This window comes from Plectrocnemia conspersa, unplaced genomic scaffold (genome assembly GCF_051122295.1).
Source record: "Plectrocnemia conspersa isolate PC_06_02 unplaced genomic scaffold, ASM5112229v1 ptg000014l, whole genome shotgun sequence".
NCBI classification, from domain to species: domain Eukaryota; kingdom Metazoa; phylum Arthropoda; class Insecta; order Trichoptera; family Polycentropodidae; genus Plectrocnemia; species Plectrocnemia conspersa.
The window spans coordinates 27,901,493-28,145,285 of NW_028277178.1; the positions used below are offsets into that span (position 1 = coordinate 27,901,493).

At 28.9% G+C, this 243,793-nt stretch overlaps 4 protein-coding genes across 9 annotated transcripts in view; 3 read left to right on the forward strand and 1 right to left on the reverse strand.

The window, feature by feature from the left end:
- Positions 1-1,004, reverse strand: part of LOC148226684 (endoplasmic reticulum metallopeptidase 1-like) — a 6,688-nt gene extending 5,684 nt beyond the window's left edge. The window contains exon 1 of the mRNA XM_088204393.1: positions 782-1,004. Within this exon, the coding sequence (XP_088060519.1) occupies positions 782-799 (18 nt within the window). The 5' untranslated portion in view covers positions 800-1,004. The remainder of the gene's footprint in view (positions 1-781) is intronic.
- Positions 1,005-4,067: 3,063 nt separating this feature from the next.
- Positions 4,068-7,244, forward strand: Edc3 (Enhancer of mRNA-decapping protein 3). 3 transcript variants are annotated; one of them, XM_088203643.1, is made up of 6 exons: positions 4,068-4,265; positions 4,353-4,541; positions 4,613-5,132; positions 5,207-5,348; positions 6,418-6,622; positions 6,691-7,244. In XM_088203643.1, exons 2-6 carry the CDS (start codon positions 4,387-4,389, stop codon positions 7,163-7,165), a joined length of 1,497 nt encoding a protein of 498 aa, XP_088059769.1. In that variant the 5' UTR covers positions 4,068-4,265; positions 4,353-4,386; the 3' UTR covers positions 7,166-7,244. The 3 variants fall into 3 exon arrangements, with proteins under 3 accessions (XP_088059769.1, XP_088059768.1, XP_088059767.1); XM_088203642.1 differs by having other exon boundaries at positions 4,068-4,182; XM_088203641.1 differs by having other exon boundaries at positions 4,068-4,111.
- A 3,267-nt stretch (positions 7,245-10,511) lies between these two features.
- Positions 10,512-26,863, forward strand: Nedd4 (E3 ubiquitin-protein ligase Nedd4). 4 transcript variants are annotated; one of them, XM_088203251.1, is made up of 20 exons: positions 10,512-10,642; positions 15,553-15,632; positions 15,707-15,788; positions 16,600-16,638; positions 16,712-16,881; positions 17,450-17,603; positions 17,664-17,785; positions 18,942-19,059; positions 19,823-20,188; positions 23,107-23,206; positions 23,416-23,514; positions 23,583-23,780; positions 23,850-23,974; positions 24,052-24,193; positions 24,261-24,470; positions 24,532-24,638; positions 24,702-24,835; positions 24,897-25,125; positions 25,197-25,366; positions 25,926-26,863. In XM_088203251.1, the coding sequence occupies exons 1-20, from the start codon at positions 10,583-10,585 to the stop codon at positions 26,026-26,028; spliced, it is 2,808 nt and encodes a 935-aa protein (XP_088059377.1). In that variant the 5' UTR covers positions 10,512-10,582; the 3' UTR covers positions 26,029-26,863. The 4 variants fall into 4 exon arrangements, with proteins under 4 accessions (XP_088059377.1, XP_088059378.1, XP_088059380.1 ...); XM_088203252.1 differs by having other exon boundaries at positions 16,712-16,875; XM_088203254.1 differs by lacking the exon at positions 19,823-20,188.
- An 18,504-nt stretch (positions 26,864-45,367) lies between these two features.
- LOC148226687 (5-hydroxytryptamine receptor-like) lies at positions 45,368-243,544 on the forward strand. The gene is made up of 4 exons (XM_088203462.1): positions 45,368-45,613; positions 147,064-147,591; positions 229,311-229,554; positions 241,541-243,544. The coding sequence occupies exons 2-4, from the start codon at positions 147,309-147,311 to the stop codon at positions 242,424-242,426; spliced, it is 1,413 nt and encodes a 470-aa protein (XP_088059588.1). The 5' UTR covers positions 45,368-45,613; positions 147,064-147,308; the 3' UTR covers positions 242,427-243,544.
- The last annotated feature ends 249 nt before the right edge of the window (positions 243,545-243,793 follow it).

The window sequence follows — 243,793 nt, forward strand, 5'->3', positions numbered from 1 at the left end:
TTTTTATATATGAATAAATATAAATATTTTCGTTTAACATTGATATAAGAGTGTAAACTGTTGATGGTTTTATATTAAAAAAAAGTGTTATAAATAAACAATTCAATGTATTTAATTTGCTTTTTATAAGAAACGTTTAATATTGTTTTATATAATTAAATTATTGTTTCAGTTTGACGCAGAAGTAATGAATATATTTTCAGATCGGATTCCAAATAAACTTGGAATCCGATCTGGAAATATATCACAGCCAATAAAAAAGAATCGGAGTGACGTTCAACCTCTGACGTAGTAGAAGGATGAAAACGGAATTGGCATTACTTATACATCAAGTTGTTAGAATATTTTCACTGTGAACTGTAAAAATGAGGCACGAATGATAATTTATGTTACTGTCAAATGTAATTATATTCAGTTCAATATAAAAAATCCATTTATATTGTGTTGGACATGAATTTAAAAAATCGTGATATTTTCATTTTTGACAATATCAAATATTTTTTGATAATGTCATAAATTTTTTTTAAATAATAAAATATATTTTTGTAAACACATTGTAATTGAAAAAAATGATTTACAATAAAAAAAATGTTTTTTTTATTTATTAGCATATAATTTAAATTGCATAATAATAAAACACAGTAATGGATAAACCATAAACTAAAATTATTTACTAGACATTGGTTTTACCGCATTGAAGTAAATGAAATAAAAATGGCGAGAAAATGAGATGGGAAAATTGCCATTGACAATTGGATAATTCACGAGGTGATTTTTTAACCTGATGTTGATCCTTCATTTTTCTGAATATTACTGCCAGGTTCTCTCGATGCGCTTATCAAGAGAGAGAGCAGTTCAAGGCGAGAAGCTGTTTTAAATACATAATAATGATGGGAAATCTCGCGAAAACAGCAGATCGACACCGACAAACCAACAAACCGGCGCAACTAGCGACCGGCCGCTGTCTGACACTTGTCCATTATCACACGGTAATCAGAATTGCCACTGAATTTCTACTGCATATAATGAAAAAAAAAACTGTTCACATTATTAATTAGTACAGTGTATTCTATAATAATATTGTATTCTATAAATAAATATTTATTTAAAATAAAATTTATATGAAGGTCAGGTTTAAGTTTTCGTTGCCCAAACTATAATATTTCTTCTTCATATTATTATTTTATTAAAAAATATTTAAAAATTAAACTTATTGACTTAGATTTTTAGTCATGATACCGTTTCCTAACCCCTAAATAGCCAGTGGTACCTCCACATTGATGGTTGGTGCCCTAAGAGCAGCGCAGTATTTTTACCCCCCACCATAATCAGAAAAAATACAAAAAACTTTTTTCTATACTGATTGAACATTTTTTTAGTATCAGTACAAATTGGAGCTACAATTACGCTATTCATCTAGATATTATGTTTTGGTACTATGTATTGCATCAAAACATTGCTACCAAATGTAATGAAAGTAGTAATTGTCTCTGCGCCAATATAAGTACAGAGGTTTTCATTTCTCACATTTAGGATAGTTTTCATATTTTCAAAACATAGTGTAACATCCAAGTGCATGAAAGTTCTAAAACTATAATTAGTTATAAAACTTTCATTAGGCTAGGTTTGGGTTTGAACTGCAAATGGACGTTTCGCAACTGTTAAATTGAGTTTCATAGGCATTTTAGAGCAGCATATAATTTCAATAATCATAATCAGTTAAATTATATTTTCGCTAGTCGAAATATATATCTACTGTGAAAATGTATTTGGACTTCACTAGTGAAAATATAACTTCACTGAAAAATTCACTATAACATTTATACGTAACGTGTAAATAAATAATAATACGTATGTATATATTATAAGTTGAAATCATATAATTTTATTAGCACCTGCCAGATAAATTATATTTTCACTGGTAAAAATATATATCTACAGTTGTAAATGTATTTCGATATGATTTCACTGAAATTACATATTATAAAAATATTTTTGGTATAGATTTGCGAATGTTTTCATTAGATATTCTTTGCTGGATAACCCAAGAATTTCTCATTTCTGTTTTTTCCATATCAAAAGTTGGCCAGTCAGTGGTCGTTTTTTTATAATTTCGATTTTATTAGGATTCATAGTTCATTAAATAATATGCAATTTTTGGTAAAATTCAAGGGGGGGGGGGGCAAATATCCCCATTTGCCCCTCCCTCAAATGACGTCCCTGCATTTCGATAATATCGCCCAACGTGCCTTTTAATTTTAAAATATTGTAATATTTGGTAAGATAAGGTAAGATAAAATAAAATAAGGGTTCTCTTTCGAAAACCCTGTCTTCCGAATCCATCCGAACAAAAATGTCTGAAATGACCTTTTTTAGTGTCTTCCTTTGATATTTTCAAAATCTGCTCACTTTAGGTAAGCTTTATTAATTTTATTCCAGACAACAAAACATAAATATACTGTTTAAGTTAAAACAATTCAACAATATTTGATAGAGTGTATTGACAAACAAAATTTGTATTAGGTAATTAAAATCATTGCAGTATCCTTACATCCTAGTTTCATATTACAAATAGTCCAAGCAACGCTGAATATTTTCGTTAGTTATAAAACAAATTTTATTCTACCGCACAGCAAAAACCTTAGCTTATTTTGTCACTATCTGGTAATTGCTTGCAAAGATTTACTATATTTTTTAGTTATTTTCTTGTTACCAAGGGTCAAATTTTTTTTTTATGTATCTTACGTATATTCGTCGCAGAGAGTTATTTATGGGGTGTTAACTGTTCTAATTGACGCTCACTCGCTGCCACTCGTTCGCACCTAACCTGTACAAATTTTAAAACGTATTTATGTAGCTAAATGTTGTTTTGCTAAATAAATATTGAGCGTTTGTCAGAACAGTGTAGTACAGGGCCGGCCCCGAAGAAAGCGCCAACTATTTTCGTTAAAAACATATAATTGTATTAATGAGCTATCGCAATGCAGATAAATTACTTTGCATTACCGGCCCCACTACATCATTGTTAATTAGCCCATAGGTCAAAGCATTTCACAGACCGACTCGTTACGCAGTGACAGTATCAATTCGCTGTTTCGATAGCAACGTCAGCGATATTTGTATCCACTTGTTCATTTACTTCAAAGCGTTACGTTATTCGTGACCATGACAACATTCCCTTTAAAAATAAAATAATTATAATTGCTAGCTATAGCAGAAAATGAGGGTTTTTATAAGCAAACAAGTGATTATTATAGTCATCGATATTCACAAAACATACAGTATTGCTAAATTTCTTCGTTAACTGTGCAAGCGGGGTAGCAAAATGGTACGTTATCCGTTCGTAGTATAATACCGCGTTGTGAATAGTTATATTAACCGCAATAAGTATCGTATAATATTATTGCTATCGCTACCGCGTCCCTTCGCATATAACGAGAATTAGTAGCCAACAAATGAAAAATAGTAAAAAATATAAAATATCCACAACAAATACATTTACGCGATCCACTGGTTCGAAACTCATGTTCTAAGATACAATAAAATATTTATAAATACAAATATTTAATCAGATATAAAAAAATGCAATCTGGTTTTATCTTATTTCATAAAACAATACTGTTATTAAATTTGACAGAAAATTTTATTTATTTTAGTCTGCCTTTCGTTCGATTATAGTGTACAATGATGCGTATATATTAACGACGTAACAAACCATTAGTAATCATTTTAATATTGAAGTGGGTAGCATTTTTTTTATGAAAAATATAACGTTTTCAAGAATATAAAAATAATTAAATAAATCTTGCAATAAGGTAAGTAATTTGAGAAAGAAATCGTTGAAAAAAAATGCAATTTTTGTATTTTTTTATATGAATTGCGATATTTTTATAATTTATTTATTATTAAATATTTTTACAATGTTTCTGCTGTATGGTTTAATTATTTATATAAGTATACTCATTTTTATTATTATAAAGTAAGAGATATTTTTTTAAATTATAACATATCAATCGTTAATGGCCAGTACGTTGGGACCAAAACTGACGAAAACCGCTTTCGTTTTCGTTCTATTTGTGACGTTTCGTCCTGTCCGTGAATGCATATTTGGGTTAGTTGTTTACAGTTTTTATCGGTTTTTATCACTCAAAATTGCTATTGTTTACGCATCGTTACGCAAAAGTGAGCTATATTGTTTATTTTATGAACGCCGGAAACTACGTCTTCCGCGTAATCCGGCGTCGTATTATACTACCTTACAAAAAGTAGAAAACAAGTTACTTTACTTTTAAGTACGACGCTGTTCACTTTAAAAACTCAAATAAACATGGCTTTCTATTTGTATATTCCAGTTAAAATAAATTTATTTTGATTAATTTGTTCAAAATGACGACATGGATCGGTTGTGGAGTTTCAATTGACTGCGGCGAGTCTTTGGGCTCTTACCAAGGTACCATCGTCGAAGCTGACGAAGCGTGTATAACGCTGAACAAAGCGTTTTGTAACGGGTTGCCTTGCCAAAAATCACGAATCACAATAAAGTGAGTATAAGTTATAAAGCGTTCGAATTACTATGTTCATTTATTTTTAATCTATCGTTTCATTTTCACAGAGCTAAAGATATAAAAAACATTGAAATAATTCAGGATAATCCTGAATCTAGTTCGGAAAAACCTCACAGCACAGTCGAGGTGGTGAAGTCGGCGAAAAAATCACACAAGTTCCCAATGATGGACTCGATTAACTCGCACGAATCGAAGAGTATTACGACGCAGCCGTCGTCCTCCAATAAGATTCCAAATGCGACTCATATTAACGGCCAGTTCAGTCAGAAGAGCCCCGGATTCAGTTATGCAAATTCGTATCCCAACTCCGCTCCTAATCTGAACAACTCTAAAAGTAAACCCATCGATATAGTCGGCCGTCAAACTAAACCTAATGGAGGTATGCCTACGTTAATTGGGAGTACACCCAATAAGAGAGACAAAGAGAGACGGCGCAACGAACAATGTTTCGGTACTCCCTCCGATGATCCTGTTTTAACGGAGGAATTCGATTTTGAAAAAAATTTAGCACTTTTTGACAAACAAGCTTTATGGGAACAGCTCAATCAGTCGCATAAACCAGATGTTGTACGTTACTTTTGCATTACATCTATTATATATAATTTTGATTTAAGTACTAAATATCTTAATTTCACTTCAAGGTACGGCAAACAGATAAAGCCCCACGAAAGAATTCTCAAACGAAATATCGGCACGATGAAAACATTCTTGAAACGCGTCCAGTTACTCATAGGGCTATTATTGTTCCCAATGAAGGAAAAGGACCAGTAGAATATGTTACTGGTATGTTTAAAAATATATAAAATATGGTGATCACATTTTTGCAGACACTTATTATTTCAAACATAAAATATTCTAGACTAAAACTATTTTTAAAATTAAATAAAAAAAATTACATGAACATTTAGATTGTTCAACTTCCGAGTTCAATGTGCAATTATAATATAATAAAATTTCAATTTTCAGTTAACATATTTCATTTCTTGGTTTGTCATTTTATTCGTCAAATACATACGAAATTTATCTTTTTAATATTTCCTTAACTATTGATCCAATTTCAACGAAATTTGAAGTAAAGCGATAAAATAAGGGTCTAGGCTAGGGCGTTTCATCGCCACTGAGAGGTTGATTAATCCAAATGTTAACGTGATCTTTTTTGTTTAATTTTGAAAATAATTTTTGCTTGGAATATTTAATATCTGGAATAATCAGTGTCCGTAAAAATCTTGTCCGGAATATCCCCTGTCAAGAAATTTTCTGTCTGGAATGATCACCGAACCATAAAATATATACATAACTTGGTCATTTTGTGATACTTGATTCATTGATAACTTTCTGCACTTTGACTTGATTAGATATTTTAGTTTTTATCTTATTTGTATTTATTTTGGCCAATTGAATTGTTCTGTTGAATGGCTTTTATACTCAAAAAGTCACAAATTAGTTAAAATTGCTTTTAGATATAATTGTCTTATCATAATAAATTATAAAAATTGATAAATCTGTAAAAAAATCTAATTTACATATCTAGAAAACAATAATACATCCTAAATCAGCATATATGTAAATGTAAATTTTTTTGAAAGTTCTTGGAAAACCGTTATGTTCCATTGTATAATTTACCATAATTTAAAAAAATTAAGATTCAATTCCTTGAAGTTTATAGAACTGTATTTAGGGAGAAAAGACATTGTTATTTATTTTATTGTTTAAATTTCTTGGTACATAAAAATATAATGTTATATAAACATCATTAAATATTGTGTCTAGATAACGTTTTGATAATCATAATATTTTTTTTATAGATTAGAAGCATAATATACAGTATAATATATTCATTTATTTTATCTAGATGATGGATTAGTCATTCCAACGTTGACTAACGAATTTAGGATGAAACTGCTCACTGCATGTGGTCAAGCAGGACTCGAAGGTGCCGAATTATTTGCTAGAGCCGGCACTGAAGTTGCATTGCAACTGCTAGGTGGCACCCGCCGCCTTCACCCATGTAATTTGCATCAAATGCCGACCGTCGTATTCTTCATAGGTCCGCACAGGTAATATTAGTAACTGTTTCTTTAAATATATGATTACGATCTGTTTCTAATTTCTTAATTATGTACAGACAAGGAGTTGTGGGGCTGACGTGCGCTCGCCAACTCGCCTCTCACGGTGTCACGACAATAGTGGTCATCCCGACCCCTGACATATATCACACAGCGTTAAAATCGCATCTCAGCATGTATCAATTGACAGGGAACAAAGTGATATCGAATCCGTACGACTTACCTACGGCCGATCTTATAATAATGGCTTTGTGTGAAAACTCAAATGATCTTTACAAATACATCGCCATAACAGAGTGGATCGAACAGAGTAGAGCGCCCGTTTTGGCGTTAGATCCGCCCCCGCAGGGCACTCCGAAAATTATTGCCAGATACTCACTTCTCCCCATTTTGCCGCTTGCGCATTCACCAAGAAACGGAAAGCTGTATCTTTGCAATCTGGCGATACCTAAACAGGTTTTTAGCGAACTAGGAATCGAATATAGTTCGCCATTCGGAGCAAAGTTTGTCATAGCTCTTCATTCCAACGCGTAATAAATAATTTTCGAACAAATTGTTTTATTATTTCTAAAAAAATTAATAAAGAAATTCTTATGACTGGTATAGCGCTTTATTCTGCTTGTTTTATTTTATATTTTTGCATTTATTATTTTCAGAAAAATACTGAGAGAAAATAAGTTTATTATTAAGGATTTACGGTAGTTTTTTTATAAGCAATGCAATTTATTTATAATATATATATATATATATATTAAAAGTATATCACAGTCAAAAAGAGTGACTATATTTTCTTTATTGCTTGTTATTCCACGAGTATTCCATGGATATATGCATATTTATATGCATTATATTATAGTGGAATCTGTATTGTATGGCCTGAGATTTATGGCGAAATTTAGAGATTGAAGTGTGTGTACTTTGACGTCGCCTGTTTATTTTGATAGAATATAATATTATTGATATGAACTTTTATTATTTTCAGTTTTGAAGTTAGGTGAGATTTTTACAATACTCCTCGTAGCCGCCTCTGTGTCACATTGTATTCAATTACCTTCTTCAAGATTGGGTCTTGTTTTTGGAGTTCATAGTTGGATCAGGAAGTGGGAAGCAGCTGCTTAAGTTTTCTTAATCTCGGTCGATACTCGGCGTAGCTACGCTTGATGCAAGTTTGGCGTTACTTTGGTTTGTTTTAATTTAGAAGTGAAGATTTAAAAAAGCTAAGTTTTGTCTTGTGGAAGTTTCAGATGGAAGTGCACTCTGTAAGGAAATGTTGCGAGTATGCTATGTTTGCGCTTATATACTCTTGCGGTAGGAGAGGTGCTTGACTCTTATCTGCTGTCGACCGTTTAACCAATATGACCATTTGGGTCGGGAACAGATACTATGTTGTCCACTATATTTTATTAAAAGTGCCTTTTGCGTTACAGTCATAATTTAAACAGCTGGAGATTTGGCAATGTTGTCACTGGTAAGGTGACCCGACGTCCTCCTTTTATTCTCCTTAAACAAAAATGTACGAGGAGATCTTTTTTATCTCCCGCAGCATCCCTAAATGAACAAATATTTCCGAGATGGCATTTTTTTTAAATTTAAGTATCTGTTTGTCACATTTTTCTTGTGTTTGTGTGTATACTGACTGTCCTTTGTTTCCTCTAGTTTTTTTATTGGTACCCTACATGTTATGTATAGGGTGAGGTAAAAACACTCTTGTTTAAGTTCATCTGAAAGGTGTATATGCAAGCGGACCTAATTCGTCTAACTATCCTATCGTCACGTGCGTTTGTAACGTCTATTTTTTTGTAATGAATAAACTTGCTTCGCAAGTTGCAAATACTTATAGGTAATTACTTTTGCTACTTGTTAATTATATCGGCACCACGTTCAGAAAACAACGTTTATGAACATTTGTTCCGCTTTTGGCCCTAACATCTGCGAAAGTGACCAGCAACGTTTTGTTACATAATTACGTTTTAAAATTTAAAACTTACTTTAATATCGCCGTGAACGTGGTTATTTCCCAAACATTCGTTAAAAATAGCAATTAACCGTTTTTAGCTCAAAAAATTCTGAAAGAGCTAAAAAAAATCGCCATGGAAATTTTTGTTCAAAAACTATCTTGAAATTTTTGATTGAGGAGGACAAATTCCCGAGAGAGCTAAAAAAGGTTGTCACAGAATTTTTTGTTTAAAATTAATTCATGATTTTGTTTCAGGAAAAAATTGCTACAAACGCTAAAAAAATCTTGGATTTTTTTGAGAAGATATCGAAACATTGTTAAATATAAGCAAATGGTGCCCTCGTTTGAAGTAATTGGCGTCTATTTTGCTGCTAATGCCCCAACCGACTGCCCGTAGAGTTTGCCCCTCGGGTCGAGCCTGGTCAGTGCTACTAGAGTGCCGCCTAGTTTTGACCGTAATTAAATATATAATTAGGCCCCCACAGCTTGACTAAACGTATTCACACACATTGTTAAAAATTCTGTACATGATTTCAACATTGATACTGTAGGGGACCTATTTATTTATGTATTTATTCGGATTTATTATGGCTAAAAATTGGCGGCACCCTGGTAACACTCTTGGCGACTGGCGGTTTCGCACGCCGGTGCGGGCCCCGCGCATCATTCATTATATAAATAATAAATAACATGTAACTTCGAATCATAAATAAAATACTACTGCAGCGGTTCAATCTGTGTCTAATTGCCTCCCGTCCCCTCCCGTCGCCAAAAATTGTTAATTCTTAATTCATACTTTTAGGGTGCATTTGTTTACCAACTTAATTTATGTGATTCAAGATATCGTATCAAATTACGAGAAGCGTGAGAAATAAAAAATCTGAAAGCTAATCAGATAAGATTAAAGTCAGTGGCGTAACTACGATACCTTGGATGCAGGCAATGCACGTGGGCCCTTTGGATTAGGGGGCCCCAAAAGAATCGCCAAATTAATAAGACAAGACAATTTATTTACACAAAACGAAAATTTTAAATACAGTCTTGCATCAAATCTTACATCATACATCTTCTAAATCGCTCGCTGTTTATGTTTTTTTAATTATTATGCATATCCAGAAATTCAAATCGCTTTATGGTCTAGTCGTTTTATGACATTCTGTTTTAAAATAAGTCTAGTGCAAACACATCTTATGACATAGGAGAGGGGGGGGGGGGGAGGAGCTACACATGGAATATTTAAGAAAAATATTATGGTTAAATATTATAAAGTGATTTGCCACCTTAAATTACACTAAATAACCATATTATTGCTACCTTTAGATGCGCAATAATTATTGGAAATATTCTTGATGACTTCTATAGAAGCCATCCGTGGTGAAAGGATTAAACATGAAGCTTTACGTTAGTAAGTATAAAAATTTGGGTCGCGTGCAAGAATTACAAAGCTTCTCCTCCCGCTTTATTATTTTTTGTGAAAAAAATGAAATAATAAAACCTATAAGGTTTTAAATATCATTTTTTCTCGTCTTTAAATTGCAAATTTTGCAATCACGTCTTCTAATGAAAATTTTAGGCTTCTTGATGCGCAATTGCTAACATATCAATTTCATTGAGTTTTGATTGATTGATTGAATTTATTTTATAATCTGAAATTAATTTATATTTGCTAAGAGAGCTTCCATAAATAATGTCACAAGTTTTTGGTGATTTTTTTACCCCCCACCCCTCCATTCTCTCTCAGGACCTATAAAGATTTTTTTCTTGAGGGCTGAAAATATAAAAAAGGTCATAGAAAATAATTAATAATATTTTTAGTAAATAAACAAATATTTAAAAATTAAAATCATATTTTGAAAATGTTTATAGCGTCTGTATATCCCCACCGATTGTGCAAAGTTGACAGTTGGGAGCCCTCGCTCGCTTGTGGTAACACCGAAGCAGGTGACACTGGTGCTTTGGCCCCTCGGCGCGAGCGGCGGGGCGGGGCGGGCGTCATGCCGAGGGATTCGCGCTTCGGCTGCGTGCGGCCGGGTGACTCCGACCTCATGCATGCGGTACTCCATTTCAGGCCCCTTGCGCCTCCGTAGACACTACCGTAGACACCACCACGTACCCACACCTATTTGTCACGTCTCCTCTTCTTCTCTAGTTCGCGCTCCTGTTTCGCTTCACAATATACCACTGATGTGCTGTGCAAACCCGAACGAACCCGAAAATGTATTCCGATTGTGCAATCGCGTCAAAATTGTGTTTGTCGACGCCCTATCGCTTCTTACGCAGCCTCGGGCTGCAGGGCTTTGTGAAAATATTTACAAATTATGTGTTTTGCATCGTTCAATATTCGATTATAAATATAATTTATATTTATTCAATGTAGCCTTGTATTTAAACGTAAATTCCAACTAGGATTCTAGCGATATTACATATTCGAGGTCCGTCCCAAAAGTAAGTGTACTTATTTACATAATTACAACTATCGGTGGATATTTGCGCGTCGCTAGAGGTCACAGTTGCATGTTCGGATTTAATTCGTATCCATTAATCGAGGCAGTGCTGTGCTACCTCTGTTTGTCGTTTGAACGGTCGTGTTTTATATGATATATGTATGGTGGTCGATTTTTTATTGTTTTAAGGTACCTCAGATAGTTATATAGAACTGAACAAAATAATAAATAAAAAACGTATTCTATAAAAAATAATACCAATAAATTAATATAACCAAAAATATTTTATATTAACTTTATAAAAAATATTGAGAGCCTCTGAATTGATATAATATATAAAAAATATTTAAAATTAATTAACGTAATTTAATAATAGTAAAGTATTAAAATAAAATCACTGATCTTTTTCTATAATTTACCATAATTGCAATATAAAATATTAATTAAATTAATAACAATATGTAAATGTTAAGTCAACACAAAGTTTTGAAAGGACCGTATGTTCGTTGATTTCAAGGCTAATTAGGATAGCATATATGGAAGGAAACTATACGAAGCAATAGAAGTGAACTCATTAAACATGTCAAATTAACAATGAAAAATGTGTATCTGTAACTAGGTTTTTGAGTGGAGAATCCTGAGGAAGATTTTTGGACATATGCGTAAGAATGTTACTTGGCGTCGTCGGTATACTATCAACTATATGAATTGTATAACAAGCTTCATGTTATCAAGTATATAAAAATAGACTGACTGTGTCAGCTGGTCGGAGTACAAAAGATCTCCAAAGCGAAGAAACCCCTCATTCGAGCTGTAGAAAATGTCAGGATGATTGCAAAACAGGCGAACTTGGATCAAGTTTTAATAGAAGTGCACATGTGATAAATTTAAGCAAAAAAAATTGCTCAGAAGACATAATTGATTAACTAACAAACATACTTCCAATGCTGCCAGGATCGGTGAAGAAAACCTCATAACCACTGTAACTTCTCACGTACATTAACCACTCGAAAATGATTGTATTCATGTAAGATATTCAGTTGAAGGTTAAAGCTGCAGTGAATCAAAGATGCTAAATCGGGATTTGCTTACATTGCACAAACAGCTACACCAATTGTACAAAATCTCATCTCATTAATTTAGATAAAAAATCAGTACACTTACATTTAAATCGAATAAGCCGTATTCTTGGGTAAGAGTAGCTTGTTAACTTTTTTCCAAACTAGTTTGAACTTTTTTGTGTCTTTTTCTTTTGAAAACCCTGTTATTTTTATTGTTCAATTAGAAGCTTGTGAATCTATTTACAAAATCTTGTTGACAAATCATCAATATTTGCCAATTACGGCCAAAAAGTTTGAAAACCGAAGTTTGATCCTCCTTTAAATTTTTTTTATTGTTAACCCTTTCGCTGCGGCTGATATTTTTGTGCGCCATTTCGATATTTTTTTAATATGTGAGGGACACCTATTCATGCCATATTTTTAAAAATATGGTTCAATAAATTCAAATACTGACAATTTTCTTGACTTTTATAGAAGTCATCCGCGGTGAAAGGTTAACAACATTTTTAGAAATATACAAAAGTCAAAAAGAATATTATTTTGTATATATAAATTTACAAAATTAGATTTAATAAAGTAGTACACGTGTTTTTTAAATGTTCAATAATTATAATTTTTGCAGCAGGAAAAAAGACAAATTATTTAATCATGTTTACAAAAATTTATCAAAATTTATCAAAAATCAGTATTACATTCCTAATGGTTATGTATCTATCGTCCTAGGCGAAGAAAGAACTGAAGCAAGAATGATTTTAGAAGTATGTACCTATAAAAAATTACGTTTTTTGTAACTTAATGAACAAATATTTTTTTTATTAAAAAATAAATTTTAAAAAGAAGACTATTCAATTATGTGTATGATAATCTCGAACGGATTTTAGCACAAATGTTATTCGCGACAGAAAATGATCTTTCTGCAATGGTCGACGTTGGTTTTTATTGTCATTGAGGCTAAGTATAATTTTTACAAATATTTAGTCCTCTTTTTTGTATCTAAAAGTAAAGCATATTTACTTTTAATGTATGTAAACTTATCTTCTGAATTCGGCATGATATTGTCTGGCTATTTTTTATTATTTGATTGAGTTCTGGGTATCATCTTCTATATCATGTAAATCATTTTCAAATGAATGATGTTCTGCAGCCGTACTAGTTTTATCATTTTCTTCATTAAATAATCTTTTTATTAAATCTTTTGCATAAGTGCTTTATTTGAAGGCATAATACCATTTGCGAGGCAGTCTAATAGCTTTACTAATTCTATTTTATTGCGACCATTTATTCAAGTATCTGTTGTCATTAACAACTACTTAAATTACCATTTATTTCACTTAATTTTTGAAACACAAATTTGATTTCTAATTGCGAAGCAATAGGCTTACATTATTCCTACTCAAAACTTTAATTGTTAAGTTAACCACTTCCCAGTCACAGTACTTTTTTAAAAATGACGATGAAAAGCGTCTGGTACAGACTCGCCTTTTCATATGCAGAGATATAAAAATGCAGTCATTATAAAACATTTAAAAATATTCGTACTCATTTAATTTTTAACAAAAAATGGCTATTATAATTTTCTGAGAAATTTCCCGATTTGTGAGATGAGAATTCACAAAGTACAAATTTCTGGCATAACCAGGAAGGGGTTAATATAATTTATTTTTTGTAATCTTTAAGAACTTCAAGAAAGTATATAATTTCTACGAGGTTTTACTTCCAACACTAATTGCAGTTCATTTCCTTGAATATTTTTTATTTTATCTTGTAAAATATTATTTCTTACAGTGAATTTTTTTAAACTTTTTTTAATTTGTGAATTCAAATTTCTCGTTTTCTTTACTTTTGACATTAATACAGAAAGAAAAATCCTCCACAGCAACAATATCATCTTCATTTTCATTATCGCCATCATCGTTTTCTTGATTTTGTATGCTAGAACTAGTTTTTTTGTAAAATACATCGCAAACGGATAGGCGTATAGTGTGATTCAAACACAGGTTAAAAATACGGGAGATATTTCCTAAACTTGATTATCATTGGTTGATGCAATAATATATATTTTTTTAAATTTATATTAAATAAACTTTAATGGTGTTCTACTTTATCAAGTAACTGAGTAGCTGAACATGAGTTAAAAATTCTGATTAAACCAAGATTAATCATTTCATCATCGTTTCTATGTACATTCATATTTAAATATTTTTGCTCATCATTTCTTTTTTGTTTCATAACAATTATAAATTAAATTCATAATGTCCCTTTCACATTTGAGCAACTTTCTCGATTGAAGCTAGGTTGCTCTAATCGACATATTATTAAATGCGGCCATTTCGGAAACAATTTCTTCCAATGATTTTTTACAACAAAATCATCAAAAGTTTTAAATTGTATAGGAGCAGATTTTTCTTCAGATTTGTCTTCCTGAGTTTGTAAAGTTATTCCATGTATAATCATTGATGATGTATATCCATACTTCTCGGTTACTATCGATGAGCATAAATTACATTTACAGCAATTTTCTGAATCTGTGCGTTGCGTGAAATAGTCCTACACTAATTTTAATTTTAATAACAATTTTTACCTAAAATATTAAATATTCACTATTTTTTTATATTTAATTTATTAATTATGAATTTTAACCTTTAGAATACCAGTGCCTCGTTTAAATAGCGCACTTGTAAGGTTAATAATTATGGCTGTGGAATTATTTAAAGTGGACACTTTTCTGCACTAAACTGTTTTTATGTGTAAAAATATCTTTTAAACAAACATTTCATTGTTTACAGAATTTTTGCTAAAATCTGCGAGATTTGCGTGTTTACAAAAAAAGTTGTTTGTACATGAGTTAATTAATAATAAGTTATTACTTACTGCAAAACACATATTTTAAAACTTTCAAACAAACATCTGCAAAACATGTCCACGGGCGACATTCGTATTAGAAAATTATTGTATGAACTACTACTTCTATTTTTAGTAGCATCTTCTGTCAGTATTTATTTATCTGCTTTCCTCTACATTTACTCAATATTATTTTAATCATAATATGTAACGATCTATTCTTACAAATGACTAAATATATTTTCTTGGTAAATAGATAAGAAAAAATATTCATTAACTGTGGCTGCTTAATGCGATTGTTTATCTTATATACAAAAACATGTTTTAAATTGAAAAACCACGATTTGTGATCATTACAAGTTAATTTAGAACAAATTTGTAGTCACATATGTTGTTTGATTAGCATTGTTATTTTATAATTTGATCAAATATTTGCGTTCCTGTTTGTATAATAAAATCGATTCACTTAAAAGGTTATCTCGTGCACAAGGTCAATATTGAGATTCGCACGGAATGTGTTTTCAACACACTTTGTATGAGTCAATTAAAATATCATTTACTGAATTGACTGTATGTACCAAGATCAGTGATTTTAAACAATGTACATTTTGTTTACAGCTCGACGAAGATCATGCTTTGATTCGGTTAAAAGTTGTCGCCGGTCATACGTTGGCTAAGAAGGATATTTTCGGTGCTAGGTATATTATTTTTGTTAAATGTCTCTGGATGTTTTATATTGTTATTAAATTTATAATTTTTGATGAAATTTCAGCGATCCTTACGTTAGAATAGATCTGTATAAAATAAACGGTGATATAATTCAAGATAGCGTTTTTACGAAAACGAAAAAAAAGGTGTGTATTTAATTTTATTTATTAAAATGTCAAATGTAATGTACTCAACTAGACAGCTATTAATAGATTGAAATGTCAAATTGTAATCCAATTATGTGTGATGTTACATGTGTATATTTATGTTTTTCAGGAAGCTACGAATTTTATACATTGTATTAGATAAAATTATAATTAAAACTGAATCTATTTAATATGAATAATAAATATAGAGAATTGTGATAAGTTTTATATTGACAGATTTCACATACATTAATTATCTGAGTAATGCTAACTTATTTGGTTGACATATTTTTGCAGTGTTAACTTTCTAAATATTGATCAAAAACAATATTTGTAGTGATTGTTTAATAAAATAATATTGAACTTCTGTTCACATTGATTATTTTTGACTGAAGGGTAATGGATTTTTTAAAATTAGATCGAAGCAAAAGAAAGTATCCGACTATATTGTTCATGGTATAATTACTGATGTAGTGTATTAGCATTCCATTATAAGTTAATCATTATATGGTAAGATTAACCAAAGTAGGACAATACGTAACATTTTCATTGTGTGTAACTCATAAAATTACGCTAGCCTGTTCTAAGTTTTATAGTTTTTTTTATACTTCATAAAAGGTTTTAAAATCAAAATTGTCAATTGTTCTATGTGTGTTATGCCATTAAATTAACCTTTACAGTTCTTAAAAGAAGTAAAATATATAAGTGATTAAATTTATAGCTGATTAAAAATAAACTTAACATTAAGAATTAAGAACAAGTCATCCTATATATATTATATATATAAATAATGTATCTTTTTTATTTTTAGACATTAAATCCAATATGGAACGAAGAGTTTATATTTCGAGTATGTTTATTTCTCACTATTATTTTTATGTTATTGCTGATTGATTTGGATATTAAAGAATAATATTTTTTAGGTGAATGTTGCCGAGCACAAGATCATTCTACAAGTGTTCGACGAGAATCGACTAACAAGAGACGATTTCCTCGGCATGGTCGAACTGAACTTGAGCAATGCAGCCAACGAGGACGCAGCAAACGAAATTGCACCCGCGATCAAGTATCCACTCCGTCCCCGAAGGTCCGTGTAAGTAGTCCCAGTCGTTTGCATGGCCTTAACATTATTCAACGACGGCTGTGGATTCCATTGTAGAGTATGTCACGTTAGCAGTTTGTTTTGTTTATACATATTACGCTTCACGGTGAATCACCGTAACTTGAGTTCGCATTAAGGTTTGGTTATGTAAACTAAATTTCAGCGGCATGCTTATCTAATCTTATTTAATTATATAGCTTTATTTTTATTCAACAGTAAATCAAAAAGAAAGCAAAAATTAAACTTTCAGCCATATAACAGCATACACAAATTGCTTTTACTTTTTAATTTACTCTAGTATATATGTATGTATTGTAAGGTGAATCATTTCCGAGATCCGCCATGTGGGTTTTAGGGATTCTAAGAGAGACATTGATCCATTTCTTAGGTCAGCGAGTTGCCTTTTAAGTGGCGTCTTATCTAATTAACTCTTATGCGTCTCCTTTTAACCAACTGCATTGTAATTATGGTTTAATGTTTTGAATTATGGATAAAATGAATCATAAAAGTCGGTTGTTATCAACAGATAGTTATAATTATGGTTCATTGTGACTTACAGCGCCAGATCGAAGGTGAGGGGACATTTGGAGATTTATTATGGGCTCTTAGGAAATACGCCGAATAGAGAGATGCCCAACGCTTCGGCTAATCAAACTGAAGATTGGGAGCTCATCGAACCGCCACCAACCAATAGAACCGAGAGTCGTAATTCGGTAATTATTTTAATGCTTTTCAATATTGCGACGTGTATTTTATACATTTGAAATTCGTAGGTCAATCACACAGATTTGTTGACTCCGTTGCCACATGGATGGGAAGAGAGATTGGATGCAAACGGTCGAACTTACTATGTGAATCATCTGGCTAGGAGCACACAATGGGAGCGGCCGACAAAGTACTATAATCTGTCATTTATTATAATTAGAATAATTGCTTAACACTTAATATTATATATTTTTTGGTTCTGTGTGAGTTCAGCAGAATTCCAAGTTGGAAGAAAAGTGTTAATCCTATGGTCAATTCAAGTCTACCAGAATTTTGAAAAGTTTGCTCTGAGCCATTAGCAAAATATAGTTTTTTTATGCTTTTGGTAGACATACTTCTTTTTTCTTCTCTTAGTTTTTTTTAAAGTATAAAAGCAATTTCTTACAAGTTTTATGTCTTAGTGATATGATTCATTGTTACATTAGTTAACAGTGATTTTGACCCATGACATTTTACAATCATATCTTATATAAAATTGCGTACTGAATCCGAAAATGAAGTTAAAAATTATGAAAGTAGAACAGTTTTCTAAATATAGTTTAGGTTCTGTATTTTTCACTCTGAAAAAGTGTTTTTACTTAATTGCAAATATCTCCGATTATAGTTAATCAACTACAAAATATTTTATATCAAATTAAAGGTAATTGAATACAACTTTCCAATCAGATCGTTGGTTTAGGAACAATTTATAAATGGGTGCTATTTAACTGGGAATTATTTTAAGAGAAATGTGTATTTAAATTAATATTTTGTTCCATAGAATGAATTTTTTGTGCATTTATTTAATGTAAATCTCTGTATTTTTTCATCGGAAAAAAATTCGTTGCATCGGGTTATTCATGGGGTGTTCACTGTTCTGGCTATTGCTCATTCACACCTAATCTGTCCAACATTAATGCACAAACAATTCGTTTTATGGAACAAATATTTTGTATATTGCTCATTTTAATTGCCTTTATAATTTGAACTCCCCTATTATATATACATTAAAACTTGAAAAGGGCTTGGAGTGAACACTTTTTCAAAATTAAAAATACAGAAATTTAGCTATATCTCGCAAACTGTTTAATTTTCTTAAATTTTGATTTCATTTTCGGATTCAGCGTGCATTTTCACATAAGAAATGACTGTCGTATGTCATGGGTTAGAAATTTGTTAATAAAAGTTGTTGTTGAACCGGCTGCAAAATAAACATTGAGTGGCCATGATCCAATCGTTATTTTTGTAATAAGCTTTAACAAAATCTTATGTTAAGATTGCATAATTTTTATTATTTCGTTTTGTAGCAACGAAAATGGAGAGGCTGAGAGATTTGAGACGGCTGTCACTGAATTCCAAAGAAGATTTCATATCTCGGATGAAACTAACACACCGAACAACACATCTAGCAATACGAATACTCAGGTAATTCTCGTTTCTCTATTTTTATATAACTAACAATAATGTTATGATTTAGATTTTAATGCTTGTGTTTTTTTTTTACTTCTACTTAAAATAATTCATAGTGCATGTTTATATGTACTCTTTAATAATTTTCATCTTCTACTCTTTTGATTATGAAAATTTCGAGGGCATGTTTTACTGGGTTGTTATTTATGGAATTGTTTTGATGTATAATGCAACTATGGTTGAAATTCATTATCTAATTTTGCAAATAAAAATGTCACCACTCAAATTTGATTATAATACATTTTATAAAAGAGCACTATTTTTTATGGCTTCTGTAACTAATAATTGTTAAATTTGACTTTGCCATACAAAAACCTTGAAAATACCCTTCATGCATAAAGCAAGGCTATAGTAACAGAAATAAGAGATACATTTTCTTAATTTAATAGTCCAACTGAAGGGTTAATACATTTAACAATTAAAAATATTATCTTTAAGTATAATTTACGCGCTTTAAATTTTACTTTGCTTTTCTTAAAATAGTTTTTTTGTAGAACTATGTAACTTATTTTAGACGATTGCATGGCATTAAAAAGTATATTTTTTTCTTTGCATGCTCTCACCGTCGTCCGTTTGCGGGTTTATCTACAAATAATTTTATTAACAACGCACATACATATATACACATTAAATATCATACGTATTAACACGGTTACAACCGAATCGAATATAAAAAAAAAACACGTTGGGGTTACTAAAAAAATGTGAACGCAAACAGGGTGACAATTCAATGGAAACAACTCCAAATCTGTCGCCAATTCACAGTCCAGAGTTGACACACAGATTGACTCGGCTCGCCGAAGAGTTGAACGAAAACGAACAGGAGGATTCAGTATCGACACACTCGAACGTCGAAGAAGCTCCTCCGCCGAGCAACGATGCCGATCAGGTCGATCGTATCGATTCTCCGGAAACGACTCAAAATGAAGTAGACACCTCAGAGGTGGCTTCACCCCCCGATACTCTGACGGGACTGACCATTGACGAGAATCACTTCAATCGTAGTCTCATGGGGTCGCCGATTACTCCGAGGAGGGCGCACGCCTCTTCGTCTCACTCCACGGACGGGTCGTACAACTCGGAGGTAAGACAAATTGGATACGTTTAGGGGTCCACTCTTGTGTATGTTGAACACGCGCTTTGTTCTGACGCCAGCTTTGCAGCACTCTTCATGCGTCACCGATTAACACAAAACACTCAATGTTGTGAACGTCAACGGGGTCTTTTGTTCCGTCTGTATTAAACTCACGTTTCGCTTGCATCTATTTGTATACAATACATTAGCATGGTCGTTTCAATATATTAACAATATATTAGGTGTAGCTAGTTGTTTAGCTCTAAGGTGAGTATTTATTTTTGTGTATTTTGTCTATATTTTTACTACAATATATATAAAAAACAACATTCATTCATTTGTACTTTACACCAGTGATTCCCAACACATACCTTCATGAGTATGGACTTTAGCGTTACATGAAGATACATTTATTGACAGTAAAAAAAAAATTATTTTACTTTGAAAGTGATATATGCATGTAAATCCAAGAAAAATGCATATTTGGTTAATTGTTGTGGGCTATGAACAGATGGTGAGAAGTCAGATTTTTATTCCGGTTTTCGCAGTCAAGCAAGGATAGCTGTCATATTTTTAAAATATAGTGTAATGTAACTATGGATCAATATGCGAGATGTGATGAATACTTTTTCCGCTTACTTTCCATTGTTGGCTTAGTTTGTATTTTGGACTGAATAAAAGTTCTAAAACTATGATTAATTTCAGAATTTTCGTTAGATTAGGTTTGGGTTTAAACAGCAAATGAATGTTTCTCAACGGTCAAATTGAGTTTCATAAACATTTTAGATCAGCATATAATTTCACTAGCGCTTATTAGTTAAATTATGTTTTCGCTAGTAGAAGTATATATTTACTGGTGAAAAAATATAACTTTACTGAAAAAACATTTCTACATGTCATGTAAATAAATAATGATAAGTATGTAAATGTGTATATTACTATATATGGAAAAGTTGAAATTATATAATTTTACTTACACCTGCCAGATAAATTATATTTTTACTTATAAAAATATATATCTACCGGTGAAAATGTATTCCGAAATAATTTCACTCAAATGACATATTTTAAAAAATATTTTCGGTATCGATTCGAGACTTTTTTTAAATTTTCTTTGAGGGATAATCTGAGAATTTCTGGTTTAGAATCAGGGGTGTCATTTCAGCTTTTTTTAGGGAAGGGGGGGGGGGGGTCAAAATTTGGTTAATATCGGTTTTTAATATTTCCATTTCATCAAGATTCATAGTATTTCATTAAATGACATGCATTTGTCTGCCCCCCCCCTGCCACTGCCACCAATATGATTTTTTTACGACAGTAGTTGTCAATCGTTGGTTTATCAGATTCATATTTATCAGTTATTAGACGGAAGGCGTCCTTTGATTGCGTTGCCAATATTCTATTGCTGCTCTGCCTCAGTGTTGCCAGCGAAGCTCCATGTATGCAAACCGTATCAGCTTAACATACATATACTGCATACAGTAATTCTCCAAACTTATATCACACTTGCTTCCACAGTTGGTTACTTAATGAGATGGAAAAGTTTGTACAAATATATTTTAAAGTGACTTAAATGGTATTTGATAAACAACAATTTTAGGCTAATTAATATTCATAAAGCAATTAATAATACAATAGTTTTAGCTTAATGACGATTATTTTAAGTAATATAGCAGTGATGTTTGACAGGATAAAGATTTATTTGTAACCGGTTATCGTCTTATTAACTTTTGCTTAACAATTGCTACTCAATTTAATTCGAATTGCTCAGCTTCAATCAATTCATTTTCTACAGTGTTTTGTTTATGAATCTCCATAATCTCGTCTAGCGTGAACTTTGGTTATGGTAGTTCAATAGCTTTATAAGAATGGAGTTTTTTTCTATATGCCGTTCATAGTTATTTCACAAAGTTCAGCCCACATCTCTCCTATGATATTCACTGCATTTAGAAGGTTCATCTTTCCAGAAATATTTTTCAGTCATCTCGATGTATTTCATAGCAGCATTCAAACGGGCAAAGGATCATCTTGAATGTTTTATTCACCCCCCCCCTTCTTTCGGTTGATTGAACTCGTGTTAGAGGCAAAAACACTACTTCAAATCTAGGATCAAAGTTCACCAAAAAAGCTTAGAGCATTGTCAAGAATAAAAATCACTTTGAAGTGATGTAAGTCACAAGACGGCGCCTTTTTATAATTTAAATAAATTGGTTACCAATGGTTATGTAAGTTTAAAAAAGTTGGGAACCACTGCTTTACATCTGCTGATATATTTTCTAATTGCGATCATCTTATGTTTTAAGGCTATTGAAGCATGCTAGGGATTACATAAATATTTATTGAAGTGTTTCTGAGTATTAGATCTTAGATGTAATTAGGATTAAAAAATAATATTAACAACTACACTGTACATGTTTTTTGCTACACAGATAAAAATCTGATAATTTAAACGTCATTCAGTGATGTTTTGTCACAATTTCAGGATTATTGATTGCTTTGAAAAGTGGTGTAGTTGATATTAATTTATTTTAACTGACAATAGTTCTACTTCCTCATATATAATATTATGTTTTAAGAGAAAACTAATTTTATTTATAATGTCACAATGCAATTGGCCGGGTATGTATTATTTTATTCATTTAATTATTCAAACAAATCGATGAGTAAAAAAGGTTAATAAAAATGAATTTATTTTCTTTGTAAATAATAGCAATTTAAGCATGCGTTTGTGAAATATCACTAAAATTATTAATCAAACATTTTCAAAATTTTGTGGATTTTCATTTTGGCTATCATATAGGCATACTTAAAATTGTGCATGTAATGCAGTCATCACCAAATCCCCAAACTCCGCTAGGCCTATCTTGAAATCAGCAGTTATATCGTTGTTATGCGATTGTTGAATCATCAATGTTTTTTATTTTCAGAACGACGACGTCGATTCTAGTCATTCCACGTATGCCTCGGATAGTACCAGAGAAAGCTCTAGCACTGTAGGATCCACCAACAATCCAGAGATAGAATTAGGTATTTTTCTAATTTTATATGTATAAATAAATCGTGATCCGTTAGTGAATTATAAATTTATTAATGGTTTTAAATTGAACTAAATCGATTTACTTATCTTTTTTGTTCATAGATATCTACATATATGTAAGAATAATAAAAATGACATTATTTTTATAAAATGATTTGTTTTAAGTTTAATTATGTATTATTAATAAATGATATTTTAGATCTACCAGCTGGATGGAGCGCCCAAGTCGCGCCGAACGGAAGAGTGTTCTTCATAGATCACATTGAAAGAGCCACCACTTGGGTTGACCCTAGAACTGGTTAGGATATATTAGGTTTGATGTATTATTGTAGATTTTTTTTTAAATTTATATTTAATGTTGTATAGGACGAGCCTCTCCAATGCCAGCAGGCTTAGGTCTAAATAGCAATGATAACGATTCTTCAGGAGTGTCTTCTCGCGGAGGCGGGAGTGTGAGACGGAGTTCTGCAATTAGCGGTGCGTCCGAAGACGAGCTCGGTCCGCTTCCTGAAGGTTGGGAAGAACGGCTGCACACCGATGGAAGAATATTCTTCATTGATCATAGTCAGTTAAAAATATATGCATAAAAATTAATCACTCGAAGATGAGTATTTATTTGATTTAAATTTATAGATACAAGAACAACGCAATGGGAAGATCCGAGGCTATCTAATCCTCAAATAGCCGGTCCAGCTGTTCCTTATTCTAGGGATTACAAGAGGAAGTATGAATACCTTAAGAGCCAGCTAAGAAAGCCGGTATGATATGATTTAAAATTAATATATATATATATATACGTTTTAGTTTGTGTTTAAAGCTTGTTTTATTTTTATAGAGTGGCGTTCCTAACAAGTTTGAAATCAAAGTTCGCAGAGAATCGATATTAGAAGATTCATATAGAATCATCAGTTCTGTTGGACGTTTAGATTTGCTAAAGACAAAGTTATGGGTGGAGTTTGCATCGGAAGTTGGATTAGGTAGTTATATTTTGCATTTCTATAATTGCATTGTTTTATAAGTTGATTAAAAAATTTATTGTTTTAGATTACGGCGGCTTGGCTAGAGAATGGTTCTTCTTGTTGTCTAAAGAGATGTTCAATCCATATTACGGTCTATTTGAATATTCGGCTATGGATAACTATACTTTACAAATAAATCCGGCGAGCGGTGTGTGTAACGAGGAGCACTTGAATTATTTCAAATTTATCGGAAGAGTGGCTGGGATGGCGATCTATCATGGAAAATTATTAGACGGTGATTATTAATTGATAATTATATTCAGAAGTAGATTTTATGCATAATATTTTTATTTTAGCATTCTTCATTAGACCGTTTTATAAAATGATGTTGGGTAAAACAATCGATCTCAAAGACATGGAAGCCGTAGATTGGGAATATTTTAATTCTCTAGTGTGGATAAAGGTTAGTTGAGCGGTTATTAATAGACGTTTGACGATTGACTTGATTGTATATTTTTAATTAAAGGAAAACGATCCTTCTGAGTTGGATGTAACGTTTTGCGTGGACGAAGATCAATTCGGAAAGACGAACCAGAGAGAGCTTAAACCGAACGGTTCCAACATAGCTGTTGATAATTCTAACAAAGACGAGTATATTAGGTGAGTTGCGTAGATAATTTCAGAGTATTTATATTTTCTAATGTAAATTTTAAATATTTAGGTTAGTGATTCAGTGGCGATTTGTTAACCGAGTGCAGGAGCAAATGTCCGCTTTCTTAGAAGGACTCGGAGGACTCGTACCGTTGCCGTTATTGAAGATATTTGATGAACACGAGTTGGAGTTGCTCATGTGTGGAATTCAGAACATTGACGTGCGCGATTGGAAAGCTAATACATTATATAAGGGCGAATATCATGCCAATCATATTGTTATTCAATGGTTTTGGAGAGTCAGTATATTATTAATGATATTATGTTAAATTATATTCAATGGTTTAAGATAATATTTTTTTGTGATTAGGTGGTCTTGTCTTTTTCTAATGAGATGCGATCGCGACTTCTTCAGTTTGTGACCGGCACGTCACGCGTTCCTATGAATGGTTTTAAAGAGCTGTACGGGTCGAACGGACCGCAGTTATTCACAGTTGAAAAGTGGGGAACGCACGATAATTATCCAAGGGCGCATACATGGTAAGTTGTTTTGTCTTATTTTTTTCTGTGAATCTGTTTTTTCCCTTTAGCAGGTATACATATTTCTTCTTCTAAGGTACTACGGTCATTTTTCCCTCTACAACCGGCACCGATCTTTCGGTGCCCTTTGCCAGGTCTCAGATTGTTTTTTATTTTTATCCAGTAATACCGAGTACTTGATCATAATTTTTCTTGCATACTTTCAATGTCTGGTTGGTCAAAAACTTTTCTAGAGGATTTTTCACCTATCAATAAAATTTGCATGAAGCGTTTTAATACTATATTTATTATTCAATGGAACATTGTGTAGCAAATTATTATTTCCAACTGAGATATAGATATTATTATTTGTAGCAAATTAGCACAAACTATTTTTAATATCAATTAAATAAATTATTATTAGCAAAGTATTATTATTATTCTAAAATTATTTGTAGCACAAAAGATATAGATTTTATTATTTGTAGCAAATTTTTAATTCTAAATTTAATTTTGCAGGACTTACAGTTCAATGTAAATTGTCACGAATATGTAACCTAAACCAACCATGTATTTTCAGTTTTAACCGTTTGGATTTGCCGCCGTATGATAACTACCAGCAGCTGCGCGACAAGCTGGTGAAAGCCATCGAAGGATCACAAGGGTTCGCCGGTGTCGACTGAAGGTGGTTCAATCTATTTTGAACGTGTACATAGTATACTTAATATTGTTAGATATGTTTTCAAATTGATGCATGCGATCTAGCTTTGCTAGATTGTGTATTCCAATCGGATCGAATCACATACACACGCTAAACCAATAAAAACCGTTCCATTTTGCATCGCCTAGTTGAACCTTTCTTTAAATTAATATAAAATTTCAAGATTCTGTCTAGATTGGCTGTGATTTAAAATCTCCAACGATCGATCTACAATTTATTTTGTTAAGTCAGAGACAATCAAATGCTTAAAATCAATCTCTCAGATTAGGTTTAGTCAGATTTAATAAAAAATACATGGTAAAATATCTGTTTAAACGTCATCTGCTATGGGATTGAATTAAAATATTTGATTTGTCTGGTGTTATGAATATTTTTAACCAATTTTACACGGTGACAAAAATGTTGGGAATGACTGATGATTTTTTATACACTCGCACAGCTTCACTGTTTTGGTTGACAAAAATATTTTTGTATATAATATTTGATGATTTTACTCAACGCATGTATACGTTTAGTTTATAAAGCTTCAGTTTATGATTTTATTCATCAGTGTATATTAAAGTATACGTAATTATATATCTAATCTAATACTGGTTAATAAATTTACGCATATAAGAACTGTAAAATAAGTTGTATTCGCAATCATTAAGTCCCCTAACATTTTATTTTTGCTCTTTTAATTATTTTTTAGGTATATAATGTATAATATTGAAAATTGTTGAATCGTATACATATTGTTGATCACAATGAAGTGTATTTTCTTAATTTTATAAATATAATCCTATATAAAATATAAATTGCAGTACTTATTTTTATAGAAAAAACATTATTGTTATTTCTTGCAATCAATCATTACCTTTTTAAGAAAACACAATTTTGATATCTAATGTTAAATTCAGTAGATTTTGGAATGATCATACAAATGCCGTCCTCTTTGATTGCATCTTCTAAATTTCAAACACAATATATGTATTATAAAGTTTTTTGCTTAAAAATGCAACGCTTATTCGTTTCTAAAATTGTCCAGCGTACCTGTCATTTTATATAAATATATATATATATTTATCATTTTCATTATGTCTATAAATTGTGATAAACTTATGTACGTTTGAATGAAATTCTTATCTAAAAATATTTTTTATATGTATAAATAAATTATTATCTCGATCCGACAACGTTTTCGTTAGTATTAAATACTTTGAGCAATATTTGTATTCATAAAAATTTTGAAAATCACTGTACAGTATTTTTAATACAAATATTTTAAGTATGGTACTTCAAATTACAAAGTGCCTATGCTGGACATAAATTAAATTTATTTTGTAAATACGTAATATGTGATGTAAAAAGTGTAAATTTTACAATTTCTAAACTAACCGATAAATATATGTATGTTACACAATATAATATTGATTTGTTTACCGGATTGGTTATTTTGCAAGTTTGCATTTATATAATTTTTATTTTATCAACATTATACAGTATAATAATATAACGCATCTTATATATAATTTATACATAAATGTATGAAAATTATTTAATAATACCTTATGTAAAACATATGATTTTTCTTATCTCAAAGTATGTATTTATGATTAATTAAACGAAAAAAAATATAATAAAAAGTTATCTGTAATCCTCGCTGTAATAATATTATATACTATGATTAATTAAAGAATGCATCAGAGTTAATATTTCAACGATTGCTATAATAATATTTAGATTAATCAAATAAACTTCTCGTATGCATTCCACTTATGTATGGTATTTGTTTGAACAATTAATTTTGCGTATTTTACTACAAGCAATACAAATTGTCATAAAATGTGCTTTATTTTTATCCGCAGGTCTAAATTCACAGTTTGTATGTACATTGATCTTGTATTTTCATGATTAAATGATTAAATTCTATGATATAATTATTATTTTTTATTCATTTCCCTAAAAAGATTTATCTACACTTGTGACTTTAAGGTATTAAATTTAATTATGGATTCTGTGTCGAGACAACCCGGGAATTCAAAGATGCTGTCTCGAGTTGCGGGAATGTATTTGGACTTCACAAGTTAAAATATAAGTTTACCACTGTAATATTTATACATCAGATTGTAAATAAATAATGATAAGTATGTAAATATATATAGTACTACAATTAGAAAAGTTGAAAGCATATAATTGTATTAGCACCTGCCAGAAAATTTATATTTTCGCTGGTAAAAATATTTATCTACTGGTGAAAATGTATTCCGATATAATTTTACTGAAATGACATATTTAAAAAAATATTTTAGGGATTTATTCAAGACTATTTTTAACTACATGAAACTGAATTATTATTTATTTATTTTGCTGCATTAAATCCAGTTGTCAAATTACTGATAATACAATTTATAAAAACATTGCATTTAAATAATTCAGCTTGTGCTGTCGTTGATTTTTCGTTATATCTTTGCTTCTTTCTTAGTATTTATAATTTGGAAATAATTTTAACACAAACGGAGCTGCGTCAAAATACTACAATCTGTCCCTTTGAATAATAATGTTTATTGTGAGTACTACCTAGAAAGTGGGTACTTTTGAAGACAATGTTCCACTCTTTTTATTTCATGTATGTATAAAAAGGGCTGAAGGAACTTATACCAGAAATTCATCAGTACTTACATTTCAAACAAATGTAGTTTAGTTCAGATTCATAATTTGCGGTTGGTTTTTACTTTTTTTATACATATATTCCTGCTATGATTTTTTCCAGAGACGGGCCTCTCAATGAAAACGGGCCCCAGGAATTTGTCCCCTCTCGGCAGGCCTGACAAGGGATTATGTCATCTTTGCAATAATATCTTTCGTCGTTGATTGTAAAATATCACTTTAACGAAAAAAAAAATGCAAAAGAGAAAATATTTTGAAGTATTTAGAATATAATTCACGTGTTATTTTTAAATAATTCGAAAAAATTCTCCTCGCTTGATTTTATTTGTTGAAATTATCAGTTTGTTATTTGACTTCAGCTAAATACATTCTTCTCGTACGCTGTAAATTCTGAAATGCGGATTTCGCACTTCGAACTAAAATTACAAAGGTTACTATTTATTTATCTTTCTTATATTAGTCATTAACAGTACGTACAGTAGCATTTTTATTATTCAACTATTTTTTTGTTTATTATTTTAGTCCATATAATTTAACTGATAGACGCTAGTGAAATTTATGCTGCTTTATAATGTCTGAAACTCAATTTGACAGTTGCGAAACGTCCATTTGCTGTTCAAACCCAAATTTAACCTAATCAATGTTCTAAAACTAATTATAGTTTTGGAATTTCTATTAGGTCAAGTCCAAAATACAAACTAAGCCAACTCATCTCTCACGGGAAAATATGCGGAAGAAGTACAGACAGCAGTTGCATCTCGCATATTGCTCCATGGTACGTCTGCACTTCGATATTACACTATGTTTTAAAAATATGATAGCTATCCTTACCGTTATTACTACGGACTTCTGATATGAGAGCATTGGTCAAAGCATATTTAAACTGAATTTTGGTCAATAGTAGAGCGCAAAAAACAATTATCCCTTCTCCGAAGTCAAAAATTCACGTCAAAAGCAATAAAATCGTGTCGGCGCCGTTGCAGCGGGAACGCTCGTTACCGAGCGTTCCCGCTGCAACGGCGCCGACACGATTTTATTGCTTTTGACGTGAATTTTTGACTTCTGAGAAGGGATAATTGTTTTTTGCGCTCTACTATTGAATCATACATTGCGCTCTACTATTGAATATTATCAAAATTTGGTTTAGATTTGCTTCATTCGATTCTCACTTATTGTAAGTCGTAATATTGTTATAAAAAGTCTTAATATGAACGCTACATAACCGAGCGTTCCCACTGCGACGGCGACGGTACGATTTTATTGCTTTTGACGTGGATTTTTGACTTCTGAGAAGTGATAATTGTTTTTGCGCCCTCCTGTTTCATTAGATAGACGAGCGTTTTCCATTGCGAAGACACGGGTTTATTGCTTTTGATGTAGATCAGGGCTCGGCAACCTATGACCCGCGGGTCACCAAGTGACCCATTTGATGATTTGAAGTGACCCATTTCAGTTCTGCAAATATCATTTTTTTAACGTGTTACGATGTCACGACTTGACCACATATATGGTTGTTAGGACCAAAAATATTCATCGACCCGAATAGTCTTTTTATTATTTATTTATTTTATTAATTTATTTAGCTTAATAGCTAATCTTTACATCTAACAAATTTAGTAAACATATATAAAAATATATAAAAAATACATAACAGAAAGAAAAAATAAAAATATACAATAATAAAGTCTTACTATTATAATTTATTTCTATATGTACGAAGGTGTTTTTTTATTCCATTTATGAAACCCGTTATATTTTTGCTGTTTCGGATTTCTCTTGGAAGACTATTATATAAATCAAAACCTCCGTACATAATTCCCCTAGCCGTACTCGTTTTCTTATACTTAATTATCTTTAAATTTTCTTTATTTCTAGTATTATATTTATGTACATCTTTATTTCTTATTAAATACTTATTAAAATATTTTGGTAACATATTATTTTCTAACTTATATATAAATTCTACTAATTTTTTTTAATATGTAATTACAATGTTCTTTAAAATTTAATTTTGTATCAACAATTACTCCTAAATATTTTATATTATCCACTATTTCTATACTAGAGTTATTTATTACTATTTTGGTACTATTATCTAACACATTTTTATAATTAATAAACATACATTTAGTTTTATTCTCATTTAATTTAAGTACATTATTCTTTAACCATATTTCTAATATACTTAATTCATTATTTAAATTATTTACAATTTCTTTAATGTTATCACCTATGCAATACATTAATGTGTCATCCGCAAATAGATGAATTTTACATTTTTTCACGTTATTAACTATATCATTAATATACAAAACAAATAACAATGGTCCCAATTTAGACCCTTGTGGTACTCCATAAGACACTAATTTCTCTTCAGAATATACATTATTTATTTTAACTTTTTGTTTTCTTTTATATAAGTAATTATTAAACCATCTTAAAACTATATCACTTATACCTATACTCTCCAATTTCTTTAACATTATTTTTCTGTCTATTGTTTCGAAGGCTCTCTTGAAATCCAAGAAAACTGCTCCAATGATTTTGTTTGTATCCTTAGCCAACAGCCAATCATTTATCACTACTTGTAATGCAGTTTCAGTCGAATGCTTTTCTCTGAATCCCGATTGTTGTTCACATATTATGTTTTGAGAAGTAATAAATTCCTTTAATTGTTTGATTACTACTTCTTCTATTATTTTTTCTATACACGGTAGCATGTTGATTGGTCTCATTTCTTCAACTTTTTTACTATTTTTTATTTTAGGTATAGGTACAATAGTAGCAATCTTTAAATTTTCAGGCATTTCTCCTAAGGAGAGTGCTTTATTTATTAAATAATTTAATTTAGTTCCTATTATTTCCCATGTTTCTTTAATTATATTTATATCTAGTTCATCAGTACTAGTTCCTTTTTTAAATTTACATATTATGTTATGAATTTCAATACTGATTTAAATTTACTAAATTTTACAATTATTGCTTTATTATTATATTGTACTAAATTACTAATCCTTGGTATTGAATTCACAATTTCTTCTATGCTCTTTTTAATAGTCATACTTTAATTATTTTGACCCGCAGCCAAAAAAGGTTGCCGAGACCTGATGTAGAATCTAAACAGAGACGTCATTGGGGGGAGGGGAGGGGAGGGGGAATTTTTATCTCCTTTGAATTTGTTCAGAAAAATGCATGTCACTTAATGAAATACTATGAATCTTAATGAAATTGAAATATTAAAAAAAATATGCAGCCGCTGTCAAACATTTAAAAATATTCGTAAAAATTAAATTTTTGACAAAAACGGCTATGATAATTTTTTTGAGAAATTTGCTTTTCTTGAGATGAGAATTCAAATAAAACAAGGTGTATTAAATAAAACCCATACAAGGCAAGCCCAATCTTAAATATGGTGTAACGAAAAATTTTAATACATTTTCGTATTACCGAAGTACCGGTTAAAGATAAGCACTCGACATGAAAATAAACAGCCCCTTAGGCACCTATTGAGTGTATATGAACAATTTCCAAGAATTTTGGAAGGCTTGGATCGCTTTAGTGTATACCGTCTTGTTGTTATATCAAAGTAGATTGCAAAATGGCAAAGTTCAAGTGCCTTTTACCCATTCAGCATTTATCAATCATCGAAAGATATCGACTGCCTTAATCCCGCGGGTCACTTTTTACTCACGTCTACCGTGATGAGGGTTTTATTTTGCCGTCAATAATGTGCTTTCGCCTTTGGAAAAAACAAATTGTTTTTTTTTGTTTTTCAATCGACCTGCCAGAGTTCTTGCGTTTATTTATTATTTGTAGGTACATGTGCGACTAAATTTGCGCTTTTACGTTTCACTTGGTACGTGAAATACGTGACGCTTTATTCTGTGCTTTTATTTTATTCCATTTTCCAACACACGTGAAAAGTAAATTTATAATAAAAAAAAAACATTATATTTATGATCGAGTTGAGATAATACATAATATATTTTGCATGGCTTAGTGAAATAATGATGAACAAGCTGTTTAGAACATTTTCTCAACGTCTCTTAGTAATTAGTATTAAAACATGTTTCAAAATACATATTTATGTGTTTCTTTGGCGATCAATAAATAAACAACAATGCAAACCTATGAATTATGTATTCCATCATTGGGGAAATAATTATAAAAGCCACATATATAATGTATAGAATAAATAAAAGAAACGTACTCCTCCGTTCCATGATAGAAGTTTTTCACGTCGAATTTTCTCATTTTCGTTCCGTTGTGGAATGCACGTATTTTTTAATGAAAACTTCTCCAAGCTCTGGCAAAGGGGTTGAAGGAGAAAAATTTCGATACAAATACACACATACACATACATATATACTAATCCTTTGGACCCATAGCATCGGCTTGCTGAGGAGGCGACGAAGCGCGATTAGAGATCCGAGGATAATAGCCTTAATTATGGAAGCGTTTGTTCGGTATCGAGGGTGTGATTTTTAATTAACCCTTTCTCGCATAGCTTACACGTACGTGTGTTGAAAATGATTACGCTAGGTGTGCTGTGCGTATGTGTGAAAAGCGTTTATCGCTTAATAATGCCGCTCAGATAAGGTTTTATGAGTGTACATAAAAGACTCGTGTTTTCAATATGTTAGATAAAAGTGATTTTCGCAGATTTTATTTTTGATCGAAAAGTAGTAAAACAGATTTTCCAGCCCGCTGTTATGTATAATATTACTTTAAAAAAATTACAATTTACCAATAGCATTTCTCCGCTCAACGTCATGCAATTAAATCACTAATTCCGAGGCGCAGCTGCAACACAGAAAAATGCTGTTTTTATGTTTAATTGTATTAAAATGATATTTTGCAGTAGCGGATTAATCTTTTTTTTCAATCAAGGAATCACGTATGTAAACCATGAATTCACCGTTGAATAAATGATTTATCGATTGTTAATTATATTTTAACGATAATTACGAGCGATACAGGAAATACGTGCTCGCTATCAATCGTAAAAAAAGTATGAAGAAATGTCCCTATTAGCCCATTGGTTTTGTTATGATTTTATACATTTTTTATTACTATAAATGATACTAATATTACGCTGCGTTATTACGTAAGTCCAGTGGCGTAGCTAGAGTATGTTCCGCCCGGGGTAATCCTTAAAATTGCCGCCCCCCCTCCCATACATTTTTTACAGGGTCATAAAATCACTATTTCTTAAAATAATGAATTGATTATTGTTAAGCTCTTGGTATTCGTAGATTTACATAAATTTTAGTTTATTCAGGGTTAAGAACCAAACTAGACGACTATGCCGCCCCCAAGCATGTGCCGCCCGGGGCGGCCCGCCCCCTCCGCCTTTATGACTCTATGTATGACTTTACATAATGTAAGTATGAAATAACTCGATTATTATTCATGAGGTCAGACAAAGCAAAGAAAAACCAAGTCTTGCAGACACGATAGAATTATAAAATCGTATGTCTAATAGCTTAAAACTGCTCCATTGCATTAGTTAAAATTTATAAAATTATAATGTAATTTGAATAAGTGGTGATTAATCTTGATGAGTGAAAACTGAGAAAGACGAAAGATTGTCTCGTATATACGTAAACTTATTTATTTACATTCCCTATGAACTGAAATTAGACTATTTTAAGATTTGCTTATGAAGCCATGAATCTCATTCAAACCAGACTGATTCGATTGTGGCACAAAGAGCATTTGTAGCTGAAATCGGTTTACAACTAGCTCGTTAGAGTTTCTGATAGTTATTATATTTACGTAGTGCAAAATCATAGTTGGAGTTCTTATCGACTTTACTTATATTATTTATATATAAGAATATTTTTAGCATTACTACCTAATATACTATATATAATATTAATGCTTTTTTGATTAGCTGTGTCAGATAATAAAGATTTTCGTACAGCGCCTCGAAAAACGTTATTATTTATGGACAAGCCTATTATTCGGTTCACTCTCGCGTAAATAAAACTATAATGCAGACTTTCAGTTTTATCTCGTTTCACTTTTTCCAAATCCAATTGTATTCTATGTCAATTTTACCCTGAATATAAAAAATAAATTATATTAACGACTTTGTCTTGTAATAATCGGCAATAGTTTCTTTAGATTTTTGTTTAGGTGTCAGATAATATTAATATATATTTTTTTTAGATGAATGAAAATTATTATTTAGGTAGATTCTATATTATTTAGTGAAATATAGTAATAATATGTAGTTAAATATTTAATTTAACTTTATATATAATATATTTGCACACTATTTGCTCTAAAAACAAATAAAATAATCAGTTGGACACTAATTTATAAATTACGCTTTTAGAAGCACTAAAAGTATAAATATATGTTAGTAAAATCTATAAAATCATTCATACTACTTTACTCTTTCACTAACTAATGACCGTTTCTAGTTTTATGAGGTGTTAGAGAAATATACTACTATTACTATATTTTTATTTACTTTCACGCTTGAAAAATAAATTGGTAGTTCTAGTTTAAAATACAGCATCTAATTTTTATATACACATTTACATCATTGATTATGTTTGTAATAAGTTTATTATTTTTTATTTTTTTCAGTTGAAATAATTTCTACTCAGTGGCGTAGCTAGGGTATGTGCCGCACAGGGCGATCCTTAAAATTGCCGCCCCCCCATACATTTTTTGCAAGGTCATAAAATCAGTATTTCTTAAAATAATAAATTAGTTATAATTAAAATCTTGTTATTCGTAGATTTATATATGTTTTAGTGCATTCAGGGTTAAGAACCACACTTGACGATCTCATCGCAAATATGCCGCCCCCAAGCAAGTGCCACCCGGGGCGGCCCGCCCCCTCCGCCCCACCATAGTTACGCCACTGTTTCTACTAGATATTAAATAGAGATTTTATTTAATATTTTATTATATTGTACAGTATCTGTTTATTTGCTAAGTAATTATTATTTAATATTACTTGAATTATGTAAAGCAGTGTTTTTTTAATATTTTATATATTTCTAATTTTTGAAATCATGCCTCGCAATTATAAAATTTAGTAGTGTAGATAAATCATTAGGACAAAATACTCACAAAGACTTGTTAAAAGCTTGTAATACTATTTAATATTGCTTTATTTGTGCTCCTTGGATCTAGATTCTATGAATGATTTTTTCTTGTCAGCATAAAACAAACGATTGCGAATCTATTAAAAATCTCAAAAGCAATTTATTTTTCTCAACCAAAAAAGCTTAGATGTTTTTTGAATCAAATTTTATGTGACGACCTTTTTCAAAGCTCTCTCAGAAATTTGTCCTCATTAAAAAATCTAAGATAGTTTTTTTGAACAAATATTTCCATAACCACATTTTTTTAGACTTTAGCGGCACTCTGTCCTCGGTTAGCCTTCTCGAAAAAAAGTTTCGAGATGGATTTTGAATAAAAATTTTCATGATATTTTTTTAGCTATCAGGACAAATTTCATAAATGAGCTTGTGCCGCTGATTTTTGAATCACCATTACGCTGATACAGTCTATCAATAACAAAGAGTCTCGTTCCACCCCAAATTATTGAGATTAACCAGAGAATCGATGACTGGAGTAAACGTTGCGCTTTTCAAATTTCTTCTGGGGTATATTGGCCGAAGCACGGTCGTACTGAAACATTTTTTTCAGGCACTTTAATCAATAACTTAATTTATATTTTTAATATAAGGGGCTAATTATAATTTTATTAGTATTTATTACTATATATTTCAATTTCCCAAGCGTTATTGAATAATATTAGTACAACAATATCTAATATGACTGATAAATTTAATTATTTTTTTTATTGTAATATATGTATACTATAGAAAACATACTTTTCTACTTGAGGGTTACTTTTAAGTGCAAAGTTAAATAGGACATAAAATTTACTGTTGAATTTTGCTATTGAAACATCATTTATATTGTATGGAGATAATAGTGCGGTAATAGGATTAGACCCCTTCGTTACGGGGTCGACGTCATAAAATGCGTAATTAACCCCATAAAACGTTTAATGATTCCTCCGTTTTCAGTGTTAATTATGAATCAGGTGCTTTAACGGATGCACTATTAACATTTTTAGCTAGCGACTCAAAATATATCAGTATTTTTTTATATTTTCCTTTTCTAGGAAGCGTTTATTTCGGACGTTTCTTTTGAAAACGAGAATTTTCACGATCGAACTAAAAATAATAATAGTAAATCAGCGATTGCCAAACGTCGTCCAAAAAAGGATGATACGCTTCGGTGGACCTCTCCGGAAGGCAGACCTACCTGTCTTCCGTCGAAGCCTTTATACACGATCTTTTAACGAGATGGCACGCAAGAAATTCGACATTTCAGTTTTTATTTTATATATAAGATGTTCGAATGAAATCTTAACTTAAATTAAATTAAACATATATTTTATACGTGGTCGTTTTCGTGGCGACATCACGATTAGCCCTCGCTTGTTTGGTTAAATTCCAGAAGCATATAATATTTTTAAACTAAGTTAATAAGTCATTACAATATTGACGTTTAATATCATTTATTAAGCGATCGATAAAACTAGCAGCCTTATCTTTTGATATGACAAAAAAAAAAAAAATCATTGACTCTGGAGCAGACATCAGCGTCGTTTCACCTATGCCAGAAATAGTTTTACAATTCGTAAATTCGTTTAAGAATTGTTAAGATAACGATATGTATATGATTAATTTTGGGATCTGCAGATTCTCCAACAACTGCTGTTAAGTATTTTTCACAAAATAATGGGTTAAGTGACGCTGCTGTGATTAAATGCCTTTGAACATATTTACCTGTATCTAATACAACACATTCACGATTTCATCAATGTTTTTATCATAGATCGATTTTATTCGGGTTTTTCATCATATTTCTGTTGCACCGAAGGAGGTTATTTCAAAGAGAGCTGCATAACGCCATATTTATTTTTCGAATTCACAAAAAACTATTTTTTCCTATGATACATGGATAATTTCATATAATCTAAAGACGGAATCGGACAAAATAAGCATTCTAAAGTTTAAATCAAACTGAGCAGGAAATATACATTTTTTACTTGTCAGTTTCAAACCAGAACGTTAGTAGACTCACTTCCGTTGCGGAGAAGCAGTAAATGACGTTGACCACATGGCTTTCAGTTGTCTTAAGCGATGAGCAAGGTCGGCCTGAGTGGGATTTGCATCGTCGGTAATGACGACAAAGGAAGTAAAAAGCAGAAAGCAAAGATCACAAACCTTTATCAGAATGAGAGGCAAAATTCAACTGTCCCCTGACTAAATGCGTTAAAGCGGATACCAGAAAAAAGTTGAAACATTATCCAGTAATTTTTTAGTCACGAATTAAGGAGTAAACTAGAGACGTCATTTGGGGGAGGAGGGAGGGGCATCCTCCTCTTGAAGTTGGCCAGCAAAATTATGTCATTTAATGAAATACTATGAATCTCAAAGAAATCGAAATAATTTATAAAGAAAATAGACCACTGACTAGGCAACTTCCCCCACCCTGAAAAAAATAAAATGACAAAACCATAAATTCTCGGGTTATCTCTTAAAGAAAATCTAAAAAACAGTCTCGAATCTATCCTACAAATATTTAAATTAAATATTAACAATTATACATTGGTTTTAATTTTCTATTTAATTTTTTTTTTTCATTTTTTTAAATTAAATACTATTTAAGCAAATATTTTAATTTATAAGTAATATTGTGGACAAAAAATACTCAGAACCGAACCGGGTACCCGGTTAAGTAATGGAAAAATATCGTTTTTTGCTAGTCATGGACGTCATTCCTTTAAGATGCAAAAGCATGAAGTAAAATATCGCTGTCTGAATAACAACTGTAGCATTAAAATAAACCTATATTTATATGATTAACTTACTTCTATTCTACATGTACTAATTAATTCTAGAAAGTGAATTACACTCGATAAAAGTAGCATTTTTAGTTTTGTAAAGTGAATATATATACGTAATTCAGTTTGAGATAGACTGTGATAAAACTATGAAGAAGTTATAACTTCGCTTCTCACATAACGACTTTGTTAACTTGATATAAAGGGATAAAAGTCACAATTATTTAAAACTTTATTTCTATTCCGAATCCTCTAATTGGCAAAAGCGTGTCGAGTTCGGGGCAGTTTGATTGAGGCATAAGACCATAAGACTTAAGAAACTTCTTCACGCTTAGACATTAGAATTACTTTTGCTACGTATAGGGGAGTGCTTTTATCTTGGCATTGAATTATAAATGCATGCTATCAGCCCATAGCTCTTTTAGGTAATACCTTCACTCAATATATAGAAGTGCTCTGTGCTCATATAGTTTATAATGTTTCGTTGAAATAGGTGATGTTTATAATTATAAATATAACATGCTTTATTTATAATAATAATTTAAAAAAATAGATAGCATTTCAATGAAAATAGAGGATATATTATTAAATAAAATAAATGTACATATAAACTAATGTATTATGTATTCTACGAATAACACTTATGTATTCATCGACTCAGGAAATATCATACAAGAACCTTATATGAGAGTACATATTATTATTACGCGTTTGAGAGGACATTTCCAATTTTAAACGTTCCTTCCGCACCGTCTACTTTTCCACCCTTGACTTTTTTCCAACTTCGATACATTTCGCCAATATCCCCTAAATTTTAACATTATTGGGAAAATGTGCTTACATTTGATTATACCCAATTTACCACGTGTGAACGTACATAGAATAAATCTATATATAAATGTAAATATTTGAATGCTTTCGACACATACATAATAATAACGTTGTTCGTATTAAAAAATATATACAATATATTATGTAATTATTATTATTGAAAAAACAAATTATTTAATTTTTATTTGTTTAATAAAACATAAGATTCAAGAGAGATCTTTAAAAAAGCACACTAAAAAACATGAGAGAGAGAAAAATCCCGCTTACCTACTTTTCCCATCGTCATCCCTCCGCCAGCTTCTACACCTTCTTTTTTGTCGGGATCCATCGGCTAGTATTTGAGTTTGCATTTATCATTTATACGGATAGCTTTAAGGATTACGTGCCTTTGTTAGATATCAGCATTGACCAAATTAAATTCTTTAAAACGGTTTTTAAGTTGTTTTATTATTTCTGAATACTCATGTTCTTCTAGCATATACTTGTGAGGGTAGTATATACTCGCTATTGTAGTGAAGGATTTATTTCTTTTGTTAGTTATTATTGTGATTTGTACACGTTTTGTTTGAATGTTAATATCTTCATGATGGTAAATATTTTGTTTTATTAGGATACCACTTCCCCTCTTTGTACGGTTACTAAGGTGATAAGCATGATAGAATTTGTATTCTTTTAATCTTCATATTGTTTCTCGTGTAGCATGTGTTTCAGATATAAAACATATATCTATATTGTTTATTGCTAAGAGTGTTTGAAGTTCATTGCGTTTGTGCATGAGTCCATTGGTATTCCAAGCTATTATTATTGGATTATTCATGACTGATTTTTAAGTATCCGACTTGAAGTGGGACGTTTTTCGATTTTCTTCAATCGCTGGTTTATGCTGTTATATTCGTTTTCCAGTAGGTCAAACTTGTTAATGATTTATTTAAACAGGTTTTTTATTTGATTTGCTATTTTTGCATTTCATTTGAGTGGTTCTTCGACCACTTCAATTGAGACTTAGCTTTAGTGTTTTGCAGAAGTATCTTACTAGTGTATATTTATCAGATTTTAACTAATGCCAAAATCACTTAGATCAATTTTTCTCTAACAAGTCCCAGAAATTATTTAAGAGAATAATTATTGAGATACTAGAAATATGACATAAAGTTATCGATCAGAATGACATATATTACGTAATTGATTAATAATTAAAAAACAGAGAAATATACGTCACAACCAAGTTAAAACTATTATATTGTAGTAAAATTTAACATGACAAAAATATTATTGATTTGGGCGTTGCTCGTATTTAAGGACCCAGTGTCTATAGTCAAATTTTAAAATATCTGGTTTGCAATCATTGCCAGTGACATGTATTTAATGTCGTTATACGTCATTGAAATCATGTCAAAAAGCACTTTTATACAATAACATCGAAAATGAAAATTGGCATGGCTGCCAAGTCCAGCGTAGCATCAGTCTCGTTACGTGTGGCTCAATAAAAATATATACTCCCATTAAATTGACAAAGTTCAAAAAAGTTCATCGTGTTTTTTTGTTGCCGTAGCTTTATTGATGAACGTGTTGCTGCTCCCCAAACTTGTTTAATTTGAACCGCGCTCGTTTATTAACGCGTTAGTAATGTGTCAGCGCGCATTGATTCAAAATCAATTTTTAAAGGGCGAGGTTAAATAGGGGTAACGTCCAGTAAAGTATCGCATACTGTCACAATACTTCAAGGTTAAGCTATATAAAGAAATACGAATGTGCAAATTACATAAATATAGATCCGTGAATGGATTGTTCGTGTCATGGCTTTTCGTTGTAGAATTTTAAAGTCATCTTTTTCTCGGCCGCTGTGAAAAATAGATACGCGCTTAAATAAAGCTTTTATGCCTTCCCTGACGGGCTTATTTAATGTCTCACAACTTTACAATGAGAACATTTGCTATTTATCGACTTAAATTATGTTATTAATGACATGAAAAATTTGGGTTTCAACGCAAAATGAAACCTTTTAGCTTGAAAAAAAAACTGTATAAATATATTTTTTATATGCTCCCTAAGAGAATTCATTTTATTGTGTGAATATTTTTTATGAAATAAAAATGACACGCATCATAGTAGGTGTATATTGCGACATAATTAGGAAAAAGCATGGTGATTCTGAGAAATAAAATTCCCCTCTCCCTGCTGTTCCCATTTCACACTTTGACGTTTATTGGATATGCGTGCTGTTTTTACGTTAAATATGAAAATAAAATAACATCAATTGAAATGCTAACAATTTTTAAAAGTTGAAAGGTTGTAGGACTAACTATCTCGTTGCGTCTGTTAACGCCCCCCTTACTAATGCCAATTCATTAAGCGCATTATTTATTGTACAAATATCCTAGCACTAATTACCGGAAATCATTCCATTATATTTAATATTATTTTTAACATCATTATGTTTTTATTAAGCTATGTATATTTTTAACATTAAATATATTATTATATCTTAAACTCAATTAATTTTAATAATAATATGAAATTCTGTTGTGTTATTATTACGCTATATACATTAAAATGTATTTTAAAATAAAGCTATTATAATCATAGTCGATTTTGCGTGCGTTATGGCCAAAACTGTCATATGTGCAAATATGATAATTTGACAGCTGCGATATACATGCGTATACATAGGCTTACTAAAACGCGTCAAAGTGTTCTTGTTTTTGTCTTATTGGATACGCATCAGTACGATTGAAGCTATATTTAAGGGAAATGTATATATATTACCTACATATGTATATAAAAAGACACTAATATTGAAATCTGTATAATTGATCGACGTTAATTTAATTTAAATTTTGTTCATAAAAAAATATTTTTCAGCCAAATACATATACGCACACTCGATAAAAATTGTATTTATAAAAATTCAATGGAGAAATAATAGACGCAGTAAATTAGACTACACAAATAATATAAAAAAAACTTGAGGGAACGAATTTAACAATACTTAAATAGTTGTTGATAGGTGTATAAAAAAAATGTTTGTAAAATAACTGTAGGGGCATTAATAACTATCTATGGCTTGTCTGAGAGCAGAAATAAAAAAAATGTGGCAACTATCTTTGATAAGTTATGCTTAATAGCTAAAAAGATAAAAAATATCACTTTGATAAAAAATGTTATATTTTAAATATATACTCTGGCAATTCTATGCATATTTTTTTTATAAAAGCTTATTTCAGAAATATACATTTTTACAAAAGCATACAGACATATTAAATGCACTATGCTGGTTCATAACCATTTCCGTTGTTTACAATTGTTGAAGTTATATTTATATTAAAAGAAAAATAATAAATTATCCGTAACTATAGTTTGAGGAAATTAGTCATATTTAAATTGGCTGGTGATCATTTTTTAATATTCATAGAGGATTATGAGTCTCCGGGATCGTTTGCAGACTTATTATACAAATAATATTTACTTATAGGTTAATTTAACCACGCAGCGAGAAATTTTAAAATAATTTCTTAAAACTGGCTGATGTCATTTTTCGTATTGTTTTATGTTTAATGTGCTGAATTGAATTTTTCATTTGAATACTTTTATGTGGGTTCATAATAACTATTTCAATCCTGTCTTAGTTGATATTGCCTTTATTGTAACCCATTTTTAAAGGCCAAATTTTTGTATACTTATTTTTGAAGGAAGTAGTATATTTTATAGTGATATATCGACAGTTTTTAGCATATTATTTGGCGTGTGTGAAGCGGGGAACGTTAGTACCCCGTTTTTCACGTTTTTGCCATACATTTTAAATTATTAAGAGTACTAATGTAATATGCGACGAATTCCTTCCTGAGCTTATATTCAGCATTATATTTATTTAATAAGGCATAAATATAAAAAAAACAGGAATTTAATAGAATATTTTGATAAAAAAAATATTATTAGCTGCGTTGGACATTAGATTTTAATTGTAATATTAAAATTAAAAAAAAGATTTATTTATTAAGGCGAAAATAAAAAAATTATAACTTAAAACTCTCGTTACGACTAGAACTAAAGGGTTTCTTTATAAATAACATGCAAGGATTCTCGGGTGCATTGAATGAATATTTCTTTGTTTTGAAACGGTCACGGAAAACAATATATCACCGGCAGATAAATAACACCGTTAGGTCACGAAATTCACCTCGGATATATCCATCAAGCAAATGTCACTTTCTAAAAGCGTATACTTATTTAGTTTTGCTAAGAAGCGAGCGCAGCGATTGGCTGGACGATCGCTGCATGATTGTGATTGGTGAGCAAAATTTTTAGTCCTGAATACATAAAGGCAGTCACAGGCAATTACCTGGCAGACTCCGGCCCACATTCGAAGAGACTGGTAGATTCGCCCCGCCTGGCAGACGCCCCCCCACCGACAGATGCGAAGATACGACATGAGAATCCCAAACACGATCATTGCAGCAAGAAGAACTGCTTCTAGACACTGTCGCTGCTGGCACCCACAAGACCCCTAAGGATCTTCCACGGACATCATCCCTGCGCCAGCTTCTCTACCACTGCTCGGAGGTACAACGATACTCGCCCATAATATTATGCGCAACATATGTAATATAATCTAATAAAACGTCTTACTGGCTGTGAAGTCACACCCCTTGGGGTTACCAAATCTTAAAGTTTTTTCTCTTAATTTATTTGGAGCGGCCATCCATGGTCTTGATGCGCCTTTATTTTGTTTCGAAATGTGAGACAATGTTACGCTTTTATTTACCAAAAAAATGCTTTCACGCGTTTGTAAAATATTTGTGAATAGAATGTTTATCGGCCGTATCTACTATGACCGAAATTTGCAGAATTTGTTCGTTGAACGAAATAATATGTTGGAAAGGCCCACCTTTTATTAACGTTGTACGCTTATTTCAAAAACAGGTGTGCGTCTCAAATTTTTGTGAAATTTGTAATATGTTTTTGTATTTGTTGCTTAATACGCAAAGAATATGTTTTAATCAGCTCAATAATTCAATAGTGGGTAATTTATTTCTAGTTATTTAATTTATATGAAAATCCGCACAAAACAAACGCCAATACGGATCCGATATTTATGTATATCAAATTCGTTCCAAACATGATTCAATATAAAATAAAATTTATAAAATTATGTATTTAAAATGTTTCATTCTTCTTCTGAATTAATTCAATCGCAGCTGGTCTTAATTATGTTGATTTGAAAATTCTGAAATGACGTCTCTGATCAAAAAGTTTACAAACCAATAATTATTTTTAAATTAAATAATATTTATATGCAATTCATTTATTTTCTGCAATAATTGTTAGATAAATTAATATCGATAAAACAAATATATTCAAATATTATAATGCTTCATCTATTTTTTTTTATTCAATATTCAAATAGTTGAAAACAACGAGTCATTGAGGACTCTAGTTCGCGACCGTCTCTGAAATAATTTCGATAATTTCTGGTTTAGTATCAGTGACGTTATTTTAGCATTTATTAATATTTCATTTAGATTCATAGTATTTAATTAAATGACATATTTTTTTCTGGGCAAATTCATGGGAGGGCAAATGCTCCAAATGACGTCCCTGGATACTAGCATAAAAACATGTACATATGTTACTCGAGAGAGTCGCGTAATACAAAATTAACGTAGCCGTGAAAAAATAATGCAATTTTGAAAAGGACACTCCTAATTTACGAGCAGAGGGAAAGCGATTGCAGCGCCGCGCGCGGATTATACGGAAAATTACACGCCGGATGCTGCGAACGAAGGCTCTATTATATACACACACGTGCAATACACTTATTTTACGTATGCACGTGTACGTGCGGTTGTATAGTGAAACGATGGAGCGCATGCGCGTCGCCAGTGACGTCACGGGTCCGCTCGCAGCTTCGAGTTAGTTGCTTGTTCGGGGCGCGCGAGGGCGGTAGTGTCGCGCGACAATTTTCCGCGCAAAGGCGCCAATTCAAATTTTCAACTGTCACTCGCGCGGATTGTGACGCGTGACTTTTCTTCATCTTGTGCAATCCGATCTCGGATATCTAGTTACTCGCATTTGCGTTATTTTACGAAAGTATTATATAGTAAAATGTGTAACGTGTGAAAAATGAAACCACCGGTGAAGCTCAAGTAGGAAACCGGATGCGGAGATTTCCATACTTTCGGTGAGTTCATTTATTATTTTTATTTATCAATATGCAGATCATTCGGTCCGTTTGCGTCATAAAATAAATATTTGAGACAACGTCGCTAATTCAATTCGCTAATATTTTTTTGTGTTAATTCAATTCGCTGTCTGACATTTTATCTTTACGGGATTGACGTCGCTTTCGTTGAATGTGAAATGTACGTAAAAGCGTATATTGAATTATTAGGAACGTTCGCAAATATATAGTATTATCTTTTCCATTAAGTTAAAAGAAAACGTACATTTGTCAATTTGAGTTTACTAATACCAATACCAGTTTCATTTTATATATTATCTAATTATATTAAATACTTATTTATTTTTACGTTAAAAATAAATACTTCTGTCATTATCTTTTTATATGCTAGATCATTTTTTGATCTTGATATTAATCAGATGATTAGTTGTTTAGAACATTTTATAATTCTATGAAATTTCGATACCATATATGCACATCCAGTTCGATTTTAGTTAATCATTACGATAAGGAAAAGCTAAAAAAACATAATCTGTGATGTTCGATCAAAATTATAATTATAATAATTACTAATTCCTATCTAGCAAAAACGATATTTTTTTTTATTTTTTTATTTACGTAGTTCTGCATGAGTAAAAAATTACTCATTTTGTAGTTACAATTTATTATATTAAAATATATTACGTACACATTTAAAAAAATGTAATAAGTACATTTAAAATATTTTTATTAAATTTCAAAACAACAAATGAGAAAAATAAGATTACTTAATTTTATTTGATTAAAGTTGTTAGTTAATTTCCTTGCAATTATTCCTAATTGATTTTCGTAAATTATTGAAAATTTTATATGCAATATATTAAAAAAAAATTATGCCAAACTTTACAGAAAATGTTTAAGGGATCTGATCTAGTTCCATACTTTTATAGCTGTTGTTTGAATTTAAATTTAGTATTTATAATCGATTTTTTTCTAAAAGTTTATAGTTACCATTATTATTCATATTTTGGTGGAATAGTTGTAAGCAAAATTTTTGTTTTCATATATACGTCTTTCGTGTGAACATCAAAAGGTAAATTTAACAATATTCTTATAGCTATTTTGAAAAACCCGAAGCAATTTTAATTTACTTGTTAATCCTAAAACGCAAGATATATGTGTTAAATAATTATGAATATATGCATAATAAATGTTAAATCTAGTTATATACGATAATATATTTTGAAACCTGTATAAAATTTTTGCCATTGGTGAATCTTTTAATCTAAAATCATACCTAAATATTTTAGATTATCACTATTTGAAATTAGGGAAGTATTAACAGTGATTATAATATCAAAAGTATCATAAAATATCATATAATTATGTTTTTTATCATTATTTTTAATTTGTTTAATCCCATCCATTCAATAATATGCATGTTTCTTTGCATATATTTGAATGTTTTTGGAGTTATATATTAGCACTGTATCACCAGCATACAGTTGAATCCTGCCTGCAAGCTTACATAGTGCTAAATAATTTATATATATATATATATATTAAATAATAAAGGTCCCAAAATAGAACCCTGTGGAATTCCGCTCTTTACCACCTGTGTACCATTTATTACAACTACTTACTGTATATTATTTAAATAGATTTTTAATAAATTTATCGTTGGTCGTACTATTCCATTTCATTTCTTTAAAAATATGTTGTGGTCTATTGTGTCAAAAACTATTTTAAGTCTATAAATAATGCTATGGCTTTATTTTTGAATTTTAGGTTTTTTTTTGTATTTAATAAATTAAATCAGAAGTTGCATATTTTGTATTGGATTTGTTTCTAAATCTGTATTGTAAATGTGACAAAAAATCGTTTATAGTATTGGCTAAAATTGATTCAATTTTTTAAGATAGAACTGGTAAAACATATATAGGGCGATAATTGTTAATGATCCTCTTAAAGGAGTTATTTTGGCAATTTATAGACAATTGAGGTTTATGTAGGATTCGAATTAAGGTCTTTTTATGTGTGTTATTTATATGATTTATACTAATGCTCTATCAAATAGAAATAATTTAACTTTTTGACAAACGGTCGGAAAAGTTTCGATTGTCAAAAAGTTATCCATCATATTAACAATACCAAAACAAATTAATTTTTTAATACATTTTTATAATAATACATAGTATTGTCATTTGTAGGAATATTTAGTGATTTAATTTTATAAAATAAACCCTTTAATAATCAATGACAACGATAAAATAAAAATATTGATCCAATTAATAAAGATCAATAGAAATATTTGTTATATTCTGTATATAGCTGCATCTCACGTGTTCTTTAGAGTTTCATTTGGTATCCAATTTATTTATTGTTTATTAACAAGTTTATATTGACAAATATTTTCATAAAATCTAATTTATTATGATTTCGGTATAATTATTGCCACGTACGATACTCTAAAACACAATTATCTAGTATGTTTTCTATATTATATGGTTTATATAAACACATTTAAATCCATACAAAAATTATTGTTAGGTTATCTTTTGAGTAACCTAATATCGAAGGTTCATTTATGATTTAAAACAAAAAGTATTTTGAAAGGTAAATTAAGAACAGGAAATATATAGTTAAAAGTGATTGGATTAGAAATTATTCAAGAAATAAATATTTTATGTATGTACATATGTTCAAAAGAGAGAATTATTGCTTATTATAAATGATATAATGTATCTGAAGTTCAGTCGGTAGGTGAAGTTGTGTAGCGAAGTAGTGGGTCCAAGTATAATAAACGATTAAAATAAATAATATTGAGCCTTTACTTAATCTACTGACACAGTAAATACAGGCCATAATATTATAGCTTATTAATAAAACCCTAATTAGTAAGAAGAACCCAAATTATATATATTTAAAAAACATACATATATTAACATACTAAATTAATTAGTAAAAATATATTCTACGTACATGGGTTGCTTAGGTTTCTGATCGCCTTTGTTATTTTTCTGAGCTCTGAAAATTAAAGTTTGATATTTTTAACAAATCATAATTAACTTCATCATTTTCAATGAACGTTTTTCAACGAGATATAAAATTGAATGTCACATTTTTATGAAAAGTTACATTTTAGAACCTATAAATTCATTGAATCCTTTGTTTTTACGCTTCACTTAGTTTTCATTTCTTTTACACCTTAAATATAGATCAAAGGGGAAAAATGTTAAAATCTAGGAGAGAGATCTAGTTAATAAAAAAGAAAAGCTAACGCCTACTAATTTAATTAATTTAATTTAGTAAAAATGTTGTTTGCGATGTATACATATATAGGATTGAGCAATAGAATAAATCACTATTGAGCATTTTTATTAATGCTCACAATTAAACGACGTGATTTAACAGTATTTTTTTGCATAGTTCATGAATAATAAACTATGCAAATTAAATACTGTTAAATCAATTTCGGTGTCTGCTGACCATAAAATCAAAGGAAACAATACCTTTATTTTCATTTCAATAATGAACAGAACCTTTCTCAATCTGATTAGATCTTTAACCGTCTGAAAATCGAAAATTTATTGTTACAACCTAATAATTTATGGATTTGAATAAAAATAATACTTGTAACCGTGCTATAACATATTTGTGTTATAGTATTATCTTTGAAAATACTTGTTTTTTGTAAATTATGAATAGTATCAAATATTATGCATAGTACACTTTATTTTGAGCTAAATTTTGATTTATGGGTTATAATTATGTAGTAAATATGTATAGTAAGTGGAAAATTAATTGATATATCATATTTTCTAAACAAATTATAGTAGCTATTGAAACTTCACATATTAATATTTTACCAGAGATTCTTTCAATTTAACAACAACTTTCTACTACGTGACTATGCAACGGTCAATTTATGTTCAAAATATATTAAAAATAAAATCGATGACGTTGAAAAGTAATTAGCGAGCTCGGCTCGAGTGACTTCGGCAAATTTGTCCAACAACAGAGCCATCTGTCTGTATCATTTTCCCAGCGCTTGCTAATCACGACACTTCAGACGATTGATGACGTACAGCTAGCTAGTGTTTGATGACGAGGCTGTTGACTTTGTATGTGTTTTTCCAACGAACGCTACGTCAAAAAGAATGCGTCTTGAAAAGGATTGTGATGTAAGAAATATAGCCCTTTATATATTTAAAAAGTAGCTAGAAGTTTTGTCTTCAAAGCAGTCTAAAAAGCTGCTACAAACCAATGTTTTTCAATTGTTAAGAGAGTCTAGAATCACTTTTATTACTGTAGATTTATTTTATATTAGCTAGTAAAATATTGTAATATGTATTTGGAAAGAATTTAGAAAACTCTCTGAATTTTTATTTCTGTAATATCAAGTAAATTCATGACCCTTAAGAGTACTAATTTTTTTATACATATCTACGTTTTTATTATCTTTATTTCTATTATAAAATGAATGTATGTCTTTATTCGTTTAAACTTAAATAATAATACATTTCTTAAGAATCAAACCATTTTAATCTTTCTATCATGCTTCTGAAACTATTGTAGTAAATATATTTTTATTTAAGCCTACTCTCATTGTTCTATTTGGTAATTTTAACTGATAAAAGTAAATTAATATAATTCTGTTTATATTTTTTTATGACTACATAATTAAAGTGCTCTTTAATTTTTTTTATCAGTAATTATTGCACATTATTGCAGAACTTCATATGTTAATAACGACCTTTTCTTTGATAAGAATAAGTGCGTCATCATGTAAAAGTTAGATATGGCAAAACATTTTACCACAATGTTTTTATTTATCATCTATTGTTGTAAAAAAGTAGTAAAGTTTTCACCTTTAATATGAAGTTTTAGTTTTCGGTTTGATCAAAATGATATCTACATTCAGAAAAGATTTTTAACATAGATTTGCTTTTTATATTAGTATTTTATAGGTAAAATTTCATTATTGAGAATTTATGTTAAAAAATAATAATTATAGAAGAAAACTTATTTCAGCATATACTTTTGTATAGAAAATATCACAATTTGGATCTATCTTTAAATAAAGATGAATATATTTAGTTTTGTAAAAAATAAATATTCACATATGTATTTAATTTAGTGTTAAAAGAGTTGTGTGTTTCTAAACAAAACATATTTTTTAAATTTTACTACAAATTATTTAGCACTATATATTAGTACTTAAAATATTGTTTTTATATATTTATCAACTCTTCAGCATTTTATTATGTTTTATTTATTGTATTAATTTATTTAGATAATATAGATTATTGTTTAAAATTAGTGTATTAGAGATAGAAGTTTTTTAAAAAATATATTTTGGGCTTTCTTTTTCTTTGTGCTTTTTTGTCCCTGCGTTATTTTTGGCGACGCGCTTTTGTTGCTGTGCTTTTTTGACGGCGTTTTATTTCGTGCACGCTTTTGTTACAACAGCACATATATGTGTTATTTATTATCCTTTCTCAGAATTCAAAAATCCACGTCAAAAGCAATAAAATCGTGTCGACGCCGTCGCAGTAGAAACGCTCGTTACCGAGCGTTCCCAATGCGTCGGCGCCATCACGATTTTATTTCTTTTAGCGCAAATTTTTGAATTTGAAGTAATGACAATTGTTTTTGCGCCCTTTTATTGACCAATATTCGGTTTGAATATACTTTGACACCAATAATTTTATATCCGAAATTCGTAGTAATATCAATAAGGATATCTCGCATATTTTTAAATGTAGTTGTAGTATATAAGTGTAGATGCATATTTTCTCCTGAGAAATGAGTTATCTTAGTTTGTAGTTTAAACTTGACATAATGAAAGTTCAACCTTTATTAAGTCATGCCGGGTTTGCTTAAATACTATAAGCTAGGTTTGGGTTTGAATAGCAAATGTACGTTTCGCAACTGTCAAATTGCGTTTTATAAACATTTTAAAGCAGCATATAAATTTACTAGAGCTCCTATCAGTTATATTATATTTTTCGCTAAATAAAATATATAGCTATTGTTGAAAATGTATATGCACTAGTGAAAATATAACTTCACCAAAAAATATACATTGCATGTAAATAAATATTGATAAGTATGTACATATATGTAGCGAAAATTCTCTCACTTGACCCCCCCCCCCAATACAATACTTTTCATTTAAAAATATTATTATTTTTTGTTAATTCGTTTAGGTTAGGTTTTGGTTTGAACAGAAAATGGACGTTTCGCAACTGTCAACAGATGCAAAAGTAGACTTTACTTTATTTCTATAGTGGAAACTATTTAAACTAAATTGCAATTAATCCACACTCGTTAACAGTATAAAAAAATATTTACAATCAGTAAAAAAGTATTTGTTTACAAATGGATAATCTGGTACACACTTACATTTCCACATGATCAGACATTCACAGAATTATGACATCACATCGTTTAAAAAATTACCCGATGAAAGTTCAAAGCAAACAGTTAGTTTTAGAACTTCCAATAAGTCAAGTTAGGTTTGGTTGATTTGTTTGAATAGCAAGTGGATGTTTCAAAACTGTCAATTTATGTTTCATATATATATTTCACCAACGCTCATTATTTAAATTATATTTTCACTAGTGAAATATATACATATATCTACTAGTAATAATGTATTCAGATATGATTTTACTGAAATGCCAGTAAACATAAAACTTCACTGGTAATGACATACATATATAATAAAAGCGTACTACACCACTTCTGATGAGGAACCTCCTCAGGTATTTCAGTCAAAACTTTTTTATCACTTCGCTTCCGACTTGGGGACACACAGGAGCTCAGCCAATTTTGCTCGACGATCCTAAAAATACCGAGAAAGGAGCTGCTTCGCGTTTTTCGTCAGAACAGGTCCATCTGAGCTTAAGCTAATGCTAAAAAACAAAGAAAAGAGAATACGTGACGTATATAAGCATTCGAAAATAACACAAAGCGATTGATCTGAAATCGACACATTTTTTTGACGACCTTCATTCTTTGTTCCAATCAGAACACTTTAATCGTTAGTATTCATTACAGTATACAAGAGAAACGCTGGCATTAAAACCATTATTGTTTCATGTTGATAGGATTTATAATTTATATATGTCCATGTACAAGTAAATACACATTTCCCAAATAGAAAATACTTAAATCCGAAACGTTTCTATCCGACTTCGCTTATTTCCTGTCACGTATGGCAAATCTTTCGAACGCCACACAACTACAGTGGTATACTATATTGTAGTACTGAGTAACCTCAGAGGGTGGATTTCAATAAGATTTATAAATTTTATACCAGACGCTTTCGCGAGACAACAATTTTCACCCATGTCGGATTCGGAATGTTATATGGCGTCCCTTTCGGGCTAGCACAGCTTTCCCTCGCCGGGCCTTGTATTTTTTACAATAGCATATTAAAGAAAGCATACAGATAATAATATCTAAAAAGCGTGGAATGGGCTATTATGGCAGCCGGATGTTGGAGGGTATTTTGAAAATAATATCTGCGTTTTAGAGCTTGCAATATGTAGTAAATATTTAAGATATTATGTTTTTTTTATATTTAAGAAAAAATATTTTGTGGTCCCTTTCAATCTCAAACTCTTTGAGAGAGAGTAATAAGTATATACTTTATCACGCTTTTGTAATAAATAACTATTATATAAGTATATTTTTACCTAAGGAGAAGAATCACGTAAAACCTAAGGCATTGTAATTAAGCTTTTTTATGTAGAAACTTTAGCAGTTTTGTGTTATTAATGTAATGTTTAATTGTCGTTCAATGTATTGTCAGCTATTTAATTAATTAATTATAATTTATGAACGTGTTTAGTGTTATAAAAAACTTATTTATAAAGTAGATAATTATTTCTAATGAGAGGAATAAAATAACTCTTTGTTTATATTCCTTTTTATAATCCATTAATGAATAAGCAAAACACAACTTTTTCCAAGGAGAGACAAAAACTTATTGTCAATATTAATTTAAATATAAAATTGCCTTAACCAGCAATTAAATAATTTAAGCCAAATACAGTGTATCCGAAATTTACTTTTAATTAAAAATTACCTTTGTTACGAAACAAAAAGTTGGTAGTAATATGATTTAACTTACAGAAAATACACAAGCCTTAAATAACACTTAGGTGTTCTAATAAGTAAATGTGTTCTCGGATCGTTTTCAATTATTAAAGTTACCTTTCCAGAGCATATTGTGTTCTTATATTTCAATGTATATTGTACTATGCTGCCCTGATAATTAAAAAAATATTATGGTTTAATATTTATAAATAAAAGTGAATAATAAATGAGTATGTAAAACACTACCAAAAGTGTCGAAATTCTAGTATTTCGTTAAATATTCATCTGCCATCACTTTCTTTAACTCTGTCAGGGCACGTCACTTTAGCACGTTTAGGTAAGACTTAATTATTAAAACAACCATTTTTGGGTTGTTATTAAGAAGTTTGCGTGCCTTCGCACGCAAGCGCCGACTTGGTGAAAATTTCGACATAATCCACAGATCCTCGAAGTAACTTTATGACTCCCGGGAGGTTAGCAGACACAAGTTTTTGGCAAACTTCTTTTTAAAACCCCAAACAAACACTCGGGCGAGAAAGGATAACGTACAAGCGACGCCCTCGTTGAAAGAAAATAATTTACGTGGTACAAAAACGCTAGGATACTCTTACTTATTTTATTTTTATTACGTATATCGTTCAAAATATTTCTTCATAGACCCGAATAACCATTTTATCCATTGCGACTTAAGAAAGTTAATTATTCAAATGCCTCCGAGTTGAAAATAAAATTCGAGGAGACCTTTACAAAATTACTTCGCGTGGCGCGTGAAGGGTAAATTCCAAGGCAAAAAATCTACGATACAATTTAATAATATGGTAAATTAAATTATGCATCATACATGACTGAGTTAAGGGCGACCTAAATTTACTTTATTATTTAATTATTTACATTAAAAATTATAGCATAAGCACTATTCTGCTGTTGCTAATCTAGATTAAAAATAAATAGTAATCTAGAGCAGGGCTTGGCAAATTTTTTTGTGAAGGGTCAGATCATAAATATCATAGGCTTACTGGACCAAAAATATTATATTATATTAGCACCTGTAGTACATATTTAAGGATATATTTTTATTAATCGCGAATTTGACATATTTTATTATTTATGAATATATCAATAAAATGGACGTAGTTTTAGATAATTTTTTCGTACATTTCGGCTATAAATGTCGAATGTTGGTTTTTAAGTGCTCCAACGTTTCTTCATGAGCTTTTTTCTAAATTAAAAATAAGTTGTTTTAGATGTTATTTTTAGAATTGAGTGCTGCTAAAATGGAAGTAATATGCTTGATATAAATTTCATAGAAATATAAATAACCGATATTTCAGAATTTATGGCTTGTTATTACAACAGATCGGAAATTTGGGGCTTAAATTTAAAATTCGTAAAATAAACACTAGTAGGAGTTTCAGATTAACGATTTATTTGCAACGTCACCGATTCTGAAAATTGCATGAACATTAATTTTAAATTTTAGCTGTATGCTATGCAATATCTAATGTTATAATTAGTTAAGTTAAAAAATAATCCATCTATTATTGTATTGTATTATTTAACGCCTATTATTTTTTTTACTATTTTTGTGATACATATCACTATTAAAATACATATTTTCATATACCTATTTTCGTACTTTTCAATCATAGTTTATAGAATTTTATAAATATGCTCATTGTAGCGTAAGGCAGAAACTTGAATAAAAAAACATTTTTATGATTTGACCAAACATATCTCATTACTATTAGACAGTTAAATATATTAGCGATTAAATATAAATATTCGCTATTATTTATGCGATTCATTGAAAATATATTTTTTTTTAATTATTAAAACTGGTTTTAACAGTTATAACTTTATTTTGATATTTTGTCTAATCAATCAATATTTCCTCACATACTTTATCACGTTTTTGTAATAAATAAGTATTATATAAGTATATTTTTACCTAACGGGAAGAATCACGTAAGACCTAAGACAATGTAATTAAGCTTGTTTTATGAAGAAACTTTGCCAGTTCTATGTTATTAATGTAATGTTTAATTGTCGCATTGTCAGCTATTTAATTACTCAATTATATTTTATATACATATTTTGTGTTATAAAATACTTGCTTCAATGTATAGATAATATATTTTTAATTTATTATTTTCAAGACGTATACATTTTATTATTAAAGTAGATAACTATTGCTAATGAGAAGACGTATGTAATATAAAATATGTATGTTTTATTAGTAGTCAATATTTTTGTTCGACTATGTTCGAGTTAAAATTAATCTATGTTTTAAAATCATATGGTTTTATTTTCTAATAAGCGTGTATTTTTCTAAAAAATAAGTTGAATGGCAATTTTTAACATACTCGGGTGGAACTCTAAATTTTAGAACCAAGTTTGATGTGAAGTAAAAAACCGCTGCTTTCCTGTTCTTTTAAGTCTCAGTCGCTGCTCAGCGTAGCTCCGCTTAGTGCGAGTTAGTATAAACTTCTTTTGTGTCTGAGATATCTAGTAGAAGTTCTAAATAAAAATTCTTGACGAAGTATTTAATGTATGATATGTGCGCCTATATTTGCTGGTCTAGATAAGCAAGGTGAATTTGTTTTCCTAGCCGTATGCTATGGTTTTTCATAACGATCACAATTTGAATTTTATAATAGAAATATATGTAGAAAATTTCACCGACTTTTGACACTTGTCAATACGATATAGCATTTATTTGTAGTTGTGAAGATATCGATCGTCTCTTAGTTTAGGTAATCCGTTCGAATCTTCAATTCTCACGTTCGTTGGAATTGCGTGATAAAGTTCATAAGTTTAATCTCTAAGAGTGGAATTTAATTATTTTCTCAGTGTTTTGATTCTGACGCGTAGAAAACAAAACTTTTGATTTTACGTGCAATTAATCAACTTGAAATACAAGATAAAGTCCAAAATATCTAAAATGTTTTTTTAGATATTCTATTAATTTCAAAAATAGAATCATAGAAAATAGAATCACGTAATATTTTGAATATTCTTAACAAGCAACGAAAATAAACACCTATTTTCCAGCAGTATAGACTAGTCAATGACTAATACCCGAAAGATCTGCGTTCGAATCCCATAAGAACACTTGTGTTTTTAAATTTCTATCGTGTCTGGATCATAATAAGTGATTATTATATAATTAAAATTCCAGTCGATTATTATAGATCTCACGGATGAATACCGTAATAATTTATTAAAAACGAGCTAATTCTTACAAACAAGGTTATAAAATTTTAGCTAATAGAAAATATAATATAAGCGAGTATTTTCAATACTAGAAGTTATGAACCAATATAAAATATTAAATGATTAATTCTTTAGGTGTTTAAAAAATCACAAAAAATATGTTGTTTATGATAAATTACTTTTTATTGTACTTATGTATGATGTGATTTATGTTAATTATAAAAAAAAAATTAATACCGTTTTCAAACTTTAGAAACTATTGAAATATTTTTAGTTTACAATTTAATGTTTATATATTAATGAAATAGTGAGAATCTCCAGAACAGGGATGTTCTTAATTAAAATATATATAATATATACATGTATTATAAACCTTCAATATATTAAAGTGAGAGTATGTTAAGGAAATGTGGATTATAAGTGTGTTAGTTTTTATATATACATACATGTATGCTTACAAGTCAGAAAATAAGTACATATATTAATAAATAGATGGAAATAGGATTTACGAATGGTAAAGTTAAGAAGGAAAAAACAGGAACACGATGTTCATACAAGGGTATTACATGTAGTAATAAATTATTTATTAAAATAAAACATGTTTGAATATAAATAATTCGACAAGTAAGTTATAACGGTATATGTATAATACATAAATATAAAATGACACAAAATAAAAATATTCTTTCATGATTTGTTATTAGCATAGAGTAAATAGAAATATATAAATAAAGCTTAATTCAAGCTTTTCTCTAAAAATCATAAGAAGTAAGGTACATTTAAAAAAAACCTTAGAATTTCTTTTTTCAGACACTTCAAAATTTAGTGTAAAAACTATAAAAAAATCAGTTTAATTTTAATCTTAGTAAACATATATAATTCAGTTCAAGTCATTTATTTTGCTTAAGTCCCAAAACATTTTTCTGTAACACACTACAAAAGTTTTTCTTTCTTTTTATATTTACATGATGATCTGTAGATTGTCCAATTTATATATATCATACTATTATGTTAATTAATACATTTATTAAATAATATATTAATAGTGTTAAAGATACAATATAACAGAGCGAAGGAATGAGTAAGGGATAGTAAAGATAAATATACTACTTGTTACGTTTCATTCAAGTTCATTTTGCTGATAATGATATTTCACTGAACAGTGACTATTTTAATAATTTTTCAACAACTTTGGAAAGTTCTGATTTTATACTCCTCAAATATTTGCTAAGAAATAGGTCATACAGAACAACGTGACAGAGCGGTTAAATTTGCATCATACTAGATATGACGTCAAAAGTGCACAAAGGTTCTTCAAACACTTTTCTGCGTATATCGCTACACCCTCTAAAGCCTTTGACCGATATCTTCGTCGTCTTTGAACTATTTTTGAAGCACTTTTAACTCTTTTTACTCTGATACACATATATCGACTTGATATAAAAATAGATTATAAAAAAATAATACCAAACCGGGAAATATTTGGTAATAAATTATTCTTTACTCACATTTTTCCCGCTGAAAAGTAAAATTGTTTACGTCGACAATATTTTTTCGAGATTAGCGAGCGCACATTTTAACCCCTTTTTCTACGTGAATAATTAGAGCGAAACGCAAAATTATTGCGTCACGTCGAATTAATTGAAACGAACGTTTGACCGTCGTGGGCTATTTTAATAAATTAACATATAAAAATCCCTTTGGGTTTAATTATATAGCAATTTTACGTTTGTTCTCTCAGCTTTGCGTTTTCGCCCTAAAATGTATATGTATATGTACATATAATTAATACAATCTTATATTAATAAATAAAATATATTATGATTTTTTTATTTAATTGTTGTGCGGCTTCAAAATCCTTGGTCCTTTATGCACTTTTATTTTGTGTCAAAATGCGAGACGATGATACGCTTCTTTTCAACAAAAAAATGCTTTCACGCCTTCGAAAAACATTTCTAAATATAATGTTTATCGGCCGTATCTACTATGACCAAAATTCGCAGAATTTGTTCATTGGACAAAAAAAAATGTTAGAAAGGCCCACCCTTTATTGTCGTTTAACGCTTATCGCAAAAGCAGGTGTGCATTGTTGTTTCAAGACGCAAAGATTTTATTTCCATCAGTTCAATAATTTGACCGCTGCTATTTTATTTTTAGTTATTTAATTATTATGCAAATCCGCGCAAAACAATCGCCAATAAGAATCTGATTTTTATGTATATTAAATTCGTTTCAAACATTAATAGCCATTGTATATACTATATATTCGATAAAATTATGTATTTAAAATTCCATAAATTTTGTTTAATTAATTCAACTACAACTGATCTTAATTTTGTTAATATAAAAAAGTTCAAATGTCATTCCTGATCAAAAAGTATTTTCTTTTTGCCGTCCTCACCGATATTTATAAAATTAAAAAAAGGTTATGAGAGTAATTAATGAATAATTTTAATAATTATTATTAATCAATAATTATTTTTGATTTATATGTAATTTAATTAATTATTTTTAATTGTTATTAATCAATAATTAGTATTTTCATATTTTATGATTTTTTTGGTTTGCTTCTTTATATGTATTGAAATAATGTAATTATTGTTTTCAACCATTGAATTATGGTGACTTTAGTACATCTCCAAACATCAATAAGCAAAGAGATTAACCTGAGCTTCCTTTAGTATAAATGTAGGACTGAAATCTGGTCCTGTGGAACTATTTACATATATAATATATTATATAGTATAATATATGGCAGAACTTTTCTTATTAAAAAAACCTAAATATTTAGTTGTCATTTAAATACAACTTTTGTTACGATTTGTTGTGATCATTAAATTTAAGAATTAGAAAGTGGTTCTAGAGATTTATAGAACGACATTTTGATATTAAAGATGCATCTCGAGTTGGACGGCCCGTCACAATATACGTAATAAAGTCAATACTATGATTGATAGTGATGCCATTTGACGACATGTGAGATTGATCGGGCACTAAACATTACTACCACTAATGTTTCAAGACATTTACGATAGCTTGAACTGTCAAGAAGCTCAATACTTGAGTGTCGCATGAATTGAGAGACGCAAATTCAATGGACCAAAGTTTCGCTTGCGAATCGTTATCTAAGCTCAATGAAAACGAAAAGGATATCGTGTAGTACGAGCTGCTGCTATTAAATCACACTAATTGTACTGCATACGATTGCTCAATTTAAATTTTGACAATTATTTTCCACTACAACAAAGCCAGATCACGGCAAATTTTGTTTCAGCTTAGCTGAAATGTTTTAGTGTATAAAAACATAAATTATACATTCCAGATAATTTGTTTAGACAAGCTTTACAAAACTAACTCAATGGTATTAATTTACCAGATTTGAGATCCTGCCAAAACCACCTACTTTAATTTTACATTAACAAGTCCTAATAATTCTAAGAATGGAATTCTTAAGCTACCGAAAATATTTTGTCGATATAAAAAATGACATTAAAGAATTTATTGCATCCAAAAATTTTTTTTTTATATTTTTAACTTAATACATATTTTTTGGATCAGATATTAAAAAATATTTATTATGTGGAGAATAATTGTAAAAAAAGGAGAATATTTAATTTAGAAAAAGTATTACATGTGTTAATTTTTAACTCATTTAATCCGTACCTTAAAAATGCAAGGACTTATAGAACAACCTGATACATATTTTGATTTGTGCCGTATTAATCCACGTGGATTTAGGGAATTTAATATTTCAACGGTATTACTGGTAGCAAATTCTTCGTATATTATCTTGTCAGTTCAGTAAAATTAACGTGCTGAAATCGGCATCCCTATTGTTATATTCCATGGTTAGATGTATGTATGAATAATATATTGAAGCTATAAAATCGGATTTAATTTTTTTTTTATTATAATTTTGATTCACAATTAAAATCTTTTGGTTTTGATGATGATGAAATTTAAAAAGCTTAAGAATGTAACAATATAATTGTATGTACAGTTTAGCTACTAAAGCATTTTTTTGAAGGTTGAAATAAAAAAAACTTTAAATCATTAGCTAATGTAAAGTTTTCATTGTATTTCGTTAGCAAATTGATGAATTTATATTTTTCAGAATATTATTAAAATATAAATAAGATGAGTAGTTGAATTTGTTAAAATATAACAGAAAACATATTGTTTATGTATATCAGAAATAGAAAAGCTATTTAAAAATTCTTATTAAATTATTATATAATAAGCATATATTTAATTTAAGAATGAAGTGGAGATATCCAAAAAAGCATAGAACTTCTTCCCTAGATCTTTGTGTCACTTCATTATTTTTCATGTTCTTTGAAAAAACTTCACAAACATATAAAATTGCAAGAAAATGTTATTATGTTATTAAATAATAATTTACGAACTTATATTTATACGTTATAATACTTTAGATGGTGTAAGATATTTATTTGATTCGAGTCTTTTTTTTTATTTTTGTATACAAATCCAGTAAGTAGGTACATATAATATTTACTTTTTGTATAAAAATCCTAATGGAATCAGCTAAAAAGCGGTACACAAATAAATCGAGAATATGTCCTTATCATTGTAGCTTACATAGTTTATATTAACTTTGTCCAGAACTGTTGTCATACCCTTATTTTGAAACGAGTTAGAAGAGTTACAATCTGATACACATTACTCGTCAGTTTTGTCGTTTTGTTTATAGTAGTAACTTTATATCACGGGTTTCCAAAATTATGCTATCAGACATTAAAAAATATTTTAAGCCCTTTCTCCCATAATATGATTATAAAAATAAAGCAAAACTGTTTATTTTAATTGCGAATGGTTATGTATTGACGTAAATTAAATTTTACATTTTTAACTTAACTTAAATTTTCTCCTGAACTCCAGTTATATTATTGAGTCAAACTACATTTTATTTTTCTAGCCCTTATTTATACCGTAGGACTTCGGGGTAAAGAGATCATTCATTAAAATATCAGCTTTCATTTAAAATATATTTTTCCCAAAACTCACATTGATACTATAAGCTGCTGTGGCTATTTTGTTAATGTTTTTCGTAATAAATAATTGCTTAATCATTCTTGTTGTTACGACTAATGAATGTTTTTTAATATATGGTTTCTATTTGATATACTCACTAAAGAAAACTTGATTCACTGTTAAGCAAGCTTACATTTTGATTTTTTTAGCATTGATCTGCAGCTTAAATATATTTTAAGAATTTTAGTAACTTATTTTTCACAGCCTATGTTATTTAAAATATTGATAATGTAAGAAAAAATAATTAATTTGTCACTGAAAATTGAAAAACATGTATGGTCTTTAGACTAATAAAAGTCAATAAATTAATTTCACAACATATCCTAATAAATATAAAAATACTCATATTTTTTTAATAAATAAAAAATATTTGTTTTAATAGCAAAAAATAAATATCACCAGTAGAGCACAAGATTAAATTTTTTGCAATTACTTGTCCCATTTGATTAAATATATGTTTTTCATTTTTATAGACGACGACTGTCTTTTGTTTAGGTCCGTTTGCAAGTGGATTTTAACTGGTCCTGATCTGTCCAAAACTCTGATTGTCACGTAACGAATAACCTAATCCTGTAAGTCGCAAATACTCAAAGCAATTATTTTTATAATGCTTTTAACAAATTACTGCAAAAAATAGTATCAAGCTCAATCGGTAACGAATGTTCTCACTGCGATGGCGTCAACACGATTTTATTGCTTTTGACGTGAATTTTTGATTTCTGAGAAGAGACAATTGTTTTTGCGCCCTCATATGGACCAAAATTCAATTTGTATATACTCTCATATCAAAAGTTTGTAGTAATATCGATAAGGATAGCTAGCATAATTTTAAAGCATAGTGTAATATCCAAGTGCAGACAAATTATGGAGCAATATGTAAGATGCGACACCTGTCTGTACTTTTCTCCGCTTATTTTCCCCTGAATGATGAGTTGGCTTAGTTTTTATTTTGGACTTGACCTAATGAAAGGTAAACTTTCATTATGTCAAGTTGGGCTTGGTTGATTTGTGTAAGTTTAGGATTGGCTTTGAACAGCTTTGCAACTGTCAAATTGAGTTTCATAGACATATTATTGCACTAGCACCAATCAGTTAAATAAATGTTCGCTAGTAGAAATACATATCTATTGATGATAATGTATTTGAACTTCATTAGTGAGAATATAACTTCACTAAAAAATACACACTGACTGTAACATTTATACAATGTAAGTAAATAATGCATAGTATTTATTACTAATTTCCAGATAAATTATATTTTCACTGGTAAAAATATATCCAGCAGTGAAAATGTGTTCCAATATAATTTCACTTAAGTGACATATTTAAAAAAATATTTTCGTGACAGATTCGATACGGTTTTCTATTTTTTTTGCCGATAAACATTATGTTTACAAAACATTTGTGAATATAATGTTTATCGGCGGTGTTTTCGAGCATTAAGAAATAAATTATAATATTAAAGACTTTTTAGGTTCTATTTATATTATGTTTTATATGTATGATATGATTAAATTTGTTTAGTTTATAAACAATTAGTCATACTAGTTATATTAATTAATTAAATAAATAAATAATTTTGTGAGTTCTTGAATTTCTGATGCCTTGTAGTTCAAATGTGAATGGCAATAGAAAGTACCCTACACAGGATATTTTATTTTCACCCTTTCAGTGAAATAGCCAATCACAAAGGTAAGCAATTTCGTTGAGTTTTAGAACACATTGCCGTTTGTCGTTGGGGCAGGTTACAAATGGCCGTTTAGATAAAATAATTAATAGATTTGAAATTCTCTAATCTTTCTGTTTTATGGCGCGTACTTTCTGACTTTACGTAAAAAAATGTCTTCTCACGGCGGTGTTCCATTTTAACAAAAAATACACTTTTTTCTCTTAGCTGTTTAAAACCTGTCTTTTTGATTTGTGTTATAACCGCGTCATATTTAGATTCTCATGTTTGAAAATTTGCTTATAAGCTTTTTGATCGTTTCAGACCTTCTGATTTTATACCTGCATTGAGTGGTCTAATTGTGAATTGAAGGGTGGTTAGTTTGATAATTCCAACACTAATATAAATACATTTATTATAAATGGCAGAGATGTAATAATTAAGCAGTGAGACGAAAGTATATTTTATTTAGTTTTTGTTTCGACGGTTTGCGTTAAATAAAGGGTTCAAAACTGTTGTTATTTTATATACCGTAGTTACCGTTATTCGTGTTTTCAATGTTTAATTAAATTAGCGCTATAATATTTTATTCATACAAATGTAAAATACTTCTTAAATTTTCATGTGACCTTTTTATTTTATATTATGTATAATATATATTTTAGTAAAACATATACATATTTATTTTATAATATTTCACATTTATACATAGTAAATAATTTAATATAAAAAATGTACTGCTTCAGTCGTAAAAAATCTTCGCAAATTATTTTTGATTCGTATAAATATAGTGAAGTTCACATAAAGTTTGTTTGTCTGGAATTTCATTTCCGACCGTCGAAAAGTGGTTTATATTATAGGGAGAGAGAGAGAGAGAGAGGGAGAGTGGGGAGCGGGAGAGAAGCTTCGTACTATTAATTTTGCACATGTCGTTTAGATAATAACTCTGGGACCGTACCTTTTCCCCAAACGTACCGATGATAAATATAAAGCCGGAATCGCTCTTAGCGAACATTTCAATATTTGCATATTAAAACGACGACACATTATGTGTGTAAAACACTTTAGCGAATCTAATTTATTTATGAGATTTTTTGCGAATTTATGACCGTCAGATTTGAGTCATCTCCGCTGACAAGTGTTTAGTTTTCGTCCGCATTTGCATGACAATACATATTTTAAGCGTAAAAAGGTTCCATCGCATCGATCGAAGTACGAGAGCACTTCAAGGTCCGAAAAATAATGTTTTCTTCGGTTTTATGAATATGGTGATTCCAGTAAAAGTTTTCGTCTTATGAAATATGAAAAGCTGAACGACAACAGGTGCCTTAGTAGAAATTGCGCTTAGGCGTGAGGCACATCAATAATTAAATCTCATAATCTAATATCGCGAAGGCACTGTAAAACCTTTCAAAGGGACCATTATTACCAAATGACTTTTAACGCTCGCCTCGGATGCTGCAAAAATATGTTTTTCGCCGTAGCGCTATTAAATTTTCATATTGACAGGTAAATCGCTCGAAAATGCGAGTTAAAGCATAATAAACGATGCTAAATTAGTTTTTTCAGGAATAGGATAATTAGGAAACTTTTTGCGATAAAACTTTAAGCACGTCTGATGCATGTTTTACATCAGCTATAAATTTAATAGTACAGATATCAAAGTATTATAATTAATGTTAGTGACCGCTGCTTCGCTACGATAAGTTTGAAATTGTTCAACCGGTTTGTAAATTACTAAGTAGGTATCTGAGTGTAATTTTAGAGGCAGCCAGATACTCAGAGTTTGGTTTGTAGTTTGGTGGTAAATGTTTAACGTTAACAAACCTGTATACCTTATCATAATATTATAAAACATCTATTAGTAATTAAACATATTAGTTGGCTAAAAAGTGTCGATTTCATATACCATTGTAGTTTTTCTCATTTAAGCTTTCAGCGATGATCAAAAACATGATGAAATAAATATTTTTAGTGTACTTGTTTTCAAAGGCTGTAATAATATTTAAAGAGCTTTGCATTAAAAATTCACGAAAGTAAAAGTCAGTCCCCAATGAACATTAAGCTTTTAGTAATATGCATTGTAGACACTTTCGGATTATCTTAATCCTACGAAGTTTTAAGATCTCGTATGAGTGGTTGCTAAGCTTTACTTTGAAAAATGTTCTTCTTAAATAATTTGTAAAATAAATTCGAACTCAAATGTAATTGGAAAACGAAAAGAGATCGAGAATAAGAGAATAAAAGAATAAGGAAAACAGCAAATCATTATTCAAAGCACACCTTAAAATAAAAAAGGAACCAAATCACTATCCGTTGTCAAAGCCCTTTTGAATCCTAATTCAAAGCAACCCCTCTCTTAAAACAATATAACCGAAGGAAAGCTAGATAAGTGTATACAATGTATATAGTATAGGCACCCATAATATTAAAATAAATCTTCTTACTGTATATTTTCTTAGGTCAGTTTGATGACAGTGATGTAACCGAACATATGCGTAGTTTCTCGTTAAAATATGGTAAATAAGATTTTCGGATATATTCCGCCTTGAATCCTTGATTAAGCCTTGATGATTTACATATATTTAACATATTTCGGTTATTATTATTCTTTTAAATATATACAAATATCATATTATAAAAAAGTAACAATAAGTCACTTTCTATTAGCGATAAAACAGTAAGTTTAAAATAAAAATCTCAAACGATTTAGTAAAAAGCTTCTCATTAAGGATTAGAGCTATTAGATTTTTTAACCATTATAAATCATGTATAAATTTCTAGTGTATGGAAATATACACTCAAATTTATATTATTTTTGAAATAATTTTAAATTGCAGTTTTGTCTGATTTCAGAATAAATTTGCGTTTAATAAAATAAATAACGATTTAAATAGAAAATTACTATTATTCACGTAGAAAAATTGAAATTAGATTATTTATTTAACAAATACCCAAAGTAAGGATGTGTATCAAATTAATTTAAGGTATTAATAACAGTGTTTGTATCAAAAAGTAAGGTGACAGTGATAGCCAATAAGATGTCATTTTAAGGAAAAAGCTCTTACAAAAAGTTGTTTTCGTATAGTTTATGTGAATAGAAAAAAATTAATGGCATTCTATGCAGATGGAGAAAATAAGTAAATTAAATAGTTTTAGTAGTGAAATGAATCACCAAATATTTTAATTTTTTTTCTATATTATTAATTGTATCAATTTCTGGCCAACAACCAATCGCAGACTTTTTACTATATATAATTTTAGCTGTAGAATTAATAGTAACAATCTTACTGAATAATAAATACCTGATATAGGTATTTATTATTCAGTAAGTGCTTTATTTACTAAATAATGCAATTCAGTTCAAAGTATTTCATTGTTTTTTTTTAAATTTACATTTCATGTATCAGTATTGGTTTCTTTTTTAAATTTATAAATTATGTTTTAAATTTTTTCTAAAGGTACTGATTAAAATTCTTCAAATTTTACATTATTTTATTATGTTTCATTATTTTATTATAATAATTTATTGAACTGAGGTTTGATTAACAATTCCTTCTATACTCTCAATGTAGTATGTTTTATTTTTTTCTAGTATGATGATCTTTATATATATGTATATATATTTCCATCAATGTTTATTTGTATTATGTCGTTTCTCTGAATGCGAGTAATTAATTTTTGTAGTTTAAGAACGGAATAGCGTAGTCCACAACGTTTCAGACTAGTAACTTTGAGATAGGGGGTTCGAGCTCCGGCAGCGGCACTCGAATTTTTATTTATAGAAAATACGCTGATATAAAAAAATGGCCCCAGCTGCAGTGGTTATAAATTCTATTACACATAATAATTTATAATTATTAATATATATGTCACCGATTCACAGGCTTTTAGTCTAGTGGTTAATACTTATTTGTATTTGTTAATACTTACTTTTCATTATATCTGATTGACTTACTCACATGGTACAGATTTACCCCATTGTAACCCATTTCGTTGTAACCTTATGTCTGTCAGGTTACAACGAAAGATTTAATAATAAAAAAAAAATGCATTCTACATCTTATTCGGGTGATTTTTTGCTATTCCTAATGCTTTGATAAATATATTTCTACATAGTTGGTATGTTTTATATTTTCTAATTTTTATTTAAAATTTTATGTTATTTTGTTCTTTAAAGCATTTTTAGTACTATGATGGTAAAAATTCTTTAAAGAATAAATAAAATAAATAAATTTAAATAAGAAAATTAAAGAACCTTGCCTGTGTTTATTTTTAGACAATGACTAGTTTGTTTCATTTATTTATTCTCTAGAAGACAATAATTTTTAATCGCCATGTTCTTATATAAATAGCAGGTGCGCGCGTGAATAAAGAATTTATTCATCAGCTTATTTTAACTGATATGATATTGCAGCGACTGTCAATAGTTTTTTATCGATTATAATACAGAGTGAATTTCATAATTATGTACTAATTTTTTTTTTAATAATTTGTAGAAAATTAGTGAGTGATGAATTAGTACATTTATATGATGTATAATATGTTTTATTTTGTAATGTGTAAAGTTATAAGCTAAATTATCTTATTTTAATATTAAATATATTGTCTAGCTTCTCTCGCACTTACGTTTTTCTTTTTTTGAGTAAAAAACGTTTAATTTTGTGCACGAAAATATTTTGCTTATTTTCTTATATTTTTTCATATACTCATTTTTCACATATTTCACCTGAATAGTGGTGTTTATGTGTATATTGTTCATCCAGAATTAACAAGCGAAATCAAGTGGCGAAGATCGGACGAAAGACAGATTCGTAAATTGCTTTTAATCCAATCAATCGACGAAACGTAGCATCTGCGGCGGAACGAGGGTAAATATATCCGTTTCCATCCTCCGACCGCAATTGTATCAACCTTGGAAAAACTTGACGGATTGCGCGGTATAAAGCGGCGTAAAGATACCACAACGGGTCAAATAAGATTGAACGATGTCTGTTTGGGTTAGTTATATATGTACGTATAATACATACATGTACTATAATGTATATAATATAAATAGAAATTGGATTATAAAACTAAAATGAGTTTTGCTCATGCTCTCAGCTTGTTAACGCAAAGCGATACTTTATATTGAATTATTGCTAACCGAAACGTTTTGTTCATATTACATATTTTTGGCATATTCGGGGCACATAATACATAATTTTAGTGTATGTGTATTTTTCAGTGATATTCTATTTTCACTAATGAAAATATAATTTCACTAATTACGCTAGTGAAACTGTATTGGCACACGTACGTTCAGAACATCCTAACAACTGTGTCGCATAACAAGTATTTTTTGAATTTAAATTTCTTTAAAGTAGTAATGGTCAATAGTGAGCTTTAAAATTTTGCAATATTTGCTTGATGGACATCTCCGAGGTCGAATTGTGCAAAAGTAATATTGTGGCCTTACGGTGCTTTTTGTCTTCCGGTGATATATTGTTTGCCGTGACATTTTTGCAACGAAAAATTATTCTGTCAATCTACCGGAGAATCCTCGCGTGTTATTTATGTGACCCTTTTTTCTAGTCGTAACGAGGGCCTTTGTGTGGTTCTATCCTTTACACTATATTGTCATGTTTCTATCAATTGTTAATGAATATCATTTTTGGTCACAGTAATTAACGTGAGTCTCAAAAATAGGATCCCCGCAAATTAAAAAGTACTATTTGATTTTAGAAAAAATAAAAAAAATATGTACATCTACGATATTTTTTCAAAGTTCGTTTGTCATCACTGAATAATTTAAAATCCCTTGTTGAAACGTGTGATTATGTAATAAAATGTCACTGTCAGGCTTAAGATAAATACATTGTATTTTTCTTAGCTTTGCTTCTGATCCATTACATAGCGAAATCTTTTAATGTGCCTATTTTTTGGCCAATAAGGATATGTACAATGGTTATTTGATGTGAAGTCTTTGAGCTTAGAACGAATGGTTTTTATCTGCGTGCTTTATTGTTTTGAAATACGATTTCACTAGTGATTTGTATATTCAAACTTGCTACTTTCTACATGGCTATTGTTTAAATTTAAACTTCTACGATGGCAAATATCAGTACAATAATATATTATATACATCATTCATTGCGTTAATAAAAAAATATATTATAAAATATAATTTATAATAATAATAATGTTGAATATAATTATTATATATCACTAATAACATTTGCATATATAGCTTTTGTAAAGACACGCGAATTTTTATATATGGTGTATAAATTGGAACTTTTCTAATTAATTTACGTTGCCCCCGAGGGTGGTAATACATGAGACTCGAACTCGTACGTTTTGATTTTAAAAGGCCTAGCAAATCAGATTTTGCCTTTATTACCGAACGCAGGGTCAAAGGTCACGATGAAATATTGCCGAAACACGGCCATTATCTCACAAATAGGCACCGGGAGCGTTATCATATAAAAACGTTCCGTCATCATTTTGTATTGTTCCAAATTAATTTGGGACTCTTTTTTAAACGAATTCATTCGAAATTCTAAATTTACTATGTGTTCAATTTTAAATTCGCTAAAAGCTCCATTATGTACCCTCATAAAGCTAATGGAACGCGTAAATAATTATATACGATGTGCGCAATGACTTGCCTGTTTCAATTTTATTATTACGTTGTTATGTTCAAGTTTTGCGTTTTTTTTTACCAAAAAGAGTAATTATTATTTTTTAAATATGATTTGCAAATATGTTTGTGGTATTAAATTCACTTACTGATTCATCAAAATTGTAAACATGGTGCAAATATATTTTTTTGCCATGAAAGTTTGGCATATTTAGTTTAAAAACTCAGTTATTTTTCGATGTTTATGAAAAATCATATTTTAAAGTACGTAAAGAAATACTGCGTAATTCCTCGAAGAGAAATCAAGAGAAATCATTGTAAAGGATTAATATATTTGTTTAGTAAAAGAGGCAAACCTTTGAAAGAAATCATTATGATAAAAATATCATGGAACGATGTTAACAATGACCACGCAGACTTTCGAATGTCATTAGTGTTAATTACCGTGACAAACATTCCTCACTAAATAACTAGGATTTGCGTTGAACAATACGTTTAACGTATTCATTATCATTATCGAGCCAAAACAATGGTTTCGCTTATAAAATACCACACAGAAGGTATACTTTTGATTCATTAGAGAGATTTATTATCTTCCATTCGTCCAACAAATCGAGGATTACGATATAGAGATACGCATTTTGAGAGGCACAATGAAAAGTTCTTCAAGGACTAAACAATACTCTAACAGCCTTAGGTCAATCTGGACTCATGGTCATTCGACATCTAATACTGTCACTATACATGATTTTTATTTTATATCGGTTTACTTTATACCTGTGCAGTAAAACTATATATCAAAGCAGCGTTTAACTGAATAAATAATACCACTTGGAACACAAGGCAAAAATTTTAATTGAAAAAATTGGATTTCATACAATGGAGTCATATTTAACCACTTCTCAGTCACAATACTTTTTTTAAATTACTTAAAAATATCTTGCTCGGACCCATCCTTTCCTACGCAGCTGTATAAAAAAATTCAGCCGCTGTAAGACAATTAAAACATTCATACAAATTCGAATCGCCAATAATTTATTAAAGTGACACGCGTTCCGCGTAACGAAGCCGAGCATTTTTGACGCTTTATCGTAAACTTTGACGATGTACATCAAACATCTCTATCTCTGTTCGATTTAGATCCCTGTGTTACTCTAGAATAAGCGAAATACTCATTGGAGCGGCGATTGTCATAGCTTCCAGATTGAAAGCAGCGACTCAAGTAACTCAAAAATAACAAGTTTGTTCGAAACAGTTGCTTAACTTTCGAAGCAGTTGATCATGACAAATTTTGTCGAATGACGCGGACGAAACCCGCGTTGTTTATCTGCGATTTAATATTATAAATCAATCATAAATAATTACATACGTTACAATTCAGTTTTATAAATTTTATAAATATTACATGTAAGTTGTATAGAAAGTGAAAGAAAAGTGCTGAATTTTAGAATTTTTTAATTTAATTTCTTATTTTATGTGAGATACTATTATATCCCTAATTTACACAGAAATCAGATTATCGTCAAACTCAAAATTGAGTTGCTGATACTTTTTCTTACATTTTTTTACTATAGCAAATATTTTTCATTTTAATATATCACAGGTGAAAGTGCGTATGAGAGTATGCATAATATATACATCAACATGAGAGTGGTATTGTTTTGGTTCTAAAAGGGACACCCCCGATTTTCCATCAGCACCTATCAAATTTCGTTTTAAAAGTAAGCCATCATTTTTTTCGGAGAATATCGATTTGCGTGTTTTCGTGTATTCTATTCTTCTTTGGGTATGTATGGTCCCTATGTTTTAAATTTGTTACTGTTTCAACAAACTGGTACTTTTGTTTCCGCTGAGCTGTTAAAATATGCATATTCAAACACACGTGTTAAATTATTTACCTGCGAATAAGTCGATAGTGAAAAGACCCTTTGCCTCGAGGAGTAAATGATCCTTAGTTCCCGGCCAAAGGAATGCCAAGAGTCGGCTTAAAGAATGTCAAGGGTTCCGTTTTTGGGGGGTCGACTTTGACTCCTAATTGCCAAAGTTTGGCAGCGATCGGCAAAAAAGCGAAAATTCACGCAAAGTTCCACCCGATCGCATCTGAGCGAGAGCGAAAGTTTCGCCTATCGCATCCATCTAATAACGGTAAATAATGAATATCAGACCAGATTTACAAGCGATACATTATTTCAAAAAACGGAGGGGTTGAAGAAGTTCAACGGTTTCTAGAGTTATTTATTAAAAAAAGTTTGTGTAAAACAGCAGCTAGAAACATAAGGCGTGCACTTCTAATTTCAAATTATCAAGTTTTATAAATTATATCTGAGTTACAACATTTAAAATGTAAAATGTAAAAAAATCGTAAAATTGTAAATATTTTTTAAATTAGTATTACTTTTTAATTATTGCTGAATAGAACTGTAAAAATTTAGATTGCAGTTTTTTCAAATTTGTCATAAATTTTTGGGTCATCAATTATGATATTATATCATAATAATAATAGTAAATTATGAATTTTAAGAGCAACAAATTAATTCAACAAACGTAAAATTTTGCGGCTTTTAGTGTTATTTATAAATAGCTCCATTAAACAAGTTTCACCATACTTTTTTAAAGTAACAATGTATTTTTTATGTCTGTATTTATAAAAGGACGATTTTTTTTATATATTGTTAAATTATATATGTAATTGACAATGAAAGGACGCTTTTTTGCTATTGGGACATTGTGTAAAAATTTGGCATTGTCGCCGAGTCTGTAACGTCACTCTAGATTCGTAACGACGTATTTATCCATACAGAGGTATATAAGAATGATGTATAATGTACAATATAGGTATTTTTTGGATACCGTTAAATATAATATATAAATATTATCAGATTTATTCTATTGGACAATATTGTGTTTTGTATAATATTGTCCGGTTCTTAATGTCGCAAGTTTATTTTTATATCAAAGGTAAAATTTTTGTGTTAGGGCTTACAGTTGCAATCGGTTAGGCTGTGAATGTATTTATCTTTTTTAAAGTTTTTAATGTATAGTAAAGTAGAGTATGTTTAGTCCAGTTTGAGTATCGTGTTATAAACACGTGCAATTTTCCCCACATTTTCATCTCAATCCTTCAATGCAATCTTAAATACGTTTGTATAATTTAGAAACATATCGATTAAATATTGCATTCTTTCACATTTTTACTACTTCACTGCACTATATTTTATTTTCAACGCAAAATTTAATGCTAATTCTGTGCTTAGTTATTTTCATATTAAAAAATCGGTGAGTGTGACAAAATGCGTCGGTAATACTTGTCTGGTAAACACAAACTATATGTTATATAAGGCTGAATATTGAAATGTGTATCATAGACAATTGTATTAACGTTTATGAGCTTAACCCAAAATAAATAGCGAATACTTTGTATAAGCTTTTAGTAAAACAAATAGACTTTTAAGAAAATAATAAGTATGTATAATATTAGAAAGCTAGCATGTATTTTTGTAGATACTGTTGAATATTAGCGCGTTTGATGTTTTTATTAAAAAAATACAATATTGAACACATGACACAAATTAATATGTTTGAACAAAGCAGAACCTATATATATATATACATGTATATATGTATATAGACGTCACCTATAATATAACATAAACAATGCACAATAACGCACAGCGTTAACATGGAAAAAATAAGAAAAATTGCCTCGAAAAATTCTCATTCATTCGAACAACGCAACAATAGTCGAGTCGGTTTGTTTTCTTTACATTTTCCGCAACCATATTTCCATTGTTGAACATACACACACACACACATGTGTATGCATATAATCACAAACAAGCGCCACTAAATTTTCGCATTAAATTTTTCTTTGTTGTTCTTTTTTTAGACGTGAAATTTATTACAATTAATCGTATCGTTTCGTTTTCCTTGCCATATCCTGTTATTATACAGGAAGATTTATTTTTAATAACATTTCACATTCGCAGCACGCGTCTTTTAGATTAATTTTACAGATTATTTTGGAATATATATCTGTTTTGGTTTATGTTCATAACAAATATTATTTATGGTTAAATACTGATTTTAATTTTACACAAGTCTTCGCTCGACAGCAAATTTTTTATTGTTGTTATTATTCCGAATCCACCTGGCGTATAAAAATATTTTCTTGAGCTGGGATTTGAACTCTAGTACTTTGGCGTGTTAGCTCAAACCACTCCATAATCCCGACGGGTTATACAAAGACTAGAAAGATACCTAGGTGTAAAGCGATGTAACAAAACAGGTCCTGGGGGCAAAATCCCGGCTTAACCCATCAAAGCTAGATTTTTTTCATCCACTGCAAGTATCTTTTCGCGAGTCTAATAGATTCGCGATTCCTTTCAGTTTTGATTTTTTATTTACAAAATTGAGCTAAAAATCTAATTAAAAAAAATATTTTTAATACATGCCCCTTGATCCAATTCAAATTTGGCTTGAATTATTTAGTGGTATATAAATAAAGTTACACTTGAGTAGAGAGAAAGTTTCGTGCTTTTTAAGGTAGCTTAAAAACGATACATTGATGTGATCAAAGATATGATCAAAGCAAAAAAAAGTTTTATGCTTCAAATAAAATGTCTAACAACGGCCTATAAATATTTGTTTGAGAATTTAAAAACGAAAAGAAAAGTTCATAAGTCAACTCAAAGGAAATCGATAAAAAGGTTGGATACTTTACTACTTATGCATTAAAAATGAAATAATTTATACTGCGTTATTATTAAATGTATTAAATCATATTTTGAAAATTATTACCATTATATAATATTAATAATCTAAAACACTAATAATTTTTCTTTGGAACCATTAAAATCAAGTTAAACTTAAACCATTTTTGGATAATCAATAAAATTCTTGCATCAAAAAAAAATACAATTGTAAATTTTTTATTCCTAATAAAAACATAAACTACAGTCATAAAAACAATGCAGTTTAATTAATTTTATTATATTATTATGAAATAATATACAACGAATATTAACAAATAGCTTAGGAATAGTTAAAAACGTGCGAATATATTCAGTATTTTATATTAGGCTCTAGTTGATAGACATGTATTATAAAATTGCCACTGATTAATTTATTTTAAACTATTTTAGTTGCCGATTTATGAATATATTTTCAATTTTAATGTAATTGTAACATTTAATTCATCAGTAGTGGTTCCTTTTTTAAATTTATATATTGTATTATAAATTTCTTCCAAAGATCTCTTCTATATATTACTACGTATGGAAAAGTTTAAATCATATAATTTTAATAGCACCTGCCAGATAATTTAAAATTTTAGTTGTAAAAATATATATCTACTGGCGAAAATATATTATGATATGATTTCACTGAAATGATATTATTTTTTAAATATTTTCGGATAGATTTAAGGATGTTATTTTTAGATTTTCTTTGTTTCGATATAACTAGCAGGCTTTATCTTTTCATATGCCAGACGAAAAAATCATTGACTCTGGAGCAGACATTAGCGTCATTTACATTTGTTTAACATTCGAGTAATTAATCGTCATTAATGTGCACCAAATATCTATACAGATTTTTTAAATACCGACAGCGTTAAATACAGACGTTATTTCTGATTTTTTCATAGAAAAGGGGGAAAACTTAGCCAGTCAGTGATCGTTTTTTAAAATATTTTACAATGCAAAGTATTTCATTGTATAACATGCATTTTTTTGGGCAAATTCCTCACTTGTCCCTTCCAAACGACGTTTCTGATTTTGATGCTGTTATAAATGTGCTGTAGCTGCTGTATATTTCACACCACGATTTTTTTAATATCACTATTGATTCGAAAGCATTTTATTCTACGTTAAAATAGTCAATTTAAAAAAGGATGCTAGATAGAAAAAATATTGACGTACAATATTGGTCTGAAGATGTTCAGTTGACATTTGGAGGGATGGAATTTAGGAACATGTCAATCAAACTACCATAAATTCGTGGATTTCACAATTATATTCTAGAAAATACGCCTAGAAAAATACTGCGTTTGATATAATATATGATTTGAATTCTATTTCCATTTTTTAAGTGAACGTAAATGTGGGTTTTCATAAATGAATCTAATTATTACTACACTTTTGTTCATCAAACTCGTCGGATCAACTTTTTGCTCCTTTAAAATACGTTGATATGCGGTTTCTCAGATTTTATTTGGCCATAAACACTAAAAAGAGGATTCAGGATTTGTCAGACGAAAATTGGACAAAACTTTGGAAATCACTATAAACTTTTATTCAAAAATATGATGTTTTACATTTTTATTTTACATATAGTCTTGAGTTGTATATTTCTATTTATTCGTTTAACTTTATATTTGATATGACTGAAGTAAAGAATAAAATATGATAAATTTTGCTTAATTTTTTATGCGCTTCGTGGCATAGGTAAAGCTGCTTTAAATTTTATAAAATTGCGCCATTTTTGTTTAAAAAAAGCCCTGGATATATTACTCTGATTTTATGTTTTAATTGATTAGCTTCGTTAACAACTAGAAGTCCAATTAATATTTCACCTATAAGTTAGCTTTTGTCAGATTTAGTTTCAGTAATGCATATTATATTAGGTCATATCCATGCATATTAGATTTGAAACTGGTTGTATAGATATATACATTGGCATGGAATGTTAAAAATACTGTTATGCGCTTAAAATCTTGAATTCAAAGCACTTCCTTAAATCCCTTCGTCTTGCACGTTTTGTTCTATATGTCCGTAACGCAATTTCGATGCCGCTTTATCGACTTTAACCGTCGCTTCCAAAATTGAGCCAACCTCACCCTGCCGAATGATTTATACTTATTAAAATATTTTACGGAGCTTTGGGTTTCGTTCGGCGCTTATCTGCACAATACACTGAAATAATTGAATTCTGCCCGATTCGTTCAAATCTCAAAATTTTATTGCGCTTTTATTGTTGCCGATAAAAGCACAGTTTGCATAAGCTCTTCCGATACGTCGGCGGGGCATTGAGGTAATTGAAGTCGGACAGAATGCGCAGAGACGCCAAGGGTTCTCGCGTGAAAGAATTTTACGTTCACGTAAACGTAAAAGTCGAAACGAAAAATCGGTAGGTGATATTGTATTATGTGGTAGTTTACGCGATAATGCGGGTCACGCTATCAAAACAAATTAAGGTATCGTCGAGGCTCAATCTGATAACGCTTATTGTGTGTGTACATCGCATTTTAATGGACGTTGCTTTTTTTTAGGGTATAATCATTTCAACAAGTGAGTTGAAGCTTTTTTTTGTACCACAATTCAATCGTTACGATTTTATAAAAAATATTTTCAGTATTATAATTATTCAGAATATACGTTAGTTGGCGAATGATCGTGTTCCGATTAGTTTGCCAAATTAATATCTTGTCTGTTTTGTGTAATATGAAATATATAAATCTGACAACTCTGAAGGAAAACATTTCAACGGAAGATATTGTTATCCAGAAATGGAAATTTTTGCGTGAAATGAGAATTTTTCTATTGAAAAAACGTTTATGCAGATTTCGGCTCTGGCAATATGATAATAATAAGCGGGTGTCAGCATTTTTAGAGTATGCAAACAAGGCGAATGCGCAGGCTCTGCCAGGGTTTTGTTTTCGATTTAAATATATACATTTAAAGGACAATTGTTACTAACATTTTTATAAAATAATTTTGTTTTTTAATTTAATTAAATATCAAAAAAAAAGGTATTTTTTCATTTATTGATATCTATCTACTATCCGCAAAATACTTGCAATGGGTAATTTAGGTCAGCTATAGCGCAGTAAATGAATGCTTTTTTTAATGTTTAATTTCCGTCAGTAAGGAAATTGAAAAATCCTATCATTACTATGGTACTTTAATTACAACAGTAATTGCTTAAGAATTAATATGAATTTAATAGTATTAAATATGTAACTAGATATAAAATTATCTTGATCTTATAGGCGAGTATTATGTATTGTGACATATATTGAATTTAAGCTGTAATATTAATTTCTAATTAATAAAATAGATGTCACTGATTTATTGAATTAGTTTTGTGCCTCACTACGTACCAAATAGTTGTTGATTGTGTTTACCCAGTTGAAATGCGTTGGGTTTACATCTGGGGTTGACACTAACTCATACTACGAGTGAAATGAATGGCAGCCCTTTGATAAACTTATTGATTGGTTATATTTGTCCATCGCATGATATTTCGAAGCAATCTTTTATATGAAGATATGATTTTAAATTTCATTTTTAAACATCTCCTTCATTTTTCTTTCCCCTGTTTATTTTACACAATATATGAATTAACTATATGGGTAAGTACCTATTTGATAAGCCACGTTTAGTTCACATCGTAACGATTTTTTTGTCCTTTGATGCAAATATTATAATATTATTATTTTTTCATTTATGTTACAACTTCTCGCTTGTGCATTTTTTTATTGCTTGTCTTAGATCAGATTCTAGTGTTTATATTAAGACATTTATAACAATATTACAATTTACCAAATGAAGCATATATAAACCTAATTTTGGCCAATAGGAGAGCGCAAAAAACAATTACCCCTTCTCAGAAGTCAAAAATCCACGTCAAAAGCAATAAAATCGTGCCGTCATTCTGAATAAATTATTTTGGGCATGACGTACATATCTTTGAACTTTTAAAGGTTAAAAAAGACATGGACTCACTGTGGAGGTGATCGATCGACAATTTATTGTCTATCGAAGCGAAGTATTAATTGTTAAATAGAATTTATAAAAATATGAGATTACTCTACAAGTATTCGTATTTATATCCTCACTTTCATTAGGAGCATTAGGATACAATTTATTACAGTTTCGTTGTAGCGTCTACTAAATTATGAATTTTTAAAGTAAATAAGGGGCAGTGTTGACAATACGTTAAGGCTCAGTGACTTTATAGTGCCATTGAGTGTTGCGATCGCGTTCCTTATTCTTACCCGTTGCGGGTAGGACGTCAGCACTTGAAAGCGCTCCTCTTGTACGAGCCATCTAGCTGGAAAAGTATGTGATGTACACAGTTTTTGTTTAATAGCTATCATGCTGCAGTTACGATAGTCAGATATGTAATAAAAAATAAAATAAAATAAACGTTTTTTTTGGGGTGACTTCACAGTTATTTTATGTTTTTATTGAGAAAAATAATGATATAGTTTCGAGGAGTATAATAGATTATTTAGTAGTGACAAACGAGAATATTATTTTTAGTCATAGTATTTAATGTGAATGGTTTTAAAAGACTGTATTATTTTTTGTAAATTTAAAATCTGGAACGTTCTAATATGGCAATTTCTGTCAAACTGCTTTTGTTCAAATTAACAAATCAATGTTCAAGTAAATACAAACTATAAATATGTACAAGCTTAAGTATATTTAAGTTTGATAAAATATATAGTAGTTAATGAATTAATTGGCTGCAGTTAATTATTAAAATTACAGATAAACATTTGTTATATATTTTTTTTCATTGGTAATAGATAAAACAAAAGTAGTTCTTAGATTACCAAAACAAAAATGAGACCGATTAGAGTAGTTCAGAAAATCGTAAACAATCTTTTGCCGTACTTCCGACTTTTATACATATTTTAAAGCTTTGCATATTTTTAAGCACCTGGCTTATTATGCAGCGATTGTAAAACATTTAAAAATATTTTTACAAATTAAATTTTAACAAAAAACATATTTCTAAAAAAATGAAAATTCTTAATTAAGTTTTTTTTAAGAAGAAACACTAGATACGGCTTATATACAATCTTAATAAACTTTATTTTCGGGTTGCGTAAGTTCAGCAACAATGGAATTTGTGAATTTTTATTTTTATTAAAAACGCTCATATTTTTTGCTTATTAATGTCATTCATAACATATATCCTTATGCGTTATTTTTTTTTGGTAAAGAAATGCATAGTTGGTGTGTTATTGTCATGAAAATTGATTTTAGCCAGACCGTTAAAATACCGTTTTCTTGCAAATGCAAGTGACAAAAAATTTGATTTACTTTTATATACTAATTGTAATGTGACGATTGTGGGTGATCCAAAAATAATACAGAATTTAACACTGATTATGACTATTAAAATATACATACTTTAAAGGGAACTTATTTTACTAAAAAAAAGAAAATAAATATATTTATTTAGATGGTGATTCATTAATTACTGCAAAAAAACATTATTGAAATGGCAAAAAAGTTAATATTAATTCAAAATCAATTTAGAAAACAAATATACAAAAATTGGGCAAATCAGATATATCTGCTTATTAGAACAAAAATTCTCTCTACAAATATCTTAAATAATAAAATAATATACATTTATAAAATTAATTAATTAAAAAATCACTAAATGTACATATACATATTTTCAAATTTTTTCACATAAAATAAAAAAAAACCCAAATATTTTCACATTTTTAAAAACAATAAGCTTTTCAAAAAATATGATTCTAAGTAAATATAATTCGCAAATTCCGTGAATTTATCATGAATCTCGATTCTTAGAATTGTCGAGAATCAGAATTGTTAGTATAGATTAAAAAATGTGCTGAGAGTCAGAATCCATATATATATGTAACGTTTGCAGGAATAGATAACTCTCCGATAAACACAGTTATCCGACCTTTTAACCAACTGTTGAATAGTATTGATTTGTTATTATCTGAGTATAATTATTAAGCACACAGTTGTGTAATCATATGCTTGCATAAAAATTACGCATTTTATCTTATAATTTCATATTGTTGATTTATTATATTGTTTTAAATACGCTGTTAAAAACATTAAGAATTACAATCCTTAAAGGTCAGATTATTGAGTGGTTGTAGTAAGGAAAATCGCGTATTTTGTGTTTAATTCGTAATTTTTTGTACGGATGTATTTTACATTTTTCTATATAACCAATTATATTAAGCATGTTTTCTTTGAATAACCATAATTTATTTCACTTCTTTAAATAGTCTCTAATTTCCTTAAAATTATATAATATGATACTAAAAAGCTCTCTTGAAATTCAAGAATTTTTATTAACGCTGGAAAGTTGATATTTTAACTACAATACATATTTTTTTAAGTGTGGAAAATATTGTTGTTAAGAAAATATGTTTTAATAATAAATTAATTAAACATATTAACAACCGCACGGAATATACTAATATTTAAATTTTACTTTCAAATTAACAATTTAAACATGTATGCATAATATATATATAAAAATAAGGTTTTTTATGAAAATATTTATTTGAGCTGTTAATAATTTATTCAATAAAACATTAATACCACGAAAAAATATGAATATTGCCTGGTATTGAAATTTCAGACAAATGGACTGATTATCGTTGACCTCCGACATTGAAATATAATGTGTATATAATGGTGTAAAAATATAACCTTGAAACTCTGCCCCTATGTTACAATATGACTTTATTAAGTACAAGCCTATACGTGATCAGCATAATGAATTATTCCAAGAATTTCAAATTACATTTTATAACAATAGGACATTTAGGACCTACTCATGACTTTTTTTACATATATTTATTTTATATTGTATGTGGATCGATAAAAGATATAATAAGCAAATAAGTATTTAGGACTAAGCTAGTGTAAGTGTTTTTATAAAATATATCTAAATCAGATGTAGAACCTGGATCAAGCTCAAGTTTTAAGTTATGTATTACTAGTAACATTTTAACCCACGTTAAATTTAATAAACCTGTGATTTATTCATATTAGACTTTATTTTTATATTTTTATTTAGGAATTCAGAAAGTGCACATAGATATTAAAATATAATCTATATTTATTAAAAAAGTTCTTCAAGGGTTCAGCATAAACCCTTTTCTATTCTCATTATTCATTAAGAATATACATAAATACGGAAGTAGGAAATTTTTATGCCGATGATTAAAAGTTGCCTAGATGTATTCGATCTGTTTAGATTTTTTCTCTCTACAAAGCTATTTAGATTCTCTGTGAAAATAAACTTTCGTCAACTGTATACCTTTTAGTGTCGGAAAATTTTATATTATTTAATTTTATTTAACTCAATCACTAAAAATATTTCTATAATCTCACTGGAAACTTCCACTAGACATCCACTATTTGCAATATAATCGATAATCAGCACGCTAATGTTCAGCTCAAATTTTAAATTTGAAAGTTAAAAATAGCACGGTTGAACTAAAAATCGCAGTAAAAAAAATGTCACATCGCTACTGTTTATTATTTAAGACGATTTTCTCGTGACAGTCATACAGATACATCTTTTTTTTATGGTATAGAATATATGTAACAGTGAATTTATATGTTTATTAGTATAAATATGATTTCACTGCCTTAGCCAGTTCAAATGTTTGATTTACAATTTACTACTAAGTATCTGTAAACTGTATTTGTTTACAAGTGGATGATCTGATATGCATATTTCTACATGTTGGTAGACTTACAGACCTGTGAGACCAAATCATTTGCCAGTACTTAATTTTTGCAAATTAAAACCAACCCAAACCGAACTTTCATTAGGTTATGTAGCATATAATTTTACTACCGGCTATCAGTAAAATTATAGTTTTGCTGTTTGAAATATTTCTGACATGATTTCACTAATACGCCAGTGAAAATATAACAAGGAGTAATTTACTATAATAAACACATATCGAGGTTTTCTATACAAGTAGAGTCACAACTGCTGACCGTATTAAATCAGATTTCCATTTGAAAATTCGAATCTCAAAAGCTCGAGTCTCGGATACCGTATGAATCATAACAAGGGTTCAAGGAGACGAAAGCTTCACGAAACAATCTGAGCGTGCATTTAGTGGCGAAACATGAAATGTAATACTCCATCGGTTTTCGATTTTCCGGTCGTGTATGATTTATAGGGGATTTCTGGAGAAGAAAATGCTTCAGAAATGCATTTAAATAGCACAAGAGAGACAATGGATGACCTCGTATTTCGCATTGAAAGATAATGCAAATAAATTATTTATATTTTATACGAAAGCAGACATTCAGTATCTTTTCAAATATCATATTGATGAATAATTTATCAAATTTGAAATTCATTTTAAACATTTATAAAATCAAAGTGTTCATTTTTGTTAAAATGTCAAAGGCGATGATGTCTGTAAAATATATTGATTCATAAGCATGCGAAAAAAAATATTTTTTGCTATCCTACATTGCCTTTATTTATGTTTAAAAATCAAAAACTTTTTGCCCCTGTTCCCGATTCATTAATTAAGCATTTCAAAACACGTTCTCAGTGAGCATAATAACACGGCGACGTTTTCAATGTTTAATGTTTAATCAGGGGCTCTACCATTGACACGTTTCACATTGCGGCCGTGTAAAAATTTTCGCACGGGCGACTTTTGCGAAAGGTTCGCGAGTTTCAATGCCGAAAGAATATTATCGTATCACATTTTTTTCCGAACAATACCCGTTTATTTGCGGAGCGACAATCGCGAAACACTTCGTGCGACAAAACACAGGGTGTTCGCAAATTGAACGTGACGAAGGTGAAGCGTGCCCTTTTCTTTTTAATCAAAAGACGCCGCGAACAAATCCTGAAACCGTTTTCCAAAGCAATTTTTTCTCTTGAGCTGTTTAATATTTTCCGCTAAAATATTTCCAGAAGAAAGCAACTCTTGCTTAGGCGCGTGTTTGAAAGGCTTTACAATATCGATGAAAGCCAAAGCGAGCTTTGAAACGGATATGGGAAAGTCTAGACTAAATTTTGGCGTGCTTTTAAGTTCTTCAAACAGCTTCGATACTCGTTCATCGAAAAGATCAAGTACTTTAAAAAATATAATTGAAATTTTCCATTTAAAAGACTCCAAGTAATTTTACAATATGAAATACAAATATAAAAAAATTGCAAATATCAAAATTGCATACAATCAATTTAGTTACTTTGAATTTTGTAATCTATTAAAATCATACAAGGTATGGTGGTTAAATACACATGTTTTCACCATAAATTAATTATTAACAGCTTTGTTTTAATTAAGTTTTACGGCAAATTATAATGAAAAGTTATAATTAAATTATGTAATTTATATTTACGTGTAAATATTTATTCTGCTAAATTATACTACAATTACAATTTATAACATACACGAACATTAAAATCATAAGATTTTAATTAAATATATTTGTGTTTGATTTAGTTTTCCAAAGAATAATTAAAAATATTAATTAACAGTAGCACTGGTCAATCGACCGAAGTTAAAAGCAGCCGCTTTCATGGGCTTCTGACGGTCGTCTAGGTTAATTCAACGCAGCTCTGTTGTTGTGAGTTGGATTGAACTCTCATTTATTAAAATTTGAAAGCGGAGATGTAGTTATGACAGAACTGTCTAAAAGAATTGATTCAGTACGACGGTTTTTTAGCCAAAATAACCATTAAAATTGGGAGAAAATTTATTTTATTTAAAAAATATTCATTTCTGAATATCGAGTTGAACTCTGTATTTCGGACCATAACTATACCAGAGTTGACGTGCAGAGTGAAGCAACTGTTTTTTTGGTCTTCTCAGAGGTCAGCGTAGCCCCACTTAGTGCAAGCTTAACTGAGTTCTTGACTTGACACCCAATTTTATTAGCAGCTGACTAGTATTTGAAACATCTAAGTTTAACCTGTGTGTTTTTGAATTTCTATCGTGTCTGGGAGATCAGAATTTATGATTATAATACGAGGATCAATTATCACAGATTTTTCTAATCTTACGTACAAATATCGCGATGATGAATATAAATCATATAATAAAAAATATTATATATGTTTAAATTAATAAAAAAAATAATACAAAGAACTCGAAATGTAATTGAATTTGTTTATTTCTGTTTGCCTCCTGATTGAAGCAGATGATAATTTGACAAAAATGTAAACCTATTCCACATTTCTACTTGTTGCATTGTCAATGTTATACATTTGCATTTATATAGCTAATCTTTCGTTTTAATATATTATTATCACTTACAAAAGCATTCGTCGCTGACTTATGAAAATATTTTATTTATTGCGCTTTTAACGCGTATTGCGATATTTTATTTCACAATCAATGCAGCAATTTTAATATATGAGATTTATACCTAGCCGATAATCGCTGAACGGTCCACATATAACGTTGTATCGTAGGAAATTCAAATTAGTTAAATAATACATTAATTAATAAAATTAATAATTATTAATACATTAATAAAATTATTTAAGCAATCTTATACTAAATGCGAATGATTTTTTTTGCTATAAACAAATGTAGTGTAGTAGAAAACTGTATATATTGTACATATTTAAACATGAGTTTAAATTTTTAAGGTTTGGTAACCCTAAGGGGTGTGACTTCACAGTCATTAAGACGCAGGTGGAAACTAGAATTAATTTATTAATATATATTACATATATTGCGAGTTACTGTGATGGGTGAATATCGTTTTCTCTGAGCGGTGGTGGAGAAGCTGGCGCAAGGATGATGTCCATGGAAGATCCTCAGAGGTCTTGTAAGTGGCAGTGACAGTGTTGTGAGATTGATTCCTCACTGTTGTGGTGCTCCAATGGTGGTGTCTCGCTCACTATGAGCGTCCACAATGTCTCTTCAAGTATCTGCCAGAGTCTGAGGGTGACTGATTGTGATTGCCCTTTCTTCCTCGGGGACAAGCATTAAATACTGACGAATTACAATCATACAGCGATCGTTCAGCCAATAGATGTTCTCGTTTCTTAGAACAGCGAAATAGGTATACGCCTTTAGAAAGTGACATTTGCTTGATGGGCATTGTCCATGGTCGTATACTGCAACGTGAATCTTGTGGATCCGGTGATATATTGTTTTCCGTGACCGTTTCGCAAGCAATAAATATTCATTCAATGCAGGAGAATATTTACAGAAAGAACACTTGCGTGTTATTTATGTGCTTTTTCTGGTGGAAACAAGGGTTTTTGTGTGATCCCATACATTACGCTATTGTCTTGTTTCCTTGTGTCCACAGTAAATTAACGCGAGTTCTAAAAATAAAACCCCACAGTACACTGTACATACTTTTCTGGACATTTTCTCAAACATATTAAAATTAACAAGAAATTGTAAAAAATTTGATTAACTCTACAAAGCAAAATTTGTAGATCTGTTAAAATGAAAGTATTTTAAGACTTGTTTATATGCGCAGATTTTACTAATAAACTGTCAAAATTAAGATAAAAAATTCTATTTTAGCGTAGCTAATAATTTTTAAGCATATTTTGTATAATGTGTAGAAAAATACGATATAACATAACAAAACGCGACTATAGCTAAATAGAATAGTTTATTTATATATATTCTAAAAAATATATATAATATATAATACTTTTGTTAGTTTTTCTTATTTTATCTATAGTTTATGTCATGCTTGATACTTTTGGACCTACCCGTACATCTGTTTAATATGAGCACCGTTATTTATGTCGCCAGATATTTAATATATTTTTTCATATATAAATTCTTGGCCAAATAGCGCATTTGTATGAAAAAATATTGTGTGCTTTGTTATGCATATTAATATTCAGAAGGTATTTGGTTTTTAATTGTTTTAAACTTCGGTCGTATCGTAATTCCGTAATGATTTAGTTTGAAAAAATATATTTTTTTGACTATATTTTTTTTTGCTGTGTATCTATGTTGTATCAAAGTTGTATCAAAGGCATCTGAGGAAAACTTATTCATTGCAATTATGACTTTATTTTCTACCCTTTGACTTTGTCTCCACGCTCGATTACGCTTAATTCTCAAAGAACGAAACTTTGCCTCTTGGTTGCAATCGGACGCGCTCCAGTTGATGCAATTTATAAATAGTTCAATATAGCGTGGCTGAATTAATTCAGCTCATTGCTTTGATAGTTGCTATCATTGTTAATCCTTCGACGACACAGTTTCGGAATATTTTATCGCGATATGTGTACGTCATTTGCGGTTCGCGCGAAAGCCTCCAGTCTGATGAAACTTTCCCTAAACTACCAGACACATTTTCAGAAATTGAAACTTCGTAATTTAATATAATCTAAATGAGCGCACTTTATATTATATACGGCTTTCATAGTTTCATAATTTGCTAATCAGATTTCAAAAACTTGATAATTAGCTTTGGTTATGTATGAAGGGTAGGTTATAATTTTCTGGGACGGTTTCTATATGAGTTATATTTCGGTAGGTTATATAAATAATTTATATGTGGAGTCAATTAAAAGCGCTATGAAACGATTTTTTTAAACATGCTTATGCATTACAATGCAACAAAGTAACGGAAATACTCATGACGCAAAAAATGGTTTCATATATTTATCAAAGGCATCCGACGCAATTTAATAATAACAAATTCCGGAGGTATTACTGCTAGTTTAGTAAAAGACGGCACATTTATTAAGTACTTTCGACCGTTTAGGTACATTCAGAGACGGATTTAGATTAAAAGAGGTTCTAGGGCAGGGTTCAGCAAACTAATTTTGTGAAGGGACAGATTGTAAATATTTCAAACTCGGTGGATCAGGAAGCAAAATTAAAATGAGCTTTAAAAAAAGTAAATGATTTTTTACTGTTTTTTATTCTTAAGTCAAATTCGTTAAAAAGTGCAATGATATTTGTATATTTTTTGTTACAAATATAATATTTGAAAAACGCTACCTTAAACCTTGTTGGTTTATATTACTTTAAATTTTATAGATTATAGAGTTCTTATTTAATCACAGAAACGTATATGTGACAGCACACGTGTCTACATTTATGAGATGTGTCCAAATATTTTTGCAACGGTTTGACATCAAACGAGGCATATGAAAAAAAGTGCACTCTTTATTGTGTTTAACTAGTGACAACAAAAGACAGATACGAACGTTGTACGAGAGGCAAGTCTTTTTGAACGGCGTGCACGATGCGAGCTCTCTTGGTAAATGAAAGTTGGAAAAAAGAAAAAAATAAAGGAGAGAAAGAAAATGTGACACGAGAGCAAGGAAGAGATTGCGAGATAAATCAGCGGAAAATATTAATAAGTCACTATAGCGGCAGTTAACGAACCTCGTCTTATATCCTTTTCAGTAAATAGCAAATTATATAAGTAGCAAATGATGATATTTAAGGGAGGATTGTAATATTTTTTTAAAATAATTAATTAACTACAAAAATTATAAATATATTTAAAAAAATACTTATTATAAGGATTAATGTTATCAATAAATCACTGGTCTTGATAATAAATTTAATGTAACGTTGAAATACTAAAGCAAAACGTTGCTTGATATTTATTTTCTATTTTGGGTGCTTATTTATATACTAAAGAATAAAACTATGTTTCTCTATACTTTGTTTTATAACTTGATTAAAATTTAATAGGTATTTATGGAAAATTTTCCGGATTGCATTTATATTTTTTTTACACACCTGTTGTGTTGTGTAATGTCAACTTTTCTTTTACGTCCTTGCTATATGTCTAGTGCAGTAATATAAAAAAAATGATATTTTATAAAATATTTTGAGTGCATTTTAAATTATTATATATTTCCTAAATAATATTTAAATACTCTAATGATTGACGCTACTGGGGGTATGTCAGATTATCTGGGGGCGCAGACCCTCAGCAACGCATCATATGCGTTTTGTGTACTCTTAACTGTTCCTCTCAAAATTGCAGCTTATGACGGTGCCGATAGAGCCTCTCTCTTAGGAGTGCCTTATTTTTTATACATATACATATGATATTCTCTATCAGCTAAAGTAGTTTATTATAAGATACTTTTTCATACGACCATCTTATAATGTGTACGACCTAGTTCGATTTTAATTAATCATTACGATATTTATAAGCGAAATAAAAATAATTGAGAAAAAAATAATCTGTAATGATGGTAATAATATACAATAAACACTAATTACAATATATTAGGTACAATTTGATTATTAATAACATCTAAGCCTAAGTATTCTAGTTATTATTAAGCGATTACATCACATTGTTTTCTCAATGTGGTTCAGAGAAACATCATTATCTAATTTGTCACAATAAAAACTAAGTTTGCAAAATTAGCCATAACATGTTGTTATTATTAAGGCTACCAAGGGTCAGATCGCAGATACTTTTTCTCGAAACTCACACGCCTTTTGGTGCTAATTAAGAGACCCCGCGGAGAATAACGATTATTAAATCAACTATGAGGCCTGACAAAAATCATAGCGTCGTCGAATACAAAAAGAATGACACTCAGTCTAAAAAATGCTCTGTCCACTTTGGACGATGACTCGAAATCCACTGTCTCGGGACGTGGCTCAAAATTATTATTATCCCTGAGTTTTTCAAAACAATAAATTTCGCTTTCGATGATACTTTCTTGGAAAGCTATTCTTAATTTAGTTCTGAAAAACAGCGTTATATGAATTGGCGTAGCAACGGTCGCCACAGTAACTAAATATAAAATATTATTTATGGATATAATATAATTTTAAAACAATTATATTTATTGAAAATGTGGATTTGGACAGATTTTTATAAAAATATATTTAGTGTCAGCTTAAACTTTATTTAGAAGCTTATAAGCATATTTAAATATTTTGACTGGGAAATTTAAAAAATAATATGTTTGTAGCCGAAACTGCTGTAACGTATTTTTTTAATTTAACTTAAACCGATTTAATTTATTATATAACAACATTATGTATTGAATCACGGAATAAGCTAATTCTTAAGTTTCGTAGCTATATTGTAGCAGAAATTAATTTAAATCATGATAAATTGTGCTGGAAAAAGAAACTAGTCAGCAAAAAGCTTATTGTAAAGGTTTGTCGAGTACGATATAACTGTGAATAAAACACATTTCTCCATATATATAATGTTCGACTTAAAAATAATCTAAATTAAATTTGGGTAATGCTGTTCAGTGTTCCAGAGAATAAAGGAAAGCTTTTCGAAGCTTTCCGGGAAAGCTGGCAACAAACACGTCTCTGGGCTGTATGACCCTTTTGAGACAATTGCGTCACGAAGCGGAAATTTCCGGTTGCATCCACCAGTCTCATCAGTTCTGATGGAGGTTTGTTCAATTACGTGCCGATTGCACTTAAACGGCGACGAGCCATATTGGATGTGGCGCGTTTGATAATTGCCATGGACGCGTGAAACTTCAAAACTCATTATATCACACGCCAATTAGATCGTTTGAAAGGGTTGTTATTTTCCAATACAGTAGCATTGTCTTTCGAGTAGTTAGTTAATATTCTGAATCACTTTAGATTTGTACAATTAATTAAGGACAAAGCGTGATTATTGAAGGCAGTCTAATTAAAGAATACTCGACACGCGTGCTCGTTTATATTTTATTAATTATTTTTGAAGAAGAGATTGTATAAAGTTGAATTTGAAATTTAATCAAAGTGAAAGACTCAATTTTGTACAATCTCAGTTCAGTGGTTTTTCTCGGCTCAAAAAATGTCTATAATGCACAATGAGAATGTAAAATTATTATATTTCGAGACCTTTCAGTCTCCTTAATTATATCTGTGGTTTCAAAGAGAAGCATCTTCAAAGTATAAACAACCGCCGGAACGCGCCGAAATTAATAATGAGGAAATATCATATCCACTCCGCAATATTTCAATATAAAAGTCTAAGGTTGTAGTTCAGAGCTGTAGGCGGTGTTTGATGATTGATATTATATTATAAATAATTTACAATTAATTGAAACAGATGCTTTAAATTGCCAGACTTTGATTGTCTGTCTGAATTATTGTTACAGCGCTGAAGCGCTTTAGGCTAACGCCTGTCATTATGTCACAGAGGTAGATTTAGTATTACATATAGTAATAATATGCTTAGGTATAATATATTTTTTATTTCAGATCATTGTTATATAATTGTATATTGCCTGTTTTATTTTTGCGACTCAAACAATGCCTTAATTTTAATTTTAATGCCCTTTAAGCAATCATTTTTGTGACGTATTTATTTTTTCTGAAAACCATACATTGTTTCTTGACTGCAAAATCTATACATATACTTCAAAATTTATAGGATAAATGCAAACACACTATCTAAACATACGTGTGTAATTCAGAATGAAAGGTAAATAAAGCGTTTTATTCATTAAGCTCTAATGATAAGTAAACTTATAATTATAATTTTTATTATATAATATCTTTAAGCACTGCAATATTATACATATTTTTAATGTATATGCTGACACAAGATTTATGTTTTCGAAAACCAACAAGAAACTCGAATGAATTGCACAAAGAACTACATAGATTACTTTTTTGTTATATACAGGACCTTCCGAAAGTCTTTCTCTATTTCAGTATTTTTATATTGTTCGATTCGCCTTTCCCAATAGAAATATAGCTTTGGGTAATATCCAATACATTTTCTGACGACGGAATGCCAGAAGCGTCTGAAATTGCAAATTTTAAAGCGACTTTCTAGGTTGAAAGTTTTAAATGAGTTTTTTTTTTGAATAAGAGTTTCTTCTAAATAATACCATATTATTCGCACTGTTAATAAAATTGATCCTTGCTGAAATTGAACAACAATAAGTAATTTACGCTTTCTTACTTCATTGTAATATTCGGATTTCATTGTAGCAAACGAGCCATAAACAGGCAGATTAAGTACAAAACGTTAGTCGTAAATTATAACAAAAAGTCCTTCGTTATCGTTAGTTTATCGAGCTTTCAAATTTCACTCTTCATATATTATAGTAGTCTAATGCGAAAATGATTTTAGTTATATTATATTATGAATAGTTATATAATAAATATTATTTTCGACAACAATTTGTATTTCTGAGAAAATTTACCTCAAGGGTTTGTCTAAACTGTGAAGTTTAGACAAATTAAATTAAAATTTAATTTGTGAATAGATTAAATTTTTATTTAGCCTAAAGCAATGTATATATTTTTATTTTCCAGTCGTCACTAAAGCCTTTGTAAAGTAAAACTAATTAAACTTAAAAATCCTTATCGTACCAATTCAAAGGGTTTTCGATAATTTTAATATACATCAAGTATTCAATATTTATATTTCTTACTACTTTTAAAACTCTTTAAACCTAGCTAATTACATCGTAGAAAATAGTTATTATAAATTTTGATTAATAATTAGTTATTTTGTGTTATATGTATCTGTTAAATTGTGGTAATTTATTCTACATACTTTGAGATTCTCGTATAAAGTTAAAATAAAAGCTTGCGAAAATTTTCGAGAGCAAATGGTAAAAAATTGAACACGTTCTTTTGGGGATTTGCGATTATAGCATATCATACCATGTACGTATGATAATAAATGTATAAAGTGGAAGAAAAAAATACTAAGTAGGATTTTTTTTGTAAGCTCCCTGTTATATTAATACACACGTGTATTACTACACGGAATAAGAAATATTATAATCGTCAATGTTTTTTAATAACTTTAATATATTTTTATTTAAATTAACTAAAACCTTATTAATATGAATATTATATAATTTACTGAAAAATAGACGAATTTTGTTTCACGGCTTTTTTTATATTTTAGTGTCATGTTATAAATTATAATTAATATATCTTTTTATTCTTGTTACAGGTGAGCATCCCTTTGTACTTTCATGTAACTTATCAGCGAATGGTAAAGTAGAAAATATATTTTTTCATAATTTACAAGACAATATTAGTTAATTTACGGAAAATTGCACATTTTAAAGTTAAAAGGCACGTCGGCCGGTATTATTAAAATGTGAGAAATAAAATTATCTTTTTCATAGCAAATTAATCCTTGCATTTCTATTTTTTTGTTAACAATTATATCCTTGCATTTCTATTTTTTTGTTAACCGGAAAATGTTCAAGGAAATCGAAACGAAGTCTTAGCTTATAGTAATTCCTAGAGTTGGTCAAACAATGTTTAGGGTGGTTCAATACAGCTAGTAATTTAACTACTACATGGTTTTAAATTTACAGCGGTTATAAAGCATTTTAAAATATACGTATTAAATTAAATTTTTAACTAAAACACATTTTATGATTACTTTTACATATATTTAAAAAATTTTTGTATTTTTCTTATTAAAAAATACTGATATAAATATAGATTTATAAATTTCGAAATATTAAGTTAATTTTGAATTGCATTATATTTACTTTATTACTAAAATTTAAAGCAATGTACTAAAAATGAGTATTGAAATGCTTAACAATATATTGAGTGTCTTTCCACATATTTGAGAAACGTGAGTGTTAGATATTTTTTTTATTTTATTTCTGTAAAACATATTTCTGCAAAAGCAGCATTGATACACAATCTTGAATTTTTTTCTAAATTAGTGTTATGATGTAACATAATTGTAGTTTCAACATTTAAAACTGTGTTGTTTATTCATTTTTTAAACCTATATCTACTATTAAACACTGACTGAAATTTCGATAGGCTAGACTGAATATTCAATATTTTAGGCAATCATTAAATAATAAAAATTTATAGTTATAATTATTTGGTATCATGATAGCAGGCAATCAGTGAAGATTTTAATTTTTACGTAGTATTATATTTAGAATAAAAACAACTTAGTAGGTGGTATAATTTTAGTTTTGTACAAGTCTTAGTTTATGTAATAATTTATTTGCTGTTAAATATACATTCGTTATTTTCATGTGAATAAGTATAATAATCATGTATGTTATTCACATACAAATATACACAATCTAAGATGTAATTTAAATTTAATTATTAGTATCATACGTATGTTTTTTTATATATTCTTTCTAATCTGAAAACTTGGTTAATGTTTTCGAAATAATGCGATGAGTTCATATGAGCTACTGTTAGATGCCACAGTTCTAAATGCTTAAATATTTTATAATTCTTAGGAAAAAGGTCAAGAGTAGTTTGTGTAAATTAAAATCTCTAAGTGGTTTTCAGCAGTGTTAGGAAACACTACCTGCTCTGTAAAAATATTTAGGCTAACTATTTTTTTGTTGAGGTACAGTGCAACAATTTTAAGTCCACGTTGTTTTGTATTTGCATATTGATCATGTAATGGATCCCGTTTTGTATTTGTTTAAAATTTTATAGATTAAAAATAATTAATCAAATTTTTAGATAATTCGAAGGTTTATTGATTTTTAAATATAATTTGGGTTTTATTTCCGTAATATCTAATTCAACAAAAATTCAATTCTCTTGCACCACAATGATCACATATCTCACAATTGCTTCTCCAAAAATTGAACATGCCTATAAAATATCGCACCAGGTACTGATGGTGAGATACATTCGCTTTCGATCGCTCGCGTGTTAAGTGACGAAAGTGAGTGAGAGATTAGGATGTAATGCATGCCCTTATCTTTCACTCACTCTCGTCACTTAACACGCGAGCGAATGAAAGGGAATGTATCTTACCGTATGCGTTCTCGCAAATAAACTGTTGCCAAAAGTTACTCCAGACCTCAATAATTTTTAACCACTATAATTAATTAGCAAATATGTGTCGATTTTAATTATTAACATTACGATTAAGATGGTTAATTATAAGTAATGTTAATCATTGTATTTCTCGAGTCACTTTGAAACTAATGTTTGAGTTAAATTTTGCTTGGTCAACAATAATTCCACGCATCCAAGATCTCTATTTTTACTTACTTCTATTTCACACTTATAAGAATTATTTATTATACCCAACCAGATATTTTATTTGGTATTTTAGTGCAAATTTTTACCATTAAAATAATTTATTTCCATAGTTAAACGAAAATATCGTAATGGAGTCGCAAACTCACATTTTGAGCTATATTAGATATTAAATTGCTGTCAGGCGTTTATGTTCGCTTGTATATCACAAAGTAGCATCTTAATATAATTATAATGGCGCACTGTAAGATTTAATAATCATTTCAAAGCTAATATGAATACATAACATACGGGTTTTTGTGTCAGTTGCGCAAGTTACCAAACTCTGGATTTGACGTTGACAAATGGCATACGAGCCGATTAAAACAGTGGATTTTTCCTCGCCCATCTTTGCCATTTTATTTATTGCCTATTTAGGCTGACGACGCACAAACTCAAATGGAAAAAATAAAATAGGACACATACTTTATGTAAATGGATCAATCGGGCTAAAAGAATCCTGCGCGTGTTTTTTTTAGATGTATGGTTTAATATTAAATTTATATGGAAGCTGTAGTACATTTGTTGGTTAATTTAATTGATTTTAATTATCGATATTTATCATAAAATCAATGTTTAATGTTCAATACAAAGGTAAAATGAGCCGAATACTAACTACGTTTCTTGTTTATGTACATCACTTGGATAATTTGCTCTTTGTCACGGCAGACTATCAAAGCTCTTAATTAAACATGATACGGTTTAAGTTAACCGAAATTCACATGTTTGCTCAATGAGATATTGTAAAAGAACTTAAGTTAAATTAATTTTGTGAATTAAACTGTAACTATCGGCAATATTATTTTTTAATATCATCTTCTTTTATTATTGTTTTTTTACTGATTTTACTCACATATCAAATCTTTAATGTGTATTTGATATTATAGTATTTTAAATTAATCTTATTTTTAATAAAATACGCAAAAAATACCATTATAGATTAGCTTTAACTTTAAATAAAAAAATTCCATACTGCGTTTTAAATTCTAAATAAATTTAATGCACAAGTGAAAAATAAATTTATGAAAGAGCAGCATAAAAAATCGCTCTAATGGGTTTATAAAAACATGCAAGAGTGCGTGTCGTTTGTGCCAGATTTTTCCTCGATTTTATTTCATTCATATGAAAAAATGCCGTTCCGGTATTTTCATCGTACCGTTCGCAGAATTGAGAAATCAGACCTGTTTTATATACTACTCATCTCTGAAAAGCGTGAGCATTTTATCTGAATGTAAGTAAAAAGGGTCTATGCTATATATTATACATAAAAAACACTTACAGTTAAAAAAACACTCAAGGGAGGAATAAAAAATAGTCGGAAAAGGTAATTGAAAACATCACATTCGTCGGGTGGCTTTAATAAGGCATATTCGCATATTTCTCCAAGAGTTTTAGTTCGGTACCCAAAAGGCTTTTCATGGTTAATTATAAATGAGCCGCAAAGAGAAGATAAGTGTGTTAAAATTATGTATATGAAGTTATATTATTTTTAATATTTAAACAATTAAAATTAATTTATTAAGTATTACAGCTGTGCTATGTTATCACGCAAATTTCAACGATTAGTATAAAAGTGAGAGATTTTATTCATAAAATCGCTTTGCGAACATTGTTTGTGAAATATGTAGGGCTTGTTTGTAAAAAAATCATTTGAACGTTTATCATGTTTGTCATTTCAATATTCAACCAAAAAGCGTTCTCTTCACAAAGGATTCATTATAAAAATTTCACGTTTTTTTTTTGTTTATAACACAATTTTCAATACGCATTTTTAATAATAAAATCGGATAAACAATATTATTTATTCGCCTGGTATGAAAATATAATATTACATACTTTATATCAGATTTATTTCAATGTGTGTGCAGAGAAAACGTATTCTATTTTATTTGTATGCACGTGTTTGTGTGAAATATACGAAGCACTTCATCTTTGATATATTTATGGAAATATATTTATATGAACAACATTGGTATTATAAAACCCTTAAACTGTTCGAAATAAATAATTAATATAAAATTTCACTGTTTATTTTGTGATTTTCTAATAGAAATTCTATTATTTTAAATATGATTAAATCACAATTTATAAACCCCAAAAGTAAAAAGATTTTAAAATAACAATTTATGTTTTTTTACGTTAAATTACGTTTAGTAACAAGGGTAAAATAATTGTTTTCGGGTGATTATTTTTTTTAATTATGTATCAGTACATGGCGTCAGTCAATTGTCAGGATCACCCAATTACGAAAAAAAACGTAAATTTGTATTAAAAGCGTAATAAATCAAATGTTATTAGTCTTTTCTGGTTTTAAAGCCAAAGGGGTGGGACTTTATAGGAAAAAAGTTGGTATAAAATGTATCTGTCGGTATTAGATGCTAAGTCGAAAAAGTTAGATCCTGAAATTAAGTTGTCGTCTGTTATCTGTCACAATGCTGGACAATCCGCTGACATGTTTTATTTATTTTATATTTCCGATTTGGCGAATCGCAGATATGGACGTTGGTGGGCATATTGCATCGTCTCTTAAGCACACCAAATATATTTAAGCCTTAAAAGTAAAACTTTTAGCGATCATTAACAAATGGATAAAAGTAAGAGTAGTTATTTTTTCGCATCCTTTTAACAAAAAGGGTAGTTTTTTTGATACTTATGTATCTTAATTCTGCAATTAATTTATCAGTGAATTATATAATTTTAAATATATAATTTTGCATAAAAATGCGCCAATTAAACAAAAGCGCTTTACGAACAAAACCCTCAGGAGAAATCGTCATATTAAAACACTTAAGAGCCGCACGTAAACAATGACCACTAGAGATTAACTTCTGTAACAGTTTGTACCACTAAATATTTAATTGTGCTAATTGAAACAATATGTATTGTTATTCTTATTCGTAATTCTTTGTTTGGAAAACAAGCACGGTGATTTTATTGATATAAAAGGCTAACGAAAGACAATGGTTTCAAAAGCTTATTTACGCGATCCTTCAGAGAAGCTTGACAAATTGAATTATTAAGTTAGCTTATACGAGTTCATAATTAGGCCGTATTGTTATGTTCTTGCAGTTTGAGTATCTCTACGGGGTGATTCTTTATAAGCGAAACCATTGAGATTGATTTCCCATATATTTAAAAATAATAGTTATTTTAAAATAACATAAAAAATGTTTTTTTAAATATGATTATCATTATCTAAGCCAGTTAAAACGTATCAAGCAATTGATTTAAAGTTTCATTGCTCAGTATAAATAAAACTGTATTTGTTCACAAACGAATGATCCGGTAAGCTTAATGCCAATACAAATATATCTTTAATGTAACGTATTTTATAGTATATTTGGTGTACCTTTTTCCTGTTAATAACTTTGACGAGCAGTGAGCTGGTTTATTTTGACAAATTAGACCGCATGATTTACGCCTCCGCATTCCAGCGCCTAACAATGTGCACATGAATATATTATCTCGTAGTTTCACAGCTCTCATACTAATACTATATTTAGCATGGCAATGTCATATACTTTTTAAACCGTGCATAACACTGTTCTAAAAATATTTTTTACAATGATTTATGTTTATGGTTACATATTTCGGAAGGGTTTTGCAAGCGTGCTTTGTTTATATTTTCGAATGTCTATGTCGATTTCTACTTTTGGATATTCTAATTTCGCGTTTTAATTTATTGGCAATTATCTCGAGGGCTATTTAAATATAAAAAATAATAAAAATGAGAGTTTTATATAAATTATGTAAAGAATACATTCGTCAGTGTAGAGACAGACATCTGATAAAAAATACATCTGACTTAAATTAATTTTAGCAACAATAATGCCCATTTTTAGGTATATAATTTTTATTTTATATGAATTATAAGCTCATTATAATAATATAAGGAGCAAAATTTGCAACGTTATATCACATATCGAAAATAAAAATTCCATAAAATTTTATTAAGAGAATTTCTCAGAAAATGTATTTTTTAAGAATGTGAACGCATGAAAATTATAATAACATAATAATGTTATTATAATTTTCTCACTAAAAAAAATATTTGGCAACGCTGAAAATTTCAGTTTATAAAATGAATCAAACCATGTTTTCTTTTCAAGACAAACAATATATTGCAGGGAAAATTTAATTATGTTTTCATTTTAACTTGACTAATAATTCATTTGATATAATACATATGTCTATAATTTGGCTACTGCAACTTAGTAGGATTAAGCCTGTCAAATTGTCTCAGTGTATTTATAACATATGTATATAGACTTTGTGAAAGCTTTAAATCATTTTCATATAAATAAGTAAATACAGTTTGTTATTATTGAAAAATAAAATTTCATGTTTATTATTTAAGCAAGCAAAAAAATATTTGATAGCCAGTAACGTAATTCTCATATTGAATGTCAAATAATTTTACCTATTAGCTTTTTATTTTTCTAGCTTTCGTTGATGTCAAAATAAACACTGATTTATTTTTTAATCAACACCAACATATGGAAAAATAAATTGTTTACTCAAAGGGGCTAATGAGAATTTACCGAATCCGTAGAAGAGCTCTAGGCTGCTTCGGTCCTATATATTTTAGTAGGTGTTCGTTTTACCAAATAAAAAGACATGCCCTTTAGCATTTTAAACGGTCGCACACGTAACAACGTCCCTTCGATTAGGATCACGTGCAAAACAGCGTTTCGCTTTCTAAATAATAGTGTTTTTCGGCCCTTGGATATTCGTGTGTTTTCAGAAGAAATACTCGAGATACAAATCTCTCTCCGCCGTGTTTTATCTCTCTTTCTCTTTTCGCGAGAGACGAGAAAAAACAAAGTTTGCCGACCGTAAAACAATAAATGGTACAAAATAAGGGTATGGGATGATGCTAATCTTTTAAAGAGCATATCTGATGGTGGATTTAATTAAAGGAACAAAACTGGCCGGCTGGGTGTTATTCAATTATTATCAAAAACTCGATACTATTGTCAACTTTTTTTGTTTGTGTGTGCGGGATCAAAAGAAAAGAAAAAATAAAAGCTAATTTGCATCTTATCTGGGGGGAAAAGTTTTGTATTGTGACTTTTGAAAGGCGGTTTTTAAGTTGATGTTAACTTGGACTTTTTATACAAGAGACATTTAAATTAAATATATAAATATGTAGATGAAATTATTGTAATATAATATAATATTTAAAAATAGTTGGATTACATTAAATCGATATAAATATATCAATAATTATTATTATATCTGTTTTTATTCATGTTGTTATAAGCGATAATTCTACTAATTAATTATTATTTAAATAAACCTTTAGTTAATTAAATCAAATTCAATATATTATATATTAAATAAAGCACTATGATAATAAAATCTAGACAAAATCAATACGTCGCCATTCTAAATAAATAAAATTAGCAAGGTGTACTCGTTACGTATTGTATTTTATATTCGTATATCAAACTAAAAAAAACATATTGTGATTGAAGCATATTTTACCAACACACGTTTACTATTTTTATATATATAGTATAAAGGAATGATCCTTTGATTTATTACACTTAATCAAAATTCATCTGTATAAAAAGGTAACACATTAATCTATATTTTTATATGATACATTAAATATAATATATTACTTGAGTACTTAAAAACTCATTTTACGACGTTATCAATTTTTTTCGGCATAATATTAATTATTAACGCTTCGGCGATTCGCTTCACGTTTATATTTACTTTATTTTTATTTTATAAAAGTTACTAGACATTTCTAGACTTTGATCAAAAGTAAAAAGTATCGGCGTTGATTTTTTTTATTATTACAGCATATATATTATATGTATGTACACTCACGTGTTTATTTGGGTTTTTTCTTTCTTCGGATTTTTTACAAATATTTAATGGGAAAAAAGCGTTTTGCTATAAATTTGTCCGCAGCTTTCGCCTCTCCGTAAATATCTAAGAAAAACTTTGTCGAAGTGTATTTGCGTAGTACGAGAGTTTTATTTATATGCCGAAATACGAGTCTAAAATTAGATAATATTTTATATGCACTTATTAAATATATTATCCAAACACTAATAAAACGATATAATAATTTCTTTAAAAAAGAATCGTATTACTTAATTCATTCCAATTCTAGAATATTACCATTTTGGTAATAGTATTTATTTTAGAACTTTATTAACATCTAAAGGTCTGAAGTTTAATTATTCTTTACTAATTGTGCATATATAAAAAAGGCAATATTATCACATTTTCATTAGAAATTCTCAATAATAAATTAAATCAAATTATTGTATTTCAAAAAGATCTCATTAACAAAAAAAAATTTTAAGAAAAAGATTGTTGATCTCCTTCCGTTTTCCCAATTATATAATAAACTAAATATTTAAAAATAATCATTTATTTTTAGTTTTCTCTTGGAAACACTACTTTCAATTCCTCTTCTGACCTTTTTTTTATTGCGTTTATTTCAATAATATAAATATTTTTTATAATATACATGTTACTGGTTTACAGCCATTTTCATTTTAACAGTTAGTTTCTAGCTTAATTTAATAAAAAATATAAAATTAGACAAAACGATTGTGGTTATAATTTAAGGACATAATTAAAAAACCTTTAACAGTTTAGGCAAAATAAAAATAAAATAAGAAATAGTGGTAGTTTGAATACATTTCTTTGAATATCTAGAATTATTTCTATGTTGTCTTTAGGCTCTAAAGCAATATGTGCTTTGAGTTTGTATTTATATTTAAATTTAATGTTGTTCTTATTGTAGTCACCTATAGCTCACATGAGAGCTCATACTTAAACTCACATCCAGTAGACCTTACGCCAAATTGACACCGACGAAAAATCACTATAATATAGAAAGTTATTTTTAGGTTAAAGCAATACTCAAATGAATGTGAAACAGGTGTCAGTTTATGCGCAGTAACGAGTAAATACTAAATATAATAGAAAATTAAAAATAAATGATAAAAATATAGTTTAAATCGTTGAAATATTTAATTTATAGGTTAGTATAGGGCCTATTTATATAAGTATTTATTTTGATTTCATATTGGTTAAAACTTGGCGGCACTCTCTTCTCTGGTCGACTCTGGCGGGCTCGCACGCCTTTACTGTATATTTATATAAATAGCAAGTAACTTCATAAATTCAATAAAAATACTACTGAAGCGGCTCAATGTGTGTCTAATTGCCACCCGTCATCTCCCGTCACAATTTTTTTTATTGATGAGTGCTGTTATATAACTTTACCCTAAATATCCACATTTAGAGTTGGTATTAGTTGAATGTAACTACAACATTTTCTACGTTAAGGTTCAGTGAAAATATCGAACGAATTTAGTGAAAAGAGGCATTGGACACATTATTCAAGTGGCACGTGTGGTTCAGGTGCGTGCTTTGAATATCACACTACTTTCTGGAAGGTTCAGAACTACAACACTCGTCACAAAAACACAGCACGGCTTCTAATGAGAATACGGACAATGCACAACTCTAAGGGTATGTGTCTGTATTTGCAAATGTATTTTTAGGTTTATGCATATAATATTTATGTACATAAGCCATTTACTATTTCATGGAAATAGCTAAAGCTCAAAAAGCACGTAATGATATAAAGCCCCGTGTGTCATAAATAATATTTTCAAAAATTCACAACATAGGACATGTGTGTCATGTATACTTAACAGGTGTGCGCTATATTATCATATATATTTGTTTAGTACGTATATGTTATAAAGATATACTCAAAGTAAATCTGGATTTTTTTAGTTTATCAGGCATAACAACGTTGAGTTTTCAATGTGTGCTTAAAATGCCCATGTCAATTTATTATCAACAAAAAGAAAATAGAAACTACTGTTGAAATTAATTTATGATTTGTTTTATAAAAAAACAATTATGTAACTAGCAGAAATTTTTCAGGCGTTGAGTGCCAAGCAATAGAGAAGACACACATATGACATAAAAATAATAAAATATTCTAGATTAATCTGAAAATAAAATGCTTATAAATATTTTCTGAACTCTTTTCGTTTTAAACATCTTTAACATATATTGCTGATCGAGATAATTTAAAATACTTTTATTTACATACTCAAAGCAAATATTGTAAATACTTACTTGAGCATATTTTTTTTAAATAAAAATATTTGCTAAAGCTTCTGAAAGTTTAATTGGGAAAATACTTAATTAAATGTCAACTGTTTCGGCTCTCTATTTTATATATATTGTAGAAAAAATACGTTATAAAAACATTACATAGAAATCGAAGCATAAAATTCAAAGTAGTAAAAAAGCTCAATGTACAATAATAAATTAAAAAATTATGCTCGAAGCTGAAATTGAACTTCATATATTAATTTGAAGAAGACATCCGGGAATTTCGTCCTTGTTATTTATAGTTAAATTAACGCTTTTGATTATAAATAGCCAATTATAAAGACCTATTTCAAGACTTAATCTAAGTGTGAAATTTTATTGAAACTTTCGCACACTATCACAGTTCGTTTAACGATCAATCTGCCGCTCCGATTGCTCTTGGTGAAAATTCATCCTTTGATGTGTCTAAAACTAAATATTCACATGCGTGTTTTATCAAGGGATTGAGTTTTGCACCTCATTTAATGTGATTTTCTCATAGTATATACAATTACTTTTAAAGTAGAGAGACAAAGGCCAAGCGATATTCTCTTAAGAATTCCAATGATGCACGAGCGCAAAGGTTACACTATATCAAAAGGCTTAATATCGCTGGAGAGCTTGACGCTTTGAGCTCGCCATAAATTCTGGCCGTCGATACTTTTGTAGAGTCGTTTCGGATATTTTTATGTCTCAAAAAAGTTGAGCGAACTTTAAATCGTCAAAGTCGACTTAGCTGATAGATAAAAAAGCTTTGCTTAAAGCGAGACACTTTATAAAATACTTACAACGTATCATTTTTGGCTCAGACTTATAATTAAGCTTTTTGGTTCATTACACTTTTTGTATAAAATAATTTAATTCATATTGAAACGCAAACTTTCTAATGTTGATCCTTTAACTCGTTCCAATTTAATTAGGCTTCTTTGTTAAATGAATAATGTAGTTCAAATATAGCAATTTTATGTTTCTTTATACTTTATGAATTTATTCTTTTCTATTATTATTATATTCGCAAATCTTATGTTGTAACATATCAGGCGTTAGCTTAATCCATTACAACGAGGTAAACACAATTAACAACTAACAAGTAAATAATGATGGAACCGAAATCAGTGATACATAGTTTGCATATAATGGAAGTGTCACTAAATATGCATTAAATCCAATTATCTGTTTCCTTTTTATGTTGTGTGACAAACAAGCTGCGATGCAACAATAAATGGCATTGATTTATGCCGCTTTTAACGCGTAAAACGTTTTATTTACAGTTAAATTCAATAAAGGCTTTGTATCTAACGACGGTATTTTTAATGATTTTTATGTAAAAGTACATTATTTTATATGAAAAAAAGCTTATATAATATATTATTAATAAATTATATAGTAGAAGCTTTTAGCTCTATAAATACATTGTAATAAAAATTACGCATTTTTATTTATTTATTCTTCAATATTGATATTATTTCATTGAGAGTAGCTTACACGTGTAATAATATATTTATGTCAACGTAGCTTTATTTTAAGTCTTAAGACCGAGAAAAAAGCTTACATTTATGATTCTATAGTCACAAAAGGTTGTATTTTTAATGTCTATATTATTTACGGAAATAAGATTAAAATAAATTAAAGCGAATCATAACAGTATCGTTTTTGGCGTGTGTGAAGTGTGATGTACCAAAGTATTTTCAGCTATTTTCTAAATCCAACAATTCTGGTCGTATTCAAAAATAGCCTCACAAAAATGGCTTTTAAATATAAGTTAACACTTTTTAATAATCGTACGATCTAGTGTAAATATGGGGTTTTGATTTAAAAAAAAACAGAATCAAGAACCTTGACATGCCATCTAACGTGACGTAATTTTTTGATTTTGACTCTCGAGATTATTAGATATATAAAAAAACTTTAATTTACAATTTTAAAGTAAGTAGATTTATTTTTTTAAACCTTCTCTGGCATTGTCTAACATTTAATATGTAGTAATAAATTGCACAAATATTATTTGTTGCAGCTGTTGTATTTATTTTTTTATGAAATTCATACAATCGGCAGCTTTGTAGATATTGTTCTGAATTACAGATTTCTCTCATTATTCTTTGATTAGAAAAAGAGTATTTTTAATCATTAAAAAAAGATCAATTAAGAGTTTTGTTAAAAGTACAAAATTAGCTAATTAAAAAAAAACTGTATTGTGAAAATTACATTACTTTTGGGTATCCTTGATATATGTATATATGGAATAAATTAACATGAAAATTTATTAGAATAAATAAATAATACATATCTGCACCTTTCTATTTCACGTTTTGTTCATAGGCAATTATTTATCTATATAAAATTGATAATATATAAAGTCTGCAAACAACACCATTGTTAAATTTGGATATTTTGCAGTTTTGCTCAAATATTTTTGAGACAAGAGTCTTTTGAATATATACAAAAAAAGTATAAAAAGGCTACTATCATCTAAAATTTAGCAATTTTTTTTTCAAGGCCAGCGATATTTTTAATATTAAATCATAATTTTTTGGACTCACAATTAATTGTTTTTATTTTTTTCAGCATTTTTTAATAGTATTAAACATATGCTCTTTTAGCGTTTTATAAACTTATTAAGCTCCAAAAGTATTCAGTATAAATATCATAAAATATTTTTTGGAATATTATTAAATATTTGGTTCAAATATCGCAACAAATTTATTATACATAAATTACTATTTATTGTTCTTTACAAATAATAAATAATCAATAATTGTGAAGGAGTTGTTTTTCTTGGTACTGTATTTGTTAACAGCGATCCTCTTAATAACTGCGGTATTGAATTCATTATAATTCACAGGTTTTAAATGTAATAAATTATATTTATCCTAATTGTTATTAATGTAATTATTCAATAAGGTAATTAATTTAGTATTTCCTTTTGTTGTTAAGTAATTAAACGGTATCATCGATAGCAACCCTTTGCTAATTGGACGCGAATCCTTAGCAAGCTCTAATTTTTGACCCAGATACTGTTCAGCGTATCTGCACGGATTCCAAATCAAATTCTCTATTAATTTACCAACAGAAATTCATAAGGTTTCATTTTCTATTTGGAAAATGGCTCCCGAGAATCTAATTGTCGTGAATGACCACAGCACAAGTCCGGCAATTTCTCTTAATTTGCCTCACTTGATAAATACAAACACTGTAGCAAATAGAGGGTATTATCCATAACTAAGTTGCTGCGCACAGTCGCCATTCAATTTGCATAGTGAATTACATCATTACGGCGACAAACTAAAGTTTAATTTCCTGTATGGCAACCGTAATATTCCGTATGAAGCTAGAGTTTAAGTTTGGAGTTTAAATCGCGACACAAGTGCGTGTTATGTGCATATGAAAGAGCCATCAAAGAGTCTAGCAAAATTGGCAAGCCCTGTATGTACTTTGTTTCAATGGGCGAACTTTCGTCAAACTGACGCCAAATCTGGGTCGACCCATTGTATTTGCTACTATGCATCTATATGTTTATCTATGATTTTAAAAGCATATGTGTATATGTATATACATATATTATCATGAATTGGCTGTATTTTATCAATTAAAAATATAATATTTATTGATATTTACATTTAGATATATGTCCTTTAAATTCTTGAATTTGGGGTTAATTCTTTGCGATTTGGACAATACAGCCTGATTGTACCAATTCTAACGATTGAAGTGGAAAGGCCGTTGATTTGGAAAGGCGTCGATTTTGCATTAGTTTCGCTAATAATATATGTATATTCTAGTATTCAAAGTAATTTATATAAAGTAATATGTGGATATGAAGGCTGGCTAAAATATAATCAAAAAAATATTTTTTTCTTGCCTTTTCATGCTTTTTTGGCTAATTATGGGTATTTTAAAATGGTGCATTTTTTGCCAAAACACAATAAATGCATTATTTGCTCTGTTGAATCAAATTATATTTATTTTTAGTACGTATACTAAACCAAATAACTTTCTAATAAAAATAATTAATAAAATGAAATCCTATTTTACCGTGATTTTACTTTTACAACTTTTCTTTATCATTTATCGAGCAGTAAAAAGTGTAATATTATTTTAGGCCATTGTGAAAACGACAGAAGAGATTTATGAACGGGTCTTTTATAATATGCAATCTTAATTTATTTTTTTAATCAGTTATTTAAACAAACTATGTATACCTAGCTAGCTGTCCGTCACTCACTGTCGCGAAGTACCGCAGCTGGTTATACCTAATTTTTGTGTTTTTAATTTAAATATCAATTTCTTCGTAATATTATATATCTTAGTCAATTATTTTATTAAGGTCATATTCTTACAGAATCATGGATTAAAACTGCATATTATCCGACTTTTTATCTGTATATTATTATCAATTGCAACATCAATACGTTATTTAACCGTCTTTTTTATATAAATTATAAGCAATTTTTATGTATAAAATGCTATATAGATTTCCATTTTTGTAATTTTAAGCCAAAATAAGGCTTGTTTCAAAGGCGCCAATTTTTGTTTAATGCTAACTTTTATTTATGTATATATAGATAATATATAATATATAACAAATGTAATTCACTACATTAGTAATAACGATTATATAAAATTAGGACAATTATATATTACTGTAACATGAAATTATTGAAGCAAGTAAAAGTATATTTTTTTTCACTATTTAAAAAACGGTAAAATGGGCTGCATAAAATAAACTCTTGGCGTGACATAAATTTCAAATCATTTACGGTCATAATTTAGTCGTAAATTTGTTACTCCTATTTTTTTCTGTAGGATAAATAAATATGGGATTTGTTCTGTTCATATGTTATTCTCTTTGATGCCTCACCAAATTGCCTCACGTTTACTTATTATCACAATATACAAAAATTCAGCTAACAGCCTATTATTGAAAAGAAATGGACAATTTTTTGTTCACTGTTTACATATTTATTTTCGCAACGATCCGAGAGCGATACCCACACAAAAAACGCCCAGGGCAAGTCCTAAGTCAACCCCATCATGTGTTCTGAGTATAACGATTTTATTTGTTAAAATATTCCACAACAATAACCATGTAATTTTTGTATCAAATATTGTATGTATTTTTATTTATTAATGTATCTTTTAAGCAAATAGTAAATAGCTGTAAATAATCTGCTATATCGATAATTTAATTAACTCTGATTTGAGGGGGAAAATATATATAGTCACATAGTTATTTATATATAGTCTAAATGTGACATATATAAAGATAATCTTTTTTTATTTTAATCAACGATATGTCTTATATGGAAATAAAATAAACTTTGTTGAATATTTCTACGGTTTGTATACGTATATTATACAAACATTCACACAAGATTCTTATCAAGAATTCACGACGTGTTTTCATTGCTGCGAATTTATGACTGCATAAAGCTCAATCGAGACAGGGTGTGGAGATGAGCTACGATCTCGCAATGAAAGTTATTACTTTTTGTGTTACAAAGAAAAATCTCATATTGCCACGTCGCAACGGCGTTTTTTATTTTACCATTAAAAATAAACATTTCCTCAATCAGCGCAATAAAATTTTTGATTAAATTTCAGCATATCAATATGCTTATAGAAATCAAGTATTTTTTTTTATTATTTACAATTAGTAAATATTTGTGGAGATGCATTATTACATTATTAGTAGTCTTCAAGTCATATCAAAGACCGAGTTAAACTTGTAGGTTTAGGGTGATAGTCTTAGAGCTCTTAGTCTTTGTCTAATAAATATTTTGTCTAATAATTATTAATTATTAACAGTTATTAATCATTCGTTTTTTTATAACGTCAACGAAGCCATTAAAAATTAAATGGCACAGATCTATTATTTATATTATAACCATTTCAACTAATTATGTAAACCTGACTAAAAAAAAAACTTCACAAACAAATAAGAAGTTAATCTCAGATCAATATGTAAAATTAGATAATTAAGATATTAAGCGATGTAGTTTCAATAAAATATTAATCTGGTCTAAAGCCTCATGTGAAGCCATGACTGCTATATTGTCGTATAAAGTTATTAATCTATAAAAAATTGATAAGGCTTATGCTGTCATGCAGGTTTATATAGTTGAGCCCTTAACAATGCTGACTTACGTTCACTTGACATCTTCGAGAAAAAATACTGTATAGCATTTGTGAAAAAATAAAAAGGGTAACTAATGATGCATCAGGGGTAAATCTTAAAAAAGAAATGTTTTTTTCATGAAATTTACTATTATTCACATATTTTTTTATATATTACAGATGTTTACATAAAGATAAATATAGGTTTATATTTGACACAGAAATATAAATAAGCTTTGATTATTTATTTTTATTATTTTTTTGTGATACGTTTTTTAGAAATCACGTTATTTTTATATGGACTTAGGTTTAATCGAAAAATCAGAAAAAAGTTTCAGTATGGATACACTTTATGAGTGAGACTAAATCATTACTAATAACAAATTTAAATATTAAAAGCTGCGGGTTAAAGACAGATGATTATTAGATATATATTGACAAAATCTTAAGCATTTTACTCTATTTAACAGTTGTTTTACTAATATGATTTTAAACTAATTTTTTAAACCATCTGAACTATGTAATTTAATATGGGTATTTAAAATATTATTAAAATTATTTTTAATATTTATATTTTAAATTTAATAGGAAAATCATTGTTTTAACAAAAAAATTGAGCTGCTGTTGTAGTTAGTTATGATAAATCGAGTGATATTAGAGCATTTTAACTAACCAGAAAATATTCGTGATAGTAAAAACAAAATATTTGCTAATCATAATTCCTGGAGCTAATTGATAAAATATATTGGCAAACAACGTTTTCGGAAATCCCTGTCAATTTCATCACTACCTGATTTGAACGAAATTAATTTCAACTAATTGCAGAGTATTAATTTAATTTTATAATTATTTTTAAAAGTAAATAATACTTGCGTCAGCTTTATCATATAATCCTGATATATAATAGCTTAAAATTTTTTTAATACACACATATATATATATATATATATATATATATATATATATATATATATATATATATATATATATATATTATATATATATATATATTTATATTTATCCATATATATATATATATATATATATGGATTTTTAGATTTTCGTGAGTATAATTATTTTTTAAATCTCGGGTTTCCGGCCATGATCACGAATTGCTTGCGACTGCCGCTCTTGTTCTTGACCTTGTCATGTATACTCTTTCCGGTGGGGCATTATTGATTATATTAATTAATTGTCCATTTGTCTTGGATGAGTCATTTGTGTCTGTGTTAATGTTTTTGTCTAATGGTGTGGCAATTTGGCTAGTGATATTTTTTTGTGATTTTATTTTTCGTAATGACTCTAAAACCGGAAGCCAAGATTTCGATAGTGCAATAGCAATTGTTCATAGCAATTTTTTTGTGGATCTCTATTTCGAGTGCTTCTCGTTTCGTACGAACAAAAGGGTTTTTTATATTAGCTATAGTTGTTGTACTGTCAAAATCAATCTTGTGGTCTTCAAAAAAACTATGTTCGGCTAAAGTAGAACTGCTCTTGAATATTTTTACATCATTTTTATGTTCGTTTTCTCTGCGTGCGATGCGTCTGTTAGACTGTCTAATGTAGATTTTTTCGCAATCTGCACATGAGATTTTGTATACCCCTTGGGATTCATTTTTCAGATGATCTTTCCCGTTAGGAAGCATTGAACTAATTTTGTTTTTGGACTGAAAAATAGTTCTGATTTTGTGCTTCGTTAGGGTTCTTCCAATTTTTTCTGTTACCCCTTGGATGTATGGAAGACGAGCATGTCCTATGTAATTTTTTTCAATTTTCTTTGTTTTCTTCTTTGTTTCTTTCAAGTTTTCTTTTATAAAACCATTTGATTGTAGTGCTATTATTATGATACCACTTGATTGTAGTGCTATTATGGAAATATATAATATTTTGTATTAACTAGAGCAGATCATTATTTGATAATTGCTTATATCTAATATGTACGACCTAGCTTGATTTAAATTAATCATAACGATTATTAACTTGAGATGAGAATATAGTAAAACCTGATTTGTGATGATCGATTTAAAAGAAAAATATATAATAATTACAATAATTAAATATATATTAATTAAATATATAATTATTAAATTTCTATTGTGACGTGATAGAAATTGAAAAATAATAATGCTCATGATGGATTCATCTTCCAGTGAAGAGCAATTATAGATAATATTTTAATAAAGTTTGTGAGTAACGATATTTATTTTCTTAAGTTCATTAAAATAATTATATTTTCAATTAAAATATAGAGGTATATGACACAGAAAAAATGTTGTTTCAGCATTGATTGATTAATTCATAATAAAATTTATTAAAATGTTAAGTCCTTTTTTTTAGGAGCAAACTCAAATTATAATAATGCAATAATGGGTATATCTAAAAGTATGTCGTGTTTATTTATTTTGTGTGCAAATTATCAGCAAGCAATCTATGAAAGTCAAATGAAAAATTGTGCTTAAATTTGGGTCACAAGTAAACAGTATTTTATACAATGTCAATATAGTATTTATGAAAGTATTTTTGTATCCCATGTTGGTTATTTGGTTTGTACCATACACTAGAATAGATATACGCACCTGATCTTTTGTGGTTGTGTTCTCACGAGAAACAGACATAACATCTTGTTTTTCCGATTGTCGGAAGTTCATTGTCTAAACTCTGAAACTTTCATCCTATTCGGTGCTCTGGATATTCTCTGGACAGGTATAACATTCATTAGACGCTGAAATACATCATGATCTAATTGAGCTTTTCTCATTGAACCTAAACTTATTTGTAACGTATTTCTATTTTATGTTTTAGTTTCACCTTTTCTACATTTTTGTTGTTTAATTTTTTTTTAGTTTAGTCGTACAAGTGTTCATCTTTTGTTGAAATATATTAAGCAGCGCATAAAAATTCACCATCGCATGTAACGTGCAAAAATTGCAAAATAAAAAATTCAGCCCGTAGTGTTATTATCGTTTTTTGCCTCTACGTGGAATATTTCTTCTCGCGGTGAAATTACTGTGAAATTTCCTAATACCCTTATTTCTCATGTTCCGCATTGTTCACGGGGTGTATAAAAAAACAGTTCTAAAAAGGGCCCCACAAAGTGAATGATTGCATTTTAAATTGGCACATCAATCTTTCAAGTGTTACTAGAGACAAATATTCAAAACAATATTGACTTTTGTTAACCCTAGACAACTGTAGATTGATTCTAGTCTATTTGTCTATACGTAAACTGTTTCGTTGCGAGTTAACCTACACCATTTATAAAACAGTGTGTGTTACTAAATATAAAATAGGTATTATTTAAAATAAATTAATAACTTTTAAGCGTCGTTTGTTGGCAATTATTCAACTGCATCTGGACTGAAATATTTTCAGACTGTCACGTTTAAGCCATTTGTATTCAAATATATACTGAGATATTAAAAGCAAACAAGAGTTGAAATTTAAACATATACAAATTACGTACATGACACAAATTCAACCTTAAACTAACAAGCTTCAAGTTTGTGTGTGTATTTTTAAGGATATTGCGAGAACGAAACATCCTTTTGGCGCCGCAAAGGTTTATTTTAGAATTTTCTCTGACGATGTAAATAATTTGGCCGACAATCGATCAGGTTTGATAGAAGAACCTAATTTAGAAGCGACCCCAATTTATTTTGGAGCTTAACCGAATGATCGAATGCGTCATAAGAATATTTTCATTATAATTCCAGCACATAATGCTTAGCTTTCACGTGCTGTAATAATTTAACAAGATGCTATGTTGTGTTGAAGAGTTTAATGATATTTTTATGTGTATCTGTTTTAATTGGGCTATATATCATGATACACAAGTCTATATATCATGTTGTAAAATGATGTTGTCTTGGCGTCATTGAAATAAATTACTAAAAAACTTTTATTATGCACTTAATAAAAATATATGTTTATAAATATAAGTATTCATTTAATACTAATAATTTGCAATAATTCTCAATGAAGAATTTATAGTAATAATTTAGAATAAAATATACCAAAAATATATATTCTTTAAAGCTTAACCGTATTATATGATACAATACGTAGGTAGATGTCACCATTGTTTCGGTAGCGTTGTTCTCTATTTGAAATTCAATTGATTCCGAAATGGTTGTTTTGTACGAAGGCCATTGCATAATGCATAGGTGCAGTCGTGTTTACTCTTCGTGGGACTCGCTTTGAAGCTGAAAATCAAGTAGCTGCCACTTGGAAATCTATGCGATTGCAAACATTGGTGGTATATGCTAAATACTATCGTTAAAAGATGTGGTATTTCTAACATCGACAAACTCAAAGCCATTGAAACTGTGGGTTCCATTGAATACATTCCAAAGGTCAGCAAACTAATGCCCATAACCCACATCCGGTCTTCGAAGTATAGATTTGACATTTTAAAACTCTTTTAAATGAAAAGTATGCGCTATAACATAACGGTTAACCGTCGAGTTGAGTTGCAAAATTAAACCGTATGTGGTGCTCCCATTGCTTTGCATACAGCGGTTATGTTACGCAATTAAAATACGATAGCTTTATACCCGTGGATGTTAATCATATAACTGTCAAAACTAGAAAAGAGGAGACTAGTGGACTTAGAATGTCGTGCTTTAAAAGTAAAATTGAGTATAAATTATTTATTACTCGAATTATATGATAAAGCATTAGGGTTTCACTTTAAACATACAATAAATGGTATGTTTAAAGTGACTGAATGACTGGCTTCTATGAACTGATCACCTATTAACACATAGTGAGAAGATCGAGAAAGCTACCGCTTCCCTCTTCCCGTAAATCCTAGTCCGTGGTACGTGTTCATAACTTTAAATTACATAATAATAACAATGACTAAACAATTTTATGTTATATAAAAAAAAGGCCTATAGACATAATTCAACACAAAACCAAATATAAAAAAATCCATGTCTTGAAAATTACATTAATAAAGTTTAAACCAACATTTTAACCCGGGGCAATCTATGCTCCCATAAAGATAATTATGGCGTAAGATACCTGTCTAAAAGTTTTATTAGTTCAAGGGAATACAAATACCGTTGTTCTCAAACAAACACAATTATGTCCATTGTCATAGGCATAACGCTCGAACAATTCAGTAGCATTAACCCCAGGTATTTTTCAGTTTCATAACTCAAATTTTCCAGAAGGAAAGCAAATAGTTCATCTAATAAATCACGGACGTCTTAGTTTTCATCCCCGAGTAACGCTGGCAAATGAAGCGTATTCAACAAATTAGATACTTCCGAGAACAATTTGCGCTAACGCTATTAAATAGTTAATCAAAACACCACCCAGAACAATAACGAACAACTCTCGGAGTTTGCGTAGTAATAACTCGCAAAATATTACACGTATAAAATGACAGAGTTTTATTCCAGTCTCCTTTGATATTTCAGATTCAGGTTGATTATTATAGATGGCGACGAATAAATTGTCTAAATCCAAATCAGATTTAGAATCGGTTATTTTTCGCGGTTTGTTTCCAAACAATGTAGATCGGCATTGAAAAAGTTGTATACACAAAGCGAAAGTGAAATACGTACATGGTTTCCATATTCAAATGGAAAAGCTTTATTTCACACAAATCTGATTGATCAAAAATAGTACATAAAAGATTTTGATTTAACTGTGTTATTCAGAATACAGCATTCATATGATAAATGATTGGCAATTCATTTTATTTAGTCATCTCTGCTCTCTATTTTTTTAAATGGTATCGATCAAAACCAAACACTATATCGATCAATGTATTAAGTAAATGGATGGCGAGAGTCATTTGTGAGTCGATTGGTGCGGACGTCCTGGCTCTAGCCAGCAACAAAAAAAGACGCGATCATAACTTTCGAAGACGTTCTAGAACTCAAAACTCGATTTTTTTATGAATGGTTGGATTGTCAACAGCACTCTTCAGTGGTTTAAAAAAATACTTAGCTACATACCACTCTTTACGAGAATTCAGCGAATCGTATTTCAACGCCCCTAAAAGAAAAGCGATGGAATGCAAGAATTGATAATAACCAAATATCCTCATATAAATGTATATTAAGCGCCTTTTCTGAACTTTTAAGATTAAGTGGGAGAATTTGGTTATTTGGGGGTTTTAAATTAATAATCTTCATTCACGAATGTTACATTAACAAAAGTGTCATAAAGGAAAATAATTACTGACAGATTATCGAAGTGAAACGCATTTCTCATAAGAAAACGAAGCATCTTGGGAGATTTTTCGTAGACGTCTTTTGCGTCGATACTTTTTTGCTGGTGTCAGTTATTCAATAAGAGTAGACAAAAAATCTTACTTAACTTCGATGTTTAATCCTTTGAAATTATTAAATTTATAATAAACAAGAAGATGCCTATAAATATAGCGGGGAGCTACAATTTTATTTTGAATTATCCTGCGTTAAAAATGTCCAAAAAAAATGATACATTGAGAACATTTCGGAAATTTAATTCATTAAAAATTGGATATATTCGTTAATAAAATGCGTAACGTTTATGGTAACTATTTTTTAGAAAATATCTTAAAATAGAAAATAGTTAATAAAGCATGTTGAGCAATTTCATATAGTGACGATATTTCTAATATGTGATAAATTGTTACTCGAAAAAATTTAAGTGATAAAAATACTTTTTTTTCTAAATTTTTATAAACTATTTTATGCATTATTTTGGTACATTCTAGCTCATCAATTTATTTTTATGCAGTTATATAAAATCATATAACCCATCTCTTTCTTTCTATGTAAGTCAAGACTATTTTATGTGGTTTCTGTTCAACACTTTTATACATTTAAAAACTCATTTAGAAGTAGATAACCTGAAATTGTCTTATAAAATTATTTTTGTACATTTCCTACAATTTTTAAAATAGTTTTAGCAGTTATGTTTTCTGGAATAGTGTAGTCTGTAACGCCTCAGACTAGTAACTCTGAGGTTGCTGGCTCGAGCCCCAGCAGCAGAATTCACAATTTTTATTTATATAAAATGCGCTATTATTAAAAAACCGGTCCCAGCTGCTAAATAAATTATATTGCATATAATAATTTATAATTATAAATAAAGATGTCACCGATTCCCAGACTTTCAGTCTGGTGGTTAATACTTATTTGCAGGTATTCATTATATCTAATTGACTTACTCGGTTGGTACATATTTTTTATCACGTTATAACGCATTGGGTCTACGCCTGTCAAGTTACAACAATAGTTTTAATAATAAAAAAATTAACGGCATGTACTTATATTATTTAAGTGCTAGGGTTCATCGCAATTTGAACTTTCTGCAGTAATGTACTTGTCATGGTAACGAATTAAAATGTTTCTGAAAATTCGTGATTATGGCCGGTGCATTACTGCTGAAATATCAAATCGTAATTTTCAATCGGGAGAAATCTTAGTATTTAAATAATACATATACATGAATATATAATCGGATTAGACTACTTTCTATAAAAGTATATTTTTATATACAATATATGTATATTAAATCTTACTCAAGATAAATTCAAACCTTTATCATAAAGCGAATTCCTTATAAATACAAACAGAATTAATTTTAATATAACACTGATTAAAAAATACTATATTCCAGACCAAACTTAAATGTATATATATTCATAAAATAATTAAACACATTTTACTTTATTGGGATACATTTATGTTAAGTAGCTTCAGATTTCTAGTTAAATAAATAATTATAAATAGTTTTAGGTGTTTTTTTTTATTATTTTTCTTCGAAACAAATTCTTGAGCACATACTTCATTTATTTTTTGATTTTATTACTATATATTTTTAATATTCTCTTGTTTACTATTGTAAAAAACGGTTATAAATCAACAACTTCTACTTCATTTTAAAGTATGTATGTGTTTATCCGTATTCTTAATATTGTAATAAAAATGTTTCTATGAAATTAAATATTATTATTTGGTGCTTTTTTATACAATTTTACCAAAAAATAATTCCAGGTTATTGATTAAATATATTGTTTCCATCTCATATTAATTTTAAAATAGCTCAATTTGAAGGCAAAAATATAATATTTTGCTTGCACCTACTGTAGTGTTTCCATCTAATCCCACCGCGATCCTTTCGATCCCGAATTGCCAGGATTACAACATGCGTCCGGAGATTACTCCATAGTTTCCATAGCCGAAAGCGGTTTGAATGACATTGTCCGAATTTAATTCGAGGGTAGGGACGATCAAAGGGCGAGCCGCCTGAAACCACTTCCATCTCTTTCTTGTTTGCCTAGCGAAATTAACCGATGCGATGGACGGAAATGAGGTGTTTGTAATTGAACAAACAAAATGAAATTCAATTCGGAACATTTAAGGTGGGACCTCGAAAGATACACAATTGGTTAACATTATACAGACTGATCGTTGGTTATATTTATTTCAACAAATTTTTATGTTTGTGTAAAAAACGTTTTTTAATTATGTGTTTTGTTTATTTTCAGGTATGTAACGTTATTTTATCATGACATAAGAATGCGTGGGTGCTCCTGTGTTTTTTGGAAGCAACTTCAACATGAAATTAAATACGGTATTTATATCATTATATTTTATCAACTTTTCTACCCAGATTCATCCCTGTTTTGTTCCCTTTTAAATTGTTTCCTCAAACAAAGTATCTTGTTGAATTATTTTTATCTATCAATACATGGCTTATCGATGCTCCATTTGTGATATTGCGAAAATTAACCGTGAATTCCATTCAAACTGTTCGACTGTTATACATTTTGAATTAAAGCCACTTAAAGCAAAAATATAAATCGCTAGAAAAATAAAAATAATTTTGCCTTAAACAAATAACATTAATTCCATTGCTTAACGTTTCGGTGGATCCAAATTCTACAGCAGCGTATTTAATTTTGCGCTTTAGTCTGAGCTGTGGTAATTATAATTGATTCGTGTAATTTATAAACTCGACTGGATAACTAATAGCATTTTTTCGTTCATTAGTTTTTCATTAAAGTAAAATAAGCGTACTACAACCGGCAATTATCTTGAGTTGAGAAAATTATTTCATCGATTTTTACATATGTTTTTAAAATAATTTATTGGTTTTATCAAATAAAACACATTTGATTTTTTATGAGAGAGGGGGCGATATTTTGCCCACAAGCTAGGTTGCACTCTGGCAACACTGATGTGACGGTGCGGCGGCGAGCGCAACATTGATTCTTTGGACGACGACCGGTGGCGCCTCGTCCGCCAATCTCATTTATAATATTTAATAGTTATGTAATTATAACTATACATAGATATTTTTTTACTGCAGTGGCTCAATCTGTATCTAATTATCATCCGTCACCATCAATTTACTGAATTACCAATTATTAAAATTTCTGTGATGAAAATATATTAAATATCTTATTACATAAAAAAAAAAACATATTTTAAAATATATTATTTAAGGAATTCAATATAAAATTGGTCCGTGTTGTAAATCTTATCTTATCAGATTAATTATTTTCTGTTCTTTAGAACTTGGAAAACGAAAATTCTCGTCGGCATAAATAATCGATATTGTATGCTTGAGCGACGTTCATATACAATTTTAAAATCCGTAGACCTTACTTTAACAAAAGTGAAGGTCAGTGAATATCTCAGCCGAATAGGTACGCAGCATCTCTAGAGCATATTTTCTATAGTACAATGACGTAGATAATTTTATTGATTTAAAATCCATCGTTGCGCTGCTCCACATTAGCAATGACAATAATAGCATTGGTTATATGAAGCTTTTAAAGTAAATTAAAGTTTTTTGAGCCAAATGTAATTTTTGTGGTCTAAAATAAATTTCTGTTATTTATACAACTTTTGCCTTCCAAGACATGGCTTTAAATTTAAAATAAATCAGATATTTTTACACAAATTTTCTGCTATTTGTATTTTAAAGCTTAAAACACTGTACAAGACTCTTTTTATTTTTTCACAAATTTTAAGGTTTTTAGATAAAAAAAATCGTAAAAGTAAAAATATTTTTGTCCACAAAGAGATTTTTCCCTAATATAAATCAGATATTTTTATATTTAACAAAATTTTTGCTTGTGTTTTAAATTAAAAAAACATGTTTTTATTTTTATTTGAAACCCTTAATTTTATTTTTTTAAATTTTAGCCTGTTTTGAATGATGAAAATTTAAAAAAATCATAAATTTTCTCAAGCAATTAATTTTTAGTCATTTAGTGAGGTTTTAGTCAAAAAAACTTATATGAAAAAATACAAATTTATAGCCAGTTTTAGAAAAAAATCAAATTTGTTTCTAAATCAGCAGATTTTGAAACGAAATATATCACACTTTTGTGATAAAAATTTTTTTTATGAGGCAAACTCAACTACATTTTTATAAGGCAAAAATCTTTGATTTTTCATCTAAATAGCCTATTAATTAAAACGGTTTATATTAGATCATCTTTAAATAGCAATATATCTTTAATTAGTATCATGGTTTTCAAGATACTATTATTTCACATAAATAATATATTATATTATATATAGAATTTTTTTTTTAACATTTATTATATATAATGTTATTTCATTTTTATTTTATTTCTTACACTTATTTTATCTTGATAATAGCTAGTCTGCTTTGTCCCTTTCCTAAATGTAGTAAGTTGTAGATAATTCACAGTAAGATATAAAATGAAACAAAAATAAAACAATACAGAGCAATATTTATTCATAAATTTATCAGTGAATCGATACGAAGATGTATATTTTATCAAGATAATTATTTATTTTTAGCTTAGAGTGCGAATAATAAATTTCGAATTGTCAACTTATTCACGCCCACCACAGATTAAAAACAGATACTTAGAGTACCAAAATAAGAGCAAAAATCTACTATTCGACAGTAAAATAGCTTTTTTTTATCAAAGAGCTTTATAGTAATATATTTCTTATATTAGGAATTTACAACAATGGTAATAAATACAATATTTTTATATATAAATAAAACGTTTTGAATTTTAAAGTAGTGAGAGTATATGTGTATATTTAGTTTATTTACATGCTGAATGTAAATTATACTTATCCTTAAATCATGTGAGAGATGTGGGCTGGTCGAAAGAGAGAAATACGAAAGATGTTGGACGGCAGAGGATATTTATTGATATTAAATGTTAATGTTACATGTTTACGAGATAAAGTATATATAAAACTATAAGAACGGCTTCTGTGGCCAAAATCGCTCAACCAGTGGTGCTCTAACTGTCAAAGTCTCGTCGATATGTGCGGCATTTCACACGCGGGCTTACATGTGATTATGATAAAACTTAACTGAACCATTTATTAGTTAAATAGTTAATAATTCAGATTAATAAATATTTTTCAGTCATTAGTTAATTTGCAAAGTGCAATTTTCAGTACAGTTAAATAATCAGTGTTAATCGGACAATTTATGATTGTGATTTGTAATTTTTTATTTAAATTTATGATAAATCTTAAACGCCCACTATAAGTTTATAGTAAATATTTGTTGATAAACACTAGAAAAGTAATCTTAAATAATATAAATAAACATCGACTTGTTTGATTTATTATTGATCATAAAACTCTCATCTAGCAATATGTATTTTAAAAAAAATGAGTATATATTTTTTGCTCCTATAATTTATTATGTATACAAATTAAATTTGATATATTGACTTGCATTATCACTGAATAAATAATAAAAGGATTATTTTGATTAATAAACGCATAGATATAAATATCCGCAAATTTTTGATTAAATATAGTATAACCCATAAAGCTCACCGATAGCTGTTGTAAGTAGCTTAGTTGGAAAATTACCAGCGTCGATAAATTTTCGGTAGTATTACAACATACTATTTTCGAACCCATCGTCCAGCGGCTCGATTTCCGCGTATTATATCTGAGCACACAAATTAAATCTGACAGAATCGTGTGATTGCAACATGGAATATGCACGTCATGTCGCCCTATGTCGGAAATTTCACAAATGAGCTGTCAATGTTTAGCAAGCCGTAAACCATGATGCAAACGGCGTTGTTTTTGCTTGGCTCAAAGAAGATTAACAAATCCGTAGTAGACGATAAAATATAATATAATATAATATAATAAGCACTTGCGCGATAATAGGAGGAAATGAAGCTTAACTCTAGATTTTCCTGCTACATATCGATTGCAGCCGCTGGATACCGAGGGTACATGCTCGGGTGGTTACATTTGTATAGTGCGCTTGGCGTAAATTATTATCGGGATCACAGCTGCTAGCCAGTGTGCCGGAGATTTTTTTTACACGCTTGTAAAAATTCAGATTAACTTTCGTAGGGGAGGAAAGCTTGAAAGTGTATAGTAAAAATTATATAATAAAAAATACAATATGATCAACTAAGAAGTTCTCATTAAAAATACTATATGTATTTTAATAGATTTTAATAATTTAAATTTAGTAAAACAATAATGAATTTGTCTTTGAAATGTCAACCGTTTTTTTGTCGAAACTAGGGTCAACGCGTCGTCACATATCGCGTAGAGATCTCTCATTATCTATACTTTTAATTTAATCGTCTAATTTATAGATTAGCAGATACACCAATTATTTATTTTCTTATTCTCTTTAAAAAATTCAATAATATCAAATAAAATATATATCTAAGTTTATCTTGGAAATAGTATTTCTCTGCATTGATAATAAAAAGTGAAATGTCTGAATCATGTCCTGTAAAAAATATTTGATATTGTGCTTAGAATAATATCACAAAATAATTTATACGTTTAATGCAATGGAGTTATAAATGCCACTAATAGTATATGAAGTAAAATTCTTTTGTGAATTTATTTACAGAACCTTTTAGTCAATTAGTTTTTATCGCATCATACATCAGCAGACCAGATTTAAATCACGGTAAAAAAACCTAAATCCTTGTAAGAAAATTAATCAGGTTAACCCATTGTGAAAGAATGGCTGAATGTCACTTTATTATTTAAAAAATAGATAACCTTTTCATTTAGTCGTTCTTTTATTTGTAAAGATAATTTAAATTTAGTAAAACAATAATAAATTTGTCTTTGAAATGTCAACCGTTTTTTTGTCGGAACTCTGAAGTTAGGGTCACATATCGCGTAGAGATCTCTCATTATCTATACGGAAATTGTACTTAAATCGTCTAATTTATAGATTTTTTTAATTAAAAGCAATTTTTTAACCCGCGGATTACTAAAATGATTTTTTCATACAAGTAACATTTTAATTATATTATTATTAATGGATATTTAATTTATAATATAATGACCATTTTTTAATACAAAAATATATATTAAATAATCACAGATATATTTATAATAAAAATACAAAAAAAAACATTTAAAATTTTATTTTTGTTTATAATTTATATTTGTGCAATTGATTTGAATCTACGTTTCAAAAATATTTTTTTTATACAATAAGGAATTTTTGTTTATAATTTAGATTTGTGCAAAAAATTAGTCACGTCCACGTCAAGTTGTATAATTATATTAATGTATACGTAAAGTCCTCTTAACCGTGTCTGCATCTGTAAATCGGGTTAAATTCTGAATTCTAAACGTTGAACTGGATTAGGTTTGACGTGAAAAGGAAAGCGGCTGCTTTCTCCATTTCGTAAATTTATGATGAGTTTGTTCAAGCTCTCCTGTGTCTAAATTTAAATGAAAGTTCTTGATGTTTTGTCGGAAGCTAATCTCAAAAAATAGTTGTTGATTAGGGCGCTGTGTATCTGGTTTTATACACATGTACAGTCTGAAAAAATTGTATTTAATTTAATTTTATTTTTGCTGTCATAAACAATTATGATAAGCTAGGAGTGTATTTAGATTAGTTTGTTTTCTTACTGGAATTGCGTTGAAGTAAAAACAGGGTTTAACATAACATATGAACAGGTTTGGAACGATTGTTTTGAACTGTGTGATAGGAAAACTTCGCAACCAATTATTATGTATCTCAAAGTGTTGTATTATAAACACACTTGCAGAAAGACTCGAATGGCTATTGTGATGTTTAAAATTTATTCTGTCTAATATAGCCGAAAAAAAATATTTATTTATTCAGACAAAGTTACTATTGCTTAATTTGAATGAAGTAAAACGTATTTAACCGTTGGGTTATTACTACAAATTATTGGCAAACAATAGTGTAAAGAATGCAATTAAATATGCCTTTTTTTAAATTGTTATAGCAAATGTGTTGAAAGATCTAAACAAACGATTCAGATGATATTATCATAAAAATAAATTTAAAATATGAGTCAATCTTTATATGAATCAAATGTGCCGAAAACGTACAAATAAATGTGAATATTACATCTCGTCTTTGCTAAAGCCGTTGCTTTCAAAATAATAAATAAATCCTTTGCGGTTACATTGGATAATTTGTTTGTTTTGGACGGATGGGTGTGGACATTGTTTGTTTGGATTGACAGAATAAGGAAATTACGTATATAGGCTTTTTCCAATTATTTATCTGAGTTAAGTAACTTTTGCTTGTTTGAAGTTTGTTATGTATTTATAAATTGTATGGCTTGTATGTTTTATCTAGCTTGAAATTACTGTAATATATTTTGTAGTAATATTAAGGAGGCATACAAATTATAAAATATAAGAATAATATCAAAACGTTCGTCACAATTGATAATAAAATATTCACTATAAAACATCTTTATTGCCAACATGCAACTACTGCATATAGTGTGCCATTTTATTCTATTCCTATATGAAAATGCATATTCATGGTATGGTAGCGCGACAAAAATGAGGCGGACTGTTGCCGTACATATTCATGAACATAAATGAATGTTTCATTATACATTTTAACGTACATATATACTGTTTTTGTCGAGTAAAATTATAAAAATGTCAAAGTAATACTAGTATGAATTCATAATTAAGTCGGTGTATGTTTGTAGAATTTTAACATAATCGTAAATAGAATACAAAAGAAAAGAACAGTAAATTAAAGGCAGTCATTTGCGGCAGTTTTAATGCTATAATATTAATGAGTTTGATTTTTGTATATTTTTAAATTAGGCGTATTATATAGTATATTTTAGGGAAGTGGCTCAAATTCTTTTGTATTATTATTTATGTTTAATTAAGGCGCTATAAATTATATAATAATTTTATGATTTACTTTAATACTTAATAGTTTAAGGTTTGGAAGAGGTGTGATTTTGCAGCAAAATAGACGCCAAAAGCTATTAATAGTTTATTTTATAAAAATATGTATAGAGAGAAATGTAGATACTGCTATCATGCGATGGAGTTGAAATCAGAAAGTCTTCGCCGGCGTGTCGAGTTGTATTATTGTCGGTTCTGATTTTTGGAAGTAGTTAAGATTTGTCGTGATGTGTTATCGTAATTTTTTTGATGATCCATTGATGTTTCCGTTGCGTTTTTTTTTCACTTGACCAAGTATTAGATTTTTATAATGCTTGTTTAAATCAGCTTTGAGGATGTTTGCGAGCCAATTGCATCGCTTCTTGAAGATTCACCCGAAATAAAAAAAACGGTATTCCGGTAATCTGTAACCAAAGGGCCTAGGAACAATAGTAATATGCGCAGGGTAGAATGTATTTTCTAGCGCACGTCCTTTCCAAACAAAGAGTAGTTTTTTATGGGTGATTAACGCCTCGTGACATAAGTGTTATGAGGTGGTCCGTGCAATATTTCCAATTATTAAGATCTCTCTTCCGTCATGTATGTGGTGGATTTCTTTCTTTGTTTATTTAAAATGGTCGCTAAAGCGATCAGATCAAATTATGCAAGTAGTTGAAAACTTCAAAATAGGATGTATATTTATTCAAAAAATATTTGATTTATATTATCAATGTATTTAGTAGTAAAATAAATATTTAATGGAAAAAATAATTTAATTTTAATGCTTTAAAATATAAATTCCTTCAAAAAATATAAGCTTATCACACATTTCGGTCATTTTTTTAATTCCATAATAGGATAAAATAAAATAAACTTTAATTTAAAATATTTCACATCGTCTGAATTTTGATTTCTTTGCCTAGGAAGTGTTGCATCGATTGAAATTAATGGTAGTCAAAAGAAGCAAGGTCTGGAATATAATAGAATAATATGGTTGTAGAACTATTCGAGTGCAGGTATTTTTTAAGTGTCTCATGCAAATGATATATCTGCTTTTAATATCAGCTTGCTGTTATTGTTTTGCCATATTTAAGAGTTTCGTAATGAACAATCCATTTGCAATCACACACAAAATAACTTTTTACAGTGAGCTCTGGCTTCATAGTAGTTGTAGTTTATTATCGTACAATATCCAGGCCCTAAGATCTTAAAATATATTGGTGCCCCTATAGTATATATAGTTTAAAAGAACTATATATATTTATTTAATGTAAATATTAAGCTAGATAAAATATATATTGAATAGTTAAACTACAATCTGCAACATTATATTATAACTTTTATGTTTCTTGACGACTTTACGTTTCAGAATGAAATAAATACAAAATATTATTGAAAAATTTGGCAAAAATATGAAAAACTTTTGTATTGAATTAAAGTATAGATTCTTACACTTAATTGACTTATCGCCCACTTTTCAACGAAACAATTTTTCATCGCCCACTTTACAACGACAAAATTTTTAATCTCACACTTTTGAAAATCCCTTTTTCTATCTCATTTAATAATAATTGTAACGTGGCAATGCTCATATATTTTTTTAAATTTTTCAGTTCAGTTTTAGAATTTTAAATAGTAAGTTTAAAAATAAAACAAAATAAAATTTAAATTAAAAAAATATTTAATTAAATAGAACAGAAAAAAGCACAAGATATTTAGCAATATTATTGCCAAATCTCAAATAAAGAGAATATTATTTATTATTTTTTTCATTTTATACAGTGCTACTTATAAAATTTAAAATGCTATTTATAATTTATATTAAATATTTTCTACTTATAAAAATATTATTCGTAGTTTAAAAAAAATCAAAATAAATTAGTAAGTATCCGATTTAATCCATTAGTGCCTGGAAATAAATATTACAGTGGCTACTTTCAAAAGATCTTAAAACGTATATTTAATGCAAAAGAAATTTACTTTACAAATATAAAATGCCTAAAACATATTTGAACAATATCCTTTTACTGAACAAAAACCTTTTTGCTAAGCGATATTGCTTACTTTGAGAAGCTATGGATTAAGCATTGGTATAAAAGTCGACTATTTTATGGTATAATCCTTCGATTCATGTGAATTTTAATTCATAAAAGCTTTTTCCATATTTGCAACGTTTTTACGAAGAAACTTCGCTTTGTGGATAAATAAAGTCCATTTCATATTATATATGTACATCTGTAAATTATTTTTTTCTACATTTCCTCGCCATTATTTGTAGGAGGTAAGGGGGCAGGCACCATAAAAATATGATATTATTTAATTAAATATTTGTAATGACCTTTTTTTTACCACGTCGAGAATACTATTTTTAATTTTTTTTTGCTGTCCCGTAAGAAATCTCCCAAATTTTCAATAAAAAAATTCTATTTCACTATAAATATTTCTAGCGTTACAAAAACTAGATAAAGGTTTTACGCTTTTTGTTTCTGACAATCTGTTCATCTGGAGCAATAAGGGATAACTGACCTTAACACTTCTGAACAATTCTGTTGCCCCCTTTTCCTTGGTGCCCTAAGCACGTGCTTAGTATGCTTAAGGGCTAATCTAGCCCTGACAACGCCCATTTTTCATCTTCAGTTATCAAATGCTCAAGAAAAGTGACCAGTGTCAAGATTCAGAAGCTTTTGGAATATGCGGATACGCGCCGACTTGCTTTCTTTGATAAATACGTGTAGATTCCATACACATTATTTCCAAGCTTTCCCAATCTTCATAATGTGTCTATGCACTGTCACATCGGACTGGTTTAGTTTCTCGGCCAGCTGATGGATAGGTTTGAGTAGGATTTGCTTTCATTTATGAACATCTTTGCTAGTATCAAAATTTCTCGTTTAAAATTTGTTAAGCCATCTTTGACATTTACGAGTATTTGATAAATCATCTATTCCTTCACAAATGTAATTTTTAAGAAATTTATAAAACATACAATTTTATATCATATAAACTGTGCACTTTTCGGGCCCAATTTTTTTTTAATATCGAAGTATGAAGTTCAGATGTACACTAACATAAAAAAACATAATATGTACTCTGGTATACGGCTAAATTCGATATTACTTTATATAATTCCATCTACCAGAAATCAAACATAGCAGTTCTAGCTTTATTATTTTATTATATACTATCGGTCATTTGGATTTATCTTCGGATGCTGAAATACGATAAGAGATTGAGATAGATATTTATGATCGGTATTGCTCTACAGATCATAAAGCTCGAAGGATTGTAGTGTCATTGCCTGTTACTAAAAAAATTCATTAAATGAAGTGGTACTCAAAATTATACAGATTTTTTATTAATATTTTGATAAGTAATTCTTGAGTTTCAAATGTAATTGTATTTGTATATAAACAAATCATGAGCTTTATTGTAATCTTTGTCAAAGAAAGATCGAATATCAAAGTGTAATTAAAAAATATATCAAGTTGCAGATCTTGCAAAGGAGAATAATCATATTTTATTCCTTATTTATATATATTACAGTGTAATAATTTAAGATTTTAGTGTTATGCTGAAATAATTGAAAATTTCTCTATGCTTACATTCTATAATAAAGCTTTTAAGTATATTTTAAAGTGAAACAAAAATGGGAAAGTGTAACACAGTGTGTTTTATTCTTTATTTAATCCACAGACGCATTATGCTGGCAATTTATCTTATAATGTAAATTAACCATTTAAAAATGTACTTAAATTTCTTGCGGTAAATATTATTTTACGTACTACGAAAATCCCTGCATTAATCAAACGAATAAAAAAGCACAGAATGCATAAATGTTGGCATTTGAACAACACCGAGATAAAAGCAGTAATTAAAAAAATAGCACTTTTATTTCAACTTCAAAATAAAAAAATATACATAATTATAAATTTAATTAAAATATATTTCTGTATTACAATGTAAGGCTTTCTACTTGTTGCTTAATATAATATGAAAGAATGTTTTATATTTATGAAAATACTGAGAAAATGCGTATAATAAACCAACGTCTTGTTTTAACATACCCGGATTAGCTCAAATACGAATTTTGCGTGGGGATAAGGATCATAAGGATTTGTTATAACACACGCAACGTTTTAATTAAAACTCACCTGAATAATTAAATATTAATTAGAATGAGTATGTTTTAGCATATAACAAGGAAGGGCAAAAAAAAAGCAATTGTATACGTATTTTAAATTGGAAATGTATACAAAATAGCATTATAGTTCGATAATAAGTTTTACAGTGTAGACTTAATTTGCGATTCATAATATTTAAGATTTTGAATCTAAGATATGATTTATGAGTTGAGGTTGTTGAATTTTAACTATTGGAACCGTTCCAGTGGTAGTTTGGCATGGTTCGTTTTGCTTGTGTTAAACTTCTTAAACGTGTTCATGCTTTATATTTTTTATCATATAGTTTGGTGAATTTTTTATTTTCACGTCATTTTTGACTATTTAATTGTGATTTTTTGTGATACGTTTTTATGATAAGACACTATCGGTTAATAAACGTTTTCTTTTCTATTAAAAATATATACATCATTACAATAATTTACCTTTGTATTGATTGAATTGTATAAATAATAACATTAAGTCCGTCTACAAAAAACAACATTATTATCTTCATGCATAAAAAACAATTAAGCGATTTTTAAAATATACAGTATTTTTTTTAAATCACAATCAGTTTATAAATATTTACAAGCAGATTGATACTTTTAAATTGAATCATGTATTTTTTATTTGTATTAATGTTACATAAAAAACTTAATAATAATAATACTTTTGTTAGTATATGTTAGTTTAATTAGAGCAAAATAAAAAATACATTTATTCACGTAGTTTCTTATAAACCTCCATTTAGGTTATTTTTTTTGTATGACTTGGCTCGATTCGAATTAAACATCACGATATTCATACGTGAGATATGGAAAATCTATGAAAACATAAACTGTGATGATCAACCTAAATTATGATTATATTATAATCACTAATTACAATATCTAAAACATGATAGTAACTAAAATACATAACTTAAACTCAGGTCTTTCGACTATATCACTTGTCTAACGTGCTGACTTATTCTATTTATTGATTTTATGTAGTGTACTGAAGGATATAAAATTCTAGTGGTTTAAAAGAATTTTTATTGCATTTAATACATATTTATTGCAAACGTAGTAATTATTATTAATGTAACCCTTGCCGATAACAATATTACACGTATGATATTTTTTTTAAAATGCAAATAAAAACATTTTAAAAATTATTAAAATATTAAATTTAGAAATTATATACATATATATATATAAATGTACATATTTTAAAATACAATTTATTTAATTTAAAAAATAAAAAATTCAAAATAAAATCACGGTTAAGTGGAAACTAAAAATACTATTTTTTTTGAGTCATATTTTGATGAAAATCTACAAAAAAATATTAAACATTGAATTGAAGCGTTCTATTTGTAGATAGTAGCTTAGATGTTTTTGGTTGCGTTAGTTGATGATTTGCAGAGGACGTTTGTACAGCGAACTGTACAAAGTGACCTCTATGAATATCTCCTTCTGGAAGGCGTCAGTGCTTCTTTGAGCGCGTGTCCTGGAGGTAATTTCTCGTACAGAAAACGAGGCTTAAGTCCGAGGTCAAAGGTGATCTCACTTACTACACTTAACGTACCTAGACCCAAACACCACCACCATCCGTTTAAATTACATAAATAGTTTTTCGTATAAATATTAAATTTTTGTTATTACATTTTTATGTCTTTAGATGTAATTATTTTTCTGTATTGTAATATTGTTACACATGCGCTGTTAGCTCCATGTGCTAATGTTTGTTATGCTGCACTGATAAATATGTATTAAGTTGTACTATTTTGATAAAATAGTACAACTACATATTTATACGTATTATACATATTTCGTTTGCTACATAGCAAACGAAATATTTTCCGGAGGTGTACATTTTATGAGACGTTTCTTGTATTTTTTCAAACTATTTGATCAACGCGATTAGTTTCTTATAAAAGCTTCGTTAAGGGTTATTTTTTTCAATTAAGGGTCTGCAAAACACCAATTAAATTCACGTCGCGTTTTCACCGCAATTAATTGACACCTTTATTTCGCACCCTAGTTATAACCTCGCCTTGTTTATTTACGGTCTTCACCGGGATGGAATCAGTATAGGTTTTTACCCTTTTAGTACCCAAAAACTATATAGTTTGTGAAAAAAAATGTATTCATCATATTTTGAATAAAGTAGGGGCTTATTTTATAACTTAATGTTCATTGTACCGTGTAAGTAGATTGTTAGAAAATATCTCATTTTAAACCCGTCATTCGCAGATTTCCAATGGTAGATAACATGTACACTGTAAGCGACGTTATCGATAATGCGATATAGGCTCTTACTTGATTTATTTAACTTTAAATCTAATGTTGCTAAACTTTGGCTTAACGCGTAAAGTTAATTAACTGGATGATCAATCAAGTCTGGGATTTCGCGCCTGAATACGTGAACTTTTGGAAGGCGTGTGAATTAACAGGATTAAACATATTGTGTAATTTATTAATGTAACAAATTAATTGGAATTTAAATTCTTCACATCGGAAAATATTTATATTTATTAAACAATATACCTCATTTACAATTAGAGTAGTGCAAATTGTATTTTTGGAACTCAAAAGACCTATGTTAATTTCTTAAAGTGAAACACTTTTCGACTGCTTGAAAAGCTTTCAATGCGCCCCGGCAAAACGATAGCATTTAGCTAAACATTCAAATTGCCTGTTTCCGTTACTCTCTTTGCTTATTATATACTTCAGGGTGTTGAGCACTATAATCAGCTGGGTTCTTGACATTATATTATATAAGATAATTAACTACTTGAACAACTTTTAATTAAGTAAAGGTCTGTCTATTAAATTACTCGTTCAACTTTTGCGTCATTTTTGTGAAATAAAAAATATTAAGTAATATTAAATTATTAGCAAACCTTTCAGTTATATTTATAGTGTATGTGCTATGGGTATTTTAGAACCCAGGCAAGGCCAGCTCAAAATGTGAATCGCAAAGCTTTGTTCCAAGACTCGCCCTTAACGAGGCTTTATTATAGTACTTATACACACATAATATTTGCGCCGTACACATTGTCTGGCGTAGATAATGTTGTGTACCTCATTAGTCCAGGACCACTTTCCAACATATTTATGAGCGACGTTTAAGTGTTTGGTTCAGGTCTTGAAAAGCACAACACGCAGAGGTCCAAATTACTTCTATTCTGTTGATTTTCAGGATTAAATTGCGTGAAAAGAAGGAAAGAAAATAACGAATATAGAGAGCGTTTATCCTGGCGAGGATTGCGAATGAAATAAACGAATAACTTATACGAGAATGATACGTTTAAATAGAATCGCTATGACAAACGCGACCTTGAAAGCAATTTAGTTTAAAATAATATAATGTTAACCTATTTTTTTAAATACAGTCCATAATATACTTTTATGTAATACTTAATTTTACATTATATTTTGATTTACTAGATCGTTCGTGTCGTAATATTGTCATATAGGTCGTCTCAAGACTCAAATTGAGCCATGGCTGCTCTCAGGCGACTGCCAAGACCAAATTTGATGATCGAAGTTAGAATTCTGCTTTTAACTCAAGATGATACATAAATATACTTAAATGATCATATCTTTTTAAGAGAATTGTCTTCCACAAAAAATCTTTATTTGTCCTTCTTGAACAAAAGTGTTTACGGTGACCTTTTTTAGCTCCCGCATTATTCCTAAATGAACAAAAATTTCTTAAATAACTCTTTTTTGTTGTTTTAGCTCCGGCAGTAATCTGTCCTTCTTTGTTCTCCTCAAACAAAAATTTACAAATAACCTTTTATAGCTCCCGTAGCAATTTTCGAGACGACTTATTTTTTTTTAGTGTCCTCTAAAGGTCGATAGTTTCTACAATTATACATATATATATTTTTTTCCTAAATTTCACTTTTGTCTCTGTGACTAACTTGCATTTAACAAAAACGAGAATATAAAACTTTTTATACAAAATTATTTATATTTGCACGAAATATGAGAAAAAATATTCTATTATTTATTTTAATCTTTTTAAATTTTAAGAAAAAAGACATACATTAATTAAAATTTATACTTGCATTGCTTAGAAAGTTTAATGCTCAGTGCATTGGTTGTTTACCCAAAAATTGATATTTTTGCCCTTATTTTTTTTTGTGAGAATGGTGATTTTACGATTTTTTTCCTAATAAAGCTTGTAGATAATGCCCAGCACTATCCATTTCGACAATAAAACAATTATATAAAAAAGTGTACATTGTTACTTTTTCGTATAAGGTCACTATTATAAATATATATTATTCATATCGACTAGTATATAACATTTGGGTAAAGTTGAATAAAAAATATACATAAAGCGAAGTTACATTAGCGATTTTGTAATCAATAGCTATATTGACTGTTAACATATTTTTTCTTTAAAACTTCAGCAAGTGCTTTAATAGCACTTAACGTATGTACTTTGCAAATATGTATGGCTCAATATATTTTTGATTTGGTGGTCCATTTAATCCCCATCTCAAATGTTCCATGATCGATCACATCCCTTTAGACGCCGACCTTCCTGGGTAACTTTTATGTGCTTTTTTGACCGATAAATTCGTAATCGAGAGCTTAAATATTCAAAGCTCGCCAAATGGACATGCTATACCATAATTGGTCAAAGGGAATGTTTAATTGGGGACATTTGATACGTTATTGCTGGACGGCCTGGTCAAAACTGACAACTTATATACATACGTATAATGTTTATACTGTGCGTGAAGCGTGTGATATATCATGTGTGTAATTCATGTGGGTTTTAATTAATTAACAAATTGATGAAGTAAATATTTAAAAGCATAACGTTCTGGCCAAATTTCGTGCGCAAAATCGTATAATACAGCAATTGCTTATACGGGTATATGTGTATTGCGTGTATTATAATATCTAATCTTGTAGGATATCGTAAAAGCTTCTTTGATTTGGTTTTCCTTTTGTTCACGGCAATTACATCATTTTTGTAATACCAGTATAATGTGTAGCCAAGTAAACAAAGAGAATACTATATTAAATATTGTTTCTCGCTGATTAAGAAATGAATGAAGTTGAATGTTCAATTGATAAATTTACGTATGCATATATGATTAATTTAATCAAGATGCTCAAACTTTAATACTCAAGTATTAATGCAATGTACATATATCAGACGGTCTGTTAAACTGAGATAATGCAGATATTTTGATTAGTATAGATCAGTATCTTGAGTAATGCATATATTAATAGTAGGTTAACATAGAATAACATTAAAAAAAAATTACTTTAATAATTGAATACTGGATTCTTTCACTCAAAAGTGAACGTTTTTTAGTCTAATTTTAAAGCAATTTTATTTTGCGATCTAAATCTTAAATATCGTCTTGATTGTATTAAATATACATATCACAATAATACACTATTTTTAATTTTTGTAACACAGTTATTTTCATTACACCTTATATACAATATGATTCGAAAAAATTCATTCGTTTTGAAATACAGTATAATCAATAATTAGAGACACAGTTATTTTATGTATGTAAAATATTACAACTATCCTATATTTTAGCATTATAATTTTTTTGCATTTTTTTCTTAAAAAATTTTGTGTTTTTTCCGAAAATAAAATATCTCTTACAAAATCAAATCAATTTTAGCATTTATCGCAAATTTTTTAAAATAAGTGTCGAGTAATAATGATTATCATGGCAATTTTTATATACTGTATAATTCCGAAATTCCAAATATCGAAGATTTATATGACTACTTTTATTTTTTATATATGAGTCACCCCTTATCCCGCCATGTCATTGCGCCCATCACATTACTAATTAAAATAATATTATTATTTTATATTCGTAGTAGATATAATTAGGTATATACATTAGGGTCATAACAGCCCAGACTTTCTTAAATTTTTTCATTAAACTGATATAAGAAGTGGTATAGATATAATAATATAAATAGATAATACTTTATATGACAAATAAATTAGTGTTTTTTTGTTACACACACTAATTTATAACTGGGCAGGAATATTTGAACTTGAAATATTTTTTATGATTTATTAAAATGTGATATTTTTTCTCGTTGGTGTTTATATTAAAATTGTAATACAAAAATAGCGGAATCCTAAAAATTTTGTTATCGCCAAAACCGTAATGTAAAAATTTAGACTAAAATCATAGATTTTAAATTCGTTATTTTTTTCACTTTGATATTGACAAAAAATTTTGTATTAACCCATTTTGCAAGAATAGTAAAAAAAAATAATTTAAATAGGCATGCTAATGTCTTAAGCATAGTTATTTTTAAATCAATGGTAAATAGTAGTAATGAGTAATAAATCATTATATCGACAATGATTATATAACACCCATGCATATCACTTATCTTGACAAATACAACCTTAATAAATGACCGTTTATGTATAAGCATAAGCTATCTAAACATATATTAAGAAACGAACCGTCCGAGAAATTTAATGATCTATATTCAGGTGTTTACTGCTGTGACACATGCAAGTCTCTGGAGAGAGATCCGCACAAAACTCTCTACATTGAACCAAAAATGCAATGTAAACCATTTTGTGAAATTACATCCATTAGTATAATTGTAAAACTATTAATTAGTTAAAATTTTATTTAAAATATTTTTCGATGACATTAAAATTGTTAACTATTTCTAAATAAAATTAAATTAAAAATAACAAATCCGCAAAGAGGTTTTTGTCAACTTTTTCTCTATGAATAATTTTAAGAATATGATAATGTTGTAGATTAAGGTAATAACTTAGGTTAAGTATTTAATATTATAGATGAATAATGTATCACATATACAAATTATGAAAATTTATTAATCAACTATGACAAACGTATACGTTAAAAATTAACAATGTTCTGATTGAACTTCCGATTTGAGTTGCCATATCAATTATAACGCCTAATATAAATTTTTAAAATTAAAAACCCATAACTAAATTATTAATTAGTAATTTAATGACCAAACTTTATAAACTACACTAAGACATCATTTTTTATTTGTACATTAACGTTTTTTTTAATCAGATTATGATATAATTTGCCATATTAATATGTTTGTATCTCTCTGATAGTAAACATAAATTTTTGCAATAAATTGTATATCTTAATCGTGTAACTGATACACTACTTAGAGATAAACATTTGTTGTGAAGACAACATGCCAAGTGTAATTCAACGATTTCTATACTTTTGGAAGGTTTGGAACGCATTGGATTATTATGTATAATGTTAATGTAAGTTTAATGTTTCGGTGTTAATATTAATAATCCATATTATTTTAATACTATATTTTTATGCATCTGAATCTATTAAAAATTTATTTAAATAGTACATGTCAATATATTATAATTTTAGTTTTCCGCATTTTATAGAAACGTGCGTTTAATGATAATATTTATTTATTATATACTTAACAATTTACAATTATACTATAAAATATTATGGCAAGAGATAAGCTTGTACCATTACGTTGATAGAAGCAGCTTAAATTCACGGACATTATTAAATAAACTGAGTAAAAGGTCGCTGACAAGATATGCCGTAGAGATAATATGATACATAAAAGACGCATTTTACAGCGTCTGGCGTGCATAAATATAATATTCTACATACATAGAGAAAGTTCGTAAACCTCTCACTTTTACGCTAATATTAGAAAATTTTCTTGAAAATCCTCATCCCTTGCATGAGCATGCGATGGAAACAATGTAAAAGCAGTTTCCGGCACGTCTGATAACTTTTACCGTTTTTTATGAGATTATGCACCCCGAAGTGCACTCGGGTCGAACTAATGCATATTAACCGGATTTCGCTGCTTCTTTTTTACGCTTTGAACGCCTGCCTTAAATGGAGGTTAAGGGAGAAAAAAATATTACCGTCATAAATTTGCTTTAATTATCAGAGAGCATTCTTAGAGATTTTTTAAGACTTTGATTGAGATCTAATGGCATCTTTGTAATTTTTAATATTAATCAGTAAGATATAGGATGCAGATGAATAACTATATGTTCTTAACGAATAATTCGTCATTTGTCTTCATCCATGTAATGTCTTACCTATCGTAAATTTACCAACGTCGAACGTCTCGCGAAAGTCCCCATTTGACTTTACCGGCGAAAGACAAAGCAAAGTTTCGGTAACTTTATACTTAGGAATTAACTTAACCTGTCTCTGCGGCTCCGTCACTTTACAAATTAGCCAGGGCGTTTTCACAGAAAACGGCACTTAACCGGACAAATAACACGCGTTTTAGCTGCCGACGAAAATGCCTACATAGTCTAACTTTCACGATTCAAACAAGAATAGCTCCGTTATTATTATAATCGTCCCGGGAGCAAATTGGTTCCCGGAGGCTGGAATTTCCGATTAATCTTGGCGATTTCCCGAAACGCTCAATTTTGTTATGGTGCTCAAATTTTATGGGGAGATTGCCATATTTTAGATAATCGACACAATGAGCCGGCTAACTGAGTTATGCTTCTATGTTTGTCTTGCGATAGAGTTTATCTCTGCTTCGTTTTGTTGTTGTTTTGATACTTTGAGGAAAACTTTACATGAAAGGAGAAAATGTTTTGAAAGAGTTCAAAGCCTTTTTTTTAATACATATATTTATAAATGTGTTCACTGAAAATGCTAATACATAAATAATTTAATTTTAATAAGTAAAGGAATATAATAAATTTATTTGAAAGCGTTTTAATATAAGATTTTAATCTGGCAATTAGGACAAAATATTAAATACAATGCAAATGAAGTACACATTATCTTAAAGATATTATATAAACATTATTCATTGTAAATATAAATTGATAAATAATAAATCCAGTTTATTTTAAGCAAACATAATTGGTAACTCTTCATAATCTATAATTTTAAAAATAATTAATAAATATGTTATATAAAATTATAGTAATGAGATTATGAATACTAATATTAACTTGTAGTATAGTTATGGTAAAAATACATCTTTTTTGTACCTGTTTTGTCTGGGATATGAAATACTGTATTTGACAGTTAAATAAATATTCCGAAGCTGAATAGTTCATGATGGAAATAAAGTTAAGTTAAATAATAAATTCTAGACTTTTAATGCAAATTTTATGACGTCAGACCACTACGAGAATTTTCACTGTTTCAGAAAATATATGTTCCGCTTTATTGTTAAAGTAATTTACATTAATATGTGTAAATATTAGGTTATTAAGTATAAAATGTCCAATTTTAAAACATTAAATTCAAGAGTCAATATCTCTGATATTTACCTTTGACACTTCTTGTTTTCTTGTAATTGTAAAAGTACACATGTTTTGCTTTGTAATTACTTTTCAATTTGTATTTTACTATCGATAATTATTCAGCTTATTTCTAATGGTCATCTGTGTAGATTCAGCGTAGCTCCGCTTTTTACACTCTTTCTCGTTTATTCTAATTATTATATAGTCGACGAACTAAACCTTGCTAATATACATTTTTAAGTCACTGCATTCTTAATTTTTTGTTGACCGGAAAATATTCATGGAAATTGCAGTGACATGTTTGCTAATCGTAATTCCTCTATTCGGTCATAAAACTTGAGTATTAACCCATTAAGTAGTAAGTTAATTTTTATACATTTCTTTATTTGTTATTAAGTAAGTTAATTTCATGTATTATTTAATAATTATTTCTGTTGTTATTTATTTAATATTATTTTATATTGCACTTATAGTAAATTATATAAAAATCAGTGATTCTCAACGTTTGATTACTTTGATTTATTATACTACTTTTTTGTATATGTATTTTTTAATATATTTTTTTCAACACTTTTTTATTATTAAATTTCGTTAATTTATTTGACATAATTTTTATATATTATTTGGGTTTTGTAAATTTTTTTTTATAAAATACTATGAAATATGTTCAGTTAATTTATTTGCATTATTTTATACAAAAATCAATTACATTAATTTAAATTTAAAAAAATATTATGTAATTTTAATGTATTTTTTTATTTATTAATTCTGCAGTTAAATGTGTTACGGCGATACTCTTCAAAGGGTTAATTGAAAATTCCTGTCCCTTTTCTCACATAATTACTAATTCAATAATTTTGCTGATTTAAACCACGACTTGATTTCACATTAAAAAATCGTAGATATTCAGTTTAAAGCTAAAAAACATTTAAATATTTTTTAATTAACATTTGAATTTATAGAAAAACCAAAAAGGGTATTTTTGTATATTTTCTTCAAATTATTTAAGAAACATTAAATAATGCAGTGTTCTGAGTTTTAATTGCTTAGATAACTGAGATATTCAACGCACCTTCCAATCCTTGATCATATGATTAACGTCGATGATTTGGGGTGGAGCCACACCCTTTGTTATTGACTCATACATATTTCATTAGCAACATAAAAAATGCTGAATACTTGTTATATATACGCTTAGATATGCAATATCGTTTGTTTATGACTGCAGATAAAAACATCGTTTGTAAAAAGATTTAAGATACACAAAGATATAAATTAGTGTTATAAATTATTACAGTTCTGTTTCTACATGTTACTTTTAATCATGTTCTGTTCTTTCATGGAAATGAGATTTAATGTGTGAAAGATTATTTGTGTTATTATTATACTAGTGCATTAATTGTGTATTTATTTTTATTAATTACAAAGCGTCTTGACTTTGTATAACATTTTCACAGAATAATAAATTATGATGGAGAAAGTCTGTTAAAATCGGTTAAGCCGATCTTGAGTTTAAATTTAAATTTGCCTGTTACATAATATAACTTATAGAGATACGATTGTCTGTTTGTATTAATGGTTTCTAAATAAATCGATTAACCAATTGTAAAATGTGCCAGTCAAGCATTCTCAACAAAGACAATAAGCCAATATTTAAATACTTTGGCACTACATCGTCTTCCAACTTGGTTTAAAAATATATCTTGTGACTTTTGAAATCTTTTCGTTTCTATATATGTAATATAAAATTGATGTTATTTAAATGAATTAAAAAAAATATTTAATATATACAATATATAATTATTCCATATAAGTTTTATTTGATAGTCAGTATGTAACTATTGTACTTTTAAATGTGCAAATTATTCGTCAACATTTTTTATAAATAAAAGATTGACATTTTTATCATGCAATGACTATTAAAATGTCATTAAAATACGGCAATATCCACATTGATTGATTTTAATTTCAAAGTGAATTGAATGCTAAAAGCATTCGATTCTGTTAATTTCCGTTTATTTGGAAATCGGGTTTTCCCCCATCGCTGGTTGTTATACCTCGTTTTTATCTTTAGAAAGGAGCCGTCGAACGTCTGAATTCCTCTTTTGCCAATTTCTCCAAAAACAATCAAAAGCTTTCCAAACTCTTAGTGAGTAAAGCGTTCCAGTCGAATGCTCCCGAGTTAAATGCACCGCTGACACTTTGCAAAAATGCAAATCTCAGTGTATGAAAATGGACCCAACCGTGTTAAAGCTGCTGATGAAATCTTCAAATTTCAGACGGATAATCTTATTTGCTTAGGGAATACATATTCATGTATGTAAATCTTGTAAGGTCCGCCGCCTACGACCAGTCTTTGGCCTTAATTTTGATTAGCGTACGACTGGAGGCAAAAACGAAATAACCATTTCAACTCTAATATAATAAGACTGATTTTTAGTTTAATAAAATGTTTATAATATATGTTAATATTATACATTTATACTATTGCTTTTTAAGTTGATTCCATAAACAATTTGTTCATGTGTTTTTAATTATAACAATATAATTTTTGGTTTAATTTAATAACATTAGTTTTAAGCTATTTACAATTTTTTAATAATATTGTAAAAATAATATGAATCTGTGAAACCGCATGGTTGATACAAATGGTTTTTAACTTCTTAAGCATCTTTGTTTTTATGAAACATATTTTTTTATTCGTTGCTTATTCTAAAACCATACTCTTAAATTAATAATTCGTTATATACATATGGATTAAGACCCTATAGTTTATAAATAATAACTTGGGTTGAGGTTGAGTTTTACAGCTGTTTCATAATGATTACTTACTTGATTATTTATTAGATACCTTCCTGAATACCATGTATCAAATAAAATAGACCAACTCTCTTTTAAGACACTAATGAAGGTTCTGCTGGTATCCGATGATAGTCTATTTTCAGATACACGAATATTTTAAATTTAATTTAATAAAAATATTTTTTCAAGATGCTAGGTGTTACAAAAAACATTTATCGAATCGTTGTTTGTCATACTTTTTATTAGAAACGCTTTCATTTAAAACTTTTCTTAGCCTTCAATTAAACAATGGGACAAACCGAGCACTACGAAAAGTGAAATTCAAAGAAAGCATTTTTCACGACTCCAGGTGTCGGGAATTTTTTTCACCCGCAATTAAAACTTTCATACAAAGTGGTCAAAATTTATTTGCCAAAGCGTACAAAATACCGCGAGCGATTTTCTTACGAACTTTTCAATACATATTTGTGAAAAAGGTACTTTGAAAAGAAATCGAACGATTATACTATATATTTTTTACACCCACGTCACCTTGATAAAGTATTAGGTTCCAGGAAGCTTTTTCGTGAATAGAGTCGATTTTTCCGCTTAACAACGTCACCCATCACGTTCACAATATAAGAGATTGGTGTATTGAAAAGAAACCGCTTCAATTTGGTCCAAGTAGACAATTTAGCCGAATGGAATTGCAGTGTAGTTACAAAATTTGCAGTAATGTAACATAGTAAAAAAATATGAAACGATTTTTAACCCCTACTACAAATTAAAATCGTTATTTACCATTTTTATTTAATTAGCAATATTAAATTATTTTTTAAACGTACACCCTGTTGATTTTTATGTGGGTATGATATTAGTAATTATTATATATATATAATATATCACTTTTCACCCAAACAGACTGTCATCTCGGCAATGTTCCAGAAAATGTACAGATCAAATGGCTGAACATCAAAAGGCATCAGATATAATATATAATAAGATAAAATCTTGACCCGCATCGTTTCATTTTATACACTACATACACACCTAAAGATTGACTAAATTTACACACACAATTCTGAAGCTATTTATAGTTATACATATTATCAATATTCGTTACTCTTTTACGTTTAAAAAATAGCTTAATATAATACTATATAATATATCTTAAGAGTTGCTGAATTATGTAAAGAATAATAAAAAAAATATCTAAATGAAAGCTTCATTTTTTATAAAAAAAATAAGGATTCATTAGATGTTAAAGATTATAATATATTTGTAATATATATTAAAAAACATTTCAATGGAAAAATAATCTTTGACCTTCAAGAGTTTTTTATGAAATATTCAATGCGTGGTTAAACAATACATATTGAAGGTGAAATCTTAAACATAAATAACTTAAAAAGTGTCAGAAATTTTAAAAATCGCAATATTAAATAAAAACAATTTATAAAATTAAAGGAATGGCATCCGACTGCAATTGACACTGACAAGTACCCTTTAGATATTTTTCAGTAACCTCTCAGCTCAGGAACTGAATCAGATTTTTTTATAATCCATTTCAAGGACTGTAGTTGCACAAATTTTAAGCTGTTTTTTTTAATTTCGCAATCTATAAAGCTACCACGTACAGTGAAATTAAAACGTAGCTTTAAAAACACCCTTGTCGCAAAATAAAACAGTGCATACATATATCTACAACTTCTACTTATATTTTTTATATTATTATTTTATTTGTATTAATAAATTTTGCTTAAAACTATCCAGATTAAATAACCATCATATCCGATTCCAAATTGTGTTCACAAACTATGGAATTAAGACCCATTTATCAGTTAAATTTCTAGGAATAGAATAGGTCACTTTCGTAAAGGAAATTTTGAAGAAAATTATTCCATTATTAACATCAAACACGGACGTGCTCGTATGAAATATTCAGTGTCTCGTGCGAAACGCGTTATAATAGTTGATTATAATATTAACTCACACCCCAAATTCTCGCCCATAGTAACAGACCGTCTTTCAGATAGACGGAGATGTGTGACGTCATAGCGTTTCGCTTCACAGCCTCCGGAGTTCGACCTAAATGCACCGCTCACTAAAGAGCAGCCCATTTTATAATAGCTACCAGCAGAAGCTTTTTATTTTAACATCATTGATGGATAATTTTTCAATCGTTATTGTTAGTTTATGTTTATTTTTTTATTATATTTTTTTAAATTACGCAAAAAAACACATATCATAAAAAAAGTATACTTGTAGATATAAATGTTTGTGTCGTCTCAAAGCTCGAGATGGCTCATGGTGGCTCGTAGGTGACTACTGCGCTGGACTAAATCTAACGATTGAAGAAGAAGGGCTGCTTGTTTGATTTTCTCTGAACTTCGATGGTGTTAGTCGCTGAATATCGACCTGAAATACCTGTGTTTGAAACCTATATGTCTGTGTCTGAGAGAACAGAATTAGTTAATAATGTAAAATTATAATTTCAACCGACCATCGCAGATTGCGTTTACTTAGATCCGAGCTGTCTGAGCTCATCTCGAATCGTTTGATTGTATATCGGTGTGAGTATTTCATTTTTAATAAACTTGATTTGAAACACGTGGGCTAATTGCATCGTTTGATTATTTAAGCCACAAAATATGTTCAAACTTTGAAAACTTTTGCTGATCGTTAATGTAAGGCGTATATGACAATAGCGGTTTATACGCAGGTTAGACGCATTGTCTATTGCGAACATTGTTATGCCTTTTGTCGGGCAATATGTTTATTTATTTCCATATCTTTTAAAATAATCGTGTGAATGACGCTTACTTAAATTTAAATCGATAAAGAAAAAAATGTAGTTTAATTATAGCCGATACATTAATAACATTTAAATCCGTATAACGAAAAAATAATTTAATTGTGACTTACAATAAGTCAAAGCTTTGTGAAAAATATGACATATAAATCCCACATCTATAGTTTTACCCAAGAGTCAAGATTTAACATGTATTTTAATTGCCTTCCCATTGACTATTGTTCGATATTTAAAAGGTAATTTATTAAGTTTAAGAGACAATAGCTGGTATAAAGGCCGGCGGCGATACATCTTAACAGTGACGTCACAGCGCCGCCTTCTAATTGTTACATCCCAAAATGGGCTCCTTTCATCTGAAACAATGTAAAAATTTACGTATAAATTTCAGAAAATATTGTTTAATAAATAACCTTGCGGCGAGAAGCAGCAATAATTCGCGATGTTGAAATAACAATGCCGGAAGGGTTGAACGTCAGTTGTGCTTTCAAAGCGAGCTTTGTTGATGTTGAGAAATTAACAAAATGGTCGGAGATGAGTCTTGTTTGAAAGTTTGACTGAACACTGGTAATAGGATCTGGGTAATGACCCGCAAGTAAATCATCGTCTAAATTCTAACGCCACGTATCACATTTTGACATTAAAAATTAACAATCTTTCGTTTATTAGAACATATATAAAAATATTAAATTCAATAATTACATTATTAGTACCGCTAAAAGATACTGATTTACAATCACTTGTTAAATTGACCATTTTCCGAAGATGGCATGTACACATGCCATCATCTTTCATGCTTTATATCTCAGTTATGTAATTCGTTTTAAAGTTGATTATAGTAACATATATTTATACAGTGTATTTATTGGATCAATTACTTTTTGTATATTATCTACAAAATAAATATATTTTAAAATGTAGATACATAAAACTAATAAAAAACGATATTTTATAACATCATTACAGATTAATATAGAATGTGATTTTTATTGCGAATATTTTAGCTTAAGTACATAGAACTTTAAATTATTTTACTGTAGGTCAATAATCTTTATACAAAAGCTCTGATTTGTACATTGAAGTGGTACATTTTTATAGAGCAAAATTATAGGTCCTTTACTTTGAAAAGTTTATTATTGCCACATAAAGTTACCTTTAGTTCCATATAAATAATATTTTACTGAAATAAATATACAATAGGGTGAAAAAATATGAAGTTTATAAACTAGATAAATTTTTCTTAGTAACGAAAAGTTCATAATATACATACCAAAGATGCGCAACTTGTTCAGGATTGCAAATGACTATATTTTTTCGAGAAAAATTAAAATGAGCGAATATAAATTAATGCTTTGGTCCAACAAATCTCAAAATCTTTTCAAAAAATTGCTTTGACTAAACCACTTCAAATCTGTATGTAAAATTATATCCAGTTTCTCATCTTTGCATTGCATTTGAAAAGTCGCCATTGAAGAGATTTTCCTCTAAGCGATTCCATAATTAAAAAATATATCTTTTACACTTTTTGTGTCGTTTTTCACTATATAAAACTAATTTATAAATAATGCAGTGATTTCTAAAAATATCTGAAAAATCTTCGTCATTCAAACATAATTAACAATGCTTTGTTTGAGCTATGTTTTAATAATAACAACTGTATCTTGGTTACGTATTTATTGAATCCAGTGAAAAAATCGATACCTCGCAATTAAATCGTTCCTAACGGTTTTTCTTTAATAAAAAAATCAGCAAAGATCATAGCAATCAAAATTAGCAATTAAACACTGATTCATATAACTGTAAGAAAAATAAAATACATAGATTAATATATTATAAAACGCTCATATAAATTTTTGCCCATTTTTGTGTTGCATGATTATCGTATACCTTGAATGTATTTATTTATTTCGTTTTTGTTTTTGATGTCTTCAGGTAGTGAATTCGCGAATTGATTTAAGGTTTATTAAACAGATTTTCTCTCAGAAAAATTGGATAACTCGCAGCTATTATTACATTGAAAACATATTTTGTTGCAAGTCATACTTCTTCAGCCTCAAAACCGATTGTAAATATTTCGATACATTGTGTCGCGACCGATTTGTTGGCCAGATCTGATATATACATTAAATATAATAATAACCCTAGTTGAGACCTATAAATAAATTAAATTCGCAACACATCATGAATATATTTCAAGATTATCCAACGTTTACAGCAAAATTACCGACGCGACCTTATACTGTACATACGCAATGCATTAAAAAGCCATTAGCTGTCCGAAGAACAAATAAAAAATTCAATGTTTGCCCGCTAAACATTCCAAAAATAGTAATATAATGTGAAGGGAACCGAACCTTCAAAAGTACATTTATATAAATTATTTATTTTCTATTGCTCTTTTTATTTTTTCTTTACCATCGTTAATAAATTATTGTGTAGTATACTTTTTAAAATTTTTAAAACCGCTTGTAACTATTATAACAATTATCTTAAAATAGTTGTGCATTTGTATAACTAGTCGATATTCTCAATCACTCTCTGTATTCATCCGAGGGATTATGTATTATTAATTGTGTCATTATAAAATTGAAGATTGAAAAGTTATTATGTTAATCTGTACCAATGTCATTATTATTGAATATATACATATTATAAACTATTATCAAAGAGACAATTACTTTCGGTTTTAACTAATATTATAATACAATGAGTGCTTTAATCTGTAATTATGTTATAAGACTAACATACGTAAAGCATCTGAGCTACGTATTACTTCCGTTACATAAATAGCATTAGACATTAATTCAATCGCAAGATCGCAACCCTTTCATAGTAAATTACTGAACTTTGCTACTATAAAACTCGTATATTACGTAAAATGTATAATAAAAAGCGTGTATTCATTTGGCCTGTAAACTTGTAGCAAATCTATCGTTTTCCTTGATATACAGTATTGTAAAAAACAGGCAGGGTAAATATATATATATAGGCTAAAAAATGCTCATTTAAAGTTTGAAGAACACCATATTTTTAATTATTATCTGTTATTTTAGGAGCGTTGGAATACGATTCGCAGAAAGTTGTATGTCGCTAAGCATGTCTTTAAACTAAGGAAAAGTACTGTCGACAAACTTTTGGATTCCGGAACGCCTTCGAGAATTACGATCGCATCCTCTGGTGATGTTCGTTAGGGCCAGGATGCACCAACTGACTCGCCATCCGGCTTCTTAATAAAATAGTATTGAACATATGTGTAATGTTAGCTAAAAGGAGGTAGTATAATTTAATTTTTATTGTTTTTTTCTTAATGTGTATAATTTTTATTATATTATTGAAATAATTCTATGTATTGTTTTTCAACCATCGTGATACATTGGGGTAATTTGTTAGGTCAAAATGAATTGTATACTATATTATGCAATTATCAACATAATTTATTAAATTAATACCGTTATTATGATTTTGTACTTTATAAATACCCAATATACCAGTACGTATTATAGATATGTTCCAATATTGTACGATTGAATGGCCATTGCAGCTGTTGTAAAAAGTACTCAATATCCCACACATCATTGAAATTGACTTTATTAAGCTATTTATATCTAATGAATGTTTTTACAATTCTGTGTACCTAAAATATTATAATATACATATAACCTAATTACTTGTTTATCTTGCTTTCAGATCCGACATGAACGCAAGCGACAAAATGCACAGAAACCGAATAAAAAGTGCGCTACATAATTCTTAAATTAAAATAAATTCAAGATGTAACTTTGTAAATTAGATATTTGTTTTCAACCAACAAAAAAGCAATAACTATGAATGTTTTCACGCTTATTCTCTTTGTTCTGGGGAGGGTGAAATGTGTTAGAAAAAAACGACGCTTAGAATAAATGTAAAATGTGAAATAAATCAACTATAAAGTGATGGAGGTGGATTTGGGCAAGGGTGGTGATATGACATATTTTTGGGACCAACTATTCGACCCGAGCCTCATAGTCCAAGAGACAAATACGACCCTTGTGCAAGAAACAAACGCTACGACTCTAATCCCTGTGGCAAACGACAGCTGGATATGTCAGAATACGTCTTGGACGTATGCAAACTCATCAGTGATACAAAACGGTACGACGGAGAACACTGTGGCGCTGCTACACGTAATCGGGAAAGCAATCATTTTGGGACTGGTCATCTTATCCACTGTGATCGGTGAGTTAATTATTTTATAATTTATTTATATAAGCAACGATATGCTTATGATACCCTTAGCATGTAGTTTTACTATATAAATATTTTTTTATATACTGATCTATATATATAAAAACAATATTAAAAAAGATGGGCTCGGTAACACCCAGACTGATTAAATTATAATGACTGAGTTCTAGACAATGTCATTTTATTGCTTCTTTACTTTCATTTTGGCAATGCTTCATGCTTAATCGAAAAAAAACTTAAACGTTTCCACCGATTAAATCATGGTCATTGCGACCAATGAACCTTACATATTCATTGAAGGTTCTGCAAGACTAAAATTTGTCATATAGTTTTAATCAATAAATGATAAATCCCCAAACTTATCTTGTATGACTTTTTATCGAAGCAGAAGAGCTTCTAAGTTATATTTAGTGGACCCTATGACACTTAATGTGAAGTCATTCTTTAGCCAATTTTACGGTGACTGCTACCTTATAAATATTATTGAGCTGTTACTGATGCATTAGTAAGCTCGGCTCAATTAGAAACATCTTTTTTAAATTTCTTAAAGCATATCTATATTAATCTAATGGCACCATGCTTCTCAATTATTCGTAGTTTTTAACTATTTAAATAATAATATAATATTGAATTAAAAAATAATTATTGATTATTAATACTTATTTTAATTAATCATTAATTATCTTTATAATCGTTAGTTATCTTTATAATCGTAGAGTTGTTCCACTGTTGATTTTGTGCAAAATTGCATCTAAATTAAATCTTCAAAATCAGCTGCGATTGAATTAATTAATTTTAAATACATAGTTTATTGTGTATACAATGGTTAATCATGTTTGGAACGAATTTGATATATTATATTAAACATCATTGTCGGATCGGATCCGTATTGACATTTATTTTTTGCGAATTTGCATATAAATTAAATAACTATAAATAAATTAACCGCTATCAAATTATTTAACTGATTGTAATAAAATTATTGCATTTTAAAACAACCAACACATATAACTGATAACTTCAAAAAAATTTGCGACGCACACCTGTTTTTGAGATAAGCGTTAAACGGTAACAAAGGGTGGGCTTCTCCAACATTTTGTTACTTTCAACGAACGGATTCTACGAATTCAGTCATAGTACATACCGCCACAATCAGTATATTCACAATTTTTATTCGATCGCATTTATAAGCGTTTTTTTGTTGAGGAGTATCTTATTGTCTCACATTTCGAAATACAATAAAGGCGCATAAAGTTCGTGGGTTTCAGAGTAGCACTAGTCACTCGTGTATATTAGGAAAAAAAACAAATACAAGTATATTGTGTCAATATATAGGGTCTTACTCTAAGATGTTTCTCAAATTTTATATAAGATAGTGTAATGGAATATTTTGAATATTATATGTGTTAAAATATTTTTATAACAATATTACGAGTGATAATCAAATAAAGTACATCTAAACCGAATTTTGCTCTATAGGAGAGCGCAAAAATTCAATTATCCCTTCTCAGAAGTCGAAAATCCATGTCAAAAGCAATAAAATTGTGTCGGCGCCGTCGTAGTGAGAACGCTCGTTGCCGAGCGTTCCCACTGCCACAGCGCCGATACAATTTTATTGCTTTTGACGTGAATTTTTGCCTTCTGAGAAATGATAATTGTTTTTGCGCTCTCCTATTGAGCAAAATTAGGTTTGAATATACTTTGATCAGCCATCTAATATTATAAGTCAATACTAATATCGGTAAGGATGGCTATCATATGTTTTAAACATAGTGTAATATCGAAGTGCAGACAAACTATGGAGCAATATGTAAGTTGCGATACCTGTACTTTTTCCGCTAATTTTCTATTGTTGGCTTAGCTTGTATTTTGGATTGAATAAAAGTTCTAAAAATTTAATGAATTAAAATTTTTATAAGGTTAGGTTTGGGTTTGAACAGCAAGTAGACGTTTCTCAACTGTCAAATCATTTTACAACATCGTTGATATCCGTAGTGCCTAGCGGAGGGAAGGAGTTTCTCGGAACAGAAATTTCTTTCGATAAGCGAACTCTATTTTTGTTATTAAAAAATCCGTTTTAATGTGATCCCGATAAACGTCATTATCTAGCTGAACTGTCGCCACACATTTACCAGTGATGCATAAAGCGGTGTGTGTTTTATTCATGAAACTCAAAATTTTTCGTGATGCAGTGAAATCAAAAATAGGTCATTGATATTTTTTATTGCTTCTCAAATCATCACGCTAGATATTTCATGTCAGGCAATGACTTATACTTAAAAGACCTGTGTTCGAATTACTGTATAATTATTATTCAAATCTCAGATTAAGTTTTCTTAGATTTTCTATATCTCATGCATGAATATCGTATTGATAATTAAAATAAAGTTAGGTTGTGCTTAAAGCAGTGCTTGAAAGAGAGTTTTTAAGCAGCTATTGCAAATATCCCGGCATAAACCCTAGTTATCTATAGCTGAGAGCTGCTGCATCGTCAGCAGCAGTAGGGGGTAGGAATCATGTTCATGTGTGGAAGTTTTAAAAACAATGTTTGATTTTATTACATTATTTATAAATATTTTACTATTCATTTAACTTATAAGTTAATAGTATGCCAAAAAGAGTAGCGGCTGTTATTGAAGCCAGGGAGAAGGAATAGTAAATATTAAAGCGAGTTGAAATTAAATCTTGTATTATTAATATATAGCGTAGTCAGGAATTGTTCAGACTAGTAACTCTGAGGTTGCGGGATCGAATTTTTAATTTTTATAAAAATGCTCTATTATTTAAAAAAATCGGACCCAGCAGCAGTGACTGATTGATTATAAATTGTATAGCACATAATAATTAATAATTAATAAAATAGATGTCACTGATTCTCTGACTTTCAGTCTGGTAGTTAATACTTACTTGTAGGTATTCATTATGTCTGATTGACTTACTCAGGTGGTACAGATTTGCCCGTTGTAACGTATTGGGCTTACGCCTGTCAGGTTACAACGGAAGATTTAATAAAATATGGAAATAATATCTTGCATTAGTTGCATTCAATAACACTATTTTTCAAAATTCAGTTCAAAAAAGTAGATTGCAAATAAATAAAATGTATAAAAAAACGTTGAGAAAAGCAAGGAGTATAATAAATAAAATAAAACATATATTACTAACAACATAACACATCAATATTTCCCTGTGTACTTATACATACCAATTCTTCCCTCAGGGCGACCGATCAATCACAGGACAGAAATTTAAAAACACTTGATGATCACGCGTTTAACAATGTTATGAAATGCATTGATTTTAAAAAATAAATATTGGTTAGCACATTATTTTCTAATTTGATCGTAAAATTTCAAAAAATTGTGATGTAAGATCGTCCAATTTCATTTTAAATGACGATAGATTTTTATGAGATTTCACAAATCTTACAAAGATTATTCTGTATTTATATGAAATTAATAAGCAAAAAATACGGTAATGTTTTCTGCTTTTTGGCAACCTTTGCTACTATTTTTTGCGCAAATACTAAACAATTTTTTTGCGTGTTCATAACATTAAAGCTTTTGAAACACGTTTTTTGCAACATAATTTTTAATCTGAGATTATATTCAATATAAACATTCTTATTATATTTTTAGTGGTAGGCTACTAATTTGTAAAAGTTGCAGTCAACTAGGGAACGAATTATATTGTAGTGGTATCAAGAGATTAGTGGATTTAATTTCAAAAATAAAACTGTATCTTATATTTGCACCAGGAAAAATGTTTTTAACAAAAAAATATAAAAAACTTCTAATGATATTTTTCTTTAAAAATTTTACGAGACAACTTTTGCTGTTTGCGTTCCACTTTCTGCTCCATTTTCTCACTGTGTTTCGCGCTCGGATATCTTGGCAAAATATTATATATATTTATATACGCGCACTGGCAATTTTATCAAATCATTAATTGGTATGTTGTTTTTTTGGCCATTCTGCAAAGTGTGCCGTATACAGAAAATTCAATAACCGATACGCTTACGAGGACAAATTTAATGAAACATCGTACGTGATGCGCCTATAAAAATGATTTACGCAGGGCACCGTATTTTTTTTCTTTCTAATGAATATTTGGAGAGTTAACATTTTGTAGTGTTTCAAAGACCCCTCTGTTCGCAAAATGTTTCTTTTCGCGGCGTTGAGTTGTGATGAAATCAAGCAGTTGACTGAAGCCATTAACTCGGTTAACTCAGTAACATAATAAACGATTTACCAAGAACCGTGCATTAGCTAGCAATGTAAATATTTACGTTACTTTATTATAAGAACCAACAATGTATTCTATATGTGTGCTTTTATTATAAATATATTTTTATATAACTATTAATATACTTTCTTCTAGCGGATTGGTATAATATTATATATTTATAAAAATTTCACACTTAAAATAAATTATAGCGCAAATAATTTTTATTAAGTGCTAAGTTATGAACCAACACATCTAGTTATAATTTAAAGTGATTTAACAAACCTCTCTCGGTATAAATTAATAATGATAAATACAAATAATACGCCCAAAGATTGGCGGTCTGTCTGATCAAATTACCGTCTCCTTAACTAACCTACACAGAAGCGTAAACTTCATAGCGTTAATTCGGCGCTAAAGTCGAATTTGATTAAGATTTGTGTTATGACAAACTTCCCATCCAGCCGAGCCATCCTAACATAACAACAGCTCAATTCATATAAAACTTGTTTTAAAACACAATTTTCCCTTAAGCTCTCGTCTAGTGACTAATTACCCGAGTGACGGATGGAGATGTTACCCCGACTCCCCCAAATTATTATAAATCACCCCCTGGGCGGCAGGTCCTTGCGACATTATACTGAATAATTTCACGGGACGAATCAAACCGACATAATCATTAATAATCCAGAGCAACACGTGTGCGAGGCCCCCGGGTGGCTGCCGAAACTAGGGTAAGTTTTTCGTACAGTTTTTTCAATCAGAGAACGTGACGTTTGCTCCCAGGTGAGGTTCGGTAACTTGTCTAGGTTAACCGTAAAATACATATTTACAGCTTCTGAGAGCCGCACGTGCTTTGTTATGTTTTGACGAAGTACTATAATATCACGATACTCTGGAGATGTAGTTCTCCATATACTGATACTCACTTTTAGAATAGATATTCTAAACGCTTGTGTTGAAAAAATAATACAAAACAAAGTATGATAGGCAATGCTTCGTGCTATAATTTCAAAGCAATGGATATTTTACGCATTTTACTACCATTAAAAAAATATTGGTAAAAAAGCAAATGTTCTTATGAATCAGAACCACAAATATGTTTGGAATTAATCACAAATTTTTCACTTATAAATAATTCATAAGTGGAATTAATGGTTTATAAAATATATTGCGAAGATCTTAGTTGTAGCAAGCGCAATTCAAGCCCTTTCAGTTGTGACATAGTTTACGAATCCGAATATGCGGTCACAGACCCTTAACGACGCGCGTTCTAGTATTATCTTCCTCAAGAGGACTAGGTGCTGCAGATTCTGTAAAGGAAGTTGCTAAGATGAAAGATACGATAAGTTTAATCTCATCAAAGCAATATGTACTTAGACATTTCATGTTTTTATTAGAATTTAAGTTTTAGTTTAGCCGCCGAGAGCGAACCCGGTCCAATAAAATCGTGCCGTTGAGCGTTCTCACTGCGACGGCGCCGACACGATTTTATTGCTTTTGACGTAATTTTTATTTCTGAGAAGTGATAATTGTTTTTGCGCTCTCCTATTGACCAAAATTCGGTTTGAAAATACTTTGATCAGCTCTCTTATATTAACAGTGCATAGCAATATCAATGAGGATAGCTATAATATTTTTAAAACATAGTGTAATATCGAAACGCAGACAAACTATGGAGCAATATGTGAGATGCGATGTATGTCTGTACTTATTCATACGCTTATTTTCCCCATAGGGATGATCCCCTTTGACTTGATTTGTATTTTGGACTTGACCTAATAAAAATTCTAAAACCATAATTAGTTTTAGAACATTACTAGGTTAGGTTTGGGTTTGAACAGAAAATTTCGCAACTGTCAAGTTGACCTGGGTAGTCAGTTTAGAGCAGCATATTAGCGCATATCACTTAAATTATATTTTCGCTAGTAAAAATATATATATATATATATATATATACTGTTGAAAATTTACTTGGACTTACTAGTGTAATCGGATGTAAATAAATAATGATAAGTGTGTAAATCTATATTACTACATATAGAAAAGTTGTAATCATATAATTGACTGATAAGGTAGATTGGATACAATTGCGCGCGTTATATATTCTCAATGCAATAAAAATTTAACCCTATATGATTTATGGCATGCTAAGTGGTCTCTCACGGTGTTTCATTGTTAAGCAAAAACCCTATTTTTTATCGGTTAAAATGCTTTGAACTAGCCTTTTTTATGATAATAATGTGTGTCAATCCTTCAAATATTATAAATATAATAGCATAATAGCAAAATAAATACAAATTACGTGGTTAAACTGGCAAAATGTTAGTATATTAGTATTATCAATGAAACACCGATTAAATATGATTTACTTACTAGCCAGATTCACAATTTACCACTCATTACTATATTATTATATATTCACAGAAACATATAGTTTGCTTTTTTCTAGCACAAAACATACTTGCGTCTATTAAATTCTAATACGTTCTTACGTACCGACGCTCGTCGTTGTCGTTTTCGTTGACTAGTTCAGTCAAATTAAAATGTTATTGAGAATAATTATTTATATATTATTTATATTTTAATCATGCTATAAATTAAATTTAAGGTAGGAGGATTTTTATAATTTAATGTTATATGGCAGAAATAATTAAAACTCATATTTAAGAGACATGTAAATTTTAATTTAAAATACATTAAGAGTATCTTCTGGGAATTCACCTACGAACGCTTTACTTGATAGGGCAATACATTTTTCAATTACGTCTGCTATTCTCTGTCGTAATCTGTAAAATTCATTACGAAATTAATAACTCATATATAAAATTAGATAAATTGAATTTAGTGAATTATACTTTTATGTAGTTTAATAAATAAATATTGAATTGTATTATATACCTATTCTTGTCACTTATAAAATTTATTTATTACAATTGACAGATTTCTATTTCGATAAAATTTAGAGCGCTAACTGTCAATCGTTCCAAATTGCTCAGGCAGAATTTATTATTTTTATATTTCTGAATATTTAAAGATTTAGAGATATTTGATTTCTTTCTGAGTTTTGAGTGAATCGCATAAATATATTTTTTATTCGCGCATGATTAAAGATTTATATTATACTTTTTGTGGAAAGTTTCAATTGATTGTGGAGTGATATTGTAAGGCTTTGATATGCAAAAGATTGGGGCGTTATATTAACAAAACGACGAAGATATGTGGGATTCCGACCGCAGAAAAAATGAGGTAAAAGGGTTGCTCATGCAGAAAGTGAAAAAGGGAGAGTAATAAAATATGCTCGGAATACAAATTCTTTCATCATATCTCCACTCTTTACGGTTGTGTTCGGTTTAACACGATACGTGTCGGTGGACGACAATAAAATTGAAGAATTTATTGAGACGATGGTGAATATAGCAAGTAGTATAATAATATTTATATCACGGCCAATTTGGTGAAAGTAGCAAAGTATAACAAATTGGAAATGACTACCCCATCAAAACTTTTGGCAAAGTAATCGAAAAAGATTCTACAAACGAAAACTTTCTTGAGAAACAATTATATCGGTCGTGACTATGAGCATTCTTATTTATTTTATTAATTACTTTTTTCCCAATTAGCCTGGATAACTTTGTAATAAAGTACGAGTTTTTCGGTTAGCGCTTAAGAAACGCGCCGATATAATATTTATATTTTCATTAATTATTTATGAAATATTATCACCGATTAAATATTTTCTTTATGCTTTATTTAGCGCTAGCTTTTGAGATTTTCGCGTCTGCATATGCAAACATTATATTCATCGAAAGGTCTAAATTTGAGAAGATACATTTCCACCGCCCTTGTCGCTCTGTATAAATAATCAAATTTATTCTCTTTGTGTAAACATGGGGTGTCGTCGAAATCACAAAGGGGTACGGGTATTATGTATTACGTAAACCTTGGCCCGCCATGTGCGCCAAATGTGCCTCGAAAATAAACATGCCAATTCGCGATACGTCTCAAATCTGAGGCCTGTGCGAAAAACTGCCACTTTGTTCTTTATAGGAACCTAAAAAATATTTACATGACTGTGGCGCTCCATGACTGACAGAATGTTATTAGGAAGATTGCTTACATCAAAGTTATTCATTGCTAAATTTTTTTTATAAATATATATCTTCTTCTTCTTACACTATCTGCTAGCATATAGATATATTTTAGTGGAATTGCACCCAAACCATTTTCTCAAATTTCATAACCTTGAGAAGCAACTTATTTTCACTTGGTTTTGTTTGTATGATTTTCTTATCCTAATGTTCCAATCACAATTTTTTAGCACACATCTCAATGGTCTTTGCTTTTTGAATTAATTTTAATTTATTTACTATATTCAGAATTATTTTGCAATTTTTATATTTTATTATAGATGATGTTTTATTTTTTGTAATTTATAAAGTTTCTTAGAGTTTTAAATGTAAGTCTGACGTCATGCTTATTTTTAACTTTTTATTTTTCCTTACATCTTAAGCTCATTCTTTTAACCGTCAAATTAAGGATTTCATCTGTTATCCATTGTTGTTTTTACCGGTCTTTCTGATTTAAGTAGTACGTTTTTAACAATGAATATAAAAGCATATTTTATCGTTCCCTATCTACAATTTACATCGTAATTATTATAACATTTGTAGTATAATTTTTGGCTCAAATTTTAATTTTTATTTCCTGTAGTTTTTACATATAATACTCTTTAAAATTGAACCTTCATATTAACAACTCTCAGATGATATATCTGCAATTAGGTATACTTTTACTGGTGTTATCGCATAAAAATCGTAGAATAATACAATTTTAATTATTCTAGCTGCAAGCTTATTTTAATATATATATTAAAAACCGTGATAATATATTTAATTAATAAAAATTATTCTCAGCATGCTAATTATATTATACAAAGGTCCATCCTAAATTAAAATGTACTATTATTTTAATATTAATGTATATAATATTCACATAAAATTATATGTTATCTGTTTTTTAATGTACGACCCTTGTTGTGATATTTAGCCAGTTAAACGCTGGAAGAATATACAGATTATTTCATAGAAATATGTAATTTGTACCGAAATACAGTCCTTGACGAAGTTCACACAAATGACAAATCACCAATGGCAATATTGTTTAGATCCACCTTTGTACATTTTTTGAAAGTGAAACTTCCAGGTGGCTATTTGTGGGGCGATCATCCAATAATGACAAAGAATACATATAATAGTGTTAATCGCTGTAGTGTTTAAAATATATTGTTTAAAGCTTATGAATAAATTATTACAATAATGTATCTTTGATAATTTATTTTGTCTGACAGCACATATAAATATGTTTGTGATTGCTATATAAATTTGACCATGAGAGAAGCACTCATCTCTCAAGTTAGTTCCTGTCGCATTGATTGACAGTCGATGTGACTTATTTATTTTCTTGGGGAAGGCTAGGTGTATTGGGAGTTTGCTCCGCTCCATGCGAAAAGGCAAACCACCAAGATTCAATATGATTCTGGGAACACATTCTCGCCTTTAAATGTGTCAGTCACAATCGTTGCTTAAGATGTGTGCTTACCACAGAGTGTTGCGTTGTGAAATGGTAATCGTTTTGTGTTCAGAGAATTTAAGAACTCGACTAGATAGATTATTTCGTAAATTAAGTAAAACAACTGCTGCAAATTTAATTATCTCTTGAATCGTGAAATTTGAATCTTATGTGAGAAGTTATAAAATCGCACCCTAATTAACGAGAAATTTTGATGAATTCCCGATACTCTACCTTACCTTGAGAAATTCCTGATAATTCTAATTAATCCACAATTTGTTCGCCTCTGTGGGATACAAGCTGTCTGTAATATTTCTCAAGAGTATCTCCCGCATATAAGTGCACATTACCCGAAACCCTTAGTTGTTGAGTTTCGGGGATTAGCAACCCTTGCACCTTTTCAGAATCCGTGCAAATGCCTAGATTTGTATTCTAATATCAGAATACCTTATCAGTATGTGTTTGTGTTCTGTTGTTGTATAGTTCGTTGCGTGTGTTTACTGGAAGCCCCGACGTGAAGGGCCGTTAAAACCTTAGGACAAAGGTCAAGCATTTTACGGTTATCATGCATTTTGGATGAACCGCCACAAATTTACGGGGCCCAAAAAGTGAATAATAAAAACTAGTCGCGTAAAAAGGCCTTCTCTCGCCGGGGCTTTTACATACCAAGTACGTGCTTAGCCCAAATTTACACACGAAACAAAATTGCTTTGTCGCTATGGAGCAACGTGATATAAAAATATAATAGGAATACATCAGCGAAAATAAAACCATTTATTTTTATATTGTTCGATGGGTAATGTTTGCATACAATAATGTAGTAGTTTCAAATGTTTCCCAAACTGACTTACACATTTGAATAGCGTTACAAAGTGGTCAGCGCACACTGAGCAAACGATTGAGTCAGTAATTTAGTTAATTTTAATAAATAGCACATAGTACTTGGATCAAACGTATCGTTTGTTTGTGGTAGTCTAAAACATATACATGTAAATACAATTGAATTTAAGTATTTTTAACTGTTTTTTTTTTTCAAACCTTTATATTCAATTTAATACATTTCATACCTGATTTCACACACTACAGATTTCCAAAGCATTTAATAAAATAAGTAAAGCAGGCTCATTGGCATTAAATTAGAAAACTTTCACTACTAACAATTCACTACCAACAATTTATTGCGGTGTCTGTATTTAATTGCTATTTTTTACAATGCGTGTTATTTCATAGTTTTATATCGGTGTCAATATCGGGTGGCGATGTTTAATGCGGAAGTGTCCAGCTTGCTCGAAAAAGTTGTAACTGTTGGTCGAGTCCCATATAAAATAGGGCAGCCGGTCAAAAGAGCGTGCGTCAAATGAGCGCCGTCAAATGCGCCGAGAAAATCGTATCGATGATTTCTTCAGTGCTCAATTTAAGGCAAATGTTGAATTAAATAATAAGAAAGTTACTGCAAACAGATATATTATTTCCAAATTAATTGACGTGATTTGCTTTTTATCTAAACAAGAACTTTCTTTTCGAGGACACTGAAAATAATAATACCGTAAATGAAGGCAACTATGTTGAATTATTGTATTTTCTAAGCGAATCAGACACATTATTAAAAAAAGTGAGAATAGATTGTCAGCTCTTGCATTAATATCAATCGAAAAAAAACATTTAGACAAATTAAAAAAAGACAATATACTGATTATATAATGCGGTTATTGCTGACTTTTGTAAGAAGGAGCGTCGAATAAAATTAATTTTCAATAAAAAGAAAAACATAATGTGTTTATAAAATAAAGAAAATAAATTTCAAAATATAGTTTTGTTCAGCCCCCCCTAACCCCCATGTTATCAATATGTAATAAAAGTATATATTTTTCACTATTTTCAACGAAAGAACGTCATTTGAAAATGTCGTAAATTTGGCACATATAAATTAGATTTAAATAATATAAAAGTTGAAATGATCGACATTATATTTTTAGAAGGTCAACAAGTCAACAACAAAGGTGACCTTCGTGTCACTCTCGCATTAAAATATTAAAAATAAATAAACAACTTGCATTAAAATAATTGGAATTAGAGATAAATATTTTAAAAATAGACAAATTGTCAAACTTCGATAAAAAATATTTTTTTTTGTAATCTGAGATGCACGACATTTTAATCGTTATGGTTTATATGAACATAACACGAAGCATAACCTCGAACTCGTTTGAACTTGTTTATGCATCTCGAAATATTTAAAAAAAATTCAGTAGCTATATGACATTAGTCATTAACGGTCGTGTTACATTTTTGTCGAATAAGTATTTTTATAATAATATCCCTTTCGATGTTTTTAATTAGCAGTGCATTATAAAGTGATTTCAATTCATTTTAATTACCAGTGTAATTTAGTGTATGTGTTAAAATTAAGCAGTGTATACAAAAAATTAGTGTTTATAGCTAAAATTTGTGTGTTATACACACAATATATTGTTGCTATGCAAGGACGTTGCATCAGAGTGCAACCGACGCGTCGCTTCTACCGCGTCCCTTCCACTGTGGAGTGACGGCGAAGTCGCGTGGTCCGCGAGGACATTTACAATTGTAGACATGGTAATGTCTTTCTAATTTTGTGTGCTAGTAAGTCGACATCGTATTCCAAGCGTTGCACTCAAAACTTGAAATGCATTTATTGGCTTTGTGTTGGAACTAATTTTGCCAATTTCAATTTATTAATGGTAAAAACACACATTTTAGTAATATTAAATTTTCAACTTATGCAAATAAGTCAATAATCTTCAATTTACGAGTGTAAGTTTATTGTAAAATTTTTCATCGGAACATGGCCGGATCGAGCGGTTTTAAGACCGCGCATAACGCGATACTTGACAATTATTGGTCTTAAACTGATTTTTTCCTTCAAAGGGTATCTATATTTTTATGATATGGGATGAAACGGGATTATATGCTCTAATTGTGCATAATTCTTACTTAATATTGTGTGTCTGTTATGCAATAAAAGGATTAGAAAAAAGCTATTTCGCTCGCACTATTAAAATGAGCGATTGACAACTATCGATCTGGGTATCGACATTTTTAGCGGCAACTCAAATAATAATATTAGTCTTTTCGAGTTAGTAAATTACTAATAATTAGTAATCTGTGTTTTAATTATTTATAAATACATATATTGATTTATTTTTAGAAATTATCCATATAATTACGAATGACGATATAATAATGGATGTTTAAGAAAGTGACGATGAATTTGATATTAACTGTGTGATTATTACTGTGATAGTAATAGTAGTAAGAATTATATCTAACTAGTGAGGGGCCGTATACCTGCCCTATTATACGCATTCATTGAAAGTCGAGTCGATAAATAATAATATTTTATTAATAATTTAAAAAAATATTTTTAATTCATTATTTAATTAATAATATTAATATTTGTCAATTTAATGAAACATTATAAAACAAACGTAATGATAAATTTTAAATCAGCGTTTCATGATATAAGTATATCGTACGTATGGGAATGGGGAGCCATACTTTCGTATGTACGTAATAATTCATAAATAATAATGTTTTCATTGACAAATCATTTTAATCGTCAATACGCTCTGGCACATAAAATATTAATTTTACCGCCTATGTTTCGTGAATTTTTATTCCTTGTAAATTTTTCACAATTTACCTATATTTTGTATACCTCATTCCTAAAATATGTATTATTTAAGTATTTTTGCGTTCTTATGATGTGCTTTCTTTTGTCAAACGCTCATATGACTGCCTGCGCATTTGACGCGCGCTATTTTGTTACAGCGCTACTTTGGTAAGCGCTTTTATGACGCAGCGCTTATAATGCAGCGCTCTTTTGACACACGCTCATTTGTCCGCGCTTATTTGTGACGTTGCCATAAAATATACATTGAAGTGGTGTTGTTGTTATTGCATTGAGTCTCTCTGGCGCTCTCTGAATTTTGCTTGTGTCACTATACTGCCAAATTAATTACCCGGTTATCGGGTATTTTTTTCATAAATTAAGCGGGTACTAATTTTTTTAAAATAAATGAATCAGTTTTAAAATATTTGTAGAATAGCGGATAAACAATTTGGTAATTTATATTACACCGCATATTAATTAATAACTAATGTTGTTTTTATAAAGTTGTATCTAAGAAATATTTATTTTAGTCATAATATATGAATTTTAAACTCCACAGACAAGATTAAATTTTGTCATGCTATGAAAGTAATATAGAAAAAAATAGCAAATAAATATTTTGGAACCATTCTTATTTTGCTTTTGTCCGTGAGCGTGGAATAATTTTAATATATATGAATTTGCTTATCGTGAAAACACGTGAAACAGCTCACCCGTCCCAATATATAGTTGACAGTAAAAATATGTTTATACCATGCGTCAAAGGATTAACAGCAACTTTATGAAGTGCCGACTATTGTCAACTCTCGCGGATTATAAACTTGAAAGCATCATAAAAGTTTTATAATCTTTTATTTATGAATCACTACGTGCATAATTTATTTTCTCTTTTCATATGTGCAAAAGTAAAGAATAAATATATATTTTTACTTCTAAATTGATAATAAATATTAATCACTTAATCAAATAATTTATTTTGCGTAATTGCTATTAAAATTGTATTGAAGTATTAAAAAATATCTGTTCATATCTCATGCTAGAGAGCTAACCATCAATCAATGGATAAAGAGCGATTAAGACTTAACGATCATTAATCACTGATGGTAAATAATAACAATAGACATAAATGCCGTTTTTTTTGTACTACCGTCACCCGAATATGCTGTATGTATTTTTTGCAACTACTCGCATTCTATTTTTTTTTTTAAAGGATGCCAAAACGAAATGTGTCATAAAACTTAGATTGCAAAACAATACTTTAGGATTGTTAAATATGGATTTCCTGCTCTTTTTCGACACACTGATCTCACTACCTATTTAATCTTTAAATAGGTTTTGTGATATAGGGGAATAGTCAGAGAATTTTGCATATTGAAAATTGTATGAGATGTATATTTCATATGGAAAAATAAAATATTATATAAAAATTTAAATAACCAGGTACTCGTTAAAAATAACAGAGTACCCAGTTCCGGTTATTTGAGGGTTTTAAATTTTTGAATAATTACTAGTTCTAAAATATCAAATAGTTCGCTCCAAAGTCATTCTTAAACAAAAATGATACAAATGAGTCTTATGTTATTTTTATAAATAATTATTTATTATAACGGACATTTATATTACCAATTTAATATACATAGTACATAAGTCCGATATTTTATTGTGCTAAACAAATAAATTCTTATACAAAAAAAAAAAAACATTTTCTTGGACCTTAATATTTCAAAAACGTTTTAGGTCTATATACTAATTCATTGGTTATTAGATTATTTTAGTGAATACATATTTATTTTATACACTGTGCGCCAAAGATGGTATATCTCAGCCCTTATTCCTCATCCCAAAAATTTGGAGCGATTATCGGTTTCTCATGTAAATCGCCCATAAGGGAATGCAAATGGATCCTATCTCGATCTGATCAATACTTTGGGCAATCTCGTTTATAGGTACCTATTCCGATCTGAATCGCAAGAAAAGCCTTTAAAAACACATCGGTCCTTTTTTATTAAGTCGTAAAGTTCTCTTTGAAGTTCCACAATGGAAGCGTATTAAAACGAGCGCGTAAGTGTTATTTTAGCTCTTCTTGATTGTTGAATACACAATGGTTGTATTAAGAAAGAGATAAATATGTGACATAATTCAAACGTAATCTCACGCCTCTTATAAATAAATATCTCATGTCTATTATAAGAGTAAGCCAGCTATTGTTATTATATAGGCAAACCCGTAACTTTCGTTGGTCTTAAATTTATGTTGAGTCTGTAATGTTTTTCATTAAAATAATTAAATTATGTTTATTTACAAATGCTTTAAATATGTATTGCTAAATTATTAAATAGTTTTTATATTTTTTTAAGCAAAACAAATAATTTAGGGACAATAATATTTTTTTGATATTTATTAACACATAGACAACTAACAATTATAATTAAATACTAAAAAGTTTTTTTAACTATGCAGTTATTTTTTTAAATCACTATAAACAATTTATACTATAAATCTAAATTTCATTTTAAAAAACATCTACTATAAAAAATGTAAAATTAAGTTAAAAATTTCCAATTTTATTGGAAGCTTTTATTTTCGTGGTGTATACCTGTTGCACATGCATAGTTACGATGTTGCCTCTAACGTGAAAATTTTACGATATTATTAAATTACTATATACAGTTTCAGATTCTATCAACAGCAAAGGTGTTACTATATACATATGTATATCTACAAAATGTATACAAAAATATTATTTCAATTTTAGTATTTCTTTCAAAGTGAGAAAATCAATACTATTGTTTCTATAGTTATTCGTTTAAATTTATTGAGCTGGACAAAATTACCATAAATATTTTAAAAACTGAATTTTTACGATTTATTTGTGAAATACACGAGTCAATGGTTAAGTATTAAGTTCACTCGTAGCTGTTTTGTGGTGACAAATTGATAAATTAACATAACCTAAAATTAAAGCTATATTCAAAGTAGAATAGTTGCCGAGTCCTTAAGTATCAGAGTTTTTGCTAACCCTTTTATATGTTTCCTACGAGCATATCGCTCGAAAACGTCCATTGCCATTTCTTTTCGAATGTATATTTATAAAGCGCTTTACTAAATCGCAAAGCCCAAATTTTATTGATTAAGCCTTTTATTTAAATACTAAAAAAAATTTTTGGAAAAAAAACCTTTGTGATTTGTTGATCTTTACAAGCAATTGCATCTGATGAGGTCAATGTGTTACAAAGTTTATATTGAAATTAAACAGTTTTTTAATAATCATTACAATATGTGCAATGATTATTATACATTTATGTTATTGATGTACTTCTGCGTAACATATTCTTTAAGTCGTATCGTAGATCAGGTTGAATTCTATGGAATTTGAGTGACTGTAGGAGTCGAAAGCTGCAGCTTTCTCGGGGTTGTAATAGTGGTATCAGTAGATTTTACGTATCTCTGTTTGATACGAGAAAAACGTTTTAGTTCCGTGTCAAATTTTTGCAAAAAGTTATTGAGTGTTACTTATATATCATTGAAATCAGACAAATGCGTAAAGATAATTCAAAATCATTAAAATTGGCAACGTTGTCATTCTATAAAATTTAAATTCGTTTTTTTTTATATTTGTTTAAATCGCATTCCTTCATAATTTGGACCGATCTTTAAGTGCATTTATTTGGGTAATATCAATGAGATTTATAAAAAATATTTTTTTCATCAGTGCATTGGTATGTTATATTTCGTTGTAAGCTAATAAGCATAAGCCCAATGCGTTACAATGGGGTAAATGAATATCAGTTGGTGACTAATGAAACATAACAACTTTCTTTTAAGCTTATATTTTATTATGACTAAAGCACGTGATTTGGAAAATCAAATGGTTAAAATCGATAGAATTTTATAAAAAATTATATAATATTTATTTAATGCTTTAATTTTAATAGCACACTATTACACAGATTTTCTCAACAGTGTGATAAAGCTATAAACCTTATTCGTTAATCATTTAACTTTGACTACATTGTTGCAGTTAAAATGATTATCTTTGCGTCTGAATTCTCCATAAATATTAAATTATTTTATTAAAAAAATACAGTAGACACTTAATATAATTATAGTGTTCCATTCGGTAGACAGATAAACTTTAAACATTACATTTCTAGACAGTTTAATTCGACTATACATATTTAAGATGGGTTATATTTTAATATGTGTAAATAAATCATGACATTTTATTAATTTATGATTGATTAGAATTTTCGACTGTCAAATTGATAGAAAAGCTATTTTAGACGCACAAGTTACATAATAATATTAGGCATAAAAAATACACCTAATATTTTTCTTTTTCTTTTGCTTACTTTTTCACCTGTCAGTCAAGACGTCAATTTTCAACTTCCAAATTAGATTTCCCACATCTTCCTTCGATCGATCAATAAGTGTGTACATTTCATGAACAAATTTACGCTATATACATTAGCCACGTACGTATCATACATTACATACACTTTTACTTTCGACCCATCAAAAATTGTATTTATTGTATGAAAAAATTCGATATCGAACCTTTTTGACTTTGTTCTTTATCCATCACTGACAATAAAGCAAAGAGTAGTTTATATTATATTATAATACACGAATGTACCTTACCCTTTTTTAGGTAATACATTTTTATATCCGCTCTATATCCTGAATTGTGGAGACTTTTTGATCCTTTTACTTGTTTGACATGCTACAAAATCTATAATAAAGTAAGGTAATACGAAATATTATCCAACGTATTCGAAAATATAGTAAACATTTACGTGAGTCCGGTCAATACAATTACGGATTATGTTAATTTATTATCATAGGTATATTACCCCCGAGTGAATATGTTATCCTTTGTTTAGTATATAATATGTTTTGTCGATACAAAGCTTCATAAATTAATAGAAATATTATTCATGGTTATGTAATGTTAAATTCTGATACACATATGTATCATATTACCCAATATGACTTTCAAAAAATATTTTCTCAGATGTAACTTTGCTTGTTGCTATTTCTTCACGTGTGTGATATTTTTGCCGTTGAAACAACGAAAACTTTTGCATCATATCACGTCAACACCAGAATAAAACAACTCTTACGTATTCAGTGGAAGTTTCATCTCGCACGTGTACAATTTTTGAATACATATGACTATTTGCGTTAAACCTTAAATAAGTCCATCTGTGAATTATGTGTTATTTTAGTTTAACTTACATTAAATTTTACAAGCCTTGATAGATTCTATAGAAATGTAGAGGAGATTATCGTTAATAAATATTTGATGGATCAGATTTCGGACGTTTTCATTAAATAGAACAAACACATTGTGGAAATCGAATGAAAAGTTTATTTTTGCTGGGACAACCCTTATTGATGTTATATGATACATTGAAATTTGATCCTACTATATAACTGAATAAATATGAAATTATTTCACTTTAATTTTTTTTAAATATTACTAATTGCAGTTCCTAATAAAAAAACTTTCATCTTTTTCTCTTAAACAAAATAAGATTGATCTTTTGATCAGATCAGATCTTGAATTTATTAATATAATATTAACCGAAATGCGTATTATTACTTATAAAATATTCCCAGAGGCAAAAACCAATCAGTTGAGTGATATAGGTTATTCTCAGATCCTAATATTATATTCACGAAAGTTCATAGTATTAGCTTTTAATAATCACTTTTATTAAAATCAATTTTGAAGGCACTTACTACTATTTGAAAGTGTCTTTGAAAATATATTAGGGTATCGTCCAGAGGTTTATCCTTTATCGATTTGATGGAAATTGCGAAAAAATGTATGTATAATATGTATTCAGAGACCAGCATCTGTCCGTCGGATTTATTCTGAGCCTTTCCTTTAATATTTCGACCACAGACGGTACATTGTGAATATCCAGTCCAGTGTGCAATTTTCAACAATTTTTCCAATAATTTTATTGCTTATCTGTTGACACCAGTCGCTTGAAGAAATGAACTTGCGGACCATATTACATCATGTCATAGCGCACTGTAATATAAGCGTCTTATTTATATATATAATATTTCATTAAATAACGATTAATATTTATTTGCCAATTTATAAAATAAAATTTACTATATTAATAATAAAATATTTTTAATACCTAATTAAAATGTCGCAACGGTGGATAATTTTTAAATTTATTTGTAGCATAGAAAGGGTTAACTCGTACCTATTAGTAGTTCATCAAAAAATAATATTACGATGTTAAGAATATATAAAATGCCATTTTTGTCATAAGGTCTGGAATCATTGTTTTTTTACCTTATAATTGGTCGTGTTTTTTTTGTTGCTCAGTGTTGCCATATAGTGATTTTCCAGTCCAGGTCAAAAGCAATAAAATCGTGCCATCAAGGTGAAAACGCTCGATTATCAAAACTTTTTATAACAATATTACGAGTGAGAATGCTTTATCTGCAAATGCCCTACCTTCCCCCCCCCCTCCCTAAAAAGACATTCCTGTTTAGAATTCACGTCAAAAGCAATAAAATCGTGCTGTGCCGCGATAGTGGATACGCTCGGTAATCTAACTTTCAGTTTACGAATTTTATATTATTATTATAAATTAAATGAGAAACATATAAACTGAATTTTGCACAATAGAAGAGCATAAAAAACAATCATCACTTATCAGAAGTCAAAAATTCACGTCAAAAGCAATAAAATCGTGTGGGCGCCGTCGCAGTGGAAACGCTAAAAAATTAGAAACTGCAACTTCATACGTAGTAATATATACATTTAAGTACTTATCATTATTTATTCACATACGATGTACTCATGTTACAGTGAATGTGCATTTTTTAGTGAAGTTATATATTCACTAGTGAAGTCCAAATACATTTTTACTAGTAGATATATATTTCTACTAACGAAAATATATGATATATGCTGCTCTACAATGTCTATGAAACTTTATTTGACAGTTGCGAAACGTCCATTTTCTGTTCAAATCTAATGAAAGTTCTAAAACTAATTATAGTTTTAAACTGTTTTTGAAGTCGATATTATTATGGACTTTTGATATAAGAGTGTTGGTAAAAATATATTTAAACCGGATTTTGGTCAATAGGAGGGCGCAAAAACAATTATCGCTTCTCAGAAGTCAAAAATTCACGTCAAAAGCAATAAAATCGTGGCGGCGCCGTTGCAGTGGGAACGCTCGGTAACGAGCGTTCTCACTGCGACGGCGACGGCACGATTTTATTGCTTTTGGCGTGGATTTTTGACTTCTGAGAAGTGATATTGTTTTTTGCGCTCTTCTATTGGGCAAAATTCGGTTTAGGTATGCTTCATTTGATTCTCATTTAAGTCATTATATAGCCCCTATGTAAACTTGTAGAAAATTTTTTACTGTATTCTGTTGATACAGTGCTAATATATAACAAAAATTTTTTTTTATATTTTAGAGGTTAAATACAACAAAGGATAATATTCAAGTCAACCTTAAATTCTCGGTACCGAGCGTTTCCACTGCGACGGCGCCGACACAATTTTATAGCTTTTGACGTGAATTTTTGACTTCTGAAAAGTGATAATTGTTTTTGTGCTCTCCTATTGCCCAAAATTTGGTTTGAAAATATTTTTATCAGCTTTCTTATATTAGAAATAGAAGAATATCGGTAAGGATAGCATAGTTTAATATCGAAATTTAGACAAATTATGGAGCAATATGTGAGATGCGATGTCTATCTGTACTTATTCTTCCGCTTATTATCTCCTGGAAGATGAGCTGGCTTAGATTGTATTCTGGACTTGAGTCAATGAAAGTTTTAAAACTATAATTAGTTTCAGACTTTTATTAGGTTAGGTTTAAGTTTGAACAGTAAATAGACATTTTACAATTCAAAAAGTCAAATTGAGTTTTATTGCCATTTTAGAGCAGCATATCAGTTAAATTATATTTTCTTCTTGTAGAAATATGTATCAACTGGTGAAAATGTATTTAAACTCAACTAATGAAAATATAACTTTACCAAAAAATACATATTTTCTGTAACATTTTTACATCGGATATAAATAAATAATGATAGGTATGCAAATATATATATTACTACATATAAAAAAGTTGAAATCATATAATTTTACTAGCACCTGCCAGATAATTTATATTTTCACTGGTAAATTTATATATCTAATGGTGAAAATGTATTCCGATAAGATTTTACTGAAATGAAATATTATAAACAATATTTTTGGGATAGATTCGAGAATGTTTTTTCTAGATTTTCTTTTATGATATAAGCACATAAAAATTAATGTATTATTTATTTATTTTTAGGCATTAAATCTAATCGCCAAAAAACTGATAATACAATTTATAAAGACTTTCACTACTTACCTAAAATAATTTATGCATGTATTTGCCAAAATTTATTTAATTATGATGATGCATTTTTTATTTCAATTAATTTTTTGCAACTTATTTTTTTCTGAATCGCGTTTAAATTTAATCTCCGAAAGTTAAAAAAAATCGTAGAAAGTACTATGAAAACGTATAAAGTGTAAGCAGATCATAAAGTTAAATACAAGTTTTTAACTTATTGATTTTATTTTCAATATTAATAAAAAAATTATGTATATTTTAATAATATATTATTAAAATATTGACTATTGAATTCAATATGCATAAAAATATATTAATTGTTTAACGCTTGATTTTTACGCATTAACATCTTGACTTTATAATGTTAACCAGTATAATCAAAAATAAAACATATACAACTTGTATTTATGTAACGTAATAGGTCCTAGTATAAGGGAAACAAATACGCGAATAATGTACAATACGAAATAACGAAAATTCCCATAAAATGTAATGAAATATCTGTTTTCATAGCCCAATGTTATTATGTATTATTTTCGTCGTAACGTTTCATTACATTTATAATAATAATAATGTTGTTTATAAAAAAAATATAATTGTATTAAATTGACGTAACTTTACACCAAAGTCTTAATTAAATCGTAAACGTAACTTGATGATATATTATATATCTAGTTAAGTGGAATGTATAGGGCGGAATAGATATAGCTTCCATTATAGGCTCGAGGATTTCGTCCTTGATTTACAAAAGACGGGAACTACATTTTAGGTTTTATGTGTACGTGCTCAATTTCGAGATAAATCTCGCAAGAGTTGTACGGTATAATTAATTAAAAACTTTTCAAGCCAAGTTGCAAAAAATATAATTTATGTATATATAGTTACATATTTTTTTAATTAAATCTTTATATTATTAAAAAAAATAATTAAGTATCATTAAAATGATTCACATGACGGAATATTTAAGTACATATTATGTTTAATATATAGCATATACATAGTTGACTATGTGTTTTCTTGAGATTGAATTTCATTTGAAAACTTATTTCACCACTGAGTAGCATTAAAGCGTTTGCAAAATGCGCCTTTTAATAAATAATTAAATAAATTTCCATTTACCTTTCTCAGTAGAAAACAGTATAGACTCTATACCATCCCACGGGAATATGAGACCTTTAAGTGCTATCAAAAATACATTTTAACTTAATAATATGTTATGTATCTTACATATTTGTCCTGGAGATTTTAAAATTAATAATATATCATATAGTGATAAATTAAATTTGATCAAACGATTTCGAACATTTACTATTAATTATAACTGAACTGATTTAATACTTATATAAGATACATTCGAATAAGTTATTTAAAAAAATAGATAAATATGTCCGTTTGCCGCATGTTGTCTTCAAATAGTAGACATAGACGTATCGCTGACAGTGGCAAAGCCAGGCGTCTATAAAATAATAGCTTTTCAATAATATATTTTCCATTCTCTTCGGCTCACGCTTTTCGGAGCTTGTGCATTTACGATACTATACCATTTTCGTAAAATATAGCAGAAAAACATCGTACAATATCGGAAAACCCGTTTCAGAAACTTATATAATACTATATGTATACTTACAGACTTTTATGTGTATAGAATCGCAAAAAGTTTAATTGGTGACCAAACGACGGCAAGTTTGAGAGTTGTTTTTTTCTTGGCGTAGTAAAAAGATTGCAGGAATAGCCACTTTTATCGGTCTTCGGCACGATATTAATTGGTTGAGAATGTCGGCTGTGGAGATAATGCGGATCAGTCTCGAGAAGTTGATAGCCCCTGCCTAGACGTATAAAGTTTCCGACTGGGTTCATTTACTCCGCAAAGCGATTGCTTTCTGAACTATGGATATTCGTGAGAACATAGCACATGCACATATCTAGTAAATAAGTGGTTGTATTTATGGCACACTGCAACGTTTAGCTTTTGCTGCCATGTAATTTAAAAGAAGTTAAGTTTTGAAAAATATTGAAAATATCGATCTATCTTGATAATTAATACAAGCAGGTGCCTAATGTCACTTCCTGTCAACTAAATAAAATTGTATTTAAATATCATTTATATGTGAAAAAAGTTTAATTCCTATGCCCCAAATGTATCATAATTAATTTTTATTTTAGACATGTCGAATCTAAAGTTAAACAAACAAATAATAATATACAACAGACGACTATATGTAAAATAAAATTGTAAAACGTCATATATTTTAATAAAAGTTTATCGTGTTTTGTCCAATTCTAGTCTGACAAATCGTCTCGATTCATTTTCTTAGTGTTTGTGTCTATGGCAATATGTCGTCCTCTGAGTAACCACAGTATTTTGATGAATAGAAAAATGTCAAAGGTGGTCTGATAAAAGTGCCGAAAACTTTTTTCTCTGTTTTTACCGATATTATTTATTTTAAATTACAAATGACATATAAGTGCGTCACCGGTCTTTAATGTATCTTAATAACATTTTCATTATTAATCATGCAATTATGGTAGCATAATTAATTTTATAAGTATTTTTTTATTGTATAGTTTGCTATGGCTCTCAATCATTCGAATATTTAATAAAAAATAAATAATTGATTATAATATATTTGAATTTTTTCGGTTTTTACCGATATTCATTTAGTACATAAAATCAATTGCTTGAAAATAATATTAAATTTAAAATAATTATAGGTTAATCATATTTATTTCAATTAATTATTAATTACTTCAATTTTTTGAATTTTATAAAATATGCATTTTTCTTTGTAAGAATATTAAAAAAAAATAATATAATCAATTATAATCAAAAATATTAATTTTATGTAAAATTACAATTAAAATCTGCACAAATCTGCACATATATTTCAATAAAAAAATCGTTTTTTAGATGTAGTCGATTTTTGAAAGGTTCAGTGGAATTTAAACCTGTTTCAAAACTTTTTCGTTAACAGCGTAATAAAAATTAAAATATCACAACATTTTGCAATCGATTATTGCCACAAAGATAAAATCCTTCACTTACATATGTATAAATAGTTTTTCTCTACAGATAACATTTACGTTTTGGCAAAACGCTAGGTTTTTTGTTAAAAATTGTTATTCGGCAAAACAAGTCAATAAATATAATTTATTGTATTAACAGTTTTACAAGCGAAACACAAAATTAAAAATTTGTAAACGCAAATAGGTTATATAAGCCACTGTTGGTAAAAATAATAAAATACGTAATAATTTTGAATTACATAATGTTTAATAATTTACACTTAACATAGTAAATTTTAAAGTTATCACGTTAGAATTATACAAAAGACGCGTAAGTGAGTCATAGGCTCCTAACGATAGTGCTAAGATTTTGCAAATATGATTATTGTTTTGCCTCTGAAATAAATAATAAAAAAACGTTTGAGATAAGACAAATATTTTTTTTAATCTAATTTTTTATTAGCTTATAGCAAAATTTATAATATTAAATAAAAAAATTATACTATTCGAATATAATAAAAAAAAATAATGAGTTTTTCTAATATATTTCTAATTCTTTCTCGGTACTGATATTAATTTATTTAACCAATTAGTGCAAAAAAAATAATTAATTGCTTGTAAAATATTTTTTTTAATAATTGCATTCAAAATCATTAAACATTTAATTTTTTTTAAATATGTACGAATTACTGCTAAGTGAGGGCGGCAAAAAGAAAGTGCATAATTTATTATTTTATGTACTTTTTGATCAGGGGTGTCATTTCAGCTATTTCTAGGGTGCAGCAAAACTTAACTCGTGTATGTTTTTTAATAGTTTATGTTCTATATTGTTGTTATATTTAAAAAAAATGCACCGCAGACGAATTTTTTTTCAGTAGAATCAAATAATATGTTTTAATTGAGTGTTAGATTTTGGACAGATAATTGATTTAAATTTTCCAAAGAAAATTCTCGTATTTTCAGTGTATGTTGTTCACATAAAATATTGAGAATTTTATAATAAAAAGTCCTGCGGCTCAAAATGAATAAATACAAAAATGGATCATGTACTTATACAGTAACGAAATTTGTGAAAATATGATGCACATGTTCCATGGTTCATAATGATAAAGAATGAAGCATTGCCATCATAGATTTTGTCGAAAGTGCACTTTCGTTAATGGCAAATTCCACGAAGTCATATTGAATCTCGGCAAAACGACCGTTTCAATTCTCTATGTTTTCGGCACTAGTCACTCGGGTATATGTTGAAACGTTATTGCTATTTAGAAAAATTTCATTATTTTTACCAATAACAAGCGCTCAATATTTAGAGGCACATTCACATTTTTTTCAAAATTTAATATACGATATTAAAAGTGGGTTAAATCCAGACGCTCTTTAAGTATGACTTGCCATTTGGTAATGCTGCTATACAATAAGTTTGGTGTCCTATAAATAGCGTAGATATAAAACGTTTTTTTTTAAACAAACATAATTTAGTTGTCATTGATTTTCGTATATGATTAAAATAATAATCTAAAGAAATATGCTCTATGCTAAATTATTTATTTTTTATTATTATTATTTTTATAAATGTTGCCTTGCTTTTTTCGATCCGTAATTTTATCTCTAATATATAGTTTAACAAAAAGGCATTCTGATTTCTCGATGATTTTGATTCATGAAAAAAGATATGTAATACAGTAAAGTATTGCAGATACATTATTACATAGTATTCTTAAAATAACCATTTAAAAAACACATTACATCTAAAGTAGAACAAATATCCTCGTTCTTTTTTTGTTAAAAATATTTCGGCCGTAGAAAAATTCTTCTCGTTTTGTGATAATGTTGGTTTAATTGAAAATAGTTACTATAAATTATTTGTTCTCTTGCCCTTCGATTAAAATATTTTTAATTCTTTCTCCATTAATCCGTAAGATGTTGCTTTTCTTACACTACTCTGTAAGGCTGAAAGAATTTTTTTATAAATTTTCAATTTATTCAATGGATTCTAATGATTTAATGGAGTCGTGACTCATGAGGTTCCTTAAAATTCGTCGACCCATTAAATAATCTGCGAATAATTTATTTTTCCATATTATATATTTCTGCCTAAAAGAATAACTTAAAGAATTCATATTATTTTTGACTATTTATTGATTCTGGATTTTGCAAATATTTAATTAATAACATCAATGTCTGGTTTCTTCTATTATATAATTTATCTTTAATTGCCAGTTGCGATTTCGAGCTTAGCTCAAAATTGATATTTTACAATTTTTGTTAACAAAAAAATTAAGGCCCCTTTGGCTGTCAATAATAATTGTGAAACAGCTGTTGCTACTTTACAAAATCAATATAAAAAAAACATTTCGAATTATCGAAAATTAAAAATAGCCCTAAATCGTTTCTCATGCGTAATTTATTCTTATTGGAGCGGGTTCTTAGATCATCAAAGCAAAGATAAAGCCGCCGGCTGGTTATAGTAATACAAAATTACACAAAAATTGTTAATCGTTCAAATACTTTCAATCTTCCGAGAAAGTATGCATATTTTCAAACATTTGAGTGCCTCTTTTATTAACGAGTTCGGGTGTAAAAAAATCGTAAATTTTTTTTTTGTCATTTCCAGACCCATATTAAAACTTTCCAAGAAGTATGCGTTATAAAAAGGGCAGTGGTTGTAATATGTTGTGAAATTGAGGTCTTCATCTATCTAAGTCATATATTAAAGTTTACTAGTTACCTCGTTACTTCAACTTCCATTCCCGCTCCTACTCCCTCATGAGCTTTCATTGGTACATTAGTTCGTACCACTAATTTATCGCGCTGGAAATACTAATAAATCTAAGATTAATAATTCATCTTATGATAAATACAAATGTTGCAAAAGCGATATTAACAATTCGTACATCTTGACTAACAACCCACAAAGTGCTTCTCGTTTTAATTAATTAACACAGATACACACAACAATACGATTACCGACACGCAGATGTTTATGCTCTCAGGATATCGTATAACCCAATGTTTATAGTTTAATAAATTTCTCTATACATGTATGCAGAAGCCCGCATACTTTGCTAAGATTAAACTATTTTATTTTAATTGTGCTTTATTTGCTATTATGTCCGTGAAATATCCGCAAATTAAACATCTCGCCTATAGTAAATCTCCACAATGTCCGCAAGTTTGCACACAACGGCGGAGAAGCACTTAACCGCAGCTTTGTAACCTGCCTAAAATTCCGAAGCTGTTTCCAAAGTGTTGAAACAAAGCTAATTTACAGTTTAAAATGACGTTTTTAAATTGACGAAAGATTTTTATATATGATGAATAAAAAACCAGCATAATAATTAAATACTCCGCCTGCGCAAATGTAACGACTTATTAATTATCATGACGAAAGCAATGTAAATTTGGAATTAAAACCGCTTATAGCGAAAGACAAATAATACAGCGCAAAATGATTCTGTGAATGAATAAAATCTTATCACATACATAAGTGTGCATATTCAATTAATTAGATGGAGTATGGAACATTCACTGATATATTTTAACTGCTAAATAAGTGGTATAAAAGTTTCTATATACGATATCCGAGTATTGCTTATTTATTTTTCATGGAAAAAGCAATCTGAAATGAGAGCGTTTCAGACGTCATATTAAACATCACTTTCATGCGATTCGCACTTATCATGTTATTTGTATACTTGTTGTATCCGCCACTGTTTGATCTCTAAGGTGTACAAGAAAACGCACGTTCGCGATATAATATTTATCGTCGTACAAAATGAAACATACGAGATACTTTTCCTTTTTATTTTGAAGGAGTAATAGCAAATAAATAAATAAAAACCAAATTGAAAATGAAAGTATGTACGATAGTATACAGAGTAGCGCAGGTTAAATATTTAATATGGTATTAGCGTTAGAATCGACTTGGGAGAAGTTGAACCTTTCGGATTATAAATACATGACGCGAAAGCTTTACGTAGGCACGTAAATGTCGTACATTTACTGACGATGGAAGAAAAATGGTATTTAACTTGCTACGGTTAACCTGAAATCGAACTTTGTCCTATAACTTTGTCTTGTGTCGATTCAGCTTCCGGAAAATTGGCAACATTGTTCAACGTTTCCTGGTATTAGGTGCTAAATATAATACAGCGAAACTTTGCACAATGACAAATTATCACAAAAAAATGTCGATGAATAGTCTGGAAAATCCGATTTTAAAATATATATTATTAATATATTAGTATGTAGTTCTCAGATTTTAACAATCAGTATTACAGAACATGTCTTATATTTGAATAATAATATAAATATACTTTATGAAAATTTCCATGAAATTTAATACAGGGATTAAAATATGTAGCTAAATTGATTTAAAAATATTTAAAAACTAATTTAAAATACAGAATTTTATTATTTAGAAATTTAATAACGTGCCACAATAACTTACTATTTGCTTAAGCTATTTAACTGAGATTTTTTTAACGAGAGATTAAAATATTTTTAATATCATATATTAAATTAAATTAAATAATATGATTCACATAAAAAAATATATATTTGCTTCATTTGTGCTACGCGATATTATTCTACCACAAATATTATTATTCCTTAGAAATTAAGTAAAATAGAAACGTATAATACATCAGATTTTTATCAATAATGTCGGTATGGTTGCAAAATTAGGAATGCTTTATTTTTCTTTATAAGTATATTTGTTTTTTGGTAACAACTAATGATTCCAAAGTCTCGTTTTTTTGAAGTTCCAAGAAGCGAGACAAAAAAATTTAAGTCCTGCGAAATCCCTGGAAAGATTTTTGTCTACTTATCGATGAATAAAATTATATTATAAAAATTAGAATACATATTTTATTTTTTCTGGGAAAAATAAGTTTTTTAGAAAGACTATGGCATTTAGGGATGAATCAGATTTATAGTTTTTGTAGTAAATATTCCTGCTTTTGAGAATACTTGCTCGCTTTCCGTTGATGTTGGCTTAATTGTGAGCAAAGATTTATATTTTCTCCAGATGGTTGCCAAATTAAAAATTCATTTTGCCGACTACATTTACTTAATAAATATTCTGGTGGTTTATTAGTTTTGTTTGATTGTTAACATCACATTAATAAAATCATCATCAGCATTTTCTTTATTAGGTATTTCAGTATCCGATTCTAAACTATCTATATTATAAAAAAATATGGTTTTCTATGGGTTATTGTAAAAAATGTATAAAACCAATGAGCTAGTTATTTATTCTTTCTACAATTTTTGATTTTAGCGCTGTTAATATTTCTTGTTGTGAATTTGTGTTAATTTCAGACAACTTTTTTGTAGTAAAACAGAAAGTTTCGGGTTAATTTTTTTTAAAGTCCCGAGACACGAGAATACACAAAAGCTTGGAATTTCCGAGTTGTCTTGACACAGAATCCCTAGTGACGAACTATGTATGTAGTAAAACCGATTTAAATATATTTATAAGATAAAGCTGAAAACACTAAACTATGTACGACTACATAAACAAAACAAATATAGTAAAGTACACACTCTAAATGTATTACCACTTTTTCACATCAACAACGTAAACATCATTTGTTTTGTTCGTTGAAAAGCTTGATGGTTCGTGTGAGGAGCGTTCTCAAGCGCTGACGTCCTGGCCACAACGGAAAAGTATTAGGGACGCGATCGCGACTTTCTTTGGCACTTTAAAGCTCGCATCCGAAAGTTAGTTTGTTGCTACCGCACCTTAGCAAATTAAAAAAATGTTTTATTGAGTACGCAGAGAATGCAATGAATTGTATCCCAACACTCCTAGCATATAATACAGATTACCCGTACTCCCTCTTGTATAAATATATGAAAAATGTTATTAGAGTTCTCTTTAACAAGGAACGCTTCGTTTTACTTGTATTTCAGGTAATGGAGCAATATATCTGACTAAAATATCTTGGTATAAGCCATTAAGAACTCCGCCAGGCAAATATATCTGGAAAATGTGACAACGTGACACTTGGCGATGCTGAAAAGTAGTCAATTGCGGATCAACCACCTCTACAGCGACTTCAGGTCTTTCTGTAAAGAGAGTTAATCTAAGCATGTGCGAATATTCTGAAACACTTTCAGGTCATTAGCATACAATAAATATTCCGAGTTATTAATTGCTGCATGTATGTCTTTAGTAAAGAGCAAAGGGCTCAGATTGGATCCTTGTGGTACTCCAGAATGAGCATTATACAAATCAGAGTGACGAATGCCTTGACCCACATTTTAAGTAACTCGAAAAAAAGCTGAAATGACCGTTGTTTAACTTAGTCGAATTTTTTGAAAATCAGTATAGATTACATTAATCTAAATTTTTAAATCAAGGGATTTTATTATCGCCTTTTAAAGGCACAAGAGGATAGTGACCATGGAATGATGCGGACGAAACCCGTGTTGTTGATCTACTGTGATTGTGAATACATATGTGAAGAATTATATCTAAAGTTTTTGATACACGATTTATCACTCTTTTTCTGGGTCAGGGTGACTTTCGTACATCTCAACAATTTAGAAAAAGATGTAGTTTTAAGAGACAAATTAAAAATTAATCAAAAGTGATCAAATAAATGAATTTCACAGCCCTTTAAAATAAGGAATAAAGTATGCGATTTGAGCTTTTCAAAACCGTACTTTGTGTCTAATATATCAATATTTTGTTTATGCCTAAAACGGACGATTCCATCGTGATGCATCTCCATGGGATCACTGATCAAAGAGAATTTTTACATTTTCTTAAGTGATTTTAGTGGCATAAGATCATTATTTTTTAGGCTTGGTCCACAAAGCTAGAAACTCTATTAAGGCAAGCAGGCTTATTGAAGCTTTCCAAAATATGTTTCCACTTTCTAAAAGCATTTTGGGTATACCCTACCGCGCGTGCGGTCTCATTTCTCAGGGAAACGTTTGTCGAACACACCGTAAATTTTGTCATATAAAGCGGCAAGGGCTTCGGCTACGTTGTCGTATCACAGATATGTTAAATGTTAAAATAAAAAATAAAAAAACACCTTTGTAAGAGATGTATTATAATTCTCTTAAATAAATCACTGATAGATACTAATATGCCGAGGGACTTTTAAGAGTAAAAATCAATATTTCGCTTTAGAAAAAACATACGAATCAGTTTTACAGCTTCAATTTTTTAACCGCAAAGTAATAATAGTAAAATATCAATTCTTCCACGATTGAATTATTGATATTTTTACTAAATTATTTGAAAACTGAAACATAATAAACATGATTTATTTTAGAATTTAATTTTATAATGCTAATGAGTTAATTACTAAGGACTTTTTTAATTATCTAGATCAGAACTCTAAAGATGTTGATCTATTAAAAGTAAAAAATATATTTATAAAATAAACGATGAAATCTTAACGCCATTCTTAAATATTTTAATTATAAAGCAGATAATTGCGAAGTAGACTATTTTATGAATATAAATATTAACAAATTTGCTAGAAATTGAATTGCTGATTTTTTTTAAATGCGTCACTGATACTATATATAAAAATAAGGGATGTAACGTCTACAAATTATTAAATATTGTATGTAGACCGTGAATCCTGTCGGGATTCATTTTTGTTCACCCGCTCCGGCATCTCGTAGAGCAATTATTTTTTCCTCTGCCATTTTCTGGTCAAATTTTCATCCTCTTTCTCCTCGCCTTCCGTTTGAACTTTTCACATTAAGCCATCCTCGCGCCTAGATTAAAACCGAGGTTTTTTTAATGACCGTCCGTAAATGATATTTTGCTCGAGAGAGAGGCTTCATTATCGCGCCTTCCCGAAATTTTCGATAATTTGCCCGAAATTACCAAATGCCAAGCCTTATTTTTTAATTTGCCGAAGAAACCAAAAATGATTAAGAATGAATTTTTATCTACATATTTCTCAGAAACATTTCTGAAATAATTTCAGAGAAATATTTTTTAATATACGAGTAAATATATTTTTTTACTGATATGCAATAATTACCATTATGATACATACATGGTTAAAAAATCATTTCACATGATCGTATTAATATTCAATTTTAGAAGTATCGATTAGTTACACAAATGCTTGATTTAGCTTTCGTGTAAGCTTTCGCATTGTTGTGCGCTTCTGATTTAACTATTGCTTTCAGTTCTTCATATTTTTAAAACACAACGTTTTTTAACCGTAACACCGTCAAAACATTGTTTAGTTTACGATCAGTTTTTATTGCTTAACCACTTGTTTTGAACTCATACAAAAGTTTATTTTATTAACATAAATTTAATAGCCAAATTTATAGCATAATGAATAAATCCAGACAGAAACATGACATTAATATTAACACGATTAATTAACATTTTCATTAAAAAAATAAAATTTAAATGATTTTATTTTCTTTGAAATCCAATATATAGTAAATATCATATTTTCATGTTATATATCATTCCAAATTACAAACTCGACTTTCATTAAAAATATGTCAATGATTCTTCGAATTCGTTCAGAGCACTGTTAAAAAGTTGTGAAAGCGCTTTAATTTCCAATTTGTATTCAAATTCGTGCGGTTCATCTAAACTTGGCCGAAAACGTTTGAGTGTATGAAAAATGGTCAAAAACGGAGTGTGATTTTAAATTGTATTTCCATGTCGAGTGTTTTATAATGTTATCCACGGAATCCCTCGGCCAGACAGTGACCCCATCCAGGGTCCCAAATCCCTCGGAATCCGTCTGACGAATGGGGGCATAAACCTTGCGTGCAACTACCCCCAAGATTTAAGGGGACCTCAACCGGAAAGGTACAGGGATCTATTCAACAAAATAGAGTATCACAAGTTTGTAGTATTGTGTCTTTTAACACTTTTAAGTCTCAATTTATTTCGACTTTATAATCATAAGACGAGTAGTTCCGTTATCCTTACAGGTATACGTATTAATTAGTATATAAAATATACCTCAATAATTTTATCTTAGCAAGCTGAATATATTTCTATAATTAACACTTCATACGGTTAACCACATTTCTAATTATCAAGTCACGTTTTCACACGCGGTTTTCTCATGTTAATACATAATATATATACAACGGGCTATAAAGCAGTCGTTTAGTTTTGAACCTCTCGCGTTTACATAACGTTTAATTTTCTAAATGACAAAGGATGATATATATATATGTATATAATGACGTTACGCTTACATTTTAATGCCTTTCATTTCTTTAGCTCATTAAAAACCCTACTTGCTTTTGTCTTTGAAGATCTTTAGCAATTCACTATTTTTAATTTTGTTTTATCCGCGACAATTTGTGTTTGGTGGTTTAATTTAATTTAAAAAATGTTGATCAACAAGTATGATAACTACGTTTCGTCTGAAGATGAAAGTGAAGATAGGGTGTAATCGCATTCTTTCATTCTAGAGCAGCGTTTTCTAAACGTTAAAAAACAATATGAGGTTATTAAATTATATATAATTGTCGGGTTTATTTAACAATTAGACAACTCATATTAAAGATTAAATCGGCGAGTTCTAAACGGTCGAAATGATTTTAGCCATATTTACAGGCGTGATATTAGATCATAAACACTGATGACAAAATCCGCTTCGGCATGTGATATACAAAAAAAATCGTATTTAGGCATTCTCATTTCTCGATGATTTTTATTTCACAAAAAATAAGAACTCTCGACTTCACTTCTCAAATTTCTCGATAAATTTTGAAAAATGATAAAATGTATGTGCTTATGAAAGGTGAATTTACCTAATGCGTTTACACGTATGTTATCGTGACGAATACACTTGTTCGGTCAGTAGCACATATTGATAATAATTATATTCATTAACTAGTACCTATTATTATTTATTCAAGAAAACATATTACGATGCTAAAAAATATATAAAATGCCATTTTTGTCATGAGGCCCGGAATCATTGTTTTCCCAAGGACCACGTTCGCTCTCGGCGACCCTTTTATATAAAAATTACTTTCAGAGATTTAACTTTTATTTGAAAAATTTACTAATATTTTACAATTGGAATACACGAGAGTTTAGTCTAGTTTCGAATCCAGCGATGTTTCCACTGAAACAGCACAGCCGCTTCCACTTTGATCGTTCACTCTGGTTCAGTCAAGTAATCTAAGAGCTTATTTTGACTTTTGAAACAATTTGAGATAATAGATTTTAGGTGTTGTAACTTTAAAAATAATATATACACCTACGTAGATGGAATTTATAAATAAACGTTTGTGCCAAGCATATTTTATTTGTGTTAAAATTGTGCTGCATATTTTTGTGTAATTATGTAGCAAATCAAATTCTTGCTTCTAGTTTGGTATGTCAGATGGTTTGAAACGTTTAAGCTTGTATAAATGTCTTTAAAACAATAATAATAAATTTTATAATTAGTTTTAAAGGATCATTTATATTATTTTTAAGGGTAGAAGTTTCAAAGCAACAATGAAAGCGAAGAAAACGATAAAAATAATATCAAATTAGGTAGATTGTTAAATATTACGTTATTTTGCCTTAGTTAATTTGGTCAAAAAATAAGGAAAGTGATCATTATTTATAATATTTTTTTTTATTTGGAATGGATATTTATATATTTTGAAAGTATTTATAAAAAACATTGCTTTTTATATATATAATAGTTTGCTAAACACTGATCTATATGTCTAGATTTCTTACAATATTTTTCCTTGAAAAGTATGAAATATTCCAAGTACTTTACGAATGTTAAATTCTTTAAAATTCGCTCGCGGAAAAGTTAGCGCATAACTTATTTTTCGCGTTTTCTAAAAGCCGACCAACCGTTAAATATATAAGGTATGTTATTACGCGCAAAATATGTATAAGCTTTAGTATTTTATTTAACGGTACGTTATGGTTTACTTATTAACTTTTACCATTAAAGTTGTTAACAGTAGCAAATTTAAATTTATTTACGAAGAATATAATGTCGTATAAAAAAATTGTTATTCGCATTATTTAGTTGATTTAATTTCAGTGAAATGTAAAGTTTCCTAATTGAAAATTTAGATGATAGTTTTAACGGATAGAACTAAGTTTTAAAACAAACACTGTAGCAACGAACATCTAAGTAAAATTACTAACTTCGGTCGCAAAATTATATTTATTTAAATTAAAGATATTACCTGGTTGTTAATTAGCGCACTCATAAGATAGGAAATCGACATTTCCAGTACACTATAATATTAACGATGAAGTTATAAAATAATTTGGGAATGGAGAATGCCTAGATATATTATAACCCCTTCGGAGGTTCCTCAAGGATCCAATCTGGGACCTCTGCTTTTTGTGTTATTTATTAATGACATAAATACAGCAATTAAAAATTCAAGTTTTCTTCTGTACGCAGATGATTTAAAATTATATAAATGCATTCGATCTGTTGTGGACTCCTTCTCTCTACAAAGTGATTTAGACTCTCTGTGGAGATGGGCCTCCGTTAACCGTCTGCCCTTTAGTGTCGGAAAGTGCCATACTGTGTCATTTTCTCGATCCCGTTCGCCATCAGCTTATTTCTACCATCTCGGTGGTAACATTTTGACTAGAGAAACTTCCATTAAAGATCTCGGAATCACTTTCGAGAGCAAATGGAGGTTCTCTCTACACATACACGACGTCTGTGATAAATCTTCCAAGATGCTCGGCTTTGTTATGAGGAATGCCTTTCACTTTGACGATCCGTCAGTTATTCGCATCCTCTATGACACCTTAGTTCGTAGCATTCTTGAATCGGGATCTATAATTTGGAATCCCCGAATAGACAAATATTCCCTTTTAGTGGAAAAAATTCAAAAAAGGTATTTAAGATACCTTTACAAAAGGACATTTGGTTATTATCCGTACTTATATCCCAGCGCCTTTCTTTTAGGGGCGTTGGGATATGATTCGCTGAATTCTCGCAGAAAGCTGTATGTCGCTAAGCATTTTTTCAAACTACTAAAAGGTGCTGTCGACAATCCAGCTATTCTCGAGGAATTCCAGTTTTGGGTTCCGGAACATTTTCGAGAATCACGATCGAGACCTCTTTTGATGGTAGTTAGGGCTAGGACATCCGCACTTGCCGACTCGCCTATAGCTGTGGCCATACGGCTCCTTAATACGCTTGCATTACATATTGACCTGTTTAATGTTAGCTACAAGGAGCTGATCCAGTTTGTCTAATTTAATTTTGATATTTTATAATTTTTTGTTATGTTTATTATTTTTAAGTATTGTTCTATTTATGTATATATACGTTTTTTTTTTTGTTTTATAAATTTAAAATTTGTTTTCGACCATCGTGGCGCATTGGGGTAACCTGTTAGGCCACGATGGTCTTAATTTAATCTAAAAAATAAAATAAAATAAAAAAAATATATAGAAAAAATATTTAGAAAAAGTACAATTGAATTATACAGGAGTAACTTAAAATTAAATATATATATATATATACTAGTTAGTAAAAAAAATAAAATTATACAAAATCAGTAAAATAAGAGTTAAAAAATGTATTTTTTCATACATGTATTAAAAGAGTATTAATTTTATTAAATTGCTGCAGCAACTATATAAATACACATTATTAGTGGTATGTGTTTTTTGATGTTACTTTTTAGGGATAATTATATCATACCTTATTATCTCCAACGTTAATATTTAGCGAGCATTATAACGGGCATTATATACACCGTATCACCACCAGAAAAAGTAATTTAGAAGCCCGTCGGGAAGTTCTCCGCACAAATAACGAAATCCGACCGTTTTGCGGCTCCACTAAATACCGGTCGAAAGTATTTCCGTTTTGTTGGGAAACGCGTGGAAAATCCGACATTGGGTTTTTTGGGCGCGGGATTTTTTTACGCCCGCGGCGTGACCACTTACCTTAATGTCCTCTGGGCCCTTTGAATTCCCAAACGAAAAGCGTTATTATTTATTTTTTTCACCGCGAAATTAACAAGAAGAGCAAAACTATGCTCAATTTATTCTTTGAATACAAAAAGCACATAATGAAGTTAAGCTCGAGCTTTGCAATATTTATTTATAACCAATGCTAAACTTATAATTTTATTTCTTATAAGTTTGCCAATATTAATTGTTAAAACTTTATAAATTTATTCAAATTAATAAATGCAAATTCGTGAATTCCAGACGAAATTAACAAGTCGATTATGGTAGCTGAATATTATTTTCTGAGTGAGCTTCAAAAGTAATTGTGTTTTTTTGCTGTGGTGATATTGTTAAATTCATAAATCTATAGCAGAAACTTAAAGCAAGAATTCTATTTGCTACATAATTAAACAAAAATATTAGACTGATAGTTTAGTATTTTGTGTCATGTGTATTTAAGCTCAAACGTTTCAAACTTATTACTTACTAAAACGAAATAAGCAATAATTGCTTCAGCAACTTCAAGTGAGTTTCATTAAAATTTTATAAGCAAAATTCCTTACAATTTACGTAGATTCATTAAATATTTTTTCCTGTGACATAAAATGTTTTATAAGCATTTTTATATTTACAATCGTGTTATTTTAATACAATAAATAGTTAATAATTTTTTACATGTATATAAAACCTAGAAAAAGCGTTAGCTAGTATCTTAGCTTTCTCCTGGTTTTTATTGACTATGTTGTTTTTATTTTTAACGGTGAAATATGTGTATAGTTATGTTTTAGTGATTTAGTTATTTTCAATAATTAGGTATTGTCTTTTTCAAAGTAGTTGTTATCAGATATAATTCACTTATACCAAGATTTTTTCAATCTTTAAAACATTAACGAATGCATTCGGCAATATTTGGTATTGTTTTCAGCTTTCAGCGATTTAATTTTCGGGTTTTAAGGCCAATGATGTGTGATTTTGCAGCAAAAATATACGCAGGAAAGCTGGTAATAATTAATTCAGTTAATTTATACAATTTATCAAAAATTTTAAATTTTCGAGTTGTAAATATTCCGTAGTTTGAGCGCTAATTATTAAGCTGGTAAAGAAGTGATGTCCTTGGGATGATCCGCTGAGATCTGGTTTTATGCCGTCTCAAACCGTGTCTGTTCTTGATGCGCTCAATCGTCTCTAAAACTCTCGCTTCGAATTACTCGATCATCTGCAGATCTTTTATATTATTGATTCGAAACTTCTCCGTGCAGAAATCAGTTGATTAATTGCAGCACTTGTATATTCGACAACGACATATATTCACCCCATTACAAGATAAACACATTCCAAGGGTCGTTACTGCAAAGGGGTTAATCACAATGGTGGTTTTTACGCTGGAAAGACGCATTGTCTATTGCCTTATTTATGCACAAAATGTATTTTTTCTGGGCATTGAGAGGGTTTAATGAGCGTGCTGAATGGTACGTATGCTAAGTTGCGAAATTATGTGTTTTAATTTTTTTTAAATACAATACGTTCATTTAAAAAATATAATTAATTTTACAAATATACTATTTATATTTATATATAATACGTGTTACTGGTTTATAGCCATTTTTACGTTTTAGCGGTTCTTCTTTGTATACTTACGCAGTAAATCATCATAAATACGATGATTAAAAGAATGAACGTGACAATAGTATAATATAATATAAACAAAGACTGTAAGTGAACGGACCACCACTATATCCCTAGTAATGTTCTGGGAAATAAAAACGATTCTTTCGACATAAAGGAATATAGTAATACGGAGAAGATATATTTTTTGTGCATAACGGTTGCGCAAACAATACGCCATCGGGCGACAGAAAAAACACCGTTAACATTCAACTCCTCGCATTATTTTCTAAATTTCACTCTTTAAAGGCGTAGACATATTTTTTTGGTCGAAAAAACGAGTTCAACAATTGGTTGAATGATTTCTATATTTTTATGATTTATCAGAGAGCTTCCTAATATGTTTAATTCCGTCGAGAGACGGTGGTCCTTCGAGAAGAAAAGACGGCCATCTCCAAAGGGAGAGGTAGCAACATTTGGTCCTTCGAGCCGGATATTTGGCATCATAGCCCCAATTGCTGTTCATCAAACGACACATAAGGCCAGTTTTCTAAAGACAATCAGACAGAATTAGTCTCTAAATCTAAATCCATAATGCGTTACCGTAGTGAAAAATCATTTTGCTTCTAATTCTAGACGTTTATATTGATTCAAGCAATAGAACGAACTTAACGTAACAAAAGTAAAGAGTCAAGACAAAACATTGTCTTGACTCTACAAGTAGTAGAATTTTTTTTTAATGTCATAACCATACACCTGTAATCAAACATGATTAAGCCTTTTCTTTACGATGCTGTTTTTGTTAAAAAAATTTACTGCTACTTGATCCATTCACAAAATGTAAATTGCTTCTTATAAACAATATGAGATACCAACTTATTTGATATTTCATGGTACAAAATAGCATCTTTGCTAAAATCTCTCTTCAACATTTGCACTGCACTTCATTATATTGATTTCATTTACCAGATTAAAAAAAGTCTGTTTTCAAAAATCCAATAAGAATAGTTGAAATTAGTAAAATAATTCTTAGACTAAATAAATGTATATTGTAAAATAAAAGGGTACTAATGGTATCATACTTTCAGCATCAACTATATTGAACCATAAGTCATTCTGTAGCGAGATAAAGCCAGCTACACTCTAAAACTAATATGCATTCCACTTTTTAAAAATAATAAAATTGAAAAACGGCACGTCTAAAAGGCGTGCGCCGTGACTAAACTAAAAAGTGGTTTCACCGAAAAAAAAATACAATACTGTATAGTATGATAGGCCGTTTCGTGTGTAAACAACGAATATATCCAAAGCTACGATAAACACTATACATGTATTTTTCACCATGCCGTTAAGGGTTAAGCGCAAGCGTACATCATCCAGATTGCGTGTTTCAGCTGAAATATTATACGGGTGTCGTTTTTAATCGCATCTCGTGGAAAAAGTTGCTTACTCGACAACGTGAAGGTCTTCAGGAACTTTTTATGGAAGGGTCGGATTCAATTTTGACCCCGATCATACGTGATTTAATAAAAATATAAAAGAATAATACGATGTAAGAAAAGGTTTTATATATATACAATATATAAAGAAAACTCTTGTATAGCATGTTTATAAGTACGTACAATACATTTTAAACGACAATAAACTTGAGTGTTGTAAATTAGTTTGATGGCTTTATTTCAAAACTCGCTATATTGCCTTCTCACTTAACCAATTATTTAGAAATACCTCCCCGCTAGCAAACGTCTAATAACCCAGACTTTGTAAAGATCGTCAAAGTGTTTACGTTAACGTTTAAGTTTTAATTTCCCATGAAAGGCCGCAGGGCCGTAAAAATGTTGCTGCAATTAATTTCGAGAACGGTTTCCCGTTAAATTGAAAGGCATGTCTTGAGCTCCATTTCCAACATACACAATGTATCGCCAAGAAGTTGGCATGGGTTAAAATTTTAATTAAACGGCATCAATCAAACGTGACAGATATTAAGCTTGTTGAGAATTACTCATTAAGTTTTGCTTATCTCTAAAACATGTTAACTTAATATTAAAGCATAAGTTATTTTTTATAATTTCAAAAATCATTTACTGATTTTTAAGGATACACATATTAAATTTAGGAGAACTTGAAAACAGTATCTATAAATGAAAGCTTTAATGTGTAAACCATGAGTTATGAATGTCCTAAATAATATTTTTAAATATTAAATTTATATATTCGCTATTTTGAAATGGGCAAGTATTTACTTTTCAGCTTTCCTTTTATGTATATTTTATATAATTTATAAATCCCTAAATTTAAATTGTATCCCATTGGCATTCGAAATGTAAATGTTTATATAGAAAAGAGGCGTCTCAAAACTCCTCAACGTATATTTATATTACTTAATAACAATTTTCATAACTACGGTAATCATTTCCATTTTAAATGGAAAATCTAAATATTATACAGCATGCAAATCTACGAACAAGCGAACAAATGACCGACCTGAATAGGCCTAATGTTATTTTCAAATCCATCGTTTTGTATTCAGGTATATATTCGTTTTCAAATTCATGACTTCACAGTAATATGTTATATAACACTTTTCAACCTATGATGAGATAATTTCATGTATATGTATATTAACATCACTTTTTGATTTCATCTTTTAGAGTTAGAAAAAGTCTGTGTTTCTTTAAAATATTCTAACCCACTAGGTTATATTTGTACTTTTAGTACCACATATTTTTTTTAAATATGTTTTTAAATATTGCTACAATACATAATAAAGTTTGCAAAATATGATACATATTATATAATTCAATACAATATTTTCACACTTATATTAAATTGTTTTGGTTGTTGCTCTGATAATAAAACTAAGAAAATATCAGAGAATATTGTATTTTAAATATCTTTTGTATCTGATTCATTAAATATATAGTTTTTCAGCCATAATGATGGCTAAAAAATACGGTTTTATGCTGAAATTAACGAATAAAATGAGATGAAAAATGCAAAAATACAGAAAATAATCAATCTTTAATATTGTCATAACCATGACATTCAAAATTTAATTATTATGCTAAATTTATATATCAAATATAGCGGTATTAAAAATTTAATATATCCTTACACATAGTGCCGGATTATTGTGGGCAAAATTTCTATGCTTCTACGTTAGCAAAATTAATATTTTCACTTACAAAATACTAAGCAAAATTTATAACGCGACTTGCGGTTATAGAATTATGTTTAAAACTAAACCTTAAATTAATTAAATATTAATAATTAATAGTACAAATTCGATTACCTATTATTTTAAAGTATTTTGATAAAGTAAGAAATAGCAATTACAGCTTAATTGTATTTCTTTGGTAGAAAAAAATCAGTAGTCTATCTATAATATATAATTCATAATCCATCGCCTATTCATACATTTTTGAGTCAGAAAGTTGAAATCATTATCCATTAAAGTGCCTCTAAATTTTCCTGAGATAAATCAAATTTGTCACAACTTTTTGTTAAAAATAAATTAAAAATCAATTTATTACAAATAAAAAACAATACCTTCTATTTTATGTTGTATGATGTTTAAAAGTTACGTTGAATGAAAATATGATTTATTTTTCCCTTTTGCTCTTATTTAGGTTATAATATTTAATTAATATTTATATATTATATACGTGATGGATCGTAAAATCTCAAAGTCTCCAAATTGAACAATGTGGCTTTTATTGTGTTCTCCCAAATATCTAGGCTCGTACTGTATCCTCTGTGATGATTTGACGCGAGCTCCACTGGTAACGAGCTCGCAACTCAGCTCTAATCCACTTGGCGTATTAGCTAATATTTTAAAAACACGTATTTAATTTTGTTAAGCTTAAAAAAAATAATTACCGAATTAACCATAAAGTTAGTCATTTTTTTAATATTTCGATTTCATTAAGCTTCATAGAATTTCATTGAATGACGCGTTTTTTTGGCCAAATGCCTTATTTGCCGCCTCTAAAAAAACGTTCGTGTTAAGAATTCAATTCAAAAGCAATAAAATCGTGCCGTCGCCGCGGTAGTGGGTCCGCTTGATAATCTAGCGTTCATACTACGACTTTTATAATAATATTAAAAACAAAATGAGGAACATATAAACCGAATTTTGTCCAATAGAAGAGCGCAAAAAACAATTATCCTTTCTCAGAAGCTAAAAATCCACGTCAAAAGCAATAAAATTGTGCCGCCAGTGGCAGTGGGAACGCTTACCGAGCATTTTTGCCTTCTGAGAAGTGATAATTGTTTGTGCGTTCTCCTTTCGACCAAAATTCGGTTTATATATACTTTATTCAGAAGTCCTTTGTAATATCAGTAAGAATATCATATTTTTAAACATAGTTTACTATTCAAGTGCAGACAAACGATGATGCAACGTCTGTCTGTACTTCTTCTTCTGCTTATTTTTCCCTGAGAGATAAATTTTGGAATTGATCTAATGGAAGTTTTAAATCTGTAATTAGTTTTAGAACTTTCATTAGGTTAGGTTCGGGTTTGAACAGCAAATGTACGTTTTAGTGCCGCTTATAATTTCACTAGCGCCTATCAGTTAAATTATATTTTCGCTAGTAGACATATATTTCTAATGGTGATAATATATTTGGACTTCACTAGTGATTATATAACTTTACTGAAAAATACATCGCATGTAAATTTTATATATATTGATAAGTATCTATAATAAATGTATGGAAAAGTTGAAATCATATAATTTTACTAGCACTTGTCAGATAAAGTATTTTTTCACTGGTAAAAATATATATCTATCGGTGAAAATATATTCCGATATGATTTTACTGAAGTTACATATTTTAAAAAATATTTTCGGAATGGATTTGGGAAACCAGCAAAAATAGACGATGATGGCCTAGCTACAGAAATAAAATAAAATCCCACTCAAACTATTCATCAGCTGGTTGAAAAGATAAACCAGTCCGATTTAACAGTGCATAGACACATAAAAAGGATTAGGAAGGCTTGGAAGCATGGTGTATGGATTTTACGCGAGTTGATCATAGAAAATAAGCCGGCACATATTCGCATATCCAAAGAGCTTCTGGATAAAGCATTTTTCTGGCAAATGGGTGTTATACAACAACAATCGCCAAGACAGTGAATTATTTTGTGTCTATGATGGGATTGCAAATGGATTGCGCATTACGAAACATCAAATTGACTCTAAATATCATCATGGAAATTTTCTGGAAGGTTTTATCTCATCCACCTTATTTAATTTTAAATTTTAATTATTATATATTTTTAAAGTAATTAATAAATATATGTAATTAGTATTGGTGTATGATATGAGGTAATTAATAATATCCAATTAATAAATAATAGTTGGGTTTATATTTAGGAAGTAAATGCAATGAAATCATTATCGTAATAATGCTTCATTAATGATATTAGGTAAATTGCGGTATCGGTTATAAGCGGTCGTAAAGGGCTTATACCTTAATTGAGCATTATAAAAGTAACGATAACCATAAAATTTACCCGTAATTCTTTATACAGTCAATAATAAAATCATTCACCTATATAAACGAAATATTATACAGTAAATGAATGTTGAAACATACGTGATGTGAACATCACGTATTCTGACCCAAACTACCAGATATTATAGAGTTAGCTTTTTAAATTAACTCTTTGAAAAGTATGTGATGAGAATTAGGAAAGTTGACTTTAGGCTGTGCAAACCCCTGGAGATAAAAATCTTTTCAGCTGAAAAGTCGGTCTGATCACGGACTGGTATCTTTTGAAATGTTTATTTTCGTTGTGCTTCGATCAACAAATCAACTGGCGTATAAAAACTAGGTGAAGCGTTATCTGGCAACGACTCAAGTAACTATGTACATAAATATGTTAGTTAAATTGAATCGTAAATAAGCGCTGCTTTTTCTTTAATATCACGAAAGATCCTTTGTTGCTTATTTGGACGTACTTGTGAAATAAATCAATCCAATTTCTGTGAGATGTGCATAAAAATATATATTAAAATGAACTTTAAATTTTATTCATATTCATATATATGGAACCATTTTAAGCAGACTGGCTTTTGAAGTTTTCTTACCTTTGATTGAAGGCAATAACTCTGATTTTGTATATAAATCGTTGATTTAAATATTCCTATACATAAGCACATTTTATTTTTTACAAACATCTGTATATGAATATATTGTCAAACATAAAATAAAACATCCACACCCTGAATATGAATGTGTTTACTCGCGTGTCAAAAATAATGAAAATGCATTGCCGAAAAGCCGCACACAGAATATGAAAATTGAGGTTCGAAAAGGGACATTTCGGGTCTGCTTTACCTTGGCACTGTTGATTTGAAGGAGAAAGAAAAATCCCATACTGAGATAACTTTCGATAAAAGCATTGTATTTCAAGATTCAATGATGATAGGACCCCTTCGATAAGAATGTCCTTTTATATAAAAATATATGTATATATACAACTATATTATTTATTATACAGTCATAAATTATAAATAAACTAACAGTTTATCCAATTGTTATTTCAAACTATTTATGACATATTTAAAATGTTTTGTTTAGCTGTTTCACATATTAAAGTCATAAATTATTCAATTAAAAATTCTGCATGGGAACATTGTGTTTTATGAGTTTCCATAAATTATCAGAGGTATTTTGTCTCGCTAACATATTACAGGTATCAGGTGTATCGAATAGTTAAGTTGAAGGGTGCTCGTTGATAATGCAAAACTGTACTTTGCGATCGCTCTCAACGTTGTAATACAACGTCTATAAATATAATTTATTATGTACATGCTACATACGTATAATAAATATTATCATATATTATTCATGTGTGTATATATTATATTTCCGGCACCATAATATATTTTTATTTCGTAAATGTAATAACAAAGAAAATAAAACTTGTCTACAAGGATGGTGAATGGATAAGAGTTTCCTTTATCACTGGCAAGTGTCAATAGTGACAGATCGTTAAGCGATTCCACTCGACTCTTATGCCAAGAAAATAAATTTACTTTTTGTACGCCACTGAACACTCAATAAGTATTTGTTTTTCTGGTTTTGTGGTAATAATAATTATCTGCTATTTATATCGTCGATATGTCAAAAAAATTTATATGATTTTTTTATTTAATACATGAATAAATTTTCTTTGGTTGAAATCTCATATGAGCATTTTTTTTTGTTGTATTAAGGAGATAGGACTAAATTATTATATCGTATTGTACCGGTTACATAAAATTATAATAAATTAACCTGAAGTTTATTTTTAAATTCGATACTCACAGAAAACATAATTTTATTAAAATGTAAATATTTATGATCTACTCGAAGATTGTTATATTTATTATATAAAAAAAAATATGGTATTATATATAAATCTACTATCAATATATTTTTTTATATATCTACAAAATAAGATAGTAAGTTTAAGAAACATTAAAATAACATTTATACGTTTTATTGTAGAATTTTAATATATCTATTAAAATGCTGATTAATTTGATTTAAAGTTAGTAAAAAAAATTAAATGTTTCTTAAACAATTTTATTTTAAAGAGAACTAGCTTACCAAAATTTACTTAAATAGTGCAACATTTTTATTAAAATGTATTAATAACTTCCTACAAAAAACTATATGTTTTATTTAATAATATATTACTTCTCCTAATACTTATCAAAGATAATTAAATACCAGCAACAAATTAAGTGGTCCATATTTTTTTATTATGGTAATATTAGTATTATATATTTAATCAGCTATTAACTATAAATAGTGTGTTGCTTTATCATAAACGGTTAGTTAAGTTTTGATTGTAGCTATTATCCCGTCATAGTTATAGTAATAAAATTAATTCATATTTTTATAACATGCCTACTTATATTCATAATAATATTTTTTAAATTATTAACAAGAGTATATTTGATGATTTAAAATTAATTTCTTATTAATTGACTCAACGATAATAAATAAAAGTATATGTAAATACAAAATATATCATATTTCCATATATTTTATCAACAAACTGTAGTATAGAATGCAATGGGAAATTTTATGTTTGCATTTGAATTTAAGTTTTGTTTTGTCATAGTCACTGATTTTTGAGATTTGTGGATTTGCATGGTCTCGCGAGATACTTTTATAGTATTTTTCATTTTGATAATAATAATGTTATTTATCTGGTGTGTGGTTTTTATAATAAAACGGTGTTTTATATAATATTGCATCACTTGATGGTTCGCATTGAAGTTACACTGTAAGATCGTTAGTACAAGGCGGTTTTTACGCAGAATAGACGCATTTTCCATTGCAACTTTTTACCTACAAAATGGTAGTTTTTATAATGCTCATGAGTGGTTAACGGGACGATTGAATTAACAGGTGGTCTCGTGAAATCTTCCAATTATTACGATATTGTTTTCATATATTCTTAGGCCTTTATTCAACAAGTTGTTTATTTCCTTTTGGTAATTTTAAATTATTATCGTTCAAGTAACCTCAGAGTTAATGGTGCAGCTAGTTGGAGTCCCACATATTATAAAAAACATGAAAATAAAAATATCGGATAATTTATATGTTTCGGGCAACTAAAATACCGTAAGGTTTTAAAACTTTATTATTCAGTTACATTATCTGTGGTCTATGATTTTTAATATTTTTTCAGGATATTTAAAATTTAATATCAATTATCCTATTTGCTACCACAAATTATTTAAAAAAAATATAAATTAGTACCTCCTTTTCAATAAACACAAATTAAAAAACAATAATCTTAACAGAAAAAAAGTAAAATAAATATATTTTCGAATATAAATCTAGTATTATCAATGACATTATTTGTTGAATTACAATATTCTATTGCTTTTAGCAATATAATATGCAGTTCTGAAAATTTTAATACTTAATACGATTTCTGCATTATTCGGAGTATCGATTGTTTTTTTTTCTATGGATTGTTGTTAAGCTATTTTTTTTTAAAAATCTGCATTCAAATGTGCGTTTGATTTCATATTCTCAAGTATTTTATTGATTAAGCCCTCGAATTTCTATTTAGAGACACTAAAATTGTAAAAAAAAAAAAAAATTTACTGCGCCACGCAATTTACAACCATTTTCCATTTTCACTAATTATCCACAGATATTTTTTTCTTTTCTTTTCGCATATCTGCCGTCCAAACAATCGGTCAAAATTTGAAAATTTTGCTTAGAAAATCCATTTTTAATTATGAAATTTATGCAGATTCTTTAATAATAACATTGAATCATTCATTTTATTCGATTCGCTTGATTTTTAACCAATTGGTTTATTTACTTAATTAACTTATTTTATGTCACTTATTTTATGAAATTTGTTAATTGAATAAAATATATGTAACTATAGGTTAGAACGTATTTAAATAATAAAAGTGCGCGTCCATTTATGTCACTTTTAAACACTAGACTGAAATTTGAAACAAAATTCATTGAACACTTAATCGACGGGTCATTTTTTGTCGCGTGATTTTCGCGCAACACAGAGCTACATCAATTAAATTATATTATCAGTGGCTTGCTTCTTTTGTGAAAAATTAATTTATATATCTGCGGTTTAATTTTATTTTATTTTTTCATTTTCATAATATCCGTCCGCTCACGCTATTTGGTATACAAAATATTTTGTAAATATACTTAAAAAGTTAATTCCATTGCAATTAAAGTGACAGGGCGTCGCGTCTTTCTGGCTCAAAAATAAGTACTAGGGCGACGCACATTAGGGCGAAACGTTGAATATCATATCATAAATCAATTTTGCCGAATAGACTACATAATTAAAATAAATAGTGATTTTTATTCGTAGCATCAATAGATTCTTGAAAAAAATCATAATTTTTGTAGATTTTTGTGTTTATTTATTATAACTTGTCACAGTTGTATGTTTGAAGAGAGCAAATTTATTTATATTTTACGTATTTTTAGTACAATTTCAGTATTTCTTTTATTATATTTTAAATATGCAGTATTTTATTTTATTAGGAAATAATAATATGATTATTTTCTACTTAATTAATAATTAAAATTTAATTTTGAAAATTAATAAAAAAAAATAATTTCAAAATTTCGTGCTATTTTTTTCTGGTCGTAACGAAGGCTTTTGTGTGGTCAATACAAAATTAACATTATTTTTCTGTTTTTTTATTAAAAAATACCGGTATTTACTGTTTTTCTCCCGGTAATACCAGTATTATAATTTCTGGTATTATTGCAATCCTTAGCGTAAGTGCAATACGTTACAACAGCGTAAATCACACATTTAATACATATAAGTAAGTATTAACCACCATACTAAAAATCTGGGAAATAATACATTAAAAATATTATATTTTTTAATTTACATTTAATATATGTTGCTTTGCACCACCATTCATGCTATACAGACTACACTATTCCAACCTGTTGCCAGTAATAACCACTTTACTCAACAACCAATTAACAATACACTTTTTTGCGATTGTTTGACTTGTTAAGGCGACCCGAAAAAAGCGCGCAGGACAAAACTGCACTAACAAATTCGCTACACGACAAAAGTAAAATGGACAAAAGAGCAAGAGAAATTAAGTATAATAAAATATTGAGCAGAATATATTACAGTTAACATATAAAATATAGTAATCATAAAATTGTCCGGCGCTTTTTGTCATCTGCTCTTCTGTGGTTCGAGATTTTGTTGATGCAGTTTTGTTTTTTTTTATTATCATCAAAATCGACATCTTAATTTAGACACCTTACTAATATTTCGGTGAATTTATTTTACCTTCACAATATGTTTTTTTTTCTTCTAACGATTATAATATCATTCATCGTCGAAAGGACCGGATATGTTAGAACCAGCTGATAGTTGATTTTTTTAGTCAAAGCTTATAGATGGTATATCAAATACACTCCATTAGCAAACATCCTGAAAGATAGATGTCTCGACAGTACCCTTAAGGATCCGTTTTACAAGATGCATTAAAGAGCAACACGTTGCGATACCTACCTGAATCTCGCGGCAACTTTGAGAGATTGAGAGTGGTTGGAGTGAAACCGGAGCGACTCTCTGCCTCATTAACGGCGCTGGGGTTACAAAAGACCCCCGTGAATAGGCGGTAATTAAAATTTTCCGAGACGTCGTCGCGCGCGACTAATGTGACAAGGGGATGGATGCGAACGACCCATTTTCGCGACCCCACATTTCATCTCACAAGACCTTCGCCCAAGGTCCTCGAGGCTCCTCGGCTTCCTTCCATTGAACGGAATATAAAGCGTGTCCCAAAATTTCTTCGCCTTTAAGTGTCTATGTAGTTCTAAAGGGCTCGTACTAATTACCGCGCTTTCTTTCAGTTTCGAGAAAAAATGAGCACCTATTATGCACGGCGATACTGAGTAATAAATCACTGGTTGAATAAATATAAAATTATCGCAAAAAACTTTTTTGACTCAAAGATTTATTTAACTCTCGGATTGTATTAAATACTAAGACCAGTATTGTATAAGTGTATATTTATTTGACTTATTGGTTAGATACATATAATACATATGTCGCTTTATTTACTAATTAATTCGCGATTTCGTGGATTATATTCGTTAAATTAAATTAGAAAATACGGCGATGTGTAGTCATAACTTTACTGGATAAAATGTTTCAAAAACATTAATATAATTAATTAAAATTATTTTATGTTCGATGTCGAGAAGGTGCTTTTTAAAGCCTCCATTGCGGTACGCTTTGAGGTTTCTAAAAACCGATTTTTTGCATTATCGCATATTTTCCCCATACATAATTTATATGTTCGAGGGCATAAAAAGGCGGTGTACGAAAATTCACGCGCGTTTGATATTTACGAACCGAGATGGGTGTTTTTTTCTGACTAAAAATATTATATGCAGAGTAAACTTGAGGCCGACGAGCTTATTTATGCAGAGTTAAACTTAAACGTAAAAAAATTTAACAATCAATCCCAACATCCTGCTTTTTTTTTAAAAAAATAAGCATACAGTTAAAAAATATAATACTTGGTATTTTTCACCGCTAATACTGAAAAAAACATCGTATTTTATTTCACAAGTGTCATTAGGATATCCGTAAATACAAAATATAATAACATAAAAGGAATTTAATGTCAGTTTTCTCGTTAGTTATATCTAGTATTTTATTTATATTATTGTTGTGAAAAACATATATTTTTATTTTTTATCCATATCTGTAGACATTATTTTTTAAACCAGCAAACAGAGGTAAATGCGAGGGTAATGAAAGATTGTTTTTGCTTTATTGCGGATCCTTAGAAAAACGACTCAACCGCGTGAGATTTTTACAAAAAAGGAGGAGTTTATTATTACGACTTGAGTCGTGCATAATCGTAACGGATGAGTAATAAAAAATGCAATGAATGACAAATTGCCCTTCCATACGAAGTCAGAGCTTTACGAGCTAGCTTTTAGGGGGCGTTCAAAGGGACATAATAAACTTTCGCGTGTAAAAATGTGCGAGCTTTTGATAATAAAAAATATACTTACATGGTTATATATTATGTGTGCAAATATAAATTTGTGTATTTTTAATTAAAAATATTTTATTACTTTTTCGGCGATAAAAATGTCTAGGGCAGTGACTCCTAAAGCCTTTTATTTGTGAACCAACGTATGAAAAAGCAACAAATGGAAAATAATAATAAATAATATTTATTGCGCATAGACTATATACAATCATATAAAAAATATAAATATCAATGACAGTTTTATCATTCTCCTGACCTTTGTATCGGGCGTGTAAATTTTAGCTTTTTTAAATCAAAGTTTCTTGTAATTATTCGATTGTGATATACAATTTAGATCGTCATATACAATTTGTGTATGCTAGTTATACTTTTTTTTTGATGCGAAGGGAGAAGCGGCGACTTCTGCGATCTTCAATATATGTATGTAGTGAAAAAAATAGAAATATTTATCAAATATTTTGCTAAATACTATATTTAATACATACACGACGTGTGCATCAAATATTTTTTTAACCTAAATTTTATTTTACCATTATTATTTTTTTGCATTTATAATAAATGCTGTTTTATCTTGAATTTAAGGTTGACTTGAATAAAGCCACTAAATATAAAAATATTTTTTTTGTATTTTTATCTTCATAGAAAATATTTTTCTTTTTTTTTTGCATATATTTATATATTTAAGTTATATATTATATTATAACTGTATCAACAGCATACAGTTAAATCCTTTTTGCAAGTTTACATAGGGTTGTATAATGACTTATATGAGAATCAAATGAAGCATACCTAAACCGAATTTTGACCAATAGGAGAGCGCAAAAAACAATTATCACTTCTCAGAAGTCAAAAATCCACGCCAAAAGCAATAAAATCGTGCCGTCGCCGTTGCAGTGGGAACGCTCGTTACCGAGCGTTCCCACTACAACGGCGCCGCCACGATTTTATTGCTTTTGACGTGAATTTTTGACTTCTGAGAAGCGATAATTGTTTTGCGCCCTCCTATTGACCAAAATCCGGTTTAAATATATTTTTACCAACACTCTTATATCAAAAGTCCATAATAAAATCGACTTCAAAAACAGTTTAAAACTATAATTAGTTTTAGAACTTTCATTAGATTTGAACAGAAAATGGACGTTTCGCAACTGTCAAATAAAGTTTCATAGACATTATAGAGCACCATATATCATATATTTCCATTAGTAAAAATATATATCTACTAGTGAAAATGTATTTGGACTAAATAATGATAAATACGTAAATGTATATACATAGGCATGTGAATAAATAATGATAAGTACGTAAATGTATATACATAGGCACTCCGACAAAGCCGCGCAGGACAATCCCACCCCGACATATCCGCGCAAAGTCAAAACAAAATTAATTTTATAACATGGTTTTTATTTATTAATAATTACAAATATATATAGGAAAAGGGAGGCGTCTCGCTAACCTAACCTAACCTAACTTAACCTTTTTTTAATGATATTGTATTGATTTATTTTCATTTCGGTATATTTTGTAACTGTCCAGCATCATCCAATCTATGACTAACTGTCGGCGCGGCTTTATTAATGTCGGGGCTGTATTGCGCGGGATTGTCTTGCGCGGCTATGTCGGGGCGGCTTAGTCGGCGCGGGATTGTCCGGCGCGGCTTTGTTGGGTCCCCATATACATATTACTACGTATGAAGTTGCAGTTTCTAATTTTTTTTATTTCTGTAATAAAAATGTTGTATCACCTTGTTTATATAAACATCATTAGAAAGTGCTTTTTTATACTCATTTTGTTTAAAAATAAAAAAAGGAAGATAAGCAAATAATATAATTTTTTTAAAACACAGTATCAAATCTGTGCTTTGTTGTGTGATATAAAATGTTTGTATACTATATTGTAGGTATGATATATACGAAGTACTTCCATTTTATTTTTCTCTTAACAGAGTTATACACTCACTCCATCAAAGTTGATTGAGGACGAAGAGCAAAAACTTTCTCGTTTAAAAGCTCTATTGATATGAATAAAAAATACTCACTTTCGCTAAGTTTAGTCTGTATGCGAATAAGATTTGAATTTGAGATGTTAATGTTCTACTATAAAGCATAGAGTATAAATATCTAATCGCTACTGGGTTCTAAAACTATACGGTTACAACCATGTGAAATATTCAACGTGACCTGAATGACCCAAATAAATATGTGGCCGCCTAAAGATAGTCGTTATTATAAGTCTTTTAAATTAGAATATATATATATATATATATATATATATATATATATATATATATATATATATATATATATATAATACAAATAGACAATTATTCAATATTTTACTTGTGAAACGGCAATAAAAATATATAATTTATTTACTTTTTTATTAATTGCGATTTACGTTTACATTGCTCTTTTTATTACTTGCGATTTACGTTTACGTTGCAAGTTTATAAATATAATCATAATTATCATACAATAACAAACGCAAAAAACTCATTAATATTGTATATGTATATTACAAAATGTACATATTAAAGTTAATTAATAATTTCTGTTAAAATATTCTGTATTTGCAGTCATTGCAATACCTTCATTATAACACACTAGAGAATTTTATAGTGAACATGGCAATTAATGAAACATGATAATAAATTATTAAGTACCATTCGTAATATACGCATGATTTAATTTATTAAACATACTATTCCCACTTAAGTTAGGCTAGGACTACAAATAACTCTACATTGATTATCTATGTATTATATATATCACAATAAATTATTATTCAGGTACTAAAATAATTTTATTTTATATATTATACACATAATCAACACCTAAAACGTCTTCAACCAGTCCGTATCTTAAGTTCCAGGTATTCTAAAATATAGCAGTACTTCAGCGTTCAAAATTACCCTCGCAAGGACCCTACGAAATACCAAAAACAAAACGTTTTCCAGTGCAAAAATATTTTTCACGAGCGCTTTCATTATAAAACATGGGAATTAAAGAGCGAGACTAAGTTAAGCGAAGCAGTTAAAGTTTTAAAGAACTTTTTCAAGTGTCCCGTGACCAAGTATGTATGTATTATAATGTCTATGTACCTAAGCATATAATAACGAAAAAAACTATCCACTAACCAACGTTAGAAGGTATTAACTTACTGCGTAAATTGTGGGTAAAACTTTTCCTCGTTCGTGTTTGTGTTCGAAATAAATATCAGAAGTGCTTTCTGCTAACATCAATAGGTAAAAACTAATAAAGGATTCTATCGAATGAGATGTCTTAATTTTATTTCGTTCGCTTGCGTGCGAGTAAGGTTCTTTATAACAAGTATTAAACGGCTCTAATGTTAACCATTAGTTTTATTAGGCGTACCAGAACTAATTCAATATCGATGTTGTGGTAAATATTGTGAATATTTGGGTTTATTATTTATTTATTATATAACTGTAATTGATTATTTGTGTTCGTTGTTATCTTAAAAATATTAATTTCTGAAATTCCATAAATCACTCATATTTCCGGCTTAATGTTATGCAGCTATAGACTTTCTTGATGTCTTCTATTCATGTTTTTATCTCTTTTAAATCAATATGAATAATTTTTAATCTAAGTATGCTTAAATTAATTTATAAAATATATTTTTGGCATACCAAGTGGTAGTTTAAAACGCATAATAACAAAGAAATGGTTTTTTTTAGTAGCAAAAAAAAAAAAATTTTTATTGCTGACATTTAAATATGTCTTTATAAACATGAATTTGTAGCTAAATAAATCGCTGTTGTTCAAAGAGTTAAAATTACTCATAAGAGCCATAGCCAAGCTAGAAACCCAGAAACAATAAATCACATTAAACAAGAAAACAAATTTCTGAAATTTCATAAATCAGTCATATTTCCTAATGCAGCTGTGGACTTTCTCAATGTCTTTTATTCATATTTCTTATCTCTTTTAAATCAAAAGGAATAGTTTTTAATTTAAGTATATTGAAAATAATTTATAAAATATTTTTTGGCATATCAAGTGGTGGTTTAAAACCCAAAATAGCAACTAAATAAGTTTTTTTAGTAGCATAAATAATTTAAATAAAAAATATATTAATTTTTGTTGTTGACTTAAGTTAATAAAAAAAATATTTTTATTAAAATTAAATGATGAAAAATATAGCAAATTTTGTGTTATTCAAAATACACATTAAAATTGCTTAAAATATATTTTTTAGATTACTATTCTTTCATGTGTGTTTTAGCGTTAAAATAGTACTTAAACGTTATTTAATAAGTTAAGCCTAAAACATTATAAAAAATAATAAATATAAACAAATAGCGACAAGCAAAACCATTATATATAATTTAAAAACTTTAAGAAAAAACTCCCTGAGTAAGCCAAAGTTCATATATTGCATTGAGATAATATTTTCGGTCTAACAAGTGTGCATTCCTCAGCTTACAATTTAAACGTATTATTTTAAAAGCTTATAAATTAATCCATTTGCAGTTTTTAAAATAACCGTCAACCGCAAATTCAAAGTATGCCTGAATTAAATGCAATTAGCTCTGAAAATAAAAAAATCACAGAGGTTCCTTTCCCAATTTTTTTTTATATTGTTCATAGAAAGTATCATTTCAATGTGAAGCTTTTTTCTATTGTTCTACAGATTCTATTGAGAGCTAATCTGTCACATTATATCTTAAAGACTTGATAATACTAGCGAGTATATGTAGATTACTATAAATTAAGTCAACATTTTTTACATAAAGTACGGGTTGAGAAGCTCAAATCGCGTAATTCTGGATTTTATGATCTCCTTACTCCCACACGATGCATTTGCAATTTGTCACTTAAAATTTTATCGTTTTATCATGATGATTCACAATTGTCGCCAAGTGCTAATGGATTTACTACGCGGTTTTCGTCCGCGTCGTTCCATGGTCATTAACCTTTTATGTCTTTCGAATACCGTGAGTCTTTGTTCTGGTAACTCAAGTTGCCGCCGTAAGTATATGAGCTATGGTTATCGTCGCTTTAATAAATATTTCACTTTTTCTGAAAATCAGGGTCTTTTGCTTTTTCGTCTCTTTATCAACGACATGCATTGGGCAATTAAGAACTTATTATTTATTATATGCTGATTTTAATATACCTGAAAGTGTTTTATAGTATTTGCACAAATTTTGTTTCGCACTTTATAAAAATATATAGAATTATTGTAGAGGTAGTAGATTGACAACATTTTTAGATACCCTTGCCCGGCTGAATTCTCTTACAATTTAGGCGGAGGTGCTTTAAACAGAAATACCTCTGTCGATACCTCAGTTTTGTATTCAAATCGGAAAAGTTTGCGATAGGACGTCGAAGATGCTCGACATTGTTATGCGGAGCGCGTGCTCTCGTTCAGTACGATACACTAGTTTGTAGCGTCCTTAAACATGTATTCATTGTCAGAAGTTCAAGCTAAAAATAATAATGTTTATTAGCATTTTCGAAGATCGTCAATCTTGCCACGTAAAGTTTCAAACTTAAACTAATACTGAAAAAGATTCTGAATTTGCTAACCTAGTAATAAAATATTCATATTAAAATGATATAGTAGGTTTTATTGTGAATTGTGGAAAATAAAACTCTGCAATCTTTTTTTATTTTTATACTTAACTGCTTTTAATTAATATATTTAAAAAAAATTATCAAAACATTTTCAAAGTCCATTGAAGAGAATACGTTCGTGCGACGCGGAAGTTCCATTGAACGCCGTAATAATAAAACGAAACGCAAAAGTTTCCCAGCGGTTCTTATCTCCACCGTCCCAGTTTAAAACTGAACCCGTTCGCTGACATCAAATGCATAATTTATTACGCAGAGCTTCTCCCTCTCTCACTATATATATTTATTTATTTTTGCCTGGGTTCGATTTGTCTCCGAGCGAATTCGAACGTAACAATGTCTGGTTAGTTAGCGCCTAATCCGGTTACGGTCGAAGTTTAACCCTTTGAGTCCACGCAAGCGTAACTAATTTATAAATACCCTAGGATTGTATCGTAATAATTAATTCGATTTTTAACTATGTATGTTCTTGTTTTAAATAAAAATAATATTTTGGAGTGATACTTATACTTGACCAAAATGTCACGCAATTTTGACAATGTTCAGACCCTTTTGAGGTGGCTTAATGTTTCTTTCCATTGCACGCAGGGCTGCATTTTTGGGCTAACGAGGACCTCAAAAACCCACCCTATTAACAAGGACCCCAAAATCCCAAATTCAGGACTGTTTATAACGACACTTTCGAGTTGCGTCTCGCATAAATCATTTTCGCCCGAGGGACCTCAGAAAAAGGAAAATTCTCAACCGGATCTCGAGCTGTAAATCAAATACGAGAGAGAAAAAATATTCCAATATAATTATGCACACGTGAATTGAAAAAATCCGTGAATTTTAAAGATGGCTTTCCGAATTTAAGTTCTATATAATATCTATAAATATTTTTACAAAATTTAACATAAATATTTTATAATATGCGAGAAATCCATATTAGAAAATCTAACGGTGTACCCCATCGGTTCAAATTAGGATCATTGCTTTTTATAATATATAATAATGATTTAATTTATAATATAAAAAAATATAAAATACATTTATTTTCAGACGACATTTAAATTTATTGCATAGGTATAATATAACTTAAATAATTAATAATGTACTTAAATTAAATGATAATATAATTAAATATGTTTTTATTAATTGTAACGATATGTTAGATGATGCCATAAAATATTAAGGAGCAATGTAGATAAAAAATAAATTTTAAATAACATTATAATTAAATACTAAAATAAATTATTAAAAAAAAAGGATTATTATTTCTGATAAGAAATATATTTTAAACACAAATTTGGAAAATAACAGATTCGTAGCTATTAATCTCTAAACACACATAAACCATATTTTTTATCAATTAAGTACTTATTATTATTATTATATTGATTTATTTAGTTTAATAGCTTATTTTTACACCAAACAAATTTGAACGAAACATACATATAATATACAACATAAAATAAAAAATAATAGAAAATAAAAAAGACTTGATATTATAATTAATTTATTAATGCACGAAGATGTTTTTTTAATCTATTTAGAAAACCCGTTATATATTTATATTTTTATACAAATTCACACTTCCGTACATAATTCCCCTGGCCATACTCATTTTCTTACACCTAACAATTCTTAAATTTTATCTGTCTCCAGTATTAAATCTATGTACATCTTTATTTTATATTAAATACTCATTGAAATACACTGGTAACATATTATATATAACTTATAACTTATATATAAGTATTAAAATATTCATCTTTATTATTTCTTAAGCATTTATCCATTATAATTTATCAATCATACTTCTACAACTAGTAAATCTATTTTTATTTAAGAATACTCTTATTGCCCTATTTTGTAATTTTTGCAACATTTGTTCATCTTATTTATTAAACATCAGATATTATTGCACAATAAGTAAAATAGAGCAATTTGATACTATTATAAATTATTTTTTTGGTGTATATACCTAACATATTTTTCTTTCTCAATAATACACCAATTTTTCTACTATTATTTTTAATATGTAATTAAAATATTCAATAAAATTTAATTTGGTATCTACAATTGCTCCCAAATATTTTTAAATAAAAGAGTTACCTATAACTATTTTTATAATATTATCTAACATATTTTTATAATTAATATACATACATTTGATTTTATTCTCATTTAGATTAAGTACATTATTTTTTAACCATATTTCTATTATACTTAATTTAATATTTAAATTATCTACAACTTCTTTAATATTATCACATATGCAATACATTAATATGAAGTCGAATATTCTGATAAAATATAAACCAGTCTATAAGTATCTATCATATATAAGTTGCCCTTTTAATATATAGTAGTCATTTTTGTGGTTTTCTGTACATCCTGAAAAATATTTATTTTCAAGCATAAGATATGTGATGTGGTTCTGCATATTTTTAGGCATACCAGCCGCTAGTTTTTAAATAACTTAATCAATTTTAATTAATCATTTTTTATTTATTTTAAAAATACAAATTTTGTTACACCACAAAAGTCAAATACTAAGCTAAAAATAACACAATCTGTTTCAAATGGGACCATTGAGAAATTGTATCAAAATCGTGTAATGGTTTTTCAATTCATGCGATTACAAAGAGTGAGTTTATAAGGAATTCGCCTTATGATAAAAGCCATGGATTTACCGAGAAACTCAAGCCCTGACTTGAATTTATTACGAGATCAGCAATTGTGAAAAAGCCATCTCAGAATTAGCCAAAGTGATAATAACCAGATTATCTATATAGAAATATATATGTATATATACTATCTTAATGTAAATAAATATATAAAAATACATTTAGCGTTAAAGTTTTAGATTTGGACTTCACTAGTGCAAGTATATAAATAATAATAAGTATGTAAATGTACATATATATTATAAAATACCAATGTATGGAAAAGATGAAATCATATAATTTCACTAGCACCTGTCAAATTAATTATATTTCAACTGCTTAAAATACATATCTACCGGTGAAAATGTATTCCGATACGATTTCATTGAAATGACATATTTAAAAAAAAAATGGGATAAATTCGATACTATTCTTTTTATATTTTCTTTGAGTGACAACCCGAGAATTTCTGGTTTGGAATTAAGGACGTAATTTCTGCTTTTTCCAGAGAAAGGGGGGCAAACTTTTTTTTTTAATATATTGATTTCATTAAAATTCATAGTATTTCATTAAAATTATCCTTCTATTGACTTGAAAACATTTTATTCCACCTTGAAACAGTCAAAATGTTGAGTGTACACTATGGGGTCGCTTATTTGACCAAAAATATTAGCTTGAAGATATTGAAAGATAGAATTCAGAAACATGTCAATCAGAAATTATTCATAGATTTCGCAAATACGTTCTCGAAAGACACCCTGAAAAAATATAGCGTTTGATATATGCTCTGAATTTTATTCCTATTTTTTCAAGTGAACGTGAACGCAGCTTTTCGCAAATGAATCTAATTATTACCCCAATTAGAGCTTCGTTCAAGACCAATACAGTTTCGGCACTTTTATTCGTCAAACTCGTCGAACCACCTTTGCCACTTTTCGATCCTTCAAAATACGTTGATTTATGGTTTCTCAGAGGACGACATCAGGCTATAGATACCAACACTAAAAAAATATTTGAGACGATTTATTAGACGAGAATTGGACCAAACTTTGGAAATCACTATAAACTTTTATTCAAATATATGATGTTCTACAATTTTATTTTACATTTATTCTCTAGTTTTATATCTGTATTTATTTGTTTAACTCTCGAGAATCACAAAATACCGGAATAGAAAAATCCATATTTGTTACATATACTACATCGTTGATTTTTTTGACGAGAAATATTATTATTAGGTACTGAAAGTCTGAAAAAATGATCATTTCATTATATATCTTTAGCCATATAGCTTAAAACGTCGAAATTCTATTGAATTATATACGAAATTTAATATTAAATGTTTTTAAAAAAAGCTAAGGGTAAAGTTCGTCTTTAATAAATTCTACTTTAATCTCAAATCCAAATATATGATATACTTATGGCGAATAATCGGTAAAATCACGTCTCAAAATCTCCCTTTTCATTCAACTTATTTGAATGGCTCTTCAAAAGAGTAAAAAAAGTATACGTTAAGATAAGCAACACGTAAAAACGATCATTGAAAAACATCGAGAATCACTTACGCACATGTACCGCACATTTTCTGGCAATCGATATAATCGCGAGAGCAGAACACAAAAATGTGATTGATGAAGGCAATATCGGCTTTTCATGGTCGGCGTGCGACTTCGCAAAGGTTGGAGACACCTGGCGCTGATATATTACGGTCCCAGCGGCCGTTATACTACGTAACGTAGGCCTAATTTATCGAAGGAACGCCAATTAAAACGCTTGTTTGTAGAGGTTTTATCCTATAGAAAATAGTATTTTTTTTAACTTTTTAACTAATAAATATAACTTCAAATTTCAAGCGTTAATTTAACTAATTTAAATTAATGATCGTCCAAAAGTAAAGCCTAGCTATAGTCATGAAAAAATAATGTTTTTTTTATTTAATGAAACCCAATTTCTCATCCATCAGACTTTTTATGTCAGCACATTTTATATTACCAATTACTAATCAATACAGATCCAGCTCCTGTTTTTGATTCACACTTAACGAAATACATACAGTGAATTTATTTTCCGTGCTAAGCCGAATACAGACCTATTCAATAAATCAGAACGGTTTTATATATTGAGGCTTAACTAAATGACATCAGGAAAGAAACCAACTTTTATATATAGACAAAATTTTATTATAATTTTCTTGCTTTCTGCGGAACCCTAGGCACCCTTTTGCGTGAATTTCAGTAATATATAAGTCGAGAAAGATAGTTTTAACTCCAGTTTATTAATTAAAACTCTTTTGACGAATCTAAATAATTAATTTAGATAAAATTGTTAATTAAATAAATTTAATTATAGCTGCTAGTAAAAAATAGATGTTCAATACATGAGGACAAATGACTAAAGAGTTAAATGTGGTGGAGTAATTAATGGGGCGGCCGGCCAAGGACAAAAGTTAGGCAAATAGTGGCTCGCTCCGGTGCTGGCTTACAAAGGCGGCTTAACAAGCCAAGATTCTGTCCTTTTTTCTCTTCTATCCAATATGTACTGTTAGTGTCGCTCAAAATTATTGATATCCCTGACGCCTGGAAATAAGAGGAGGCTTCTCGACATAAGCAAAATATAAGTTGTCCCCAATCAAACCAATTTTGTAAAGAATAGAAAAATAAAATATAATATTTTAAATAATAATATTTTATATTAGTTAAAAAAATATTTTTGTATTAATAATAAATTTATTTTTGTTTTATTATTTGTGATAAAAACCTAAATAAAGTTTCAACACTTAAGAGAACGGTTGTCATTAGAAAACAGTTAGATATATTAGTTTCATTGCATGTTAGAATACGTTTCAATAATTTAGTGTCGCAACATTGCTGTATACTTTTTGATGATATAAAGAGTTTATAAGAAAAACAAATATTATTATATTCTATTATATGGTTACTACCATTAACTCTACACAAATAAGTTTATGTTGATATTCTCTAGAAAGTCATATTTTTATAAACTATTATTCAGTAATATTTGTAAACGCGTATTTTTATATAAACGCAATTTCATTTGTAAGCATTTGTAGGTATGTATTTATCAGGTGCGTATGGTGAGCCTTTTTCTCTCACTCACTCTCGTCACTTAACACGCGCACGAGCGAAAGAGAAAGTATCTTACGGTATGCGCCTGGTATTAATATATTTTCATTAGCTTTATACTATATTTATAAATGCATATTTATATGTTTTCATTAGTTTTTGAATAATTTATACTCATTAATTAAAATAAAAGGTTCAGATTTATTTTTTCTATTTTCATGCTTTTTTGGCATCGTATAAAATCATATTTTCGTTGATATAAAATTAGATCATACTTTATAATGAAACATTTGTTGAGTCGCCTATATACATATATTAAATAGTGGGTTGAAAAGCATCCGCGTTTTATAAGTTGGAAACTGCTGAATTAACTTATTCGAAAATGAAAAGCGATTCGAACATACGTTTTATCTATATTATAATTTTCAAATACTAATGTTTGTCTGCAGGGATGGAATTATAGATAATTTTTCATGACTTTTATTTTAAATAATATAACTTATGTAGGCTAAAATATATGTATTATAATAATAAAAAATATAGTATAGATTCTGTAACAAGCTTTTTAAGAAGCATTTTTGGAATCTAAATACTTAACAAAAAATGTTTTTCAAACAATTTATCAATTTAAGAGATAATCATGTCCTTAAGAATATTGATATATATCAATACAAAAAAAATAAGGTAAAAGCTATCTCATGTTAACTCTTGTCTCATTCAAGAATTTGCATCCATGTGCAATGGATTGTCGTTGGTTTTAAAATCATTGAGCACATACTTATTAGATTTTTTAATTTTTAATTCACCTTTTCTAAGCCATGACAGTAATAACATTTAATGATGCATGCTTCTCGCATTAATTTAATATTACAATGTCACGATTCTAGCAGTCAAAACATCTAAATAAACTGATATCGTGTTGAATGATAAAACAAAATGGATAAAAAATAGTACTAAAATAAAATAAAAATTCCACGAAGCGTTATATACGTTTTTGTTGTGAACGCAGTCGTTCAACATTTAGTGTTTCTAGAAAAATCTTCCTTCAGCAGTTTCACGCCGGAAAACTTTTGTAAGTTGCGACTTGTTGTCTCCCGACACTCGAAATTAATTCACTTCCACCTAATGCAGTATATAGAGTGCCTTTCTATAAAATAGTACTCCGAGACAGGATCACTGAAAACCATTTGAGTCTCTCTCTCTCTCTCTCTCTCCTTCGACGACAACCGTTTAGCGGCCATTTGCTAATATTCCACACTGCTAATGGCGTAATAAATTCGCAAACGGGTCTCAGATCGGATAGGATTCATGTCACGAGAACTCCCAGGTGTGTCTTGAGATGGTGTATAGCGGAATTTAATAACCGTGCGAATTCGATACAAATTAAATTGAGGTTTCGCCGTTGTTGCTGCATTGAGTAGAGGGTTTTGAGCCATTATGCCGTTACGTTACGAGGATTAGCGAGACTTAACCTGTGATGGTGATGAAACGAGAACATAAACTTGAAAACCATTATCAGAGCTTGATTAAATATTTGTATTTATAGTTATAGGTATATCGTTTGAAAAAAGAGCGTCATAACTCAACATTGACATATTTTTGTTGTGTACAGTATAACTAGTTTCTGCACCAAATCCTATTTTTAATCACTGGAATATATTTATTTGTATACAATTGTATTTATTCAGATTCTTTTTAATAAAGAATTGGAACGGGAAAATATTCAATTTTTTTAATTGCCTTAATTGAATTACCTTTTATAATTGAGAGCTTTCTGTTTGTTGGCAAAATATATAGTATTACATACATACATACAATTATATATATACGTATGTATGTGTATATGTACGCGCCTTTATATAATGTTTTATGTAATTATCGCAGATATTTCTCAAAGCTAATTAATTACTCAAATCCAAAAACGAAGCATCTCAAGGGACAATACGTTGAACTTGAAAATAATATGCTTAAGAGTGTTTTTGATGTACCGAATACAAAAGAAATCATATATTTTCAGATTAAATAAAAAAACATATTATCTCACTGACAGCATTCATATTAAATCTTCACACACTCTTTCCTTGAATCAATTATAATTATAATTAGTAAAAATAATGATAAAAACTTAATTACCTAGTAGACGCGCGTTTATTTTTGTAGAAGGCAAAGTTTTGATATTACAAATTAGAGAACAAGCTTTGGCTTTGCTTATAGTGATTTAATTGTGTTTTTTGTTAATTTTCTTAGAAGCATGCTTTTGCTTAACGGTCGTAATTTAAACAGCTATAAATTTGTAAACACTGATAGGTTTTTTTTTAAGGTGAATTTACCTGACACGTTTAAATCTCCGATCTTAACGTACGTCATTGTGACGAATACACTTGTTCAATCAGTCACATATACCGATAATAATTAAGTTTATTAGGCTTTTAAAATGTATTTTCTAAAAATATTTTGTAAAAATATTTAATTATTAATGTATATAATTGCGATATTTTAATTTTTCTGTGAATTTCGCCTAATAATACATGTAAGCATCTGATTACTCGATGATTTTTATTTCTCAAAAACTAAGAATTCTCGATTTCATTTTCAATAATCATAAGACAATTGTCAATAACAGCTGTTGCTACTTTACAAAAACAATATAATATAATAAAAAAAAAATTATCAAAAATTAAAACAGCCGTAAATCATTTTGCATTGTGCCGATTTCCAAGAATAATTTATTTTTATCGGAGCGGACTTTTAGATCACCAAAGCAAAGATAAATTCGCCGGCCGGTTAGAGTAATAGAAAATCGCTCAAAAATTGTTAGGCATTCAAATACTTTTAATCTTCCGAAAAAGTGTTCATATTTGCAAACATCTGGCACGAACATCTTCGGAAAGGTTTCTTATCTGAGTGTCTTCTATTATCACTTAAGCAAAAATAAGTCGAGTTCAGTGTTAATAATTTGTTAACATTTTTTTATCATTTCAAGCCCTTGATTTAAACCTTTCAAGAAGTATGCATATTATACATGAACCCAACTTTATTTTTGCAGTGTTGTAGTGGTTGTAAACCTTTTAAAATTCTCGATTTTTTCGAGAAATTCTCGAGAAATAATTATCGAAAAGACATATACTCAGCGCATATGCAATCCTACCAATAAAATATTCAATTTAATTAGTGGTTAATAAGTGAAATGTTTTTTACCAATTTAATCATGTATTTATAAATACAATTATAGAAAATTAAAATGATGGTACAAATCTAACTAAAGTTTAGCGTCTGATTTAAAATAAATAAGATGCGTTGAATCATATATTTATTAAAAATATGTTGATCTATTTCCCGTGCATTATATACTTTTAAAAATATGTTTTTTGAGTCAAGTCATGATTTTTTTATTTTACCTTCTGAGGTTTTGTCTGAAACTGACAAAATTATAATTATGCGAATGGTAAAATATGTTTTCTTGTGCGCGTTCTTTCCAAATAAAGAGTAGTTTCACGGTTGATTAACGTTTTTGGACGTATGTGCTATTAGGTTTTCCGTCCTATATGTTTAATCAATAACGCAATTATTTTGTCACAAGATCTCTTTACCATTGCTGTGAATATACTAAATGTATCTTTTCATTTGTTTGAAATTGCCCTTAAAATGACCTTTTAATTATAACAAATTGTCCAGGCGGTTGATTATTTATTTTTTACACACTTTAATATACATAAATTTACCAAATGTTTGCCGGATTTTTTTGTAGTAGTGTTGATTTATTACGTAATAAAATATAAGATTTATGTTTATTTTTATGTAAATAACCGCATAATTGCTTATGGTACTTATTATATTAGCAACATTTCAACGTTTTTCGTAAACATATTTTTTCATTAAAAAATCCAATTTTCATAATTTTATCACGCCTATCTTCCAGTCTTATTTCTCGCAGATCGGCGTAACGCTATATTAAGGTCGAATTTTTTTCCACCGTATAAAGTCATTACCTTGGGTTATTTTTACGTGCTCGCTTTTAAACGCAAGCAAATAACGTAAAAAAAATTACCCCACTTTCACAGTTTATTCGACTCGCGCACCACAATTTTCACCTAATATTTTTGATGGTCACATTAAGGGTTATAACCTTAATCTGAAATGGTAACAATTTTACGCGATAAAAAAACTTTAATACTCCACAGATTACTTTTGAGTGTATCAATCAGAAATGTCGTGCTCGCATAATGTAAAATTAAACATGGGCTTTTGTGTGTCACGTTATGTACGTTTTAAAGCTAGTCGGCCTGAAAACTCCTGTGTCATATTCAGTTAATGTAAGATGTACAAAATATAATATAAAGCAATCTGACGCAGGGGAAATCCTGGCATGCTCGTAATTAAAATCCGCGTTTACAAATCTAGAAATCTAGGGTGGGCCAAACAGATTTACCTAAGCTCAAATACATTGCAAAGCTCTTTTAGAAAGCTACAAGCGCTTTTAAGTTGTGTTGCGAATAAATTTGCCATTTGTACGAGAGCTCCGATAAGAAATATAGGAGGCTTTTTCGTAGCTTGAGACGTGTGTACGTGCGCTAATTACAGATCAGGAGAATATTTTATGTTAACAAATTTGTATAAGTATATAAATTCTGAATGTCACTACTGTAATTAATTTGTCTAATCATTTCCAAATTTAAGTGTGCTACCATTTTTTAAATATCATAACATAGTAAAAAATCGATCATAGATAATATAATAAATAAATTTAAAAGCTGGATAAATATCGAAGCTTTACTAAAACTCTCAGAATACAATTCAATACATTCAGCAGTTATGCAAATAGTCTTATATAGTTTCGATATGTAAGATATCTAAAAAAGTATTATTTATGTTTATTTAAATACCTACTTCATCCTTAATATTCTCAAACGCTTAGAGAACTTTCAAGTCCACTATCTCAATCATTTTTTGGTGTTTTAAGGTCGAATAGGCGTGACTTTGTAGCCAAATAAGCGTCAGAAAAGCTTATTTCATGAACATCAGGTGGTGAAGTTGAAATTATTCACTGGAGAGTCGAGTTGTATTATTGTCGATTTTGATTTCGCGAAGCAGCTGGGATATGTCGCGATGCTGGACAATTCGTTAACGTGTCTAGTGCTGCTGTGACTCCCTGATCTGTGTCGTCTCGAGTTTTCGAAACAGCTGAGGATGTTTGCCAGTCAATTGCATCGCTTTTTAAACACACCATAAAATGTGTTCACGCTTTTAAATATAAATATTCGATAGATAGACACTTCGGCGATTGGTAGCTGAAGGGTAGAAGAACAATAGTATTACGCGCTTTGTATAATTACCAAACAAAAAAGTTTTTTCTACGGATTGATTAATAAATATTATTAAAATTATTTATTTATTGTTGTGAAAATACTGTGTGTTACTTTCAACACTTTTAAGTTTGTTTAAATGTTCGTTTTGAATAACCTTTCATTATAACAAATTGTGCAGCTACAGTTTTATCAAAACATGTACGTAATAAAATGGTTAATCATTCAATTATCCAGTGATATAATTGTGCAATTAGCAAATTGCTTGGGCAGTCATGCGTTTAATTTTAACGGTCTTAATTAACTTGAAAATCCGCATGCCCTTTCAGCACTTTCGCTCTAATCATCCACTATTTTAAGAATTACACGATTGAATCTTCTATGAAATTCATTAGTTTTTAACATATTAAACAAGCAACAATACATATTAAATATTATATTAAATCCATACATAAAAAAACATATTATTTCTGTATGCTTAGTTAAGCACAAATTAAATGCCAGTGAAACTCCAGTTTATCCATTAAATAAATAAAAGTGAAAATAAGGTTCAACCTTTTTTATAAAAAATACTTTTTAAATACATCTTTATAACTATGATAATAAATATTAATATTGAATTAACATTTATTGTAAATAATTATTAGGATTCCTTTTGACCTTTAACTGAATTTACGTCAAAACCAAACCACAGAGCTAACAATGTAGACGATTTACATCATATGCAATAGGAATTCACATTCACATATACTATATGTATGCAAATTCCTATCGGATCGCGTGTGCAAGATGCATGTGTAACCAAATTCCAAAATTCTTCACTAAATTATATGGTAGATTATTAAAGCTTATATTGTATGCTAGATTATTATTTGAATACATTGAAGCGGAATAATAAATAAAACACAGATATTAAAATATTCTATCGTCGGTTTGGAAAAAGACCGTTCTAACACAAAATTAAAAGTTTTTCAAGAGAAACATTTTAAAATTTACATAAAATATCTACATCTTGACCGGAATACGTAATATAAAGAAACGACTCTATGGGGGATTGATAGAAATTTATTCTAAATTTGGCATTTATCTTTTTTACTGCAACCCTTTTATTACCCATTATTAAAATATATGAGTCTTATCTATTTCGTAAAAATATTATTTTATATGAGAAAATATTTAGTATAGGGTAATATCACCTATAATATAAATATATACATAAGATTAAATAAACAATATATTGTTATGAAAGTCATAATATTAATGAGACATTTTTAAGGAATAAGGGAGTATTTATATTTCCTGGCAAAGGCTAGGAAAAATATATTACAAAGGTAATATATTTTTTTATGTGCTCTATTTAGTTGCAGTGAATAATAAAATTTTCTTTGTATTCTAGAATTTTTGAGATTGCTCATTAGATTTAAAAAAATGGTACTAATTGCTCTGACGAGTATTCAAGAATTTTTTTCTAGCTTTTAATTCATAAGAATCCATATTTTTCCATCTATTTGCGATAGTTATTTCGATTAAAACATGTGCTTGTGTGCTATATCTTAAATCAGGGATTAGATTATAATTATATTCTTAACATTTTCCAATCAGTAAGTTTATAAGCAAGTCTTTTAGCGATAAAAAGTCATAGTAATTTTCTATTAAGATAGAATATGGTATTTAGGCAAAAGGTGGGCCAATTATTTCAGGCCAATGTCGATCTTAATAGCATCAGTCAAAGTATTCGAAATCATACTTCATAAATATGCTTCAAAGTATAAACCACATCAAATGGTACTTGATTGATTTACAGCGAGATTTTTGTGTATCGAGATCAGTAGCAACAAATCTGTTTCTTCAATTTTATAACTGAAAAATCTCGATAGAAGAGTAGATGTCATTTACGCTGATTATGAAAAGGCTTTTGAAAAAGTTTGTTATATCTTTATTAAAAAATAATAGTTTTTGGTTACTCTATGAAATGATTTAAATTGTGAATTTGTTAAATATTGGAAAGTGGACTGAATTCATTATCACATTGGAAATTCCTTTAAGGAAGGTTTTAATCCTGGCATTATTATTAATTATATATATTATCTAAAATAATAAAATTATGCGTAATTACAAATTCATACTTTTCGTCGATGAGCATTCCTTAAAATTGCTTTCATTGAGTATTGTATAAAACTTCAGTTTGATGTTGAAAATTTATGTGCGTGGTCATTTATAAAATATATAACAATGGCTTCATTGCACAGAAGTAGTAACATATATTAGTGTTATATTTTAAGACTATAGATTTCATTAGCATATATATATAATATATCAAAAAAAGCATTTGGGATTTAAAAAGCTCGAAATCATTGTATTCTTTACATAATCACGCTTAAAAATGCTTATCTTGCATGGTTGCCAAATAATGCAAATGACTTACTTTTAATTGAGAGGTGATGTCCATGTACATGTACATCCAAAAAAAAGGGTTCAGGATCCGAGATAAAAAAGCATGTCAAGTTTGATTGAATATCAATGTACTCTTTACCGTTTTTTAATTTTTATTTTAACAATTTATTCTACCATTATATATTTATCTATCATTAATTAAAAATGTTAAATATAAAAATAATGTATGTTGAAAATATCCCCGATACTATTTCTGAATACATAAATTGATTTACAAGTTAACAAGTTAACTTTTTTCACAGAATCCAATTGAAATTCTACAAATATCCCTTTCTTATTTCGCTTTAATTAATGCGTTAAATATTTTTTAACCTTCTTACTATTATTAAAATTTATTGATTATTAAAACATTTTTTATAAATATTTGTATTGTGTATATTTTATAAAATTTATTAAATTTATTGATTACGAAAGCTATTTATTAAGCATTTAAGTGACTTATTAAATATACATTAAACTAATAATTATACTACAATTATATAATTAATATTTAATTTAAATTATTTGTATGAATAAACCAGTAATAGCGTCGGTGAATTTTTTTTTCGGTAATACCGGTATTTTTGTAATCCCTAGTCTGAACTAAAGCAAAGTTTGATGTCAGAAGTGCCTGCTCTGTAGCATTACTTCAACTTATATAACAAAGGGAAAGATTAAACTCTCACCGCCCGCTAACTTCTCCATTCCATATGAATAAATGCATAGCAAATATTATTTTACTTGAAAAATTCGATTATATCAAAATAGTTATTACGGTCTCGGGCGGATATACTTTTCTAATTTTTTTCTCATCTTTTATGAAATAATTCATTTAAAAATATGATATTTATAGCATAAATAAATTATTAGTAAATCTAAATATAATTATGTAGTGCTTATTAATATAAAATACAACAATATAATACTCATGCTTTCTTATCAATCTGTAGAATTTTGAATAGGATTTTTTTAAATAAAATACAATTGATTTTTAAACGTAAATCGATCATCATAGCTTAGATTTTCCTATATTTTACTAATAATATAGTCGTACTTAGTGACATATATTGATTGCAAACTGTGATTATAGTAAAGATTATGATAAAAAACGAGGCACTGATTTTAGTCTGACGTTTCAGTAGTTTCTTGGTATTTATTTATTCATAATAACGCATTGGGCTAACATCAACGGGAAATTCACAACAAATATATATGTTTATAATTAAATATAATAATAAATAAACACGGTTTTGGTAAATCATAACAAAAAAAGTTATATTGGCTCTGTTTATGCTAATATTATATCACTATTTTTTTTAATTTGTTAAATAACAGGCGTGAACCCTATGCGTTATAACGAGCTGAATCTCTACCAACTGTATAGCCAAAACTTACGAGTAAATATCAACCATCAGACTTCTCAGATTTTAAATCAGTGACATATATAAAAATTTATAAAAAAAATTATGTGTATTTTAATTTATATTCAATAGATGTCAGTTTTATAGATAAATATTAGAGTCTGCTGCCATGGCTCGAACCTTCGATCTCTGGATTAATAGTCTAGATCTATTCCGATCTTATTATCAGGCGCGTACGTGAGATACTTTTCCCTTTCGCTCGCTCGCGTGTTAAGTGACGAGATTGAGTGAAAGATAAAGACGTGCGATCCACACGCCGTATCTCACCATACGCGCTTACCTATTATATGATATGTTAGAACAGTTATAAATTAATGTCAGTTAGGTTGCCTTTTGAGTTACATGATTTTAAATGATACGATATTAGTTTTATAATACATGCTAAGTATTATATGCAAATAATATTTAAGATTAAAGTTTACTATTGCACTATCAATATACAGATAACTAACAATGCATTTTGATTTTTGGCTTTGTTTCAATGTACCTTTTAATTCATGGGATTTGAGAGTTTTATATATTACATAAATCACAGATTAAATAAATTTTTATGTAATTTAAGTATTTATTTTTAATCTTAATTTATTTGTACAAATAAAAATAGATTTGAAAAAAAACGAAAATGTATTTTATAAATATTTATTTATATTTAGAAGATATATTAAAATATATCCAATATATTTATATATGTACAGCCGTAAATCATTTTAAAAATAATAAAAAAAAAATTTTGTAACAGGTATCGTACATATATCAAGTATCTGAGACCTTATTCTATTTTTGTTATAAATATCCTTGCCGCAGAAAATACACATTCAGTTTCCATAGACGTAGGCCTAATCATTAATAATGCTTTAAGCAAGTGATCCATATTATATGTAAGTGATCCATCTGGTTCGAACATCTGTAATTCTTTCCTTATCTAAAATTCTTAACTCTATTTTGATTAAAAACTCGCCTTAAATTTTATGTTGTAATGCTCTTGAATTTATATATTAGGTTTTAGAAATTTATACTAAAAACTCATTAGTTACTTAAGCATATTTTTCTTTTAAAATATATACATTCGCCTTTGTTCACGTGATACATATTTTTATTTATTTTTAGATAGCGAAAGAATTTATGTTATGTGCCAAAAAAATACAATATCCGTAAAATAAAATAAGATATCATAATTAGTTTATCAATTTGAAGGACGTTGTTTATCGCTTTCGTTTTAAAACGTCTTCTTTATTATATTTTGACATAAATTACGCCTCTTTAATTTTATTACTTTTAATTATCTTTTTTTTTTTACGGACTATTGCGCGAAAATCTACGCCACCGAATGACAGCGCGTTTTCGAGCAAAGAAAATTGTTGTTTCAACCCCCATTCCCCACGGCCAGACATCAGACGGTTTTCCATCTCCTCCAAGCCAGGAATTCACCCCCGCAACTTTGTTGTTTCAGCGGCTCAGATCGCCGCCGTTTGAGCTTTTGACGAATTTTCTCCTTCGGGAAAACGAGTTTTCCGCCACAATTCCAAAATCGCGAACAAAACAAAACAACACCTTGACCGAATCCCACCGAACCAATTGCTCAACAACCAGATACAGTTACGCGCTCGAATTCGCAGTATAAAAAAATTCCAGGAAAAACATGTGTTATTAGAGCTTTGGTTTGAGAAATCCTTGTGTTTGTTTTCGGACAGCTCGAGTGTTTTTCTGCGAAATTTTATGCAAAATCAGCAAAATTACAAGCACGCCCTTTATATGGCTGCTTTATGGTATCGTATGGTATAAATCTGTTGGATCAGCTTAAATAGATGATTGCGATATTCGCATCTTGCTATAACAGAAGTATAACAATACAATTATTAAATCTATTGAAACAATCTGAAACAAAGCATTTCTACAAATTTTATTAGAATAATAACGTTTGGAAAATATTCTTTCTTGTATTATAATTATTTTTTGTGAATTGTCAAGTCAAAGTAAAAGAAACATAGTCTGATTTAATTTTTTACATGCCATAAAAATATCAACAATAGGTCAAATAAATATATATATATATACATTTTAAACACATAAATACATATATTACAGATATCTATAGCAATAAAAATAAAATTTTAATTTATATTTTTTTATAACGTATTTTTAGCGTTGCAAATATTTTTTGTACAAAAATTCGATGTTTGATGTATTAATCTCTTCAAAATATATATTTTTTTTAAATACATCTACTGCAATACATACATTTTTTATTTTAATGTCCTTTAAGTTTTCGTGGTATTTTTTGATAATTTTAATATTTTTATAATTTTTTTAAAGATATTTTTGTATTATAATGATATGTAAATATTTCCTCTTAATTTTAGCTATTTATGAAATAATAATCCAAATATATTTTTCTTGGCAATAAATTTATTTTTGTCCATTATTAATAATTATTTTTTTAACTCTATGCAAGCAAAAAATAATATATGTATATTCGCAAATTTAATATATACTTTTTTTCGTGCATATTATTATTTATTTCTGGATATTTCACTATGAATACTATATTTATAAACAAAAAAAATAGATTTTTTTGCATAATTTTAAACAAATATTTTTATTTAAATAATATAACATATACTTATGGAACTTTTAGATGGAAGATCCTAATTGAAGTGTGCTTCGAAAGGAAGTGTTGTGGGTACGCTATGTTCGCGCTTATATACTATTTTTTTAAATTTGGTAGCTACTTGTCTCTTTCCTACTCTCAATCTTCGGGCCAATGCGACGATTTAGGGCAAAAACTGACTATGTTGTTGTCTGTTATTTTTCTTATAAGAATGTCTGATCATATGCTAAACAGCTAGACGTTTTTTATTTTTCCAGAAACCTTAAAATATGTATGTATAGTAAATGCGAATCAAACATGTTCACGTACATAAATTGTGGTTCTTTTCATTAAAGCACTTCTGAAATTAAAAAACCACACGGTGACTGTTCGTATGATTTAAATAAGAGATCGAGCAGTGATGTACTCTTTAATAAATGTGTAAACTTTGGAATTATTTTGATTACATTAGAATTACAAATATCTCAGGAAACTTATAAATTATCTTTATTCAAGTTTTATATTAAACTCCACAACTGTAATATGAGCTTACAAATGTATAATTATTAACAAGAGTTCCTGCAACATTCAAATTTGAGTTCAAGGATGTGACATTTGATTCGAAGATGTGTAATTACAATTTCGTCACTTCTAACGATGAATGTCCTTTTGTTTAACCGTAATGGAAAACGTATCTCAATTATCGAAAAGTGCTTTACTGCGAAATTTAATAGTCATTTGCAGAATCAATAAAAGGCTATACATGCTCATATAAAACGTGTTTGCACAATATGTTTTGTACGATAAAATTAACTTTTATAAAAATATACAAGCATATTCATCATCGTTTTCAGAATTTATTATTTTATTGACAGGTGTATAATATTAAAATTTATTGCTACTCACTTTATTTTTAATATCAGTAAGGATATTATTGTTATACTTAACCATATAACAATCATTAATTATAATTTCACATATGTTTTAAACGCGTTTTTATTCTCGTTATACTTGACTAGAGTTTCGCATTACCTCAAACCACCGAGTCTCGAGTTACTTTATTCGTGGAGCAATCGGTAGTGAATTTATAAATCACTAATGACCCCCAGTGTAAAGGCGTTCGTATTGAGTTACACTTATGATGAACAATGTCGAAAGCCTAATTATTATTTTCTTGGAAAATATATCATGCGATACGCTTGTTAATTGTAAGCGTTTCATATAATTTACATGTAAGTTCGTTCCTTAATTTAATATTCTCAGATCAAATAAAAACGTAGTCCATTTTTGGTTGAGGTACTCTACGGTTCAAGAGCCCTCAAGTGGTCAATAATTTGCCACCGCACCCTTATCGAGAAATAAAATAAGACTTTTGATTCCACTCCATTTGATGAATTTTAAAAATTCATACGCTATGAGGCTAAACGATAAACGCTAGACTGTGTAACTGAGACTATTGTTTATATTTTTAAGCAGTTGTTAATATTTAATAAAACTTGGTCTGAAAATATGAAAGGTTTATTATTAAATATCTAAAAACAAATATAAAGCGTATTAATATAAATATAAAGGTATGTATTTCAATACATATTTAAGGTCAGAATTCCAGTAATTTTCGGTCTGAAGCAATCACGAATAAAATTATTTAAATTAGGTATATATGTATATTATTAAATTACGCATATACAATTACGAAATCAATATCGGTAGGCAATGAACGTATATTTAACTTTTTATTAAAAATAATATAAATACTTGTAAGAAATATCAGATAAAAACGAGATAATTAATCTTTAAAAACGATAGCTCAACTAGATGATAAAATTTAAAATAATTAAAATAAATATTCATTTAGCGCAATTTGTTTAAATATACGTTTTTTATTTAAATATAATTGTTGCTAATATTTAACATCTATGTTAAGTGAAGCATTTGAGTACAAATGAAAATGTACAAATAGTAAGAAAAAATTCGTGTGTGCAATACCTATTTTTATTTTCACTTCGCCAGCCATCCCTATAATAAATATGAAGCTGACATGCTGCGTTATTTCTCTGATACATAACAAAATTACTGAGAACTGCTAGGCAAATACATTTGCGCACATAGTATTTTTAATACATCTTTGATCTTCTGCCTTTTTAACCCCTTACAATATGATTTTTTGTGTTTTTAACACTTCTTTAAAACATTATTTAGTTTAGGTCATTGCAATTCTTCTTTTTACTTTGAGCTTACATAATTTAAGATTTCCATTTTTTTATAAAGATTTTAGTTAGGTTAGATTAGAGTAAGACTTTTTGTATCGTCTTGAAACTGTTTATTTGCGATAATTTTTTTTAGTGCTAATTATAAATAATATAATACCTATAATATAACCTTTCACAATATAAAATCGCTGATTTAATGTTTCGCAATGCACTGTTTTGTAAATAAATATTTTTCTTGTATTTTTTATAAATACGTTTATTTTAATAATATAAATAATTTTATAAACATACCAATTATATTTAGTACACATGTTACCAGTTTACATCTATTATAATGTTTACAATTGAAAAAACAAAAAAACTTTTTACAAATTAAGCTAAAGAAAAAGAAAAATATAGGAAATAAAAAAAAAAAAAAAAAATTCAGTGCATTGATAGGTGCATTGGCATTATTTGCTTGTATTCAAATTAAAGGTTATTTTTATCGTAGTCACCGATACACAAAATTTTATTTTTATATTATTTTTTTGTTTAAGTTCTTTAATTTTTAATATTTTAAAGCCTCAACATTTATGTCCTTAATGCACTTTTATTTTATTTCGAAATACGAGACAATGAGACGATTCTTCTAAGCAAAAAAAATGCTTTCTCGCATCCGTCCGAAAAATTTTCCGAAGTCCGAAGTTTATCGCCGTATCTACTATGACCGAAATTCACAGAATTCATTCGTCGAATGAAACAAAACATTTTTCGGTATGAAAATGAATGTTTTTTATTTTTTAGTATTTTAAGGCTAATATGCATTTTTTATAATTAGTATGAAAAAGTGTATTAAACATTATTTTTAGAGCTTAATTTTGAATATACAATTATTCGAATTATTCTCCCGATTTTTAATATATTAAAATTCGAATAATTGATCGAATATTCGTAAAATATTTGCTCATTCTATCCCGAATGAAATTCAATTTTCTTTTTTTGGATGAAAAAATTTTTTATCTTGACCAACACAGGTAATCATTTTTTTTCTCAATATACCCGAGTCACTAATACCGCTTTAAAATCCATGTCTTTTATGTCTTTTATTTCGAAATGCTTCTTCTCAAAAACAAATGTTTTACGCCTTTGAAACACATTTGTATATAAAATATTTGTCGGTTGTTTCTACTATGACCGAAATTCACAGAAATAGTTTGTTGAACGAAACAAAAACAGGTGTGCGTCGCAAAAGTTTTTATATTTGTTGTCTCAAAACTCAATTTTATTTTAATGAGTTTATTAATTTCATAGCGGTTAATTTATTTCTAGTTATTTAATTTATATGCAAATTTACACAAAACAATCGCCAATATGGATCCGATCTCTATGTACGTGTATCAAATATATAATATACAAAAAAATAATAAAAAAAATTCTGAATTAATTCAATAACAGCTGATTTTAATTCTGACTTAAAGCCCGATCAAAAAGTATGTAATAACAAGTTAATTCACCAAGTAGTATATTTTATAAAACCCATAAGAATTATTTCTCAAATATTTTTCTAAATGATCTTGTACCTTTTCGTATTTGAAGTTTAATAAAAACACTAAAAACCTAATTCAAGATGATTAGAATAAGATATTTAAAGTTAACAGAGGTGCATTAAAATATATGCATATTCATATTTTAATTACCTAATTTGTAATTCTCAAACGGATAACTCTTTCAAGTTATCAATATCAAATTTTGTACGAAGAAGAGTTGAAGGAAAGTTTCACACTCACTACATATTACCGACAGTAAAACTTTCTACATCTTTCATTTATTTCTAGCATTTATGTCGGAGGAGTATGAACTCGGAATTGTGAATAACGAGGTATATTTTTGCAAGAGAAAATAAGTATTTTCTATATATGTCTAATTTTAAAATGTTTGGAACATTGTGAAACAAGAACTAAACAAAAGTACTATTAGGAATTGATAGAACAGCTTCATAAAGAGTATTAAGTTATAGTAAAAAATACATAAAATCAAGATGCATATTTCTGCTATAGCACTATACAAAACATTTTTAAAGTTACCTTCTTATATATAATATTAAAATTTTCAATGTACGTTTTAATAATAAATAAGAATTTTTAAATTAAAATATACAGACAGATAAAGTGACTTATAATCAACTGTTTGTGTGTCTAATTTTACAATGTCAAAATATAAAAAAAAAATAATAAATATTTATGTGAATTATGCAAATTTACTAATATTTTTCTATATTAAATAAGTTTATTTTAAACTACATATATTAAATTAAAAATAATATTTTACACATATACTATACTACGTAGATGTTTAATGTTAATGTTGTATTCTATTCATGGAACCCATAATTATTTTGACTTTCAAAAACTACATGTTTTACCAAGAACCGCTTTTGCTTGCATCGCAACGAAACTTTGTCTCATTTATGTGCAATTCTAAAGTGGAACGTGGACAAAAACCAAATAAAAAACGAAACATTAAAGTTGTGTAGTGGAATTGAAATAGTTAAAACGTTTTTATTTAAAATGCACGAGAGAAAGAAAGTCGTGTTTGAATAACTTATCTCAATTCATTCTGGTAGAATAGTTATTTCAAAGATTAAAATAAACCGATACGAAACTATAGTTAATTTAGAATTCATTATAAAATATTTAATTAACTTACCTTATCGGTTCTTTATTTTATATTGTACAATATAACCACATGCTCGATCATGATATATAAAATATCCAATTTACATTCGATTAATTAAAACACTGGTCGAATTTAAATGATAAAGCTTTCCCATTCGGCTCGCACAATGAAAAGCGATCGGCTAATGCAAAAGGGCCAGATTGACGTGGCGTAAAGGGTTGTTTTATATTAAAAATCCTCTCTATTTGCTCCAGAGTTTAATTGAGTTATATTCTCGAAACCGAATCATTCCGTAAATATGAGAGAAAAAAATATAAAATTAATTTAAAACGTTTATTATTTACCCCACACACGCGATCGACCAATTGTGTTTTGAGGTAAATTAAAACTTTATTTATACGGATACGAGAGCTAGTTTGAAGCGCTCCACTTCATGCAATATCATAGGAATGAGATAAGTGGTTAAATTATTAAAAGTTTAATTTATTTCAAAAACAGAACGATGAAATATCTAATGGAATATTTTTAATTTCGAGAACGTGTTATTAATATTTTTTTTAATATATAATACATAATTCTAGTGTTTCTAATTTAGCTAAAAAAACTTACATGTTATCAAGATATATTAAAAAAATATTTTTTTAATAAGTACTATATAAATAATATAGTACGTATATTTACATATATATATATATAGCAATATGTATATATACTTTCTAGCTTATATATCTGTCAAAGCAAAATACAGCAAATTTATAAATATTTACAATATGTATATGTACTTTCTAATCTAAATATTTGCCAATCGATCGAAAACCCTTTTGTGAAATCAAGCTTTTTATTATTGACAAATTTAGTTTGACATTATTTGCTATTTAGAAAATAAATGGTGTCCCAAAATTAATGCAAGATTTGAATTTGCCGTCATTAGAGCAGTAAATGTTGACAGCTGAGAGTTTAGTGTTAGTAAAAATAAATAATAATCATTAATAATCCTATCTTATGTACTTTATATTTAAAAAAAAAATAACAATCTCAAGACTAAAAAATGTGTTTTCTATTTAATTCAAATCTTGCGTTAATTTTGGGACACCTATATATATCTACCGGTGAAAATGTATTCCGATATGATTTCACTGAAATTACATATTTAAAAAATATTTTCGGGATAGATTCAAAACTGTTTTTTTTAGATTTTCTTTGAGGGATAAACCGAGAATTTTTTTATTAAGAATCAGTGATGTTAGTTTAGGTTTTTCTAGGAGTAAAAGTCCGTGGTCATTTTTTTAATATTTGTATAGTATGTCATTAAATGACATGCATTTTTCTGGCCAAATTTTAAAGTGGCAAAATACCCCCCCCCCTTGCCCCTCCCCCAATGACGTCGTTTTTTATCATCTTTCTTTAACCATAGTTCTCATAACCTAACGTAGTGTAATATATATCATATGTTGCTTCTGAAACGCAAAACTGCTTTTGCATCGAATTTTATGACCCTGTTGATACCATAACTTCTAATCTCTTGTAAGTCTGATTTATTCGACTGACAGATTTTTTATTTTACAAATATATTATAATAACCAATTTTTCTCAGAATAATCCCATTACGTAAAGATGCATAACCTTAATTTTCTACTTATTGTGCTTATCTGATACAATTAAATCTCTTAAAATATTATTAAATAACTAGTTTTATGTTATTATTAGCTGTAATCATATAAATAATTTAAATGCTCACAAACATATAGCACATAATAGAATAAAAAATAAAATTCCTCTAAAAAAATATTATTTATCTAAATTTTTTTGTGCATTAATTAATTATCTATGTTATATAATAGTATATAAATTATTAATTATTTTTTCAGGAAACGTTTTTGTGATAGCAGCCATCTTGCTCGAGCGACATCTGCAGAACGTAGCCAACCACCTGATCCTGTCACTGGCTGTGGCCGACCTTCTCGTGGCCTGTCTGGTGATGCCGTTAGGTGCCGTGTACGAGGTAGCCCAGCGGTGGACCCTAGGGCCAGAGCTTTGCGACATGTGGACCTCTAGCGATGTACTATGCTGCACAGCGTCAATTTTACACCTGGTCGCCATCGCACTCGACAGGTAAATTTAATGACTATACTCTTCTGCTACCTAACGTATACTACGTTATAATAGTGTAACTCATTTCTTATGAATTGAAAATCGATGATTCAATTTTACATTACCAAAAAAATGTATCTGGTAATCCATAAAAAAATTATAGTCGAAATGAAAAATTATATACTGAATATTTTGGCATAGATTCCATCAATCAAAACATAACACATGAGTTAAAGCCACAATTTATCACTAAATAATGTACCTACATACAATTGTGATATCAGAAAATTTGATGAATACTAAACAATTAATCTCAACTCATCAATTAATAAAGCATCTTATAGTGATAAATGAGTTTAATACCAATACTTTGATTTTATCAGCATGTTTATCATATACATATGTAGGTAATAGTGATAAATTCATTATGATCCTAAAACATATTTTAATATACATAGTTTATAGACTGTATAAAGAAACTTTCGAAATTATTACCCTCCAGCGTATGCTCATTATAAAACATTAATAAATAACTAGAACCCATTTCACTTTTATATATAAATAAATACCCTCAGGGGAATTCTCTCTCACCTTTCCGACACTGAGGTTTATTTCATGTTGTAAACTAGTTTAAGATATATGTAGTATCTATCGTACACGTTGACAAATCAACGGAGAGTATAATAAATATATTTACAATACCTTATGAAAATTGTTATATTTTATTATGCATCAGATTAAATCTGGTTTATTATTAAAATAAGTCTAAGATAATATTTCTCTTTTAAATATAAAAGCAAATTTGTTATAAATGTAAAATTTACTAAAAAAAAGGGTTCTCAATCAAATATTCGATTATTAAATTATACGAATATTTGTAAAATATTAGCTTATACTATTTCGAATGAAATTTAAAAAATCTTAGAATAAAACAATTTGTATACTAAAGCCACACATCGTTTTTTTTATTAATATAATCGAGTGACTAGTGCCGCTCCAAAATCCATGGTCCTATATGCGCTTTAAAATGCGAGTTAATAAGACACTTCTTTTCAACAAAAAAATGCTTTTACGCCTTCGAAAAATATTTATAAATAGAATGTTTATTGGTGTGTCTACTATGACCAAAATTCACAGAAATCGTTCGTTGAACGAAACAAAATGTTCTAAAGGCTCATGTTTTATTATCGTTTTACGCTTATCCTAAAAACAGGTGTGCGTCGAAATTTTTTGTGAATTTCGTGTTACGTTTTTGTATTTGTTGTATCAGGACTCAAATATTTTATTTCAATCAGTTCAATAATTTGATCATAAATAATTTATTTATATATATTTAATTTATATGCAAATCTGCACCAAACAAATGCCAATATGGATATGACCTTCATGTATATCAAATTCGTCCCAAACATTATTAGCTATTTTATATACAACTAGCGGACCCGGCAGTGCTTCGCAATTGCTAAATTTGAGTATATGTGTATATGAATTAAATAAACACATTGGAAGTTCAATATCAATTCATTTATTCAATTTAAAAGACATGAATGGAACTGTGTGGAATAATTCATTTTTTTCTGTTTTCTGTACAATATCAATTCATATTTAATAAATTATTTACCTTCAAGATCATTGCAATGCTCTGGAATATAAGATGTTTTTGGTGATTTCATCTGGCGCATAGGTAAACAAATCACTTGGTTTTCTTACACGAGAGTATACAACGTATAATTGATCATGATAAAAACATGAATTATCTGAATTCAATCCAGATAATTAACGATTGAACTTGTGATTTGTTTATCGTTGTTGCAAAAGCTGAAAAAACGCGTTTGAGACCGACAACACTATAAAAACAACATTGTTACATATCAGATTTCATTCAAACTGCTCTCTAAACACTCCCAAAACTAATAGGAACAAACTGTAAAATTTTCAGCGAAATCGGTTTAGTAGTTTTTGAGTCTATAGAATACACACATACGAACATTGTCTTTAGGCGCAGAGCAAAAGCGCCCCGACGTAAGTGCGCTGTCATAATCGCGTAGCATCATATACGTGCCTAACATAATCGCGCGAGCTAAAAATAATGAAAACAAAATTTGTATACCAATAAAAATAAAATTTGACTATCGATTAGAAGGCTTATTATTCGAACGGAATCCCAACTATGTTTTTAAATATTGCAATACTTACTTGTGTATTATATACGTTTGGTTAGGTTTAATAAACTTCTTGGGATTTTCTAATGTCAGTACGAATTTTCCTAAAAGCTTGTATTCCATCGTTTTATTTAAATCCCTATGGGTCAATGTACTTAGATAATGTGTCAAAAGAAGTGAGTGCCGTATTGTGATTATTGCTATTGATAATTTATTCTTCTTCACTTTCATCCTTATTCTTTTTCTCTCCTATTAAATTACATCTGCATCACTCACAGATAACACACATCGTATACTAACCACTCCTTAATATTTTATTCATCGACATTTTCAAATTCTTATATATTTTTTATACTTCACATGTTTTATATATTCGTTATAAACAAAATCAAATGAATTTTATTAATCTAACCTTTTACATACAATTTAATATTCAAAATTATTATGTGCGGAATATATGGTATATATATGAAAATAAATACGACTACACATATTTGGTATAAACTAAAGCAAATTACACAATTTTGATGATTAACTAAATTAGCACTTTATTATTGAACATCGTTTGTAAATTCGGTTTTTATTATATTTTTTTGCACTTTAACTACCTTTAAATATTTTATTTTTTTAATTTTTCATTAATAATATATTATGTATAATAATATAAATTCAAAACTGGTGTGTATTTGACAGTCCTGTTTTGAAATAGTAATTTATTAATATGATACTTTTCACTCAACATAAAAAATATATTTTTTATTTCATAAATATTCCATATTTTCATACATATCTGTAATTTTGATAAAAAATAAAGTAAAATGGACCGCGGGGCATATATGAGATACGCTCGCATTTGATTAACGTGTTTTTTAACATTAAAAAGCAAATTAATTAATTGCGTCTCTAATCTCCTGAGAGTGCTGACGGATATCTACTGCGAAATTTAAAAAAATTGAAACGAATAAAAATATTAAACGTAAATATAAAAAAAATAGTTTATTTATTATATATGTATTTATATAATATAGTAAAGTAAAGTTACATGCGCTCCGCATAATGAAGTCGAGCATCCAATACGCATTATCACAAACTTTAGCGACGTTCATATCTTCTTGACATATGTCTGTTAAAATATTTGTAAGTATACATATATTTTTTAACAATCGAAAAACTACACTCGCCTGTCTTTCTCTGGACTGCGAATATGTTGTTTGTGCTGATTTGGAGCAAACTCCACTGGATGCAAGTTCAGGATCAGGATGCGTTGGTAGCGTTCTGGTGTATATGGGCTAAGAAAATTGGGATGACATCAATGATCACTATTTCTTAGACTTCTTGAGCAACCCTTTTGAGATATGTTGTGGAACTAGAATATCTGTTTTTGTCTGATAATATATTTTTAAAATACCAACTTTAACAACTGCATTCGTACTGAGTTGCATCAGTTTGTCAGCAATCATTTTTTTCGAATATGTCTAGCTATTTTATTTTTTATTAGGTAACCGTCAGTTATTTTTAAAACCGCGTCTATACTTATAAAACGCTTCTTTTCAACAGAAAAAAACTTTTACGCATTTGTAAATAAAATGTTTTTTGGTTCTATCTACTATGACTGAAATTCGCAGAAATCGTTCGTTGACGGAAACATTCCGCTAAATCTATTGACATAACACCATTAGCTAATCATCTTCTTTAATCAGATAATGATATCTGGAATATGTTTGATTATATATTTAGTTCAATATTGAATGAAATCCATTTCTTAAGATATTAAAATCTAAAGCAATTTGGGAAGCAGTTTTTAATCGTTTCCTTTTAATTTCAATCTTATTGACGAAGATCGATAGAAAATATAAATTATATATAACATAGGTAGTATTGCTAGTATACTAAATAATGTTATTGGATATTGAGATCGATATGTGTACTGAATCATCAGTGATCACCAACGAGTTTATCGGGGCATAATTGATATCAAGTGCAACCCGACGAAGCATAGATTTAATTAACGAATTTCCACGAGCGTTCAGTACCTCTGCAAAGTTTTGCCAGGCTCAAGACATAATCTTCTGCAGACAATACACAGTACGTACAAGTACGCAGTGGTATAGTAAGGCCTAGGCCAGAATGTACGAGTATAATACGACAGGGAGCCGTATTACTTTGCCAACTAGCGCTTTATACCCACCCTAAGTATAACACTACGCTACGTCTATGAATATGTATTATAGTTACCGTAGTAGTGTATGTCTAGTCGCTCGAGTGCAATACTGACCCAAAACTTATTAATGTAAAACACTGCTTTAGCACGCCGGTGTATTGGATTTATGAATTTTGTTGTGGGTATACAAAACAGCACACAGGTGACGTTCCATGAGAGAGTTTATTTTATGGGTGGTATAAATATTTTAATATTATTTTTTTTACGGATTCCCATGTGAATTATTGTAATACTTGATTAAGGTTTGTACAATATATTGTTCGTTGGAAGTAAAATCAGCTGTGTCGATTACTCAATATTATTTTAATAAAAAATAAGTATCGTGTGCTTTAGAGCTAATAGTAAACCTAAATCGAATATAAATAATGATGAAATGGATATCTCTCGAACTGACTGTATTAACGCAAATACAGTATAGCTGTTTTGTTTATTTATACATCGATATAAAACCAACTATATTTAACTTAATATTAGCACGTTTTAATGTATCTATTTATGTTAATCATTATTCCTTAATAAATGTTCCTTTAAATATTATAAATAAACACTAATACATTAAATTTGTTTTAATCTCTAATTTAATTATTTTAAATATTTATCTAAATCTTTCCTTGGTATTTATCTATTCTGCAACACTGCAAATTTGTTACAATATAATTTAATTTATTTTTTATAAACCTGTTATAAATGTATGTCATTGAAAACTATGATAAGTTTACTGAAAGTGCATCATTATTTATAACCTCGTTGTTAATGATCATTAAAACAGAAATTTGAACCTTGTTTTTTATTTGATCGTATCATTTTTATTTATTATAAGCAAAAAATGTTATATTTTTAATTTTAAACATTTGAGCTTTTGATAATATTAAAATAAATTTATTTTATGCATATATTACTTTTAATAATATTCGCAATTTTGTAAGTAACGCGCACCCTCGCTATGTGCGCCGGCGCTGCATTGACTGTGCTTAGTATTTATTTAAAACTCGTTTAGGTTTACTTGATAAATCACTAGTATTTTATTTTAATCTTCATTATTTGACGAGTTTTCCTTGTCAAACGCGAAATAGTAAAAATCGTTCATCTCATATCACTCTTTGTGTGGCGTGTGATCTTTAAACAAAGTCAGGTATCATAATATTCTTTTGGCTTTTGCTTGTTTTTTTCATATGAATATTAAAGTAACAATTAAAAATCTTTACTGTATCAAAAATTCCTATATAACATAAGGATTAAAAATTAATCGTAAATTTCATTAAACCAAAGGTTACCGACAACTCGTTAAATTAATTTTCCATTATATATATATACTACACGTAACTTTGTTATTAAGCAGATTAGATACAACGATTTATAGGATATATAGGATCATTTTTAACAATAATTAATAATACATATCATTTACAGTGTGTTTAAAAATAAAAAAGCAGAAATCTTAGAATTGCATTTTCTAGCAAACTAAACGGTAAAAGCAATACATTTTCCGGCTTTCCTTTTAAAAAATCTCTTGGCATGCTGCTTGGGCATGTCGAGCCGGTCTGGCGGCGTTTCCTTTACGAAATCTGAATTTATCGTTTTTGTCAGTCGACGATTGCATAATTCTTGTAGATAAAGCCGTTCCATTAGTGACATTGCTGTGATTTCGTGACCGGTCGCCATTAAAACGGGAATTCTGAGCCTCAGATAGGCCTAGGAAATTGCTATAGCCTGGCTTTAATCCACAGCCATAACCCTTATGCTTTGCTGGAAAACAAAACTATCGCACTTGAAGAGATAGCGAATGTTTAAGGATTGTTTCGTGAGCCATTTGTGCATTCAGACTTGGTTTTCTAATTAGAAATAAAATAAAATATATTTATTATAACATTTTTTTTTAATATATTTATATCAAATTTATATGATTTTTTTATGACAATGTTAAGAACAATTTTCGTCGAATTTTTCACAACAATAAGTTGGTATGAGTTAATTTAAAATTAAAATATTCACTACCCATTATCATGTCACTACGTTCTACTACTGATTGTTTGTATTATATTTTTTTGTCACTTAAATCTTAACAAACATTGGTATATATGTGCCATAAAATAAACATTAGTTCTATTATATTTAGTTCACAACCTTAAAAGGCATAATTTAAGATGCTAGAAATATAGTATATGTATGAATATTGCTTGTTATTTTATATATTAGTACCATTATTTTTAAACTCTAAATAAAATTATATTTTCTCCATCAGTATTTAAAATCATACATAGATCTTTAGATCAAAATGTAATTAAAGCTTTATCGTTTATAGCAATTTTGCTCAAATACATAAAAAATAAAAATCTTATCGCCTTGGTTAACCATTTGACTTTTCAATTTTACAACTTGTCCGTTTCATGTTAGTTTTGCTTCAATTTCGTGCCTTGTCATTTTCAGACGCAAACTTACGCCGTAGTGCGAGAACGACGGAAATTGTATATATTTATATTTTAAAATGAGCAAAAAAGAGTCAATATCTCTTTAGAAACGCAGTAAAAACGTTGTCAAATGCATACTTTCTCATTCGAGTCGTTAGTATGCAAAAAATATAATTATAAGTTATGGATATAAAAATGTATTCTATACAGATTTGATATGAAAACTTTTTTTATATACATGTTTATAAATATTTGAGTGCTCTTTATGAATGTAAAATAAAAACTCAACAGTTCGCAAAGTGACTCATCTCATCGCGATTTTTTTATAAAAGTTCGAAGTGTTTGCGATAGGATAAAAAAATATTTTAATCATTAATTTCGCCATTTCTAATCAGCAGATTTATGTATATCTTTGTGTTTAAAAAAAGTATAAAAATAATTCTGAATGTATTTTAAAAATAAAAATATTTTTGTATGTATTATCAAAAATCTCTTAAAATAGGTACGCGCTTAATGAAAGAAAATATCAACACGTGTCGATTTTTACATGTTATTGCGCATGTTTTGTCATCGGAAATAATAACAGTGCCTTTTCCCCATAACTTTTGACAAAAGCTTTATATATTTTTACCATCTGCGGTCGTCCGAAAGCTCAGTGTTAAAAAAAGTTATATTATACAATCAATCGGGCGATGTTTGGTTTACATAATTTGATAAAAACACAACAATCAGAACGTTTTGCTTATGATTTAATTTGAGATGGATCGGTTAAAAATATTTACACAAACCACTTTTGATAAAATGAGCTTTTTCATTGGCAGATTTTTTTAAATATTTTTATAGCAATTATGTAGCTCTTTTAAAGAATACAATTTAAAAATACAAATATTTAACTTAGAAATAAAAATGCTTGTAAAATATGTTTTTCTCCCTAAGCTTATGAAATATACGTTAAGCTTGAAAGTACACGTAACGTAATTAATTGTGTAGTATATTGTTTTTTTATTTAAATGTGTAATTTATTTAAGTTAACATATGTACATATGAGCATGCAAGATTTGATTACAAAATAATTAGGTTTATGATAAAATAAATAAATTATAATTGTTATCATATAAAATGAGAATTTTCTTAGAAATTATATTACACTGGCAATTTTCTCCGTATTAATATTCCCCGAAAATTTAAATTATTTAGATAAGGAATTATATATCTTAGAATATTTTTAATTTAAGAACATCCAGCATAATATGTTATTATAAAATGTTTTTTAGCATATTCTCCTAAATGTATTGTTTATAAGCTAATGTTTAATGCTCTGTTTATCTATCTATATAGGCATACATATTTTTTAGAGGTTAACTTAAAACAATATATTTTATAAAATAAGGACAATGTTCTTATGTCATCTTTGACATCATCGTGGTCCTCTTAGAAACATTTGTTTATTAATAAGTTGTTCAATTGAATGTTTTATAACATCCAAGCCAATTTAAATCCTTTCATTGCATTAACGCAAAATTTATTTCAAAACGTGACAAGATGCATCACAAATTTTAATTATCAAACACAAACTACGCATACAATGTGGCTGTTTATTTTTAATTTAAAAGCTTTCGTTTTATTGGAGCTGATGGTCGTTTGACCTATGAGCCCATAAAATATACTATAACTTCTCTTCCACATCCATCACATAAATAATACAAACAATATCACGCCTGCCTGTGACAGTTTATCATACATCTCCTGATTTCGCGTTGAATTATTTATTTTTAATTATTATCAACGTAACAATACGTATTTTTCAACGTAACGAAATTTATTATTTAAAGAGGATTCTTTGACGTGAGAAAAATATTATGAGATGCTGGTAAAAATATCTTTCATTAAAAATTTGACGTACTTCTGATTTTTTTAGTTTATTTTACGTCATACACATTTAAAATTTCACATAAATATTTTTTTAATCGTGTATAACATTTTTTGATCAGATCTTTTCAAAGCAAAATATACGTTTTAAGTGGAAAAATAACTGGAATAACAGAGTATAAAAGAGGTTATATTATATGTTATAAATAACGAACTACCGTCATAATCTTACTCTTTTTTAATAACGCAATTTAAGCAGGGGGAAAGGCTCGAGCTTTTCTATATAAAATATTATTTTAAAAAACCCACATTAATAGCGACCCCTGCGGTTAAAGACCACTTTTATAAGTGTTCGCAAATAGCCTGCGGGTATATTCTTTGTTGAATAAAAGGCAGTTAGACTTAACTATCGAATGGTGGACCGAGCTTTGTGACCTACGGCATAAATTCAGATTATTGCGGACTTCGACGAGCGTACATTATTGCTCCATGGGAAATAACGAAAACGATAAGGGAAACCGGCTTCTGTGGATTGAAAGCACACATTATAAATTATTACACTACTTCGTATAAACTTTGCTAGTTTGCACATATGCGAGAACAACTTTAAATGAAAAATGCTCTATTTAATGAATGAATAATTTTCATGTTAAGTATATTTAATTTGCGCACTTACTTAGTAATGAAAATAACTAATAAAATTTAAATATTTAATAAACATTGTATGGTTGATAATGTTTTATAATATTTCATTTTAAAGTCGAAAGTCATAAAATCTGCTTATAAATTTATTTACGTCATAAAAATTTAATAAAGCAAAGATGAGCATCACGATGTTATAAAATACTGAATAAACTAGTTAATAATGTATATTTTCATTGTATTAAAGTCGAATGTTATTGAACGATAATACATAATTTATTCAAGATTTTATTAACAAGATTTATTCCACATCTGTAAAAAGTGTTTCAGTAAACTATTTATATTATGCAAATTATGGATTTAAAACGAGCCGCCAAGCGGATGCAATTAAGATATTATAAACCAGTGCAAAATAAAAACCAATGTTAGATAGAATTTTATTTAAATGCTATAAAATTACAATTTTTTGTTAGTGCGATATCTACTGCTACTTTTTTGCAAGCAAATTTGTTATACGTGAGACGAAGAGCTGAACTAAAACCCAATCGATTCTTCTGTTCGGTTTTTGTTATTAACATAGATAAAAAAATCTTTTCACACAAATATGAAGTTGAATAAACTACCAAGAATTTGATTTGGTCAGCTTCGAGCGCTTCTGAACATTGTCGGCAAACAGCCGAAGTCAATGGAACCGAAGTTGGAGCTGCTCTTTCGAGCGTGAGCGGTGAGATACTTCCTCTTTCGCTCTCTCGCGTGTTAAGTGACGATAATGATATGGTTTTTCGCAAACTGAGATAGAACGAGTAACTCGGTTTAATTTCAGTATGCACGTAGGCGTCCTATGGTCAACACGCATGTCGAGCGCTGCGTCGTGGTCACGTGATCAAGTTATAATACCACATGCTCATCGGGGATTTGAACAGACTCTTACAGACATCTTTGAATATTTTAAGGCACCAAAAAGGATGAATTATATTTTTGATATTATATTATTCTAACAGATATCGTTATTATATTTTTTTCATATAAAATTAAATAATGAAAAAATAATTAGTGGTACTTGATTTTGTTAAAAAAAATCATTTATAATATCCTTATGTATTTTCCTAGATCGGTTTATATAAATGTCACACCATAAAGAATTCTTATTTAGAATCTATGGCGATAAATTCTAGGATAGTCACAGATGTGGTGTTAGTATTCTGAAGTATCATTTTTATGGCTTATGGCATTTTGCAAAAGCCGACAAAGATTTTGCGTAAATTGAATATTTACGACTGAAAAGTTTTCACTGATATTGTATTGGTGAGTGCCTACACAAACTTTTATAATTAATAGTTCAGTAGCGTAATTTTAATAATATGACAATTTAAAAATTGCGATTATTTGGCACATTTTTCGATCGCGCGCAAATATGCTAGCTGTACGTGACAGAAGCCGCCGGACGTCATTCACGGCCGCCGTCCGGACGGCATATGAAATTTGCGGCAGTGTGGTCGCTTACTCGAAGTCATAGGTCTCGACCGACTTCAGTTGCAACTTTGATTCGGACAACTTCCAGAGAGTGTAGTGCAGGCACAACATTTGGTTTCTGGCAGGGCTGTGTCACACCAGTAGGAGATTCCCCGAATCTTGTATCCCCGAATCGGGTGAAAGTTTGCACGGACCAGCAATAATTTGTTGCGGACCAGTACCGGTCCGTGGACCACCAGGCTGAAGAACACTATTATAAACCATTGATATATAGCGCTTAAAGCGCTTTTCTATACAATTTTCAGTAAAAGCATATATTTACTGTTGTCAATTAATAAGACAATTACAGTCTTTGCACTTCAAGTAAAAACTTCATAGATCGGGCTCAAATGATTTATGAAGGGCGACGGAGAAGTGGAGAAAACGATTTTGTTTAAAAAAAATGTGCGAAAATGTTTTAGGCATTTTATATTTAAAATAAAGTAAATATCTATCGCATAAAATATAATGCGTTTTTGGATCATTTTAAATTGCTCAATATTTGAAAACGACACAATTCCCTTTACAGCAGTATACGCTACAGCTTCCAAACTTTACATACATACAATCACGCGTGCTAAAGCCGACTCACAAGAAGAAAGTCGTATACGTCGCACGAAAATACTATTGTGTTGTTTTAGTTTTTAGGAGATGCAGCATATTGGCATACTTTTGCAAATTTATCAGAGGTTGATAACAATGTTACACGTATGATATATTATTTAAAAAATGCAATTAAAAACATTTCAAAAATTAATAATCTATTGTATTTTTATTCAATATTAATTGCTTGTACGAATATGTTCATATTAAATTAAAGTATTGGTCAAAGTATATTCAAACCAAAATTTGGTCAACAGAAGAGCGCAAAAACAATTATCACTTCTCAAAAGTCAAAAATCCACGTCAAAAGCAATAAAATCGTGTCGTCGCCGTCGCAGTGGGAACGCTCGTTACCAAGCGTTCCCACTGCAACGGCGCCAACACGATTTTATTGCTTTTGACGTTGATTTTTGACTTCTGAGAAGTGATAATTATTTTTGTCGCTCTTCAATTGGGCAAAATTTGGTTTAAACAATACATTGTCTAATGGTAGCATACGGTTATAGAAGTTTTAGTTAAAGTTATTAATTTTTATTGCTGGTTATAGTGATATGTATGCATACTTAACATTTCGTTTTGTTTTTTTTAAGGTACTGGGCTGTCACCAACATAGACTACATTCATCATAGGACAGCTCGAAGGATCGGCGTGATGATCCTGATCGTGTGGTCAGTGTCGTTTTTAGTTTGTGTGGCTCCAATGTTGGGGTGGAAGGACGCCGAGTGGGACAAGAGAGTCGAAGATCTCCAATGCATCGTCAGTCAAGATTTAGGTTACCAAATATTCGCGACAGTGTCCTCGTTCTATCTGCCGCTCTTTGTGATATTGGTGTTGTATTGGCGGATCTTTCAAACGGCCAGGAAAAGGATTAGAAGAAGGCAGCAGGCGCAGGGAGCTAGACCAGCAGGTCCCAGCATGGGCGCTCAAGGAGTTTTGGCAGCAGCCGGAGGTAGTGGAGGGATAGCTGCTGCTGTGGTGGCAGTGATAGGAAGACCTCTTCCGACTATTTCAGAAACAACTACCACGCAATTCACAAACGTCTCGTCTACCAACACTAGTCCAGAAAAAAACTCTTTCGCTAACGGTTTAGAACCAGATCCTCCAACTGCCGACTGCATGAGTTCATATTCTCCGCAAGTCTACCAACACTATCCAATCAAGAGAAAACCTAAAGATTCAGCTGACTCAAAAAGAGAGAGAAAGGCTGCGAAGACTTTAGCTATCATCACGGGAGTTTTCATTATATGTTGGCTACCTTTTTTCATCTTAGCCATTCTTCTACCGACTTGCGATTGCTATATCAGTCCTTATCTCATGTCTTTCTCGTTATGGTTGGGTTATTTCAATTCAACTTTAAATCCAATCATATACACTATCTTCAGTCCAGAGTTTAGGCATGCCTTCAAAAGACTATTATGCGGAAGAAGAAGTACTTTGAGACGGCGAAGGCATCTAGGAGTGAGACATTTTCAATAAAACGGTTGTTATAAACAGGGTCGTCGTCTTAATTAAAAGATTCCAACGAGACGCTTAGTAGAATTTTTATTTTTTTATACTAATGATAAACGGGGAGGGTTTACTGTCACGCGTATTCTGTATAGGTGCATATACTTGTATATATGTATATATATATATATATATATATATTTTAAAATGGAAAGATAAAGTTATTTGACATCATCGAGCCCTATGATGTCAAGTAAATTTGTTTCTTTCGATTTTTCCGTGTAATATAATAATATAAATAAACGTATACATGTTGTAGCATATTTATTGAATATTATAAAGACCAAGAATTTCATAAACCGCAATCAAAGACTAATTTAACCTTTTATGAAAACTTAGTCAAAATAAGATTTATATAGAGATGCGACTAATCTTTATTTTTCGGTTTTACATAACTATCAATATTGTTGTAAATACAAGTGGTACAAAATTTTGTTGTAGTTACCCTATTTTTAAAACAGTCGCTGAATTTTGTGTCACTTGTAAATATGTCCGTCTATCGAGCAATTGTAAAAAATTAGAGCGAAGTGTAAAAAAGTCACGCTTGAAATGGTGCTTGGAATTGTTAGAGTAAAATCATTTATGTTTCTATTCCATATGTATATTAAAAAAATCCGTTTGTAAATACATATTTATTTCCAAAAAATTAAGCAATAATTTATACCTCGCAAAGCTTAATTCGATTTGGGAATACGTCGAATCAAAATATGATACCCGCCGTTATAGCGTACTTTTCGTTATATTTTGTATCCCACAGGAGCGAGACGAGATTATATGTGAGATGAAAAAACCCTATTGTTTAAAGCTTAAAGAAAAATTCATATTTTTGTTAACCCCGTTTATTTATATATGTAATATAAATATATAAATGTGATATACAATCAACTATTAGACGTGTGCTGGACCACATTGATCCCGATCGACTTGACCTTTAAATTTTAGATTAAATATAAAAAAAAATAAGCCCAATGCAATCTACAACGATTTTATTTTATCAAAACGTGCAATAATGATGAAGTAATATATTTTCCTATTGCTTGTAATTGACATAGAAAATACCTATATTGTATATATATTCATATTATAAAAAATGCAATCTACAAGATAGAGTATTAATTTATTTTTATTTATAGAAATATTATGTGTATATGTTTTTATTAAATAAATGGTTGATTATTACAAAAATGTGTTCGTTCATATAATTTCACATAATTTAATTTTATCTGAAAGCAACCCTCGCGATGCAATCAAAAATATCAAAAAGTTAGCCTTCTTCTAAAAGCAGCCTTTTCATGTCACGATTAAAGCGACGTTAACAATAAAATTTATAAATACCG

Bases quoted from the DNA above. Each gene is read 5' to 3' on its own strand.
- Nedd4 (XM_088203251.1), top strand. From the start codon at position 10,583: ATGCCGAGGGATTCGCGCTTCGGCTGCGTGCGGCCGGGTGACTCCGAC. The intron at 23,207-23,415 runs GTATTTTTCTAA...ATGATATTTTAG, and splicing joins CAATCCAGAGATAGAATTAG to ATCTACCAGCTGGATGGAGC. The intron at 23,515-23,582 runs GTTAGGATATAT...AATGTTGTATAG, and splicing joins TTGGGTTGACCCTAGAACTG to GACGAGCCTCTCCAATGCCA.
- Edc3 (XM_088203643.1), top strand. From the start codon at position 4,387: ATGACGACATGGATCGGTTGTGGAGTTTCAATTGACTGCGGCGAGTCT. The intron at 5,133-5,206 runs GTACGTTACTTT...TTTCACTTCAAG, and splicing joins AGTCGCATAAACCAGATGTT to GTACGGCAAACAGATAAAGC. The intron at 6,623-6,690 runs GTAATATTAGTA...AATTATGTACAG, and splicing joins TTCTTCATAGGTCCGCACAG to ACAAGGAGTTGTGGGGCTGA.
- LOC148226687 (XM_088203462.1), top strand. From the start codon at position 147,309: ATGGAGGTGGATTTGGGCAAGGGTGGTGATATGACATATTTTTGGGAC. The intron at 147,592-229,310 runs GTGAGTTAATTA...TTATTTTTTCAG, and splicing joins CATCTTATCCACTGTGATCG to GAAACGTTTTTGTGATAGCA. The intron at 229,555-241,540 runs GTAAATTTAATG...GTTTTTTTTAAG, and splicing joins GTCGCCATCGCACTCGACAG to GTACTGGGCTGTCACCAACA.